The sequence below is a fragment of the Electrona antarctica genome (assembly GCF_951216825.1).
Source record: "Electrona antarctica genome assembly, chromosome: 2".
NCBI lineage: Eukaryota > Metazoa > Chordata > Actinopteri > Myctophiformes > Myctophidae > Electrona > Electrona antarctica.
The window spans coordinates 38,980,379-39,268,736 of record NC_136807.1 but is presented as its reverse complement, the minus strand read 5'-3'; the positions used below and the strand labels follow the sequence as shown (position 1 = coordinate 39,268,736).

Below are 288,358 nucleotides of genomic sequence, written 5' to 3'. Positions count from 1 at the left end.
GAATAGAACGGGGAGAATGTGCCTCGCAGGCAGTTATATTAATCCACTGATCCAGTTGCTTTCTGCAAAAAGAGGGTCAGGTAGCGCCACTCGGACGCCAAGGCGGCTGAAAGATGAGCGTGCAGGACAATAAAACACTGATAAGGACGGGATCACAACAGTCAGTCTCTCTGTCACAACAGTGTGAAGCCCAGCGTTAAGCCCTGCCATGATTCATTTCTTCTTCCTGGATGTGACGGGGACGGAGATGAATGAATGGAGAGAGGATAATAAGACAAGCAATTCAGTGTAACGTTTCTAACCGGAATTCAGAATCAAAAGAAGCCGGGCCAGAACCTGAATTCATAAACCTACTGTAGAATTTGAATTCAGAATTGGAATTCAGAATCTAATTCGGCTAAATACTGTAGGTTCGCATGCAAGATATTCAAGTTGGTGCAATGTTTCAATGTTTCATCTCAGTACAACTTATTCTCTCTCTCTCTCTCTCTCTCTCTCTCTCTCTCTCTCTCTCTCTCCTTAATCTCTCTCTCCTCCTACGTCTGGTTCTTCCTCTCGATACTCCAGGGTTTTTTCCGCCGCAGCATCCAGAAGAACATGGTGTACACCTGCCACCGAGACAAGAACTGTCAGATCAACAAGGTCACGCGCAACCGCTGCCAGTACTGCAGGTTGCAGAAGTGCTTCGAGGTCGGCATGTCCAAGGAAGGTGAGTGCTGCTGACAGGCCTCCGGAGACCCCAAGACCCAGTTATAAATTATATCTATCCACCATATACACACACACACACACACACAGACACGCACGCACGCACGCACGCACGCACGCACGCACGCACGCACGCACGCACGCACGCACGCACGCACGCACGCACGCACGCACGCACGCACGCACACGTGCACACGTGCACACGCGCGTGCGCTTGCTCGCTCGCTCATATATGACACGAGTTCCAAATGTCACTCGCTGAATCGAGGTTGCGTGCGGGCCGGCGCTTAATATCACAGAATTCCCAGAGACGTTGGGACGATAATGTACCTTGGAAGGAAAAAAAAGGGCAGAGGAGATATCTTGAAATGTAGGTCATAGTAAAACCCCCCCGTGGCCCAGATTTGATTGTTTTTTTTTTTTCTCTTTCCACGTTTATATCAGCAATGTGAAAAGATAAAGAGAGAAAAAAGAAAAGAAAAAAGGGACATCATTACATGTGGGTCACGTCATTGTCACATTCCCCCCAGAGGTTGATCTGTTAACATCAGACAGAGAGCTCAGGAGAGCAGGGAGAGAGAGAGAGAGAGAGAGAGAGAGAGAGAGAGAGAGAGAGAAAAGGCAGCTTAGTGTTTTATTCACACTGGTAGATACAAAAAATACAAAGCTATAATGATACACAGCATATCTGTCGCTTTGCAACGTTGTATCTGAAGTCGAAGCCAGCTCAACACTTATCTGTAGCTTTGTATCTGAAGCTGAAGCCTGCTCAACTTATTTGTAGCTTTGTAGCTGTTGTAGCGTTTGGCTACAAACGTCGGATGTATCGTTGTATCTTGCAATCTTGTATCTGTGCAAATAGCTGATCTACAAGCTCGCAGCCCGACGCGCTGTGAGCTGTGAGGTCGGCTATTTTCGGTCATGCTGTCGTGCAACGGAGCATAAATTAGGCTAGAGAGAGAGAGAGAGAGAGAGAGCAGGCAGATGATGATGAGCCTAATGGGAGAGGCTGGGCACTGTACCAGTCATATGACTAATCGCCTCATGGCATGATTCTGATATCCTGTTTCTTCACACTACCTCAGTGCCCCCGCCCAACCCCCCCGCCCCCGGGGTGGGTGAGCACACAGCACACAGACACTCGATTCATTCATAATAAAGCCATCAGATCTGGGGGTGGAAAGGGATCGGTTGTGGTTGTGAGATTTTGACATAAAAAATAACGATTAGGTTTTAAGGGCCTAATGTCACTTGACTCTTCGAGAGAGTGTGTGACTGTGTGTGTGTGTGTGTGTGTGTGTGTGTGTGTGTGTGTGTGTGTGTGTGTGTGTGTGTGTGTGTGTGTGTGTGTGTGTGTGTGTGTGTGTGTGTGTGTGTGTGTGTGTGTGTGTGTGTGTGTGTGTGTGTGTGTGTGTGTGTGTGTGTGTGTGTGTGTGTGTGTGTGTGTGTGTGTCTGTGCGTGTGTGGCCGTGGCTGTGTGGAACTGGCAGTCTCTTTGCCTGTTATACCGAGCCCATGGGACATGCATGTGGGTGTAATGTTTGTGTGGGATGTGTGTTAAGACCGGGATCACATTGTACCTCTGCTATTACTGGATATCCTGAGAGGAAGGAAAGAAAGGGAGGAGGAGGGAGAGAGAGAGAGAGAGAGAGGGCTGGGCCAGGCCGGGCCGGGCTGGGTTATGTGTGCACCGGTCAAACTTGAACTTGTACGCAGAGATGAACGAAAAGGAAGAGAGCGCACGATAAGAGGGAGATAGCTGGTGTCAGCACCGCGCTAAAGGAAACGGTTTGATAACGCCGTCAAGGGCGACTCCAGTAGCAGCGGCTCTGGAGCTCTGGTTTCTACCAGCGAGCACAACGTGTACCGTACTGGACAGTGCTGAAAGGCCCGGGGCACGGGGGCAGGGGGGGTCTGTCAAATGTGTTCACCACATGAACCCCGGCCGGCGTCCCTTTTCCGAGGGGGGCGGAGAACATTCGGCGGAAATAGATGATCTAAGTTGCTCACGTCACGACGCGTCACAATGCAACGCCTTGTGAGCTTGTAGATCGTCCATTTTCGGTGAAGATATTTAGTGTGTAGACTGTAGAGGGTAAAAAGCAGAGGGCCTGCGGTATACCTATGTGGCAGTCAACTAAGAATGGTTAAATATACAGATACAAAACACATATTAATCAACCTTAATCATTCTTATTCTTTTTTTTTGCCAACTTTGCCCTTTGCCCTCTCAATTTACTTGTTATGCCAATTCCCAAATCCAAATTCCCAACACACTTGTGTGTAATCTTGGCACTGCTGACCCCTACTGGTTGGTCTGTGCACTGGTTGGTCCAAGCAGGGATGTTATTGAGACCCAACTCTCTTCCTTACAAATGAAATCACCTGCTGCTTCTTTTCAAAGGTCAAGACACAGACATTGGCCAATGGGCTACACGCTACAGTATATGTACACACGCCATTTTGGAAAGAACTTGGGCCCCTTTCCTACTTCCTTCACAGGTGTTACCACTGATACTAATGAAGGCTCTGTTCCATTCTGGTCAAACAGAGTCAGGGTGCTGCTATTGTGCATGTTGGCTCACTGGAAACACACTGCTGGGTCTCAAAGTGAGTTCCAAATGACCCCGTACGGGTGTGCAACTCTGAACCCTGACCATGCATTTAGTAATGTAGGATTTGTAGTTTTTTTTTTCATTTCTTTCCACTAGTTGAGAAACAGTGAACTGAATGACCTGGTCACCTCCATGTAAAAAGAGTTAGAATCTCAAGAAGGGGAAGTTCACCGGATTGTCTGGTTGGGTCATTATTAATAGGAAATTATTAGTAGCCAATGAACCATTGGTTGAGAAACAGTGGGATGTACAGTATACACATAGCAAGTGTTACAAAAGCACTAATCTTAGCCCATATCCCCACCCAACACAACAGTGGTCCGCAGGTTGATATTAAGTCAGGGTGGTGGGTCCCTCGTTCACAATCTATTGAAACCCCCTGCCGTAGAGGCTTTGAACCCCTAGTCTCCCTAAAGGATTCTTTAATTCAAACGTGTAATGTTGGTCTCCTTATGCATCATACCCGGGTGTAATGTTGGTCTCCTTATGCATCATACCCGGGTGTAATGTTGGTCTCCTTATGCATCATACCCGGGGGTAATGTTGGTCTCCTTATGCATCATACCCGGCAGCGATTCACAATCACTTTTCAGTAGGGGTGCACGATGATGAAATTATGACCGATATCCGATCTCTGATCTTTTGCAGGGCCTATAATATACCGATTCTGATATTATACGGATTATGCTGCCTTCAAACATTAGAAATACACAAAACAAAAGCGACAGAGCCATTGACGGTCACATTAGTATTCCGTCATCAATAATCTGTATTATTTTGAGACCGATCCGATACCGATATGGCATTTGTGTGGCCGATTTGGCCGGTTTCGATATGCTACCGATGATATCGTGCATCGCTACGTTTCCGTGGACGTCTCTAAATGTATGTTTACTTTATTATTATGTTTTTTCGTCTTCTGCCTCCCCCACAGCGGTGCGCAACGATCGGAACAAGAAGAAGAAGGACGTGAAGGAGGAGGTGGTGCTTCCGGAGAGCTACGAGCTCAGCGGCGAGCTGGAGGAGCTGGTCAACAAAGTCAGCAAAGCCCACCAAGAGACCTTCCCCTCCCTCATGCAGCTGGGAAAATACACCACCGTACGTTTTAAGAGGCACACACGCACGCACGCACGCACGCACGCACGCACGCACGCACGCACACACACACACACACACACACACACACACACACACACACACCTACAGCTTACACACTCCTAGTGTGTGTGACTGTGTGTGTGTGTGTGTGTGTGTGTGTGTGTGTGTGTGTGTGTGTGTGTGTGTGTGTGTGTGTGTGTGGCAAAAATTCTCCATGGTATAGTGATGTCCATGGTTTCCAAATCGCATGCAAAGACGTAAATTCACCGTAGCTTTCTCAATATAGCGCTGGCTTAACTAATTCAGTTCCCCATTAAGCCATCTGTGTGGCCTCTGCATGATTGATGTAAAGTGTAAATGGGCTTTCCCCCTTGATTGATGTAATATGTAAATGTGTTGCGAGTCCAGGACAGACACACCCTTCATGCAAACAGCGTCACACACACACCCACACACCACCACTGTCACAACATGTCACACACACACCCACACACCACCACTGTCACACACACACACACACACACACACACACACACACACACACACACACACACACACACACACACACACACACACACACACACACACACACACACCACCACTGTCACAACATGCGTGTGTGTGTATGTCAGTGGTTCCCAAACTTTTTCATGTCAAGGACCCCCAAATTGACACTAATTAGCCCGCGTACCCCCATTTGAAGAATGTATGCCAGGGACCCCCATAAGAGAAGATTGTTACGGCTCTAGCAGTGATTCTCAACCCGTTTAATTTCAAGGACCCCCAGTTTGACATGCATTAGTCTATGGAACCCCCCCATTTAATAGCAATTCTATCTCTGGGACCCCCAATTTATATTGTAAAATCAGTGTTAATTTAACTCTGAGAGTGTACAAATTGAACCATTTGCACACTCTCACTAGGAAAAGACTCACATTGGGATTAGGATTAGATATTAAGAGATTAGTTTTAGGGTTTGGGGTTTGAGATATTATTTATAGAAGATTTACAAGCTAGTATAGAATATTTACAAGATTTACAACAGAAGATTTATAATTGTGTGTGTGTGTGTGTGTGTGTGTGTGTGTGTGTGTGTGTGTGTGTGTGTGTGTGTGTGTGTGTGTGTGTGTGTGCGTGTGTGCGTGTGTTTGGCGGTGTGCGTGTCATGGTGCAGAACTCCAGCTCAGACCATCGTGTCCAGCTGGACCTGGGGCTATGGGACAAGTTCAGCGAGCTCTCTACCAAGTGCATCATCAAGATCGTGGAGTTCGCTAAGCGGCTGCCCGGCTTCACCACCCTCACCATAGCTGACCAGATCACTCTGCTTAAATCGGCCTGTCTGGACATACTGGTATGGAAAACCTCTTCAGTCTCTTGGCATCTTCTTTTCTTTCTCTCCTCATGGACTAGTGCAGTTTCTTGGAAATGTTAACAGAAAAGTGGAACCTGCGTGCATTCTCAGGTGAGGGAACACTGACGCTCGGTGGTGAATGCCGGTAGTGCAAGAGAGTTTGACCCAATAATAGCGAATTTTGTCAATTCTACCTCAAAGAGTAAATGTATCGGTCTTTCTTGTTCTGCTATTTACCTTATTGTGCTGAATATCAGACTACGTTTTTCTTTCAATGAAAATATCATAAAAAACTGGGTCGTATTATAATCAGGGACTAGACTATTTGACATTCAATGTTCTTTTTCCACAAATGAGTCTTGAAAAATTGGGGTCGTCTTATAATCGGCACAATACGTGTACAATATTTAGCAGAATGTCCTGTACCGTTGTACTGATTCCCTGATTTTCTTTTTGTCAAAAATCCTCTGTCACCCACAGATGCTGAGAATCTGCACACGCTACACCCCAGAACAAGACACCATGACCTTCTCAGACGGCCTGACTCTGAACCGGACCCAGATGCACAATGCCGGTTTCGGGCCGCTCACCGACCTGGTGTTTGCCTTCGCTGGTCAGCTCCTGCCCCTGGAGATGGACGACACAGAGACTGGCCTTCTCAGCGCCATCTGCCTCATCTGTGGAGGTACTGCAGCCCAGCGGTGTTAAATCATTTATCATTGGTTTAATTAATTTCCAACTAAGCCTACGAAAGGATCTAAACTCAAACATTTGGTCCATCTATCCAAAACCATATTGCTCATATCCACAAGTCACTGTCTAAAAAAGCCATAGAGTTGTACCGTTGCATTGGTCAGCATAATTCTTAATTGCAATGAACATGAACATTGTACTTTATCCTGTCACAACTTTATTTATTGACAGCGATCTATTTTCTCCAGTCTCTGTATTCCCATCCGAGCATGCCTTCTTTACACTCCAGTCATCCTGGAAGGTAGACTGAAAAAGCAATCGCCGTCACTTCATACAGTTGTTCCAGGAAATGGTACAATGCCTGTGCTCATTGCAACGATGAATTATGCTGAGCAAAGCAACGCTGCAGCTCTGGGACCCGTTTTTAACTCTTTTGTTTTAACAATGGACTTCAATATGACTTCCTGGTATGAGCTACTTATGGTTTTGGCAAGACAGACCATACTTACATAACCTTTATTTAACCAGTAAAAATACATTGAGACAAAGTCTTTTTTACAAGTATGCACTGGCCAAGAGGCGTACATATGGACAGCAGGACAAAGGAAATAATGTTCACTCCCCAAGAATAGGGACGCTAAAGTGGTCTGTGTTTGTGTGGTAATAATCGGATTTTCACTTACTGAGATGTAATTGATTCATTTCCTTTTTCAATTATAGAGGGTATGTGCATGACATCATTATCATCATCATACCCGGAAGTTAGTGCATGCAGGACCGCTTACTGAGTGACAAAAAAATCACACCCGTGTGAAGTGAGGGGCGCCCTCATACATCATCATACATCATCTCATTCCGGCCAATCACAATATGCGTCCTCACTTTTGTCTTCAAAACTGGCCATTCATTGTCAATGGCATTCAATGTTTGTGTTGGGACAATGTTTGTGTTTACAGAAAACCCTCAAAGCTGGACATAGGAGGTGCTAGCACCCCTCAAAAACATACTTTCTGGCCTTGACAGCCCATGCATCCAAACAGAAAAGTCCAATCTGAATGCATGAAACAACGTTAAACGACATCAAACTGACTTTGCCACTCACTTTGACACTTGATTTGCCACTCACTATAATTATACATACACATACCCTCTATTCTGTAGTTCTTATAACCTCATACCATGTGTGGCCAGTAATCTGTCATTGTATGTATTGTGTATATCAAAGGACGCCCAGGGGTTCCAAGTGGCCCCCAGCTAAATGATTGAACCACATTTTTGACACACATTATTGCTCTGTAACGTGAAGAGTGTGCAGATGGTTCCATCTAGGGATGCTCCGATCAGGTTTTTTGGGACCGATCCCGATCACCGATAGTTTTTCTCACGATCGTGCGTATGAGGAAAAATTGAATATTTCCAAAATTATTATATGTAAAAACCCACGTCAAACCTGTTCCAGTGTGTGTGTGTGGGGAGGAAGGGGAGAATGTTTAGGCCTGTCACAAAGATGCAAAATGATTAAAATTAAAATTATACTATCTGATTGACATTTAATTGACATAAAAGATCGGTTTCTCCAGATATGGTAAATTGCCGATCGGTGGTCGGTTATCGGAGCATCTCTAGTTCCATCTGTACTCTCTGAGTTACAGGGGTATGTGGCCTAATGCATACCAAACTGGGGGTCCACACACACACACACACACACACACACACACACACACGCGCGCATATGTAAAACCATAATATGGTTCTCCCTCACAGATCGCATGGACCTGGAGGAACCGCAGAAGGTGGATAAGCTGCAGGAACCTCTACTCGAGGCCCTGAAGATCTACGCCCGCCGCCGTCGCCCCAACAAACCTCACATGTTCCCTCGCATGCTGATGAAGATCACCGACCTCAGGGGCATCAGCACCAAAGGTCCGTACCATGCCTTCGTGTTGGCATTGGGCTGCATGGAAGATGAATCAGTTCACCGCTTAAGCCCTCAATTAACCTCAATTAAACCCTATTTTGTAGATCTGCTATTTTCTTTTTTTTTTTAAATCTTTGACCAGGGGGTCCCCAGCTAAATTAGTTAACCACTTTAACCATATTATTTTATACCGTGGCTATTCAGGCAAAAATGTAAAAAAAAAACCACACACAGCTCATCTGCTGAAAAGACTTAAGTGAGGTGTGCGGAGCTTCCCTTTATTTTTTTTCTTTATACCGTGGCTATTGAAAAATAGCAGATAAACAAACTCAAAGTGTAAATCATTGAACGTGTGAAAGGTCCCTGGCGCAAAAATATTTTCAGATGGGGGTCCGCAGCCAAATACATATCATTTTGGGACGTCCTTGGCATGGTAAAAGTCACTGCTATAGACTAGAGGGTTAACGTGGTGTCTTTCTCCCCCTTGGGTTTGGCTCAGGCGCGGAGAGAGCCATCACCCTGAAGATGGAGATCCCCGGGCCCATGCCTCCTCTGATCCGGGAGATGCTGGAGAACCCCGAGGCCTTCGAAGACCAGACGGAGAAGGAGCAGAGCCCGACACCGCCGCCTCCCCCGCCGCCCCCCTCCTCCTCCTCCTCCTCCTCCTCCTCTTCCGGGGGCGCGCCGCCCCCCGCCATGAAGCAGGAGGCGGAGGACGAGGACGACAGCTGGGCCACGGAGAACGGCAGCGAGCCCAGCCCCGAGGAGGAGGACGAGGAGGAGGAGGAGGAGGACGCGGGCGACGAGGAGCGGGACAGGGCCTCGGACAGTGACGGCGAGACCTGGGGCGTCCTGGAGGCCATCGACGGCGCCCGGAAGAGTCACGCGGGCAGGGCGCAGTGAGGAGGAGGAGCATCCTGGTTACACACGTTGCAGTGCACATAACACACGTTACTGTACGACCGTACTACATACAATACATATTACATACAGCACACTATCATATTCCATTATGCAGTACATGTCGTGTTGTTGTTGTTGCTGTCAGGGCAGAAACCTTGTAATCTTTGAGATTTCGTTTTTTTTGTAAATGAACACAAATGGCACAAAGGCAATAAACTGCCGATTTATTAAGCTTCAAAAGTTTTGCTATTTAAAAAGAAAACTATACATTTTTAAGGTGAAAGTTGTTAATACTTTTTTGCATTGGTTAAATAATTCATAAAACCGAGAAAGACTTAACAAGACCTTGTCACTAAATGATAATAGCTACAGTCAGTGGAGCCTTTGGAACATGCCGTTCTGTTTGACCGTTTCCTGAAAAGTTTTTTTTGGGGACGTACAACGGTTTCCACCTGACAGTAACGACGACATGCAAGTTCACTCGTGCATGCATGCAACACACACGCAAGCACACGCACGCACGCACGCACGCACGCACGCACGCACGCACGCACGCACGCACGCACGCACGCACGCACGCACACACACACACACACACACACAAGATGCTGGCCTTCCCCACACCCTGTGTCCCCTCTTCTTTCTCCTCACTGCACACCACCCTGACCTCCAAGGTGGAGCACAGCAGAGCCTTATCTGTACAGACTGGTGTAACTCAGGCCATGACATTATGGTCCATGACAAGTGACATGCAGACAGTCAGAGACACAACGTACAAGAGGAGAGACGACGAAACCACACGGACTCCTGACGTAAAGCCGACGTAAGAGGGAAGCTGCGTGACAAAAAGAACTTGATCTCTTTGAGAAAGCAAAACGTATTTGTTTGTTTTATTGTTTGTTTTTTTACTATCTCATGTTTATATTTAGAGGAACAGCCAAAACAGACACCAGAACTGAACAGTTGTTTCCAACGGATACGCATAAAAAGCACACTTTTCACAGGAAAAAACAAAAGAATACAGGGCGAAACCAAACTGAGTATGCTAATCTTTTTCTTTTTCTTTATTTTTTCTGTTATTGCTTTATGAATATTGTTTTAACTTTTTCTTTACTTGATGTTTTTTTCCTCCCTTCAATTTATGAATAAGTCCATACATATCTATATACCATTATATTTTTTGTCTATTTGTTATTCTGGTTTTATATATGAATTTTTTTTTCTTTTTAACTTTCCTGAGAAGTTATTCAGAGGGAAAGTAGGGTAATCAAAACTGGCTGGTTCTCCCTAACCAGCTACATTAAATAAGCTGGGGCTTTTTGGGCACTTTGGCTCACTGTAGATGTCAATGATAATCAACCCAGTAGAAGAATGTTGTGTTACAGTTACTCAACCAGTTTGTGTTATCAGGGAACTGGCATTATTCTGTTTTGCTCTCATTGCAAAATAGGAGAAGAAAAAAAGAAAAAAAAGAAAAGAAAAATATGCTGTCGATGTGGGAAAAGTATCTTTGTGCCAAAGTTATCAAAAGTCATATTTGGAACATGAGTTTGACTACTGGCAGGGACCCTAGTCGTGTTACAGTGATCCTCACATCAGAGGACGCGCGCGCGCACACACACACACACACACACACACACACACACACACACACACACACACACACACACACACACACACACACACACACACACACACACACACACAGTCACACACACACAGTCACACACACACACACACACACACACACACACACCAACCCTCAGCTGTAACGGATTTGCCGAGCTGGCATTTAGTGCCTCGACAGACAGAGATTTACACTTGGCCATATATGTAGCACTTTTGAGATCCTGTTGTTAGCAAGGCACATGTACACTGAGTGTAAGGCCCACTGTCCAGCAGTTTATCCACAATAAGACACATACGTCGTAACTCGACAACAAACCTAAAAACGTATTGTTATACAATCAGACTTAGAGCACTCGCCCGTCGTTGATGCCAGCAAAAATAAAACGATTAGAATGCAGACCCCATGCCTAGTCTACATAATAATCCGGTGGTTCTCAAAACTTGTTGATTTCAAGGACCCCCCAAATCGATATGCATCAGACTCAGCTTTTTGCTATCTCTGGGACCCCGATCTATACTGTAACATCCTCAGTGTTCGGTTAACTCTGAGAGTGTGCAACCTGAACCAAATGGAGCCTTATATATACGGGTTCAACTGGTTCCTTTTGCCCACTCTCTGAGTGTAGGGTCCACACTGGGACCCCTGATGGGTCCCCAGACCCACCGTTGAGAACCACAATCAACCTGGAGAGATATCCACATATATACTGTACAGTACCTGCTAATTTATACGTATAAATTAGGGGCTTTTTTTATTATGCATCGACAAAGAAGAAAGAAAGGTCACCGACAATTATGCAAACTTGAAAAAAAAAGCAGGAATCTTTTACAATTATGGAAGACACCGTGGAATCAGACTCAGGGCTTTTTGGTAAGGACCAAACCATAGCTGCCCGTTCGTTGTGGCACGCTGGAAAAATAATGAATAAAAAAAAAAGAAAAAAAAGGCAATATTTATGTGTTATTATCTTGACTCAGTTTGATCAGCTTATTCCCTCTGTGTGTGTACATAGACAGATACAAAAAACAACTCTGGAAAAGAAAAAAAGCCTGGATGGGCAGTCTAGTCTGTCTGTCTGTCTGCCGCGGCATCACTGCGCCACCATCGCACTGGCATCCAGGCAGCAAACCTGCCTTCTCATCGCAAAACGACAAAAAAGAAAAAAGAAAAAAAAAAGCCATTAATTCATCTATCGACGTGTTCTCTTGTGTGTATCCTCTCTTCTTTGTAAAGAAGCTGATAGGTTGGGGTGGGAGGGGGCGGGGGGGGGGGGGGGGGGGGGGGGGGTTGGCGGGTTTTAACATGTTCTTATGTATCATTTCTCTTTTTATTGCCAAAATGTCTCAGTGGGTGATGATCAGCTGGGGAAAGTGCAGCTGATGCATTTTTTGCTGTCTCTCTTTGAAGCAATATGTAAGTAAAACTCAACCTGCAGCGATGAGAGGTTCTGTCGTGCGCGTGTGTGCGCGTGTGTGTTTGTGCGTGTGTGTGTGTGTGTGCGCGTGTGTGTGTGTGTGTGAGAGAGAGGGAGAGTGTGCGTGCTTCTGTGTGCTCTTTGACATGTCATTGGGTGAATGTTCTCATTTATGGTGCTGTCACAGACAGAACAGGTTGCAATGTGATGACTTCTCTCTCTCCATCTCTCTGCCTGGCTGTCATGATGATGATGATGATGATGCAAGCAGAACATTGAGATGGTGTAGTTTTGGTGTTCTCTTTGGCCAAGATGTTGTCACCCCCTCCTCTGTTCATGTCAACTCTTGTCATACAAAGAAAAGCCATATAAACAGTAAGTAAGAGGCACAATAAATTACTTTTGTGAGTTTACTGGATGTTCTTTTTTAATTCTTTCTGTGTCCCCAGGCACTTTACATCATATATCTGTGTGTCCTGTAAAACAGTGGTTCTCAAACGTTTTCATGTCACGGACCCCCAAATTGACACTAATTAGCCTGTGGACCCCATTTTAAAATATATGCCAGGGACCCCCATGAGAAGGTTTTTACAGCTGTGATTCTCAACCCGTTTAATTTCAAGGACCCCCAGTTTGACATGCATATTAGTCTACGGGTCCCCATTTAATGGCATTACTATCTCTGTGACCCCCTATTTATATTGTAAAAAACAATTTAACTCTGAGAGTGTACAAATGGAACCAAATGGACCACGGTTCCATTTGGTTCCATTTGTACACTCAGAGTTACAGACCCATATAGGGTCCATTTGGTTCCAAACTATCATTTAGCTGGGGACCCCCTGGAACTCCCTCAAGGACCCCTGGGGGTCCCCGGACCCCACTTTGGGAACCACTGCTGTAGAAAATGCATTGAATGATGTGGAATTTCAATGAAATAGGCCATGTATTTATATAGGTAAACACGCTTTCGTGATTCTAAATTTAGTATACAACCTTAATATAATTTATTTTTTTTCGTGCCATGGAAAACCTTTAATGAAAGGCCATCTCACCGAAAGTAACCTCATATAACAATGCACATTTTGTATTTTAGCATGATGGTTATAATGAGCCATTGATCCCCATTGAACCCATATCTTTTCAAGTGAGGTGAGGCTATTTTATTTATTAGTATAATAATTAGCCTACATTCAATTATAGCACTTTTCTGGGTACTCAGTCACTTAAAAAAAACTGTAAGAAAATAAAATTGCTATAAAATGATTAAAAAAACCCACTAAAAAATACATTATTAAAGAAAACAAAATCAAAAGGCAAAAGGGGGATACTAGTAGTAGCCTGGATCCAGTCCAAAGACCCCGCCCACTCTCTGAGTGGACTGCGTCTCGCTACAGTCTGATAATCAGGCTAGGATACTAGTACTCTAGCGGTGACCACCAGTAGAGGGAGCTGTTGTACCGAGGGTATGGGTCTCACTCTCAAAGCATGTAGCAGTCTGTTCTGTACAGTACTGATCAGGTTGTGTTAAGCCTAATTTATGCTCCGTCGCACGACCGTGTCGAGCTACGAAAACAGCAGGCATACAGGCTCCATCTGTGAGATTGTAGCTTGGCTATTTTCAACGCGCGCGAATTAGGCGATGAACTGGTCTTCAGGTTGTGGCAGCAGCTAGGCGATGGTTGCAGAGAGAGAGGGCGTCATAAATCACTGGCTCCCTGCTGAACAAGGACATCAGATATAAAGGTCTGCTCCAGAGATTTGTGCACTCTGCGAATGGAGGAGGGCAGCTTGAAAAATAACTTTAATCAGTAGAGCTGTGGTGGTGGTGGTGGAGGAGGAACACAAACAAAATAACAATAGAAACTAATTGTTTTCTTAATTTATGGTTTACGTAGGCCCTCTATATTAACTTCTGCTATGGCCTAGGCTATTTGCAGTTATGGAGCCATGGTCAAGTTTATCTTTGAAAAAAGTGCCCCAAAATGAAACAGTTAGTTAGGGCACTCCACTCCACACATCCCACTATAATCCAACCCAACCGATTACCAGGATTATTTTACATATGGCTAACACATAGCAGTGAAATTAATGAAATATTATCAGAAAGTTTTTTGATGGTCCTCCTAATCAGAGGCTTATATGGGCGATTCTCATAAAGGTCACCTGAACATAATTCAAGCTAAAATGTAGGTTGTTCTTGGCCACACAATACAATATTTAGGGACATATAGGCCTAACTGTTTTCTTTATAAAAAGAAAGAAAGAAAGAAAGAAAGAAAGAAAGAAAGAGAAAATAATAATAACATCAGTGTTGCAACAAGATTCCCAAGTTACTCCACATATATTGATAATGGAAATCCCAATAAATGTTGTTTTCTGGAAAAAGAGTGAAGCCTGTCAGTACAAGCATATCTTCAAGCACAGCGTTGATATATTAATGATGTGCTTTGTTTTTTTTATGAATAGACAGACAGACAGATAGAGAGAGAGAGAGAGAGAGAGAGAGAGAGAGAGAGTGTGTGTGTGTGTGTGTGTGTGTGTGTGGGGGGGGGGGGGGGGGGTGAGTGATAAACAGAGATGAGATTCTATCAATTATATTATTGCCATAATTAACTATCATTAAAGACAGATCAATAAAGCCACACTGGGATTAAAATAAGGTCCATACATTATACACTAGTTTTACAAGGCACAATCAAACAGCCTCATATATTCAACCTCTGTAAGGCGTTACCATGGGAACCATGTGGGGGGGGGGGGGGGGGGGGGATAGAGAGAGGGTGGGCTCGGGGTACATTTAAAGGAGAAGAGATGGATTTCCATATACTCATCCTTCCACAACAGTGGCGTTCAATTAACTAATGACTTCAAGTGTCTTCACTTGGAGGGATGGAATTATTTTTTCTTCCTAACCGAGGAGGGCTTTAAGTAAAAGTGGTAGCACGTGATGAATTAACAAAAGGTGTTACGATCTTCATTCTAATATTCCATCCGCCACAGGACATCAATTATTCACATAAATTGTAAAGGAATCCATGAAACTGGGTCATGGGTGCAGCATGCCATGGAGAAGCTCATTTGAATATTATACCGCGGAGAGCCTCTCTCTGCCTTGACATTCACCAAGTTTGCAGGACTGAAATGAAGGAATTTGCATTGACGCCTTGGGTCATTGGCCAACGCGTATGCCAACATGCCAGAGAGGGGAGGGGACAGGAGAAGTGGAGTGGGCGACTGGGCGTATACGGTCACAAAGGGGCGTATCAACACAATTACAAATGGGTGTGTCAACACAAGGTGCCCGCCTGCCCGGTTGACAACAAACTGACTGGTTGTCATTCCTTGAACCCTGCTTCCTGTTGACTTCGGGGTTGATAAAGATATGGTATGGGAATCAGTTACAATCTCTGGGGAATAAAATAATCATGGTTCTTACTAGTACTACTTTGAGTACTTTCCACATGGAGTCAGTGTCAACCCATGTGGCACACACAGCCTCCACACCTAGCACCATGTTTGCTGCAGCTATAGCCACCCTGCCTAGCACCAGGTGAAGGCCATGGGTGCAGTATGAAGACAGGTGCAAATTAATATTAACCTCCCAGTAGGCCTATGTGAGTATAATGATTTAGAATGAGCGTTGAAGCTTGCTTAATTGACCCTTGTGACGTGTGTGGGGGATTGATCATAGGTGAACACCTTGAAAACAGGTAGCCTTCAATATGGCCTATATTGAAAAAGAATCACACTCATGTGAAGTGAGAGGCGCTCTTATCATTATACATCATCATACATCATCTCAGGAACAACTGCATTTATGTGATTGGTTAGCCGATTTGCTCGTCTACATGTGACGTAAATTTTCCCTTCCTTATCAATGGCATTTAATGTTTGTGTTGCCACAAATTCATATTTGACAGACATGACCTAATTTCTCCTTTCATTGTCAATGGCAAATATGAGATGTGTGGGGAAAAAAGCTGTATATAGGAGGGGCTAGCGCAAAGGGGCGCCTCACTTAGTTTAACAAACATTAAAAGTCCACAAAAAGAATAAGAGGATAAAGAAGTAGTTTATCAGAAGTAAGCCTAATTAGCCTATAATTATTATTGGTGCTTTTTTGTTGTTGTAAATAGGTTAAGTATAAAAGTGACATTTCTAACTAGTCATTTGGTGCCTCCCTGACACTTAAATGTCTCGTTGAGCTTAGCATAATGAGCAGAGCATTAGATGTTTCATATTGAGGCCATTTCCACATATTAAACATTATTTATTTAGCACCTTTCTTAAACGGTGCTCACGACAAGCGAAGCGACTTTGCCTACTTAACATTCGCTCATATATTCTTGTTGATAGAATGTACAATCATTCTCATATTCACTGTTAGTCTTTAGGCTACATATATTATTCATTCATACTGTATATTATTAACTGTACTGACTGTACATTCAGAGTAGACTAATGTGTATTACCCTGGCCATGTAGATAATGTTAACCTATTCATGCAGAGACCTAAGTGCAGATGTCTTGCCTATTTGATTTGATTCTTTTTTTTAATCGACTCTTGTTCACCTGTTCCTGTGTTTCACTCTCACTGCGGTTGATGTTATGACACCTGCATTTCCCCACAAGTTCCATAAAGGTTTATTTTATCTAGTTTTTACTACTAAGTGCTTTACAGAAAAAAAACAAGGCCAGGGTAACGGGGTTTGTCCAACTCTCATGTCATAGAGTAGACTCCAAAATGTAATTCTATACTAAGACCACGTGCCCCCATTTTAAATGGCAACAAAAATAATTATTTTTTTGAGTGTGCGGAGCCTCCCTTTATGTTTTCAATGAAAAGATATTTAAAACTAAATTAAATTGTCTTGTATTCACAGGGATATGAAACCTCCTTAATGACTTGTTGTGACCTCGACCACATTTGAAAACCCCTGACCTAGCTAGGGCAGTGGTTCTCAACCTGTGGGTTGGGACCTCCAGGGGTGTCCCCAGATGACAGTGAAGTGACAATTTAAGGACTCCTAAGAGAAAAAAAGACCATTACTGCAACGTAATCAACAAACTATACTATAAAAATATTTTCACAATATCCGTGGAACCGAATCAAATGAAATGGAATGCCTCAACTCCTGCGTTCCAAGCGCTTCTCAGGGTGGGCGGTGGGGGACCCCATGCAGCTCAAATATTATTATTTTGGCGGCTCACCGCCTGAAAAGGTTGAGAACAACTGGCAACTGCTATAGGGGCACCAGGATTGTAGGGACTCTTGTCTGCTCAGAGATATAGTAGTATTGCAGCAGAAGCTTAGCTCCTGAGAGGGGAGGCGTCACGTGAGGATATAGAGCCCAATGAATGCAGGTGCTCCTGGCAGTAGTTAGGGAGGAAGGCTCTCCCAGGGTGTGATAAAATCAGAGAATGGCAGCGCATGCAGGTTAGGCTGAACATGATAAAAAAAGAAGAAGAAGAAGAAGGAAAAAAAATGGGTGGACCTGGAGCCATATAAAAAGGCAGCAAGGGACGTATGTCACATGCCACATGTACAGTGCCGGAGACGAGATCATAATGTGAAACACCGTATCGCGCGGGCCGGGGACAGAGCAGACAAAGGGGACACGTTCATCATCCTTCGTTACTTATGCAGGGTAATCCGAGGGGGGTAGGAAGAAGCAGTCAAGGGGAGAGAAAGGGATGGGAAGGTTAGAGGAAGGTGAGAAACGTTTTGAGGTCCAAAGATCATAAATTTAACACCTTGCCCTGACTGTGCGAGGAGAGAGAGAGAGAGAGGCAGGCGTGTTGATCTTAAAGTAAGGGTAATGGAGAAAGTGATGGAGGAACGAGTAAAGGTATCACAGAGAAGGATGAAGATGGAGAGGCGTGCCAGCAGGGAGGGAAAAAGACGGCAGAGAGAGAGAGGAAATAAACAAGAACGGGCGGAAGAAGGGGGGGAAAAAAGGGAGAGAAGTTGGAGCGGGTGATTTGGGTACGGGGAGTGAGAGAGAGAGAGAGCTGGGGGGCAGTCAGCCGGGTCATAAAAACTAGGAGATGTGTTCTGGCCTCTGGGTCTTCATATCTTTTACATTTCTAATTAAAAGAGATAAAGAGTGAGGGAGTCATCAATCCCACAGTGATTTCCCAGTTAAGGTTTTAGAGGGGGTTGTAAACTAGGCAGCCCGGCGTCATTGATTTTATAATTAGCTCTCGTCACCCCCCAGACTTAAGATGGAGGGAGTTGCACTAGAGGGGCAGGAGAAGAACCCAGAAGACGCCAAGACAGAGAGAAGGTCTGGTAGAGTAGTGTATGTGGGGGGGGGGCTCATGTATATTTCGTTGAGACAACTGTGTGTCACTGGATGAAAAAACAACATTAACATTGAGCATGCATGGTCGTGTGATTTTGACAGCAAATTTTGATTTAGTTTTAGTCATAAAATGTTGTTTCGTTTGACATTTTTAGATATTTTAGTCATCTGAAATGTTTTACTTTTAGTCTAGTTTTAGTTGACCATAAGATTTTAGTCATCTGAAATGTTTTACTTTTAGTCTAGTTTTAGTTGACCATAAGATTTTAGTCATCTGAAATGTTTTACTTTTAGTCTAGTTTTAGTTGACCATAAGATTTTAGCCGACTAAATCTAGTTTGATTTAGTCGACTAAAATGTATTTTGTCCTGATTTATACTCAGCTGTCGCTCGTAATTCCGACAATCTGGCTCCGCGTGCAGGGTATAGTTTGTAATAGGGACCAACGTGACGTCGGAATAATGTGCCGTCGGAAAAATGACCGAAAAAAGGTAGTCAACGAACATTTTCCGTCATAGTTTTAGTCGACAAAATCAACACTGGTGTGTTGATTTGACTTAAGGGGAGGAGGATGCAAGATCAGTCCTGACATGGGCGGCAGGGTCAGAGGTCAGTATATGGATAGGTGTAAAATAAAAAACCATTGGACGGCAATCTTAACCAATGGGGATGGAATATGAGGAAACGGACAGGTCTGTGTTGATCACATGACTATGGAGATAGTGTATACCGATTTGCGAGATGTATGGATGAAATGTGGATGAGTAATGTACAGAGATGTGTTTTGCCAAAATCGGCCTCATGGTGGCGCTATAACAGGCCGTTGTGGAAAGATTGGGGCAGAGGTTCGTCGTTGGCATCCAGGGAGTGTGTGAGCAGTTTGGCATCGGCCGGGCCAACGGTGCCGGAGATTAGCTGTACGCAGACGGACGGACACATGGACAGAGTGCAAAACATACTCTCCCCATGCCTTCGGCTGGTGGAGACAAAGAAGATAAAAACATAAAAGGTAAGGTTTTAAATAATTAAAGACACAAAACCCCCTCATTGGATACACAAAATGCTTTTAATTACAGAAACCCACCCAAACGCTTTTACATTAACTATTAAGAATAATACATGTTTTGCATGTAGAATAACCTTCACAAACAAGAACCTTCAAAATAAAACGATAACCACTGGAGCTTTATTGCAATGAGATAAGTGTCCTTACAGGGAGCACTGGTACTGTACTAGGTATCTCTCAGTGGAGCTAAATAAACATGACTTCCCTATGATGACATTACATCAGTTTACATCCCACAAAGGATGGAGTGCTATGGAAGGAAAGGGTAGTGTGCCACTGCCAAACTTCATGGGTACAAATATCGGGATCCTAAAAACGGTATATATTATGTATCATGTGCTGCTACACCAGGATATCTGGCCACAAAGGTTAACAGAGAGGCTGTAACAAAGAGTCACTCGAAAGACCCCACTTCAGAACATCCTTTTTTCTTTTTTTTAAATTATGAACAGACTTCTATTACCTCTAAAGTAGCCAAAATATCAGTTTCTTCATTACATATTGGGATCGATTCCCACAACTGCTTTAAAACTAAAATATTGGTATATTACTCCCTTCCATTAGCACCAACAATGTTAATCTGATTTAAAATATTATTGGAGTCAAAGTGACCATTTTAAAGAGGAAAAGAGCAGACAGGAAAGTGTGTATAAAAATACAGGTAAACACAACACACAAAACACACAATGGTAATTATGATTGTAATGATGAGCGGTCACGACAGACATAGACATCCTTGTATCAACGTTTCATTTCGTTTCAGTCTCTTCTGTAGTAAAAATAGGGTGCAAATGCAGCAGATACAAATCAAGCTAGCGTTAAAGTGTCTATAGCAAATTCTTCTCAGTGATTATAGCAAAGCACGAAAAGACCAAATTCTGAATTACGTTTTTGTTGCATTAGTTAAGTGAAAACCTTAAACCTATTGAATATAGACTGGAATATAGTTTCACTGCCATACTGTGTACTGCCCTACAAAGCCTTGGTGCAGGAACTACGGGGGGAAAGTGTTTCAACTGGTCAGCCAAATGAGATATCGGTAAATAAGTCATAATACACCATTGTAATGGTCTTGAGGTAATTGTTTATCCCCCAAAATGACAAAGACTTGAAAGATTTGAACTTTGGGATACACAAATAAGTCGGTGTGTCCAAAAACGTAGTTAGTTCACCTTTGGCTTTGTAGGGCATTATAACTCAAGCTAATTATATTATTTAAAAACAAAAAAAGGAAAATGCATATACTAGTATTGACTCAAAAGGTAGCGATTGTTTCTAGTCTACCCGCCAGAAGCTGGTGGGGATTTACAGTATACAGCTTCATGAGTGTAATCTTAGGTATACAGATTAACGCCAATGAATCTGTAGTAGACGAGGGGGTATAAAAGCACAATTGAGCTATCATATCCAGTGATCTCTCTCTCCCATACTGACGTCACTCTGTTACTCTAGGCACACGCTTTGAAATGCATCGTTGTGAAGTAGGAAACATAGTTACATAATGTAATAAAAGGGCATTACAAAGTATCTTAGGGATGAAAATATCAACAAGCATCTCGTTCCAAACTTCTGTATTGTAAAATCCAGAATTAATAAATCTAATGAGTAAATATTGCAGGTGATCTTTATTATTAATCTAAGCTGATGAAAGCTTTATTCTAATGATAGAATATTCGTATAGCAAGTAGCATCTACGTCCCATCTTTCAGCGCAATCTATTCCATCGCATTTTGTTATCGTTTAGTGTTCTCTTTCTATATCTCCTGTACTGTATCTGCATGATGATAATCAAATAGCTAATGCATAACAAAGTGCGTATCAATTCTTAGGTTTGAATGAATACCGGCGAAACATGATGCTATAGGCCTAACTGCATAATCATTTTGTAATGACGCTGCATGTTTCATTTACAGTATCTTCAATAGGGCTCCAAGCCGCTATAGAAAAATGTTTAAAGTGAGTTCTGCCATGATTTTCAGAGGCGACGGGCCCCACACAAAACGTCATAATTACAGTGGCTGTCATCATTCCTAATCACAGTTGTCATAAAAACGACATAACACTCATCGTAAAGCACTCGACATACCCATGATTCAACTAGAATCACTCTGCTAGACTATAGCATGTGAAGTTTCAGATTGCTAACCCCACAGGTACTGTAAAAGCACAGTTTGCAGCAATACAACAGTCTTATGTTGGTCGTAAACGCTTTGTGTTGACCTGTCACCACAATCATCGTGTCATTCCAAATAACAAAACACTTGGGGGAGCATCTCAACAATCTACAGGGGGAAGCGCTAGAAGTTCATAGTAGATAAAATGTAAAATTGCATATTAACAACTTATCAGTGTAGCTTTAAGTGTAGTTTATACTTTGTCTCACTATGGGTATGGGGACGCTTGCCCCAAATAACAGATTTTCACACAAACAACAGTTGCGATGCATCGAGTTGTTAGCTCGGCAATCTGTTCTTTCCGGCAAGCGGACATTGTCATGCGACAAAGTATACATTGGGCTTTAGAGTTGCATGGTACTGTTAGTGTGCTTGCTTGTGTAATGTGCTTGTTTGTGACTGAAAAGAAGAAGAACCCCTGACTCTTTAGGAAAGTCGCCATCTCCTTCTGACTGAGCCGTCAACAGTTGCTGTTGTGGTTTGGATGTCCACCGTCCTACCAGAGAGAAGTGTCTGCCAGATCACTGCAGAGAGACATGAGAGCAGAGAGTGTGGCTGAGGAAAGGCATATTCTGGTTAGAAAGAGGTGAGAATGAGGGAGTGGGGAGTGTGGGAGAGCGAGCGTTTTAATGACGCTGAAAATTGGCCCGTGACTGCGGTACAACCCGCAGGTAAATCATTGCTACAGCTTGCTGTCAACTTATCTGTCCCCTAGTCCTCCCATCTCACACCGCCTCTGTCTCACACCGCCTCACCCCGACTCAACTTCTTTTACGACCACATATTCAAAACTTCCATCTTCCAGCCATATTCATCCTGTCACCATAAATAATGGGCTGCATGTGTCTGCATTAGCAAGCATAGAATTCACTGTGCATGCGTGGCTTTGTTTCTGTATCTGGTTGTGTGTGTGTGTGTGTGTGTGTGTGTGTGTGTGTGGGCGCTCGCGTGTGGTTTGGCTACCTGAGGACGGTGTGTACTGTGTGATCAGGCAGTAACAGAGCCATTTCCTCCCCGGAACTGTGTCCTCCATATGGAATTGCATCAGGCTCCTCTTCCTAAACACAGGAATGAACGAACACACATACGCTCACACACATGTATGTACTTTATCTGTCTCTAGGCCATTACAGTTTATTAACCACAAGCGGCCTAATTGCCTTCGGAAGATAATGCCGACGTTCGAATGATCCACTGCCGGCATATAACCGGCGTGCAATCAGAGTCGGCACCTAGTTAGCACCGTTTTATAAAAAACATAATTGAGCAGGTCTGATAGTGTCCCTTACTGATTCAGAGCTGTGCGCGAGAGTGTCTGCGGCGCCTGCTTGGCGCGGCGAGGAGAGCGGCGCGGGCTGACTGATGACCACCCCTCCCCGGTCGAGGTCTCTGAGGGAAGGCGGAGGCGTCGCCGCGAGGAGCAGCATGGAGTCGGACTGGCCCTGCTCACACAGGCCGTAGTGGACCAGCGGTCTGGAGGAACGGACGGGCTGCAGCGCCTCCGGGTTCTCGTCCTCAGAGTCCGACAGCAGGCTGTCGGCACGTGGCACCAGCTTACGCACGTACTCCATTAACTCCTGGCGTATGACAAACACAGACCATTAGGAAATCACGTGCAGGAATTTCATGAGAGCCACAGCAGTCAAGAGAAAGAGATCTGATGACCTTAAAAAAAAACCTGTTTACTGAAGCCAAATATATAAACATAAATTAGGATGTTGTCACACAGACTAGCATATGTGCCAGACATTATTTAATATATAGTATGTGTACTCGACTCTATGTCAACTGTTCAAAAAACTTGCCACGACAATTGCACTTAGTCTTTTTAGTAGGATAACATGACTTTAGTTTGTAATTGTAGCATTGATAATAATTCCAAATAAAGCCTTCATGGCCCCAAAAGGCCCTTTAGAGTTTACATTGATGATCGACGATTCTAAACCATGTGTCAACACACATAAGTTACAACCCAAATTGTCAATTATACTAACAACAACAAAAAGATTTAACACAAGATATTTTAGGATGGACTAATGTTCCATGAGAACTCCAAACGGTCTAAACAAACATGTGACCCAGTTCACTTGTTTTTTTGTTTTCCGCTCGGAAACATTTAGCAAACTGTGGCACGGGACACATAGTCATGATGGCGCCCGCTGGTTCCAGAGGCAAATCATGTGGCTCATTAATCGTCTCAAAATGACATGTCTACTGGTAATGTTCCCCATAAGAAGCAATGCTAACTAGGGTGTGAAAATGGCTAAATATGTTGTGGGAAATGTGTGCTTGGCATTACATTGCTACAACATATTTCTCCTGTAAGAACACTTGGACATATGTTTTGTCTCTTTTTATTGTAAGTCTTGTTTTGTTTGTATGTTTCTGCTATTTTTTTGACCAATCTGTAACTTGTTGCTTAAATATTACTGAAATGCCTGTATACCAAAAATTCATAATAAACAGATGTTTAAAAAAAAAATAACACTTACATTTACTTTGCAGTTCATTTAAATGTGAGGAAAATACTCACATTTACCATGATCCACTTTTCTAACTCAAAAACCAACTGACCTTGCATAATACTGTACTTGAACCCTATGTCAATAGGTATCTTGATTGTCCCTTTTATTTCTCTATCAAACTTTCTGGCAGAACAGAGCGTGGGTCTTCCCTGTGACAAGGCAGACGGTAAAAAAGGATCAGACCTCTGACTGTCTCCATGAGAGTAGCTCCTCCTTCTCCTTCTGGGCCACTGTGAGGCTGGCCTTCAGCTCCTGCAGCTCTCTGCGGGTCTCGCTCAACTGGACCTGCACAGGACAGTCCAAAGAGAGGACACACGAGGCAGGTTACAACTGGACCTGCACAGGACAGTCCAAAGAGAGGACACACGAGGCAGGTTACAACTGGACCTGCACAGGACAGTCCAAAGAGAGGACACACGAGGCAGGTTACAACTGGACCTGCACAGGACAGTCCAAAGAGAGGACACACGAGGCAGGTTACAACTGGACCTGCACAGGACAGTCCAAAGAGAGGACACACGAGGCAGGTTACAACTGGACCTGCACAGGACGGTCCAAAGAGAGGACACACGAGGCAGGTTACAACTGGACCTGCACAGGACAGTCCAAAGAGAGGACACACGAGGCAGGTTACAACTGGACCTGCACAGGACAGTCCAAAGAGAGGACACACGAGGCAGGTTACAACTGGACCTTCACAGGACAGTCCAAAGACAGGACACACGAGGCAGGTTACAACTGGACCTGCACAGGACGGTCCAAAGAGAGGACACACGAGGCAGGTTACAACTGGACCTGCACAGGACGGTCCAAAGAGAGGACACACGAGGCAGGTTACAACTGGACCTGCACAGGACAGTCCAAAGAGAGGACACACGAGGCAGGTTACAACTGGACCTGCACAGGACAGTCCAGAGAGGACACACGAGGCAGGTTACAACTGGACCTGCACAGGACAGTCCACAGAGAGGACACACAATGCAGGTTACAACTGGACCTGCACAGGACAGTCCACAGAGAGGACACACAATGCAGGTTACAACTGGACCTGCACAGGACAGTCCACAGAGAGGACACACAATGCAGGTTACAACTGGACCTGCACAGGACAGTCCAAAGAGAGGACACACCAGGCAGGTTACAACTGGACCTGCACAGGACAGTCCAAAGAGAGGACACACCAGGCAGGTTACAACTGCGCTGGCAATGGTGGAAAAAGTACTCTTTGAAGGGCGCTATCCTCTCTAACGTCTGGCTTTCAGACATGACGTCATGTGGCAGCCATGTCTATGGACTTTTAATTGCCTTATTCAGTGGTTCCCAAACTTTTTCATGTCAAGGACCCCCAAATTGACACTAATCAGACCCCCATGAAGACATATGCCACGGACCTCCATAAGAGAAGAGTTTTACGGCTCTAGCAGTGATTCTCAACCCATTTAATTTCAAGGACCCCCAGGTTTTACATGCATTAGTCTACGGACCCCCATTTAATGGCATTTTTATCTCTGGGACCCCCAATTTATATTGTAAAATCAATGTTAATTTAACTCAGAGTGTACAAATGGAACCAAATGTGGTACACTCTCAGAGTTGCAGATCCATAAGGGTCCATTTGGTTCCAAACTATCATTTAGCTGGGGACCCCCTGGAACTCCCTCAAGGACCCCTGGGGGACCCCATCAACATGCCCCCCCACCCCACCCCCAAATAAATCAGCATGCACCCTGTGATGCTATGTGGCAGCCAAGTCTATGGACTTTTAATGTTTGTCTTATTCATGCTCCCCCCAAAATCTACTAGCTCCCAAAAATCAACATGCCTCCCCCCCGCCATGACGTCATGTGGTATCCAAGTACACGGATAAAAGGCACCCCTCCCTTCATACAAGTGTGATTTGTAAAGTAAAAGTATCAATACTGCAAATAAGTAAAAGTCCGGTAATCAATATGTACTTACAAAAGTATTGGTATCGATTATTCATGTACAAAAGTAGCAGATCTACAAGCTCAATCTAGATGTACAAGCACAATGCGTCGTGACAGCAACGCATTGCTAATGAAATGTACTCGATATCATTTAGTCTACTTAATGACACGAGACATAGCTCAAAAACTGTCTTTTCTTTACCCTGTTACAGTCCTTCTCTCTTCCCAGCTCGACCTCCGCCTTTTCCCTCTCCATCCTCTCCTCCTGCAGCCTCTCCTCCACCCTCTGCATCTCTGCACTGAGTTTCTCCAGACGTTCACGGTCCTTCTACCAGGTGGAGAGAGAGAGACACACACGCACGCACGCACGCACAAACACAAACCATTCACCTCAGTCAGCGGGGTCATTGGACTGTGCATGAAATCGGTTTTCTGCACCACAGAGTACGCTGCGGCGCACAGTAGATGAGGCAGGCTACACGCCACATGTGAGAGGTGTGGGAACATTTCATCTTCAAAGCATGAACCTCTTGAGTAAAACCACAAGGGCACATAACTCACTGAGATTGAAACGGTGCAGCCAGGGACATACTGTAGGGCACATCTTTATTTAGTGCCAGGCCACGGGTAGTAAGTGGTACAGTACATTGAACCTCCCTAATGTACCACTACCTGGCCACTGGTACTGATACTTTAGGCCTTGCTAATGGTATGGGTGATATTTAGATGTAATACATTCTACACGTATAGAGACAGGGTTGAGTTGGCGTAGTTACAGTTTCAGTTACTAAATGTATTCATGCTGGTTCCTGCAGACTGCACGATTTTTGCCATCAATTCATTAATTGTCGAATCGTGCCATGGGAGGAATGCACCTTGTCAGACTATGCACGGATGTCACACTGTGCAAAAAGAATACAGCCTATGTCAGCCGACATATGCTGGAGCAATGTTTCACCTCGAGAAAACAAATAAAACGAAGGACAAAGGAAAATCTGGTCCCTGTCTTGGCTTGGCAGCAGACAACATGGGTTTGGCAATTCTCCAAAAAGGGAAGCTGGTATTATCGCCAGGCATATTTCTTTAAACTGTTTGCACCTAGAGTAGCAGGGAGTAATTGAGTTGCTGTGCTTTAAGTAATCAAGTAATCTTTATTTATATAGCACCTCTGGCTGAATGGCTTCACCACTACAATAGCAAGGCCAATACACATGAATGCATGGGATCTGTTCAATTGCCACAATGATTTGTCCTGGAAAGTCAGCAGTTTCTGTTAAATCAAAACGATACTTTAGTAGAGATTTGGGTTATGTAGTTAGTTACCTTGCCACGATGTAACTCAAAACATTAGTGAGATATATTCATATAGTCATTTGCCTCGTTGTTGATTTAAAGCTGATCGTCAAAAATATATCGATACATCAATATTTTTACAGCCCAATCTGGGACAGCACTAAGAAGGCCAATATCATACAGCGTGTGGCAAGAGAATTGTGGCAAGGCTAGATTTATGTAGTACCTCAGCTGTACGCTGCAGACTCTGCCTCTCCTGGGCCCAGCGGGCTCTGCCCTCCCTCAGCGCCAGGCTGGAGTCTGCCAGCTGCAGGGTGAGCTGGGCGGCCTGCAGACGAGCCTGGTGCAGTTCAGCCTGCCCGTGGTCCCTCTGAGAGACCATGGCACTCAGGTCCGCCTTTAACACCTCTACGGCACCTTCGCTGGTACTCAGGCGCTCCCGGAGTCTGCGCATGTCCTTCAGGGATGCCTCGCTCTCCGCCTGAGCAAAATGTAATATAATAATTAGATAACGTTTATTATATATAATATATATGTATTTATACACATGCCATCTACCAGTGGTGGGGAAAAGTACTTGAATGTTTTACAAGTAAAAGTGTCAATACTGCAATGCAGAATACAAGCAAAAGTCCGGTATTCAAAATATACTTGAGTAAAAGTACAAAGATATTGGGTCCACGTCAATATGCTGACGGGCCGGTGTTCTGAAGGGCTGCTGTTCCGATGGCCCATTGTCCCGACGGATCGCTGTTCCGACGACCATTGGTGCCGGCCTTTTAATTGGATTATGCGACATAATAGCCTAGTACGACATAATAGCCTAGTACGACATAATAGCCTAGTACGACATAATAGCCTAGTGCGTTCAGCGTAGGCATATTTTTTTTACTATGGTGAAGAAATTTCATCTGCTATAGGCCTAACCACACCAGACCGTTTCGTTGAACTAATCCAGAACACAAGCAGATTGCTGTTATTTAAAGTTATCTATAACCAGCAATGTGTGAGTGATAATTCTGTACTGTATATCAAATGTAATTTTATTCCAAGGCAACGCCACTCTTCCATGGGCAGAGGGCATGAGATTGCACTGGGTATAATGGCTTGCAGTCTTCTCTTAAAGGCAATGGTACAGTGATTTGTTGCCCAAACCCACCTATACATAATGTAACGGGTAGCGCAGACCTGTGTTTAGGGATAAGTCTGGTTGTGTCCCAAGACAGCGAGAGCGAATTCTCGCATCGAGCTTCGACTTCGGGCCCCCCATAAGTACCACAGACGAAAAACAGTCTAAGTCCAAATTTCATTCTGACCCCTCCACGAAAATGCCTCGTTGTCCTGAACCCTTATCTATCATTTATACATTATGGATCAATAGTGTGGACTTAGACTGTTATTCGTCTGTGGCATTCATTATATTTTTGTATAGCCTAAAATAGATGATGCGATGGCGCTCATGTTTTATCACACCATGCACGCACCGCTTCCACTTTGCAATGGATAGGCTATATAATCAAAGTATAGGCCTACATTGCAATCGGATTTAGCAATAACTAAATAGGCCAATGTTGAATTATCATAATCCATATAAGAACAACATATTATCCTATTTCAATGTGTTATGGCTGCTCTGCTCGCTTGGGTCCAGAGAAGATTCCTGCGCTCCGGACGTTAGTGTTTACGAGGGGAAACCACAAAGACTTTTTTTTATGGACGAATAATACGTGGACTCAATCAACAGTGACAAAACAAATAACAAAAACAAACCATCATGACGCACCATCATTAATCTTATTAGTCCAAAGGAGGATATCATTTAATTATCTCTCTCTCTCTCTCTCTCTCTCATATACAGCAACGCAGACACTTTCAACAGTGAAACGTTGTCACAACCAAGAACCAATGCACATCTAAAAAGCCTACTAGGTTGGGTGCTGGACAGATAAATAGAACCAATGCACATCTAAAAAGCCTACTAGGTTGGGTGCTGGACAGATAAATAGAACCAATGCACATCTAAAAAGCCTACTAGGTTGGGTGCTGGACCAATAAATAGCCTAGTAACAGTACCAATAAAAACTGGTAAACTGGAGGTTATGCAATAACCATGGTTATGTAAAAGATATAAACGAGCAATTCGCTAATTGGGAGGTGTCCAATCTTGGGCGCAGCCCCCGCCCCCTCTCTTGACCAGGAAGACTACGGTAGGAAACTACCGTGGCACTGGTCGAAGGGAACCAAGTCATCATACTCGAATCGTCCCACCTTCTCCTATCACCCTATACTTTGACACTTTTTTTTGGGCCCAGTCGTGTGTTCTAAGAACTAAGGGGCTGATCGTAGGGTAGGCTACTTGAGCGAGTCCTTGGATCGCAACATGAGATTAACACTAGACACGAAAGGTGGTCTAAGAGCAGAACGGTGTGTCTCTAGAAAGCGTAGGTGTCTAGCGTGACTGCATCGCCCATCAACAGTGCAGCTGAATATCAAGAACAGTCTACTTCTTACTTCTTTTTTACTTCTTTTCTCTCTTTCCATATTATTTTTTATGAACCACCTCAAGGTCAATGCAGGGAATCGAGCTAGCCTCGTCCCTCTAACGTCCACTGGGGACCAAGGTTATTCACCGCCGCCACCGGTGTGTGCAAGCCCCTTCGGGGTCCGAAGGTGCTGTTCTGTAAATCAACAAACATTTTCATGTTTTACTAAACTTGTCCTTGTGAGGCTGTTTAGAAAACCACAATTCGTTCTTCAGTGATTGAGCTTGTTCTGTCTACGCAGAAGAGTAAACGAATGACGCGCATGAGTGAGTATGCACACTTATACCCTCGGGGGAGGGGTGCGTACTACGTCATGACGCAAGGACCCATACTCCTGCTAGTAGTATGTGAGTGTAGAAAGAGTACTTCTGTTCTGCGCCCAAGATTGGACACCTCCCAATTGGCGAATTGCTCGCTTATATCTTTTACATAACCATGGTTATTGCATAACTTCCAGTTTACCAATTTGTATTGGTACTGTTACTAGGCTATTTATTGGTCCAGCACCCAACCTAGTAGGCTTTTTAGATGTGCATTGGTTCTTGGTTGTGACAACGTTTCACTGTTGAAAGTGTCTGTGTTGCTGTATATGAGAGAGAGAGAGAGAGAGAGAGAGAATTAAATGATATCCTCCTTTGGACTAATAAGATTAATGATGGTGCGTCATGATGGTTTGTTTTCGTTATTTGTTTTTTCACTGTTGATTGATTCCACGTATTATTCGTCCATAAAAAAAAAGTCTTTGTGGTTTCCCCTCGTAAACACTAACGTCCGGAGCGCAGGAATCTTCTCTGGACCCAAGCGAGCAGAGCAGCCATAACACATTGAAAAATGATAATATGTTGTTCTTATATGGATTATGATAATTCAACATTGGCCTATTTAGTTATTGCTAAATCCGATTGCAATGTAGGCCTATACTTTGATTATATAGCCTATCCATTGCAAAGTGGAAGCGGTGCGTGCATGGTGTGATAAAACATGAGCGGCATCGCATCATCTATTCTAGGCTATACCTATACAAAAATATATGGGGGGCCTGAAGTCGAAGCTCGATGCGAGAATTCGCTCTCGCTATCTTGGGACACAACCACCACACCACACAGCTCACCATTGTGAGCGCTTAGATTTTATCATAACCATCATAACGCACCATCACTTTCAACAGTGAAACGTTGTCATATTTGAAATCACAGTAGAAAAAGAGGCTATAACACAACCAAAAAACATGCACATCTAAAAAAATACCTGCATTTTTGGGTGCTGGACAGATACATAGCCTAAGTACCAATCAAAATTGGTAAACTAGTAACATTTTTAATAATGGAGTAAAAGGTACAATATTTGACTCTGAGATGTAGTAGTTTAAAATTAAAAGTAGAAAGAATTGACAATACTCCAGTCAAGTAAAAGCACCTTAAACCTCTACTTAAACAAATTTTGACGCACTGGAAAAAGGAGGAGGCTCCTGCATTTAAGCATTGGCTAAATTAAATGACTAGTACGCTTCATCTTGAGAGAATAAGGTATTTCCTGAGAAACAGGGAGAAACAATTTGATAAGGTTTGGCTGCCCCTTGTCCATTACTTGAGTAGAAACAATTCTTAGACAGGATACCACTGATGTGGTTGACTGTATGACATTTTCTTTCAGATGTTTTCCATTTTTCAAATTACTATTTTATTCTATAGTATGCGGTGTCACTGAGCAGTATGGGTGGGAGGGTTGAGGGTTTTCTCTCTCTTTTTTGTCCTTTTTTGTATTTTTTCTTTCATTTTTTGTTTTCTATAAAAGAAAAATGTAATTCATATCACAATGTTTAATCTACAACAATGTATAATCTGTTCTCAATAAAAACCTATTTGACAAAAAAAAACAACCTCTACTTAAGTACAGAACTTAAATACATGTACTTAGTTACTTTCCACCACTGCCATCTACTACACACGTCACACGCATGCTTAAAGGGCCCATGCAGGGCACAGGGTGAGAGCATAATAACTGCATCACTGTCGGCTTGTGGAAGCTTCTCTGACCTCTTTCCTGTGGGCAATGGTGAGTTTGTGGGTGAGGGTGGTGATGGTGTTTTGTAGCTGCAAGACACTGGTGTCTCTCTGGGCCAGAGAGCTCCTTAGGCCCTGAAACTCTTTGGAAAGACTCCGTAGTTCACCCTCCGTCTGTTCCAACTTGGACTGGGGAAAGGGGAGGAAAAAGGTAAAACAATGACTTGGGGAGGAGGTGGCACTGCAAGTACCGCTCCATTTTTACACTCGAGTTAAAATAGCATGCTGGATTTTACTGTGTTCTATCCTTCTAATCCATAAATTACAGGCTCTCTAGTACCTGCAGGCTTTTCCTTTCGTTGTCCTCTTCCTTTCTCTGGGCTGCAGCTCTCTTGGCCTTCTCCTTCATGCTGCACAGATGGACTGGTTTAGCATCAATAAACCGTGATAGTGACATTCATGTAGGAAAACAGACCACGGCAGAATAAAAAGATAACGTCTCACCGCTCCAGCTCGGCCTCTCTCTCCAGAGCCCGCTGTGTCAGGGATTTGATGTCATCCTCCAGCTCTCTGATTTGCTGTTCGCCCTCCTCCTTTGTAGCCAATAAGGTACTTTTCTCCTCGGCCAGGGACTTACCGGCGGCCTGCACCTCCTAATAGAGGACCGACACAACAAAGACTTTATTATTTGATGTTCTGGCAATGGCAGTGTGGGAAGGTGTGTGTGTGTGGGTGGGACTTAGTATCCTTTAAATGACAGTGCCAAAAACATTCTTTTTCGACATATAATTGTCTCATCTGCCATAATATAATTTAGCAATGTTTACTTATTTCATGCATTTCACAATACTAACAGAGGTCAAGTTCTTATGCCCAACTAGTTTACATATTATTAACACATTTGCGATTCTCAAACTCAGTCCTCACTAGATGGCCACCCTAGAAAAGGAATTCCACCGGAATGCCATCCCCAGCCCAGATTCTTATCCTAACCTGAACCACACAAAAAAACCTATGCCTAAACTTAAGTAAGTGTTACATATGTACTCCCACCGAAAATGGGAATAGTACATTTTGCAGCTTGAACTAAAATTACTTTTCTTGTACCCATGTCTACACTGCTGCTCTTTCTGTAGGTTTCACAATCTTAAAAGATTTGTAAATCCTATCCACTTCATGATCACTGGAACACAGAATACAGATCATTGTTTGTTGCCTGTGAGCTTGCGCAAAAACACAGAACACATGAGCAGGGAACAGGGAGACAGGCAAATTGACCATAATCAAATAACCCTGTGCTATTTCATTTGACTCGCACTCTTTACACCACCTCCTGTTTCTTCTGCATCTCCTCCACAATCTCTTGGCTCTCCTTCAGTTCCTCCCGCAGCGCAGCGAGGCTCCTCACAAGCTCTCTGCGCTCCGCGTCCCGGGTCTCCCTCGCCCTCTTGTATTCCTCCCTCTCTCTCTCCCTCTGCCTGTCCATCGTCTCCCGGGCCTGCAGCAGCTCGGCCCGCTCGCGCAGGCATTCCTGAAGTCGTGTCTGAGAGAGACGAGAAGAGAACGAACCGTATACATGCGCATGTTGTTGACGGAATCTATCATCATGCTCAAGTCATGTGTATATCGATTTACAGAGATATTTATGTCGCCAGCGTGCATTCATTCAACAGAATTACGCAACTCTCTGGTCATATCTAATATCCTTGTTATTCCCACCTGCAGTAGTTCAGCCCTGGGGACCACCAGCAGCATGTCGGTGCCTTCCTCCTCTCCCGGTGCCCCCTCCTCCAGGGTGACCATTTCCTCCAGTGGCTTGGGAGCACAGAATGTGAAATTAGAACTGAGAGAGCAGACCTCCCCCTGTGCATCGATGTAGACAAACTGATACTCCGGGGAGCCGGATTTGGGAAGGTACGAGGCTAAAACAAAACAACAAGGACAGGGAGAACAACAGGAAGAAAAGCGTAAGGATTATTTTGCAGAGAGCCATCATTTGCTTGTGTTTCGGCGTGGTTGTGATTTTTACTGGATTCTGCTGATTGTTTTACAAAGAGAACGCAGCAGTGTCGATGTTTTTATAAGTTCATATAAAAATCTTTATATCATCGTAGATGCATGCCTGTTTCAATAATACAATAAGTGCCTGAATGGACAGAACGTGGGTGCTGGCTATCATTTCTACTATGATATACTTTTGCAGCCGTGTACCCTAATTGTCGTCATCGTTTTTATGACTGGAGTTTCTGCTCGCATTCCTTCTAATAGTGTATAATGCAAAGCATTTCAACAGTATTATCATGAATTACTGTACATGATACATGTATATACAGTATTTTGAGAATACTTTTATTCCCCTTTTAACATTTTAGAATTTCTTCACTGTTTCAGATGGTCAACGTTAAAATTGTATCCTTCGGTTTACACGGCAAACTAAAGAGAATGATCGGATGACACCAACGTAGGTTAAACGGCACGCAGGCATGATTTCATTGTTTTATCACTGGCGATAAGGAACCATCAGCACCGTCTTTACAGTTGTTTTCAACCACTTTCCTTTCCAAAGATGAATGACAGCGGCGATACGTTAAAGCAAGCGATAAATCTCTCTGGCACGGGGTCAAGGCCACACCTGCTGCATGCATCCACGTGCACAACCCCCTCGATGCCCCCATCAACCCCCCCCAGCCCTCCCCATCTCTCGCTCAGGCTGCCAGACAGGACAGCGGACACAAGTCGACACAGTGTCACAGTGTTCACTGCCGTCTCCACCATGAGCAGTGGTCAGACACTACACTACACTACACTACCATTGTCCCCATCCTCGTAACTCCACATCCTGCTTCCTAAAGGAATTGATTCAAACATGACAAAGACTAATTGAAATTCATTGTGTGAGTGAGATGGTGTGTGTGTGTGTGTGTGTGTGTGGGGGGGGGGGGGGGGGTTCTGATGGGAATTGCTCACAAATAACTCGTACTATAAACATTTCTCTATTCTATACACTAGTCACAAAACCTTCTCCTCAATGGGAGTAATTCAATTTACAAAAGGATCAATCTTCCACTGAAGGTTTTATTCGCTGACCTGAGCACTGTACCACCATGGATTACGACCAACTATGGGAAATAAAATACAATTACAAAGCAAGAGAGAGTGAATACCCTGGAACTGCACACAGCAGTTGACATCCGTGCCCTCCTGGTAGTCCGCTGGCGCCAGCGCCCAAACAAACGTGTGGTAGTCCTTCACCGATGACCATCCCACCTGGCAAACACCCAACAAACGCACACACACACACACACGCACACACATTATTTAGTCACTTCGGGATTTAAGTACAATAGAGGCTATGTGCGCGACATCATCGTCATTCCCGGAAGTTAGGCACGCCTACTCAGTGGCAAAACAAACTACTTTCTGGTCTTGACAGCCCATACATCCAAACTGAAAAGTCCTATCTGATTGCATTAAACAACGTTAAACTCACTTTGCCACTCACTTTATGCATGCGCATACCTCTTTTTATTCATTTGTTTTTTTGTGACAGTAAAACAAAACACATTTTTTCCACATATAAATCAGTTATTTGACAGCGGCTAACGGTACCTTGAAGAGACCGATCCAATCATTGCTGGACCAGGTGTGCTGTGAGCTCACAGTGTAGTGACAATCAACTCTGCTCTGCGGGAAGTAACTGCAACCCACGTTTCGAAACTCCACCCAGCAAGACTTTTCCATGGCAACACAAAACAAAGGCAGGCAATTTTCCTCCTGTGGAGAAAATGTATATAAAGAAAAGATTATTATTATGTTATTTCTCACCTTATCCCACACAGATAGACAACGATGAGCAACATTGGCTGAGCAAAAGTGCAAAAATGGGTGAGAGGTGACTGGTGGTAAACTGTAAACAGTTCGGAGACAGCCAACGGACAGAGAATGTTTATTCAGTGTAAGGAGATATCCTCGGCCAGCACACAAGGGCCTTGAGGGGAAAACACCACCAGCAGTCCAGCACTGGTGCTAAGCCTCGATGATGACACTGGGGCCTATAACTGACATGACACATTACACCTCTTGACTTGTCACACATGACTTGTCACAGGGACTATTTTGGCTATTGGCATGACACGCGGTCAGTTATTGTGCACCTTTCCGCGTAAACATGTGTGTAGTTGTGAAAGAATCAGCAGTATGTGTGGTGGTGGTGGTGCTCATTACTCAAGGTGCTACACCGCAGATGAAAGTTCTCCCCCAAATCAGCTGATGCAAAATGCAATTAAATCCTATATCGTTTTGGAGATGAAATGATAATCAGCTATGATCTATCTAGTCTACACATAAAACAGATCATATAACCATATGCTTTACCAGCATACATATAGAAAGTTATAGGCCTATACATCACAAACGAGGTAGATAGTGGCATCGATATAGTCGCGAAAAGTAAAGATCTGTATTCTGTGCCAAAAGAATACCCACGGCACATTTCAGGAGGCTCAAATTACACAGCAAAGAGACTTGGGGCCCAACAGTAGCGCATGTTCAGCGAGAAAACAACATGTGCTTATTGCGCCACGACCACCCGTTATAATATAATAATAACACATCCAGTTTTTAAAAAACACAGTAAATCGAGGCTTTATGCCAGCGTATGTGCCACTTTGGGTATACAAATAATATAGTGTAATAAGAGAACGGTGAACTCGTGCAGGCTACACAGGACAAGGCTTTTTTTTTTGCTTTGTTAATTACAAAAGACATCTGCGCAGATATTCTTTCCCGAGCAGCAGTCCAGTTTTAGCTAACATCATACCTGTTAATGCTCACTTTTCTCTAGGTGCTCCAAAACGGGTCGCTCGTATCAGATGGAGGTGTGATGGTCCATTAGAAAACAGTACAGTACGAGCGATGATGAATTATGATCGTCTCCAAGTCGGACTCAGCTGCCACTAGCCATACAACAATAACAAAAACCAAAGCAAAACACAAGCATGACAGCCTCCTCACACTGCCTGCCGCCACGGAATTGTGGGAGCTGTTGTTCTTACGGTGAGGAAATACCCCAGCAATGGGACGATTTAAACTACAACCCCCAAGCACAAAGGCAAGCTACCATGGGGTCGCAGTTAAAAATGTAACATGATTCCTCCCGGCGACCACAAGTTGTTTTTCTCAGCGGTTTTTGGACACAGGCTCCCATTGGCTGGCTGTGGTGACTGGTGACAATAATGATAAAGGACCCCATCGATGCGATGATAAAAGCAACTAGCGCAGTAGCGCTGATGCTGGCATTGCGAAATATTATATTCAGACCAGATATAGTCTGTTATTCGCTTTCATTTCTGGTGGCCATTCATGAGCAGTTATTGTGCATCCTCCATTTATCTGCAGATCGACACATGTTATGTAGGCGGCCTAGCTATTTTGCATGCAGTTGATGAGGCTAGGTAGGCCATTTGCCTACTTCATGTAAATTCGTTTACACTTTGCTTATGTATCTGAGTTTATGGTTAAATGTATTAATCGATTGACTGTTAATTGAAATTGTTACGCATGCGGTTTAAGGTTAATCAACATCTCGCCGTAGCCCATGTCAGATGGATTTAATATAGTGTACACGTCACACACTACACAGAACATTTTTCCCGGATCAAGGATTTCTGAACAGTGGCCCATGCAGTCCCAGAATGGAAAGAGCTCTGTCCAAATAGTGAAGTCGCGGTGTTGGACGCCAGATGGCAGTATACCATCTCGAAAACCAAGCCAAAGCTCAAAACTAGACAGCACCCTGTCTACTTTTATGAGGAAATAAGTTTCCTGCACACACTGGGCCGTGGTGCGCCAAAGTCATGTCATGACTATAGCCTTTTCTTGGCCTGTGTAGTGCACCATGCACCACCACCTGGCTTGTGCTGTGCGAACCAAACATCTATCGATTTAACTGACAGTCTGACAGCATTTTTTTTAGACCATGGATCATTCCATTGGATGCAACTTAACTTTTAGGGACCCACGAAAAAGTGAAGATAATATTGTTGGAGGCAAAATCACTTTGTTTATTTTGTTTTGTTTTATTTAAATTAATTGTTTGGTCTTGATGATAATGGCTTTGATGTCATTCTATTCACAGTGGGTGGCCCTAACATCTACATCATGGTGCAGAAGTGTGGCATTATTACTCGCCATGGCAACCAGCCAAACACCATAGGGGGTGGTTATACTCGGCAGTGGGTTATGCGACCCAGGCGTGCCAAGGGGAAAAGCCAAACAGTTTTTGACCGTGAATGATGCCTTTCGTTTATTGTATTATAAATTATAATACCATTTATAATAATATATTGGCTGATGGAAAGAAGTTAAAGAACGCATATGTTGTAGTTGTACAATAAATGGATTGAGATATCCGACATGAATGATACAATTCTCTGGACATTTAATTAATTTGCCTACTCAAGCACGTGTCTAAACTCGACTCAACCAATGGTTGCCCCTCGCAGTGTATACTGCAGGTAAAGGCTCCAATCAATCATCGATCCATTCCTACGGTACCAATCAGATTAACTAAATATTCCGGTTTATTAGTGGAAAAGCAAATAAACATGTTGTTTGGTTAATTGAATAGGCACTTGACAGTACAGAATTGTAGCCTACAGTGGTACAATTATGCTAAGTCCTATAGAGCTTGTTTCCATTGTGGTCCGACCAATGTGTTTCAATTCACCAAGTCATTATTAAATGTACAATACAGGGAATCAACATGTAGCTATATGCCCCTCGGGGCATATAGGTCTCCACCAGTCCAGGTCAGGTTGTGGCCTCCTGGTGGCGCTATAATAGGCCAATGTGAAAAGGGTGCCATTTCTTCTTACGCCTTGGATGGCAATTGCATGATTTGAGGCATTTTGTTCCAAAAATGTGTTGGTGGCGCTATAACAGGCCAATGTGAAAAGGGTGCGATTACTGCGATATATTCCTCAGCCTAGTAGGAAAGTCCGTGATAGATTTCACGTATATTGCACAGCGTTCATGATGAGGCTTTTTGTTAAAAACGGGCCAATCCTGCAAACTTTGAAAGCCAATGTTAGCCAATTAGGATGGAATCTGAAATATCTGACAGATACCTCTTGAACACATGACTATAGAGAGATACTGTGTAACGATTTGCGGGATTTTTGGACAGAATCTGGAGGAGTAATATCCAAACATGCGTTTTACAAAAGTCGGCCTCCTGGTGGCGCTATAACAGGCCGTTTTGGAAAATTTGGGGCAGAGCAGAGGTTCATCATTGGCATCCAGTGTGTGTGCAACATTTGGGACGGTGCCGGAGATTAGCTGGTAATTAAAAGACGGACGGATGGACGCACACACGGACGGACGTGGAAAACATACTCTCTCCCCATGCCTTCGGCCTGGTGGAGACAATAAAGTAGCCTATATGTACAAAAACAATTGATGTCTGGGGGACATTTCTGATGTCAAGCTTATAGAAGACTTTTCTTGAACCAGTTGCAAATTGCAGCACTGCAGCAGGTGATCTCTTATGCCGGTTTTGACGTGTAGGGCTAACATAATCTGGAAATGTGTTATTCAATTTAAAATTCGTATCTATCACAGGACACAGGCTGCTTTACCTGCTTAGGCCTACTTCTGATATTGCTGCACGCACCCAACAAGCGCCAGTGAAGCAGTCTAATCAAGAAGCATTTTGTTCAATGTGCCACAGGTGAGTCGGAAGTCATCAATAGTTTCCTCCTCCTCCATTAGGCTACAGTCCAGTTTGGCTAATTTTGTCTGTTGTTTTGAAGACACTGGGGCGGCGCTTCAGGTGATTTTATTTAGACGAGACAGTCGATGTTGAAACACTATAAATTGTGTTAAAGTGGATTAACTGAGTGTGCTGAGCCCGTACGAAAGAGTGCTAATTTAACGTTAGGCTGTAATGAGAGCATTACAGTCGGCTAATGAAACGGAGAGGCTCGTTCAGTTAGGCTACTAAGCCTATAGCATTGTAGATGTTACAAACGTGGAAAATAAAAAATAAAACGTAGGCCTATTCAATCAACCCCACATCTTATTTTATGGCGCGTTGGTGGGTAGGTCACGTTAAAAACGAGTGTATTGATCCAACATTTATCACTTATCACGAACAGCCAGTTTGACATATGGCTTCAAAACAGCCGGCCACATTTTTAAATGATCCACAACAGCACACTGCACACACTACACTAGACATTATTACAAATAATTTCCGCAAACATTGCACTATTTGCTGTGTGGACATGGACAAGGTTGTCCTAGACTCCTAGTGTAGGCTATTTGCCTGCAGCAGGTCTGCTAGGTAGACTTGACTTTGAACCAACTGCTGTGAAGTTAAGAGGGTAACAGTGCTGTCTGTCTGTAATGTGTTCACACCCCAATAGACTCGACTCCAAGTGGATTGTCCATGAAACGGCTTGATCTTGACCTTGCTGTTGAAGGTACCACTTCCCTCTACCATTCCACTTCTCAAACACACTGAATTGTTTTGTTTTTTCAAGACTGAAAAAGTATTTTATAGGCCTATACAACTATAGGCCTAGTAGTGTCTAAATATTTATTTATAAAACAACAAAAAGCGTCTGTTTCTTTATTGCAGGCTATTAGTCAGATTTTATTTATTTATTAAAAAACAGCAGAAAGCAGCTTCTGTTTCTTTGTTGCAGGCGATTTTATCAGTGTTGTTGTGGTGCAGATTTCCTGTCTGGCTTAGAATTCCTCTCAGCACAAGAAAATGGTATAGCCCCTGTGTGCTGTTGCAGTTTTATTACCTGAGGTGGTCTGCCTGAATATAGCTTACCACATGTCTCATTCAAAGAGAATGGCAGGTATGTGTCAGGAGTCATAAATTGCAACTTGCCTTCAGCACTAATCAGTTGCCAGGGAAACCGGTGATCCGATTCTAACCTTCTGTTGTAGACAAGCAAGGAATGCGTTGGTATTTAATATCACCTGTACTTTACTGTTTTGGATAAAAAATAACATGCATATAACATCGTATGTTATTGTCAGCCATCCATTTCTTCCGTCAGCATACTCACACAGTATAGTACACACGTGTGTTTGGTGTGTGTGTGTGTGTGTGTGGGGGGGGGGCATATGTATAATTCAAAAAGTGTCCAAATATTGTGTTATTTACAGATGAAGCCGTAATGGCAAATGTGAGTTAAATAATGCCAATCAGTGGGCGTGTGGCAACATAAATGGTTGTATAATAATTGAGTAGAGCAAAGGCATTAGAAGGGTAGAAAACAAAGAGAGTGAGCGAGGCGCTGTGTGCCTGCCTGGAAGGAGGGCAGAATGTAGGGAGGGCGGAGATAGAGAAATGGGGGGACGGTGGTATTTAGTATGCACGGCCAAGCGGCCCCATCTGCTTAGCGCAGCAGTCCCTGTCGTATAACTGTCTACAGGCCGTGGGCCACATAAAGAATGTCTCAGATTTGATGTAATTCCGCAAAATTAATGACAGCTTTACTCGGTATGGGCCGTGAGGGAATGATTAGTGTTTGATCGTCCATCTGATCAGCTCCCTGCCTGGCTGCAAGGGGAGATGCTCCACCACCATATACCGGCATGCTGCCCATGGCAATCTCTCTCTTACACACACACACACACACACACACACACACACACACACACACACACACAGATGCCACCTATTCAAACCTTCCCTGGGCCTCCGTGCATGCTCTTGGGTGTAGTTCTGGTTCCTGTCCCGTCCCACTCCCACCCCCAGAACCAGTGTCTTGTTAAAATATGTGTGCCATGGTACCTCACATCCAAACCAATGCACGCTGACGTGCTGGGCTTGCTTGGATGCAGCTCCCACTGGTGTTGTGATCAGGCACTGCTGGGCAGTTTTTATATCACTCAAAACAGGCTGGTGCTGTATTTCAAAGAAAAGTGGTCCAAACGCCATCCAATACGGGGAACCCTGAGGTCACGCTGTGACCTTTTACAAGATATGCTTTATTGCAGTTGTGATTGGAATTGGGTATTAGTTTTTAAAAGAGATGGGGAATGGATTGGGAATTTGAGGGAAGAAATTGATCCACTGGATGGATTGCAGGAGTTGGGCAAGTGGAATTCCTCTCTTCCTTTTAATCCAGCAGGCAGCCCCACCCCAGACGCCCAACCCCCACCTCTTTCCTCCCTGGGCTGCTGCGTTTACAAGCGAACGGGGCATTCTGTTTTACAAGTGAGCCTGGTGCGTCTCGGTGTGCTAGCAACATTAAAATTGAACCCGTCTTATCTGTGCAAAGCGCAAGGCTTTACATCAGAAGCTGTCGCGCTGCTGCCATGAAGCTCCTGTGGGCTTTTATGTAATGTGATGCAGTCAAAAACCCAGCGGACAATTAAAGTGAACTGATAGATAAACAAGTGATTGAAGACAGAGATGTTGGTCGGTGGAATGTTAGGTAAAGTTGGGGGAGGGGGATGGTGCCGCTGCTCTGTTTACCACTGTTAACAAGGCCAAGGTGAACACACAACGGCAAATCGCCTTTCCGTCCATGTAAAACAAGTGGTGTCTCGCCATATCAAGCAAATGGTTTGATTTTGCGCATATAGTAAATGTAGTTTTGAATTTTGTGCTGAGTTGCATATGGCAAAGTTAATTTCCCATCTGACCAACACTGGTCCCATACCAAGCTCAGGGAGACTAATTCAGCATAGGCTCTGGGAGCCATGTGTCTCTGCCAACACAGATTGTTGGACAGATTGGCAGTCCCTCACTGTGGATGGATGTAGTGTTGCTTTTTCCCCCCAAATTGTGGCCCATTATAACAAATGACTTACAAAAACACCATTAAAATAAACAAAAAAGCCCCTTGCATCTGTTTTGATACCAGGCTCCAGTTCAGTTCCATCTCGGTTCATTATTCCCGTCTCTCGTAGTTTTTGTTTCTCCTCAACATTTTCCCATTTTTGCAAGGCCTTCCATAACACTGTCTTTCCGTATTACTTGTCTTGTAACGTCTTTCCTTCCACCACACCCCTCGCCCCCCTTTCCTACACACTCGGCATCCTCTGAACTCCTTTCATTTTGCCTTCTTTCTTGGCCCACCCCTCCTCCCCCACTGCTTTCTTCTTCTCCTACTCATTTTATATTTTTGGCTGAGCTGAGGACCTTTCTGAGCACGGTGACCTTTCTGGTTTTAAATTAAGCCCCACTGCGGCATGTCTCTCTTCATAGACCGCCGGTTACGAGCCTTCAGAGGACCGCAAAAAAATAACGATTCTGATGAAATGGCCCCTTTAAAAAGCTCTTCCAAATTCCTTTTACATTTTTCTTGCCCTCGCCACCCCCCTCCTTTTTCTGGTTATATTAATATTCACACTAATGAGGGACGTCCTAAAGAGCAGGCCATGGAAAATGAGAGGGAAAAAAAGAGTGAGGTGCATACGTGCATGTAGCATGCTCACCCACATGCATGTTATGCACACACTGTTGCTCATTACTAATGGGTTCCAATCAAGTGCCATGTATATCTTTGAAGTGATTTATGAAAACTGGGCAACTGATGCTTGCATTATGATCACTTAATCAGAAAGAGACCATATTTTAATGGATAACTAGTTTGTGGCCTTTTAGAGGCAGGCCATGTTTACACCAGATGATTGATTGGACTTGTATTTAGTTGAAAAGCGGCTTTGTTCCACACTGGAATTATTGTGTTATGCTCCGATCTAAAAAAAAGAATCTGCACACTTTACACATGTGCAGAATTCCCCAGCTTGACTTGTCAACAGCTGATTCAGCGTTAGGAAATGAGGTGATGATAAACCCCACTGCCATCCAGTTATACCTCCCAGGTGCTGAGTAGAGGTGTAATGGCCTTGTTACTGTAGCTCACACTTCTCCTGTTGGCCATGCATAATCCTACCTTTGCTGTTGGAAAATGGAAATGAGGAATCTGCTTTAGTCGACTGAATTTGTGCCACAGAAATGCTCCCGGTTTAATCGAAACAACATGAGCCCGCGTCCGCTCTCCAGAGCTACAATCAGGGTATACCTGTTCATTGTGCCCCTATAAAACCCAGACAGAGAAAGCAACAGCAATTACAGGGAATAATTAGAGCAATTAAGTTCCCCAGCAAGGGCTGAACTGAAGCCTGTTCTTGGGCCTCATGGGCTAGAGGCTTTGAGTTGGATTGCTGTGGCGGCCCCATTGCAAGAGACGGGGCCAACTGCACAGCATGAGCTCAATTACCTCCGCCTTTGCGCACAAACAAAGCAAGAACAAATAGTATGAACACAAAGTCATTATGCTTCTTTTGTATTAATTGGATGCATATTTGCACAATCATGCACATGCATACACGCACATGTAAAGGAATGGTGCAGGTTGGTCCAGAAACGGGTTATGCATTTTGATGGAGGGCTAATGAGAGCAATATCTACATCCAAACCTAACCCTGTTTGATAATTTGCTGGCTATTAAAAAAATATGTATACATTGCATATTTGTAAATGACAAAATAGGGGATTCCTGGTTGAAAGGGGTTTTAACAATACTCATATACTCCCAGGTAGTGTATTCACGGGTATGTTGCTGTCATGTTCTCATACAGCAACATAAAGGCATTTTTCATTTCTGCGAGAGGTTACCCCTACTGGGTTTATTGCATTAGGAAGATGGCTGCATTTAAGCGCATTAGAGACACATATTTTCCGTTTCCACATTTCACCTCATAAAATTCCCACCATCACCCCCAGCCACAGACACTTGGGGTGAGGTGGGGGGTGGGCGAAAAGAACTGAGTGGAAAATTCACAGCAACCTGTGACTGTGATGTGGAAATATGCGGACAATATCAAACCCTTAGGTTTTCTCTGTCAATAGATTAGTTCTGTCTGCTACGGCTGAATATACTGTACGCGTGAATATTAATCTCCCCTATATCATGGGCTGTATCTAACAACATGCGGAGATGATTTCTACACCCTGTCTCTGAGGGTGCTCCCTGTAGCCTTGGTAACCCTAATGAATTATTGGCCAGCCCAGTTAAAACATGTGCGGTATTACCCCATTCCACGGTGTGTCCTCATGGGCGCCTATGAATCATTGATCTCATCAGACTGGTTCTCCCTCTCTCCTCTCTCTCCTCTCCTCTCCCGTCCCCTCCCCCAGGGCCTGTCACACTCCAGTCCCCCTGGGCGTCTGTCTGGGATCTGCCAGGCTCATCAATGGAGCAGAGGAGGAGAGGTCTAACCAGGAGCCCATATAGGCTGTAAATCTGATTCCGGGGAAGGGAGTGGAGCCAACATGCTGCACGCTTCCCACTGCAGCCCAGTAAGTCCACACGCACAACAGCACACCCAGTACATTGAAACACTCTTTCTTTATTTTCACGCACACCCATGCATCAACATGCGCACGTGTGTGTGTGTTCACACACGCATGCACACGGGCATGCGTACACTCGATGAGCGTGTGTAGAACGGTTTTCCCCGAGTGTGTTCACTGTAACCACAGCTCACCTAACTGACTACAATTAACCAAGCTTGTTTAAACACGAGCCGTGATAATGAGCTGTTAGGCATTTCTGTGGGCAGATCTGTGAGCTTTTGTTTCACATGCAGCGTGTGTACACATGCTGACGGTGAACGAGCCCTTTCATGAAGGAATACAGGTCAACATGTTTCAGAGCATCCCAACGTGGGCTCTCCAGTCTGAGCTGACTTTTTATTGTGCAGCCCCTCCCAGCCAGAAAAATGTATGTAATTTATTTGCTTTGTTTCAAGGCGGTAAACTATACCACAGTGTATCTTTAGGGATATGATGTAAACGCACCTTGTATCTGTAGAGGCGGCGATTAGTTTTGTCTTCAAGTGTTTTATTAATTCCTAGAGAGAGACCACACAGTAAAAATCCTGGGTGTTAGTTTATCCATTCGTATAAGTCAGGGAGTGTACCAAATGTAATCGGATGGACCAGTACGGGTCCATTTGATTACATTTATGCACCCTCTGAGTTAAATGAACACTCAGGATGGTTACAGTGCAAATCACTAAAGGTGCTGATGAGTGGTGGGCAGTGTTCGCCATCTATAAGAGGAGTGAGAAGTCTAATGCGATTCATGGTGCTATGCAGAGGTAGTTCGCAGGCGCGCAGTAGCAATAAACCCTCAGGAGCCTAGCAGTGTTTTGGACTGCAATGCAGTGAGATGGGCCCTGCTCTCTCTCATACATACTATTTTAGCCCGGGTGTGATACTGTTCCATACACACAGACACACACCCTCCCTCTTCCTTATCTGAGAAATAAGCATTTTTACAGAGTTTGAGCTGTAAAAGGCGAGGAGCAGATAGCCCATAAATCTAGCCATAAAAACGTTAAGTTGTCAGAGGTGCCATCAGCTATCAATCGTGTGCGGCAAGCTGATGAAGGCGAAATAGGTGATAAAAACCAGCATTTTAGGGAAATTATGTCCAGTCTTCCATTTGCAAAGTGCTGCAGTCGCATCACGGCAGAATCTTAATCACTGGGCTGCCGTGGACAGGGACCCGTGGCGTGCCTCCTCGCTGTGACAGAGAAGAGGAGCACACCCTGGCGGGTGGGTGGGATACCGAGGTGAGGAGGGAAGAAGCAAGGGGGGGGGGGATTTGAGGTGGGTGGTGGTGGTGGGTGGGTGGGGGGGAGGGGGAGGCAGCGTTGTAGAAAATTATACAACTAGCATAAATCACTTCTACACTACCGTTTTTCTCTCTCCCTCAATTTCTCACATCCCCCCCCATCCCTCTCTCTCTTTCTCTGTTCCTCGTTCTCCTTCATGCCCCTGCATCTCACTCTCCTCATTTGCACTCCTCTCCTCTCCTCGTCTCCTCCTCCTCCTCCTCCTCCTCCTCTGTGACTGTCCTTTTTGGCGCTCTGCCCTTTCATGTTACTCCCAGTTCCTTGCCATGTGCTTTATGTGAAGCGTGGCTTGGTCACCGTCACAACTACCCCCACCCCCTCTCCATCCATCTCGCCATCATTTCCACTGTGCTTTGTTTACATGCGTTCTTTATTGATCTGTTTTTCTTTTTCTTTTTTCCCCCCGTTGCCTACCAGGGATTTATTCCCTGTCCGATGGGACTGTATTGGAGAACCCTGAGATTGACTCGTCAGTTAAGATGGTCCAGATATAGTCCGTTGTTGAAATAAAAGAAAAATGCCATCTGACTGCGGCTTATTTCACACTTTATCAGAGTGCCCTCTGTGACAGCATTCACGCTTTCTTCTTTATTGACAGAGATGTTTCTTTCCCCTCCCCAAATAAAAAAAAAGCCAACAATGGATGGCGCTGCCATGTCCTCCAAACCATTTCCATATAAGCCTTTTCCCTTCAGATAATAGCTGGCGTGCAGCAAATGCAGCGTAATCCGATTAAAATGCAATTTACCCTATAGCAATTTTTTTTTACATTGGCTTAAATAGAATATAATGTAATATTATTCCTCTTAATGGGAAGGGTCCATGGACCAGAGCGCCATGAGGAAAGATAAAAGGACGCCATGTGAGTGTGTCCACTGCCCATTGAATTGATAAATGCCTTCATTGTGTGATCTGTGACTCCCCCTTTAATCTGAGGTCATTTGTTAATTAATTTGAATAGCCTTACAGCTTTTGGTTCCGCTCCAGTGGTCTCAGTTGAGTGATGTCATTCTGCGCTAAGCGGACTTAAAGCACTGCAAAATGGAGGCAGTCATAGGCTCCATGTTCATCTGCTCCATCTCCAAGTCGCTCTGTCACGGCAAGGTGCTATTGTGCATTCATTTGGCATTGTCACTGTAACAATGTATTCCTCACTTAAAATGATCACAATACACAGTAAAAATGATCTGTGTATAATTCAACCTTTTGTAACTCCGAGGTAGAGTCCTTTAGTCCTAGTTAAATAAACACTCAGGATTGTACAGTGTAGACTAGAGTATCAGGCTATTGTGTCATGGTCCATGTCTCTTCATGTGTAGCCTATTGGTTTATGAGTGTGTTAGGGCCACATGCCGGATGGCGGCTGCCTTGGACAGAAGTGCTGGTCACCTACAAAGTCTAATTCTCTGTGGTCCTAATGGTCAGTGTTGCTGAGGCTATGGATGTTCCCTGGCAGCAGTGGGAGTTAGCCCAGCCATTTAGTCGACTAGTGTCAGGGGCTGTGCTGCCACCTTTAGGCAGAATGAGGTACTGTAATGCAGTGTGCCTCTCCCAAACATCAGGTTTGAAATCACTATAGCCAAGTCAAGAACCGAGAGTCAAGAAAGAGGGGGTTTATTTGTCACTCACTCATACAGGTACAAAGCAGCGAAATGTTGGTGTGACAAGGTCCGCAACATTGCAATACAATATATAAACAAGATAATAAGAATAATACTGGACTGTGACGAAATGAAATAAAATCAAATAAGATAAAGATAAAAAAACAAAACAAGGTCAAACAGGCTTAGAACACAGATAAAACACACACCCTCTTTAAAACCAATAGCAGCAACAATAGGACCACACCCAACAGGGCTGTTCGTGTTCTTTGAGCATGCATTGATTGCCTACCGTAATTGTAGTTGCTGTACCGAGTAATCAATCAATCAATCAAAACAGGGGGGATGTATCTAAATTGTGCATGTACAGTACACTTATGTACAACTGTACAAGAAAAGACAAAACTGAAAAAACATCAGGCACTTATCTGGTATGTACATTTGCGCAAGTGCCGTGTGAGCTAAAAACAAGCAAGTCTGTAAAGAGAGGCTATTCTGACGACATGATTAAGCTTATTGTGTTAAAGCTATGTAGTAACATCCTCAGTGTTCATTTGACTCTGGAAGTGTATAAATGTGACCAAATGATCCTGTGAATGAATGAACAGTGAGGAATCGAGATTGAACTGTGTGGTGTATTTATGTATTATGTGTACATGCAAAAAATATCAATACTCTACATAGAAGTATCATATCAAAATTCAAAAAAGAGTGTCTACCTTGATAAATACAAGAAGGTGGTGTGGAGGTCAATTGTGGAAAGAATGTTTATGCATTTATCTCACACGATGTCTCTTTTTGGCAGTTCCTATCTGTCGGGGACAAATTATCCATTGATGTTTAAAGCTCGACCAGTGCCAGATTTTTGGGCCTGACCCTGATATTGGAGAGTCCATTGATGCCAATGTTTTCAATAATAAACCATCAAACAAACACTTATATTAAGTATTTAATAAATCCCATCTGCAAGCTCACAAGTCATCACGTTGCAACACACCGTGAGCTTGTAGATCTTGTTTTTTGTTTGTTTTTTCCATTTTTACAATTTAGCCTATAATGTCATGCCCAATATTAGGATGCCAAGCTGAAAGTGGTTAAAAATCAGGACACATTGGCTGCGTAATTGTTGATGCCGAGCCGGCCGATGTCATAAAAACAAAATGCATCGTCCAGACCGATATATCGGTCGGGCTCCAGTGCTAAGGCTTATTTCAGACATTATCTTTCATGTTCTTTTGTTGCTCCAACTTCCAAGCACTTCATACGCGGTTGACTCATAGATGGAAGTGCCCTTCTCTCCATCTGTAGGCTACATGTTATCCACTGAACCTCATAGAGGACACCTTACTGGAAGTGCCCTTCTCTCCATCTGTAGGCCTACATGTTATCCACTGAACCTCATAGAGGACACCTTACTGGAAGTGCCCTTCTCTCCATCTGTAGGCTACATAGTATCCACTGAACCTTACTGGAAGTGCCCTTCTCTCCATCTGTAGGCTATACATGTTATCCACTGAACCTCAGAGCAGTGGTTTTCAACCCTTTTCGTATCAAGGCCCATTATTTATTCTGCATTTGAGCCACGGACCACCATTTCATGACATTTAGCCCCTCAGACCCAAAACTAATATTTTGTTGTCGTTGGATAAGGTTTTGTTGCTTTTCAATTCCGTGCTGTATTGTTGGTACCATAGGATAACAGGCAAACGTGGATCAAAATAACAATTCTACATTCTCTAATTGTGTAGACTTCTTGTAAATTAAGTAATGCAGATGTTTAACAATAACTTAACTCTTGAGAGTGTAAAAATGAAACCAAATGGACCCGTATGGGTCAATTTGGTTTCATTTGACACTCGAGTAAAATATCAATTTGGCTATAAACTCTCTTGGTGGTCCCCGGACCACTGGTTGAAAACCACTTTCATAGAAGACACCTTACCGACACATTTTAATGAACCAATAAAGCCTATATTGTTGCTGTTGAGCACAATAGCCTATAGTAGCCAAAAAGTTAACCCGGACATGTTGAGTACACCAAGGTTTTATGTTAGAAATGTTTAGTATGGGTCCCCATGCAGCATGTAGAAACTGCCGGATGCTAACTTGCATATGTTGAGCAATTTTCATAATTGGCATAATATGTGACCATACCATTAACAACCTATAGAAGGCAAAATATTCAAAATTTCATCATGCTTTATCTAGCATGTGATGTGTCAAACTAGGGGGTCTTCATGATGCTGAATCCATTCCAAGCATTAGTTTTGCAAAAAAACACACATATTATGCCAATTATGAAAATTGCTCAACATATGCAAGTTAGCATCCGGCAGTTTCTACATGCTGGGGACCCATACTAAACATTTCTAACATAAAACCTTGGTGTACTCAACATGTCCGGGTTCACAATGGGGCTCTATGGGCTGGCTACTGCCTCATATCTCCATATTTCCATTTTTTTGTCTTGTCTTGTAATTTATTACCCTACTACTTTGTCATACAATACATACAGTACAGTGTCACACAAGTAAAAATAATAGAATAATCGAAAAATAAACCGATCTACAAGCTCACAATGCGTTGCGATGCAAACTGTTGTAATCGTCTATTTTTTAGTATAATTTTCTTTACCTATTAACAAGAGCTAAATAATGACTACCGGTATGCATTGGATCCATTGAAACATTTATTCCATTTTCTGAAAAGTATCCGTTTTGGACATGCAAGTAAGGTTTCTGCCCGGCAACGACAACACCCTGTATGACACAAGATGTTGTTCAGCTTCAGCATTCAATCACATAAGTTGTGTAATACCGTTCGTCGACTACCTTTTTTTTCACTGACAAACTAAATGGAAACTAAATGAAAACTAAGCTATGACGACTAAAACTAAGACTAAATATACTGACAATTTTGTCAACAAATGAAAACTAGACTAAAATGTTAGGAAGGGACTAGTGGTCAAGAGATCCAGTATAAGTAATTTTACACTTGGTTGCATGCTGAAAATAGCTGAGACGTGTTGAGCTTGTAAATCTGCTATTTTCAGAAAGTGTAAAAACAGTAATTACGACGGCATCAAGGCCCACCAAAATACATTTTATTCAACTAAATCAACTGTAGATTTAGTCGACTAAAATCTTATGATATTTAGTCGACTGAAACTAGACTAACACTACAACATTCCAGGTGACTAAAATGTGACTGAAACTAAGTGAAAACTATTCAAGAGACTATGACTAAAACTAAAATCAAAATTTGCTGCCAAAAACGACACTGACATGAACTCTAGCATCTCTACTGTGGCAAATCTACAAGCCAAGGTAGCGACATGAGCTTGTAGGCTATAGTTCTGCTATCTTTCCAGGAGATATTTGATGTAGGGGGTGGGGGCGGGAAGGAGGGGGCCTAGTATAAACCCCTGGGGAACTCCGATCAATACGTATATAGGGTTTAAGTGGTTAAATTATTCATGTACAGACTCGGATTTGTTATCGGGGCCGAGTTCCCGGGGTACAGATGCGTTATAAGAGGGGTTTTCATTTCATCAGTCTATATCTCTAATAACATTTGAAAATTATGATTTATTTCGTTATTTTATTAGGCTATTGTACACTACAGTTTGCTGCATAGAGAAGGCCTTGAACTAGTGTGCCCAGCTGTCTGTGCAAAATGTCTATTATGTGATGGTTCATTGTGTGAAAGATTTCTACTTTACTGAAACTAACTTTTGCTTATTTGCCATCCTACATGTATGTGCATCAGGAGTATGCAACATCCTACATGTATGTGCATCAGGAGTATGCAACATCCTACATGTATGTGCATCAGGAGTATGCAACATCCTACATGTATGTGCATCAGGAGTATGCCATCCTACATGTATGTGCATCAGGAGTATGCAACATCCTACATGTATGTGCATCAGGAGTATGCCATCCTACATGTATGTGCATCAGGAGTATGCAACATCCTACATGTATGTGCATCAGGACTCAGGAGTATGCAACATCCTACATGTATGTGCATCAGGAGTATGCCATCCTACATGTATGTGCATCAGGAGTATGCAACATCCTACATGTATGTGCATCAGGAGTATGCCATCCTACATGTATGTGCATCAGGAGTATGCCATCCTACATGTATGTGCATCAGGAGTATGCCATCCTACATGTATGTGCATCAGGAGTATGCCATCCTACATGTATGTGCATCAGGAGTATGCAACATCCTACATGTATGTGCATCAGGAGTATGCAACATCCATTATTCTGTTTCACCCTAAGCGATCATGCAATACCATATGAGATGAATGCGAGGATATATCGGAAGCATGTGGGATTATGGCTGAACCCTTTTTAGGGTATTCTGTTGTGGGGAGTGGTTTCACATTTCTAGATAATATAGGTGTAGTGCCTGCAGTTCTTGCCAGGGGGCAGTAGAGCACACACATAAAAGCAATGGAGGGGCCAGTCCTCCTGTGTCTCTGCAGATCTCACTTTATCTCCATTTGCCAATTTCTTTGTCCTCCCTTTCAAGGAATACCAAAAAGAAGTGCGACCATCAAAGCACCTCTAAGATATATTCTATTAATTCAAAGGTATACAAATTCTAAAACTGTACATTTCTGAGCCGCGGGCATGCCTGAGTGAAGCTCTGCTGTAGCTATCAGCCGCTCAGCGGTTTATATCCCCTATTAATGTTCTCTTCATTAGCATTAAATCATGTCAGTCATTTTCCATTTAGAGGTCAAAGGCGGGGGAAATGAAGGATGGAGTTGAGATGATCTAATCTATAGGACAGTGTTCTGCAGAAGAACATGGTGTATGTTGATGGCAACAAGACGAGCTGATGTTAAAGTATTCAAAAAGTTGAAACGGCGTGCATTAAAAAAAAAGATCACTTATTCACTCTCCAAAGTAAGCTTGCAAGTTACAGTTCAATGAAATTGAAATGTGGAGCTGTAATTTCCTGCCCGTAAAATTGTTAAAAGAATTTTCTTCATTTCAGTACTCGGCCCATTTATTAGCAATAAGAAAGTGATACATTAATGTTATTATATATCAGAATAATGGTGGCGCACATGAAGCTAATAGCTTTTTCTTACCTGCCATCCCTCCCTACCGTATTCTATGAAACTAAAGAAGGAAAATGAAACCCAAGAAAGATCCAATTCTTTACGTAATAAACCTATAGACAGAGCTGACATTTTATACATTAATTTGGTGTTTATAGCAGGACAGCAATATTAACTTGTGTAATTCATTTTTGGTCTGAAGAGCTCCATTGTCTTTTTCAACACTTTGATGTTCATTTTCATTTTCTTTGTGAAACATTTGTATGCATAGCTGCACAGTTTTCAGCATACATGGTAAAATACTCAGTTTTCATTTAAGTTTGAAACTCGGGAGTGTACAAAATGTAACCTTAAGGGTGTACATTTGTACAGTCAGAGTTAAATGAACTCTGAGGACGTTACTGTGTGGACCTATTTGTTGTTGTGCTTTAAAAGTGATTACATCCTAGGTTTAAACTTGTTTTTCAGTCCGATGTCACTGCTGTTTCTTCAGCCCTCCATAGAAGAAAAGTCATAAACCATTTTTTCCCCTCTTTTTTTTTCTTCAAGCAACTGTGTTAAAAAGAACACCTGTAACTCAACACACAGACCTCTCTCCACTGAAATGCCAGGGGCGAGTTTATGACTCATGGGAATGGGGACACATGGCTAAATAGATAGTTTGTGTACAGCCCCATCTTCCCAAGTCGAGCATTCTCTCGGGTTTTCAAACAAAAAGCGCATTTGGACAACATCTGAATGGGGGCCATTTTAGTTGGGCCTTGTGTTTGCACAGCCCGGGGATTGTTGCAGGCACTGCTGGTCTGCTGGTGGTGGGGGGATGGGGAGGCTGTATGCTGCTGCTGTTGCTCCGCTCCCTCACCAAAGACTCCTGTTAATGTTTTAGTCATACTGGAGCCGCTGGGCTGGGAGACAGATTCAGTCAAAAAGCATTTGAGTACCCTCAGGTCCTCGGAGTGATTTACTGCTTATTTGGACATCTGCAAAGAGCTTTTGCACCTTGAACATTCTCTCTCTCTCTCTCTCTCTCTCTCTCTCTCTCTCTCTCTCTCTCTCTCTCTCACAGTAGTAAACCCCTGGGAACGTTCTGTCAGACTGAGTCACCTTGAAGGTATCCGAAGGTAGAGCTACTTCCTGTCACCTTCTCCTTCAACCGTTCCCCTACCTTCCCTCCCTTCGTGCACGCGTACCCCTCCATCTCCTTACCTCATCTCGCTATCACCTTCAAACCTTCTGCCGAGGAGTCCCCCCCCCAACCCAACCACACCCCTCTCATCTTGGCCATCAGACTTTAATACGAGGGAGCGGGGCTCCTGCTCGCTTGCTCCATGTGCCTCTCAGCCCCACTGCGTGTGCACCAGCTGGACACATCAATCCATGTGACAGGTGCTTGTCAGACTGCTGCTTACTGGGTAGCAGCCAAAAAAGGAAATGCAAAATCTTAGACAGCACCTCTCCTAGGGAGGGGTGTGTGCATGCATGCATGAGTGAGTGTGTATTTGTGTGCGTGTCTGTGTGTGTCTGTCTGTCAATACTCCTATATCTTTACAGAATGTCTGTCTTCATTGACGAGATATGCACAGGTTAACTGAAAAGGCGTAAACAAATGTACGTTATCTTGACAGGTTGCGTTTGTTGCCTGCGGCGGCCACCCTGACCCGAGCTGGGAGGGGATCCGTTGTGAGTGGTCTGGTCGTCAACAACACAGGTCTCTATGTGGTGTGGGTGGTTCAGGCTGTGTGGCATGTGTTTTAGAAGTGATGGCCAGGGGGGCTTCTGTCTCTACAGCAGCTCTGAAAATATGGTGTCATTAGCATCTGTCTCTCCATAACTGGGACTGTTGCTGAAGAGGCCCAAACATATCTGGTATGCAGCGTTTAGGAGGCACGCAGACAGGATAATTGGTGGGCAGAGTCTGTCCACAGCTCCAGACTTTCAAGTGCTCATTGCCTCTGAGCGTTTTACACCCCAAGTGGCTGAATAGCCCTGGGGAAGCGCGAGGTCTGCATTGATTTATTGTTCGCCCTCAAGTCTTTTGTTTCTTAAGACCAAGGACAACTCAATTCAACCACTAAAGAAAAGACAAATCTGAAAATGCTTTGAACAATATCGGTGCCATTTATTTGTCCTAATTGTGGATGGACTGGATAGAACAGAAGACAGACAGACAGATAAATGTATAGGAATACAGCATTTCATTTCTTCCACTGTTGCTTGGTCTTTAAATGATTTCCTTGTAGTGTAGCAGCTTTTCTTTTCAGCTGTGTCTGTTATTGCCAATGGCTTACCACAAGAACGATGTGCTCTCATTCTGCTAAAGTTAAGCCTGATTTATACTTGGTTATGCATTGTAAATAGCCCATGATCTACAGGCCCACAACACGTGGCTGCATGGCGTGTTGCGAGCTTGTAGATCTGCTATCTTCGGTGTGCGACACAGGTGCGCAACCATAAATCAGGCAATGGTTTTGAAAGCTGTTCTTTCAAACATAATTCTGATACGATCTGTGGGTTTCTGCCCATTGTTTCTGAATGATTTTCTATCCTGCACTTAGTTTTGAAGTTAACATTTCAATTATTCTGCAATAATGATGTGATGTTGCAAAAGCGAATTGACCAACTTCAGTTATTTCATAAGGGGATTGTGCGTATAAAACTATTCTGAAATGAGTACGTCCTCAATGCTGAAGAAAAATGGCACCAAAACTTCAGCGTAGGCTTCGGTGTCCCTCCCTTTCTGCTTCCCTCCCTTTCGCTACCCCTCCCTGAGTCTAGTTAAAGCGCACACAAAAAATAAGAGTTCATAATTAGTTTCATGTGGAGATCAACGGGCTTATACATATAGTTGTGTGTTGGCTGAGACATATTTACAATCAAATGTTATGTCTTGCCATAAAAGTATTTACTGTTATAAATGCGCTGGTGGGAATGGCTCCTGTGATTGACACTGCTACGAGACATGGAGCAGAGATGCAGTAGCATTGGGATTTCTTGAGTAGAATGTTTCATACATGATGCAACATCCACATGCCGCACAGAACTAGTACAGCAAACGTCAGCAAAGTAACGTGAAGCACATCATGAGCTTGCCTTGCCTGTCAGACTAGCCTGAAATTCAAGTGTCTTTCCAAAAACAGATTTTATTCCTCCTGACCTGTATTGACGAGATACACATTCTCCAAAAATATAATCGTAGTATTATGCTGTTATATTTACTATAAGAGTTCTTTCCCTTTTTGAAGGTTTACTTTAAAGGAGTTGTATTTTTGCAGACGCTCTTAATCCAGAGTGATTTACAGTAAGCAACAAACAAAAATATGGTAATACATCATATACATATAAAATCGTCATCATGAATCATACGTAAGCTAAGAACCTAACAGTGGAATATCTATATAATTAAACTATGCATGATACTATATAGTGCTATGTCTACATAAAATTTCTCATACAGAGAAGGAATTAATCTGAACTTTCTGAGGTCATGAGGTGATGGAGTGAGTAAACAGCTGTAATTCTTGTTACATCTCCGGTTCATTCAGTCGAGTATTCCTTATTGCATTGTGGTTTGGATTTTTGAGAACAATGCTGTCTGCAAATCTAACTGGCAACTAATGGCTCCCCATCTCTCATTGAAACTCATAGATCTATTTGTTTGTGTTGCACTTAAGCTGCTCAATTTAATATGAATATAATTACCATAAAACAGCTCTCCAATCACACACTATCCTTTATTTTATGATTTAACCACTATATTGTACTTAGCTGACCGTGGCCCCTCAGGGCTCTGTATACTTGCTCTGCTAGTTTTTTTCCCTCTACACCAAATATCTTTGCCGAAAATGGCAGATCTACAAGCTCACATGACGTTGTTGTGACAAGCTGTGAGCTTGTAGATCTGCAATTGTCGGCAAAAAGTTTGCTCCAGAATGGGACGCTAAGGTAATTTGCGTGGTTACATTTTATTTCACGTATTCTTCATGCATTCAAACTTTACTGCCAGTGTCTCAACTAGCTCAGTCCAAACATGGGAACCTTTTTTGTCTGGGATTTTTTTTCCTTCTTTTTTTTTGCTGAACTAGGAACTGCTGCAAACCCTCTCAGGTATGGTTTGAAGTATGATAAACCTCAGCCAGCCACTTCTTGTTGCCAGCACTATAAATGCCCAGATGTCAGTACCTAACCAAAACCTGACATGAGGAAAAATGATTAAGACACGCTGATTCTCCAATGACAAGCACAGAAAACACCACCAGCCACTAAGAGATAACCGTTTGCCTTGTTATGGTAACGACAATTAAATCCATCAAATCCTAGAGAACAACTAGTTCAAACTGTGAGATAAAACATCTGCATGCGGGGCAACCGATTCAAGTAAAATGCATTGGCTGTCCACAACCATTGATTCCTTTCCCATGTATTTTTTTTAGTTTTGGGGAAAACTATATATAAAATGGGACATTTTTGAATATTTACAAAGCAACAGCCTGTCTGTATGTGCCAGTCAATCTTTGGCCAGACATAAAATAGTGACAAAGGCTTTCTGGCTATTTAATTAGAGGCTACCTAATGGCTTCCACGTTGCCCCGGATGGTAGTGGAGAGCCGGAGAGAAGGAGGGGGGGGGGGAAGGAAGGAGGGAGAGAGAAAAAGGGGGAGTGACATCAGCGTGCATAACTGGAACCAGATGAAGTCTAATTAAGTAGGATCATGCCGTAATGGAAACTGAGCTCAAGCTCCTTCGCAGGTGTCAAAAGGAAGACAGGGAAACAATTCGGCGTAATTAATGTGGAAAGACTCTTGGAAAGGGCACAAGGGGTCCTTTGGTGGAGTCGGCTGTGCGAGAAGAAGCATATTTCCCCCATTTGGTCAGGATTGGACCAGAAAAGATACATCCTTTTGTGTGACGTTTTGTGGCTGTGGGAGACGTTCTGACTCGACCCGCTTGCCCAAATAAACCCCCACTCCCCCCCCCCCCCCAAACCCCCCACCGCCTCCGGTGCCACGCTATACTCCTCCTCCTTAAGCTGAGCTAAAGTGTTTTGCTGGTAGCTTAAAAATAATACTTTTTCCTTTTGCGCATGTTTTATGGTAATGGTATAGGCCTATGCATATACTTAATTACTACTGTAATTATTCACAGGGACTCATTAAGAGCTCCAGACATGGGTGTGTGCTCAATGAGACATGGAAAATACTCTGAAGGAAACATTGCTTATTGAAGATGAAGGGAATTCTCATTTACATTAAATAACTGGTAGTGGCTATAGCAGTGGTATTCTGGGACCCACATGAGTCCTTGTTGGGGGTCCCTGGCAAAATTAGTTAATGTAGCACCAAAATCGGTTTAATTAAGCACTATAACCCAAAATCTGCTATTTGAAAATAGCTGATCTACTCTATAGCACACACCATGCCGTGATTTGACGCGTTGTGAGGTTGTGGATCTGCCGTTTTCCAATACAATAAATACAACACAAATCTTGTATGGGGGTCCCTGGCACAAATACTTTCAGATAGGGTTCTGCGGCCAAATGCTTTTTATCTTGAGGCTCCTTGACTTGAAAAGGTTTGAGAACCACTGGGATATTATACAGCATGGAAATATAGAGCGATGACAAACAACTCATATGAGTGTTAAGAATGTGTGCACCATTTGTAATTCTATTTTTATAAAGGTCCAGTTCTGAAGCCCCCCCCTCCCCCACACACACACACACACACATGCCCACGCACACACACGAAACACAATAAACAAAGGGAGCGAGGTACATTTTTCATTCTCCAATTTACTAGAGGAACTCTTACTACGAAAACTGACAATACGTGCCTATTAAACACGATTTTAAAATATAGTTTATTGATTGTAAAATTCTTGTAAAGAAGAACTTTATTTTGAGTTACGATGTGATGAAAAAGTTGTGAAAAAAATATTTCCAATCTGCAGTTCTCGAAATGATCATAAATCCCAGTAGACCTAAGGCGTTTGGATTACATTGTATTTGACAGAAGTGCAACAAATGGTGTGCATCACATCAGTCATAGCAGTTTTAAAAAGCTTTAATTAGTTGAATATTGTATTTGAATACCAAATTATATCAAACCATTCACGGCATACTCGTACATACACAATAAAATCCTCAGTATTTATGGGGCCATTTGGTAAGGTTACATTTGAATTTTGTAGTACAGTCTCGAGAAATAATTAAATGAACACACTGAACACTGTTTCAGTGAACATGGAAATCAACTTTAAGAATGTTTTTTCTTCCAGGTTCAGATTGAACTCAAATATTCTTTTATTTCAGTAAAAATCATAGAGGGATAGTATTAAAAAAAGATCCTGTCTTTAATAGACACTATGGTATGGTGCACAGATCTGTTGAACCATGTAACTACTTAAGCCCTAAACGGCAAATGGCAGATGTACAAGCTGACAACACGTCATGATGTGATGAATTGTGAGCTTGTAGATCTGCTATTCCCCCCCCCCCCCCCTGCTTTCTCTATTACAGAGTTGCTGCCAAGACAAGTCCTTCATTTTTGTGTGCCCAACTGTCTGTATAAAATATCTATATTTGATAGTTCATTATGTGAAAGCTTTCTAAGCTACATGGTTCTCAAAGTGCAGTCTGGGGACACCCGGGGGTCCTTGGGGTGTTCCAGGTGGTCCCCAGCAAAATGAACAACAGTTTAATCACTTAAACCCTATTTTATACTCTTATCAAAAATAGCCTGTCTATAAAGTCGACGTGTTCCACCGCCATCGCAGTGTTGCTACTACAGGGAAAACATACACATGTATGTTAACTCTCTTTGTTTGCTTTTTATTCTATCCCTTTGTTTGCTGTGCTTGCTGTGATTGATGTTTGGTGTTATGTTGTCTATGCTGCTGCATTGTCTGAAGGAAGCAAAACGAAAATGTTTTACTCTTATCTACCTGTACACAAGATGTATACAATCTTGAACCTTGTTGTTCTGAGCTTGTATATTGGCTATTTTAGCTGCTTTTGACAAAAAACAGCTTGAAAATGCGTGGTAGTTTTATTAAATCTTTTGAAAATGCATGGAGGTATACGAACCTACATACATGACCAAAAATAGGGACAACAGGGTTAATGTTAAAGATGCCGTGTTCCTGGTTTCATATCATGGCTGGTCTCAAAGAACAAAGCTATGCATAATGTAATTACACTTTGGTTTACATGTTGTGCGCTCTCAGAGTCAGAAATGGATGCATTAAGGATGAAACCTGTTTCACATGAACTGCTCTATTGTGCTACAGAAATATGTTTAAAATTAGAGATGATTAAAAGACAAAAGGAAAAACTAATCCAAATGTACAGTCGGGTGGGATCAATCATTTGTTTCAGTTTTGTTAACTACATTTCTATTCCTTTTTTGCGAGGGATATTGTTATTCTCTGGTTTGCGTGGCTGTTTGCAACTTTATGTTACAACGACGTCATTTAATGACACGACTTTCAGGAAAGATGTGTCCCTTAACCTGATTAGATTTATAATTGGATTAATAGAGGTCAAAGGTCGCGAACAAGATGAAAAACATTTGCGGCCATAATGTTCCAATTTACTTCAAAATAAGAACATCTCAACTGACCCACCTCACCACAAAAGGGAATAGCTGAAGCATGCCCAGTTTTTGTTCAGTCTGAGAGGGTCGGGTTTTCACTACCCGTTTTCAGCTTAGATTTGGACTGTCTGGGGTAGTGCAGTTTTTCAAAAGTGCATTTTTGTCAAGTGAGACCTGACATATAACAGCTCATGAAATGTAAGCGACCTAGTCATCAATGGGAGTCTGACCCCATACTCTGAAACGCCACCTAAGCCAATGGAAGTCTGACCCCATACTCTGAAACGCCGCCTAAGCCAATGGGAGTCTGACCCCATACTCTGAAACGCCGCCTAAGCTAATGGGAGTCTGACCCCATACTCTGAAATGGCCAGTCGTGTAATAGCGACCTAGTCATGATTGCCTAAGCTATGACACGCACACTGTGAAAGTACGTCTGCACCTTAGAGTATATATGAATAGAGACGGCACCCGAAGGAAACCCTGAGGCGAAATGGACATAGTGGCCGAATTTGGTATTGCAGTTTGGACCCAAACACGAACGCGCTGTCCGTTGACTATCATTGCGCACGTTCATGTACACGTGAACGCTGTTTCATACGTGAACGCACGTGAACGTGTGCAATGATAGAATGCACTCTGTTCCTACTCGGAAGGAGGAGTGAAATCGCCTCATGCGCTTTAGAGCATGCAAGTGGAGGGAGTAGGAGAACTCGGGTGCCGTCTCTATTCATATATACTCTAAGGTCTGCACCCAGACCACACTCTTCAACCATATATAAACACTGTGATGCACAACGGAGACAGCACTTGTTTCACCTGACAAATATGACTGCCGGTATGTCATAATTTATTGTATTCTCCTCCTTTCCAAATAAATATTTAAATTGTATATTGGTTCCCTAACATTTCTGGATCCAGGGCACACTTGCAAATCTCAAAAGCCCACCCATCTGACCATTCAGCCATTATTCGTTTGCCGTGTTAAGTGGTCATAAGTGGGCCATGTGTATTTAACATGTGTGTTTAACAAACATTGTGTAAACAAACATTGAAGACAAAAGTGAGGATGCAAATTGTGATTGACTGGAATGAGATGATGTATGATGAGTATGATGATAAGAGCGCTCCTCATTCACACGGGTGTGATTTTATTTTTTTAACATTAGTTTAATATTTGTTTTATCATTAAATTCTTTCATTAAATCATTATATATTTCAGGGGTTGGTAGTCACTGCTTTATAAGATTGAGATGGTCACACACCCATGGATTCAATGCAGTTTAATTAGACCGTTTCGCCAGACAAGCTGCGGCTTCATGAGGTCTTGGTGAAGCCAGCTTGCCGGGTGTTAATCAACTGCATGCAATTTGAGTGTTCACCCATCTTACTGTTTTGTAAATATACAACAATGGATCTCTTTTACCAGTTGGGATCCATTAGGGCCTGCAAGGGCTTCACTACTAATGTCTTCTGAATCAAGTAGATGAACATATTTTCATACATTTAAAATGAATAACCAATCGATAACCATTCTCTTGTCTTTCTTCCATAGATATACCTTTGATGTGTAACTGAATGTGGGTGTTATTAGGCAGTGTGAAGCTGTTTAGTGATAGACTGTTCATGGAAATAAATCCATGTAGATATTGTTGGTTTATAATGGCAATGTTATCTTTAAGATTGGTCCTTTGTCTGAAAAAGCTCTCCCTAATAAATGGCTCACTAGTGCCAGAGTTAACGGCTCTAATCACAAGAGGAAAATGGACATTCGTTTATCTTTTAGCAAGCCAAATCTACATCAGCAGAAAATTCTGGAAAACCAGCTAAGTCCTAACCACTTAATTAAACCTTATATACTTTGTTGACCGGGGACACTTGATTAACCGGCAGATCCTTTGTGAAAGCATCTTGCCTTCAATACACCTCAGCTGCTTCCAATTGGTTAATGGCATGAAATGTAGCCCAGCTCTGAATAGCAGTTTAAGTCTGACGGCTTAAACATCCAATTTCAACAAACTTTGCATTTTGATAATTCATGGCAAAAGTCAAATGTTACGCAAAAAATGACAAGCTGCAGTATTATTTCCGTTTAATTGAATATGAAGCTCCGAAAGCAGTGTTGCCAAATTTCATACCGTTTGAAAGTTATTTTGACTTTTAAAGGCTTTCTGTTTGGCCTAACAGCAGTCTGGTCTGGTCTGGCAGATGTTGATTCCATGTGTAGTGTTTAATGCAGCTCAGCGAATTGGTCAATGTGGAAAAATAGGAGCTAAATCTTCACAAAAGGATAAAGGTTAGGAAAATAATATTTATGTTGGCGCATTGCTTCAGTTAGTATAGGCCTACAGTGAACTATAGACTGTGGCACTGTATATGCGTATAGCCTATGTACTGTACTGAACTACACTGAAGGGTGGCTGGTGATATATATTTATGTATTTAGATTGTATATATTTATGTATTTAGATTGTATATATTTATGTATTTAGATTGTTCTATTTAATATGTATATATATATTAAGGTGAAATGTCTCTTTAACCCATTTAGGAATGAGACCATTCTAAATGGGTCTTCTAAATCATGACAGTTTTCAGAAAAACCTGTTTCTGGGCTCCTTGACATGAAATGTGTTGGGAACCACTATGTCATTTGCCGCCGACGCCCATCTGAAATGATGTTGTTCCAGGGGACCCCCCAGAAGCAAAGATTTGAGTTAAAAACGTTCGCTCTGAAAGAATATATTCAAAGATTTGTGCCACATTTTCAAGATTTTTCAAAAATAGCAGATCTACAAGCTCTTAGTGGAGCTTGTAGATCTGCTATTTTTCAATAGGTTCCTGTCCTGAATGGGTTAATGCACTGCCGTCAAATCAGTAGTGGATATAATCATGATTACATCAAGAATCACCCATAATCCACGTCTTGTGTCATGAGACGATATTGGTGGTTATGATTATAGCTTGTCGTGAAAATCCCATGTAGATTTTATTCTTCAGTACATGAATTAGTGATGTTTCTACAGCCACAGAGGAGTTCGGAAAATCAAATCTTCTGGTAGAAGCCATCTTGTATAATATAAAGGGCCCTTAAAACACCACACCAATTATCTTTATAACACTTCATTTTTACTGTGATACAATTAGTGCAAATGCAACACAACATCTTTTAAAATGAACCGAGCGGCCCTCAAGTCACCAGTCTCCGACCCTTTATAATATTTTATTGGTTTTCCAGACAGGGAAGAGTGGCGACAGAGACGAAGTGCAGGAAGCAGGACAGTGAGAGTCCGACCTGGCCTCCATGCTGTGGACATTACATGGCTGGTTTCATAGAGTTGATTTTGGCAAAGGCATTATTCCTGCTATTCTATGAATCCTCATAGTAGCCCATTGGGGCTTTTCCGCTGCATCGTACCCGCTCAAATCTACTGGACTCTATTCACATTCTTTTGCTTTTGCATTGGGCAAAATTAGTACAACATTAGTGGTAATTTCTTTGGTATCTCCTCCGGTAAGGTTCCAAACAAGATGAGGCCATACCGGGGTGCTGATCATAGATAACAAGAATGACTCAGTCATAACCGCCAGGTGCAGAAAGCTCTGGTTTATGAACATCTACAGTGTGTGTGCCGCAGCCTCTGCCTCAGCACACAGCTTCACGTTGCAGCGTTCAGAGTATGGGTTTTATGACGTTCAGACTATGGGTTTTATGGGGTAAGTCTCCCATTGGCTTAGAGGCAGCCTAGAGACGAGGCAGCCAATCGTGAAAAAGTGTCTACTACAGACAGTCGCTACTAGAGGTAGTAGCAAATGTAGTCCAGGTGCTTTTCAAGCAACTGGCAAAAACCTAGATGCCTCATTCGCCGCTGCAGTTCATTGGATCCAAAATGCCGCAGCTCGCTTGGTCTTCAACCAGCCAAAATTCTCACACGTCTCCCCCCTTCTCCGCTCCCTCCATTGGCTCCCGGTCGCTGCCCGCACAGAATACAAAACTCTGATGCTGGCATTCAAAGCAACCAAAGGCATGGCTCCCCCATATCTTACAAGTATGATCGTACCCTACAAACCCTCCCGCACACTCAGATCAGCCAACGCAGGGAAGCTGGAAGTACCTTCACTAAAAACACCGGGACAACGCTCCACACGTCCCAAACTCTTCTCGCTTCTGGCTCCAAAACTATGGAATGCACTTCCCATCACAATCAGAACTGCAGCCTCACTCCCAATCTTCCGCCGTAGTCTGAAAACCCACCTCTTCAGACTCCACCATGGCCCGTAGCACTAGCCCCTTAGATAGCACTTTATGTAGACTTAGATAGTATTTTAAATATAGCACTTTATGTAGACTTAGATAGTATTTTAAACAGACTTATAGCATGTTACGTAAACAGCACTAGAAGTGCATTTTATAGTACACATGTATAATATATAATATAGTATAGTATGTATAGTTTACATAGATACTCCACTGTTAAGTTCTTAGCTTACACATGTTTCATGATAACTACTTTTTATATATGTGATGTATGCCATGCTTTTTGTTATTGCTTAAATGTAAGTCGCTCTGGATTAAACTAAATGCCTAAATTGTAAATTGAGCAACCTGTATCGCAGGGAGGGCGGAAGTGCGCTAGAAGTGCGGAAGGCACGCTGCCACTGACTCAAGTGACTACTGGCCAATCACAGCGTGCCTTTTTTGGGACTTTTCGGGACAATTAAATTCAAAGGAGATTTATTGGCATGAGAAAACTTCTGTGACGCATGCGGAAGCTTGCCAAGCTTCCGTGTGCGTCACAGAAGCTTGCCCTCCCTTGAGATTCAGACGCCCCAGAGCCGAAGGAGGCTACTATATGGCGCCGATGGCAGAGTGAGTGGTTAAGGCGCATACCAACAACTCTCAGTGCAGCCTGACAGCGAGTTGTGGGTTCTATTCCCGAGCCTGACGACCTTGTCACTCTATGTTTCTCTCTCCGTTTCCTATCAGTCTCCACTGTACTATCCAAATGAAGACAGCAAATCGCCCAAAATAGCCTATCCTTCAAAAAAAGAAAAGTGAGGCCATACCATGAAGTGATGTGAAAACATTGCAGACTACTGATTGGTCAGAGAGAATCGTCATTACATAATTGCATCACAACAGGAATCAAATGGCATATGTCTTGTCTAAAATGTTAAATGAATGTTTTTGTTGGACTGTAGACCGTAGACTGTAGACCACAAATGTTGGTCATGAAAAACTACTTTTTCCCAGTTTTGTCAGAAAGTGTACAATATATTTGTAGCCCGCCACTGAGGTGCCCAGAGCCATTGAGAGATGTGCCATCGCCATTCACTCTATCGACCCACAAAAGTAGTGTTTCTGACCCCTCATTGATGCAAGTCTTCTATCTAATTGGCTCTGGAATTTTATACATGGCTGCCGTTTATTTTCATCAATCTCTGACGTGCTTTCGCATAATTTCTCCCGGACAGGGACATTTTGTAATTTCTGCCGACAGACTGCACAATGTTTTATTTGTCTCCATGCATTAATTGCCATCTGCTTTTGTTTGTAGAGATAGCAATTACGTTAGGGTCCATAGACCAGGGGTTTTCAACCCGTTTCATATCAAGGCCCATTACCTATTCAGCATTTGAGCCACGGACCACCATTTGATGAGATGAGCCTCTCAGACCAAAGACTTTGAATGTTTTGTTGTCGTTGGATGCGATTTTGTCCACAATACTCTTGTGGTATTGATGTGGTACAGGAGAGACAGGAGGCGTTGATCAAAATAACAATTCTTCTACTCCATCAGATGTACTGTAAATCGCTCAAAAAGATTGTTGGCCAACCCCTTGAGAAGCTCCATGAATCAGCCTACAACGACACCACCACCACCAACACCAACAACAAGTTATCAAACCGAAGATACAGGGTTACACAATTTAATCGGGTTTGAATCCTCCTAAATCTGGAGGTTAATCCCTGATCATGTATATGGAAGGGCCTTGGATTGGGGCTGGCAATATGACTTCAAATCACTATGGCTGTTTTTGTACACCACCATTGTACAATGAAGTACTGATGTGGTTAATCACATTTATTAAAAGAAAATCTAGGACTATAGGCTAGACGATTTGTTGATATTGAAGAAAAACAAATTAATTATTTTATTAAAGGGCCACTTCACCCCTTTTGCAACCAGATCTTATTTGAATGGTGTTTAGGAGACAAGAAACACTTTCCTGTGATTTTTATGTGGGTAATATGTGTTTTTTTATATTTTGTCATAAGTGTCTGTGATGTCATGGACACTGGTCTCACTTCCTTCCTGGACTACATGTTGGCTCAGGCGTGATTCTATTCTATGTCCGAGCATAGACATGGTAACGCCCCGCCTGCCTCTGATTGGCTTACCGACAGTGCCCGTCTTGCCCCCCATCACCAGACTGTCCTCCGAGACACGACAGCTTGGCACGTGCGTCAGAATGCAGCATTGTAACTAACTTGTAACTTTTATTTGTAGAAGAGGCAAACTAATATTGTTTATGCCGTTTGCTTTGATTGAATGATTGATTGAACACGTACGCTGTAATATGATCTAAATGTGTTCTAAGAGACCTTTTTACAGTACAATAATGTTTCAAGTTTACACATACAAATAAATTACACAATAATCAACAAACACTTTATTTAGAACACACCCAAATCAAATCATATTACAGCGTACGTGTTCAATCAATAGGCCTATCTCACAGCCCGTTTTTCACGCCCACTTCCGGTAAATAGTGGTGACTTTAACATGGGCATTTACACGTTTTTTTCTCTGGAGAATCTAAGTACATTTTCTAATGTAAAAATGTGACAGACCAATATTATTATGAAGCAAACAAGATGGTAAATCAGGTCGAGCAGATAGAACAAACCTTACCTTGAGAAAACAAAAGTTGTAGACTTCTTAAATAACCTCTTTTAACATGTAGCGTCTATGGAGTGACGTCACGCTATCACCACTAACCCCGAAAGGGGGCGTATTTAGGGGGGCGGGGAAATTCTGTGAGATAGGCTTATTATTCCATCAAAGCAAACATAAACAATATTAGTTTGCCTCTTCTACAAAAATAAAAGTTACTGTCGTGCATCGCATGCCAAAGCTGTCATTCTCTTGCATTATATCGTACTTGTATTATTTATTTATTTCCCACCAAGGAGTAACCTCGTGGCATGACTATCCAGCATATAGCTATCCACCTCGGAGAAAACTCTGGTAAGGCCGGCAGTGTCTGTAGGCCAATGAGAGAGTCAGGAGGGGCGTTACCATGCCTATGCTCAGACGTAGAATAGAATCACGCTTGTCTCAGTAAAACAGCCCCCCCCCCCCCAATTCACAAAATGGGATAAGCTTATATCGAGATTTATATGGGATGGAAAACTACATAGAATAAGATACAGTACTCTACAACCACCAAAGAATAAAGGGGGAATGGCACTTCCGAATTTAAAAGAGTATTTCCATGCAGCACAACTGGGACCACTCCTTAATTGGTGTAGTCTACCGTATATAGCTAAGTGGAAGGACATTGAGGTAAAAGGGTTTACAATCCCGATTCAAGCAAGTATAGGAGAGAGAAGGTTTCATAGAACATAAAGAATGAAATAGATCTAGACCCAATAACATCTTTTACTTTAACTACATGGTATTCTATAGTGAAACAATTGAAGGTTGGAAAGGAACTAAACATGTTGAAATGGATTTCATATGATAAAGATTTTGAACCAGGACGACTTGACTCAAGGTTTAAGCAATGGAGGGATCTGGGTGTGACAGCCATATACCTGTTGACTCAAAGAGGAGAAATGAAAAGCTTTGAAGAAATAAAAAATACATACGATTTGATTAACCAGGACTTCTTCCGATATCTACAGATGAGAGAATATTATAACAAAAGCATTAAAAAAACGAAGAAATACACCCCATAATACGAGTCATTGAACGGGCATATGGTAGAGTCACACCCAAAGCAATATCTGTTTTGTACTCATGTTTGATGGATTCAAAAAAATTCTCCACAATATATGTAAAAAATAAATGGGAGAAAGAGTTGGGTGAGGACATTCCAGAACAGATGTGGGATGATATGTGGGCAAAAACACCAGACAACGACCCAATCAAAGGAATGGAGGGAATTTGCATGGAAAAACCAAATACGGTACTTTATAACACCCCAAATTAAAAGTAAACAACTTAAGAGCCGACAACCATGTTGGAGAAAGTGTAACCACATGAACCCTGACCATACGCATGTTTTCTGGAATTGTGCAAAAATACAACCTTTTTGGGTGATAATGCATACAGCCATATGTGAGGTAATAGGATATGATATTCCCTGTTCTTGTCTTGTAATGTATCTGAATCTGTACATCCGGGAGACCAATACCTGGTCAAAATCCTTCTAACTGCTGGGAAGAAAGCAATCACAAAGAACTGGCTCAAGACTGACATACCAGACTATAAACAATGACGAACCATCGTAGACAATATTGAAGACATGGAAAAGTTGACATTCAAAATAAGAATAAGAGTGGACCTCTATGAAAAAAGATGGGAATAATCGTCATTATATAAATGGAAAAGAGGTGAAACATAATGGATTAATGGAATGGAAAAGTTAAAACGGTGCCCCTGAGCAAAGGTTCTATTTGAGTTATTTATTCTGTAATTGTATTTATATGATTCATCTGTTTTATTTTGTTCTGGTCTCTGTGTCTCTAAGTGGTTGTCGTGAAGTTTGTCTTTGTACTATGTTGTTGTTGTACGTTGTCGTTTTTGTTTATTTGAATGTGTCTGTAAACCCTGAATAAAAACAAAGTTGAAAAAAAACAAACAGCCCTCCCCTATCCACAAGGTGGGGTGAGTGCAGCAAAGCATTATGGTAATTGTAGTAATCCAGCAGTGAGACCAGTGTCCATGACATCACAGACACTTTGAAATACTAAAATATCTAAAAACATATTACCTACATAAAAACCCCAGGAAAGTGTTTCTTGTCTCCCAAACATTAAAATAAGATCTGGTTGCAAAAGGGGTGAAGTGGCCCTTTAATCTACATGAGAAAGATTAAGTTACTGGTTTAAAATATCGGAGTAGTTCTCCTAAAACATTACTTATTTTCTGACAATTACACACCTCAAGAAGCATTGAATTCATGGAGATTATTTAGTTTGTCGCATTCCTAAGCCAATAATTTGATGACTGGTGGAGTCTACAGTACCGAAGACAATCAAATCAATTAAATGATTGTCTTAGGAATGCAAGAAAAACAAAAACGTATCAATGAATTCAAGGCTTTGTGGGGTGTGTAATTGCTTGGCTTATGGCATATAGTTGTCTGTTATTTTAGTTTTTAGTTTATTGGTTGTTCATTTTGTTAAGCATCCTTGGGTTCATGAAAGGCGCTATATGAATTCAAGCTATTATTATTATTATAATTATGTGGAGTAGCTCCACATATCAAACATGGACTCAAATCTTCCACCAAACACAGTTGGTATAGAATTCACGTCTGCATGTGGAGGCACTGCAGGCACACACTCCAAAAACGAGAGAGAGATCTAGAATCTCACTCACTTTTATACATGCAGTGCAATGTATGCTCAACATGTGTCAATTCTGAGGGCCAGTTTTACATGAAAGGCGCAAATTGTACTGTGCCTTGGAGCAATATGTGCTTGCTTGCTATCTGCTTGAAATTAGATTTACCAAGGCAGCAAAAGTGCTTAAGTGGATGGAATGTGAAAAAGTTAAAAGATAAACTAATTTGGTGATGCTGAAAGTTTTATATTAAGTAACGGAACACATAAATGTTTTGGAGGGGTGCTCTTTACGCTTGCCAACCCTATCCTAATACAATATAATATGGGAAACAATTGCTCATAAAATAAATATATTAGGACTAACTCCTGATGTGAAAAAGAGATGGCAGGACATAAAATCATCAAAGAACCACTGACCAGCCAGACACTCATCAGAGCTGGTAGAGGGTGTTGGCATTGTTGCCGTCTCCCAAGAATTGTAGGATTGTGGATATTTTATAAACGTTTTAAGAGTTGGTGCTTTGCATTTGAAATAACATTCATTGAAATGCGTTTTCTGTATGAGTGAAACCTATCTATCTCCTCCCGTTATGTGTGTGATCCTCGATTAAATGAATCGTTTCTGATTTTCAACCTACACAGTAAATCCCTTTTGTTCTAATATGTGGAGATCAATAATAGTGTGGCAAAGAATATCTTGCATGCACTGCCTCTTTATGTCTTCTGTGTATTTCTGTTCTGTTTCTGTTTTCACTTCATTGGGCGACAATGGCAATTTATGCCTAACAATGCAATTTATGTCATTTCTGACCTTTTTCTCTAAATGCAAAATGACTCCTCGTGGTGTTGCTGCAACCTTCCCTTACATGCAAATGCGTAAAGTAGAGAAGTGCACCGAGTGATGACATACAAGGTGCGCTTAAACTGACAGGCAAACTGCATGTCCAGGTCGATGCTTGATAAATAACGCATGTGTTTCTAGGCACAGAATGCATCTGGAATAAGGCACAAAGGCATAGTAAATCTGGCCCCGAGTGGAAAAATGGACCTACTACTGTATATAAGGGTCCCGTCTAAAATGGGATTTTGCTGTGGGTGTGGTATTCAGAACACTGTCAGGGGAAAAGTCTGAGTTGTGTAAGAGGATGGTGAACGGCCATGAGCCCAAAAACGTAATCCATTACAAATGGCCTGTTCTAAAATGGTAGTCTCCGTTCAGAATTGTACTTCAGTTCTCAAATATTTATCATTTGATTTCTTTCAGCTGATTTACTCGTAAGTAGAATGCAATTAAGGCAATCGTTCTCTCACATTTTGTACTGTGTACTCGTAACACTATAGAAGTAATAGTTTTGGGAATGGAGCTTTTTCGGTGCTGTTGGGAGAATTATGGGACCTTGATGTTTGCCAGGGGGCACTGGCCCAAATAGTTTGAGAACCACTAATATTTCATGAACACACATGGTTACTGCTTGCTGTGCAGGACATTAACCACTTAAAAATGACAGAAATGGCCGATTTACAAGCTCACAACACAGCTTTTTGAAATTTTGTTAGTTATGAAAATTGGAAACTAATGACTAAAAACAAAAGCGGTTCTCGTAATCATAGGGGAACCATTTTTGGTGCTGTATAGTACCTTTGTCAAAGGGTGCTATACAGGAACCACAAGTCGATATCGCACTAGAGACGTGCCAAATAGCACTATATTGTTTACACCTTAGTCATGCCAGATACCATATGACTTATGGTATGCTTCTAAATCACACTTCTACTCAAAACATTCTTACCAAAGATTTAGAATCCTGTACTAAAAGCATATTGAGAAACACAATTCATAACCTTTTCAGAACTCATATTTATTCATTTCAGCAAATAAAGTAATAATTAATATAAAGCTATAATACAAATATCCTCTGTATCATTACAATAGATAGATACAGATCACAATAAATACAGTATATCACTTACAATTCATTGCTGTCGGGCAGAATTTTTCTTTTCACAAACTGTTGCTTTTCAGGATTCATATTCAAAAATATAGTTGAATAACTAATAGTCCTTGATAAATGTTGAAAACCACTGCAATATAGCACCACAACTATCCCAAAGAACCACTAAAGAACCCTGGGGTACTATATAGCACTTCAGTAATTGTGTTGAGGTGCTATATCGCACCACAACTATCCCAAATAACCACTTTTTATTTTTCTGTGTACCCAAAATCGAGATGTCATGGGGTTAATGTGTTTAACGATGGGCTTGACGTTCTGTTGACATCTTTGTTAGTTGGATCACCTTGGATTGAATAAAGACCTTTAACCTGCCTCTGTGTTTAGTCTCTGCATTTGGGTTCGCCAGCTTGCTAACCGTGACAGAATGATCTGGCCATAATGAACCCAGCAGAGCTAAAGCTATTCCATTGGAAGGTAGACGATTTCAACAATGTCACGCCTCATGGCCTCTCCCCTAACCAGCATGCTAAGCTCCACGAAGCGATTTCCATTAAACAACAGTGGTTCGATGAGAGGCCATGGGATGAGTTTATCCGTGATAAGCTCAAAAACCTTCTGCATACCAGTTCTGTTTTCACTGCTTCTCGGCAAGCTCACCAGTGAAATAGACCTTCAACCTGGCTGTCATGAGCCTCCAACGCCATTATCTACTCATTCCATCAGTCTACCTGCACTGAACCTGACCAGGTATATCCCAGTATATCCGGAGCCAGCTCCCCAGTTAGCTAGCCCCTGGCCTGCTAGGGTCAGCGTCAATATGCAGACGGTTCGCTGTTCCGACGACCCCTGGTGCCGGGGCCGCACCCACAGAGTTTGGGAGCACTGTCCGTGCGCCATAACAAGATAAAGATATCCCATTCACTTGGGAATATACTGTATGTATAGGATATAGGCTAGCCTACATGTGTACTATAGGCACACATTTATCAGCAGCAGGTTTAAAATATATTGGGGGCACGGTGGCACAGTCGGTAGTGCTGTCGCCTCACAGCTAGAAGGTCCTGGGTTCGATTCCCACTCAGGATGCTGTGGGCGCTGGTGGCGTGTCCTCTCCTCCGCATCATCAGTGCCCATACCCGAGGCGGGGCTGGCGAAAGGGCCTTTCTGTGTGGAGTTTGCATGTTCTCACCATGTCCCCTAGGGTGCAGTAATCTTGGTCTCTAAACTGCCTCCCCCTGGCCAGCCGGGGCGCCTGATGGAGGGGAAAGGAACTGGTTGGAATAACGTGTTCCTTCCACGTGCTACGTCCAACCAGGGAAACTCCCCCTGTCAGGTGTAAAGGAGCTACTTGGACACTCATGCACAAAGGAAGCATGAGTTCAAGTCCATTGCTCTCCCCAGGTTGGCGGAGGGTGTGTAGAGCCCAGGATCACATTAGATAATTCACACAGGGGTGGAAAAATGGTATACAAAATCGTGGGATAAAAATTAAGAGAAAAAAAATATATTGGATTTTATATTGACATTTATGTTATAGGCCTATGAGGGTCGAGTTAGTGCACAAGTTACCGGTATAGGCCTGTGTTTAGGGATAAGTCTGGTTGTGTCCCAAGATAGTGAGAGTGAATTCCCGCATCGGCCTTCCACTTCTAACCTGACTCCGCCAGATGGGGCAGCAGAGAGTACACTGAGTGTACTCTCTGCTGCCCCATCTGGCGGAGTCAGGTTATTCCACTTCAGGCCCCTCATATTTTTTGTATTTGTGTATAGCCTAGAATAGATGATGCGATGCCGCTCATGTTTTTGTTTTGTTTTTCTGTTTTTGAAGGGGCGCTAGCCCCTCCTATATTCAGCTATAGTGTAGATTTTCGTCTTACACAAACATTAAATTCCCATTGACAACTAATGGAGAATTTAGTCATGTGTTGATGAGGAAATCGGCTATTTTTGTTCTACACAAATGATGCACGATGATAAGAACGCCCCTCACTTCACACGGGTGTGATTTCTTTCTCTTCACTCACACCACACACGCGCTGCTTCCACTTTGCAATGGATAGGCTATATAATCAAAGTATACATTGCAATCGTATTTAGCAATAACTAAATAGGCCAATGTTGAATTATTATAATCCATATAAGAACATATTATCCTATTTCAATGTGTTGTGCTGCTCTGCTCGCTTGGGTCCAGAGACGTTAGTGTTTACGAGGGGAAACCACAAAGACTTTTTTTATGGATGAATAATACGTGGAATCAATCAACAGTGAAAAAACAATTACGAAAACAAACCATGACGCATTCATTAACCTTATTGGTTCAAAGGAGGTTATTGTTTCATGCGATATCCCCCCCCCAACACTTGCATGCGCGCGCACGCACGCACACACGCACGCACGCACGCACGCACGCACGCACGCACGCACGCACGCACGCACGCACAGACACACACACTTGTAACTCTTTGGCAACATTTAATTTCTAGTAGATTTATATATACTTTAGTTTAATGGTCTCTCTCTCTCTCTCATATACAGCAAAGCCGACACTTACAACAGTGAAACGTTGTCATATTTCAAATCACAGTAGAAAAAGAGGCTGTAACACAACCAAAAAACATGCACATCTAAAAAAAAAACTGCTAGGTTGGGTGCTGGACAGATAAATAGTAGCCTAACAGTGTAAGAATAAAAGTCTGTACACCGATTGATGCTCCCAAAGTGCAAAAGTTTCGAGCCAACCAGACTCTTCTTCAGACCTTCAGGCTCTTGAACACACAAGCAAACCAACTTGGGTGTGCGTCGGAACAGCGGCCCGGGCCTTGTGGACTCCGTCAGACCCCGGCCGTGGGAAAGACCGGCCCGTCGGAGACTAGGAACACCGGCCTGTCGAAACAGCGGCCCTTCGGAATTATGGGTGGACCCAGGCCTGCTAGCCCCCAATTGACTAGAATCCAGCCTGCTAGAACCCAGCCTCCATCCCAGATCCCGCCTGCCTTGATCCTGTGCTTCCTGCATCCGTCTCTCCTGGTCCGGCTCCAGTCCAAAGCCCTTATGAATGGTCTTGCTTGGCCCTTTGTTTGTGTAACCGAGGGCCCGCCAGGAGACGTGGTTGCCGTGGCTCCATACACCCCCAGCAGTCTTTGCTGCCCAGCACTGCGCTGCCCAGCACCCTATGTCCAGCACCCCGCTGCTCAGCGTCCAGAGAGATCTGCCTGCAGCTCTGTCTCCTGCAGTTCCGGCTCCAGAGACTGCAGCTCCGGGTCTCCGGCTCCAGAGACTGTAGCTCCGGGTCTCCGGCTCCAGAGACTGCAGCCCCCGGCTGCAGCCCTGTCTCCAGAACCTGCAGCATTCCCTGTGGCGTCGTCTCCAGAGTTTGCACAGTCGTTGGTCCAAAGATATTCATCGAGGGTGGTCCTGCCGACTGTGTGGATCCGTCTGCTCATCCTCCCAAGTGGCCATGGGGTTCTGGGTGTCTCCAGGTCAACCACCCAATACTGCCATGCCCCAGCTCTCAGTCCGTCCACTCGATGTCTCCAGTTCTGCCTCATCCCAGGCCATCCGTCTGGGTCCATGTCTCCAGACCGCTTGTTCTAGTCCCTTGCTCTGGTCTTTGAAGCTTTGGTCCTTCGGGGTGTGTAACAGGATGCTGCAGACGCTCTATCAGGCTGTAATGGCCCTCTTCTTTGCTATTGCCTGCTGGGGGTCTCATAATGAATGCTGTGCTATACTTTTGCGACTGAATTTCCCTCCCGGGATCAATAAAGGTCATATCATATCATATATCATATCTTATCAGAGACTGACCCCAATCCAGCGGCCCACCTGCCTGTTCAGGCTTCATATAGGCAGCTGTGCGATGAACAACGTCAAGGACACTGCCGTTTAATTGACAGCACATGTATGGGTACCAAATGTTTACATTAGATGTTGATAACCGAGGAGTAAGAACCTTGAGCACAGCACCGTAAGCACTAGGACAGGGGTGTCCATGAAGTGATGGAAAAAAAACTCAATGTTTGAGGGGGGCGCTTGCCATCAGAGTTTGGAAGCACTCGCTTTCAGTAAAGCAATGTCTTGCTGCCTCCTGCATTATGTGCAAATTCAAAACCGGTGGTACGCAGGACAGTTGAGTGATATCTAACGACCACCTCCAAACTGCAACACTTAGAAAAAGAATCACCTGCAAGGACAGAAAGTAACTCATAACATGTCTACAGTGGATTTTTATGAAACAAACACTTTGAGGATAGAAAGAGAATAATTCAAGCTTTCCGTACAGCTGCAATGTTGGTGAGTTTGACGTTGTGTAATACAATCAGATAGGACTTTTCTGTTTGGATGAATGGGCTGCCAATGGGAAGTTGCACCTTGTTAGCACCTTGCCATCAACTTATATGGTAAGATGGCCACGGTCTGGCATATGGTCCATGCCCAGCTTTCCCGGGGAACTCGATATGCCGAATGTCTCATTTCACAAGTTTTCAAATGTATGAAATGTATAAAGATCCTTTGAAAATAGCAAATATATTTTTAAATGGCCGAAATGTATAGAGCTGAAGTGTTTAATATATGTTGTAATAATAATCAAAATCTACAAAATAAGTTTTCAAATAATTGTGGAGTAAAAGTACAATATTTGTATCTGAGATGTAGTGGAGTAGAAGTAAAATTACTGAAAATTGGAAATACTCAAGTAAAGTAAAAAATACCTCAAAATTATACTTAAAGGGGACTACCACACATTTTCAACATTTTACTATGTCATTAATAGACCTTAGAGTTGTTGTGTGGAAATAATGAAAAAGTCCTCCCATTCTGTGTTGCCTAAAACTGGAGGTCTGGAGATCAGTAACATTATGAAGTAGCCTACATCTCAGTGACATCACAAAGATATACTTTATAATGTTACTGTTTTTTTTTCAGACCTCCAGTTCTAAGGCAACACAGAATGGGGGGGACTTTTTATTATTTTCACACAATAAGGTATATTAATGACATAGTAAAATGTTGAAAATGAGTGGTATTCCCATTTAAGTACAGTACTTAGTTTCTTTACACTACTGGGGGGTGTCCAAACTTTCTTCACAGAAGGCCATATTTGAAAAACCTTGGCACCGACTGCATCTCCTGTTATACTGAATCTTTAAAGCATAACAAAAGTCACATTACAACCATTTTATTTACTAAAGTGCAACTTTGCAGTGTAGCCAAATGTAACCAGGTGTGAAAAGGTCTCTGCAATCTTTCACATCTTGAGAATTAAACGACACAAGCAGTTAACCCTTGCAAATTATACTGAGAAATCTGTTCATTAAAAAAAAAAGAGAGCGAGAGGAAAAAAATCCAATGTATGAATTTCACATAAATACATAGACTATAGACTCCACTGGCGAACCCTAAATAATCAATGTCAGGGAAGAAGCAGTGGGCCATATCAAATCTGTCTTTGTGACATGACTGGGCCCCAGGCCAGACTTTGGACATGCCTGCACTAGGACGATGCTTTTTTATGATTTCCCTTTTTGTTCTCATTCTCGTTGTGGTGGATATGTTTGCACATTTGCATATTTGTCTATTACTAATGCTGCTACAATGTCTGAGGAGCCAAACAAAAGTAATATTACACTTAAGTACATGTACGCAAGATGTAACAATATAGATCACATCACTATGGGTACATACATATTACATATACAGTATATACAGTATGTTAAATGACTAACCTGACAGCAGATCATAATCTGCTCTCAGTAATGTGTCATGACACGATTACTTTAATCTTATCTCAGTTTTGTAGAATCTTTATGACATCATAAATCCAGTTGCCAAATGCAGTTTCACAATGTAACCGTGATTTTGTGACATTGAGTCAGAGAAAATAGCTGGAGGGTGGAGTGTATGCCATGTCATACAGTGTATATTGATGATTCAACAATCCGTGCTCCAAAGGAATTTGGGACAGTGCCGCCAATTTTATCGTCTTTTTTAATTTCAGATCATTTTCATGAGTATTCATAGTTTGTTTTAAACAGGCTGTGTAGCCGTAAATAGCATGCTTTGTTTATTAATTGTCTCTTTTGGAAGTGCTTATTTGGTAACTCATTTTTTATAAACCAGTTTGATAAGATTATTCATCTCTGGGACCCCAGGCTAAATTTAAGTGTGTGATTTGAGTATGCACGTGCATGGGGTCCATTAACTCCATTTGTACACTCTCAATATTACAGACCCTTAATGATCCATTTGGATCACTGGTGGTCCCCAGACCATGACATGTTCTTAATTCATAATTATGGACAATGAAGATTCTGTGGTTATGTGACTTCTCTTGGCTTTACTAGTACTACCTACTTGCCCTGGTGAAGACTCTGTGTGAGTCGAAACATGTCTGCTTCTTTTAACTTTTATAAATAAAGTACATCTATTTTTATCCACCCTCTCCTCATTTTTTACTTTTTGAGTGCTCGGATCGCCGCCTTGTCTTTAGTACTCTTGGCTTTAACCTTGAAATTCTTTGAGGTGGAATGGAGGTACATGGAAGGAATTAGGAAAGTACAGTAGGCTATAAGTGAAGGTATTAAACCAGCTTCAATAGCTTGTGCATATGAACCAGATCGTCTGAACTGGAACACGCAACGTCAGCAATGTTTCCTCTATTATAGTGAATATGCTTTTTAGCATTAATTTGTGTGTGCCGTTATTAGGGCAACAATACAGCAACATGCCCGTTCATGTGGTATACAGTTACATGATTTAACTTAAGTACACTGAAAATACAGTAAGATTAAGCTGACAATCTGCACCTTACTGTGGCTTCATCACGTCTATAACCAACAGGATTATAGAGCCAGAACATCCGAATACAAGATCCTGTCTGTGTGTGAATAGGTTTGGACCTGCCTGAACACTCATCTCCCACACTGTGGCAAGCACCAGCCACTATCATTTATAGCATTTATAACATTTCCTCAATTTACGGCAGTAAAAAGAAATTATGGACATCACCCTCAAACTTTATTAACCACTTAAACTGTACACTGACGGGAGTCCCCCTTGGCTCTATGGTAGGCCCCCTCCTGTTTTAGACTTTACACTAAATATATCTTTGCTGAAAGTAGCTGACCCACACAGTGCTTTCTGCGACACGTTGACTTGGTACGGCTGCTATTTTCTACCAAATGTTCTCCCCAGAATACGGACGTTACAGGGTTCTTGTGGTTACGTTGAATTCAGTTAGTTTACTCATTGCTTTGATGTAGCAACGATAAAATGTTTAGTGAGTTCCTCTTAGCTACTCACTCAGTCACTCACTCAGTCATTGCCTGAGCTCATAAATATGTTATCTCAGTTATGGGAAGAGTCTTGGTACAGTACTAGTATGCTTTCAAATTACCCAGGCCTTGACTCACGGCTGCAATAAATTGTCACCTTTTTGCTCAGTTACTCAAGTGTACTCAGTGGTGGACAAAGTGGAGTAAAAGTATCGATACTGCAATTTAGAAATATTGTTCCAAGTAAAAGTCCGGAACTTGAGTAAAAGTACAAAAGTATTGATATCAAAATGTACTTAAAGTACCAAAGTAGAAAGTACTCATATTGCTGGAGATCCCAGTCCGTTTCTCACCCTTAACGAGGTATAGACAAAACAACATGGAATCAACACGCGTTCGTTTGATGATTATTCCCAAAATGTACTCATACCAGGCAGAATAATACACAGGAGAAGTTAAGATTATGTCAATTCGTTTTATGTCCTATTTCTAGTTACAATGGTGCTTGAGCCAAATCCCAGTCCGTTTCTCACCCTTAACGAGGTATAGACAAAACAACATGGAATCAACACGCGTTCGTTTGATGATTATTCCCAAAATGTACTCATACCAGGCAGAATAATACACAGGAGAAGTTAAGATTATGTCAATTCGTTTTATGTCCTATTTCTAGTTACAATGGTGCTTGAGCCAAATCATAATATATGAATCCTATACAATCATACTATAACGAACAGAGACAGATGTTACCAACATTGATTACCGCAGAGCTCATAATGAATTTATCAGCTCTGGACCCATCATCCTATAGTGACAATGAGTGAAGTTCACCAACAACCTTCATAGTATTATAGTCTCTTAGTGCCGCCACTCGGCCAATCACAAGTTTTCTTCAGATGGTCTGATCCATCGTGTGGTCATCTTGTCCCGGTCATCTTCTCCCGGTCATCCTCTGTCATGAGTGAGTGTTGTGTACGTGTTTTATTAAGTCAGCTTGTGTGTGTGTGTGTGTGTGTGTGTGTGTGTGAACCATCCGGTCCCATTGTTTGCTCAGTCCGGTCCAGTCGAGGTGACTTTGACCTGTGAGGGAACCTGTCTGTGTTCCTCTGTTTGTGTATGTGTGTGCATGTGCTGAGAGGATGACGCTGGAGCGGGCCTGTGTGTTTACCATAATATCATTTTCTCCTATATTTACCTATTCACTCTATATATAAGGTAATAATTCCATAATAGCTTTAGTGGTAAATATATATATATCCATTAGGTGCATATACTGATTTTCCCAGAGATAATTATCTCTTCCAATCCCTCTTTCCATCTCTGTAAATCTCAGAGATGGACCAAAACATTGGGGAATGTCTCTGTACCGTATTTTTTCTTTTCAAACTGTAAAGGGACTTTACCGGCCGTCAAAGGCATTGTAAACACCCTCTTTGAGATACAACATACAACATGTTATGGTTTCTATTATTCAACTTTTTAGTTTAGCTTTAGACTAGCCAGATTTATTGATTACCCCGGGCTTTCCCCTGCAGTGAACTTTGAGCCCCCATGAACATTACTACCCGCACCCAAATCCTTATCTCTTATATCCACACAGCTTTGGACTATGACCTTGGCGTTGTAGTGCTGCATGTCTACTATTGATTTTCTTAATAACCACATCAATTAATACAGAAATAAACATTTAACATTTCAATGTAACCTCATTAAAAAGTAACTTCATGAAATAGCGTGTTGCATGATTGATGTAATATGGGTTGTATGGTTCCCAATTTGTCAACACCTAAAAAAAACAGTCTTTTTGACTTTGACTTTGACTAGGCAAACAATCACTCATTATTTAGATGGTACTGTGGGAGAGAGACAGAATGACTTTTCTCTCTCGATGATGATGATGATGATGATGATGATGATGATGAAGATGATGTGTCCGGGGTTCCCATGAAACCCAGCACCGTTGTAGCGCTCCTGCGCCGTCGAAAGTGCCAATGGCAAAGTTCTTAGTAGCTCATCAGAGCAGACACTGCGATAGTTCTTCTTTGCTCGTTGTCGGAGCCGAATCTTCGCCCCGCCCCCAGGATGGGTATCATAACAGGTGACCCACAGGTGACAATATAGCCTATACGTTCTCATTGACAGATACCCTTGATCTCTGTCGCAAACGGGAGAAAACGTCGGAGATGCACCTAACACAGTTCTTATACCAAGCAGAGCTTGGAGAGGGGGACGGGGTACTTGATGATGTTATCTTTGTCGCGCTCCTGCGCCGATCGTAGCAGCTTCCGGGTGAGTCAAATTAGTACCATAAAGGCCCAATATAGAATCAAGTCTATTCAGGGGAGGATATATGCCTAGTCAAGCCAAACTCATGGTGATGAAAAACAAATAATAAAATGGAAGTGGAAGTGGAAGGTGTCCCTCTACCAAAATAATAAAAATATGATGAGGTGGGATAATGACTCATAATGAAATGAAATGTAGATTGTCCAAAGATGGGATAATTCAGTTAAAATAATCTCTATAATGGGGAAGATGGAGATCCTTTTTCTTTTATCTATACAGTACATGGTTAATTAGCCTATATATAAACATTCCGGCCGTATGAGAGCTTGTAGATCTGCTATTTTTCTTTACACTTATTCTAAATATATATCCTTTAGAACGTCTTTGTTAGACCCTCTTTTAGTGTCTTCTCCACCTGAAACAAGATCATTATACACCTGAAACAAGATCATTAATTATATTTTGTCATAGATCTATAGACTTTGTGCCGGTTACCCGTAACCTTTTTCAACCTAATCAAAGGGCAGGCCTAGTGTTTTATCTGTCCTTTTGAGATTTGTTCCTCTTAGTTTTATGTGAGTGCTGTTAAGGAAATCTGTTTGGAGAGCACTCAACTTTGTAACATCACTACCTACAGTAACTATTTAAGATTTATAAGACCAATGTTAGACCATCAGCTGATCTGGTGTTAGGCAATACACTATTTTATCAATAGTCATTCCGTATCTGTGAGATAAAACAGAAAAGAACAACAAATACTGGTGAATGAAATGAAACAATAATTATTGTTTTTAAAAAAAATGAAAATAAAAATAATAATAAAAATAATATTAATATTTGTACTTCTCCTGACCGTTCTTACAGTACGTATTTACACATTTATATGGAGGGAGGGTACTTAGAGAGACCGACGTTCTCACAGTACGCATTTACACATTTATATGGAGGGAGAGTACTTAGAGAGAAGCCATGGAGAGAGAGATAGAGAGAGAGAGAGAGACCCAGCGTTCTACGTACGCATTTACACAGTTGTAAAATGGAGGGAGGAGACGCAGAGAGACAGAGTTCTCTAGCGCATGCATTTCACATTTATATGGAGGGAGGTTACGTAGAGACAGGTAGAGAGAGAAAGATATCTCAAAAAGAAAACAAAGTATTCTATTATGTTTTATTGCACAATGCACTTAAATATTTAAAAAATATACCTCACTTCACTAAGCCCGTCCAGCCCGTCCTTACAATAGAATGCATCCTTGATGAATTTTATCTGTGTTTTAGACCTAGACCTATAATCCCTCTTTTACAGATAATATAAACACATTATCTGTAAATTAGTTATTCCTATAGTTAATCAAATACTAATACCGCTGCTTTATTATAAGCAAACATACTCCTTTGAGCCTAAAAATACTACCTTATTAACCTTAAACCATTTTTTTTTTTTTTTTTTTTACAAGCAGAAGTACAGATTTGAAAAATGTACTTGAGTACAAGTATCCGAGTATCAGTATTGACCTCTAAGTATTCAGAGCACAATACTCATACTGCAGAATGCCTAATTTTTTACAGGTGCAACTTGGGCACCAAATGTTATTAAAACAATATAACCATTCTACCCCATCTCACTATGTGCCGGAGCGCAGTTTGGCCTTTGCCCCACAGCACCAGACACAGAGAGAGACAGAGAGCGAGAGTGAGTGGGAGCTGAGGGGTAGAGAGGGAGGGAGGGACAGACAGACAGACAGACAGAACGATAGACAGACAGACCGACAGACAGACATTAAGACAGACACAGACACAGAGAGGGAGAGCCGTGCATTTTTTTTAAAAAAAATGCACGGCCCCTGTTATGCTGTTTACTTAGGAAGCCGAAATGGGGAATATTCAAACCATGTACACACACTTCATGTGATTTTTTTTTAGCTTGCCTATATATAATGAAGGAGGAGTACTACCCTGACTTATGTGTATCTGAGTAACTAGTACAATTACTGGAAATGGGAAATACTCACAACACATACTGTGTACACACACCTCTGAACTGCACTTCAAGTGCAGCAGCTAAGCATACAAATACTTAACCATACTTTTACTACTGTTTTTACTACATTAGTACTAGTAACACTACTTTACCATGTTACATTTCATTTATTAAATCCCTGGTGATAGTGTCCATGCAATCTGCTATAGGAACGGAAATCCTAAATCTTTGTGCCACTTAGGCAAAAATTGAATCGATTTAACCCCAAACTTCTCATACATCATTTTAGCAGGACCCTGTAGATCCTTCTTTCGTGAGTTTGAGGAACCCATATTAACACAAAAGGTAAAAGAGACAGATAAAAGAGGAAAAATAAAATAAAACACCTAATCTAGATACTCAACCGATCACATGAGGTATTTTTTTTTTTTTTAGTTACTTTTTCATCAAGATTACTTTAGCCCCACAGTATATAAAATGTATATAATGTAGTTAATAGACTTAACTATCTAGGCTACTATTTCATCAAAGATTACTTTAACTCCACATGTGACACAGAAAAATATCTATAATAGAGTATTTTATAATTCCAACACACCAAAACTGAGTGCCAAGGTGAAAAGTGTAAATCACACCACTCTTTCTCACACTCTCTCTTCCTCTCTCTTTTTTCTTTTTTTTCTTTCACACTGTCTGCCTCTCACACATACACACACACAGGCAGACCACACAATATCACACTCAAGACTCAAATCAGCTGTCACAGACAGACCATTCACTCATGTCACGTCTTTTCTAAAAATACAGCGCCCATAAGGCGAGGATCAACCCCCCTTTTTCTGTTAGTAGCTACAAAAGGCAAGACTCTCGTCTCCCTTTTTAGGCCATCCACCTGAGGTCTGGCAAAACCATAAAAACAGTTCCCCAACCTATTTTGACCAGCAGCAGGTAAAAATACCCCTAACAACACAAACTACACAAACAAACAAACAAAATCATCACCAATACCTCAAAACACCAAATCCCAACAATGCCTCACATGAACTTCCGCAGTACATATTGCATTGTTGGGATTTTATGCTAATTTTTTTTTACACTTACTTTTACACAGTTCTAAGACAAAATGTCCAGTTTCACTTCTACCAGCCTCCCCGGTTTCTGGTTTCTGAGCTACTTTTACACAGTTCTAAGACAAAATGTCTAGTTTCCCTTATACCAGCCTCCCCGGTTTCTGGTTTTTTTACACTTACTTTTACACTTATACCAGCCTCCCCGGTTTCTGGTTTTTTACTTTTACACTTATACCAGCCTCCCCGGTTTCTGGTTTTTTACTTTTACACTTATACCAGCCTCCCCGGTTTCTGGTTTTTTACTTTTACACTTATACCAGCCTCCCCGGTTTCTGGTTTTTTACTTTTACACTTATACCAGCCTCCCCGGTTTCTGTTTTTTTTTTTTTTTTTTTACACTTATACCAGCCTCCCCGGTTTCTGGTTTTTTACTTTTACACTTATACCAGCCTCCCCGGTTTCTGGTTTTTTACTTTTACACTTATAAAACATGTATTTGGGGTTAGTACCGAATGTTGGCCATCCACTATTGTTCTTAAAATTGATAATACTATGCTCTTTAGATAATCACTGTCTTTCTCTTAGTGCAACTCAAAATATTAAATTTAGGAAAAAATTCCAATGGTTGTCATAGAAATTTAGATTAAATTCTTTCTTCATAAAACAATTTTAAATTTCACGACAACTCCCCTTAAAGGGAACCGTAATAGCCCTCAGGGGCTAGCTACCATGCCATGTTAAGGATAAATAAGTCTATATTAGACAGTCACTTGATCAAAATGAAGTGATAACTAGTAAACCAGTCATCGATGCTACTCTTTCATCAAGGCTACTTTTAGCCCCACACTCAGGATAACCGAGTGAAGTAATAGATTAAACTATTTTGACTACCATTTTCACTTGTTGACTACTCTAGCCCACATTTCGACACAGAAACTGCCCATAAATTCACCTAAATATCTTCTCCAGACATGTTCTTATTATTCTAAGACTTTCTCTTACTCTTTATAAACTTTTACAACACAAAAACATACACATTGATTATAACCGAATGCTGGCCATCCATATCTGTCCCCTAGAATAGATACTGTTATGTTTTTAGAGTTCAATGTTTTTTTTTTTTTTTTTTTTTTTGCAAAACGGAGTTGATTTTTCCTTTGTGAGACTCAATTCAATTTGGAATAAATCAATTAGCAGTTTTTATTACAATAGAGAACTGCTTACCTCTATTGAGTCTCACAGGAAAAAGGACACCGTGTGTTGACCTGGCAGGTTGATCCGTTAGACGTTCAACCCTCTTAGATCCTTTTGTGTTCTGCCTGGTCCGGTGGAAATAATCACGTGTCAGGGTCACCATCTGCTGGAGATCCCAGTCCGTTTCTCACCCTTAACGAGGTATAGACAAAACAACATGGAATCAACACGCGTTCGTTTGATGATTATTCCCAAAATGTACTCATACCAGGCAGAATAATACACAGGAGAAGTTAAGATTATGTCAATTCGTTTTATGTCCTATTTCTAGTTACAATGGTGCTTGAGCCAAATCATAATATATGAATCCTATACAATCATACTATAACGAACAGAGACAGATGTTACCAACATTGATTACCGCAGAGCTCATAATGAATTTATCAGCTCTGGACCCATCATCCTATAGTGACAATGAGTGAAGTTCACCAACAACCTTCATAGTATTATAGTCTCTTAGTGCCGCCACTCGGCCAATCACAAGTTTTCTTCAGATGGTCTGATCCATCGTGTGGTCATCTTGTCCCGGTCATCTTCTCCCGGTCATCCTCTGTCATGAGTGAGTGTTGTGTACGTGTTTTATTAAGTCAGCTTGTGTGTGTGTGTGTGTGTGTGTGTGTGTGTGTGAACCATCCGGTCCCATTGTTTGCTCAGTCCGGTCCAGTCGAGGTGACTTTGACCTGTGAGGGAACCTGTCTGTGTTCCTCTGTTTGTGTATGTGTGTGCATGTGCTGAGAGGATGACGCTGGAGCGGGCCTGTGTGTTTACCATAATATCATTTTCTCCTATATTTACCTATTCACTCTATATATAAGGTAATAATTCCATAATAGCTTTAGTGGTAAATATATATATATCCATTAGGTGCATATACTGATTTTCCCAGAGATAATTATCTCTTCCAATATGCATCACAAGTTTTTGACTTAAAAAATCAAAAAATCGGTACTTGTACCGATCTTGTACTTACCGGTAGTTATTCGTAAATAGCCGATCTATGAGCTAACGTCATGTTATCATCACGTTGTGAGCTTGTAGATTGCCTATTTTGAAAAGATTCTGCACAATTTGTACCATGGGACAGGGATATTTTGATTCCAATCATTTTGTAACATTTTAACAGGTACAAAAACAGGTACAGTACTTTTTGTGGTATTGATGCTTTTACTTTTTCCACCACTGGTTTTGCTCATACTGTGTATGCGTGAGTTGGTGATTGATGTCCACACAGCAGCAGCAGACCATGGCTGACTCACCAGTTCCCTGACTGACTTGCATGACACTTTTATAGCGCTCTATTTCGAAAGCAAAGCGTTACTTCAACAGGCGAGGCTCCTCCCTGCATTTTGTTCCCCCGTAGAATGAAGTTTTAAAAATTGCTTGGTGTTAACTTGGCTTAACTTGAGGCATGGCGGTTGGAAAAGACAAACGTTTTTCAGATGCTTCGTGAACCAAAGGCCCAGACAGTAATCGGAGTTTACTCCGAATTCACGCCAAAGCTAAAGTCCCATTGGAATGTATGAAGATCCCACATGCTGCAGATTAAACAGTTTTAAAAGAATACGCTACTAATTAGTTTAATTGTCTACTTGAGATGCAAAATCTACGAATATGTTTCAAGAACATATTTTGATTCTTTGTAGATATGAAGCAGCTGTATATAAAAGTGTTCATAAATCACAAGTATATCTGCACAGAAAACCTAAGTGCCTATTGCCTACTAATTAGTACTGGTTCGTAGAATTGCTGTGGTGCCACACTGCCACATTACTATTGCCCTATAGCCTGAGCACATAATTGCTGTTAATGCCACTGTTTGGTTGTAGATGTACCATTTTTGCTATTTATTTATTTTTAAAATGTGTGGAAAGGAATGGGGATGCCAGGTTGAACGAGTCGTTAAGTCTTTTGGTTTTATACATATTTAATCAATTAAAAGTATTAACAAGAACTTTATTGGATCACCCCGGCTGGGTCACCTGAGTGAGGGGTATGACGTTCGAAACCCCGATGACCTTGGGATACATCACTGAGGATACGTCCCAGGTGCATCCATGCAATGTTTTTAGTTATAGTTATTCTATTTATAGTGACTCATAGGAATAGACTATGTGACAACCAGGTATAGTCTGGTGACCACCGGAGGTGACAGCCGGAATGTAGACGGCACCCGGATGAGCAGTATGGGTTAGCGCCCCAGCCTGTGTCCTCCGTGAGGAGGAAGCCCAAAAAACCCTCGTGAGGCCTTTAGGAGGGCCATTATAATCCACCACTCCTGAATGAAGTGCCTGGTGCTGGGAGTCTGGTGCAACGCACAGGTCCTGGGCCTGGTGAGAGCAGGAGTGGACCTGGTGAGACGTACAGTAGGAGGGGCCCGGACAGGAGTCAACCCACAGAGCCTAGTCCTTCCATACGCCAGAATCTGGTTCTCACAGTCCTGGCAGAGTAGTACCGGAGCAACGGATTGTGTGGCCCTGGTTTTTCCCTAATAAGTTCTAGGTCCTTTAAATGTACTTAGTTACTTTACACCACTGAACGCGTGAGTGTAAATGCACTTTGGATCTATAAATCCACCCTTTACTGTTTTACCATCTACAGGTTATTCTTTCCATTTCCTACTATACATACAAGGTTTCTGCCCAGCGGCATCAATATATGCCAGTCAATGAAATCCTTGTTTATTCAGTATAGCATATTCAACGGCCACACCTGTCTACGACTCCCCAATGGACTGCATTCAATGCATAACAGTAGTCCACATTCATCATTGTCACCAGCATAATTGTTTTTTAAGAGAAGTGATGATCATTTTCTCAGATTCCTAGAAATATGTATGATGCCCTGATTTCTTGCAACACGTTATTCACATGATGTATGTCTAAAACATTGGGAATATTTGTCACCATTTGTTTAAAACCCTGCGATTGCGGTGCACTTTAAAGAATTGCCTGTGCAATGATTGATACAATAAGCCAATGGTAATGAAAAATGACCACCCATACAGTAATGTTAGGTGGTAATCTATATTTATGAATAAGAAAACCTTCTACCCTGCATGTATGACTTCTAATATAATCCTGGTGGTAAGTTTTATTGATAACCCTGAATAGCTCAACTTTTTTGTCAACATTACAAATCACCAGACGAATTGCTGGTGGTTGTCATTATTTCTGACCTCATCTGTCATGAAACATTACAAAAGGCCATTAGGCATGCTTATTATTACCACCAAAGATCTAAAACCATTATAAAGTGGATATTCATTGTAGTTGCTGACAAGTGTCCAACAATTGTGAGTGAAAGCAGGCTGCGGATTTCTGCCTGGGTGCTCATGTGTAATACCAAGAACGTGGTCGAGCATACAACTTAGATCTTTGTGTTAATTGGCTCCCTAGTATGTCAAAGAATTGATAATATATATTTTTGAGGTTATTTTATAATTGTATTCTTATTTTTCGGATTTATTTTTACTTTTTCTTTGTAAATGTTCTGTTGAATTGTGTATACAAATACACCTTGCTCTCATAGCTGAATTTGCAGGACATTGAGCCCCACATCCACAATAAACACAATCTACTGTACTACCATACAATACTATTGTGTCTGTATATACCGTTATTATTACTATTGATGCTGCTAAAATGTCCATATTTACTCTTACAGTATGTACCTTATACATAAGAACACCTTGACCTTGAAATGCTGAGTATTAAGTCTGAGAGTATCCAAATGTAAACAAATGGACCATATATAGACCAATGGATATGGACAAATATCAATTTGGTTACGTTGGAGTTAAAGCAAAAATGAATAAATAAACACTAAGATTTTCACCATGTACACATATATGCTGCAGTATTTGACAATCTCTTCAAAATGCTCATTGACCTATCTATGGGACAAGAAACTAGCGAAGATTAACTCGCTGAAATGCACGCTTTCAATTACTATAGGCAGAGCTGGTTGATACTGAATAGTTTGTTTTATAGATAAGTTTTATAGATGGTGGCCTTTAAGCAGTTGTTTAATTAACCAGATGCACTCTACTGCACCGGTTGTTGAGAAAGTGGTGGTTGTCTTCAGGAGGCAGTTGCAGATCATATACATATTTCTGATTCCATGTAGTTTGCCTTGTTGCTTTAAAGGACATTCGCTTAATTGTGATATTTGTGCTTGATCTTCTTTTTCTGAAGATGATGTAATTTGTCAGTTTGTGTTGTCGAATTCTATTGTGTGCAAATAGAAGAGCATGCCATTCTGAAAAGAAGTGTTTATTGTAGCTGTGCTGAATATTGAATATTGTTCATAACTGCAGCTATAAGCTTTCTGCAATCTGCATTGCTGGATCTGATGGGCAACGGTAGCCTACTAACCACTTGAAACCAAGCGCCCCTATTCTGGGCATGTCATAACAGACGAACATTCAGTGAAAATGGCAGATAATAATAATAACAATAATAATAATGGATTGCATTTTTATAGCGCTTTTCTATTGCAGTGCAATGCATTGTGAGCGTGTATCGGCTACTTATTGATTTGTGTATATATATAGAGGGGGGAAAAGGTGTGGTCCAAGGACATAACCCTAGTCAACATGCACGTGGCAGTTGCAGTGCCTTAGAAATTTGTTTCCCAAAGAGAGATGGGTGTGTTGCTGGCATACACATCGCGACCGGGAGCCAGTGCAGGGAGCGGAGCAGGGGGGAGACATGTGAGAATTTTGGCTGGTTGAAGACCAAGCGAGCTGCGGCATTTTGGATCAGCCTCTCCAACTGATCCAAAATGCCGCAGCTCGCTTGGTCTTCAACCAGCCAAAATTCTCACATGTCTCCCCCCTGCTCCGCTCCCTGCACTGGCTCCCGGTCGCTGCCCGCACAGAATACAAAACTCTGATGTTGGCATTTAAAGCAACCAAAGGTATGGCTCCCCCATATCTTGCCAGCATGATTGAACCCTACAAACCCTCCCGCGCACTCAGATCAGCCAACGCAGGGAAGCTGGAAGTACCCTCACTAAAAACGCCGGGACAACGCTCCACACGTCCCAAACTCTTCTCCCTTCTGGCCCCAAAACTGTGGAATGCACTTCCCGTTGCAATCAGAACTGCAGCATCACTCCCGATCTTCCGCCGTAGTCTGAAAACCCACCTTTTCAGACTCCATCATGGCCCATAGCACTTACCCTACCCCCCTTAGACAGCACTTCTTAGACTTATATAGCATTTGAAACAGACTTATAGCATGTCATGTAGACAGCACAATAAGTGCATTGTATGTAGTCATAGCACTTCATAGTATATATGTACAGCATAGTATAGCATATATGTGTAGTTTATATGTATAGTGTCATTATATAGATATGTTCTAGTTATAGTTTATATGTATAGTGTCATTATATAGATATGTTCTAGTCACGTTCTTAGCTTACGCATGTTTCGCGATAAATGCATTTTTTACATATGTGATGTATTCCCATGCTTTTTGTTCTTGCTTATTGTAAGTCGCTCTGGATTAAGAGCGTCTGCTAAATGCCTAAATTGTAAATTGTAAATTGTAAGCCTGTGAACTGTCAAAGCTTGTGTTTTCTGCTCTTTGTTCTTTGTTTTGGTTTCTGCACACCTGGATAAACTCCAGTGTCTTTGGCATAAATCAAAATTGAATTTGTCATGGAGTGCAAAACATACTCTCTCCCCATGCCTTCAGCCTGGTGGAGACAATTATGGTAATAATGTGTCATTACTTCTTCACAGGAGCAAAACATTTCTGTGTCCAGATTTTGTGTTAGTGTCATCAACTGAAATTGTTGGTAGCACATTTTTATTTTTTCTTCTTTTACTGGACTTGTGAACTGATAAACAAAACTCTGTTATGGTAGGCTGAATCCCACCTGTTTAATGTGTGTTTTTGTGATTAAAATTAATAATTAACAGTAAAAAAAACAAGAACAAAAAACTAAGAGATAAAAAGAGAGAAGGTGCCACCTCCACCACCTCTCTTCCAGAACATGTCATTATCCCAGCATGCATGGCTGAAGGGGCTCTAAACTCACTTATTTTTCTTAGGTGAACTCAAGGGAATGAAATAGCAACAAGCCCAAAATGCATCACTGAAATGGAATGATTTGCTGAATATTTTACCTTTTTCTTTGCTCTCCTTCATGGACCTACTTGCGGATTATACCAGTCTACTTTATGTATGCGGTCACGGCCACACAGCCAACTCAAGGTACGGCCACGGAGCCGTCTTGGGGACCCAACGCAGCTCCTCCAAGGAAAATAAACAAATTAACGGAGCTGAACGTGAATCCCCCCCACCGCCCACCCCTTTTTTCCCTCACTGTATATGTTTCTTTTCCCTTTTTACCTCCTTTATGATGAATTCCTGTTCTGTCCTTTGTCTATATAGAAGTGTCTATTTGTACGTCTCTAAATGTTTTTGATGATTTGAACATGGTGGACCCTATTGGAAACAAGTGTAATGCTTAATTGGGTCGTCCACTCACAGTTAACAGCCTTTGTATTGAGTTTGTGCTTGAAATGTACTGTAATTCTGCAAACTGTTAATACATTTTTCAATCAATCAATCAATCAATGTTGACACGCACTGACATTGTGCACCTTAATCCCCTATACAACACACTGACATTGTGCACCTTAATCCCCTATACAACACCTATACAACACACTGACTTTGTGCACCTTAATCCCCTATACAACACACTGACTGTGTTGTCTTTTTTGTGCTTTTCTAGCACCTTAATAAACGTCCATAAGTATATCATGCACAGTATACATCTTTTTTGTTTCTTGTTTTCTTATTTGATCTTCTTTGCCACTTGAACCCCCTTCTTCTTCTTGCCTTTTTTGAGCAGCTATATAAAGGTTTAATGTTTGTTTTTAGTTAAACAAACATTATAAATGCCATTGACAATGGAGAGAGTTTAATGTTTGTTTAGTCGCTAACACAAACATTAAATGCCATTAACAATAATCTAATCTAACCTAATCATAGCAACATGAGTTAGACTTTAATATATTAGCGCCCCTCACTTCACACGGTGTGATTTTTTTCCTATGGAAATAACGATATGCCAGAAACTATGCGCAAAAACTAATTGCACACCTTATTCTATTCTAAAGGTATATGAATACTATTCTAAAGGTATAGGAATGCTATAGGGTTCATTCCTATTCTGAGAGAAACATTTGCAGAAAATGGCATAATATGACACATTGTAAGCGTTACTGCTGTGATGTCTTTAGTGATCTCAGTTTAAAGGACCTTTCAGACGGCCAGCGACTGATGCGTCTAGTAAATAATTTCCAACGAGAGACCTGCGTTCTTTTTGTACACACGGAGAAGTTGAGGGATGACAATGCAAGCGTATTGACGTGGGTGCGGTCACGTGAAATAGTCGCGCGCGTGCTCATTTCCTGCACACGACTGACTAGACCTGGATTGAGCTTCTTTTTTTTTTTTTACGCTTGCGTTGTCGCGCCCCTCATGAGCAGACCTGGATCAGGCCTGTCGTTGATCCAGGCGACAACGTCTGCATCACACGCTGGCCATTCCCTCCCACTGCTACAGTATAGAGTACTGTTTTCATGACAACTCCTCTTCATTTCATTGATTGCTAACTGTATGTCGCTCTGGATTAAGAGCATCTGCTGAATGCTTAAATAGTACTTTTAAATTGAGGAACTAACTTCAAAACATAACCATCATTTTACCGAACTGTTATTTGTGCGTATAAATAATATAGGTTGAAGGCATGTGAAATGTGGACTTTGCTAAGAATTCCTGTTCAAATCAAATGTCTTTTCTGCTTTTATTGATAGGTTCAAGTGAAGACGGACAGGAAAGACGGAGAGGGAGACTGGGAGAGACACACAGCAAAGGTCGTCATGAACGGGACTCCAACACGCGGTGCGCTGTCAGGTCAGAGTCTATGTGGCATGCGTCTGGACCGCTAGGCCAGCGGGCGCTCCTCAAATCTTTAACAATAAACAATTTTCTGGAAAACATCACCAGCTACTCTCAGGTTGCTGTCCAAGGATGATGCATTTGTGTAGGCGGAAGCAGGAAGTTGATACTATTGATGATCAGCAAGAGATTATCCACAAATTAACAAATTTATTTTGAAGCATGAATACAATTCCCCAAAAGTAAAAACATTAGACTCTAAATTAGGGATGTCCCGTTTCCGTTCCGATCCCGATACCACAATTTCTGTGTTGGCCGATACCGACACCCAATACCGATACCAGAGAATAATATTTATAATAAAAAAAAGAAAATTACTTATTTTATCTCGTGTTGTTAATAGCAGACTCCTCAGTCAAAAGTGCACGTGCAGTTTTGACAACATTTTATTTATCTGTTATATAGTGTCAACCCCTTACCCCGGGACATCTCTACTCTAAACAAACTACACAACGGTCACATGACCTCAACGTCACCACCTCCACCACTACTGCTTCGTGTTCAGCATGATGACGTCTGATGTTCCAGACAACCTCCTCAGTCTCGTTTAACCACTTGGTAGCAACTGCCTTTTTTCAGACACATAAAAGCTTTGAAATTCACAAGTGGGGTTTTTACTGATGTCGTACAACAAAACCTGAAACAATTCTTACGCCTGTGATAACCACAGACCTTATTTCAGGCAGCTAAACAAAACCCCATTTTAAAAAAACTATAGGCTGAGGGTACCGGAAGTGCAAAAAATGCTTGTTTCTGGGACTACGGACTTCTGCATGTTGCATCCGTGTAGAACAGAGAACTACAATCAGAGAAGGTGAGGACCATGTCAGGGCACGGAGAAATGAAGGAGTTGCAGCTCCTGAGTTCCAGCTCCTGAATGCATGTAAAAACCACTACAGTCACATGGAACTAAGAGTGTGACAAAGTGAGAAAAAACATAGTCCGATGATGTGAATGGTCTTTTAACAACAAAAGCTTGTGACCCTATTCTGGCCATGTAAATGATTACATGCATGTATGGTGGTGAAAATTCCTGCGAAAATATGTGAACATTCTTCAAAACATAGCAGCATCTACCAGCTCGCAACACGAGGTGTCGTGAGCTTCCACTAGATCGGTGGTTTTTTATTTGACATTTATTATAATTATTTGTAGTTTTGTTTTCCAACGGGTAACTGTTTTGTAAACAAATGTCTTCTGGAACATTCTGTCTGGTTCAGAATGTTCCAGAAGTATTTGATTTCTATGCCAGAAATCAGTACTACATTGGTGGTTATTTACTTTTGGAGCTAAATTCTCACATTTATGTCTTATTACACCCACATGTATACCAAGATGAGCAGTAAAAAACAACAAAAACAAATCGGCTGCCATTTTAGTAACCTCAAGTGGTGTGTGTGGGTGGGAGGTTAGACGTGTACATGCTCGTGTGAGTGTGTGTTTGTGTCTTTGTATCTGTAAATCTGTGTACTATAGGCCTAGTGAAATTTAGCATGATGTGATATTCATCATAGTGCGTTTTATGCATGTGTTTATATGTAATTTTATTTTATCTCAAACTTTGCCATTTCAATTTTAACATTTGCTGACGTTGGTCATAATGTATTTTATTTAGTCTTTGCACTTGTATCTCTTATTTCTTGTGATTTCTACTCAAAAGTAATGACTTCTGCCACATCAGATTTGATAGATTTGACTCTCTGTTAGAAATCTTATATAATACTGCACCCACTGCTAAATGTACTACCGATATATTATTTCACAGCAGTAATATATCAAAACTGCACTAATTTATATTGCTACTTTATACTCTGGCAACCACTGCAGGTGTCCCTGTAAACAAATGATCCATAACCATAAATTATTAATGTCTTTGACAGAAACTATTAATCTCCACGTCCATATTTAATACAAGGCCTGAAGCTTTAACAGCAGAAAATCATTTAAACAAACTACTAGTGGTGAATACTAAACCTAAATGTTTACATATTGCTATTTGCTTCAGCACTATAAAGTTTATTCTGATATTTGGTTCAAGGGGTTTTGTTATAGAAAAGCCACAGTAAATGGCATGTTCTGATGCGTATGGGGCCTACATGTAGGCCCTATACCATTCACACACTGATGGAAATGAATCATTAGTCTCTTGCCATTACTGAAGTAGATGGTAGCTATGTTGAATATTCATAATAATAATAATCGTGGGGGAAACATGGCATGGGTCCCAGATGCTATGGGCCTTCTAAAGAGGCACAACTGAGAACATCCGGACTTATATGCATCACTGCCTGGCTTGGGAACGGCACTGCCCTCAACCGCAAAGTGCTTCACAGGGTGGTAGCGACGGCCAAGAGCATATCAGTATAAGTGGCTTCGCTCCCTTCAGGATATATACGGTATACAGACCAGACGGTGTGTCAGTATATAGTAAAGCCTGTAGGATTATCAAAGACCCCGGCCACCCTAACCATGGAGTGTATAGGCTGCTACCGTGTGGCAAGCGGTACCACAGCACCAAGGCATGCATGGACCAGCAGGCTCCAGCACAGCTTTTTCCACCAGGCAACCAGGCTTATGAGCAATGGAGTGGACAGTAACGGCCTGCTGCCTATAGGCCTGTACATGTCTGTCTGTTAAACACGCACACACACGTGCACACGTGCGCGCGCACACACACAGCTGTGCATACACTATCACGCACACAATATAGGCAAACAACCACATACACATATGCACATTTATTATGGAAAGGCCTACTGTAAACATATTGCATGTTACACACAACATATCCCATGCATACAGGCACCTGAAACTTACATACAAATAATAATATATGTAAAAAATAATAATTACGACCCATCATGCACACGGCACCTAACAAAGGCACCTTACACTGTGCAAATGTTATTGTAATGTATTGTATTGGATCTACTATTTATTGACTATTATTACTTCATTTGCTATTTTCTTTCTATTTTGTTTGCTGGAATGTTGAGGAGCCAAACCCCGTACTCTTGTACAGCACCTTGTATGTGGGATGTAACAATTAAAATATTTAATATTGAATCAACTTGTATCTGGAAAGCTGTGTGTGATATTTGTATTGTTTTGTATCGTTTGTTTGTTGTTTCCGATACCACACTAAAATCCTCAGTATTCATTTAAATCTAATTTGTTGCAGTCTCAAAACAGCTATTAGAGCAAAAGTATATTTGATTTCTGTCTACAGTTTGAAAAGTTGGTTCTGTCTACAGTTTGAAAAGTTGGCTGGACAGCAGAAATTGTAAATGTGATGAATGTTGAGCCATCCTCTATAGATGTGGCACTGCGTGCACATGTGCACAGTTGGGTGTTTCTTCAAAGCTGAACAAGTGATGGCTCGCAGTGCATTTTGGCCGTAAAGACGAGCCTTCTTAGAGGCAGGATTATCGCACAACAGCGAGGTCACCAAATGTTTGGCAAGACATTCTGACACATTTTTCTGAACTTCCTTGGTTTGCAGTGTGTTAAGGACACCATTTTAGATATGTCTATACTCTATAGTGGCCACAGAATGGCCACAGAATGATTACCAAAGATCCTAATAATTGAAATAAAAGATATCCAGATGGAAGGGATATTTTGATGGGGGTGGGGGGACATGTCATGCATTATACACACACTTGATGAAATTATGATTGATTGTTTCCTCTATATATATAAAATAATTAAGTAGGCTAATATGTTGATGACCGCACATAGCTTCCGTTCCAACAGACTTGCAATGGAACGTTGTTGAGATTAATGGAGCAGTGTACACAAATAAATTGAAACAGCAATTCGCATGTGCATGCATGGCAGTTTGTGCCCCATCTGGCTTCCATACACTCCTTAAATGCGAACCCCAAATCAATATCTTGACATGGTGCCATAGATCAACTGATAATGCCCCAACGCCCATTTTAAGACCCATGTGTGATACCCGAAATATATTCTTGATATACTTTCTATAAAGTTACGGTAAATGTAATATTTTTCTTGTATGCATGTGCATTAGTGAAACATGATGGAACAATATACCTAGGAACTGAACTTGGCTATGCTCATCTAATCCAATGATTATGTACACATTGAGTTAAAAAAGAAAATGTTTGTTTTTGGTCTTTTTATGTTATAGATATAGTGTTGTCACGGAAACGGTGGACAACATGACATCATCCACGAAGTAATGTCTCCCTATAAAGTGCGGTGTCCAGAAGCACTGAAGAACATATATATAATATAGACAGATATCTTATACTACTAAGCATCTCATAAGCAGATATCTTAAACTACTAAGCATCTCATAAGCAGATATCTTATACTACTAAGCATCTCATAAGCAGATATCTTATACTACTAAGTATCTCATATTGTAAGAAGTATTCAGAACTATACATCAAGGAGGTACCTAAATCATTGGGCTCAAGCTGACTGCTACTGACTAGTTCACCAGCTCCCTCCCCCTACGCCTAAGGCGAGATACAGTCCTTTAATCATAAGGCCATAAAGCCTGATTGATTGATTGATTGAAAATTGTATTAACAGTTTGCAGAATTACAGTACATTTCAAGCACAAACTCAATACAAAGGCCTTTCCCAACATATCCTACTGATAATCCCTACAAGCATAGGTATTCTCAGTTACATGGTCCTTCGAGCCGGAGAGTTACTGTTGTTTGGGTGTGGGGGTTCCCGTGAGTCTTGCTCGTGGTGTTTCCATTTGATGGCTTCGTATTCTATGAATTCTACTAAATCTTTGAAGGTGAGTGTTTGCTTACTTTTCTCTTTTTCAGCCTTGTGGGTCGACCAGTTGTCTCGTGGTTGTCGTGGTAGTTTGTTAATGACCATTTTCGCGAGGGACACATATGAGAAGTGGGTTTCTTGTAATGTTTCTAGTTTCTCGTAGAAGTTTGCGAGGAATTCGGCAAGTCGGTCACATTCGACGGCAGTCTGTACGAGAGGCCAGTTGAGTGTTTTGTCGTAGAGGATTTCGATGATGATTCCGGGATTGTCATATTGGTCCCGAAGTTTCTTCATGGTGGCGGTGTATGCTTGTGTTGTGTCTGGAATGGAGAGGGAGTGTTCGATCAGTCTGTGGGCGGGGCCGGTGGTATGTCCTTCAAGGAAGTTTATGCGATCAGTGTTCGTCACTGAGATATGATCGTCGAAGTGGTTTTGGAAGTCTCTTAGAAATTTTGGAAATTTCAGGTGGTCGCCATCGAAGGGTTTGATAGTGGTGGCGCGGTTGGAGCGGGCTATTTCAGCCAGGTTATTATTGTTGGAGCGGGTTAGCTCGGCTAGGCTATTGTTGAAGCAATCTAGGAGGGTTGATTGGTCTGCGGGTAGTTCCTGCGGGTCGATGTTGGTGGTGGTGGGGGTGAAGTTGGTTGGTCGAGGAGTGCTCGCACGTGGGGGCCTGAATCCTTCGTCTTCATCTTGGGTGCAGTTGGGGGAGTTTATCACTCTTGTGAGTTGTATGTTCTCTGTCTCGAGTTGTAGGACTCTTCCTTTCAAGGCCGTGTTCTCGAGGAGTATGGCTTCCACGTTTTCGAGGGCTCCTTCCATCCTTGGGTCTGTGTTCGCGGACGTGTTACTGGCTAGTTGCCGGTTGAGAAGGACCATGATTTAATCGCTTTATCGACTTCTGTATGAGGGATTGGTAGTATGTATCCTTCTTTGCGTAGTCGTACCATCTCCTTGGAGTAGCTCTCGGCGCCTTCGGGGTTCTTTGCTAAGCGCTTTTCTATACCGCGCAATAGGCCGAATACTGCTTCTTTGTTTGCTTGTGGAGTGGAGTAGGCTACTCTCCATAGGAGTGGCGTTGCGTACCGGAGGGTCCCATCCACATTTACTCTAATCGTCTTGTTATCGAGCATGTCTATGGCTGCTATGTCGTCTTTGGATCTCACAGCTAATTTCTCGCTCTGGTATGGTAGGGTGTCTATTTTCCACAATCGCTACATTAACAGTATTGCTAGCCCATTCGCGTAGTTCGAACCCTCCTTGTAGTAGGAGCAGATCCAGTAAGATACGAATGCTAGCGCCAGAATACCACTCCGAACTCCTCCGAGTAGGAGGCAGACTCCGCAGATGCCACGACCTAGATTATGAAGCGACCCACCCTGTCCTACTATCCCCTTCTCACCCGTACACTAAACTCATCATCGCTGAACATGATAAGAAACTTGCACACCCAGGTGCAGAACGAGTCTTCGCGGAATTACGAAGGAAATATTGGATACTGCGAGGGAGAGAAGCCGTAAAGAAACATCAGACGAGCTGCTTCGAATGTCAGAGATGGAAAGGACAACCTAAAATACCACGAATGGCCGATCTACCAGAGTCCAGTCTAAGACTGATGGATTCAACATTCTACTCAGCAGGAATGGACTGCTTCGGACCGATGACTGTGAAAATTGGCAGGAGGACGGAGAAGCGTTGGGGCATAATATTCAAGTGTCTTACAACTCGAGCGATCCACATGGAACTCCTCACGGACATGAGCGCAGATTCATTCCTAATGTCGTTACGTCGGTTCATAGGACGCAGAGGAAAGCCTTTCGAACTCCGATGTGATAGGGGCACAAATTTCATTGGAGGAAATAGAGAACTGCGTGAGGCCTTCGAACATATGAAACCAGAGCTTCAAGCGAGAATGGCTCCTATGCAAATAGGCTTCGTATTTAATCCACCTGTCTCTCCACACTTCGGAGGAGCTTGGGAAAGAGAGGTGCGATCGGTGAAGACTATCCTGCGAGTGATCTTAGGAACACAAGTGATATCAGAAGAAGTACTCGCCACGGTCCTGATAGAGATAGAAGCTATTTTGAATTCTAGACCCCTCGGCTATGTCTCCACGAATGTAGGTGATCCAGATCCATTAACCCCTAACCACCTTCTGATAGGACGACCGAATCCTTCATCACCACAAGCCATTTACTCGGAGACTGAATTGCTTAGTCGCAGGAGAGGGCTCAAGCTGACTGCTACTGACTAGTTCACCAGCTCCCTACGCCTAAGGCGAGATACAGTCCTTTAATCATAAGGCCATAAAGCCTTTCCCAACATATCCTACTGATTGATTGATTGAAATCTTTATTTGAATAAGCAATTTAAAACAATATAAACAGAAACGACAGAATAAGTACAAAACTAGAAAAAGTGCCCTTCTGGGCACAGGTCTCCACCAGGAGGATAGGAGTGTGTGTGTGATGTTTGGCAAAATGTTTCGGAGCAATATAAACGTGTGTGTGTGTGTGTGTGTGTCGCGGCTTGGCCTGTTGTAGCGCCACCATGAGGCTGATTTTAAAACGGTCAAGTGGAATTTCTTCCAAAGCCTAGTGGGAATATGCATGCACAGTTTCACCACAATCGGACGCTGCGTTGAGTAGTTGTGGCGATTTGTACAAAACGGGTACAAAGCGGGCTACTCCTGAAAAGTTTAGAAGCCAATGGTAGCCAATGAGGGTGGATTATGAGAAATCAAACAAACCCGTCTTGATCACATGACTATGGAGAGCATGTGTACCGATTTGCGTGAAATTTGGATAAAATCTGAAGGAGTAATATTAGAAAATGTGTTTTGCATATGTCGGCCTCCTGGTGGCGCTATAAAGAGCATATGTGAAAAATTCCAGGCAAAGGGTTTTCCTTGGCCTCTAGGGAGTTGGCATACAAAGTTATTCACAGATCCGTGCAGTTAGAGGTAAAACACTTTTTGGCCAGTTATAGCGCCACCATGAGGCTGAGTTGAAAATGTTCATGTGGCATTTCTTCCTCGGCCTAGTGGGAATGTGCGTGGACAATTTCACGGAAATCACAAGATGTGTTCATGATTTGCAGCATTTTGTTTGAAACTGAGCACTCCTGCTAACTTTGGAAGCCAATTTTAGCCAATCAGGATGGAGTCTGAGAAATCTGAAAGACCTGTTTCGTTGAATGGCTCTAGAGAGACTGTGTACCAATTTGCGTGATGTTTGGACAAAATCTGTAGGTGTACTGTCCAAAAACTTGTTTTGCACAAAGCGGCCTCCTGGTGGTGCTATAACAAGCCGTTCTGGAAATTCTGGGGCAGAGGTTCATCGTTGGCATCCAGGGAGTGTGTGTGCAAAAGTTGGCATCAACCGGGTTAACGGTGCCGGAGATTAGCTGTTCACAGACGGACACACGGACGGACGGACACACGGACACACGGACACACGGACGGACGGACGGAGTGCAAAACATACTCTCTCCCCATGCCTTCGGCCTGGTGGAGACAATAATAAAAAAGCAAATTCAAAAGGAGTGAGAAGAAGCATAGCTTCCCTACAAGCATAGGTATTCTTAGTTACATATAGGCTTGATGTTTTATGTTGCACTGCAAGTGGCCTAGGGGGGACGGTATTTCATGTTCTTTATGTATGCAAGTATAGTACAGAGAAATTGACAATTGAAGTGATTCTGATTTGTGTTCTCTGACAAATATTTGGTTCTGGGATGCATCCAACATTCTAGAGATTTAAAGCAGATCTGCTTTTGTAGGACCATTGCTGTGTTGGGGAAACCATAATCATATGCAGGGTTCATTATGGCGAATTTAAATCTGATTTTGATGTTTTGGGCCAATACATATAGAGCTTACCTTTTTACAGATTAGCAATAGCAACTATTTAAACTTTTGACTACTCTTCAGGGTTTAAGTCGTATGCTAAAGGTCCACATACCTTTATATCAACTTTATAGAACTGGTCTCTCAGGATTCAGGAATAGCTGCATGCAACTCTGTTTATTCACTGACAAATTACATTACACAAATGTGGTATATGTGCTTGTTGTGAATCATTCACATCTTAATCGAGGGACTCCTTTAGATCTGTATTTGTCTAACTTAATCAATTAAACCTGTTTCTCTCCCTGTGCTATTTTTCAATTAAATAATTTGGCCAATGTGGTAAACAGGTTGACATCTGAGTCAGTTGACAAGCATGATAGTGCACATTAATTTGTACCCCTGTGTCTAAATCACTGGCATCCGACCACATGTTTAAACCCCCTCACGCATTTAATATCTTACTGATGCAGATTATTTTACTAGTTCTTCACTCGTTAATTACACAATTAAAGAGAAAATTAATTGAAGGGTCTAAAGCACCAATGCATTGGTTCCTGTGATGCAGCAGAAATTGCAGGGTCCGAAGTGCAGTTTTGTTGGCCTCTCCATAAAATCCTACGCAGGATGAAAAGTTGGAGAATGTGGTTTTTCATCGCCCTATTACTCTTCTGAATATGTTAATAAAAGGGCTGCAATTTCAAATTACATTTGGTTTGTATTTACGTGGCTTTTATTGAAAGATTCACTGAGAAAAACAACTTTTATCTTAACACGCATAGGTCTTTAAACACACCAATTAAATCAATAAAATACACTGAAGGACTTGGGGCCTTGCATAGAAAAGTTTCAAAGTTTAATTGGGGTTCTTGTTTTTTTAAGTTATCTTGTAATTGCAAATAACTTACTTTGGGGGGAATCGTAACTTTTTTTATTTTCAATATTCCTCTGAATTGAACATAAACATGTCTCATAGGTGATTTTGGATCATTATAAATGTACTTTAGAGAATTAATGGTTCTTTCAGAAGTAGTCTATCTGCTGGAAGACCATCAGTTTGCGCACACATGTCACGTGTATCAGTTTAGTTGCTTGGAAAAGAAAGAAGGGGGGGGGGGGGGGGGACAAATCGAATATGACAACAGAGGGATTGGCCCAAACGTTGAGTGTGTTTTGAAATACAATCAGAGTTGTCAAATGATGTAAGCATTGTTATATAATATAATACGAATGTTGAAGGGGCCCCTGGATTTCATTCCGAACTCATGGGACCCATTCCGACCGCGTGCATGCCCTGCATGGGTCCCCAAAATGCGCGCGCGCGTAAACAGCGAGACGCATGGATGAATGCAGAATGAAGGGTCAGTTTTGTCGATTAAGGTATAGAATGTTGGACTTTTGAGAGTGAAACAAGAGCTTCGCGCTGAAGTATTGTATTGACACACTTGGGTTATAATAAACCTGCATTTGGAGTCGGCACCTTTCATGGGCTCTCTTCTCCAATAGTCCTGTAGTTGTAAACTGGGAGCCGCTCTCTCCACAAGTTGATAAGGTTGCCGTGCAACTGATCTTTATGCGTGCGTGGCTTAAAAAAAAGTTTGATGTAGGTCTTGTTGCACGTTGGGTCAGATCGCGCACCCCGTTCTGCGAACTACTGCTTCCATATAGTTTACGACTCAGCGAGGTGAGAGAGGTGAGGGGTGTCGTCTCTTCTGCTGCTCACCAAGCTGTCTGAACACGACGACTTTGAACTTGAACTTCGAATCTTACTACTTACATATTTTAATCTATCGGTCGTTGTTTGGGCATGGCTCAAGCAACCTATTTATTTTTGGTCTATATTCCATATCTTCAATTATCCATATAGACAACATTTCCACATGTATACAGTATCGTATAGCAGCTTTAAAGATCACAATATAATTCCTCGTCGATGCAAGTCCCTTGTGTTTGATATTCAGTCCAGGCCAGGTATAGTCAGGCAGCTGAAGGCTTGCTTTTCCTACTTTAATAACTTTAGATTTCACCCATCAATCGTTTTCACTTTTCACACTTTACTCGTCACATCCCTTATATTTTGACAACGCGTCTAGCCTATGCTATTTCGGTAAGTTAAAATAAATATAAATTGCACCAAAACACGGACTCGGAAACGTGCAATTCCCAGACAGACCAAAGTATTTAAGCTAAACTATACGTCGTTCCCAGACAGACAGCCTCTTGTCCGCCAGACGCCTTTTACGCACGCCAGATATACCTTAGCCTATATGGCACCAAGTTAAACACAAATTACTTTGAGGCTACTATAGTTAAAATGACAATTCATCACATTGGGAGTCCTATAATGTCCTCACTTTTTTTGTTAATCCAAGTCATGTACAGTTTTGAATAACTTTCTTTTTTTATTTCTTACAATTTGGAGTAGGTGCTTATGTGAATTATCTCGATCTCATAATTCTAGAGAGCTTAACAAATGTCAACTCCCACAATTGCGTGTTGTGGTCAGCTGTTGCAATATATAATTGTTTATGTATATATGGGCCAATAGTATCTCAATCTATAAAATAAATACGCATGTATTTTTTTTTCTTTTCCGCCAAATATGTAAAACCCACTTCCTCATTTGGGAACGAAAATAATTTATTGAACTGATTTCATTTTACATCAAAAAGTATTTATCAATTTCTAATCAATTAGAACTGTTGGGCCTATATAGAGTGTGCAGTCTATAGGGAGAGTTTACTCTGTTGCATTGGATTTTCACAACCTATTTTGTTACAAATGACTTACCATGTCCATCACAAAAATACGAATGACTAAATTCATTTTAGCAACAGGTATTGGCAACATTGAAGAAAATAGATTCTGTCTTCTCTTCTTCACGAAGCACGAATTAAGAGCTTGCGTGTTTGAGCGCATCTTTAACGTACAGGGGAGAACGCATGCGATAGGCCTAAAAACCTACATTTCTGACTGAAGTAATGCATTTGAACTTGATATTGAATGAAGTGCGACTGAAATTGACAGATGAAAGATTCCATTGATCTCCACTTTTCATGAAATGAAACGCATGCATGGTTTATTGCCGCATTGCTATACTTTCCCCATAGATCAGTGCAGGTATCACGGCGTGCCCGCATTGTGAAGCACTGTCGTAATCAAGTTCGCCTACTTAAAGAGTGCATTCAAATAAATTAAGTATAGGGTCTACATTATTTCCCCAAATGTTTCGATCTTGAAACAATATTATTGGCGCTATTCTCTCTACCAGTGACCGTGAAGTCACAATTTGCGATCAAAGCTGGAAGGTGCGTTCTCAATTCATACATGTCCAATTAAGAGATTAATCTGGATAATTATAAATGTAGCTAGGCCTACTATAGAAAATGAATGGTTCTTTCAAACCTATATCTGAAGAGGGAGGGATACGTTTAGTGTTCTATCAGTTTGGTTTCTTGAAAAAAATCGAATGTGACAACAGAGCAGTGTTTTGAAATACACTCGGAATCAGATTTGTCAACTTATAAAGCTTACTTACCGCGATGCCAGATGTTGATCATATATAGGAGGAGCATTGTGAACGCATAGAAACGACATGTGTTTCTTTGAAAGTGAGATCCAACTATTCTGCCGTCCGTCAATTTCAGTTGTACTTTTTCAAGGTCAAGGTCAGTCAGAAATGTAGTTTAGTCTAGACAACATTCTCTCCTCTTTGGACGCACTCATGCAAACACTCTTTGTGAAGAAGAGAGTGTATAGAATGTGGCTGTATTGAAAGGCACCAAAATGCATTTAGCCTACATTTGAAAATGTTTGAATCTTGAAACATAATTAAAATATTTGGCCATTTTTGGCCATGTATAGTCTAGGCTACTATAGCACGTGACGACGTATTCATATACTTTGCGGTCACTCGGAGTCGGAAGCACTGGGAAAGATGTGCTCTAAATTAGCCTTAAAATGTTCATGCATGGAAATTAGTGTGAGTCTTATAGAAATGGCAAACATGTGGACAGGAAAGTCAGGTTTACAGGATACAGAGTCAGTATGTTGCATGGAAACTCCGCCATTCCAATCAGGCATATTCGTCGTTTTCCATCATGGCTAACGAAAAACGAATAGCCTAAATATCACGCTTTATAAAGTCGGTGTTGGTCTACTCCATGTTTTCGAGGCGGAGGGAGGCCGTCCTTGCAATTTATGCGTTTAAATATTGTGTGTAACGGAAGTAAAGTCCCTAAATACATTTTCTAACCACAAAATGGTTAAATAATGTATATAAAGTAACCATTTATAAATGCAAGGGAGTTGGATTACAGACAAACGCATCGTGAACGGCACGTGATAATAGCCTAATATCAAAAAGCCGTAACTGGAGAGACCTATTTGCGTCGCTATTTGGATGCAACTCGCCGTGTATCCCATTTTGCCATGCACGGTCGTATAATAATTTAATAATGGTGCCTATACATCAGTCCTTAAAACGACTATATATAGGCCTCCGACATGCAGTTGGCTCATGTACAACTACAAACTATTGTTTGAGAATTAGTGCATTGAGCTCAGAGTCATCACGAATAGGGTACATATATGACCTATCTCCGAGAAATATATTTAACATATATAGGTCTGAACATTTTGGAGGGTGATATAGGCTAGGTTTAACTGTCGCACCCTGCAGAGCACATTTGCAGAAAATCGAGTTCCTTGGAAATATTTACTCAAAACGGCGGCCCCAAGTTTCAGGAAGATTTAACCACGTTTAAGTATCTTCAATTTGTTGCCATCTAATTGGCATAATGTGGTGGAAATATCTTCTGCTTCTCGTGCAAACTATTTTTGCTCAGTTTTGATGATGAGGTTGAAGTCCAAGTTGTTTGAATGATTTTGGGCATAATTTTCGGTATAGCAGAATCCACACTAGTCGTTATTTTGTGCAGAGTGGCTGGCACAACTCTTTTTTTGGCTAAATATTTCCGCAGGACACGTTTCCTATACAATCCGATATTTAGACCCTCAATTATCTCGGGGCGATGGCTGGAATTATAGGTCTATATGACAAATTCAAACGTCACTATGAAATGAACCTGCATGTAAGCTCATTAAGTGATTGATTTATTGTGGGCTAGGCATATCCCCTGACTCCCGAGATAGGAAAAATCAAGCAAACACCAAAAAAGGAACTCCGGCTCACACAACAAAGCAACTAGAGCATGGAGACTTGCTTGAAGGCGCGCTGTGACGTGTCGGTCTTTTGTTTTGCTGTCTGGACAGAGTCGGCGTCCGCCTCTTTTAACTTGAACTTGGACTTCCGACTAGACGTGTCCAACTGTGGTTTTGTTTTAGCTTTTTTCTTCTTCTTCTTTTTTGTTTTCGTGTCTCACGCATTTCTTCTATACATTTGAGCAGTAAAATAAGACTTTTGTAGCACGTTTTTTGCCACAATAAAAGCTAGTTTAGCGCATGCATCGAAACAATGTGACCATGAGATAAATGAATTCGCGCCACAGTAGGCCTATAACATAACATTGAATGGCTACTTTGTAGGTGGAAGCACGTAGTGTTTCAACCATACAACCTAGCCATATGATCTGAAATGCCATATTATCATAATATGCCTGTGTGTTATCTGATTCAGCTTCAGTGGATTTGAATTGTTTTGTCAGAGACGAATCAACCGAATTCCAAGCTTGAATTTGCTTTAGAATATATATGTTTGGCCAAAAACACGATCGAGTCTGATTGTAATGCCACAGCTAAAAGTATAGCCTATACGCGTTTATTTTAAATGGGGATTGCAGTCCGTTAATATCCGTCAAATTGTACAAAGGTGCATTCAACAGGGTCGAATTTTGAGTAGTAGGCCTATTATTCAATGTCTCACCAATTAATGATACTATACACGTAGGCTATAGCCTATTTTGAATAATTGGCTCTAATTGTCTACTGCCCTGCCCTCAAGAATGGAGCGGTGCAAGTAAACAAGCAGCTATATATGATTAGCCTACTCCACATGCAGGCTAACCGCATATTTACAGCCGTTAAAGTATTTGGTAAATTCACTTTCTCCTGCATGGTGTTTCAATCTGTGTTTCTTTGCCTATATGCGCGCGTGCGTGCGTAAACATAGGTGTGGCCCTCGCTGACTTGTTTTTTTTAATGCTGCGGTGCACGTGAACAATCCTCTCTGCATGTTAATGTTTTATCAATTGCCGAATTAAAGGAAGAAATTAGACGAAGTTGTGCATCAAGTCTTTTTCACACCATAGCATCCCAATTTGTTTTTGATTATTGTTTGTATGGTTTATGTACAACATATTTGCTTTGTTTTCACTGTGAAGCACATTCGTTTGTATGAAATGTGCTATACATATAATTGACTTGACTTCTTAATTTCTTTAAATCTCCACATTCCCTTTATTTGAGGCATGCATGCTGACACATATATTTGTAATATGCCTGCTGGCAAACACATACCTACATACTAGGTTATTTTAGTTCGCTTGTGTAACAGTTATCAATGGACGTGTGCAGAAACAGTTGCATATAGTCTGGTCTTGTGTTTTGTTTCAACTTGCCTGTGCTAATTGCCAACTATCAGGCTATATTTTCAGAAATTCTACAAGTATGGGTGTGGAAATTTGATGTAGGCTATATGCTGTATATCCTCTGAATGTAAAATATGCATGGTAAAATATGTATTTATTATTATTATTATTAGCCTTCCAACATCGATAGGGCGTGTGCACACGCATGTGCACGCGTGAGAACTGATGTATATTTCGCGTATAATCTATCCTTTGCCCGCCGTGAAGTTACTATTAATGTAGGCTACTATAGTTTCGGGATTTATATAATATTTAGTTTTTAGGACTTTTCACCACAAAATGTGCATGCCGACTTCTGCAGTTAGGACTAGTTAGGATAGTTGGATTTATATACCCAGATTACCCACATTTTGTCATAACACAGTGTCGGCGTGAGGAAATCCTTAACAGACATTGGTGAAATGTAGAAAAAATGTTTTATGGCATAATAGAAATGAGGTATTTTCACACAAGTAGACTGCTACAGTTTCCGCACGCTATCCAGTGGGCTAGCACGCACACACACGCACGCGCGCACACGCACGCCCGCAAGGGTCCATTGGCATACTGTCCAGTGTCCAGTAAACGAGCGACCTTATTGGACCAAAAACAGACCTCTTTCCGCACAAACAGAACAGTAGCCTATATGTCGGAATGTTGCATATTGCATGAGTTGTTTTGACTCACGATGACTCGCGTGCTTAATTAATGTGGAGCCGCAGACGTCGATCAATCCTGATTTACTGTGAGATTTACGTATAGGCTATAGTGTGCATATATACAGTTGGATTTGAGTCCATTCAATTAGCCTAAGGATTTAAATAAGACTAGGCGTTATTTCATATAGGTTTTATGACATTTAACATTTGGTTCAAGAATCAATAATGTGATACATCGTTTGAATTTATACTTGACCAAAAGTGAAATGGTTGAATTAAAAAAGCCATGCACCCAAATGGGTGCATTCCAGAAGATAGATAAACTAAATGATTTGGTTCTGCAGGACAAAGCAAAAGCTCACTTGTCAGCACGCGTGCACTCAATTCAATTCAAAGGGCTTTATTGGAGAAAACATATATTGCCAAGGCAAAAAGTGGAACAATACAATCAAAACAAAATGTATGTACAATTGAAAGTCAGAATCTCCAATAGATCAATTTCTATACCTATCACTCGATGCATGGGCTAGTGCAGGAATACACACAATGATTATACTCACTCCGCTACATGGCGCATATATATACTCTACCTGTAAACTCTATCAATGCATTCCTGGATCCCTACGCAACGGTACTATAACATCCTATCCGTCGGGGCCATTGCGTTACTCTCAAAACCGGTGAGATTGAGTTGGAAAAGTTTTCTTTTATTGACATGTATATGCTATATTGCTATAGGAGAACATGAGTTGATGGATGCCTTATACTTACAATGAGCTGAAGGGTCTATTTTAGCCCCGTTCCTGAGAACGGAAACCGCAGGTAGGCATCGCATTTGTGGGGGTTGACAGGCTGGTGGTACCCAGAGCCCCAACCAACCACTCCCCCCAACCTCCCATGCAGTCAAACTGACTGCCTGCAGGGACTGCCTGCCATGGGACAGTAGTTGCGTCTTGCTTGTCTATGAATGTAATTATTAGGTATAAGTGACTTGAAATTAAAAGACGTATAACGCATGCATGTCCTCGACGAACGAACATCGTCAGGACTTGTGTCAACAATGCAAAAGTTGTGATGCTGCGTATGGGTTCAATCTAACATCATAAATGTGCCGAGGAAGCCACCTTATTTATTCACTTAATTTCATTATTGATGGATGAATGAATGAATGAGTGAATGAATCAGTTACATTTTTGGTATAAACATGCGTCTCGTTTCCTTTTGCGAGTTTTCGACTATTTGTATGTTTTTGTTGCTGCACATTGAAGAAGAAGAAAAAACAGACCTACGTGAAAGTAAAACATCGCTGACGACTTATTTTTAACTTTGACCTACACTGTGTTTACATGGAGCAGGCTAGCTTAAACAAGAGGCTCACTGCAGAAAGGAAATATGAGGGTAGACTATTATGACACACACACACACACACACACACACACACACACACACACACACACACACACACACACACACACACACACACACACACACACACCGAAAAACTCAAATTAATTGACACAGAGTCAGCTAAAGGCTACCAAATGTAAAAGTATATTGTGTAACAGGTTATTTTCAGGTGGCTGTATACAGAAACGACACATAGGTAATTCAAGTTTTTATTTTGATATTTTTAAATATTTAGTCCAGATTGTTAATGCTCTATCTATGCACAAGTTATTTGCCATAAACCCTTAATTCATGCACACACGGTTAAAAAAAGAACCAGAACTTTCTAAAACGTCCACACACACATTTTTGCGTTACAGGTCTTGTGTGCCAAAATCTCATAACTGCCATGAATAGTGGTTTTGGAGTAGGCTACTTTGATTCCTGGCATTGCGTATAGTGCAGTGGAGGAGATGCGCCGTGGTGGATAAATATTTTACATCAATCTGTGTTTGCTTTGGAAGGTATTCTAGAAACCATTCCAAAAGCTATTAACGAAATGCACAGCATTCCCTGAAATGCAATACACGTATTCCTTAGATGAATTGGTAATTCACTTAATTCAGTTTTTGCTTGTGTGTATTCTCCCTTCGTCCAATTAGCGACGTATAGGCTACGTTTGTTATTTCGAAAGCTTTTGATGGAGACCATCTCATGCATAATGGACTGATTATGACTATTGCAGCACAGTGTAACCTAAATGAAGTCATTCTTTTCAAAGTGTCATTACGTTTAGTTTCTCACTTGGCGTCTAAGTGGCCATATAGCTTACATGAGCAGTTGAAGAAATGCTCATCACTTTGACATAATTTTTTCCCTGCCATGGTATTGCGAAATATCTAATATTTCAAGTTAGGACTTAATGACGTATTAGTTAACAGTGCGTCATAACACATTAAGACATGAGATTACAGTAAACACCTTTAGTAGGCCTATAGGCTATACTCTATAAGTTCCAGGCTTCATGGAATTGTATGTTGTGAAGGAGCGTCTTTTCCTCCCGCTCCAAACTCATGCATGTCCTAGTCCTTAAAAAACAAAACAGCAGATTACTTGGAAACGCTTGCCCTCTCTCATATAGCACACAACAGATATTTTAGAGTAAGGGTCTTCCTAAATTACAGCTAGTTTACATGCATACTCTAGTGTGAAGTTCATTCTTGTCTGTCTAGACTCTGATGATTACGACCCTGTTTGTCTGCGTTTTTTTTACCTTGACCTTGGACTTCCGTGCAGCTGCCGTGTTGGAAGAGCCCTTCCATAGTTGTAATTTCCGTGAGACAAAAGAGCTATGGTCTCTGGGACAGTGGTCTACAGCTTCCCTCTCGTGCTGTGTACTTGGAGTATACAAATAACAACGATGGTCTAACTATTTCGAAGCCAAACTGAACGGTCCAAAAATGTTGATAAACCAGGCAGCCTTTTAGCAGAAGTGCTAGCGTACTTTATGGGTGAGTCATAGGGTACACATCACAGAAAAGGTAGCCTATTTTATAGATATTCTGTGAGCCTATCCCAGCGGTATAACCTCTCTAACTCACTCGTAGGATTTCATGTACATTCGTGGGATTTAATGCACATTCGCAGGATTGAAAATGTATTAATATAGTTAGGCCTATATTGTATAACGAAGGGCTTTTTAAACTATAGCAATTGTATTTTGATTATAGGCTATTGGGTTCAACAACTATATAATTAAGCTAAAATGAGAAATAATCGCGTTTGTTGTTTTCTGAGAATTGGACCCGTCGAAAGGTAAATGGCAAACGTGTAAAATAGGCAAATTGGGGGGGATTCCAAAGGAAAATATGTTTGCTCCAAGCGGATGTTTAATTGAACAACGTAGACTTGACACACTCCAGTCAGTGTGTGAAATGGTCCCTTGTTCTTCACTTATAGCATCCATCCACGGGAGTGATATATGAATGAGAATGAATATTGTCCATATGGTGAAACGGAGCATCGTGAGAAATGAGTACGTTTATTGTTTTAGTTCTCCCTCTCAAATTATCATTGAAAAGGCACATGCATGGGCCTGTGCGCTGCATGAAGTATAGCCTATAATGGTCGAACCAAAAACCACAACATTTTCATCCCAAACACTGCGGTTCTGCCGCTATGGCTATAACCTGTTGTCGGCTACGATACGGTTATTGTGATGTGATTATAGCGGCGCATTAAAGATGGCACACACGGTCTCCTGTCTGAAAGGTAATGTGACACAGTAAATAGCATAGGCTCTATTCCTGCTGTAACCCTCATCTGCTCTTGTTATGGGCTTAATCGGTGGGATAACAACGAGTCTGATTCATTCACAATAAAGAAGTCTTTGGTCACGCGCTTGTTGATGTATAAATATCAACTATCACCTTATAGTAGCCTATAATTATTTGACCTGAATGGCTATATAGACTTGTAGTAGGCTACATTTGTATTACTTCTATGGCCATGTTAATTGGTTAGTATTTGGTGCGTCAAAGAGTAATGCAAATATTGAAATGCTATCTTGGACTAAACTCAAGTAAAATGTCGGGAAAATATTCCACGAAAAAGCAACTATACGGTATCCATATAGGTTATTAATATCTATTCGAATTAGTCACTGTCATCCAACACTTTGTGTACGGAATAAAATGATATATATTACCTATAAATAATTACAATAAAAATAGTTTATACTATATAGGTATATCTTGTGCAGTGCCTGGTATCTATATCTAAATACCTGATTATAGTTTCGAGTCCGAGGGTCCGTATATATGCTATCAAATATTCTATTATAAATATATAGCTTATCATTAAATTGGAAACAGGGATATCTGCTATCCTGTCAAAGCAATTGTCCTGTATAGCACAATTGTCATATACACACACACACACACACACACACACACACACACACACACACACACACACACACACACACACACACACACACACACACACACACACACACACACACACACACACACACAGATGGATATCATTTTAAAATATTGGCAAATCAGCATTATGCTTATGCAAGTCATATTTATACTCTTGGATGTGTTTACCGTAGGCCTATACTTGCTTTAGCCTTTATCTAGGCTAAATCAAGTTACATTTAATGAGCAAAATCGGAACCTAATCACATATTTTCCATGTTTCCACATATTTTGGGCTATTATAGTTTGTCATCCACTGGTATAGTCCACGCAGTCGGCCAAATTTCACATATTATTTTCGTTTTCCCAATCTTGGAGGTATCCACACACTCCCCTTTAAGGATGTTCCTGTATGTGATTTTAGCCAATGATATGACTCGGTATTCTCAGGAAAAAGCAGTGACATGTGAGGTAGTGGCTCTTTAAAGGGCTGTGCTGCCCCCACTCACTAACCCAATCTCGTAGGACTTGTTAGCATATCACGTGCCAGATCCTTAATGAACTGGACACACGGGTCTCGTGTGCGCATGCGCCTGTGTAAAATGTAGTTGGAAATGAGGTGTCCGTCTTGGAGTAGTCGACTTTTAAAAAGCATCGGCAGCCCCTGATATGACGACTTCGCTGGTTCTGCATCCACGCTGGGCGGACACCTTGATGTACGTTTATGAAAAAAGCCCGAATGAAAATAACCAGAATAAAAACCAAACAATGGAGGGACTGAGCGGCAATTGCCCTGCGACCCACTGCAGGGACCTGATGTCGCACCCCGCGCTGGGACGACATTCTGGCAGCATAGCGACCCACCAGGGCTCCGTCTACTCGGATATTTCTTCCCCAGATACCGGCCGACAGTGCCCCGCACCCCAATCCTCGTCGAGTGCATCTTTGAGCTATGGTTATCCGTTTGGAAACCCTTATTACGGCTGTAGATTATCGCATTCGCACAACGTGAACTTGCAGCAGAAACCTTGCTCGTATCACCCTGCAGAGAAATACGCCGAGCCCAGCACAGCGTTGCCCACTGAAGAACTATCTAACAGGGCGAAAGAGTTCGCTTTCTATCCAAGTTTTGCCAGCTCCTATCAAGCTGTTCCGGGATACCTCGACGTTTCGGTGGTACCCAGTATCAGTCATCCCGAACCCCGGCATGACGCCTTGATTCCAATGGAGGGCTATCAGCACTGGGCTCTCTCCAATGGTTGGGATGGGCAGGTGTACTGTTCCAAAGAACAGGCGCAATCAACTCATCTTTGGAAATCACCATTTCCAGGTATATATACATTCATATCTATTATATATGCTTATATATCATTATTTTACTGTAATTCTTACTGAAAATATTTTAACCATTGCTTTATTTACACCTAGCATGCCATGGCATAAAGCAGCCTATATGTGTCAGTTGTTTTGGCAAATATTTCCTTTGTTTTGAAATGGCATTAGATGTTCTCTATATATGTTGAGGTGCATATTTTAACTTATAACGTGTGAAGGACATTTGTAGAAGAATAACTGTCAATTCATTATTCAACTGTCAATGTTCATGCTTTATCATTGTTTTTTTATGGGCTACAACGTGTGGTTGCGATTAAAAACAATGTCTTGTCCTCGGATGTTATAAGGTTGAGTCCATGCTCGACCTTAAACATCCCAAAGCATGTCCATGCAGGCTAAAGATGAAATCTGTAACAGTGTGGCTTAATAGGCTGTCTCTGATGTATGGCGGTGGCCACTTAACGGTTAATATAAATTCGGTAACACTAGCTTTCGGCATTGTTCTTTTGAAGTCATATGATGAATGCAGTAGTGTCCAAGTCACTTAGTCACGCAGAAAATAAAGGAGCACCACTGCATACCTTTGCCCCCTATATGATAATATAACGAGGCGGCTACTGTCGTAGGATTGCGCCAATAAATCTCAGAATCTTTGTCAGCAGCATTCTGCAATGTGTGTCCCAGTGGATATTTGCATACGCTACATTTGGACTAATTTGTGACATATACGTTTAATGCGCATACTTCAACACCCCGTTACATAAAATGTTGCATGACGAGTGCACGTCTCTTTATAAATTGGTGTTTGTATCTTCACTATCTTGCATACCTGATATCTGATAAAGGACACATGGGGCCCGGCCAGTATGCTGTTTACAGAGTGTTTACTAGGCTGCCTTCTTTACCACGACGGTTTAATAATCTGCATGCAATTTGTAGGTATGTCCATTTCGGATACGGATAGATATGCGTTTCCTTAACTTCGGCTCACGGCATTTGGCCCGCTTTCTGTGTTGAAAACACGCAAGAACGAGCCACGCAAGAACGAGCCACGCAAGCACGGGCACGAACCCAAACACGCGTGCACACGCACGGAATCACGGTCACGCAGCGCTCGATTGCGCGCACGTATACACACACACACACACACACACACACACACACACACACACACGCACACACACACACACACACACACACACACACACACACACACACACACACACACACACACACACACACCCCCCTATACCTTTATATTGAACAATACATTCATAACCTCAGTTTTCTGTGCCCTTAACTGCAAAATGTTGGACAAAATAACGGGAATTTCAATTTCACAGTTCTGTAGAATAGTAGTCCCTAATGAATAGTCCTAATATCTTCAAGAGACATAAGCAATTGTTTATCACTCTAAACTTGAACATATTTGCTAGTAGCATAAGTAGTATACAGGAAGTAGGAAAAAAACAACACTTTGGTTCTGTCTCGCTCTCATAGGGTATTATCAATTCCCAGGGTATAGCTAACTTGTCCTGTCATGTCTTTCGTTGACTGAGCTTTGCGGTTTTAACTAAAATGTTCAATTCCCAAACCAATACCCAAACATTCAACAAACAAGGTTCAAAGTTGAGGAGGGAGAAAGAACAACTGTTTAGGAGAGCAGCAGAAGTTTTGGCCATATCGCAATGCACGTATAATATCTCAATGTGTAAACTATTCTCTATATTTGTTTATTTCAGAAGAATAGCCTATAGGTTACAGTTTTAGAAAGCAGTACAGGGGGAAAAAACAGAGGCAACTTAATGATGAACCAATAGAATACCGAAGAATTGTCACTCCCCTCGTTGTCATGATAACTGTCAGGATTTGATTTTTTCAGACAGGCGTAACTCAGCAGGCCATCTTCCATCTTTAGAGTTGGACAGTTGCGGTTAACCAAAACACAGCTTAATATAACGACTTGATATTTTCAAATTCTCACATTTGAACCATAATTTGAACCAACATTTTAACCGTGCACACTTGGCTGCCGTAACAATGGATATTTGATTATTTATTCCGCCAAGTGATTTTACGAAATGACCTGTAGGAGTATTAAGACCATTGCTGAAACTTGACATTGACGTTTAGATTCAAATCTGGTTTTGAATGCCCACGATCGAAATAGTTCATTGCAAATTAGCAATAATTGCATAAAATAGAATATAAGGATAATAAGCCTATATCAAGCAGCCAATGGGAAATACTTGGTGCTGTCGCGACATTTCAGCAGGTGCATACACCTGAGATCTTGATTGTAACGTATATGTTGCGCGCACACACACACACACACACACACACACACACACACACACACACACACACACACACACACACACACACACACACACACACACACACACACACACATACACACACGCACCTCCATAACCCATATAAACTATTTTGCGTTCACCTTATCCAATATTCACGAGCACTCGTTGCACCACAATGTGTTTCTACATTAAGGCCACAGTAATAGGCACGCCTAATACATTTCTAAAACGACAAGATTATGTTTTGGCACGTTTTATTATTGTTATTATTACGTATATGTCTAACGGTTTCCTCTTTGTTTGTTTTTTCAGATGTTGTCCCGCTGCAGCCTGAGGTCAGCAGCTATCGTCGTGGGCGAAAGAAACGCGTCCCCTACACCAAGCTCCAGCTGAAGGAGCTGGAGAAGGAGTACGCCGCGAGCAAGTTCATCACCAAAGATAAGCGGAGGCGCATCTCGGCCGGCACCAACCTCTCGGAGCGCCAAGTGACCATTTGGTTTCAGAACCGAAGAGTCAAGGAGAAGAAGTTTGTCAGTAAATCGAAGACTACCAATCACATGCACACTACTTGACGGATGCCCCGAACCCCTCGACGATGCAGCTGATTGATGCATCTCTAAGCTCCCCCCCCGCCCCACAAAAAAAACAAAAACAAAAACATAACGCCATATATTTACCTCTTACTGAAAGTCATGGCTGAAGAACATTTCAGCTGTTTTCTTTATATTATTTAAGTTCATCGACGCCTCTCCGCCGCCACGCCCCTGTTTTCAGTTTAGAGATTATTGCTCTAAAAACTGTGAAAAATATTGAGAATTTCACTTCACGTTTGTTTTATATGAATGTACATATATAAATATATAATATTTAAAATGATATCTGTATTTCAAAGACACAAGTATTGCGTGTTTTTATTTCTTTCATTTTTTTCCCTCAAGTTCAAATCTCAAGAGGACTGATGACATTTCCAAGACTTGCAACAACAGGCAGACCCAACCGAACCGTGGTTATATACGGTTATATGATGACATTTTTAAGAAAGATAATTTCCATATGGATATGAATTGGTCAGGGAGAACATAAGAACTTATGAACTCACGGTGTTCTGCATCCTCAACCCACCCAGAACTCTCCGAAAAGTCTTTGGGATATCTGACGCTATTTTATTTTTTTTGTTCAGTATGCCTGCCAAATTTCAAAAAGCTATATGTTTGTGGGATATGTTTTTTTGTTTAAGCCTAGGGTAAACACAAGGCTGCTATGTTGTTAATCTGTACAGTGCAATGCCATTATTATTTAATTCATATTCACCTATAGTATGACAGGACTGTAAATTGGACTCTCAAAAACCTGTATGTTTTCCTTTGTCCGCGAAGGATAATTCTGTCATGCAACTGGAATGATTGTAAACAATTAAAAGTCAGTGAGTATTACACATAAATGCACAATCGTTTTATTTTGTTCTTTGTTATAGTGTATAGCATTTTTGATCTGATGATGACACGCCTTGTAAACAGTCTTCTGTACCTTCTACTTTTCGTGCAGTATGTGAACTGTATTGTGGTGTTGAATTACGTACTGGTAACGTGTTTCATAAATAAATAATGACTATGAAAATGATCAAACATTTCAATCAATTACATGGCCTGCTTCTATAGGGTTTCCTTTCACTTTAGCAAACATTGCAGCTTATATAGACCCGTTATCTCCTGAGCCGCTCACGGGTATAGTGGCCGGTATAGAACAGCCGGATGACATGCAGACTTCCCATGCAGTTCGATTCTGGGCTCCCTCGAAGTGTCCTTGAGCAAGACGCTGAACCCCTAATTGCTCCTGATGTGCAGGTTGGTGCCTTGCATGGTTTCTCGTGTGTGTGTGTGTGTGTGTGTGTGTGTGTGTGTGTGTGTGTGTGTGTGTGTGTGTGTGTGTGTGTGTGTGTGTGTGTGTGTGTGTGTGTGTGTGTGTGTGTGTGTGTGTGTGTGTGTGAGAAAATGGGTGAATGTAATGCACAATCTATGTAAAGCGCTTTGGATAAAAGCCCGTAAGTGCGCCTATATATTGTGAGTAGACATTGGTGCGGTGGGCACCAATGTCAGTTACCTTGTGAGCGACTGTAAAATACATGCAAGTTATTATTATAGCCTACTCCACATATTTGTGGAGTATTTTATTCAGAATATCATAATAATAATGGCAGAAAGGGCTGGTGGCTGCATGTGGCACCAAGAGCGGGTAATACGCGTATATGGATAAACATCCGTCGTGATAACGTCTTGTAACATTTAACTTCATGCAGGTTATCAGCTGCAAAACGCAGAAAGCTACAAGAGCGACAAAGCAAATTATTATTTTGTAGTATATTATTACTGGTTGATCAGAAGATTAACCGTATCCGCCATTTTAGCTTATATATAAGCTTACATTTGTAGAGATGCTTTTTATCTGGAACGTTCCAGGTGCCAGGGAAACCAAGTCAAAATGTCCGACCAGGTAAGAAGGGACGCAGGTTGCATCCGTACCGTTTACCAAACCATGCACCACGCTCATTATTATATAGGCCTACACAATTTTGATAATTTGATTCTCTATCCTGAATTCTATATGTCAATTAACACGGCACATGATTGCAGTGCGAGAGGAGAGGATATAGTTTCTCACAAGCTAGCCAATCAAACATGTTCTGCATTCCATTAATCAAAAAAGAAAAAAAGAATCCCCTCACTCATGCCAAGGGAAAACGTTTGTTAAACCATTGCTAGATAAAACACGAATTAATACTTAAGCGTACACATTAAGCACGTGGAGCACTTTACATTTCCCCGATAAATAATACTTTTTACGTTTCCAGTTGTTGGTTTCTTTAATAAATGAGCGAATTCAGATCCGCAAGGTTATTTCTTTTCCACATGCCATGTGACTAAACGTGGCTACACATATTCAAATTAAATTAGCTTTTACCACCCGACTATAGGCTATAGGCTATTCAATGCTTGTTGATGATGCGATAGGTTCCTTTCACAGGTGAGGTTTGAAATAAATTTACCCAAATTGTGCCTATATTGTTGTGACATATTTTGCTCTAATTATATATTAATTTAATAGTGTGCACACACTTAACGACGCTTAAGTTCGCGTATATATAGGCCTATCGATACTCAATCGCATGGTTCTCTTGTTGTGAACAGTGTTAACTGTATAGGCTATATTTGAATAGAACCTAGCAAATTATAATGTAGGCTTAGATGTTTTCTAGCTCGGCTCTTTAGCCTTGTATCTGGGCGAGAAAAGTATAATATTCAGAAGAGAGAACTTCTGAATATTACAGTGTGTGTGTGTGTGTGTGTGTGTGTGTGTGTGTGTGTGTGTGTGTGTGTGTGTGTGTGTGTGTACGCCAATCTGATGTTTTGAAACCCAAAGTAGCAACGTAATCTCAAACTGCAACTGTTATGGTGCAAGTGTGTGTGTGGTGTTTGTTTCTCACATTAAATCTGATAAATAGTCCACTAATTAAGTAATTCCTTTAACTAAAGCTGGTGTGCGGGCCCTATACCTCCCATTTTTTGTGTGTGTACACCAATCTGATGTTTTGAAACCAAAAGTAGCAACGTAATCTCAAACTGCAACTGTTATGGTGCAAGTGTGTGTGTGTGGGGTTTGTTTCTCACATTAAATCTGATAAATAGTCCACTAATAAGTAATTCCTTTAACTAAAGCTGGTGTGCGGGCCCTATACCTCCCATGTTTCACGTTACACACACACACACACACACACACACACACACACACACACACACACACACACACACACACACACACACACACACACACACACACACACACACACACACACACACACAGGATAGCAGATGAGATATGCAATATAGTCCTAAACGTCAGTTTAGCCTGCGTGTATTTGTATTGTTATTTTAGGACCCCCTCTAAAATGAGATGCTGCATCTCAAGGAGATATCCTCTCAATACATTCTGACCAAATCTGACCAAACCAAAAAATATATAATCCTGTTACAAGTTGATTAGAATGTATTTCACGTTAACCCATTTCTGGGTTAAAATGCCAGTATAGCCTGTTGTCTCTGATATTTACTTTTTCTTCTGAGGGTATTGATTGCGAACTAATTTGCTATCAATTTGCCTCGTTACAAATGGAGAATTTCTACCCTTGTGGAAAGTTCTAGTCTCCTGTCTTACCCTTGACCATGACTATGCAGTCACTTTGACCTTGACATCAGCAGCAGTTTGTGCATAATAAATAGGGGGCTGGACACCAATGCCGGCGGTTTGTTTGTAGGCAAACAAGGTGTTATTTCCCTGTCTAGACAGCTAGACTTAATGGCATGCCATAAATACATAAAAAAGGGGAAGTGTAGCGATATCCTCTGACCTGCATTTCTAACCATATAGAATCTGACACGTTTCCATTAAAATTTGGATTCTGTGCGTTTGTTTTACAGAATTCCTTAAAAGAGTGGTTTCACTGGTTTGCGCTCTGCGCTCATGACTCCGAAACCGCCAATGGTTTCATGCACTTCTTCATGAGGTGTGTGTTATTGACCACGAAGGACAGGTAGAACTTTTTGACGTCTCACACCAACACCAGTAATCAGCCGCAAGCAGCCTGCCCGTGCATCCGGGCGCACAGCGAAGGGAAATGATAATTCGACGTCGGCCACATTATAACGATTAAAAGGTATGAATTTTCTTGCTACAGTGAGGTTAGCCCTCCATGAAGACGCTTTGTGAGCTGTAGACATAATACGAGTTGAATCAAGAAATGCAAACGAGTATTTTGTGTCTGAAATTAAGCCTATATTCTGTTAAACGCCTTTAGTTTTACTTGGCAAAGTATCGCAGATTTGTACTATAAGTTATGGGGCATTTGAAATTAATGTAGGCTGTATATTTATATGTATTTAAATGTAATTAATATCATGTATTTATTAGGCTAATATAGGCTATTCTTGGTTTGTTTTTAAATACCGATACCACTGCAATATATTTTAGGCTATAGCACACTATGTTATGAACGTCAGTAGTCAAAGTGAAGAATAATAAATTCATTACATAAAGCTAACGTAACTCGATATAATATCAGATAATTAAGTCGGATAACAAGTTAAAAGTTTTTGGTTTAAAATAGCCTATTTTGTATTTCGCCTATACATGACAAAGAAATATAGGATATTTATATATATATACCGTCATTACATGTTTACTTCATCACAAATTGAATACAAAAAAATACATATATACGTGCACCTCAAAGAATCTGTATTCCGTCAAGATGTCATCTATACGGCTAAAGTATATGTAATCTAATACACACCACACGCATGCCCAGGCTGCTACTTAACACATTCCTATATAACCTAACCTAGGATGAACAATGACGTTATATTTGTGAAGATCGTTGCCTTATCTAACATCAAGCTGGTATAAACAAAACGAAAAGCAGAGGCTGGCTGGCTGTATCACATCTCGCAAAGAAATGCATTTTGCCATGCAAATGTCAAACACAGTCCCTGCTGCAGGGGCTTGGTGTGCTCGTGGTTACGCATGGAGTCGTCGTCATGAGCTACGTCTGCTGCAGGCCTCCCCACTGCTGCTGTGCCAAGCAAAAGCAAGAGAAATGAGAAAGGGGGCTGATAACCTCTGGTGGCGACAAGGTGAAAATATCAGGAAGTGGCCCTATTTTTCTCCTATTTATTTCACTTGCAGTTTAACACAACAGAGGTTATGATTCTACCAACTAAGAGATTAAGTTCAGCACCCTGTGCGTTTGACATAGCTTAAATATTAACTTAACTTTGCTCTCTTTTTTTTATTTTATTTTTAAATGCCTTCAGCTTTATCATTAGATTGGTACTAATTTGTAGATGGCAGAGTAAATGTAGACGTTAACCTGTATTGATGAAAGCCTATAGTTTCTCACACAAGTTGTTTGGTGGAATTTATTCACATAATCCATATTTATAACAGTGAATAATATTATGACACTTGCGTGCATGTTTGCGAATTACGCAGGTGTATGTTATTATTACCCATAGCCTTTAAAATCGTATGAATAGCTATATGCGTAAAGCGAATATTTTCCGATGTTAATTTTCTGCATTTTAAGCTTAGTATAAAATACAGCAAAGTTTCCTGCACGTGCCAATTAAGTTAGTGTTAGTATCTGAATAAACATGTTTGCAACTTTAACAACTTACAAGAAAACAAATGCGTGTTTTAAATGCATTCATATTTACACATTTTATTGATTAAAAAAATAGTAACAGAACTTCAGTTTATGGGCTACTATATTAACATTTAATTTAGGCTTACTTGATAATATACACACACACACACACACACCGCGTGCGCACCGCATACAACGATGATGGCAAAGTGTATCAATGCAATCCAACAGTATATTTGATGTCTTTTAAATTCACATATGTAGGCCTACTTGGACAAATAGCCAACATTTGTTACGGTCAAGTTCAAATTGTTGGAGGTCCGTAGGCTACTGCGACTAACGAAGGATCTCGTCTGCGATGTCCAATTTACTTAACTGACTAACAAAATATGTTGTTTGAACATTGTAAAACTTTTCTTTTTGTTTTTTATTTGTTTCTAATATAAATATAGCCCTACATTTTTCTCTAATTCCCCAGCATATTTAACAAATAAGTGTACCCATATTCTTCTCAAACAAACACAAATATATATAATTAAATAACTATTATAGCTGCCAAATGTTTTGCTCAGATTGATTCTGATTTTGGCATTGCGGCATGCACACATGAGCAAAATTGGCCATTATCCTTTACAAAATCACAGAATCAGCCAAAAACTTAAGTAGGCTAACTTGTTCTCGTTCTTTGTTGCCTAGCTGCCCCTAGCTGGAGATTAGTTTTTCCCCTGAAGGAAAAGTTTAAAAGGATTGCATATAAGGCTATAACTGGCAACCTGCCTGCACAAAATCACATGAAGAGAAAGGGAAGAAAACGGCCCTTTGTTTACGCAATTGCCCTGTCTGGACAGGACTACAGGATTCCAACAGAGTTATTTCAATAGCACGCAGACAGTGTACTAGACTGTGACCTTGACACTGCGAAGCTCAATTTACCAACTTTTTTTTCTACAACAAAAAGGGGGAAGAACACTTTTTTCCACAGTTAAACTTACTCCTACTCTTACTTTATTCCATTAGGCTATACTAGATAATGATCATATCTGTAGCTACAAACAATAGGCCAGTTGTTTGCATGTGAATTGAGGATCTATACGGAAGCAGTGGATCGGAGGCGTGCAGTGGGGGCAACGAGGCGCAGCAAACAGCCTCTTTCTCCGAGGTAAAGTTGGGACTTTGCAGCGTTTCTTGTGAGATGACTAATCGCTCGAAGCCACTATGTAAACACCGCTGCGGCCTTTCTTTTCTGTTTTTTCTTTTGGTAACTTGCATTGTAACAACGCGAGAAGTTGTGAAGTGATTCCTATCCAAGACATCCATCCAATGCTCTTTAGACGAGTGTGAACCTCTGTCATAAGATTATAACATCGGGTTGATGTGCTGCATTGCGAGACACACTAACTAGAACCAAGTATGTGCACTGATTGAAGAAGCAACGTGAGAATCCGTGGGACATAATGCGACTGTACAGAATCCCCAGGCACGAGGGTCTCCAGTTTAACGTGGATCTCTTTTTCGTTCTATTTAGGGGCAGAGCAGGGCTCTGTGCCTTTTGAGTCAGATATGCTTCATCGTCAGAAGTGACGGATAGGGCTATCAAATAACGGCTGAGTTGCACATCGCTCCCAAACCAATGTTTAAATGAATGCTAATGTTCTCACATAACACTTCAGAGGCGATTTTGTAGCTCTCGACCAGAGCCAATCAACACGCATGGCAAGATATTTGGCAAAAGTCGCCTATATACCCTTTTATTACTTAGTCATGCATATTGGCTGCATGGTATTACCTATTATGAGTTAAAATGTCTACTTAGTAAGATGACCTCATATCAATTTTTGCAGCCTACTCTTAACATAGCCTGCTATTCAGGGCGAGGGCAAGTCATGGGCCTATTTAAAACTGTTAGCGATATCACGCTATCAGCATGACTTGGATTTTACTCATAGCTAATGTGATGAGACTCTCGTGTCATTAGGCTATTGCATGTCTCTTCAAACTGCCATGTCCTTAACACATTACATATTTATTTATTCAAATTAATTTTTTTGTAGCCTAAATACAACAAGCCTATTTGAGTTCAATATCAAGTTCAACAAAGTGACAGACACGCGGTGACAACATGAACTTGAGTGAAATGACGCCGACTGATAATACATTTATTTGAATATTTAAGGTCAGATTTGAGATTTGGTCCTCCCATTCTTGCGTAATTGGCGAGGCGAAACTTTGAGTGCATGCGCACATGTACATGATATAGGCCTATATATATGCGCATGCAGTATACCCAAGCTATTATAACCTTTGAGATCCATACATCGATTCGGTTCAGTCTAGCTGTAGTAGGAGTTAAGACATTTTTAAAGATACCTTTGAAAGAAAAGTAAAGTTTGTCAGTGTGGCCACGGGGTTCTTATATTAATAATTAACAATAGCCTATTAAGGTACATTATATTATTAGATTTTTTTTCACGTGCAATTGATAAATGGATATGTAGCCTAGACTTATGGGAGGAATGTGACAGATGAGAATGATATGGATATATTTTTTGGAACGATGGTAGACAATTTGATAGCCGAAGGCCGTAGGGATTTATGCGCCAGCTATTGGCTAGAAACCTGGGCGTATCATTTGAAATATGGTGAAGTGGTTGTCCCTTTTTTTTCTCTCGCCCTCTCTCTCTCTCTGCAAAGATGCACTGCATGGACTATACACTTGTAATGCCTGTATATAGTTTATTTATTTATAAATCTTTGCATGTCAGAGAGACGTGGTACAAAACACATATTTGGCCAGTGTCTTCAGAGTTGCATCCATCCACTATAAACCGCTAATTAGTCAGATACGGCGCAAAGAGCGTCCTATATGTTGATTGAATCAGTTAAGTGCCCTCTGCTATCTTGTAAAGTTCATATAAAAGAATTGTGAGAGGTATAACAATCCCACCAGAGTTTGGCTGCGAACGTTTATAGGAGGTATCTGTTAAAGTTGTTCATGTGAGGTGTACTAGAGAATATTATGTGAAATATACCCTCTTAAAGTAACCTTATAGAATATCGTCTTCTTTTTACAGAGCCAATGGCTTCAACCTGCTGACCCTGTTACTGTAAATATGAGTGGGGAGCAGCAATGAGCATCAGTCTTTTCTTAAAACAAGCTTGTAAAATGGGGACATCACAGCTTTATATGACATTGAATAAAACCGTAATTTGCTCGAAAACAAGATGTCATATGCACCCCTCTCCTTCTAGGAAAATAAACAGTTTTCATAAGAAATAGTATTTTAAAAACTTTTGCCAGCTTATAAAGATATTAAACGAGGCCAGGGACAGTTCCACGAGTGTAAAAAGAGAAGTGGCCTCTGCTACCTCTGCATGCCGTCCAGTGAAGGAAAAACAAGATTCTACATTTTTAATAAAACATTTATAGTATTTTTAAAAAGCATATAAACCTCTGTAATACAGAAGTTAATGTTTTGTTTTGTCTGAGATGGACCAAGTGGGTGGTACCATGTGTAGCATAAGTTAGCCTGGACACGTGATTTGAGGATGACCAATCAGATGCCCTTCCAGGTTTAACTATGTTAAATGTCAGATTGCAATAAACTAGAAGCTGTTGGTCGGGCCCGCGGAAATGGGCGAGCATAATCTCCTTAATCCAGGGTTTGTGGGACCTTTGGTAAACATCCACACTGGAGACACATTTTACTTTCCGAATTTTAGAGCCTCAGGGGGACAACTGGCGGGGCTACCGTCTCTCTCCTACCCGAGAAGGGACAATGTTTGCTCCCTCCCGTGGAATCCATCGGAGCCGTGCAATGGATACTCTCAATCCTACTTTAGCAGCCCCGTTTCTATTAACCCATCTTTCAATCGGTCGTGTGAAATTACCAGACCAGAAGAGGGCAAATGTTATTATAGCAACGGAAACGGGAACAGGGAGACCTGTTCAGGTGGCAGCAGCCTCAAGCGAGAGGATAGGGCGAGAGACACATCATCCCTAACATCTGATCACGGGATGCACAGTGGAATGGGCAGCAGTGCTGCCTTCTCCAAATATGAATATGGAACCGAGCAACTAACGCAAGACCCACCATCCTGTCAATCTTTGGAATCCGACTCCAGTTCTTCGCTGCTCAACGAGGGGAGCAAGCCACCGTCAAGCGATACACAGACCCTAGTGTCACCGGGAAACCATTCAACCAACCTAGCTGCAGGCGGAGGTGGGTCCCGTGCTCTTTGTCGATATATTTTTCTATATATTATTGTGTTATTACATGCACGTTGTCCATTGTGCATTTGTTTATTTTTCTCGCGTGCACGTAGCCCCCTCTGTATAATATCAGATGGTTCGTAGAGTCGTTATTATGATGCTTACTGGCTGCTTTCATTAGCCTGCAGGGCACTTGCGTGGTGTACAAACGCCGCTAGGGGTTGCCCTAAAATACTCCCCACGCCATGTGGTTGTGTACAGTTATAGATAACCTCATCAAACGATATTGTCTTGTGGGGCTTTTAAGAAAGCAACCAGTCTGACACTATACTTTACAGTATATGTAGCCTAGCTTAAACCAAGGACTGAGTGAGACTTGTGCCTATGAAGGGTCCATTTTGGACCATTGTTGTTACACTTAACACACACAAATTAGTGCTGTGATTTAAAGAGGTGAGCCGCTTTGGTTGACTGCATCGAATGGAGAGAGTTTTCCTTTAATGACTCGTAAACGGAATTAATATCTGTCGCTGTGTACTCTAGAGTCGTTTTAATATGCTTTGAAACTCGCAAATAAGTAGGGGTATTTGCAAGCACGACTTAATTATCGCATTAATGTAACTTTAACTGCGACAATAAAACTTAGTGTGTGACAGCACTGTATAGTGGTGGTCTCTTTTGTGTATGAGGTTAAAAAAAATAAACACCGAATTTCGTAAGACGTTTGTTAAACGTGCACATGCAGGAAAAGCAGCTCTGCACGAAAGTCAAGTTATTCCTAACACTCCAGCTATGCCCCAGTCCCAGACACCCCCAGACACGCCATCAAAACAACAAACAATCTGGCCGTATGGGCAGGAAGTCACAGTGGGTGCTCAGCCTTGGAGGTGACCGTGATTTTGCAACTGTGTTGTTGTGACTAATCCGTTGTATATGCCCCCCTCCAGGTGCCCCGTGGTACCCGATGCACACGCGGACCAGAAAGAAACGTAAACCGTATTCCAAACTGCAACTGGCTGAGTTAGAGGGTGAATTCATGCTGAATGAGTTCATCACCAGGCAGCGGCGGAGGGAGCTCTCCGACCGGCTGAACCTCAGCGACCAACAAGTTAAGATTTGGTTCCAGAACCGGCGGATGAAGAAGAAGAGACTCATGCTGAGAGAGCAGGCGTTGGCCTACTTTTAGGTTATGTGGCAGCAGAAGGTGAATCGATAGAGCCAGTGAAAGCCAAGCCTTGAACGCATCTCTCTTCAAATGCATGCACTCATCCAATCCATCCTTTTCATTACAATTATATTATAGAACAATTTTATACGAATTGTTTTTGAGGTGTAGTTTAAAACCAGGGCAAACCAACCATCTTGACATTTCTTTTCAAAACTTGCAAAATAAAATAAAAAATCTCTGCGTTTTTTTCTGTCGTATAGGCCGTTATGGTTTGGTATTAAACCACGCAAAGCTGTGAGGTGGCAGGCTATAGGCTATATACTTTCTCCTATACCGCCTATGTGTTAGATTTAGTTTTATATGGTTTCCTGAATAGATGTTACACACCATAAATGTAACTCAGACAAAAACATGTCGTTGACGTAATAATTGAGTTTGTGGTGACACATAATCATATAGCTGTTATAACTGTTCCTTCGTTCCATGAAGATGAGGAGGAGGCATGCAGGTTTGAACATCTGAACAAAAATCATGGGCCATCATGTATAACGATAAAGGTGAGAGTGGACTAGATGTAGGCCTAAACCGTCTTGACAGGAGCCACACATTGCAATCATTTCATCCGAGACTATGAAAGTGGTTAAGATGAATATGTTTTCCAGTTGCTTAATGCCTCCCCAACGATCAGTTTGTTGGGGGGGAGCGGAACACCACCCTTATCTCCTTTCCATAGATTTCGCCAGTCGCCACGTGTTGTGGGCACGTTCACGGTCATGGACAGGAAGTCTGATACTTGCAGGCTGTGGATGAGGAGAGGGATAACTTAAAACCGCAAATAGTGTCCATGCCAATACGTTTATGGCTGAGCATTGAAAAATTATTTGCCATGAATTTGTTCATGTGCTGTCAACGTTCTTGAGGATATTTTGTTCTCTTTTATCGCCTTTTAGCTTGACTTAACAACCACTTATGAGAAACTTGCATGGGCTGCATATCTTTGAGTTGAATGAGATAGCCGTTTGAACACGGTATTGAGCTGCTATCAAAAAGTACAGGTTCGTTATGTGCCAACTCACAAAGTCTATTATTCGACAGTTAAGTCGCTGGGACATTATATATTACTCAAACAACAATAGTTACGTTTTTTGTAGGCCAGTTTCATAAAGCTAGAGAATTGACAAACGTTGCCCCAGGGGGCAAAATGGGAAAATCGAAAATGTATAGGTATGAAAGGGCATCATTGAGTATCGGTGCTTATAATGAAAAATAAATATCTTATATGTAGAATTGTAGAAAAAGTTTATAAATAGGCCTACTTGTCTGCACCCTAAAATACGGGACGAACAAATGCATCATTTGACATGTATGAGTAGGCTATAGCAGTGAAATGTATTTGCCGCATGTTATTGATGTGAAATTAGCTATGAGCGACGTTCTGCCGACAGATATTTCTTTAACTTTTTTAGTTTTTTTTATACTTTTTTTTCTGAACAAATGAAAAGTGATCAGACACTGCAACTATACAAATATTGCCACAAACAATCTTAAGTAAGCTTCATTATTATTATTAGTATTATTCATATTATTATTATTATTATTGGGTCTATAAAAAGACATGATGTTTAGCCTAATAGGCCTATTTGTTGTATTTGCTATTCGCAAAGTGTTCTCCGTTGTCCCTATTTCCTTACATTGTACTCGTGTATAACTTTGTAAAATGAAATCAGTATATGTATTTACATCATATTCGAGGATTCCCTATCTCAATGTAACGGTGTTTTATGTTATTGCTCGTCTTGTACAATATGGCATTCCATATATAGCCTATCTGTGGTTGTGAGTGAGGGTTTGAACTGTAGGCCTATTATATTATATACTGCCATTATTGGATATAAGAAATGGTATATGCAAGAAATTATACCGTACTCTTCAAATGCCAGTTTCAATGTAGTAGCTGATTGTTATCGTTCCTTTATTTCGTCCCTCATTGCATTCCCTTCTTTACGCTTGTAAGGATTGCTACGTTGTCTTGTAAAAGTAAATGGTATGAATGTATGCGTAAGGTCTTCAATAAACAGAATATTTGAAACGTTTATTGGTGTAACCTCAGTCTATCACACGCTTCCCTTCCCGGTGCCGGTATTTCAAATCAGACTTTCAGGGTCCAAATATGATTATGATTTTGATCATCACTAATGATCTGTTACAGTATAAATGGTATAGGCCTATACATAAAATAATTATGTCCAGCAAAATGAGGGACTCTCCATCTTATGGTATGGGTACATTTGGCAGCACTTAAAAATGTGTGTTGTTTGCATAATTGTACACATGCTATATGTGAACCAAGCAAGCACAATGAGCCCCCACACAGGTGGGCCTTTTCAATTTTACACGTTCATACAAAATATAGAATCACCGGGGCATATAGCCTAATACATGATACCTTTCCACTCAAAATGGCGCCCAGCTCCATATTCTATAGGTCTATATTGTGGCTCAATTAAGCCCGAACGTAAGCATCTTCACGTTCGTTTATACTTCCTCGGTTTGTCGGCATTAAGCCAAAAAGGACATTTCTTCTGAATGGTCTGAACAAACCTTGCCCGTTTTCCTTGAAGTTCGACCTAATCAATGTCACCGGTATGATACAGGCCTATAACAGTGCAACTAAACGCGCAATAGCTCTGTAAAGTAGTAATAGGGTTACACCCCAGTGCTCCATATAGACGAGGACTTGGGCCTGGGATTCCTGCATCCTATTTTCTGTCTTTCATTATGGGATTCATTCACGCTATAATTGCTTGTCAAAGCAAGTTTTTGAATGCACTTCTGCGGCTATATAGATTTCATGTTTTTGGTCATGTCTGTGATGTATCTATATACTTTTGTTTTACAATAATCTTAGCTTGGAATTCACAATGCACTCCCTACTGGCAAAGTGGTGTAAGGCAATGCAGATCTATTCCGTGAACTCTTCTCACTTGACCTTCATTTGTCTGCAGCAAACATGCATTTCTCTGGCCAGGGAATTTCACTAGAAAGAGGAGCTTCTGTTCTTTTTCAGTGTTGAGATCAGATGTTGCCATTTCAGTGAACTGTGAAAGCCCGGCTCCAGCAATCGAGTCATGGCACCGGCTAAGTGGTCTAACCCAGTTAGTTTGTGCGTGATCACAACACATTGCTAGATCAAAGCTGACATTTGTTCATTCGAGTTACATGCGGCGCTTATTAAGACCATACCTTGACCCCAACCTATTTGACGACAGGTTTGAGCATTTATCGGAAGGGGAAATATTTCACATTTAGCATGCGCCATCACACTGTATCGGACATCATATTAATGCCTTTGGTGCAGTGTTGCACGCTTTGTTATAGTATACTGTTTCTATAGCTGGCATGAGCGTATGCCACTGCCTATATATCTCAAATGGGTCCGTTTTCAGTGCATCTTAAGCCATTACATTTGTTGTTTTGTGCATTTTGGAAAAAATAAAAAATAAAAATCTAATATCACTGCTATAGATGAGCATACAGTGCGAGATCTGGGTGTTTGAGGAGGATAGAAACGAGGATTATCCGATCGGTCACTGCGTCATTTTATCTATAGGCCTACATCTATAGATATAGGGAAATAATCCAACGTTACAAGATATGTTCTTAAACCTGTCCTATAGTGAGATGCTGTATATGCGTTATACCTACACTGGAACTACATCGGTATAAGTCAAAGTAAACTGTTAGTGATTTCAGGTCTTGAATTCGTCTGTTCATGCAGTCTCCGCAATTACGCATCGGATAACAGGGCTTTATCACGAGTAATAAGAAAGTCTATACATAACTATAGATTTCATATGAATTTGGCATGGACTTTAGGGGACATTTTCAACAAACTGTGTTGAAAATGTGTGAAAATCCAAAGAAATCAAAGAATAAATGGTTCGAATTTGGCATCTTGACAAGGATGATGAATCCATATGGCGATCACTTTTCTTATAATTTACAAAGTGTTTGTGTATCACCATTGTATGTATAGGCCTACCAAACGTCTTGGATAATGTCTGCTGGTTATGCTTACCACTGCCCAGACTATCCGGCTTTTGTGTTTATCTGCTTATCTAGTAGCCTATTCGCCTTGACCATGAAATTGGGGAAGGAAACCCATTGTTTGTATAGAATTTGATCATCTAGAGACTGAGCATTATTTGCAACAGCGCCAATCCGTTTAACCCATATCAAACGCCCTGTTAATCCTACAACGAGATCATCTTTATTTCCCGTTTGTAGGAGTATTAAAGTGGATATGGAAATAACAAGATGAGCAAAATATTCGGACGGCCTTGCGATCTATATAGTCACACAGATTCAATCTCCAAATTAATTCAAATTAGACAAACATGTTCAGTAAAAAGTGCAAATAAATAGACGCGGGGCCCGTGCATTTCAGATGCAGCAAATTTAATATTTTGAATAACAATAATGTAATACATGAAATAATAATAATATATTAGTTATATACGACAACATAGACTTCTATACGGCAAAAAATAGACACTAGACTAGATGTTCTCTATATGATCAGTGTTAAAACAAATTTAAAAAACAATGCCGATGATTTCCTTGCAGTGAGGAAAATATAGCCAGGCTTTCAAGTATATTTTTACCACGGCTAAAACGATGCGTCAAAGTCCAAACAATTAGCATAAAGTCTAGTACAACGTGACCGCTGACAGTGTGTGTTGTGTTGCGTAGGTTAACATGCTTTAAAGATGAACACGCCAGGACACGCCACATCACCACGTGCCGTTTTAACTTGAACTTCAGTTTAGACTTTAGTGTTAGATGCGTCGGGGTGCTTTAAACACTATACTATTCCAACCTAATGCTAAATAAGTGATTTGATAATGTCGGGTATTTGTATTTAATGCATAAAATATACACCAGTTCAATAAACCCTGGCTTAGTAGCTATCCCTTCCATTTCCCTTTCTTAAGCTGAAATAGGTAATTGAATAGCACCTATAACACTGCTATAACCACGGACCACGTTGCACTACAAAATCCTGAGTGTTAATTTAACCCCAAGACTTGAATTATCAGTCAGGATTTGCCAATGCCTATATTTATATACATATACACATATGAATACGCAAGATGGTTCACGATGACCGTTTGATATTGAGAGCCCAAACACAAGACACCAGTCTGCAGAGACTTACGAAATGTCCGGATTGTAACACCAGGCTAAATCTCAGCAGGCTTTGTGGGGATTTACAGTGGGTCTTTCATTGCTCTTGAGCACTTTTGACTTTGAGACTGGCTAAATCTGTTTATGGTGGCCTGTCTCCGTTGCCCCAAAGGTCAGTGGGATCCACAGTGCCCTTCGCAGAGAACTTGCATGTCATGTGGTCTGGGTCCCCGGCCACCCCTCTACCGTTTATGGCACGGAGCTGGCTAGAGAAATAGAAAGGAGAGCAATGTTATTCCTGCTAAAGTGTGTGTGTGTGTGTGTGTGTGTGTGTGTGTGTGTGTGTGTGTGTGTGTGTGTGTGTGTGTGTGTGTGTGTGTGTGTGTGTGTGTGTGTGTGTGTGTGTGTGTGTGTGTGTGTGTGTGTGTACGCGCTTCGTGCGTGTGCGTCGATGGTCCATCTTTTCTCTTCAGTGCGTGACTGAAGAGAAAAGCGGTTTCGGCTATAGGCGACGGTAGAAAATGTAGATAGCATACGTGACTTCCTATAGTCAACGTATAATATATTATGTTCATGCAGTTTGACATTGAAATGACTTCAAATCTCCGTGTCTATGGGTAAATTTGTTAATTTATTTGATTCTTTCAACAGGATCGCACCCAACAAACTTTAGTATGGGGTGTGGCCCTCTCTTGGGCTATGCGGTTGCCCAAGACGTGATGTCGCTAAAGGCCTGTCCTCGCATTTTAGAGACAAACATTGATTCGCCGCGAGAATTCAAATTAGCCTACTATATCCTTCAAATGATTGGCATCGTTACCGTTTTCTTGTTCTTGTTTATTCAAATGTGGAATCAATTAGCCTACTATTCTGGACTATACTCTTCGGGATAGGCACCCACCACTTGGTCCCTATTTGTGTCCCGGATTTATTGCTGCATTGCAGTACTCGCTTTGATTATTTCAGTCGCTGATTTCAGCTATGCGGTTTGAAAACAGTTCTCGCGTAGCTCGTGACATAATATTGGAATTAGGCCTACATCGTTTACTATAGGTAGGGCCTACACATTTGTCTCAGTCTCTCAGATATGTCGTCGGCCTATAGTATTTTTAGAGGTAGCCTATCTGCTTTCCCCTCACTGTCAGTCCGACGTTCAGGGCAGAGCAGACGCGTACAAATTGAAGGTCAAGTATGCACCATATATGGATCGAGTCCATAACAAGCTATGACTATACGCAAAGCACGAATAATTATACATAAGAGTGGGATATAAGTTATACATGTGTCATCCTTAAAGTGGTTAATTTCTTATACATTGTTTTAGAGACTCGTGAAAAGTGGGGGGAAACATATTTTTAAAGGCGGTACTTAAATAGGCCTACATAACTTTAAAAACAATATTGGAAATTGTCTCCTCGGCTTATTAAGTGTTTTAGCAGGCTTTTGAAACGGTACTTGAGTTTGTAGCGTAATCTAACCTGCATATTGTGGCCGGTTTTATAAAACCAAGGCTAAGATGGCTAAAACGCAGTAATTTGATCGGCAGTGTGAATAGAACAAAATAAGAGCATCGTGTATCCTGACTTTATCTCACAGCGGGCCATGTGACCCTTATATGAGCAATAGTCTAAATGTGTTGAATAGTATATTTGTCCTTTCAAATTCAGTGTTACACAGTTTAGGCCCCCTATAGTATAGGCCTACCCCATTATTTCTCTACACGCGCAAAACAAAGCATCGGATAGGTTTATTTAGCATAATCTGACCGTTTCAACTAAATAATAAATGTAGGCTAATGACTGTTAGACCTTTCATTGCAGTGACAGTATAGACCTATATGCCCGCATATTTACAAATAATTATAGCACAAATATGAAACGCTATAACACTATGCTACTGGTAACACTATATGCTATGGGCCGACTATATTTTGCACAATTAATTCTCGTGTAAATTTCTGCCAAATAATAATAATACATTATTTTACTGTTGCTACCAAACGCCATTATTGGTACACCTATAGTCGAACATCCCCGCGTGCGTAATTGTACCTACATACTCGTGCGTAATCTGTACAGTCTCGTGCGTAATTTCCCGAGTGCCACATTTGGGCTTGTTTATGGTGCCATTATCACGGTTAATATGAATGTATTTCTCAAAAATAAAACTCGATTAATAGAGTGCGTCGTGGATTTAACCAGAATATGTCAACAAAATATTTGATTGACCATTTAACGCCTTGTGATGGGCCATGTGATAGCCCTAAGCATTGTCCATGGCTACACAAAGATGCTCTTTATTGCTTATTGTATTTACTGCGTATTGTATTATAGTACAGTATTATATTTGATGAGCTTTTGTAAAATATTCAACCTTACACTATCTCAGCGAAATAATGTAACTAGCCTACATTTTATAGTGGCAATACACTATGTGTAGCTAGAAGGATTTTACGCTATTTCGAGCCATATCAAGTATCTTCTTGTCTTTTAAATAACACACTGTCGCTGTAGCCAACAGTTAGGCTATTGGCTTTTTTGCAATATGAATCGTTTAATACTTTCAATAAAAATAACGCCTTGTTGTGAAAGCTTTATGCCATAGTGGTTGATAGTATACTCTTGAGATTACCCCAAATGTAACAGCAATATACACCCTTATCTTGTGCGCTATTGTTGCCAGTACAAACCCTTCACGCTAGGTGCGTTCACTGAGACCTCAGTAAAAACAAGGGTCTTTCTTGTTGCTTGAAACTGTTCGCAGCTCATACAACCAAGTTTAACTGCCCGACTTACATCCAATTAAATTTATCTAGGCCATGAGGGGACAGTAATATGATTACACACGCTTCCCACATTTAGCCCTGACTTCAGACCGATTTAATATGAAGCAGCGCTCCACAAGCTAGCTGTGCAGCAGTGTCGTTGTGAAACGTGTGCGTGTGTGTGTGTGTGTGTGTGTGTGTGTGTGTGTGTGTGTGTGTGTGTGTGTGTGTGTGTGTGTGTGTGTGTGTGTGTGTTTTGTGAGTGCTGCGAGTGTTGTATCAGTTGTTAGGGATTATTCTACGCATATTTAGGCCAAACCACCATTTGCTCCAAGAGCAACAATGTAAAACTCTTATGTTACCAAACCTCCACTCCTCAGTGTCCAGAACGCCATTTTAAGCGCATAGTTTTTAGCAACAATAGACTGACACCTACCTAGCACTGTAATTATGGCTGGAGGTTGCAATAGCTTAAATTCCCCAGACACAGTCGTAAAATGTGTGTGCTCTAACAGTGATGTTTAAGCGGAATGTTGCAAATATTTTCTACAACGGCAATACACATTGAATATTAGCCTATAGGCACTGTTTACAGCATTTTGACAGAGCATATGATATAGGCTATAGTTGTATTACTCTGTGAGCATGCATTTTAAGCTAGCGTCTCCAGAGATCTGGTAACGCAAATGCAGCCATTTGTTTGCAATCTCTGCATATTTTTGGCTCGTTTATTTGGTGGCGCTACCTCATCAAACTTTTCTGGGTCCTATTGCTAGCAGAATACCAGCTGCTGTGAGTGAACCATTGGCATATAACCGCATGCTAAACCTTATCCCTTGACTGATAGCCTAAGAGCACTAAGGCGATTATAGTCAATGTTTAAACCTCGAGGGGCGGATATTGCCAAGAGATGGACATTGATTGACCATACTGTGCCACACCACACGTGTCCAAGTTTAAAAGTATTTCTGAAATGCCTACCATCTTGACTCCTTATATGCTGTTAACGTCATCATATCATCTTGGCAATTCCAGTTGCCCTAACTTTGGCATTTTATTCGTGTATTACTAATTCATACTGTGCATTACTTATTCATGCCATGCCAATACAAATGCGATGCGCGTGAACTCATTGCGGTGAAGAGGGGACTTGACAATTATTGTTTTGTATTTAGCAGCAGCTTCATTCGTACCATCTATGCAGGCTACTGTTGCGTCTAAGGGGAATCAATGCAATGTATTGATTTAAATTTTGATTCCTGCACAGTTGTGGTCTACCAGAACTGAAAAATAAATTTATTTTGAGGACCACCTATAATATTACTATATTTATGTTATTGCTCCTGCATGCTGCTTGAAACGTTATATTGCTGCTTGAATTAAACCTGCAAAGGGGAGCTATATATAGTGTGTGGACTTTAATTGTCTATACATATTTTATATGCAGGGAATAAGTACAATATACCTGACTTTGTTTTGTATAGGTCTGCCTTTCAGGTTATCTGAAATCAAACTTCTATACACGAGCTCCAAATTAAACACCCAGTGCGCGATTATATTTCATTCTGTTAAATTGGGCAATGACATTTTAATGTGCGAATAATATGTAACTGGAAAAATAAAAAAAATAAAGAAAAAACTAAAATGGCAGCAGCATGTGTTCATAGGCCATGGTGTGGCTAGTTTGTTTACAATAATACTGTACTATTAACTGCACTTCATCGACGCTATATCCAATTAAATCAGTAGCTTTGCATTGTTAAAGCTCGGGTGGGGCCGCATCACAACTGCCATATTCACGTTTGTCATATTTTCATTTTCATTTATACTTTGTGAAATATTAGATTTTCGACAAGAATTTCATAACTTCTGAACGCACATGTGCATTGTTTTCGCGTGTGTTGTGTTGTGTGCTCGCGTGCTCGCGCATGAAACTAGTCAAAACTCGGGACTCACGACAAAATCCTAATATTCGCCAACGCCTTCATATTCTTTGGTGCGGTTAACAAATAACTCAATGCATAAGTGAGTTTCTTGCAAATATATCACTTGCTAGTTGTTGGATTCCAAATTCCCCCCATTCGCACCCTTTATGGTTTTCTATAGAACAAAGGGATTTAGCGTTACTACAGCCATTCGGGGGTTTATGGTCAACGTAGAGAGGATTTTAGTGGTCAAATTCAAGTGCTGTGTCTGGGCAGCTGTCTGCTTTCTTTGTACTTGGATGCAGGATGCATCTTCTGAGTCAACCTTTTGTCTGTTGGGTAGTAAACACACTAATGCCAAAGCCACGTTTTCAGATAACGTCTACAAAATGTTGAGCTCATGATGTACTTTCCCATAATAAGGTTTAATCGAGTTTTCCGTTCTGCCCATGAGCAAAGGACATGTGCTTATTTCTATTCTTCTTATTGTTGTTGTTATGTTGTTGTTTTGTTTTACTTTATTCACAAAGGCGCCCCAAAATAGTGACTGAAGTAGACTCGTAGTGTTATTGGTCTATAAGATACTAATTCAAGACTCTATTGAAACATTTAGGAAGCAGCCTATCACCATAAACAATGGGCCATCATATTAATTTCACCTTGTGTTGGTATCAGTTAGTCTATAAAGGTTCGTAAACGACCCTCAACAGTATAATTAAAAGTTTACAATGACACTGCAGGAAAGAACACACAGACGCATTTTCCCCTCTCATCCCATTCTTTTTATTTCAATCTATTCTTATTATTATTTTTTACACCATGCACGAGATGGGACTATGCCTTTAACTCACAACATTATGCACCAAATAAATTTTGATAAGCCCATTGATGAAAAATGCTCCAATAGCTTCATATTTCAGCTGGGACCTATTTTATTTTATTAATGAGGCCAACGTCGGATGTATTCATACAGCCTGGTCAATAGGGCTATATAAGTGGCCTGAGTAGCATTTTTACAAGAAGCCCAATTGTTGCGCTTATAGAAGAGGGACAAAGTTGTGCCTGCAAAACATTGAATTTGATTGACAAATGAGCCCAATGAGCCATTTCAGAGCAACATGTCTGTTTTAGTTGCTATTTCCACGGTAAATGTTTTGTACAGTTTCTAAAGGATGTGTTTGGGCAAAAAAAAACGTTTAAATTAAATTACATTAAATGGAAATCAAATTAAATGAAATAGGCTACTAAATTCTGCAACAAGAGAGGGAATAATTCTGTTCATTTGCATTTGTGTTTACGTCTCACTGGGATGCAGTTGTCCACTGCAGGCTTATGTGTGCGGTCCAAGGATAAACTTCACTGCTTGTCTCCCCCTCGACAGGAACTTCGGTCTTGAATTGTGCTGTTGTCCTCCTTGGACTCTGTCAAGATCCAAAGTCAAAGCGAATGGGAGTGGGCATGAGGGAGACTGGTTCAGTCATCTGCACCTATATGTGTTTTTATAACAATACACTTCAACTTCAATTTATAGCATATAGCTTATAGACCAACCAATGATCCCATGTCGTATGAACTGTCAAGTTCTAAAAAAAGAAAAAGAAAATGGTGATCTGAAAAAAGGGGGAAAACTTACGAAAGGCCTACGAATTGTAATGTTTAAACTAACGCCCATGTGCGTCTAGCCAATGTTTATTAATTTATTTTCAAGTGGTTCATGTTGTTATTATACAAATCACAACAGTTGGGTCTTATGTGAAGTATCCATCCGTCAGACAATGTTATAGTCTGCACTATTTACATAGGCTACTAGCAAAACGTGTCTTGTCTAAGGCTTGCGGTTTAACATGCAGGCGTGTGTGCTATTATGAAAAGAAGAGGCTATAGTCGTATATTCTACTAGGATAATCAAAGTCTTATTTTAGTTATGTATTTGGGGGGAAACGGGGATAGATGTAGTCACGGTGTCGCTTTTAAAGGATTCATGCCTTATTGCGCCATATTCGTACCAATCATTGACTAATAGACTAATAGTTATATCATCTAATCTCAATACAGTGTCCTGTATTGTGTCCATCGGTATATTGTAAATAGGCCCTTTCATTCATGAAACTATTACCGAATATAGAATGAGGACTTTCTTAATATAGTCTGCTAATAAACCATGAAATAGCCTATATTGATAGATTTTGGGCTATAGTTGTCCTATAATAAATAAAAAATAATAATAATAATGAATAATAATAATAATCATAACCTTACCTGTGAAACTCCAATAATACTATAAATGCATCTCACTGAGTGCAATGTGCAGTCTATGCTAACCATATATAAGAGGCTATAGCCATTAGCTAGCCTACCATGCACAAGCTAATAAACGTAAACATACAAAACACATCTTTGTCTAATTGTCATAGCCCAAGCCAACAGACGGGAATCTGTTACTGGTTTTCTTAGTGCTCCTGTGGTGTTTGAAAATTAATCGTTTGAACCTCCTAGATCTTACCTAAGCGAACCACTCCTACACATCCAACTGTTCCAAATTGATATATGACAATATCTACTTTCGATCACGTGTCTGCGGGGCGACTTAGACGGATTGCGCGTCATCTCGCCTTCCCAAATTTTCCCCTTCTGCAGTTCGAATCCAAAACATCTATCTATAGTACGGAGTACGAGAGAAAGATGTTTAACTCGGTGAATCTGGGCAACTTCTGCTCCCAGACGCGCAAAGACCGGACATCCGAGTTTGGGGACAGGACAGGCTGCGCGTCTAACATCTACCTCCCCAGCTGCACCTACTACGTCCCCGAATTTTCAGCCGTCTCGTCGTTTCTTCCACAGGCCCCGTCGCGGCAAATTAGCTACCCGTATTCCACAAACCTGTCCCAAGTGCAACCGGTGCGGGAAGTTTCATATGGCTTGGACGCGGCTAGTAAATGGCACCACAGAAGCAATTATGCTCCGTGCTACTCGGGAGAGGATCTGGTGCATAGGGACTGTCTTCCTCCATCCACCATGACAGAAATGCTTATGAAGAACGAGAGTGTGTACAGCCACCATCATCACCATCCAGGCTCCAATCATCCCTCCACAGGATTCTACTCCGGCGTGGGGAAAAACAGCGTCCTCCCTCAAGGTTTCGACCGCTTTTTTGAGACCGCATACTGCAGCACGGACAATCAGTCAGACAATTGTTTACAAAAGGGCGAAGCGAGCAAGCTGGAAGCCGAGTCCCAGCAGCCCGCTCCCCTACCCGGCGCCCCAGACCAGGAAAAGGACCCAGAAGATGAGGAGGAACATACAAATTCAGGCTCATGCACTTCTTCAGCAACCAAGGACGGCAACACCAGCAAGAACAGCCACTCGAGTAGGTACCGAAGCTGTAAATGGGGAAAGGTTAAGGGACTAGCCCGGTGTTTTGTCGGTCAGATTTTATGTGGAGTTTTATAAGCATTCAAAGGATTTTATTATAACCTACAAAGCTCTTTCTTCCAACGAGAAGAATTTTTACGATGGGAAAGCGCTTTGAAAAAAAGGGATGTTATACACAGACGCTTCTATCGTGAGAGTCTGTGAAATTTTAAGAGCGCGCTATTGTGACAAATGCTAACTTTGATCATGAACTTGCATTGGGCATTTTAAGGGATTTTCTCGTTGGGCTGTCGAGAGTAAAAACCAATTGGGCAGAACATTGCTTTTGGCGTCCTGTGATTTTTTTTCCTTTTAGCACTCGCTTGCTCGCGAAAGACATGCTCCAGATTATTAGACACTTTAAGGCTAAATCGCGCTCGTGTGTCATCGAGGCTATCTGTTGTCTATCTCTTTCTATCTATATCTGTCTATCGATCTGATTATGTGTCTGTCTGTCTGTTTGTCTCTCTGTCCATTTTCCAACAAGAACGTTGTATCCATTCAAAGACAGACCAAATGAACCAGTTATAGGGCTCGAGTAGCCTAGCCTATGCTTTTGTCCATAGAATGCACTGGTGTGTGTGCAGTTAATGCCCTTTCCACGGTAGTCGTTGAAACGCTTAAGTCTAAACACATTGTGCTGCATTTTGCAATTCTCCCCCTGGAAGTGATTTGTGCATGTATAGTAGTCTGTCAGTAGCCTGTATATTGTAGATGAGTGATCAATTGGCCAAATTATCTGATATTAATATACGCACTGCACTCAAGTCACATATAGCATTGAGTATCGTTTCTTATTTTTATTTTGAAAACCATTTGCATTGCATACAATTGGAGTTGCTGAGCTTCTTATTTGTGAAAATAATGAAACAAAAAAACTATTATATTTATTTTGTTAGTTATTAATGAAAAGTTATGGGGTTTGGGTGTTTCTAACTTGGAAACGCAGGCGAGTATAGGCTACATTTCAACTGACAGCCAAAGGATTGTGTAAATTGTTAGTTTAGCTCCAAAGGAATGTGACGCTCATTTTGTAGTGATATACTTTTGTTGTTATATATTTGTAACAGATAAACACGTACTTACAGCCCGTAAGTTGATATTATTGACTTCCAAGGGGTTCGGATATTTAACACTCTTTATGGCCGGTTTATCTGATAGCCTAAGCTATTTTGCGCTTTGGATGTTGATTGAAATGGGTTCCATCACTGATGCCCTTCTGAATGTGTGCATTCTATGCATCTGAAATCTTAAGCCTCAGCCCTATTACGGCAGCATGGATATTTGCATATGACATTATCATCATTGCCCATGACAAGCAGATGACAGACTCTGATCATGCTATTATTTATTTTCTTCAGGCACTCCGCGTACGAGGAAGAAGAGGTGTCCATACTCCAAATTTCAGATTCGAGAGCTGGAGCGGGAATTCTTCTTTAACGTTTACATCAACAAAGAGAAGCGACTTCAGCTTTCCCGAATGTTAAACCTCACCGACCGACAGGTTAAAATTTGGTTTCAAAATAGAAGAATGAAGGAGAAGAAGTTGAGCAGAGATCGCTTGCAGTACTTCTCTGGCAACCCCCTCTTGTGAGCAGGAACATAAAATGTCATAGTCAGTGACACTATAGGCCTATACTCTTATCTTATTGTCATCATGGGCATAGCCAAAGGAGCCCATCACCACCAGTGCAATGTTAAATGGACAGTTGGAGTTGTTAGGCCTGCATGGTGAAGTCGCCATTTTCCTATTGCCTATACGGTGCGGCTTTGAATTTCTAGTTGGCCTTGAGAAGGGCCTATACGACATGGTTAGAGTAATCATTTATACGCCGTTCTTGAGTATGCCCATCTATTTATCACGATTCTTAATAATTGTGTTTATTCTATTGTTCATATAGGCCCATTATTTGTTGAATATCAAAATGTAAGAAAAACAGATGGAAACCTTGGTACTGCGCAGAACGTTTATACAATTTTCGCTGGTCTGTGTATATAGCCTATCATTATCTGATTCTCTCTCTCTCTCTCTCTTGACCAGAATATGAACAAATAATACATTTACAGGCTGCATTTTCGCCACTGAGAACTGTGACACCCAATCTGTGAAAATATACCCCCTTGTACAGACTATGCAATGTGCATTCGTGACTGTAAATAGGCATATGTTAAATTTCCTTTCCCCTATCCCTGCTGCTATTTTTTTCCGTACACATGCCCATGCATCTTTGGGAGCTTTAACGCCAACACTTGTTAAATTATTTGCTTAAAATACATTGGTGCTTTTGTTTAAGGGAGGTGGACCAGATTGTCGGCCGGTGTATCATTAATATAAGAATACTTATGAAATAAACAAACATATAGGCAAAACTCAACGACTTTGTGTTTTTTTGTGATTATATTGCGCTTATCATGGTTTAGGCTACAATCGAGACGATTGCCGTGGACAAAAATATGTTCTAATTTAATGTATTGGCTTTCGAATGAGTTGGGAACTTGAGATGCGGTATAACATAACATACACAAACGTATGTGAATTGCGCTTCCGTGCTATTTATTTTTGGGTGACTCGATGATGCATACTATAGCCTATTTGCTGACTTGGTGGCAATGAGAGGGTGAGCAGGGCCAACATTATTTACTTTAAAGGTTGCAGTACAAATACAATGAAGTTCAAATGTAACTTCAACATGCCTAAACGAATATTTAGAAGCTATAGATCTCAGAAATGTAGAGAAACAGTGGAATGATAACGCCTTTTTAGTACCCACTAAATGGAATCGCCACTCTTGTAGAGTCTAGACACCGCCATAAAGGCTGAGGCACTAAATGGCTATTTTTTTCTGTTAATTGCACCGTCTGTTCAGTGGAATGGCGTTCACTTCCGCAGTAAATAGTAAACAAGCAAGACTGGATGGTTGTGGATGTCCGAACGAGGAGGGGCGGGTTTGGCATGAAGAGAGAGAGAGGTTTCAACATGAACTAGGTCTGTGTAGTCTACTACAACGTCAAAACCAGCGCCCATTCATATAGCTTATGGCCACATGGCCATAATAAGCTATAAGTCATCTTTCTCTTCCAAATGATGTCATTTCAGAAAGGCATAAAGCCAGCATTGATGGGGTCACACGCGTTTCGACGGAAACCCTTTTTTTTTCATGCAGGAATTATAGCCATTTTAATACCCTTTGTAAACGAGCCCATGCATCAACAACATCACTGTCCCCAAAGAAGATATGCTTCTGAACTTATTTTATATAAAATGACTCAAACAAACCCCTGTTGTCCGTTCATATTACCACAAACATAAGCCAGCCAAGCGGTAGGCCTACAAATTAGATAGGGGAAAGGAAATAAGTGACATGTTAATTTTAACTTGATTGTTCACACTGACATATACACACTACTGTGTGTGTGTGTGTGTGTGTGTGTGTGTGTGTGTGTGTGTGTGTGTGTGTGTGTGTGTGTGTGTGTGTGTGTGTGTGTGTGTGTGTGTGTGTGTGTGTGTCCGTCCGGTGCGCGCTTTTCTGCACCAACATATGTGCATGACGATTGCACGTGTGCATTAACTACAATTTATAATTAAATGTAGTCTTTGAACTTCAATAATGTCAAGGCCTTCACCTTTTAACCCAGTGCAATAAAGTGGAATCAAGGAGCCCCCTTAGCCCGGAAATGTGTGCAGGGGGGGAATGAGCCAATGGGAGTGAGTGGGAACAGAAAATGGAATGTGTAGAGAGACCAACTTTGACCCCTCACATTAAACTACAGCAGGTAACTTTGCTAGCTTTAGCACGCCCAGTAAATACACTTTATTGTCCCTGTAAAATGTATACGTTTTCACGCATGAGACGTTTTATAACATGTTGGCATAGAACTGGGCCTACTACCAGATATTTGTATTCTTCAAGTTCTTCTAGCCTATTGCTCGCTATTGCTGACACAGCTTAGGTTAGAGAGTCGTGCTGGGTGGTTCTGTTAACACAAACTTGATGGTTTGCAGGTATGCGCGCGCGTCTCTCTCTCTCTCTCTCTCTCTCTCTGTGTGTGTGTGTGTGTGTGTGTGTGTGTGTGTGTGTGTGTGTGTGTGTGTGTGTGTGTGTGTGTGTGTGTGTGTGTGTGTGTGTGTGTGTGTGTGTGTGTGTGTGTGTGTTTGTTTTTTTTGGAGCAGGGGGAGAGACAGAGAGAGAGGAGGGAGTGGACAGAGAGAGAGAGCTAGGAGGGAGTGAGACAGAGAGAGAGAGGAGGGAGTGAGACAGAGAGAGAGAGAGGAGGGAGTGAGACAGAGAGAGACGGGGGGGGTGATCTGCCCATGCGCAATAATTTAGGGTCGGATTAGTTTCTCGTCCGAGGACATTACCCTATTTGTGAATGCAAAGTTAGTGTGGGTGTGTGTGTGCGTGTCCACGTGTGGGCTGTTCTAACAAAAGAGAGGAGAGGGGAGAGAGAGAGAGAGATGCACACCGGCAGAGATCAAGGCTATAGAAGCCCTTTATTGCCACACCCACCAACCTTGGCCCTGGGACGGTGACGTGGGCAATTTGTTGGATTTTTCCAACACACAACGTCACCATCTGCGCCGCTGCACCAGAGAGAGGCCCTCTCGCAAGTGCTGTCTGTCAACCACATGGGGGCCAGGATTTCTCCTCCTGGCTCTCTCTACAATGTTTGGTTTCCTCAACAGGATCTTGAAAACGTTTCCTGAGATGGATGCCCTAATGACATCATGCCTTTATTATTAGGCAGTGAGATATCCTCTGTGCGATAGGTTGACGGAAGGAGTCACATTAGAGTGCATATACTTCTTCTTCGAGTCTAAAACGCTATGAGGTAACGTGGAAAGGAAACGGCGGTGGGGTATGTCATTGGATCATTAAAGTGCAGGAGCAAAGCCGATGCTTTTTTATTAACTGTAAAACATTCATGCACAACATAACATACACGACTTATGAACCAGACAAAATAATATTGAATACAGTCTCAAATGTCCTAATCTAATTATTGCTGTATTATTTGATGATGCTGTGAAATATCACCAGGCTTTTATTTTATTTTGTGTTTGTTTACAAATAATATTGCATTTCAATGTATTGGTTGTTGACATTGTGACATCCCCAGGCCTTTAAGCCTGAACAATTTCGGTGCGATTGGAACTGAACAGAGAATTTAAAAAGTTCATCTCACAAAGAACTGCTTCAATTGTAGTTGCATATTAACTGCAACTTTAATTAATTTATAAATAATGTTGTAGCATACTTTTCATGCTGGCATCTTGTTTCGAGAAAAGAAACATGGTGCGCATTTATCGGGCCTCGTGTGTTTTTGCCTTTATAACTTTGGAGTAAAGGCGTGGACTTTAGCCTACATTTATACGAAAACCTTAATTTGGAAGGTTATATTGAACGTTTTTGTTCTAGCTACTTCACGGCATCTTTGTTGTTCCCAGCGTTATAAAATGTCCTGTGTTATAAAAAGTGCCTCTGCTATATTACAGCAACCAAATAAATGTTAAATCGCTCTGAAATCTAATCAAAGAGGAACGCAATGTGCTTGTTTATTTATTTGTGCTGCTGCTGCTGAGCTCATAATAGGAACTAGTATTGTCAAGCCATATATGAAATGCCTCTGACTGGCTTTGTTGTGGTCGTCAAGCATTAATGCAATACTGCTGTGTCTTATTGCACTTCTACCACTCTGGGTTTTAATTAAGAACGTAGTCTACATGATTCGCCACCGTAAATTCGCAATCGCGCGCGGACAGGACCATGAAAGAGAACACCATCCAGTTGGAAAGATATTTCACAGTGGTTGCCAAGAACAAATTTGTTGTTTCGCCCAAATGGCTTATTATATATAAGTACAACCGGGTGAGCTGCTATATACCCCAATAGCATCCACACTGTTTAGGGTGATGGAACATACAGGCTATATATCTTGTTTGCAACCTTACAAATTAGTTGCTGACTCCTCTTTCCCTATAAGCCTATTTTGGCCCCCATTTCCTTTATTTTCCTTTATTTTATTGTATTAATGTTGGTTATAGGAAAACAATATATAGGCCTATATGGTTTTCTAAATGTCTAATTAGGTATAGGCATCGGCACACTTTGTTTCTAATAATATTTAGTTGTTTAGTTTAGTTGTTCACATATGTTATAGGCATGGGCCGGCATTTGTTTGACCACAAATGCTAAGAATGTTATTTGGATAGGATTTTGTTTAGATAGAGGCTAGGTTTGATGTTTACCATGGTATCCAAGTTACTTTGAACTGAAGCATTTCATTGTTTTTCTTTGCACTCTACGTACGTGACTAGTATTTGCCCTGTCGTTTGTTGACCATGCAGGCTTATATGCCATTTACCCTGATCTTGCACTTGTAAGTCACCCAGCGTCTGCTAAATCCATCAATTGTATAGTATACAATTGGGGATTTTGTTATGTAGGTGTCATGTGCGTGAGAGTGCATGCATATCACACATTTCATACACAAACATTTAGTATAACACAATTTCACAGAAAATAAGCCTCCCACATGCAAACCAAACAGTGTATGTGTCTTTGTTTTCAGGATTGTGCATGCGCAAAGCGAGAGAGACGAGGAGAGAGCGAGCTTGGGAGAGAGGGGGGGTTACTACGTTGGCCTACAAACGTATTACTATTATTATAGAGACACAGTTTCCACATATAGCATATGTATAAATAAATACATTGTTGTCTCTTCATGTGTGAGTGAGTGATAAATAAGTGCATATAAAGCAAGTCCCCCATTAATCTGTGAAATAGCATGAGCAATAGAAAACGGCCCCTGCATGCATGCAGTATATATAGTGATGAATGTTAGAAGGCTAGTGTTAAATTAACTTTTACGTATACATGATGTAAGTTTTTGCCTAACATTTGATTTGACATGGTGGGCTTAACAGGCCTGTCACTCATTGCTCTTCATATCACCCCTAGGCCTGTGGCAACAAGATGGGCTGGCTATATGCAGCTGCTCTCACATTATCATAATGCTGTGTATATATGTGTGGACCATCTTCCACCATACGTCTGTGAAATCGCATTACTCTGCAGTCTGCATTGAACTGTCGGTTCTCTACATGTTGCATCGCAATCTCTGCAACATCTTTCTTCTGTAGATTTATTTTTTTCTTGTATTTTTTTGGAATTGTCGTGACTCGTGCTATAGTGTGGCTTTGGCTGCAAGTTTGCTTGTCTGTGGTAATATATAGATGTGTGTGTGTGTGTGTGTGTGTGTGTGTGTGTGTGTGTGTGTGTGTGTGTGTGTGTGTGTGTGTGTGTGTGTGTGTGTGTGTGTGTACTGTAAACCCAATCCAGTTGTTGAGAAGGATTTCGAAAGACACTTAATTATACTGTTTATTTCACTTACAGTCATTGGATTACAAGACAAAACAAAGGTTTCAATGTCATTTTTAATCAGCATTTCTGTCCTTCAAATAAAGCGCCTGCTTTTCCAAATGGTTCCGAACTCAATAGACACAGGCGTGCGTGCACGAACACACACACACGCACACGAACACGCACACGCACGCACACACGAGCGCACGCTGCTTCGCCCATACGGAGGTGGTTAATGTCTAAACAAGAATTGAAGCAAGTACACGTATATCACATTATACAAAGATAGTTTTTCTGATGCAGGCTGGGGTGTTGTTTTTGTTTGCATACAAACAGCAGCATTGTGTGTAAATCTCTGCTCGAGAGTTCTTTTTTTTCTGTCTGTCGGGACATGCAGGAGTGCAACATAATGCGCTTTACAAAAATAAAACACATAGTATTGACTCGGGCCTATACTGCAACGTTTAATATAAAGCAAATAGTCCTCAAACAAGTGATATTTGGTGTTTTTCTTCTAGGAACTTATAGGCCATGTGCGTTAACCATCTCTTTTAAAACATTACTGTCTCTTTAAGTTTTTGCGGCGTCATACAAACTGGATTATATTAGGCTAGTTTCTTTTTACACGGGCTATCCAGGTCTGTGCTCTGCTCCACGTGTTGTTCGTGCGAGAATAGGCCAATGCATTACGTCTCAAAAGATTACTCTTTTGTTCCCATATAGCCGATATTTTACATCCGAAATATTAGACGGATGCAATCTCGGTTTTTAGGCCTAGGTATAACACTGCATGCGTGCCTATATCAAATATAGCCTAATAGGCCTACTATATTTGTACATATCCCTTAAAAAAAGCTACTGTTCAGAGTTTACAAAAATCGAAAAATAAAAACATTTAAAAAAAAGAAGGTCCGTCATTTTTCATTTTGTGTAAAAAAAAACAATAATAAATATGCACATTTCTTTAGATTTTGTTGTGTCCACGATGAGCATGTTTCACAGAAGTAAACAGAAAAATAGATGTAATTTACAGGTTCCATGCTGCAGCGCAGCACACGATACCGACACGTCAATTCTTGCAATTGGCAGCTTGGCCATGCAGTTGGCATTGGGCAGATTTATTTTCGGCAAGCATCTTCCGTGACCATTTTGTCACAGATTAAACTATTATATTTCAAAAATATATATATGTAATAATACAAATGTATAATGTTACACATTCATACACTTGATCCACCGGGATCCTCGGTGAACCGATAACATAACATACGAAATACAGTAGACTAAGTACAAAATGCAGATCTATAGCCTATAATAACACAAGCACAACACCTTAGCATGCATGTGGCTAAAAGGTATACTAACTGCAGGTGGAGTTTAACAATGTGCAATGAGTCATATTTCGGATTACGTATTTTTCAACAGCGTAAACACTACACAAAGTAAGATGCAGTCAAGTAGACTACTATAATTCGATCCTTTTTAGGTCCGCCCCACACCTGCAAGCATGCAAAAAAAATTATCGTTCTTATTTTTCAGGCTAGAACAAAACATTGTGAGGCTTCGTGAGGATAAGTCAAGTCCAACGTTGTTTTTTCGTAAATTAACACATTCTACAGATTACAGAATACATAAAATGTGATTTTATAGCATATATACCTCTAAATGAAAGACAAAGAGATATTTGAAGGTCAGTAAAGCTTAATTAGGCCTAGGTCAGGTTTCCGAGGTTTGTCACTATATACTTCTTAATGGAATATAGGCATGCTGAAAACTAGCACAGTCCGACAACAGCTAGCCTTAAAAAAACAAAAAACAAACATAGGCTATGGGACTAAATGTGTCTGCATTAGCCTAATGTAAAACATCAATGATCGTAGCGTGCAATTAAGGCTATATAAACAAACTTCAAATTTCCCATTGTGTATAAAATGGTTAAAGTTGACCAACGTTGTGTTGATCTGGAATAACACGGCTGTCAATAGCTTACCGTTCGATACAAATAGTCGGCCACATCATAGCGTAAATCAATGAAAACACAAATAAAAGCATAGCTATACACACACAAGGGGGGGAAAAAAATCATGAAGCAAACCTATGAGCTAATCTACGACACAATGCTCGACGATTTCGTCTGCCACTGCGCTCTAAAGCCAGGAATAGAATCGAAATCACACCCTGGGTATTTTCATTTCACTCAAAATCTTCAAAGTACTTAACCTAATAGATTTGAAATCCTCAAAAGCCACGTAAGTGCCTGCAAATCTCTCCAATGTTCTTTGTTCCCCTCATGAGGGCCTGGTGTCATTACCACCACATGGCTGCTAGATGGCGCCCTTGCTCCACGCAAAACCCACTTTGCTTACCAACTTGACCGCACTGACGTCACCAGAGTCTGGAGCATCAAGGCCACTTCCATGCTGCTATTGGTCTGAAAATCACATGACTCGTCTCCTAGCATCCATAATTATGTTACTGATATTTTTGCCCCCCAAAAGATGTCAGCATCCTACTGTCCTTATTCTCCTGGAGGAAACCCGTAGCCGGGCCACTGGAAAACAAAAGAACTGTTGGTATTGTCAATGCAAACATGTCATGCCCGCATAGTAACATAGCTACCGGTAACTTCCTCATGGATTCTTTGATGGGAGGACCATCTTCCTTCAGGGGTGAGGGTTATTCCAGCAACTCTGGAGTGTACATCCACACAGCTGCTGAGTACGGATGCTCAATGATGAGAAACATTGGAAATAAGGTCGGTCACTCGTCATCATCCTCCTCATCACCGTCCCTCTCCAAACGAGACGAGGCTCTTCCTGCGAGCGGTCTGCCTCTCGGCGCCTTCCAAGATGCGCCCTACCTGTCAACACAGCTGGCCACTTGGGGTGCGGGCTCCAAAACTAGCAGCAGCAGCAGGGACGAGCAACCTGTTGCCCAGCAATGTTTACAGCCGTGCTCGTTCGCAGCGGGCAACGTCAAAGAGGAGGCGTTCTGTTGTCTTTACCAGGATGACAGTGGCAGAGCCAAAGACACAACAACAACAGAGTCGGCCACTTACATCCGGCTCGGGGACAATAGCAGCAGCCAGTCTGAGCATGCTGCTGCTGTCTCGTCGAGCGACGTCTGTTTCCAGGCGACCCAGGTGTACGGCAGAGAGAGGCCGCAGCAGCACGACCAGTTCACCGCCCCCGGCTTCACTCTGACCCACTTGGCGACATCTGTTGAGTCAGAAACGACATCACTAAGTTGTAGCAAATCAGCCCACGAGGCAACAACAGCAGACATATCAAATATAGAGGAGAGAGACGACAGGAAAGAAGAGACGGTTAAGAGTGACAGTTGCTCTGAAAACTCCGACGGGGAATCAAAAGGTAACCCCCCCCCCCCCATCCCATATAAGAAACACACACTAAAACGTGACAGACACACACACACACACACACACACACACACACACACACACACACACACACACACACACACACACACACACACACATTTACCAAAGACATTCTACATTTTCACGACAGCCTTGTAATTATACAGTCTGTGCTTGTCATTCTGTGTAATCTGCCAAATAGGCTACACACACGGCGCTGTTTGATAATAGCCCTATGGCTGCGAGGCATTTGACAGCGCCTCTTAGCGAGGTTATGGACCCTATGGTATTTAACACCTTTTTATTATACGTGAGAATGTGAGATGGGGCAGTTATCATTGAAATAAACGCGCTCTCACACTCACAGACACACAGACAAACGTTATACATGCGTGGTCCATTCATTCACATTGTAAGGACAATACTATAACAACCATGCTTTTACCAGCACCATTTTACGCATCATAATTGCGCAATTGCGCAAACGTAAAAGTCGGCCGTTCCTTGTCATTTTATAAACTAGGGGACATTTCTATTTAGCCAGATATTTTTTTTAAATACATTTACAATTGTATAGGCCAAGGCTAATTTTAGAACAAGGCCAAGGCTAATTTTAGAACATGTTATATAAACATGTTATATACCCTATACGTTAACATGGAATGGCTAATGGCTAAAAGCTTAGCCTAATACATCGGTGTGTGTTATTAGAGTACCGGTAGTCTAATATAAGCCCATCATTCAGCTATTTTGCTGTTATTAATTCTCACATACAATTTGGTGATCCTAAAGTGTTCCAAATGCAAATCCATGCCACCAGATTTTACGAGTGGTAAAGCTTTTCAAATAAATTGTTTCTTTCAGACTGGCGGGCCTATAACACTGTTAAATTATACAATATAACAAATGATAAAACGTGGATGTTTTATTTATTTATTTTATTTGTTATCCTCGTCCATTATCCATATCATAATTTAGGTTCTATAGCTACCATTTTGGTATAACATGTGTGCTCCTTAAAATAAACCCACGCGTGCGAGAAATACGAAATAACAATAAATCCTATATAGTTGTACTGTATAGTAGCCCGTTTTACACTTCTTTATAGTCCTAGTTAAAGGGAAAGTGTTATTAGGAATTGGGTTAACATTTGACGAGCTATCAGTGCACAATTCTTTTGATTTGAAAATGTCATATAATTTGATATAGGCCCTAGCGGTCCTGTGTGTGTGTGTGTGTGTGTGTGTGTGTGTGTGTGTGTGTGTGTGTGTGTGTGTGTGTGTGTGTGTGTGTGTGTGTGTGCGCAGGTGGGCGGTTAGAAATATAGAAATAACATAAATGAACGTTGCTTTGTGTGTATACGCGCCAACGTATACACACGTCTCTCAATTTTAAATTCAATTCAAATAGGCTATAGACTTAATTGAAATGGGAAGCATGTTGTGAAAGCAATCAAAAGTATACGAAATATATGCATGTACAATAAAAATATATGGGCCTACTCCTTCTCGCACGCGCTCTGCGTGCGTGCGTGCGTGCGTGCGTGCGTGCGTGCGTGCGTGCGTGTGTGTGTGTGTGTGTGTGTGTGTGTGTGTGTGTGTGTGTGTGTGTGTGTGTGTGTGTGTGTGTGTGTGTGTGTGTGTGTGTGTAGACCCCTATATTGCAGAATTAAATGTTTTGCTAATGATTAAATGTGGGCCACACACCGAGGCTCCACATTAGGCTAATTATTACTGTAACTAACTTTGGGCGTGATTGTGTTTAGGGTGGGTTCTTATCCCCCAAGAGCCATGAAGTCTAATCAAGGAATTGGCCAAGTGTACAGCGTTTTGGGATGATTTCCCACTGACCATTAAGTGCTTTTTTCTTTCTCCTTCTTTTCCAACCCCAAGCACCGGTCTAACATCTCGGAAAACATTGTATCGGAAACCCTGCTGCTTTGATTTGATTTTTCTTTTTAGTTTTTCGTTATCAACCTCCTAAAAGCTAATTTGGCTCCAGTCTGCAGAGGCAATAAAACCTCGGTTTATGAGAGTCTGCGGTCCAACATGGACGAAAGAAGCGCTTACACACCACAGTTTAATTTTTATCTAATTAGCTTATATACCTATAGATCATGCAAAATCCATTTGCAAGCAATCTGCGTTGCAGCAAAAAGAAAAAGAAACAAAGAAAGAAAGAGAGAGGCATAATATAAGGCACAAAACAAATCCAGTGCGTATTTGCCTTTGTTCCTTCATTGAGTCCTCTCCTCGTCGATTGCAGACCGTGAAATATCTCCAAACCTTTCCATTTCTATCCAATGCACGTTTGAGATGTGTGCATGTGCGCCAAGAGCGTGCATATAGTCTTAGCTATATAGACTAGTCGTAAACAGTATCCTCGGTGTGCATTTGTCCATTTATAACCAAGGGTGTACATGTAACCAAATGGCCCGTTGGGTCCATTTGGCAACGTTATAGGCCCACACTCGTTGCAAATGAAAAAAACTAACATTGGTGGTTTTATTTTGGCCTAGCCTGTGTAGCCAGCACAACCACAACAACACAATCATAGGCTATATAGGAATAACTATAACTGGTGGTTTTATTTTGGCCTACTCTGTGTAGCCAGCACAACCACAACATTACCTATACACCAGTAGGCCCATGTCTCGTATACAAAGCAAGTATGAACTCTATTTAAATCTCACAGCCGGTCCCAAATTGACCAGAATGCTTACTGTGACGCTTCCCCTGTCCTAACAGATGATTTGTCGGTGGAAAAGACGACGAGAAACTGGTTAAAAGCCAAAATTGGAAGGAAGAAGCGCTGTCCGTACACAAAGCACCAGACGCTGGAGCTGGAGAAGGAGTTCTTGTTCAACATGTATCTGTCTCGGGAGCGCCGCCTGGAGATTAGCCGCAGCATCAACCTGACCGACAGACAGGTCAAGATCTGGTTCCAGAACAGACGCATGAAGCTCAAGAAACTCAACCGGGAGAACAGGGAGAGGGGGCACTGTGCAGTGTACAACTACAGCTGAACACATCTGCCCCCCGCCCCCCACCATCATCACTGACACACACACACACACACACACACACACACACACACACACACACACACACACACACACACACACACACACACACACACACACACACACACATACACACACACACACAGGCGTATGTGTAGTGTACACACACATTTATTATTCATGTAGCCTACTGTTGCACGTCCAAATGTTAAATGTGTCCCTACGTGCACACATTTATTTAGTATTTTCATTTCTCTAACACACACACACACACACACACACACACACACACACACACACACACACACACACACACACACACACACACACACACACACACACACACAACTTGTGCCTTCCTAAATTATTGATTAAATGATTGCTACGGAGGTCCGCAGGTGAACACAACACACTGCAGGAGTTGGAACAGTGAACAATGCGGTTCCCCCAAACAAAGTGAAGGCAATCCCCAGTAGTTTCTATGTTGGCATGTTGGAGCATCACTGTTGGTATACTCGTGTTTTGTTGTGTGATATAGTCGTGCAGTGTAATTTGCATGCACAACGCGCCGTTATGCCCATATAGTGTACGATTCCAAAACAATAAAACAAAAGAGGAATTAGAGAGATATTATAGCAAGTTTGTCCTTCCCCTGCTATCCCCTGGCACACTGGTAAAAGTGAGAGGGAGGGAGAGACTGCGGATGGGGAGAAGGAGATCTAAGATCGTTTTAATAGAAGTGAGAGACCATAACGTTGATTTAAATATTATCCAGGTGACCACAGTAAGTCAAGGTCATAAAATTCTAATGTCAGGTTCGCCCTGGAAAGCGTTGGGGGTGGATTTTATGATCTGCAAATATAATGTGCCGCAGCAGTAAAGATGCGTTTAAAGGTGTGTGGAGGAGGGCTAATCCACACAGCAGAGAGACTGCAATGTGCTGGATTCACCGAGGCGCTCCACTGGAAGCAGCGACCGTTTCCACCCAGGATAATGGAGCTCAATGGCAGCAGCAGGAGACGGGGAACATGGTGGATACACAGGACCGAAATACCACTACCGCGACAACATCAATAATGGCGACAACAACAACAATTATTCCAGCGAGCACGTGGATAAATAAACCCCCCCTCGGGATGGCGTCTGCAGCTGCAGGTGAAGGTAGGAAAATGCTTATGTTTTTATTTGTAAAGTCTATATGCCGCGTCTGTCAGATGGAGCTTTGTTGACAGCTGTCGTGATGGCATGCCGCACGCTTGAGGACTGCATCCCATCGATTCAAGTATTGATTGAGGTTGCTATTGCAGGTATTATAGGGCTATCCAACGTGTTGCTGATATCTAATGTGTTTTGTGGTTGAAACTGTTCTGGCATATGCTTTGAATGGCTAATTAAAACAATATAATGCTGATTTGTTTTGTTTGAGGCTGATGCTTTGGAATAATTTGATATATTTGCTCTGTATATTGACTATTTGATCAAACATTTACACGAGCATCACAATCACATTGAGATTCGTGCCTTTTTTGTGAATACTCAAAGAAAGTTGTGTCTAACAGTGCTGAGAAAATACTTTGGAGCCTATAGCAATGAATGGTTGCTGTGGTTGATACTCGCCTTTTTCCTAATCGTGGATAGTTTTATTCCTTCACTTGCTGATGCATGGATTGTCCTTTCCATGGATTACCCCCTTTACGCGAAGCTGAAGCGTGGTTTAGGTAGTTTCATGTTGTTGGGATTCGCTTCCTGGCTCGGCAACAAGAAACTGCCTTGATTACGTCAGTTCGTCTTCATCAAGGGCACAATTTCCGTTGAATTACACCCTAGGCACCGAAGTCGCCGCAAATGGCATTGTAAATGAACTGAACTGCAATGGCTGGGACAGAGACGTTTTCTTCTTTGCTCTTATTTTGTGGCGGGCTGTAAAATGTACTTAGGCTCTCAGAAGGAGAATATAGGTTGTAAACAACATGGGGCAAACTCTAGTCTGCGTTATATCGCCTCATCATGCTGGCTTCTTCTGGTTAGGTTTCCGTGGTTTCACCTGCAATATGACATTTAAACGTACACGACTATATGACTGATAGGTTGTTAGATGGATGGATACATGATAGAAAGAGACAGACACATACATAGATTGATAGATGCAGACAAAGATACAAAGATATACAGGTAGATATAGCCCATGTCTGTTTTGATGTCTATTTTCGTTTGGAAACGGCAAAATAATAAATAAATGTCTGACATTTCCAATTATCTTGATGGATTATCAAACCATCATGTCAGTCAAATAATGGCCTATATATAATAGCCTTATAATTGGACATGCGTTCTATGCTATAGGTCCTGCAGGTTATTTGTAGTCTTTGTTTTTGTGATTGTGTGATCGTACGAAATCTACCCGTGTACGAAAAACGATGTGCAGTTTTTGCATGCATGTTTTTGTGGTGAAAAGTTTGTTAATTTTCATTAGGGATTTTCTAAAAGAAACATAATTTCATTAGCCATAATCTAAAAAACATACTCTGTTTTGTGCAGGTATTCGCCTATAGACTTCAATACTAACCCTGGGTTTCTAACCCGCATTCATGTATTAACTTAAGCCTCAATATTCAGTTTAATATATATTTCCTCTATTTTTTTGCTATTCTTTACCTTGCTTTATGGCAAAGTATACGTTTGTATTTAAGCGTTATAGAGCTACCCCCGCACTCCGGGCCTGTACCGTTTTATGGACATCCGCGCCATGCACATGTTAGATAGCATTCTCATTCAGTTAGCCTATAATTTAGAGTTGATTCAAGTATGACAATGTTTTATAACTTAAGGATTATATTGAAACTTTTCAATCATCAGGTTTGGTAACTTCGACTGCGAGTGACTTGCAAAGGCGATATTGCAAAAATTGTGTGAATGCAATCTACATGCAAATCAGCATGGGCTGGTTTAATCACTTATATGCCAATAATGTGTGTATTTCATTTCAAAGTCACTTTAAAGTCCAAGGCAGCTTGACATATTGCACTATACTTGAAGGCTGTTTCATCGTGTGTGTGTGTGTGTGTGTGTGTGTGTGTGTGTGTGTGTGTGTGTGTGTGTGTGTGTGTGTGTGTGTGTGTGTGTGTGTGTGTGTGTGTGTGTGTGTGTGTGCATACACACGTTAGCCTATACACACGTTAGCCTATATAGCCTATATAGTTCAATGTGTGTGTATTTATATATTTACATGCATACACACACGTTAGCCTATAGCTATATAGTTCAATGTTTTGTGACTTGCAAGGACAACCACAGTGCAATTTCTTCTAAGGGTGTCCGGTGTTTATACTGCTCGCCATTTCCCCTTGTTTTCTCAGCCCCCTCCTTTGGCGGCAGTACAACTGGAAGAGACAGTCTGGAATCCAAAGTCACTTTCATTCAGCTGCAGTGAATGGGTGTCTTCCCTGGAATGCACCCCTGACAAAGACTTTACAGCACTGGAAACAGCCCACAGCACAGAATGCTGTGGCTGCACAAATTCACCCTAAAACCATATACACATAAAAGCCATTTATTTCACTTGTGTAGTGGTGCACGCGAACTTACGCCTTTTAGACAGCTCGTCTTCTCTTTGGGTTCAGAATTTGTTGTACTGCTGCCCATTGGCACGACCAGACATGAACCAAATGTGTTGTGTATAGCATTTTCAGTGGCAAAACCACAACATGCTGCAGATAATATGACGAATGATCTATGAGCATCAGTTCTTCTTTCTTTCTTTCTTTCTTTCTTTCTTTCTTTCTTTCTTTCTTTCTTTCTTTCTTTCTTTTCTTTCGTAAAGGACCATGCACAATATTAAAAATGAATGCTGCCATTTGGAGGTATTAGATTTAGCACCATAATTTCCACCTGCAGTCCCCATGGCATGTTACAATTAATAATATAGGCTGTGCCGCGCAATCCTCCTCAATAATAGCCTATTGTCTTCTAGCCTATTGGCTAGAACACAAACACGTAAAAGTCCATGTAGCCCATACATTTGGGGGATATGAAGATGTAGAAAGGCATGAAATTATACCAATATTTACATACGGTAGAACACAAAGTGACTTCCCGCCAATGTGGTTTTAATATTCCACTTGAAAGTGTGTTGATAGACTGGCGCGCAAATGAACGGATCCTTTCCAAGGCCTGTCAACGAGCATTCGTAATTAGAGTAAATAAGAAATGCCTTTATGTTGTTTTCAGAGGCAGTAAATCATCTAATGTAAATATATGTGGGCTATTTACCGTTAAGGCGGTAACTTATATTTTCTGTACATTTTTGAGAAACCGTTTCGAATATTTCACGTATATGCCATCGTCTATAGCCTACACCCCCAGCTACGAAGCTGTATTTGCTGTTGCTTTCGCCCTCGTATCGTAATAATACAAAATAGTTTACCAGACATCTTTAGATAAGCTATTCATAAATGGTTGCTTTGACAAGTTGTCGACTATAACCACATCAAAACAAGCATTTTTGGGAAACTTGCTCACTAAATTAGCTTAATTGCATGGATCTATTCTTTATTATTATTTTGCGTGTAGCCAAATAATGAGTGTGTCCACTCATTGCAGGTGCGTGCAGTACGCCATAAGCGCTTGATTCCAAATTAGCTCACTAAATTAGCTTAATTGGATCAATTATTTGTATTATTTTGCGTGTTAGCCAACGCTATTGTCCAGTGCACTCATTGCAGGTGTACGCCATAAGCATTTGATTCCAAATGGTAATATTGAAGTGTGTGTGTGTGTGTGTGTGTGTGTGTGTGTGTGTGTGTGTGTGTGTGTGTGTGTGTGTGTGTGTGTGTGTGTGTGTGTGTGTGTGTGTGTGTGTGACGTGTGTGTGTGTGTGTGTATTGCACATTGAGTTGCACATTGAGTTCAATTAGGCTACTATGTTAGCAAAATGAAGAATATAGCCTATACCTTCATGATTTCAGCACGATTCTAAATCAGTGTCTCTTCCCTGATTATAGTCTTCCAAGCCAGTGTTTGCACTGCCACCTATATATATACATCACTGATTATGATGCTAAACAATGTTGGCATACGTCGGAAAACAAATGAATCCTCTGCTTATGGATGCGAATGCGTGTATGAACTAATTATTGGGCAATATGTTGCTCACAGTTAGTGTTGTAATGGGTGCAACCATTGTAAACATTGAACAGCGAAATTGTATCCATCATGGGCTACAACTGCTGCAATACAACCATATATGCCTATACGCATTCAGAATATTTGGTGTTCTGGCGACCATGCAGAAAGTGAATAAAGGCCCAAAGATTGTATTCTGATGCTAAAGGTATATTACCAATATAGTGCGCTTTATGCACTTTATATATGCAGATGTTTTAATGCCCTCTTCTGCGTTTAATGCAAGACCCTTAAACCCTTGTGCGGTTATTTCCAACAACTTGTCCACACCGTTCCGCACAAAATACGCCGAACCATTATACAGCTGTGATTAAAGTATCTTTACCACAAACCTCCAATGGCTGTATGGTTTAAAGCAATATACATAGAGGCCTATGGCAGGTTTAAAAGGACATGTATAGCCTATATATGCTTCTGTCGCAAAACATAAAATAAATGAAAAATAAATGAATCCATGCACTTTGCCTAAATTGGAATATGCCTTTGTATAGTCAAAATTAGACTGCACATTTATCGCCAATTAAGTAATAATGAATTCCAAGACCATGTCATTTTGCTACCGTTTGAGTTTGTGACAGTTATTTGAGATTAAGATGTATTATATTTTGTACAGGTGTGTGTTGCTCTTCATGGCTATAGGCTAATGATAAGATTAATAAACCTTATCAATAATCATACTAAACTAATAGACCTTTTTCACATTATTTTGACGTTTTTGACATGAACCCATGTAAAACATAGGCTATATACACCTACTTATTTCTCTGTGTTTACGAGCGATATCGGACCAAACCAGGCTGAGGTTGGAGACCAAACACGCACTGACGCACAGCATCGTTTATAAACCGTGATTTGTTGTTGAATATAACTATATTGATCATGAAAAGGCGTAAAAAGTCCAAAGTGAAATTAAATAGAAAATGTATTAATTCATTATCTTGTGTTGCGAACATATAGGCGTGTGTTAGACTACTTGCGTCCGTGAACACGGGGGCGTTAAGAGAGATGGATATTCAAGAATAAAAAAAGGAAAATGCCAATGTAATATGTTTTATTGTAAAACAATAAGCATGGGCAAACAAACGTTAAACATAGTGTCTGTACAAAATGATCAATTTGATCACATTCACTGTCACATATAGGCTACATCTCAAATAAATAAGTACAATTATGAGACAATGTAATAGATATTGTTATTGTACAACATGTATATAATAACAGTTGCAGTAATATAACAGATATTATAATCACAAATGACCACCAGACAGTTATTTGCCTATATCCTGGACTGTGTGGCTTGGACGTAGCTACAGGCTACGTCCAGTATACAATGCTACGTCCACGTCCACGAGAAATACCCAATTCTGAAATAGCCTAAACAAAGTCAAGCTATGCCATATAAAGCTATATCTGTGTTATACCTACCTATACCCATGTGTTGTCTATGTTTGGGAGTACATTTTTCCAAGGGCCTGCTTCATAATCCATCAGGGAATTGTTTTTACTGCTGTGGTATAGCTAGTAAGTAGGTTAAGGTCTGTCGTCTGGGCGTTTAGATTTCATGGTTGAATCTGAACTCAGCCATGCTGACAAACATCACATGTATATAGGCTATAATGCACATGAGATTATATTCTTTCGATTTCTGGAACAACTTTTGCGTTATTCACCTGTGTTGGCTTAACAAAAGCATATAGTAATTCCTCACTTTGATAATTTAGCTTAATAGTATAATTACAAACATCACGTGATCTTCAGGGCATGGCCGTGACAGCATATAGAGCTAGTAGACATTGTGCATATAGACAGTAGGGGAAAACAGAGCTTATCCATAAAACGAGTCATGTCTTTTTGTATTTGGGCTACTTAAGTTCCTCATGAGCAATGCAAGAAAACGGTAAACAAATGTTAGGATAAAACTCTCACTGGCGCCAGACGACTATGGTCCTATTTTAGAGGCGTGGACACGCAACACCCAAGAGCTTATTGGTTTGTGCAAACTATAGGTTTGTACAAACAACTAGCAAAGAACTGGTTTTGTATATGGTTTTGTATATTGATCTGCAAGACAAGATCAATAGGTTATGGTTTCAACATGCTTGGGTCTATTATGTATCTGCAATATCAACTCTATACTCGCCCTGCTCTGCAGTCGCTTTCTTTTACGTGCATGCAGTCCATAAATGGTTACATTTAGATCAGAAAAAAATGTCTCATATTTGGTTTAATGTTCCCGGGGCCCATGGTGACGTGCTTGTACATGTATAGGCTACTTTGTTATAACTTGTTTGCTTGGTGACGCGGATAGCCTCTGCGCAGTGCAGTATATTGCAATGTAGGCTACAGTAGTCCGTATATAAGTCTTGTTTGAACCGAACCTGTCTATATACAATTAACTTTTGCTATTAGATGCAACAGTAACATCATTCCTGTTATGAAAGCCCTCGTCTACTTAGCCCTTTAACGAACCTTTTTACCTCCTCTCCTCTCCGCAGTATATATATATATAGTCTCCTCTTCATGCGTATTCCTGTTTGATATGACTTGTTTCACATGCACAGTGTTGGTTTTATGTTGAACTAGGAACTCAACTGCACTCTTATTAACGACACGTTTATGAACAATCAAATGGTCCTCGTAAAAATTTATTGAAGGACATAAAAACATGCACGGCCACTATAGCCGAATATAGCCGGTGTAGCGGGCAAGTTTTCAAGAATTTGAATCCCCTCCACTCCCATCTTCACAAATTCCATTTTGGAAATATTTGGTCAATTGCTTATAGCTGTTGTAACAGTGCTAACTTTAGTCTTGGTGTATTCTATGTCCCATGTTAAGCTGCTATAGCGTATCTGTAGCCTGCTGGCTCGTCCCTTTTTGCATGAACTCAAAGAGCCACTATATCAACAAATTACACAGCGACGAGATATATTCCTCGCTTAATCAAATGTACAGACGAACTCTGTAAACTATTTTAATAAATTGTGCAAGCTGTAACATCCAGTGCATTAAAATGGGTTACGGTAGATTTTGCCAGACAGAGATTGATTACACCATCAAATAGTGCCTTGAGAGATTTGGGACCTAGGCTACTCTGCGTAGGTTTGTGATGCGACGAGACAAATAGCTAACACGAGTGCTACACAAAGTCTATATATCCTGCACACGCGGACAGATTATTGTTGGATTTGGAATTTACCTCTAATATGTCCGAAGAAAAAGCAAAGGAGCATATTCATTAATCCGATTCATGAGCTTTGGTATCCCAGGATAACTCGCGCATTGATCCACTGTACAATTTTTGTGGGGGTAAATATAATCACGTGTTGGCGAGGCAGCCAATAGCAGCCAGGCAAGCGTTGAGAAATAATTACCTGCCTTGATTGTTCTATGGGTAGATAAAAAAGTACACATACACTCCATATAATAATCGGATGCATGTAAAAGAGTCAGGAGGCTTCGACATGTCGACCACGGGTCCCATAAGTAATTATTATGTGGACTCTTTGATCAACCATGAAAACGAGGATGTCCTTGCGACTCGATTTTCGGCGCCTGGTTCGCACCCCACCGGCCCTCGTCCGACGTCCCTGGTACCGGAGTGTGTTGGTGTCGACTACCCGTCCTGCAGCTTCGCACCGAAGCCACCCGTTTTCTCTACCTCTTGGGCCCCTGTACACTCCCAGTCCTCTGTGGTTTACCATCCATACAGTCACCAACCTCATTTAAGCACAGACTCGAGGTATATGCGGTCATGGCTGGAGCCGATATCTGGTGCTATGCCCTTCCATGGCTATCCGGCGAGCGGCAGGCACTATGGTCTAAAGCATGACGCCTTCCAGGAGCACAGAGCCGGCGAATGTATCGCCTCCAACGGACGCACCTACACGGATTATCTTTACTGCACATCCGCTGACATACGAGACAAGACGCCGCAGAATATCTCTTCTCCCGAGTCGGAGCTCCCAGCTTCAGCGAAACAAAAAGACGAGAAGCCAGAGCTAGACCCGAGTAAGTTCAAGCCCTTGTTCTTTTACAACCGTGTAAGAAGTTAGATGCAGGCTTTCTGTTAATTGCATTTGCTTAAAAGGATATTCCAACGTGTTCCATGAAATTAGATTATATCTTTCTCATCCCCCTTTCCGTTCTCAACTGAATCGCCTTTACTAGAGGGCTAGCTTTAGGAACTATAAAAGACAAACGCTAGTAGGCTACTAAAGGGCTATAAAACGAGCAGGGTTGTAAACATGGACTCGGGGAAAAAACTATAGCCTATACGACGGTTGTGCATTTGTTATAGACTATAGTAGCCTATCATCTCCATTGTCCAAATCATACGAATTAGATTTTTTCAATATAAGAACTAGCATTAATATCAATCAATAAACGTCTTGTGGTTTTATTTTACGATCATAGTGTTGACCTTCCTGCCTTTTCGTCACATCAGTGTATAGGAGGATTATTACGACCTCAGAGTCACTGCTTTCTCACAGCGGGTCCGTCCATGCAGTGACATACTCCCACAATATCCCCTTTGAAGATCAGTGGTGGAATATAGATTGCACACACAGTAATGAAAATGTGATTAATAAAAGATAAGGCTGCGCCATATTGCCATATGCGCAATGGAGTCGTCTGGAGCCTTAATATGACTCCACCACTCCAAAACAAATTCATATGACTCCCAAACAACTTTAGGAATGTTAGAGACATATTCTAGGACTTTCACCACGGACCTGTAAAGGCTTGAACCACAGGCCGTTTTATGGGCCAATAAACTGAATAAGCGCATTGAGTATTTTACGACGGTGTTACTCAGAAGTTAGGGGGGCAGAGAGGAATGGCCATGCAGCTCAGGCCTAGACATATATGCTTCCCCAAAGTGAACCACGTCGCTTGGCTTTAGCAATACACGTTGAATTTCCACAGGATTTGACTTTGTGTGCAATGGGCCTGTGTGAATTTGGGCACCATTTGATGCATGGGGTCACTCAGCTGCTGCTTTGGTCCTGAAGGCTCTGCATTCATATGGTGCATTGTACATTTATTTCAAATTTGAATGTGCTGACATAATAATTGATTATCAATTTTGTTGATTTGCAGACAACCCAGTGGCAAACTGGATACACGCACGCTCCACAAGGAAGAAGCGCTGTCCGTACACAAAGTACCAGACTCTGGAACTCGAAAAGGAGTTTTTGTTCAATATGTACCTTACCAGAGACCGCCGATACGAGGTCGCCAGGGTCCTGAATCTGACGGAGAGACAGGTCAAAATCTGGTTTCAGAACCGACGTATGAAGATGAAGAAAATGAACAAAGAAAGGCTCGACAACAGCAATAACAATGCCAATAAAGAACAATAATGTCTATTCACCAATGGACTCACTTCAATTCAGCAAACTATATACTAATAACCACTAGTATCACATGGACAACACAGATATACCAAAACACACGATGACCCCTTTCTCCATATTTATCACTTTGTTGGATTTTGTATTAACCTTAACTTCAAGACTATTTGATGCTGAATATATTGTTTTTTCCAGTGCACCTTTCTGTGTCCAGCTTTAGAAGAAGAAAAAATGTTCTATGCGGAGAGAACACATTCTGCTCTTATACTTTGATAGGTTTATGATTATATGTTTTTCTTAAGGCAAATTATACAAGTTGCAGACTTTGGATAATAATGTAAACTGTCCGAAGGATAAGGGAGATAATACTTGAATTATTTTTGAAATTAATTTGCCCATAATTTATGATGTCCGTGTGAATGTTTCGTTTATGTATGTTTTCTTTCCACGTTGTTGTGCAGGTGCAGTAGGCCTATATTTTGTACAGAAACAAAACATCTGCGAGCTTGTATGTCTTTGTGTTTTTGTGATAGTCGTCGGTATATATAGCCTACTATTTGTGCATCTCTCATTCTTTTGACTGCAGTCTCCTGCGAATTTAATTATCAAGTGTAGATATAGGCCTCTTCAAAAATATATACAAACGTATTCACGAAACATGTGTTTTCTGTATTTATTATCCATTCAAGTGATAACATCAAATATACTGCCGACCAACCGCATTTTGGTTTTATTAAGGAAATGGGTTTGTATAGTGGGCCTTCCATATTGAGCCTCTTCCAACATCAACAAAGGGATTATATTTTCATGATCAAAGAACTGTAATGCAGCGAAATTACCAACTCGCAGACACGTCATAGATATAGGAAACAGATGGTTATAGTTCCTTAATTAAATGTCTATAGGAGTCATTTGTTTTGAAAAAAGAACATTAGGCTAGTCCAAGTACAAGTTGCTACATTTGAAAATAGGTCAAAAGCTTATGTATAAACATAGCTGATGATTCAAGAAGACATTTTGTTTTTTATAATACTATAGCTTAAACTACCAGCCCATGTATTTATTTATTTTGTTTTTGAAAAGCGCTATATGCTATTTGGCGCCCTTAAATGCAAATAGACATGCAAATATGCAGCTAATAGACTATTAGCTAATTTGCCTCTATTGAATCAAACATGCATAGTTTTGTAATACACAACTGTTACACAATAGGTCTGTAATAAAAGATTATACATGCAAATGTCACGACCTCCTGTAAGTATTCTTTCTGACTTTGGTGTAGTAGGCTATACGAGTGAAAGAAAATATGAAGTCTATATACCATCGATGTGATCGTATAAGCGATGGTGATATTTTAAAGTGCGCACTCGGCCAGTTTACATAACCCACTGCCTGCACTCTGCCAGGAGAGCATTTTGATTGAAATTAACATGCCAATATTAATCTAATAGTATAGTATGCCATATACGCATTAAATGCATTGGGTCAAGCTTATGTATTTTTTTTAATTGTGAAATAAGCTTACGTGAATAGTTTTTAACGAGAGACAAATTCCCATGTCTGGCATTTGTTTCCTGGGATAGGCCTAAATTACCTTTTTGTGGTGGCAAACAATACGGACAGGATGCTGTAATTTCAAAGCCCAATCCAGTGCATTTCCGCACAGCTAGGGCAAAAATGCTAGTTTTACAGCCCTGTTGGAGCGCGGCTGTTTGTCTCAAATGCAGACCAACAAAGCAAACTCGACTAACTGGCTAGACGTCTGGGCTAAATTACTTTATGGTTTTAATGGACGGTGGTGGTGGACTCGTTCAAAGGAGAGCCATACGCTTCGTTCAGCCAGTTATGCCTGCTGGCCATTGGCAACCCCCCCCCCCCCCCCTGGATGTCATCACGTGAGAGGTATTGGGTATTATATCGGCATATAAACAATTAGATGAAAACGTCAATAGTTGTTGTGTCTTGTGTATTAAAAAAAAGTGCTCCCACGGCACTGCTCCCACGGCACTATCAACATATCCAAATGAATAAAAAAAGGCCTCGTTTTCAATTTGCTTTTGGTGTGTCGTATTAGGTTATATTTCCAGTAACCTATACTGCAAAATTTCGTGTGGCAGACTGGCAGTGCTTTAGTTCGATTTGCGTAATGAAATATTTAGACTATAGCCTATATATGGAGACCTTCATGATATGAAATGTGTCTGTATTATACTCCAGTGTATAATTTGTGGATGGGGCTTGTTGTAGTTACTGATACATCTGAACACTAGATGACGCTGTTGTTCCACTCTTTGGGCTATAACCCCTGGACTCCTGAATGGCCAAACACGCTCTGTGGCTTGGGTAAAAAATGAGGAGTAGCCTTATCGATGACAAAATGACAGATATGGTCACTCACCACGTTTTGTGTCAAGTACAGTTCGAGGATGTAGTGAATAACCATGGCTATTTCATTTGGGGACAAATGGGGTTTCCGTTGACCCTTTTTTATTTAATGGTGACTTACTGGCCCTATTACGATTATTTGTTAGACTCATGGTGACAATTTCAGTTTTAGAAACTTTCCAACATACATTGTTGTGAATGTATAGATCAAGCAGGCAAGTGCATGGTCTTGCTGCTGCATATAGTAGCCTACAGCACTGTTTGCCTTTAGGCTACGTGCGTTGAAATGTTTGGCTCAAGTACACTCTGTAACACAGTAATTGGCAGTTCTCTTTTTTTACGTGGGGACATAGTTGAGTCAATGTATTTAAATTAATTGCAACTACAGGCTACAACAACATAAACGCACAGAAACTACGTATTTTCACACCGAATTGTAATACATTTTGTGTACAATAGCAACAATAATAGCAGCAGCACTGCAGTCAGAAAAACAACACCATCCACTGTATACTCTTTATTACTATTTATGAATTTATTATAGTAGTTGTGGTAGAACATTCAGTCAGAAATACTATTATTATTATTATTATTATTATTATTATTATTAAGTAACAGTAGCCTAATAATAATAATGATAATCATCATCATAATAAATAAATTACAGAAGTTACAACAGTAGCAGTAATGAATATTCTAGGCTACTATATGATTTACATAATATGATAGGACTTTTAGGGTTATCACGACCATAACAGGGCGATGAAAACATGCGGATTGTTGCGATAATGGCAGTTGCATTGAGGCCTATATGCTGTGACTGCTGTTGCATGTGAATGTCAGGGACAGATATAAGCTTACAAACTTGCAAAGACGTGTAACAATGGCAGTTCAATCTGCATATTTATAGAGTGTGAAAAGTCTATAAATTTGCTTACTGGGCCTTTCATATTTTACGATGATGTATAAAAATCGTCAGCAAACGCCACAAAAACCACACTGGTATTGGGAAGAGGCCTATACAGCGGGCTGAGCTAAGAACATGTCCGTCGGTATAACTAAACACCCAAGTAAAATTTTATGAACTCCACCACGTGGGAGATTTACTACGTTTCCCTCGTAGGTTTTTACGGGGTCAGTAAGTGGCAGCTAGTATTCATAGGTCGTGTTTATATTTGCATGTGACGGTGTTTTACAACGCACGGTGCAAGTGTCTCGGCGTTGGTCATTGCTCGATTACGACGTCTAGAGTGTTTTGCCTCTGTATTCTACAGTACATCATATAGTCTAGGGTTTGCATGCGTTTGCCATGCCCCTGTTCTTTATTGTCTTTTTTGTGTTGACATTGTGCATGGTCTTGATGACCCCAAATGCTATATAAAGCCCTTTATGCTCACAATGGGTCAAACCTAACATTTCATATATAAGCTTTATTAGTCCACTGTCCTTTATTAGGCCACCCCATTAGCTCTATACCAATTCTAATGACTAAACCTTTCCCACTTTTTATATAGATACATATACTGGAATTCCTACAAAAAAAACACACCACATTTTAGACAGCCATATGAGTTAAAGCTATTTCACATAACTCCATGGTTTGTGGCAGAGATATTTCCTACCGTTGTGTGTGTATTGTAACAAACGTAGCATTTATAAGATGTTATAGTCTCTATAATGTTCTGCTTATGATCGCAGGTCCTCTCAAGGTGTATACAGGCCTACGCGTGACCGTTCGTGGAGAGATGAAGGGAGGGGGTACTGGGAGGGGGTGTTGTAGTGGGGGTGGTTGGGTAGGAAGCTAAAAAAAAAAAAAAGAAAGAAAAGAGAAGCTCCCGTGACTGTGCCGGTGGAGCAAGCCAGCTTTAATCTAAGCTAACACACATCCAAAGCACATGCCACGAGCCGGGTTTGAGCCTGCAAACGCCGAAAACACTGACGACTGTGAGAGAAATTCGATGAGAAGCACGTCTGAGAGAGACTGAGCTGCCGTATATTGTCCAAAGGGGCAGCGTTTCTCCTAGTTCCGGTTTGTCTGTGCCTGTGCTGTGTGCGAGTTGTGGGACCTAAACAAAAGGCTGCCATCACCCTAAAGGAGATAGGCTATTCTGACTGCGAGAGAGCCGTCTGTTTGATGCAAACCAAACATGAGCTCCTATTTTGTTAACCCTCTTTTTTCCAAGTACAAAGGCGGCGAATCGCTGGAACCAACTTACTACGACTGCAGGTTTCCACAAAGCGTTGCCCGTAGCCACACGCTGGTGTACGGACCCGGAGCTACCGCACCGGGCTTTCAACACCCGTCCCATCATGTGCAGGACTTTTTTCACCACGGGACCACGGGAATCTCCAATCCTGGATACCAGCAAAACCCCTGCGCTTTGGCTTGCCACGGAGACGCGACGAAATTTTATGGATATGAAGCCCTTCCGAGGCAAACGCTTTATGGTACCCAGCAAGACGCAAGCCTCGCGCAATACCCAGACTGTAAATCGTCGAGCAGCTCTAACCCCGGAGACGGACAAGGCCACTTAAATCAAAACTCCTCTCCCACTCTTATGTTTCCTTGGATGAGACCCCACGGTCAGAGTTATAGAATTATTTCGTATTCTTCGTGTGTTGCTGTTTCTCACGCGCGCATGTGAGTGTCTGTGTGCGTGCTTGAGTGTGTTTGTCCGTCTCTGTGTGTTGTATACGCCTGTGTGCACTCGTGTGTTCGTCACCGAGAAAAGAGAAATAAGTGTGGGAACGGGATAGGGGGTATAAAACCTTTATTGCACTTGTTATAGCCCACGACTGTGGAGCACATTGTCCTTAAAGGGACTGAATTGTTGCTTTGCTCAAACACAGCGTTGTGGAACATAACTCATGGCACCAGCTCAGTCAATTATTGTTCTCACAAGATATTTCACAAATTCTAAATGCTATAGCAGTGGGGCGAACACGACCGCGGCTTGAAACGAGGTATAGTTCCACGCATATACCATCAGCAATCGCACTGTAATGACAGATAGGTTATCCCAAAGCAACACAACATTCCCTGCTCATTTAGAAAGCGGGGTTAAAGGCTTTGAGGGGGATGTAAGCCACAGGCCTAAAGACGAGGCTCAGACATATTGCTGTAGTCATAACGACTCTGCAGATATTTACTTTTATGGGATCATTCTTTGCAGGTTACTGTACTGTAATGCCTGTGTAAAACACCTATAGGTCTAATTTATCTTACAGTATATATGCGTTAGTCAGTCATGTGTATATAGTACTTCATTGTGGAGTGTTTGTAATTCCCTTGTATACAGAAATATTGTCAGAGGTAGGCAGATGTTTGTTTGCCTTCCCCTATCTCGCTGTTTCAGTTCACTCTTTCTCTCTCTCTCGTGTGTGTATGTGTGTGTGTGTGTATGTATGTATGTATGTATGTATGTATGTATGTATGTATGTATGTATGTATGTATGTATGTATGTATGTATGTATGTATGTGTGGTTGTGTGGTTGTGTGGTTGTGTGTGTGTGTGTGTGTGTGTGTGTGTGTGTGTGTGTGTGTGTGTGTGTGAGTCTGACACGTGCATGCATGCGTGCGTGTGTGTTTGCGTGTCTACCTGTCAGAGAGAGAGCCTTGCAAATATGAAAAAGTCTCCTTGTTCACACCCAGAGGGGTTTAAGCAAACATAATAGATATTTGAATGTTATCAATTTTACATTTAGGTCGTATACAGTGTAGGCCTGAATTACGTGATAGTCGTGTAGTTTACGTGTGTAGGCCTATTTGGCAGCCCATATTGTGGCCATAGTATCCAATAACCAATTATGAGAGGTTGACTGTTGATGTTGACTGGAACTGCGCTCCAGTTATCATAATACCTGGTAAATATCAAAATAAGTTATGTTATGAGAACACGCATGTGAGAAAAAGCATCTGAGCTTCAGTTGGTGTCAGCCATTGTTTTCCTGCTGTTGGAGTGTGTTAGTAAATATTACTGCAGCAGTTTTCGCAAAAAAGCTTATACTCAATCCGCCCGAAAAAGCGAGAGTGACCGCAAGTTCAAATTTGCATTCAAAATTGACTATTTTATGGTGAAGAAAGGAGAAATGTAGAAATAAATGACGCGCATATTACTGCCTATGGGGACCCTGATCCTGATCACTCTATAAGCTAACCTCAAGCTTTATTTTATTCAAGCCCCAGGAAGACGAAACGGGAGGCAAACCTACAGCCGCTACCAAACTCTTGAACTGGAGAAGGAGTTTCTCTTCAACCCCTACCTGACGCGCAAAAGGCGGATCGAGGTGTCCCACGCCCTGAGTCTCACTGAGCGGCAGGTGAAGATTTGGTTTCAGAACAGGAGAATGAAGTGGAAAAAGGAGAACAACAAAGACAAGTTTCCGGGTCAGAGAGGGGAGGCTGAAGCTGAAGCCGAAGCCGAGGCCGAGGAAGAGGCCAACGAGGACGGTGAAGTGGAAGAGACGGAGGAGAAAGAAGCGGAAGAGAAAGAGGAACCCAAGGAGTGATTTTATGGTCTTTTTATGGTTATATGGCTGAAAAAAAAGAGAAAAAGAGGTCCCATAAACAGACGACGGGGTTTAGAAGGAGGCAAGAAGCGTCAACTTTATGACCACCCTTTCATTTAGTCAAGAGGGGACATGCAGGAATCCCATATTGCTAAACCATAATAGGCAAATGTATCCCTTTCTCACAATTATCCTGATAGGAATATGGTTAGCATTATTTGGATTTTCATAATAGGCTAACCACACGCACTCGCACGCACGCACACACACACACACACACACACACACACACACACACACACACACACACACACACACACACACACACACACACTTAGCAATATTCTGTTTGATAGAATAACACCTTTGCCAAAATGATAATTTAAAACGCATGTAAAACGGGAAATGGCTCATTGAGTTGTAAAGATTTAGTTTTAATAATCTATCTAAACAATACTGTTCTGACCGATTCTGACCCGTCATGTAAATAGATAATATAGCCTACATGTACAAAGAACATGGACCGTATTTTCAAAATAGCTGCCTTCCCGCTATTATTAGCGAAATGTAGGCCTAACCTTGTAGTAACTGAACACTATTTCAGCTGTTTCAATTCAGACAAGAATAGCATTGGCTAGCAGGTTCATGTATAAACAACAAATGTTTTGATTATTTTGATAGTTACTATTATTGTTGTTCTTTTTCTTCATTTCCATTGTGAACGGCCAAGATAAAGATAGCCATTAGCTCCTCAGACATATTCTTTCTAGGATTTACCAGGGAAATGCAATCGTTTGAAATCCTTTGATGCTACCTAAACCTGGGGAAATTGCAATATAGAGATTTCTGAATATAGAGATTTCGTATGGTTTTGTTTGAAAGTGTTATCAACCTTATATTAAGTTATATATGTAGTATTTACCCAATATACAGTATACACTTGTTGAAGACAATTTGAGTCTTGGGAAGACAATTAGCTCAAAGTCAAGCAAACAATTTTGTGAGATTGTACCGCGGCACTACCTAATTACAGAGCATTTGCCTTTTCAGAATTTTTATTCCAAACTTATGGCATTGCTCTGTTTTGATTGAAAGCTATTTCCCCAACAACTAAAACTGCCTATAGAAACGCACATGACCGTGTATGATAATACCTGCTACAATTACAACGATTTTAAAGTAAGGAATTTTATTTTAATTGTGCTGGTGATATAGAGTAGTTGTTTTTGCACTGAATATAACCTTTATGTACGTCTTGTTATATATTGATGTTAACAGTATGCTCGTTTTCTGGTGTTTTCTCCTGTGAAAGACAGAACTGTGTGTCCCCGCCATGGTTGTTGATGTAAAAATCACCAATAATAAACAAGATGGCTCACAATCACTTCTGTTTCTTTAGAGGAGATGTAGTGACTGAACGGATCCGATTTTAACACAAATAAAAGAGCACTGGCGCACACATATACGATCTATTAGGCTACTTATTAATATGGATCAGTGACATATCGGTCATATAGGCATGTATTAATAATTAATATTTAATCATATTTGCTTTCACATGCTATATCAACAGAAATGTATGTTACCTGAAGTTTCTTATTCTGCCTATATGGCGACATTCACGGTTATGTTTTTAGTTGTGAGTGAGTTACAAATAATAAGATATTACACACACAAAAAACAAAACAATTGAGTTTTGTAACATAGCGACAGGGCACATTCACGTATTAGACGCACGAGAAGTAATGTAATTTTGAATTAAACTTTCAAATCAATGTTTTTATTAAAAGTAAGACATGTAGCGTCTGTGGAAGATGTCACCCTTTATGGAAAAGCTTTGAATCCGACAATACTCGGCTTGCAGTATTCTCCGAAGGCTACGCTTTTGTTTGATTCATGCACTTAATAAGATAGTTCCTCGCTTCAGGGAGGATATGAACCATTCTTTAATGACTCACAGGGTGAAGAGCGTCTGGTTTGAGGTCATATAAGTGGCGTGTTTTCATAACAACAGGGCAGTGTTACAAAATGGGACTCTATATCCATGCTATACACACAAGGTGTTTGCGTGCAGACAGAGTCGAACGGTGTTTCTACTTCCATGCATCAAGCCCTTGAAATGAAGCAGGCCAAGTGTGGTTAGCTCCCTCCCGCACCTTGTCCTTGTCACGTCAAATCCAATCTGTAATGCACTCAGACAGTCAAAGGCCGGACTGTTTGTTTGCATGGTATGAGGAGGATATAAGAGAATCCCCATATTTAGACATAATATGTCTAAATAACGGACATATTATGTCCGTTACGTATCACTTGGCCTACCCCATCCAAAACACCCCAACATTGAGGGGTCACTTCAATTTTATGCAGGATAAAGAAGTTATGCTGCCCGCAGTGCCCTGTGGTGGTGGATGAACGCCAACATTCTGATTGAATCTGCACCTGTTTTAAACTTGAGCAGTTCTCTTTTGACCATGCACCTGGGGAACCCCGGAGTAGATGAAAACAGCCTAGATGCTATATCTTGTGCTGACCAGTGTTCATTTAACTAGGGGAGAAGAGAAGGCCCAGGCCTATACAAACGGAACCACATGGACCCTTGTCAATTGTGGGGTAATTTCTGCACAGTAACGTCCTATCGTAGTGATGCCGAGCTCTATTATTTTTGGTTAGTTTATATAGCCTATACATAAGAGTTTTTACATAACATCATTAGTGTATTATTTGTATAATTAAGAAAGTTATATTATTCATTTGTTGTTGTAATTATAGGCTATAATATTTGAATAAATCCATATATAGGCCAAGTTGATGTTGACTGAGCATTAAAGCAAACACGGAAGCTATATGCCGAGTGGCTGGAAACATTCGTTAATTCGCTCATTAATAGCTAATGAACAAGTTAATTAACGAATCCATTTTATTGAGGCTGCAAACCTTGCAGTCCGGTTTGACAACTTCGTATACGTCTGGGCAAAGGACTAATTTAAAGTCAGAAAAACATTTAAATAAATAATATTGCAACAAATTTCGCTGTTCTTCTTTTCATTTTGAAATTAATTAATTAAATACCAAAATATTTGTCATTGCCCTTTGATCAAGTCCTGATTTGGTTTGTGAAAATAACATAACTATTCATTTTTGAGAGATGGAGGTAGAAAACAATTTATTGTTAAAATAGTTATAGACTTCAACGAATTAAGTCATAAAACTCAGGCGTGGGGGCAATTGAGTTCCCCAGCGGTCTATTATTTGGCATTATACAACTTAAAATGTGTTTGGTTGCATTATTATTTTAAGCATACAAATATTATATGCTATGTTGTTTCAAATATATATTATTTTTCGTATCGATGCATGGGTCTCGGCCTGTACGGACCAGATTAAACGTAGCCATATACGTTTTCCATTGGTATCACAGTTTCTCTTTTGACGCTTAACGAAATCGTGCTAATTGAATTTGGGCTGTTTGTTATTTGCTTCAAAGCGTACAGGCCTGCACATTTTGCTGCAGGCTACTGAAATTGCAGGAAGTGTTCATGGGAAGTGACAACTATACGGTGACCATTGTCCCAACGCAGTGCCGTGCGTATATGACTGGCATTGCCAACGATGTGTGCACGCTGTAAACTTTATTGGTGGTGTAAATGACACGGTTTGGATCATCTAGAATGGGTCTACATCCTCTATAGCTCAATTCTATATGTAGTGTGTAGACGGATCTCACGGCCTCGCTGGACAAGACGCACCATACTTCCATGTATGTATCTATGTATGTATGAAGTTTGAATGTTTTACGTGTCATTATATAGGAATACAGTGGTATGGGGATTCGTGCATGCATGTTGCTTGGTTGTTGAATCCATATATCCCATTGCTCCCATATTTATGACCAGTCCGAATTATTCAGTACAACCATGCTGTTATGTTCTCGTCCAAGCGGCATAGCAGTGTTGCTTATTTGATCATAGGCCTATAGCCTGGCCTATACACATTGGCTGGAGGTGACAGACATTTCATTTTAAACTTTGTTTAAAATGAATGGCAAAAGTTTATGTTGTGGCTTTCCAATTCTCGTTGTTGGGCTATTTCATAGTGTAATGACGCTTTTATTGATTTCTTCAGTTTCTTGTGTGGTTGATCTCTCTGATCTAGCATATTTTCTTGCAGGATAACGTCATCTGACCCACTTTTCGATTTGAACATTTTAACGATAATATAACCTTGCTAATTAGCTAAATTCGCCATCTGTTTTTGACTTTAAAAATGTAGTTTGGTTTCCTTTTACCAGCCTTTCTGAAAATGCTACACTTGACGCTGGGCTGGGCGGTTTATCCTTGGGTTTGTAGCATATATAAGTGGATGATCCTCTCCAAAGCCAAATCAATGAAATTATTTCGAGATCAGTGTATATTGTCTATTCGTTGCATGGTTTAGAGGTGTGTGTACACTTGTGATGTGATGTGGTTGCTTTTGGTTGGGTTTTTAAATGGGTGTGATGTGTTTGTATTTCATAATAGTAGTGCCATCTCCATTGTGCGTGCAGGGGATGCAGCATCCCTGCCATCACAACCTGTGAACGGGGGCGAACTGTCACATTTTGACGCACGTCGAAAGTTTGCGTCCCCGAGCAATTTAAGCGTTCGTTACTCTGCATTGTATGACCATTTTAGTCTTTGCAGGATCGAAAAAGAGAAGGGAAGGAGATGGGTGCAAACATTCCTGGTTGTTAAAGGGAGAAATTTACAGCTGAGTAATAAAAGTTTACGACTGAATCCATTCTGCGATTGGTTGAGGCGAGCCACGTGGCACAGGCTCTATGAACATGAACTTTATGCTGTTGTCTATTCTCTGGTCCTTCCGTTGTATCGGCAGAGGGCTAAGCTGTGGCGTAGAAATCCTCATTTCCCAAATTCGGGGCCAATATTACACAACAGCTCTGGAGTTTGTGCGGTAATAATTATTCGCACGATGAGTTATAGATCTCCGACTTCCTCTTCCTCGCTGACAGGGGAGCTTCGCGACAGTCGTCGCCTCCGCCAGCTCCGTCTGCTTACACTGTTTTCCCCAGAGTCACTACAACCAGGGCTGGGGACAGACAGAAAGAAGGGAAAGCCGCCCGCGATAAAAGAAAGACCCCTTCGATCACACTTATTTTCCGTTGCGGAGTTTCGGAGATGGCCAAGCCGCGCGTTGCGATCCTCAAGCCACCATGACCCCAGCTCTCTCTGCCGTTTTCCCCGGATCACAACAGCAAGCAGAGCCACAAACTATACGGATAGCCTGCTGGGGTAAGATAGTTGCTATTCTTCCTCCTCGCTCTGTGTGTCATTGAACCGTGTGTGATAATTAGTTATTTAACAAAAAAATAATAAGTGAAGGAAGGTGCGTCTGTTCCAAACACGGGTTTGACCTGACCTGTAGCCTGGGAGGCAAATGATTGACTGCCTATGGCGACGGATCAAAAGCCACATCACTGTGTCTGCACTGTACAGTATTAGCCTAATTCAGAATGTTTACTGGTGGGCTCAGCCTATTTTAACGGACGTAGTTTGAGGTTACACTGTCGTTGTTTTGCGGTTATAACACATATGGAAAATAAAACTTTCTCATCAGTCCAGAGTCACTATAGAGGCCCTCTTATTAGGTTAATTATAGGATTCTCTTATGAATGGGTTACCTAATTGTGACAAATAAGTAGGCTAATTCATTCATTTCGTCTATATTTAGCGCCTGCGTTTATGCTTTCCGGTCTCGAATATTTTTTCAAGGATATTAGCTGAATTGCATCATTGCTATATTTCTCTTTCTCTCTCTCTCTCTCTCTCTCTCTCTCTCTCTCTCTCTCTCTCTCTCACACACACACACACACACACACACACACACACACACACACACACACACACACACACACACACACACACACACACACACACACACACACACACACACACACACACACACAGAGAAAGAACAGAGCAGAGTATTTTACTGCAGTGCCCCCTAGTGACCGTAGCCATTCAAAGTGGAAGTGGGCGGGAGTTTCAGAGGGAGTATATCTTGTTTATGGCTGTTTTGTTCGGTGGCTGCACACTGCGGATGTAGGCTAGTCTGGCTCATACACAGTCCCATTGAAGCCGTCTGTTGCCTTGCCACTGCTAGCGAGCATTTCGGCCATTGTTTCAGTGCAGAGTAGCAGCGGAGTGAATGTATAGGCTACCTTTTAATGACAATGAGATAGATGCACAAATCACATGATTTCTTAATATTGTGATCAGCAAACTCTTTATTTTATTTGCACCATATACAAAACATCATCATCAACATCATCATCAGCATCATCATCAGCATCATTGACCATTAATTTTAACTGCATCATTTTTTCACCATTGCTGTGCTAGAAGCCTATACACATGCACTTCATAATATTTTATGTACATTAGAAGCAGTTGATAAGCAGTATCATTTGCACGGAAAATCTGTCTCCTATATCACACACTTCTTCTGAACTTTACAATCTAGCGGTCTTACGTTTCATTGACCACAACTGCAGAGAGTGGCAGGTGTGTGTGTGTGTGTGTGTGTGTGTGTGTGTGTGTGTGTGTGTGTGTGTGTGTGTGTGTGTGTGTGTGTGTGTGTGTGTGTGTGTGTGCGTGCGTGCGTGATTTTATTGCACCTCACAGCTAAACAGACTGTGCCTAAATGGTTTTATTGCTGCTTTCCGGCATCTTGCGCGTTTGTTTGTCTGTCTGTCTGCCTCTTCAACACATGTGCGGATGCCCACGTGTGTGTGTGTGTGTGTGTGTGTGTGTGTGTGTGTGTGTGTGTGTGTGTGTGTGTGTGTGTGTGTGTGTGTGTGTGTGTGTGTGTGTGTGTGTGTGTGTGTGTTATGAAGATAATTGAATTGAATGTAAAATTGAGTTATACTTCTGTGAAGTTCTTCTCAAAATATAATGATGAATAATTGCTATACTGAACAGTATATAGACAAATAGGCAGACGTGGGTTTTCAATCAGTATGATTGTGTTCCAACCTTTACACATCACAAATGCTCAGTGTTGTTTTAACTCTGACGGTGTAAATATACGACCTATAAATGTGGTAGGTACATTTGTATACACTCTCACCGATTTAAATCAACGCTGAGGATTTTACCGTGGCCAATTATTGACATTTACATCCTGCAGTGATGTCGTTCCGGATGGGAACAGCCCACTGTTGAACACGTTGTTTGTTTCCCCATTATGACGCATTGCTGTTGAAGCTGTAAAGTGTCCGTTGCTGCTCGGTTTTATGCCTATGGAGAAGAGAGGGAGAGAGGGGTTCTATTCACCAAAGAGCATATAGCCTATATCTCTCCCAGCCTTTAAATATATACACACACAGTATGTTAATAGCATATTATCCATTTGTAATTCCAAGAACGTATACAAATATAATCACATTTGGTTGCATTGGACTACATGTCTGTACATTCTGCAGAGTAAATGTAACACTTCTGGATTTTTACTGTGCACCAATATAGGCTAACATGGGTGTGTTTTTTTTATCAGTGGTTTGACGAAGTCCCGGCGGCGCACCTCATGCCTTTGAAGTGGAGATAAGCCTCGTATAAGCCCCATTCACGTGAAGCACTGCGTCTGTCCATGTCACCATATTTAGAAGTGAACTTACGAATTCTCGACAAGGCTTAATTTTGCCCACTAATGGTCATAATTTATGATGTGTGGACCAACATGCGCTCATTGGGCAACAGCTTCCTGAGTGCTTAACGAGCATAAAGCCATGCACTTCCGGACATTAATTGGGCCAGTCGGCAAAGGTAAAGCGCTTCTATAGAGCCTTGCTTTGTTGCTATTTTAAAGTACTCCTTATTAGCAGTGGCGAAATATATAGGGTTAGAAGAAGAAATAAAACAGAACATATAATTGAGCACGCTCTTTAAGTCTGGCTATATGATATAAGCATGATTGATGGCCTAATGTAAAGCGTTTGAATATCTGTAACACTCTAGGATTTTAATGATTAGTTGTCGGATGTATCTCAACAAACATACTTAATCCCTAAAGCATGCACACACGTGTATAGGCACCGTGTGTATAGGAAGGAAAGTATAAAGACAACATGGCGTCTGTTTGAAATTAGGCCTCAATTTCAGAGCATAGAGGCAAAAGGTACAAAACAGATCTAACTAGTAACATAATATGAATATTAATAATGATTATAATAACAATAATAATACAATAATAATTGTAATAATATTAGCCTATATGATAATATAAGAATGCAGTAGCATACATATTTAAATACACGCATGTACGCTTAAATATTCTTTGGCGCACATACAAATTAACTGCATTAAAGGAATTTCCACTGTCATTGATATATTGTTAATAATTCACTTTGGTGTTATACAATTTTTGGCTGTTAACGTCAAGGATATTAATGTTAGGTTGTTTCCCATTGTTCATAAATATAACGGGGAATTACTAGACACAATATTTGTACTCTCAAGCTGTCTGGAAACGTGGACCAAACGGCTTTCCTCCCTGCCTCAAAAGCCCGGCATGTGATTTGTCTCGCGGGCTGCAATAAAACACTAAAAAGCACATGGGAGAGAAAGAGCTTTCTACTCCTGCACACTAGTGCAACTTCTTTTGCATTCCTACTCTCCTCAAACAGATACAGCCTCGACCTTACTGTTCAGCCCACGTTATTTATAGGCCAAATTCCACGAATCGTACCATATACATACGGATTCTAACCCCGCTATTAAGTACCCCGAAATATACATTTAAGTTATATATTTCCTGCTCTTTTGTAATTTAAATCCTATTTTTAATGTATATATATATTTTCCTGTCAAGATACTAGACGGGGAGCTGTATGCCTCAATCAACGAGTTTTACAAGGTGATGTGTTAAAAGACTTATTGAAGCGAAACAATGTTGCCTCAAAGTATGGTCATGCGCGGTGACTGTCACTTCAGTAAGACAAAATTAGTGTTTTTCGAAACAATTTGTTTTGTAGAGTTTAATTTCAGTTTTTTATTGGAATTCAAACAAATATTTGTTTTAAAACAAAACAGCTGTGGAAAGCTGTATGAGGTTATGCATGCACAATCTTCGTTTTCTCTTTCGTACAAGGAGGAAAATGTATACGAACTTATTAGAGAAATGTAACTTGCTTCATATAGAAGTATTTGTACTGGTGTGTGTGTGTGTGTGTGTGTGTGTGTGTGTGTGTGTGTGTGTGTGTGTGTGTGTGTGTGTGTGTGTGTGTGTGTGTGTGTGTGTGTGTGTGTGTGTGTGTGTGTGTGTGTTCGTCACAACGTTACAACTAGCCCAGTAATAATAATACTCAAATGTAAAATTTCCCATGAAGTCATATTATACATATTATACATATGCCTACATTACATACAGTCTCTGACGTTTGGGCTTTATTGGCACGAATCTGTGCCACGTCGAAGTCACATATGGCCACCACGAATAACTTTTATTACACCAAACTACTTCCTCTTCCTTTGTTCTTGTCTTTTTATGGGCTATTCAGGATCCGAAACAACAGACCAAGCAGTGTTGCACGTTTAGGCAGCAAGGATTCACCCTATTGAAGAAATCAATTCAGTGGACCAGTAGGCAGTATACACATCGACAGTATTTGAGCAGAAAAGCCAGACATTTTCTATACGGTATTGATTAATTGATTAATAATCTCATACATGGCCTGATAAATGTGGCAGTGAAAATTATAAGCTTCGTTTATTGTCAGACAAGTGTTGCGAGTTTTATTTCAAATTATTATTAATATGACAGTGCTGCTGACTTTAAAGGTCATATACAAAAAACACATTTTTTGCTTTTTTAAACAAATACGTGGGGAAAAACATGTCCAGTTTACTGTGTTCTATATGGACTGTGGTCTACCTTGCAATTAATATTGTATACTGTAGTTCATCGAATAAGCTCTTTGCTTTTGTCCCATGGTTACAGGAAGACCTCTCTAGTCATGTTCAAACCCATCGTTTAACTGCTCTGCATCTGAGATAATTATTAGTTCCATTTCCCTCCGCTGTCAAAGGAATGCCATGGAATAATTTGCGCAGAACGAGGATCATCGCATACATATTTTAACGTGTCACATATTTTTGGAGAACGCGCACCTTTCACATTGAGATTCCATACCTGAACATTGTGTTACTATATAGTATTGAAAAGACGATACCTGTGTACAATCAGCCTCTAGTGGACCACAGCGTGTTGAGTTGGCCCGTTAAGGCTTTTGTCTGACGTGGGTTGGACAGTCGCATAACTGATTGGATTTTTTTCAAGAAGGTGGCAGCAATATCTTCTCAAACGCGCCTCTTTATGTGTCGACTGACCCTGTGTGTGCGCGATTCTCTCCCTCTTTGTTTATTCCCCTACTTGCAGTGCACTGCTTTCATTTCTGAGCCCTTGAGATTGCTATCGCTGTTGCAGGGTTTGCTGCAGTTAGTTGTTGGTGAGCTGGGGAACCTCACTTGTTTTATTGCTCTCACAGAAGAGAGAGACCATAAACGCATTCTTACCACCTCCCCCTCCCCCCAGTTCAGTGCAAAGGCATGATAATTGCTCACATGCCATATAATACAATTACTAGACACTTAAAAAAAAGTAAACATTAAAAGAATGTTAGAAAATCGTTTACATTGGTGGGATAAACACCAAAATGCTTGTTCATTTGAATGATCACTCAAAGTTAGGGTAGGCTAGTGCGCTGTGCACGGTGCAAACAATCCACCCCATAGCCTAGTTATTGGTCCCCGGTGGACCTGTTTATTTATTGTATTTTAACGGTGGTGTTGTAAAATTAAGGGAGTTGCGCACGCGCACGCACACGCACGCACGCACGCACGCACACACACACACACACACACACACACACACACACACACACACACACACACACACACACACACACACACACACACACACAGGTAAAAATATGTTTTAAAAAAACATCAAATAAACGTTCCCTGATGTGTATAATATCCCTTTTGGGATAACATTGGAGTTAACCTAATGTTTCCATTCTGGTTCTGATCATATTTCTACTGTGGAATCCCTGCAGAATATTCCAGTTGAATGAGATGAGCCAACATTTTTGGCAGTTTTCCCATTTTAAATATATCACTGACTGTCCTACCGACCGACCTTTAGCCTCTACTTTCTCATTGGGTTACGGGGGCTGTGGTCTGTTAGTCAGAAGTAGGAAGCAACGTTGTGTTTATCTGCATTTTAGCACTAATGTAGCTCTGAGCTAAAAGCTACAGTTTCTCCTCGACTCCTGGCTCTCAATTGGTGGAGAACGGTCAGCTGACGTTGTCATATTGTCTCTCACGGAGCCAAGCCTCAGCTATAACACTCGGGTTTGTGCGTCTTACCGGAGATTGGAAATTAATAATATTGAATCCCTGAAAGTAGACTACGGCCATTGGAGAGAAGCAAAAGAAAGTGGAAAAGAAGATCTTCGAAATAAGGTGTGGTTGGGTTGGCAGACAAGGAGAGAAGATTTACTGAGGAGGAGATTGAAAAGAGAGCGATAAAGAAGTGGGGAGAGTTAAAGAGAGGGTTACAGGACAAGGTATGAATTCGTATTTCGCAAACCCGTCGCTCTCCTGCCATTTATCGGGTGGTCAAGACGTTTTGCCCAATGTGCCCCTAAACTCCACCACCTATGACACCGTCAGACATTTTTCGTCGTACGGTGCTGCTGTGACCCAAAATCGGATATATGCACCTTTCTACTCTCCTCAAGACAATGTCGTGTTTGGGTCTGGCAGGGCACAGTATGAATATGGATCAAATGTATTTCTTCAAGACAAGGACGTGCTCCCCAGTTGCAGGCAAACAAACATGGGACTCAGTACACAGAGCCACATTGCTCAAGAGTACAGTTTGGATCAAGCCAGAGCTCAAGACCAGAAAAGCAACATCCCGATCTACCCGTGGATGCAGCGAATGAACTCACACAGCGGTGAGTTTTACTACGACAAATAAATTAAGGAAATGGGCCAGTTTTACGATATGTCTTACCAAGAGAGGAAGTTACTTTTTATGGCCCCATAAACCATTACTGTATTCCCTCACTTCGTAGATACTCCATAGGCCCTTTCATGTACAAACAAACAACTTTCGTTTTAAGAAAGGTTCAAGAGAGAACCGTCAAATTCAACAGCATTTGACAGATTCATTGTTAATATTGACGTTATTATTTGAGATACTAAAACAAAAGAGGTGCTTATAGAATTGTCTTAAAAATGTCTTCTTCTTTTTTTTACTTCATAGATTTATGACATACATCGACTTTGATTCCCTTGAGGCAAAGAAAGTTTTATTAACTGGCCTCAAATGACTATGTTATACACCATGAAAAAGCTTTTAAAACCTAATTTTTTCATATCAAAGCGTGATGGCACTGTGTAATTTGGGTTAATAAATGACTGGCCTGATTGTATCTCATTTGCTTCCCTGCAGGAGTCGGCTACGGGTCAGACAGGCGCAGGGGACGTCAGATCTACTCTCGCTACCAAACACTTGAGCTGGAGAAGGAGTTTCATTTCAATCGCTACCTGACTAGGCGCAGACGCATCGAAATAGCGAACGCGCTTTGTTTAACAGAACGTCAGATCAAAATCTGGTTTCAGAACCGCCGCATGAAATGGAAGAAGGAGAGTAATCTGACCTCCACGTCGGTGACTGGGAGTGAACAGACAGGAGAGACAGTAGTCTCTCAAGAGGAGGAACCGCCGAGCGGTGCGGAAGAAGGCAAAGACGAGGAAAAGAAAAAAGAATGAGATTAAAAAAAAGAACAAATACGAGATATTATGCCCAACATAACTACCTATTACAATCTATGGACCAGAGACTTCACTGCATGATGGTTACCTTGCCGCTCTGCCACTAATCTCCATATCGATCACATTGAGACTTTACTAGAAACCCAGATTCTTTGTACACAAAATAATGGACCATGAAATATCCGGACATGGGGACACGCTGAAATGAATTTTCATTTGACATGTCACATTTGTGTTGTGGGGAAAGAAAGAAAAAAGTGTTAATTTCAACATATCCCCAAAATGAAAGCAGAGACCCTATATTTACCCCCACACCCCATCCATCACTGTAAACTTTATCACTTTAATCACCTCAGAAACTATACAGTGTTTGCCATGCCAGGCTTAACTCAAACATTTCCATTAACATTCCACATATGAAGGAAAAAGGATCGGACGCACACTTTATTTTATCACAGTATAAATGTATAGTACTTGAAAACGTCCGCAGAAAGTGTCTTGCATAATCCTGGAAGTTGCACGGGATAGAATACACACACAACTGAAATGCCTGTATATATTATTCAGAATAATACTCTATTATGTAAATCCTGTGAGGACTTACTGTATGTGTATTTAGCCGCTTTGATAGACGCGTCATAACGCTGCGCTTAGTTCCTTTTTTGACCATTTTGAAACACAATAGGCTTTCCTTATGTGAGATGGATTTGTACACTAGTAATATTTCACTTTTGTTTGGGTTTACAAATTCATGTTTTTGTCATAATTGTGTATCATGGAATAAAATATTTGTAAAACTTTCGCCCTCGTCTTGTCCTCTTGGGTCTGTGCACTTCCTAATATGACACAGATGACCGTATAAAGTGGGGTAGCTTACACCACTTATCCCTTCACTCAACGTGGAGTGTTTTTTATTGCCCAGCAAAGTTATCCATAGCCGTATAGTAGTTGGTAAAATAAATAATTATTCTGTGTACAAATATTTATAAGAGAAGGGCCCGTGTATTTATTATCAATGGTGGCCATGCTAAAGCCCTATAACATTCTGGATTAAATGATAAACTGCAATCAGTTTCATTTAAATCGTGACATATAGGGTTATAGTTATTGTCAGTGCATTTTCAAACACCAGTGTGGTTTTCTAGACTATATATAGGTACCAATTTAGGCATAATTATGTAGCAATTCCCATGCAGTGCATCAGCTTGTGATCTATTTATTATGGCTAGTATGTGTCATCATACAAATATTAATAATAACAACAATAATAATAACAATAATTGTAATTGTTATTGTGGTTGATGTCGTTGTTGTTGTTGTTATGGTTATTTTTATTAGATTTCTTTGACATTTGATGTGAGTATACATTGATACCGCATCATGTGTGGGACACGCCACGCACACGCGGCCAAGGCTGAGAGAGCCATGCGTACAGGCATCCATGACCGCCCTGCCCCATACCAGACACCAGATGACGCTCTTGTCTTACTGTCTTGCCCTTTTTTCGCCAAGATCTCTGCATGGTCCTCAACAACCAACAGCTCAAAGTTTACCGGACACGTTTCTCCTATTCATCAATATCCCCATTGAGTATCAAGCCAATTTATGACTGGCCAACATTTGCACGTGATCCCATACAAATACCCCATATTTGGGCAGCGCACGTCGAATCAAGGGGGAAAAAAGATACCATAGCCTACCCCACCTATAAATCGTGGATTATTTTTTAGGACAGACAGCTCGGAATTTCCTAAGGGCTACCAAGAAAAGCAATGATCAACAAAACAACGAAACAACCGATAAATAAACTCCAGCCCTCTGTATAAAAAAAGGAACTACAGACAATACTTGAAAATGAGCTCTTATGTCAACAATCCCATTCTCAGGCAAACAAGCGAGACAACTTCTTGTAACACAATGTTTAGTTTTGATAACTGTGGTTCTTTATCTGGGCGTCAGTCCAGCCACTATGAGGGTGTTAATGTCAGCGGAATATTCACTTCTCCAGTCCCCGCGACCTCTCTGCTCGAACGGGAGGAGATGAAAACTAGCCTGCGTGGCAACACGGATATTCCTCTGCCGTCAGGACCACCGCTAACAATGGTCTCCTGCAGCTCCGTGGACGCAAGTGGGCTCAACTACGGCAGCAATGGGCTGCTGCATGGAACAGGGATTGACAGAGACATGGAGCGGAGCGAAAAATCCAAGCACGGCAACAGCAACACCGAAGAAAACGAAAGGAAAGTCGAGAACACGCAGGCGGTAAAACGACATACGAATTTGAACCAGCACCAAGAGAGTGAACAGCGGCCACAGATTTATCCCTGGATGACAAAACTACACATGAGCCACGGTAAAGTTAGCTTATTTTGTTTTCCTAAAAAAGTGCGACTTAAAAGATGCTTGCCGCCTCGCCCCATTCTCTCTTTCGCTGCAACTGTTCTTTTGCCCATTCCCATTTTTTCCTCTTGAGTTTTATAGGCCAAACGCAGGAAATAATAAAAACTCGCGGTCATAAATTTTATGACAAAGGCATCCATTGCTCGTAAACCTGTTCTGTTATGGTGAAGAGGTGATCTGCGCGGAGATTTATGGTTGCATAATTGGATAAGAGAACTAAAATGTGATACAATTATGAAATAATATTCCTATAGATTAATGTTCTAATATTGGTTTCTGTCGAGCTATAGGCTACTCTACATACTTTTTTAGTCAAACTAGCACTAGCCCATATATTACATTCCTGCAGGCTGTGTTTGAGAGGAGGTTTAGCCTTAAATTGAACTCTGGGAAAAACCAATGCCCTGACCCAATCATGAACTTTTCACCTCGAAAAGCTTTTGAATAGGCATGCTGTTATTGAACTGGAACCACTGGTTGCCTATACACATGTAGTAAAAAAAAATCTCAGTGTTAAACTCAGAGCGTATAGCCTACACATGGAACCAAATGGGGCTCCATTTGATTCCATTGAGAGTACACATGAACACTCAGGATTTTACAGTGAGACATGGCTATAACTTACAGACATGCAGACGTTGTCCCCGTTTTCGAGAAAATACTTAAGTTTTGCCTCCTCGTGAGCCAACATGTATATGACTCTCTGCATGTGAATATTAAGTTCAGCAAACTTGGGCCTGTTCCCTCCTCGCTTAGCATGTCAGTACTCGAACAAACCAAGGAAGGAATCCTGTTATAATCACAAGCAAAACCATGGTGCCTTCATTTTTCTCACCATTTTTTGGGTACCATAAATGTATATATATTTTTATACATGTGTTTTCTTTTCTTCACGCGGAATGCGCATGCAGTCTCAGGCCCAGAGTTTTAGTAGCCTAAAGGCCAACTCATTATCATTTCTTTGCCCTGTTTATCTCCTTGCATTTTCATTATGCATTATTATAACAACATATCACGCATTAATTGATAATACACTGTTTCATATTTTTTTGGTGAGTGAGACTGCAAAGCTAACCGATTTTAATACCACTCCAGAATCGGACGGTAAACGGTCAAGAACCAGTTACACCCGCTACCAGACTCTGGAGTTGGAGAAAGAATTCCACTTCAACCGGTACCTCAGTCGCCGCAGGCGCATAGAGATCGCCCATACCCTCTGCCTAAACGAGAGGCAGATCAAAATCTGGTTCCAGAACAGACGCATGAAGTGGAAGAAGGACTCAAAGATCAAAGTGAAGGAATAAGCGCATGTATACCGAACGGTGGTGCACCATATCCCACACTGTGTGCACGGAGCGTTGCCTGACCTCCGGATGAACTGCTAGGAGCAATGACATCATGACACGGCGCTACGTGCTTCATCACCAATTATGTGTCAGTTGCTGCAGTTTGGGATCTAATGTATTGAGTATCACTCAGTTTGATCAATCGGTTAACATTTCTAAATTAATTTGCTGCCCATGTGATGATAACCTTACTTTACTGCATGTAGGGTACCAGGGGCCATGGGTTGAAGGGAGTTTGGGTCCAATATGCTGCAACTCTTTGTTAGCTTATTGCAGTGCATGGAAGGGCTAATATACAGTACACATGACTCTAATATTATGTGCTGTCAAATTAGGACAAGAGGACAGGATGACTGATAACCCCTTGTCATTTGATGGAGCTGTTGTCAAACAAATCAAATCAAAACATTAATATTTCTCCACGCCTAATGGTCCCAAAATCATGTTGTGGTGGTGAGTTGTCCTATAGGCAACAGTTCGTTTTCCACTTGTAAATGTTTTGTTTTTTGTTTTTTTTAATCTAATGTGTTGCAGTCCATACAAGTTGGTTAGTCACGTTGCAATGTATATATTGTGAGAGAGTTTCTTTCTATTGGTGGTCATATTATGATATCATCTCCAATGCCAATGTGAATCTAAATCACGATGTATTGTTTGACAATTGTATGTGAATTGTTTATTGTTGTAATGTACAAATGGAGGAGCCACTACTTCGCCTTGATGGGGCTTGTACTGTGCCTGAGTTACACGAGGCCTATAGATAAATTGATAAATTGAACAGCACATTTGTTGATTGTAATCAATAAAATTTGACAAGTTAAATTATTTCCCAGTGTTTATGTGTAGCCTACCCATTTACATTTTATTTAATTTTACACTAGACACTACATTTGCTAATTATTCGGGAGCAAATTCATGACATCACATGCAGGTTATATGTGGTCTAATTACTTACTAATACGGGTTTATACCTAAAACACGACGCGTGCTTGCTGATGAGTTTATTGTTTATTGTCGTCGGTTTTTTGGTGTTTATATATTGCTGACTGTATCAATGCAATGAATGAGTAATCTCTGTTATCATCGTGTCATCAAGGCTAAGTTAAATCTGGCGCAGGCAAGGCCAACTCCATTCATGCGGCTTGTCGACAATTTACGGCATTTTTCTTGACTGACAAACGCACATTAAAGTTTAAGGCCCTAATAAAACTTTATTGCCCCGTCTCCACCGCCACGCCACCACAGACACACTCCGTTTCCTGTTTTGTCAGGGTAGGAAAGACCATAAGCCTGTGATAACATTCTCCCCACAACACAACACTGATGCTAAACTTTGGTTTCCTGTGGCCGTGGCGCGGACTGACGACGCGCCAGTCATCACAGCCAGGCCAACGGCCATATGGCAACTTCATGACATTTCTCTGATCTCTGACGCTGCCTGCGAGCTATATTGTAATTAAAGTAACAGTCATTAGGCCTATACAAACTCTGTGCTATTTGTAGTGTAGCCTATGTTTGCAGAGCATGCAGCCCTTGTATAGCCTTGTTAGCAGCACTTGAAGAGAATAAAAATCAACTCACCTCTCAAACTAATAGCTTCCTACAGACCCTCCATGACAGTTAGAGAACTGGCTGCTATATACCGCAGAGTGCACTTTCTCTGCGCACTGTTAGGCCTAACCTTACGGGGACAATGTATAGAAACCCGTTTTTGTATGTCTTTCTTTTAGCGTATTTTAAAGTTTACAAGGTTACTTATGTCAATTGCCTCAAGCAGGGCCTGTGAATGGTGCATAGGAAGCACGTGGTGTCATTTAAGTGGGTTTTATGGCCTGGAAGAGCTGACAAACCTTCGATATATACACATCATATATAATCTTAACTGTCCGGAATCGCAGCTGCCGGCATCCCCTTATCTGAGGAAGAAAGGGCTTTGTGGCAGTGAGGGTGCAGTACCTTTCTCCGGACTCAGTGTGGGTTAGTCGAGTGGTCCGGGCCGCAACGTGTATAGGGGCATCGGAGCTGTAAGCAGTAAGTGCTATTTTAACTTTACCCAATAGCTTAGGCCACAGACCTCAAACGGTTCCGTTATTTTACGCTTTTATATATTGTCATGTAAAAATAGTTGTTTCCGTTTTGTCTTCAGAGTAACACGATTTTGATCAGCATGCAAGGCTATCAAATTAAAGCCCACCTAATGATTGCGTAAGGGTTATGCAATTGTATAGGCCGATTTTTGTATTGAAGCTATTATTAACATGAATAATTTTTCATCTCAAAATCTAAAAGAACAAATATAACAATACTATAGCTAATACTATTTGGGGTCAATTAAATCAACAACAAGCGTGCAAAAATATATATATATCCGCAGATGTTTATATGTTTATGCATGATGCATGCATTGCAGCTTGATAAGCTAATGGGGAATTTATTTCGTTCGTTATAGATTAGACAACACCATGTTCATTAAACATTTTGACAACGCATGAGAGACCGGAGTCCAAGTGTTGCAACAGTTTGTTTCGCATGCATGGCTATGGTCCATTGTGTATAAGAAAGCCTTTGCTAAAAAGGATTGTGTGGAAAATCAAAATTCAACGGGAGCTTTAGCAAAACTCATTTGACATTTGTCTCTCTCACACGCGCACGCATACACACACACACACACACACACTCACACACACACACACACACACACACACACACACACACACACACACACACACACACACACACACACACACACACACACACACACACCCACACACACACACACACACACACACACCTGTGTAAAGTGTTGAGTGAGAACTCCTGGCCCATTTCTTTTGGAGTACAATAGACAGTAGTATAGGAAGGGGATGAGTTAGTTTGATTTCAGTATAGCTGGAATTGACATTGAAATAGTGTGTTGCCTCAATCTATGTATTGCTGTGCTGTGCTGTGCAATATCTGTACAGGTTACAGAAGGGTTGGAAAATATTTGCACTTTCAAGAGTTCAATTTCACATTTTTATTGACAGTGCCTATAACTTTTACATTTTTTGTTTTGGCCAGGTATATGGCATATATATACTGTATTATACACATGCTGGGAGAATTACACATTCAACCCCAATCCACCCAGAAAACTACTTCAAATGCTGAAATAATGTTACATGTTCTTGTTGACCGACACAACCGCTTATGCATATTTTCCTTGTATGTTATTCCATGTAATGCATTGTTCCAATAGATATTGAATTCTCAACCACCCTTACTGTCCTTGCTTGATGATTGTTGACCTCACAAGGGGAGATAGATATTACAGAATTGATCAATTCAAAGACTGATGGGGCTGATGGGCTATATGCATTTTATAAGCTCAATAGTTTTCTGTTGCTCTATAGGGGGGGCTGCTCATTTAATAGCCTATATGTCTCGGAAAGCAATTGAGCTTACAAATGCCATCTTTTCTTAATCAATGCATGAAGCTGCAAATGGCATGGTCGCATATTACATCTTTGGTTCAATGTGGCTTAATTGATATAGAACAAGTGGTATACCAGGTTTGCAGGTTCTGTTCCCATGAGACTTAACAGACAGCCTATATGGAAAATAGGTACCTTACATTGCTTATCAGCTGTCACTCTGATTTATACTAAGTTGCGTGCCAGTATACTCACTTTCATGACACGTTGTGAGCTTGTAGATCTGCTATCTACTGCTATTTACTGAGTATAGGCTACAACATGGCACGCAAGTCTATAACTGGGGCTTTGCACATACACGTTCAGTGCATGTGATGCACTCTCAGATGCATGCAGGCCAAGAGTTCACTTAGAATTAGGATGATTTTCAGGTGTGGGGTGTGATAAACTATACACTTCCAATAGGGGGCACTGTGTAACACGCTCCTGTGAGGGGGATACCCCCATGGGGCAATGTGTTTTCTGCCGGGTTTGTGTTCTTTGGATCGTATGACTCATTTTGTTCCTTTGGCATGCATGCTCTGCTCATATCATATGTATAGGTATTTGGATGCAGGATCAAAAGTCTCCCTATGAGAAGATGACATATAAAGAAACATGATAGTATTTTCTAGAAAGGAATATATTTCTCATATCCAATCCTCAGTGTTGTCCATAAATAAACGTGAGGTCAGGATAATATGATATAGGCTATAGCATTGATTTTATGCAGATATTTGGCTCAATGAGCATGTGGTTTGTCCGGGCACTCGCATTTTGTGATGGAAGTTGAGTTGAATATTGTTTATTGTTTCTTTATTAGCCCTAATACATCTGCTTTTTGCGGGGATACATTTCAGTGAATATGTATTATTGTTTCACTTAAGTCATTTCTAGCGCCATGGTAGTTCTCTGCTGTTCAATTATTTTGTTTGACCTGTGACATCGTCATTATTCAATCAACAGAGGTCATTTCCGGGTGAGCATAGACTTCCCTTTGTGTGACAGGGTGTCCGAATATGAAGCTTAAAATCCTATTGCATAATGTCGTGTATAGTCTTTTTTTAATTTTTAAAGACTAACTTGAATTAATTCCCAATGTTAGGAGGACAAAGTCGCAATTTCACTCATTATTATCATTCCAGAGTGCTGAGGTCCAGGGATTTCTATTCATAGAACGTTCGCCCAAGGAAATACCAAATGCTTGTAAATTTAGTTTTGAACTGTCTAAAAATGACCCGTCCTAAATTCCTCTCCTCAGTCCCAGTTCTACAGGAGCCCACACTTGTCACACCTTTTTCTAGGGCACTTCAATCCCTTCAATTAGGCTAGATAACACTACAGAGGGGAGATCAGAGGCAAGGGGAGAGGACAGGGGATCATTAGGGTGAAATAATGACGCAATGCCCCCAAAATAGTTATTTTCTATTTGAACATATACCGTCGAAGTTTAAAATGAAATGATTTATAATAAAATCACGTATTGATTTTCGCCATTTGAGCATGTCTTCATTTTCTTTTCAGACATTATAGGGAGCGTATAGGCTGGCTATAGCCTACTCAATAAAAAATAAGACAATTGTTGAACTAAATAAATTAACCGTTTATATTTTCAGAAAGACTAGCTTACAGCATTGTTTCTGCAAATCAGTATGGGCATATTAATGTAGCCTACTATAATGTGGATTCGTTCTAATAGAATATAACATCAAAATCGAATTACCTTCCAAGACTTTGTAGATTCAATTATTTTGGAAATAACTTTAAAGTCCTCACCTCGGTATTTCGCATGCATTTGGATTTTTAGAATGGCTGGGCTGAGAGAAGACCTATTTTTATATTTGCGGACACTCTTGATCTAATTTCGTCTTTCCCCTCTATTTTTCAGGGGGAAAAATCATCGGGGCAAAATGAGTGCGATCTGGGACTCATCAGTAAGTGTGCTGTCCGACGCCAACATATTAACTCCCGTGCACCACACAACACCTGCATTTAGAGGGAATAATTAAGTGTTTGATTAGGGGCTATAGGCACACAAACATCTGGCTTAGGTGACAACGTGGATATTGATGCCTCATCTTTGCAGCACATTTCGTTAGTCGTTCCAGTTTATTCACATGCATCACAGTTCAGCTATGTCTCAAGGTCATTTCCCCTATTGAAATTGCATTTATAATTTGATAGAATACATATGTTTCTAATCCAAAGGTTTTTTGACATAAAAGGTAGTAATAAAACGTCAAAGCTGACCAAATATCCACAATAAGCCAGTCATCGCCTCAGTGGAAGAGCATGCATTTTCTAATCGGACGTTGCAGGTGAACTTCATTAGATTTTAGATGCTGCTGTAGCCTATATAGGCTGCAATGCACCATCCTTTGAAGAACGGCAGGTAAAATAGGCTACCACGTGTTAATTTATCCATTTGTAACCCTTTAAGTGCACACGTGTAACCAAATGGAGTGGACCCATTTGGTTACATTTGTACAAGTCTCGAGGCTAAATTGACTTGCCAACTCAACCCAATAACCTGCGTTAAGTAGGCCTACTATCGATCACCCATGGTTCCGTATGAAGACTGCATGCTTTGGTGGTGGAGGATTCGAACTTCAACCACTCTTGTGGTCTTGCATTGCATTCTTCAAACCTTTTACTTTCAATCCGTTTACCATTTTCCAGAGTGAAGGCGTAAAGGCTGTTCAATGCATTTAATATAAAATCTTATTCTAAACATTTCAACCGGATATTCTATACTGTTGTAAAACTCTATTATATAGGCCAAATTGTTTGCTTCCAAATTAGGAACTATATGGACCGCCATGCCAGGTCAGACCCACAACAGCCTATGTGGGTTTTCTCCTGATTTATTTTGTTTGCATTTGTACATATGTGAACACGGTTGTATAGCTGTTAGTTTGCAAGGAAAGGGAAAAGCTTAACTATTCCTCAAATGAACAAATGAAACATCAAATTAGTCCGCCCGAGGGCCTCATTTTTTGCACTTCTACATTATAACTAGTTATTGAACTAGGTGCAGGGATCTGAAAGCCATTTGTGGGGAGAAAGAATTCATTGCTGTTTCCCCATCAATAATGCTTGGCAGTGAACTATTGGAAGCAGTCAAACGCGAGGGGTGAAACGCGGGTCAGGCTGTCTAACTAATATTAAAATGCGTCCGCGCCAGAGCATGCATGGCGGGGTGCGAGGGGAGTTTGGGGGGCGTGCGTGCATGCGTGCCGTGCATGCATCATGCATGCGGCTCTTTCATACTGTTGTTGGGTTGAATTAAAGAAAAGAAGGGAGAGGAAAAATCAAGCATATATATTTAGAGAATGTAGCAAAGTGAAATATACACCATGAAATCCTGAGTGTTTATTTAACTCGTAGGTGTATACAAACCATCTATAGGTAATTTACACGTGGAGTTATATACAATTCCATTCCATAGCCTATAGTATTCTTTTCTTTTTTTCTTGTATCTTCGTTAGCCCCCCTAAAAATGGATCTAGCTCTCAATCAAGACAAAAATCGGTTGAAGTCACACGCAGAACAAGAACATGCATGCTAAATATGAATATAATGTTTTATTTTCTCTTTTGTATAAGGCGTTCGAAATTCCCACGTGCATTTTGCACCATAATCAATTCCATTGATTCACCATTTGAGCATGTTTGCTGTTTTTAATAACATTGAATCAGGTCACATGTCTGATATTACATTTTTCACCCGGGCTTTTCTCATTAGCTGCCAAGGATGGCAGGCAGAAAGGTTACCGAGCGGTCAGTATGGTAATGGAAGGCACAAGAAATCGTTGGGAACAATGGAAACTTATTTTTCATCTGTGCTGTCACGCCGTCCTTTTGTATCCTCGGTGTTTGTGACTGAATATTCATATATAGAGCCACCTCAAAGGCAGGGGCTGAATCTGGAGAAAGAGCCCCCTTATCCTTTACTCAACGCAGTCTCGTGCGTGTGCGTGTGTGCGTGTGCGTGTGTGTGTGTGTGTGTGTGTGTGTGTGTGTGTGTGTGTGTGTGTGTGTGTGTGTGTGTGTGTGTGTGTGTGTGTGTGTGTGCGTGCGTGCGCGTGCATAGCCTGCTACCATTTCTTTGGAGAAAAAAAACCCTCCAGATAGTCATGTGAGTATCAAAAAAAAGAAAAGGAAAAAAGTAGCATTACCTGTTCTGTAGACTATAGCATTTGTTTCTTGGAAGCCATGACATGATGAGACTATATATAGCATAGGCGCTGTGTTTGCTGTTTATTTTATGACTTTGTTGTTTCTGTACACAAACACATGCTTTATTATGGCGTCCTTATATAAGCACGTCCGACCGAGAGATCATCTTCCTCCTCCTTGCAGGTCCGAACGCTAAACACATTAGTTGTCTATATGTACCCTGTAGAACCGAATTTGTGTGAAGTACAAATAATCGCAAATACGTCTCTACAGGAATACATGGGCGACTGAAATTCCTCGCCTGCCAACGGACCCCTCTCTCTCCGAGTCCTCTCCTCTCCCACCTCCATAGCTGCTCGCCTGCTCCTGACATACTGCATACTGCCATTGCATAGCCTGCGTCGGTGTCGTGCGTATAGCTTATGTCTAAAGCACTTGCGGTGTGCAATAACATTGTCGCAAAGTGCAGAGTATTCATGGATTCTATAGTTAGGCCTATAGTCTGTCTGTGATGCCGTCTGTGTGTGTGGCTACTATGTGTGTCAGACCCTGTAAAACACGCAGGACCGTAGAGGTCGTTTAAAAGTGACTGATTTACGGTTTTTATTGCTCTATAAAACGCCTCTAACATCCTTGCCAGGGGTAATAGAAATGTCATGCACGTTCTGTACACACAGGAAAAGACATAGAAGTATACCGTTTCCCGTCGTTTTCACCATATTATGTAATTATTATGGCTGTGGAAATGGAGACCCCGGTGCTTGAATTTCGTAGCATGATGACCGATAAGATTGCCATAGTGGCTCCTTATCTGACTATTGGAAAGAAGTAGTGACCATTTCATACCTGGCCGTCTAGGCTGCATTATTATTATTATTATTTGTTATTATTATTATTATTTGTTATTATTAATATTATTAATATTATTAATATTATTAATATTATTAATATTATTAATATTATTAATATTATTAATATTATTAATATTATGCTATATTTCATTATTATTACACTGTATTATTAGCCTACACTGTAACATCTTCTGTGTTCATTTTTTAACTCTAGTGAGAGGTACTTTTTGCCACACTGCAATACACTGCAGTTAACACTGAGGATTTCATAAGTATACTGTGTAGAATTGTTGTTATTGCTGTTGCTGCTGCTGCTGCTGCTGCTGTTTTGATTGTCGTTTGATGAATCTCACAGTGCACCAAACTGTTAAAGACTGCATGCAGATGCTGATGAGCATTTAGCTGCATGCTCTTATGTTGAACTTTGAAAACAAGATAGGTCAGATTACAGTGTGTGGCCACTTGATGTGATATCCTCTTACTAAATAATCCAATCAAGCTCTTGCACTCTCCAGAAAACACCCAGGAAAACAAATAATCCTTCTAATGGGAAGTGGTCACTGGTTCAGCATGAGTTACACATAACCATTAACGGGCTGTTCTTCTCATTCAACCCATGTACACTTTGACCATTTAACTAAGTTACACTCTCTGCGTTACAAATGGACAAATGAACACAGGATTTTACTGTGCAGCTTTTTTTTCTTCACCTGTGGTCTGGGGGTAGTTATAGTAGGCTATAGAGTACAGAGTACAGTGGTCCTCAAACAGTTTTGTCTCAGGTCACCCCTGTAGGCCTAAATAACTTATACATTGTCACTTTATAGCACCTTATGTCATATTAGTGGTATATGTAAGTCTTTCCCTCTAAGATATACAGTATGTCATGAGGAAAACCTGAGAAGAATATCAGTTTCCATTAGGACAGATTGAAAATAATTGTTATACTTGGCATGTAAGCACTTGAACCCCACCATCCCTATTCTGGGGGGGAACATTCACCAAACATTACAGATCTACAAGCTCACGACGACGCATCACGTTGTGATGCGTCGTCAACAACCTTGTTGATCTGTTATATTTGGTGAAGAGACTTGGTGTACTGTAGACTGAAAAAATAAATAATAATAATAATAATATAAAAACAATGCACCAAGTAAAGTAAAGTGCAAGTGATCAATTTCAAATATTATCAAAGTATTCTGAAGCACCACTGGCCATCAAGGTATCTGATATACAGTATACATACGTATAGCTGAAGGCTTCATCTATTGAGATGAAGTGTCGTTGATGAAGACATCTGATAAACATAATAAAGCCTATGGAAACCTAGCCTGTGTACGCAGTAACTTTTGTGACTTAAACTCAGAGTGTAAATATATATATAGGCTACATAAGTATATGAGTTCAATTAACACAGAGGGTTTAGCACCAATCTCAGCGATGCTCTTTTTTATTTGGGGAAAAAAAATCATGAATCCTAACGCCTATACCTGAATGTAACATTTGGGTATACTTGAAAATGATCTGGGGCTATATAGCAAAGGGTGCAGGATGGTCCAGAGAGAGAGAGAGAGAGAGAGAGAGAGAGAGAGAGAGAGAGAGAGAGAGAGAGGGGGGGGGGGGGGGGGGGGGGGTGCAGACATGGCCAGCAGCACTCATTTTTGTCAATGGAAGTGAAAGAATGGTGCTGTTAAGAGAGAGCTACAGTGGTTTCAATTTAACAATGGTTGGTTATATGCAAGCCTCCAGTGAAGCATATATGTGAAGCAGTAAAGTCTGGTCTATTTAATTAGGTTTATAAAGCATATCACTGCTGGACAATGTTCTGTTGTTTAACTGCCAACTGTGATGCCAACTAACTTCTGTGATGGAAACTTCTAGTTTTTTTTACTATACTCCTTGATATGATAATGGCAATATACTAATACCGTATATATTTTTTTCTTTCTTTTTTATACATTTGCCAAAGCAATTGTCAAAACATATGATATATGATTCACATGCGTCACTATAGAGTATAGAGCGTCGCAGTCCCGCCCCCTTTCATGACGACGCCAGGCCCAGGAAATAATTCCCAATGCATTTTCCCCATAGACATTTCAAAAAGTATTTATTTAAAGACGGTTACGCCGTGGACAAAGCCAACTCGAGTTGTGACAACTCATGACAACAAACACAATATTTTGGATCAAACAAATAATTACAAAGAAGAAAAACAACAAAAAAAGTGTTGTATAACCTGCCGTTTTTAAGTGGTGCAACCACTTCCTTAAGTGACTTTGTGTGTGGGTGGCTGGGTGGCTGGCTGGCTGGCTGGCTGGCTGGGTGCGTCTGAGCACAAAAACAGCATGGATGTTTTTCACCACCTGTGCGCAACCTAACACACACAAACACACACGCACATATTAACTGTATATATGGTGATTTCGGGTGTGCCAGTACAGTACAGTACAGTACAGTACAGTACAGTACAGTACAGTACAGTACAGTACAGTACAGTACAGTACAGTACAGTACAGCACAGTACAGTACAGTACAGTACAGTACAGTACAGTACAGTGGAGGGTACAGTAGAGAGGGACCCCCACACGGTAACTCTGTCATTTCTCAACCGTTTCCGACGCGGGGCGGCTCGCCGGAATCAGGCCGTGCGTTCCTGTGGGTCTGGAACTCCCCCCCACCCCCCCCCCCCCCCCCCCCCCCAACCCCCGGGGACCCCCACACGGAGTTGCACAGAGTCCACTTACTTCACACGGTGTGATTTTTTTTCTTCTTTCTAATTATTTGTTCGGCCCAAAAAACTGTGTTTGTTGTCATGATTTGTCACGACAAGAGTTGGCTTTGTACGTGCCGGCCTTTACTGCATGTCACCCCCCATCTCTCTCCCCATTTCCTGTCAGTCTACTGTCTATCCCTCCATAAAAAATCTAAAATACAGGCTTTCGCCTTTATTTTATATTTTATATTTTGTACTGTGACGCTCTGTGACGCTCTATTGTGTGACATGGTCACACACATGCTTCACATTATACTTCACAGTACTTTTTTAAGAAAGTCAGTCAAGTTGAGACATCACTTTTTAAATATAGTCCAGATGATGACATCACAGTAGTCTACTTTTTACTAATGTCCGCTTAAGTTGTGACATCACAGTACATTTTTCAATAGTCCAGCTGATGACACACCCAGTCTCCAGACACGTTTTAAAATTCAGTTCAGTTTCAGACATACTCAGTCTCACAGGCATAATGTTGCGTTCACACGGGCAGACTCAAAGATACAGTCTACCATTAATTGTCAATAGAAGCCAGCGACATTTTTTTGTGGCTTTCGCCTACAAAAAAAACATTTAAAAGGTCTTTAAATAAATACTTTTTGAAATGTCTATGAGGAAAATGAACGGGACTGCGACAGTCCCGCCCCCTCGAGAGACCCGGAAAAGAAATCCCCGTTCATTTTCCTCATAGACTTTTCAGAAAGTATTTATTTAAAGACGTTTACGTCGCGGACAAAGCCAACTCTTTTTTTGTTGTTTTTCTTCTTTGTAATCATTTGTTTGGTCCAAAATATTGTGTTTGTTGTCATGATTTGTCACGACTCGAGTTGGCTTCGTATGATGCTTAAAAGGTTTTTAAATAAATACTTTTTGAAATGTCTATGGGAAAAATGCATTGGGATTCATTTCCTGGGCCTTGCGTTGTCATGAAAGGGGGCGGGACTGCGACGCTCTATTGTGTGACATGGTAATGGTCACACACATGCTTCACATTATACTTCACAGTACTTTTTTAAGAAAGTCAGTCAAGTTGAGACATCACCTTTTAAATATAGTCCAGATGATAACATCACAGTAGTCTACTTTTTACTAATGTCCGCTTAAGTTATGACATCACAGTACATTTTTCAATAGTCCAGCTGCTGACACACCCAGTCTCCAGACACGTTTTAAAATTCAGTTCAGTTTCAGACATACTCAGTCTCACAGGCATAATGTTGCGTTCACACGGGCAGACTCAAAGATACAGTCTACCATTCATTGTCAATAGAAGCCAGCGACATTTTTTTGTGGCCTACAAAAAAAACATTTAAAAGGCCTTTAAATAAATACTTTTTGAAATGTCTATGAGGAAAATAAACGGGACTGCGACAGTCCCGCCCCCTCGAGAGACCCGGAGAGTCCCTGTTCATTTTCCTCATAGACTTTTCAGAAAGTATTTATTTAAAGACGTTTACGTCGCGGACAAAGCCAACTCTTTACCATTCATTGTCAATAGAAGCCAGCAACATGATGATGCAAAGACGCAATGATGCATGTATATTAGTTGCTCCAAATTATACTCCCATATTTGTCTTTGCGTTTGCACAGACGGTTACAACTAACCCCTATGGCCCCCGACATGCATAGCAGGTTACAACTAACCTGTGGCTTCCACCCTTTTTAAATGCTGTGCCGCTTTTGACAGTCTCCACAGATAAAGTCTATACCATTCATTGTCAATAGAAGCCAGCGACATGAAGATATAAAGATGTATCCGACGTTTGTAGCTGCTGCAAAAGCTATACAAAGCTACAAATTGTAGCTGAGCTGGGTTCAACTTCCAGATGCAAAGCTACAAAGCTGTAGCTGCAATGACACACGTCACTACGGACGCACGCTTGTTGACGTCAACAGATATATAAAGCAACAAATGTCCTGTGATCTTTGCATCTGCCTCTTGTGAACGCAGCATAAGACATATATAGCTTTTGCAGCAGCTGCATCTTTATATCTTCATGCACTGGCTTCTTTTGACAATGAATGGTAGACTGTATCTTTGCATCTGCCCATGTGAACGCATGCAGCATTATGCTATATTGCATTATGCTATATTGCATTTAAAAATCACACCCATGTGAAGTGAGGGGCACTCTCACATCTCATTCTGGCCAGTGACAATTTGCGTCCTCACTTTTGTCTTCAATGTTTGTGTTTACACACTTTTGTCTTCAATGTTTGTGTTTACACAAACCCTCAAAGTTGACCCCTCAAAAACATACTGTGATGTCATAAACTGCACTGAATTAAAAAATCACACCCGTGTGAAATGAGGGGCACTCTTGTTATCGTACATCAATTTATTATCATTTAACCATGATACAATGTTTTTTTTTAAACATTCAATATATTTACATTAGGCCTATATAAATTATATTTAATGTTTCCCTTCAATTCATGGCATTTAATGTTTTGATGTTTAATTTACATCATATTTAGCAGAATTATCAGCTCTTATCATCATCATACATCATCATGGATCATCTCATACTGGCCATTGGCTAATCAGAATGCCTGTTGCTTGTGATTGGTTATAGCTGATTTGCTCGTTTACATGACAAAATTTTCCCTTCAATGTCAATGACGTTTAATGTTTTGATGTCATATTTAGCGGAATTCTGACGTCAATTCTCCGTTCATTGTCAATGGCAAATATTGAGACGTGTGGGGACAAAAGCTGTTTATAGAAGGGGCTAGCGCCCCTTAAAAATCACACCTGTGTGAAATGAGGGGCGCTCTTGTCATTGTACATCAATTTATGTTAGCGGACATTTGACAGTGCTACATAAGGTAGCGTTTAATGTTTTGTCATATTTAGCGGACTTATCAGCTCTCATCATACATCGTCATGCATCATCTCATACTAGCGAATCAGAATGCCTGTTGCCTGCATGTGATTGGTTAGCTGATTTGCTCGTTTACATATGACGTAACTTTTCCCTTCAATGTCAATGGTGTTTAATGTTTTGATGTTTAATTTACATCATATTTAGCAGAATTCTGACGTCATTTCTCCATTCATTGTCAATGGCAAATATTGAGACGTGCGGGGACAAAAGCTGTTTATAGAAGGGACTAGCGCCCCTTAAAAATCACACTTGTGTGAAGTGAGGGGCGCTCTTATCATCATACATCACATTCCGTGCTCAACCAATCAAATCATGTGCTACTGTGCTTTACAAACAGTACGCCGCATAGTTACACACAAACACACAAAGGTGTGCATAGGAGGGTCTAGCACCCCTCAAAAATGTATAGGCATACTGCAATGTCATAAGCTGCAGCTGTAACTTGTCCAGCGTGTGACATCATCACAGTATTTGTTCCAAAGCTGTACAGATTTGTGACATCATAGTACTGGGATGTGACATCACAATAACAGTCTTTGCTGATTCTGTCAGCTGAATGTCCCTTTAGAACACATTAGTGGAAAATTGGTGGCATTCAATACCATTTGGATTGTAATTATTAGGCCTACTTATAAGATGTATAACTTATAACTTGTATACCGTAACTTTAATACTATAGTCTATTACTCTGTTGATCTAACCGCAATGCAGTTTTTTGTTGTGTAAAACTATGTGGTTTAATAAACTGCTGAGAAAGTGGTCACTTATTCAACATAAGCTACTCTTTTGCAACCAGGTTGTTTTAACTTGAACTATAGAGGGAGAAGATAGACCACATTATTTTTGAGGGGCGCTAGGCCCTCCTATATAGAGGTTTAATGTTTGTTTTTAGTTCAATGTTAGTTTTAAAAACGCCATTGACAATGAAGAGAAAATGTACGTCATCTTGTCCCAAATACAAACATTAAATCCCATTAACAATAAAGACGTTGTAAGATGATAAGAGCGCCCCTCACTTCACTTCATTTTTTAATCAAATCTAAGAATTTGAATGAATGAAGGCATTAAATGGACTAGCCTCAAGCCGCCAGCCTATATTCCCCCCTTAGCCCTGCAAAAAAAGACACACAAATGGACCTTTAATTTAAAAGTTGACTCATGGATCTGTATGTTTAAAACTGATGTCCCATGTTCATCATTGACATTGAGGACGTTATACTGTACTTATGTACAGAGGTGTACGGTCAGGTCATCAGAACTCTGCTCTCAGTTCCAAAATTTAGATTAGCAATGGCGACCAGGGATTTGCCACTGGGGTACCAAAGTTGTGGAATGACCTACAGAGTAAATTAACAGTGAGATTTTGACTGTGTACAATCCATATTTTATTTAAGGTTTATCTGTATACGTCTTTTAAACTTCAGCTAAAACCCACACCTTTTTAAAACTATAGTTTTATATTGATACGCATTCTATTTCACTTCATCTTATTATGTATGCAAACCTTTTATTTCATTGTTATTATTTCATTGTTTGTCTAACAAACACTTAGACTAACACTTAGTAATTAAAAAAGCCTAGAGGAAAGTAATTCAAAATATATAGGGAAAGGCTTTTCTATTGAACAAACACTGTTTAAGAAGCTGCTTTTTGCCTACTTAGCCCCAACCTCATTCATAGTAGCCTAATCAGCGAGAAATACAAATGTAAGTTATTAGGCTATAACAAGATGCAGGAGTTATCTCCGGTTCCTCAAAGCATAGGCTACGCTACACCACTCAAAATAAAATGTTATTCATGCAGACCATTTGGGTAATTCAACTTTGTAAAGCAGTATTAATGGGGCTGTGTCATAGCACTGTTATAGAGGAGTGCTATTCCTGATTAGTAGGTTACCTTTTTGTTTGCCATACTATAGTCATAATGATTAGTATCCTGTTGTATCTTATCCTTGGTGAAACACCTATTGTCCCCCTTGAATAATTGAGATCAGTGGATTTTGCCTGCTTTATTATTTCCTTAGTCAGCAACTAGCTACTAGTTTTGTCCCCTAGATCAATTACCTTGTGTTCTCTGGTAACACAACCAGAGAAAGGGGGAGAGGGACTGTGTGTGTGTGTGTGTGTGTGTGTGTGTGTGTGTGTGTGTGTGTGTGTGTGTGTGTGTGTGTGTGTGTGTGTGTGTGTGTGTGTGTGTGTGTGTGTGTGTGTGTGTGTGTTGGGGGGGGGGGGGTTGGAGAGAGAGAGAGAGAGAGAGAGAGATTTGTGCCCACAATGGCGACTGTAGGTATGCTTAATACCTCTGGTTCCTTATCCGGGAACTACCTCTTACTCTGCTATTGGGCCATGGGGTCACGTGGTAAAAGTAACTTTACAGGGCTGCTCGCAAGTAGGAGGGCTTTATGGAGCAGAAAAACGACAAAGCTAGAAAAATTATTTTTCCACTCCAGAAATTAATGATCATGAGCTCGTATTTGATGGAGTCTAACTACATTGATCCGAAATTTCCTCCATGCGAGGAATATTCGCAAAATAGCTACATCCCAGAGCATAGTCCAGAATATTACAGCCGCGCAAGGGACTCTGCAGGCTACCAGCATCACCAGCAGGAGTTATATCCTCCGCGGGCGAGCTACCAAGACCGCCCGTATAACTGTGCAAGCATCCCTGAACCTGACACGCCAAGGGGACATGGACTACCCCATTCTGCCGCGCACCTGCTTGCAGGGAAGGGGCAGCCCGCCTCATGTGAGACCCCACAGTTATCCATGTCCCCCGCTACTCCACCAGCCGCAACCTCCGCCTGCAACCAGGCTACGCCGGAGCACCCAAACAGCTCAGCCTCCTCCAAGCAGCCCGTGGTGTACCCATGGATGAAGAAAATTCACGTCAGCTCTGGTAGGCAACTTGTGTGTTTATGTTCCCTGCACTCCTGCTCTTCTCGCTCCTCTCTCCCTTTCCCTCCCTTTATCAGCCCCTCTGACTCCCATCTCGTTGCCAGCCCCTGCTCCGATAGCGGGGAAGCCTTTGAAATGGCACAATTGAGGCGGATTTACGACTCGGCATTGGTAATTACACCCACCATAAATTTTATAGCCGAGGTATACTCAGGGCAGCCGTATCACCATGTGGCTTCTGCTGTTATGTATTGCGCGATGGAGAGAGAGGGGGAGATGAATAAGAAAAAAAAGATTGAGCTTTGTAATCTTGCATTAATAATTTAGCCCATAGTTGGATGTGAGTGTCCTCTCATTACGCTGAGAAGTTCTTAACTCCCCATTTAAATTTCTCAAACAGCTAAACATTCATATCCAATAAATCTTTCAGCCCATATCTCAGTTGAGGCCATTCTTGTTTACACCTCCTTTCCTCCCTTTCTGTCTCCCTTTCTTTCCACTTCTCCCCTTTTCCAGTGTCTGGTTACAATGGGACGGAACCCAAGCGGTCTAGGACAGCATACACTCGACAGCAGGTCTTAGAATTGGAGAAGGAATTCCACTATAACCGATATTTAACTCGACGGAGGCGCATCGAGATTGCCCATACCCTGGTTCTCTCCGAGCGACAGATTAAAATCTGGTTTCAAAACCGCAGGATGAAATGGAAAAAAGATCACAGGCTGCCGAACACCAAAGTGAGATCGTCTTCCTCCTCCGGGTCCAACACAAGCTCAGCAGCCGGCGCTGTTGCCGCTGCCTCGGCCACTAGTGCTGCTGCTGCGGCTACACCCGATGAACTTTCCGGAGCACAGCATGGCGAGGATATTACCAGGTTATAAAACCACGTCAAGATTGGGTATAGGAAGAAAAAAAAGGACTGGTTATTTATAGAACAATTATATATTTTGTTTTCGTAGGTTGTGCGGTTTCCTTTAAGTCCAAAGTTATATAAAATGCATGTTATTATATAGCATGGATTACTGCGAATACCGATGAATTATTTTTACGTGACTACAGGGTTTAATTTATTTGAAGCAGAATTAAAATGATGTTTTTTATGAAAAATGTTTTGAATGAAGGAGAAAAAAATCTAGAAAAAAAATGTACATTTTATCAAAATGTTATTGTGGGCCATTCTTTTGCCCATGTTGCCCAAGGTGAAATGCACAATCTATTTATTTCAAACAACACTGGAAGGAAATTATTATTATTATAGTTATTTTTGGTAAAAAGCTGAAAACCACACCATTGATCTTGAACTTGTATGTTTAGGATGAAAAAAACAATGTGTGAATTACCTCGTGTACTTCAAAAACAGGGTTTTGATTTACAATTTAGTTTAGTGGTGTTGATGTTGTGTTCTAGACCGTTAAAAGCAGATTATTGTGAAATGCAATAAACGGAGTTTAGTGTACTTGTGATAATCATATTGGTCAATAAAACAGTGAGTGTCTCTATAGTTTTACATAACGTTTTTGGTTGAACTTCATTCATGGCCAGCTGAGGTATATATATTGTTTTGGCTATGGAGTGATAACGCCTTATAGAGAAGTGTACAGTTCCATTGTGTGAGTATTTCTATATATTTGAACCATTTTCATCAAGGAAAACACAAGTCACTGTGTCTACAGCCATGATTGTGTTTATGGAATAACTGCTGCTCAACCTTTCATCTTTATTTATACCAGTGTATAGAGACATTTGCCCGGCATAAACACAGATAGTCTTATGTATTTGTGTGTTTAGCCTTGCACTCAAAATGGACTCCGATTATTTCTGGAAACGGAAAATTGCAAATGGAATGGTTTTGTGCTGTGCATATATTATATATACGTGCAACCTCATCTGTCTGAAGGGCATTCAATTAACCATAAAAGACAAGCCATTGAGGCCCATGTAGACTGCACTGCATCTGTGACATGCAGTGCCACGAATCCCAGCCGGCTTTTCATTCTCATTTACTGACTTATGGAAAAATAAAAGCTGCATGCCGAATTTTGAACCCTTTTACAAATATGTGTTAGAAATTAAACGATAAATTGTTGTCAAAAAATTATTCTTAATTCATTTTGTAACCTAAGTAGTTTGCCCTGCTTTTATAGACCATGACACCATTATGCGACTGGAGTTTTCAAATGTAAAAGAAAAAAATAAAATAAAGTCGTGTATAAGAGATAGTATTGAACAGAATGCGTCATGTGGTCTTGCATGGTTTCACATCGGTGATGGTGAATGATGTAGCAGACTCGATGTTATGAAACAGGCCTTGTAAATAGGAAAGATGGCCGTCATGTTTACTTGTGTCGTTCACCATTTGTGCCTTTTGCTTGTTCATTTTACTCTGGGAGTGTGCAAATGGAACCAAATGGACCCTTTATGAGTCCATTTGGTTCCATTTGCACACAGAGTTAAACTAACATTATGTATTTTACTGTGCTGTGTGTTGCATTGTACTACTATTGCCAAATACAGTTTGTCATACAGTGCAGCTGACGACAAAACTGTCAAACTGAATACAATTTTTTAAAAACGGCGCTAAGCCTCTCACTCTATACGTCATCTGGCAAGTGGACCAACACACAGTTAAAGTCTTTACGACTGTAGACATGGGACTAGTATAGGCAGCATATTATTATTATGCTGTATAAGCCTGTAACAATTTGACAGAAAACCAAACTATATTCCCTTAAAGGGATGGTTTGCCATTGCATTATTTTCTCACGCAGATACATTCATTTTTTAAACACATTTGGCAGCAAACGTTTTTTTTTTTTAGAACTGAATGCTTGGGTTGGAGCATAACTTGAGCACGAAGACCCGCAATGAATGTGATAGATTATTGAAATTGTGACTTGAATGGACATTATAAAATGCCTTGCTTGGTGGGGGGCAGGGGAGCACAAAGGAGAGAGGTATTCCAGATCATTAATCTTGCGCCACAGAGTATTGTGATATATGCTTGCAATATAATTCTAATGACAACAAACAATTTTGATGCGCGCAAATATTATGTACCAGAGTACCAGACAAAAGCCTGCCCGCGGTTTCGAAATCTGTGAGTTTAAATGGACTTGGAAATAGCCATTTTGCTAAAACTTTAAGCAGTATTTTCCTTTTTGTTTATATGGACGTGCCTCTGGAGTGGCGCTCGAGAGAATGGGGCTCAGACGGGGCGCTGAAAAATGAATTCAGAAGCCTTTATGTTGCCGGACAGATTAGAGAAATTAATGTGCACGCCTCGGTCGCAGCATCCCTCCAATCTCTTTCTAGGCCCTGTCGCCTCCATGTCGCGAGGCTGAAAAGGTACTTTATTGAAGTTTGGGGCGAACCGCGAGAAGGCCGAGTTCACCTCGAGGACACGTTTTCTGTCCCATTAGGCTTATTTCAGTCTGGATGGCCGACCTTTCCAACCCTGTGACCCGACGGGCTCTCATGTGCGTGTACCTTCTGTGTGTAACCCTCGTTGCTCCCCCTTGGCCTCCGCTTTCTTTGTGGGTTTTGCCGCTGTGCGCCCGTAGAGAGGCCTAGTGTGGAAGAGCATCTCTGAATGTGTTGCTCCCATTGTTACCCTTCGTATTGTGACCCGAGAGAGAGAGCGAGAGCGGCGAACTCTCGTACGGACTGTCCCCTTCTCAAGCGCGCCCTTTATCCTTGTAGGACATCCTATACAAATCTGCAGGACTTCCAAAATAGGGTGATTGTGGTGGTAACGCGAGAGCTAATGCTATCTCCTGTAATGGGAGACAGTAGAGTAGACAACACAGTAAAATCCTGAGAGAGTTACTTTAACTTCAAGAGTATACAAATGTAACCAAATGCACAATTTGGTTACATTTGTATATGCCTACTCTTAGGATTTTACTGTAGCACAATCTACTTTTTTTCCTTCTTTTTTTTGCCCCTCAGATGTAGTGCTTTCAAAACAGGCAAGCAGAATGTTCTGAAGTAGGCTATTCTGAAACCAGCTTTAATTTGAAGTTCACTGAAGTTGAACTTTTCATGCAGTCACTGCTCAGTGGATGGGTGTTATAGGCATTGAAATCTAAACCACGTGAGCCGAAAGTATAGCTTGTGTACTTTTCAATTTCCTGTCAAATAGGCTATATTACACCAAATTAATCTTGATGGGAACAAACGAACTTGTGTAAAATCTGCTTTGAATAATGATACCACTCACATAAAAAAAAAAAAAAAAAAACGTATAGCCTGTATAGCAAACCCCATGGCACAATTTGCGTAAAACCCCTAAAATGAGTTCAGGCAGGGCTTATGTCTTTCTTGACTCTAGAATAAAAAGGTCTCAGACCAGACCAGCACATCCTTTCCTGCACGAGTCCTGCACGTGTCCCTGTCTAGAAAGGCCGGAAAGTTTGAACCCTGCATGGCTTACATGTCTGACCATGTTATCTCCCCCTAGAAACACACATTCTGCATAGTGCACTTAACGCCTTAACTCGACGCCTCCGTAACAATGCGGTGTGTGTGTGTGTGTGTGTGTGTGTGTGTGTGTGTGTGTGTGTGTGTGTGTGTGTGTGTGTGTGTGTGTGTGTGTGTGTGTGTGTGTGATTGAATATTGATTGGAAATTGATTGATTGCATACTCTATTTTGTAGTTTGTAAATACAGTGGTGCATACGATACGTATATACAATGTAACTGTTAGTCAACATCATAATTTACTCATTATGACCAGCCAAAACTATACTTCTGCACAGAAAAGTAATAAAATAATTATTTGGGAAAAACATTAGATCAAACCAAAATCTAGCATGCTCTGATATGAGATTAGTTTGGGAAGAACTATTGCTTGAATTAATAAAATTTGGTCTTGATTTACGAACTTGGCGCTGCATTAATACATGCAGAACCAGGTTCGTGTTATTAGGTTAGGTTGAAAGTAAGAGCAATTGCTCTTAACTACTTTCAACCTAGCGTCCTTATTTGGGTATTATATAAAAAATAAATGTTTTAAAATGTAGTTCAGACCCGCGGGTGTATTGTATCATTTTAACTATTTCACGCGACACCGTCGTACGGTGAAGTACTTAAAACGGGGCTTATGGTTAAGCACACAAGTCGGGCTGCATGGACAACATTGCCCAGCATCACCCATATCAATTTCATGACTTCTTGGGGTTTGAATAGGCATGACCAGACAGACAGTGTCTGTTCCACGTGGCACTGCTTTCATATGGACAACAAGACTCATGGACAGAATGTCTTCTCTAGACAGAGCACTTATAGGGTGGTGCTAAAGCCTGCATTGTAAAACTGATGAATCAGATCGCACAGATAAATCAGCAGCGTGCATTTACCTATGAGGGTGGAACATGGACCCATAAGGGTGTGCCATTTCACATGCAGTGATAGCCTATATGAATCAGATCACACAGACAATATTATGCAGTGTAAATTTAACTATGAGAGTGTAAAATGGCCCCATTTCACAGTAATAATTTAACTGAGTTTTAATTAACACTTCGGATTTATATGTGCAGTCACATATATAGCTATACAATATAAAATATAAAATACTGTTTAAACAGCCTATAACAGGTCGGATCCTTCGGAAGTTGTTCATTAGATATACATTTACAGCATATATATATATATATATATATATATATATATATATATATATATATATATATATATATATATATACTGAAACGAGTGGCTTCTAAAACTTGAAAATACAAACATTCAATATGCCTATTATATTGCTCAGCTCTAAAATAACGCGTTGGTGTTGTATTATTAGGCCTGCACACTGGGCTATATTACGCACGGCTTATAGTCCACGCAGTGGAAACTTTTCTAATATGTAAACACTTTCAACAGACAAGCGAGCGCTCAGTATCACCTTCCTCAGTTTACTTTTCCGCGTCACTCCATAAACATGCTAGTTAGGGATGTTTCCACGTGTTTCCGTAAGATTGTATAAACTGATCTATTTTTCTCCACAAAAGCACAACCACCTTTGTTGATTGATAATTGGTAATACATGAAAACATTTTATTATATTGTATACAAATTCATTATCTTTCGTTCAACTTTACTTGCATGGCTGCCCCTCCTTTGTATTTTTGGGCTACTATAGACCATTACTATAGACCATTACTTTGACTTAGACTTGTCAGAAATAGGTTTTAGCAGTCGAATTATTAGCACCGTGCAGAAATCTATTGCGTTTTGTTTGAAGTTCGTTGTTTAACATTAGGGTACACAGTAAATCAGAATGCATGTTCCTCTGTCTTTGATTTGAGATGGTTTTAATCTCACAACGATTCTTCTGCAGCTCACATTCCACTCCTGGCTCACGTTGATTTATAGTCGCCTCTGGCAAGGAATCTCACTTGGAAGACATAAAAATAAAACTTTACACAAACACATCAAATTGTTTGAACAAGACCAAATGCTAAGCAAAAAAATATATCGACTATTGTGATGGTGCTATAGTTTATTACCTGGTATATTGTCTATTATATTGGTAAAGTTAAATATTTGTCCATTTGTTTCAGGTTGAGTCTTTGGTGTAGTCAGTGTATGTATATATGCAACGTCGGATAGAGTATAGAGTATTGTTATGGGGTGTGTTGTGTAGTGTTTAAACGGCAGTCATGGCAGTTGCATAAAGGCGCAGCGGCAGAGTTGAAACAGGGGTCACACTGCTATTTTCCAGGGACAGAGAGGCTCTCTCCTCTCGCATTGACCAGAGGTGGGTGTGTCATAAATCCGTAAATCTCTGCTCCCATCGGCTCACCCAAGGGAGCAGATGTAGCTACTCTCTCTCCCACCCCCCTCTCTCTCTCTCCTCCCCTCTCTCTTCACCATGCAGAAAGAAAGGAAAGAAAGAAAGAAAGAAAGAAAGAAAGAAAGAAAGAAAGAAAGAACCCAGAGAGCTGAGATATGGACGAGAGCCTGCATTTGCATAAAGTTAACTTTAAAACAATACAAACTGTAAAACAACACCATGATAATATGATTAACTTAATTGTTAATATATATGATCCATTGAATATTAATAGTTTTAAGTCGCATGAAGCAGTGACGTTGAGCAATTTGAAAACCTATACAGTAGACCCTTAAATAAAATAAAATCAGGAAATTATGTATTTGACAAACATGCCTTTAATACGCTGTCACCGCATATAACGCCTATATGAGAAATATTCCATGGGCCTGTTTGCTGCATCGCTCAGGACCATGAAATGACACTCTCCTTCATTCATTGGAAGCCTGCATCATGGTTGATGGCAAAGAGAGAGTCATTGACTGCATTTAATAACTTTTATGATTATGTTATGACCACATTACCGTTGTCAATTCATCATTTATAGTTTAATGTGGTTAAGTAATTTACTTGATTAGTTCACCAAAGTGATCCTGCATGGCTCCTATTTTGCTCACAGTCACACACACAGTAAAATCATCAATTTAACCCTTAAGTCTGGGTTACTTGGTCGCGTGCCATGATGTCATGCTGCATGATATCATGGCATCATGCTTTCGTCATGCATCATGCATGACTCATGCATGATGCATGTAACTTATACATCAGCTATTTTTGGCAGAGGAAAAAGTGGACCCATGGACCCTTTTACACTTTCTCAGTCAAATTAACATACCCCAGATTTGTTTCGCTGCATGTGCAGTGTGCACCAGTTGCATGCCAATTTGATAGGTCCCTTGTGATGCTGTGGTTGTGGTTAATAGTGGCTTCCTCTATCAGCATCATTCTCGGTTACATCGTGTGTGTGTGTGTGTGTGTGTGTGTGTGTGTGTGTGTGTGTGTGTGTGTGTGTGTGTGTGTGTGTGTGTGTGTGTGTGTGTGTGTGTGTGTGTGTGTGTGTGTGTGTGTGTGTGCGTGCGTGCGCGTGTGCGTGTGTGTGTGTCATAAGTGCATGCGCAAAGACATTCCCAACAGTCACCTGTTATTAACTTCCAATTTGTCAAGTTTCCTAGAGGCAGAATTATAGGCTAATAGACTATTTTAAAACACAGCATTTGTGTTGGTATTTTCTGCTCTTTACTGCCATTCTAGGAAGTTGTAAAGATGGAAATCCATCTTCGTTGAAATCGCTATAGCTCACTAAATATCTGGAAACATAGCTTTAGTTTTCTTGTAGAACCAGAGAAGTGAAAGTTATACTGCCACATCCTTTACTGTGTGACACTTTATTGGTTCAAAGACTAGGATTTATGTTTGTATGTGTCCTCAAAGCATATGTTACAGCTTGTAGGCTATAACTGCAGCAGGATCACATTAATAACATGTCAACATAAGGACTGGATAGGCCTCTGTGGATCAAATCAAATCAAAGTATACTGATATTGTGACAATAACTTTACAAAATATTTTTTCCCCAAAAAATTGTCAAAAATAGTAGATCTACAAGCTCACATCATGGCCATTATATTGTGATGTAAGCTTGTAGAACAGCTATATTTTCACAGATGTTTAGCAGATACGCGCTCTCAGTGCTCCTTGATGCTAAGCATTGTGAACTTGTAGATCTGCTACTCTATTTTCACTATTTTGAGTAAATATAAAATAGGACATTGCATCATCAAAATACATAAATTTTGTCATATGGCATATCATGATATTGGGATGTCCAAAATCCCAGACAAATAGTCTCACAACATCAATATATTACATGCTTACGCATGCTTTATATGCAAAAGTCAGGCATGTTTGGGAAGTTGACAATGCGTGTCTTTTCCTCAAGTATGAAGTGCAGTCTGCAAACTCCAGCTTTTCATTTCACTCTGCATTGTTTACAGCAATATAGGGCACTGAGCCCATAAATCTTCCCCTTGCTCTGCCAAGACAGGGCCATTTGTATGCACCGTTTTAACCGACAGCATCCTCTGCCCATTAACGTCCTCTCTCCGGCTCTCTCAGTCTCCTCTTATCTGCCCAGCTCTGTCCCATGGAAATACATTAACTGATCCATGCATTCGTTGAAGCCGCCCTGAAAACTAATGCAGGTTTTGTTTTTTTGTTAAAAAGGTTAACGGATATCTAATTCGTTGCCAGAAAGCTGGCGCATTAAGGGAAGCTCAAACTTGTTGCAAGGACATTTTATAACTTTTCCGCCCCCCCACCCACAAGTCTGTTTTAGTGGCACAGATTGCCTTGAGTTTCCTGCGTTTACGCTATCGATTATTGGCATGGGGAATAAGAGTTTATCGATGGTTTCTTTGGCTGTTTGTGTCAGCAACCTAGAGAGCGCAGAAGGTAAGGAGGAATTGTAAAAGGGTTGACACCCAGAGCGACCGGCGCGCTTTTGTGTGAGAGAGAAAAATGATTTATTGCCATCGAGGCGGTTCAACCAGAGTTCACGGAGAATTGTGGTGCAGGCGCGGAGGAGCTAAATGATGGTCTTGCTGAGCTAGTATATCATAGATTCTATCTCCAATCCAGAGAGTGTGTTCAAGGGGTAGAGGCAAGGAAAACAAACCGAATTTAATTACTTTCTTCCATTTCATTCAACTTAAAGGTTGATGCCTAATGCAGCCCAGCAAATATGAGGAGGATGGTGGTGATGATGATGATGATGGTGATGATGATGATGATAATATAACGTGGTTGGGAGTTTAAAATATAAATGGATGCAATTAGATGCTATTACATCTAGATTTATCTCCAATTTTGTAAACGTTTGCACAGCTTTGTGACTTTTAGGCCTGCATCACTTATCGTCATATATAGCCCACCTATGGGCTTCTATAGGCCTGTAGGCCTATAGGCTACCCGCTTTGGCCAAACCATATTATATAATCAGCTTAAGCTTTTATATAGCCTATGTAAACATTCGTGTATTTTGGTCGTCAACGCTAAAAAAACTAAACATTTACAGAATGTGTTTTGTTTTCGAAATTCACTCCAGAGATAACAATAAAAATCAATTCCATGTGGAATTGGTGGATCATTACGCGCAGCCACAAAGCCTTGGCGCATGCATGAGTGGGCGTGTCCACCAATGTCCCTTGATTGGACAACCCAGTCAAAACCAAATCATTCCGTGTGTCTGTGTAATGGAAACATTTGGAGCGCGGAGGGTCAGGTAGAAACCTCCGGTGACAGTGTGCTGTAAACGGCATAGTCAACCTGGAATGCATAATCCATCACTCCCCGAGAGACGTGCAGAGAGAGGGCTTCTCTCGACAGCTTTGCTGTGGTGAAACATCAGACGAAAACCTAGAACACCTAAAGCCGATTTCAGCATAGATGGATAATGGTATACCACGAACCAACATCATTCTTCAGAATTCTCCCCTTTGTGCTATTTTTTTTCGTTTAGATGCAAGTCCAGTTCTGCCTTGTGGAATCCAAGTTTGTGGACATTTGGTTTGGAAAAAATGTGATTGTGCTACAACACACAGGCCTCTGTTATATAGAATGAAAAGTAGACACCACCAAAATAGTTACCAAATAGAATTTATTATGTATATTTTTCCATGGTTTGCGTTGTAAAATGCACATTTTAATTGCAATACACCTTGATAGATGTCCCTTTGAGATCCTCGTTGTACAACGGCGCATAGGAGGTTTTACATAATGCTCTCTTTGTCTCTTTGTCCATCCAACCATGTAAAATACTTTGCTTTGGTTTGCTTTTACAAATGTGGGGTAAGGCTACTGTTGATCCCTGGCCGACAGAGCCCACTACAGGCATGCAATACAATACACATGATGGAATAATAAATGCCCAAATACAGTATATTCCTTTTTGCTATTCTTTAATGATTGTCCCCTTTGTCTTTGTGTGGCAATGAGTGTCAACCCTTTGTCTGACCACTCCCAGTGAATCCTATTAAGTCGAAGGCTATACACTTCGAGTGCGGTAGCTTTAGCATACTGTAAATAGAAGGCAAGGTTCTTCGATGTAAATGAGCAGGTAAATGGACCGCGCACTTAGCAATTCAATATAATCGATTAGTCTTAAAACGACAAACAAATAAATAAATGGCAGCGTATATGAGACCAGCCAGACGACTCTAGGAACAGCAGGGAAATTAGGGAGAATTAAAAATGCACAATGAGAATAATTATTTATCATCAGCATGTTTGACATCCCACAATTGCTTTTCCTTCTGACATTCCAAAATATTCAAACAAATTAGGCTATTAATTGTTGTTGAGACAGATTATAGACTCGGACACAAGACAATCAGACACAATGTATAGGACTATATAGCCATTGATATAACCTACCTACCAGACCACACAAGTTCGGAAAGAGAAGTTTCAAGACCTCGGGGCTTAAAAAAAAGAAGTGTCCTGTCAAAAAGAATTACAGAGTGAAATGAGCTAAGTTAGTTTCTAATCACTCGGTTGGTTATGAGCGCGCTCTCTCTCCTCTCTCACTCTCCCCTCTCTCTCTCACTCACGCACACACGCAAGCGCGCGCGCACACACACACAAACACGCGCACACACACGCGCGCACACACACACGAAACCACTCTGTCAATTTCTCTCCCCATATAGTATAGCCTAAACACTTTTCTGCCGTTCTAGTCTCACCCTCTCAGAAATTGCATATTGATTAGACTGTTGTTCCACACAGTATTCATATTCTATTGTTTTTTTCTTTTTGTTCTTTATCCGTAGGGTGAAGCAGCTGCATATAAAAAAGCTTGTCTGAAAACATATCACAGAAAGCTTGTCCCAGCAGCGTGTCAAGTTGCCAGCAGAATATTTTGCAACTCCAGAGTGCAGTCATTGGAGGATGGCACCACGTGACCATGCATGGCAGCCTTCTGCTGGTAAATATTATTCAAATGTTCCACATGTCTATTCCAACCGAAGTCATTCTCCCTTTATGCATGTGTGCTTTCAAGCTTAATTGTGCAGGGGATATTAGACAACCTTAGCTTTTTTCCAACACTGTTGAGGGTTTAATTGTTTCGTTTTTTTTGCTTTTTTGATGAGCTATAGGCATACCTGTATACATGGACCCGCAGCAGTCTGTCCAGTTGCAGCTGCACAGCAACAATTTCCCTCTGTGCTCTGGACAGGTGCCAACAGTGAACATGGCCTACGGTGGAGGAAGAGGCCCAGTCATGCAACTTAACCAGCGAAACATGACCTCCTCTTCTGTTCGTGTCCGTTCCAGGTCGAGCCCGGATGAGCGGTTTAGGAGGTGCCCACTGGAATCTCTGGATGAGGACCATGGCAAGGACATGGTGGACTCCAGGAACACGAGCTGCAGTCCATTCACCATCTGCCGTCCAGGATTAATCTTTCCCTGGATGAATCCAAGGACAACTGACTCAAATCAATCAGGTGAATTCAGATTTAGTTTTTTGGGTCTGTTCAAGGTTAACCACTTGAACACTATATAGCATCCCTATTCTGGGGGGCGAAAATATCAGATCTACAAGCTCTACAGATCTGCAAGCGCAAAACATTGCAACACATGATCACAAAGGAAAATGATGTAATTTTCTGTAATTTTCTTAAACTGCCAATAAAGTATTCTATCTATCTATCTATCTATCTATCTAAAGGCTATAGATGTTGTGAGCTTGTTGGTCTGCTCTTTTCTTGTGTGTAAGTGATTTGGTGTATAAGGAAAAAGGAGCGGACCAAGTATCCCATAAGTCACAAAGTAACATAACATTAATGTTGGAATAACGTAGAGGGGACATTTTGATGTATAGTTTTTCATTTTGTATTTTATCACCGTGTAAGTGATTTGTCAAAGTCAAATGTTGCTATTAATCAGAAAAAAGAATGGTTCATCCAAAAGCCCCCTTCCCCCAAATCTTTCACAATTGATGCCAAAATGTAAACATCAAAATAACCTAAATATGTCACCTTCATTTAATGCTATAACAATGCTAACAATATTAACAATCGTTTAATGGATTTTCTCCATACCATAATGTGTGTAGACTCTCAAACCCCTCTTAGGTGTATAAATGTATATGAATATTATATCTGGGTAACCAAAATATTAACTTTATGATGCAAATCATTTATTTTCCTCTTACACCCAGTAATTCAGCACTGAAATTCACTGAAATTCAGCACTATAGCTGTATAGGCAACAAAAAGCTTTACTGTCAAACAAACCGTTACAATTACAGTGTATGTCAGAGTCGGTTACAATGGCAATTCATATTTTTCAACACCTCACCTACTGTATATATTTTTTTTTATATCAATCAAATTGCATAAATAGCTATACAGTCAAGCCCTAACAGCAGAACAGTTGCCTCTTTATGTGAATATGGGCCTTATTTAATCTCTATTAACAACTGTATGCTGTATTGTTATCAACTGAGAGGCGGTATTGCTCATATACATGTCAAATGGAATCTCTAATGGTGGTTATTTTCAGTGGAGGTCCCAAGGTACCTTTTAAGTGACTGAGATGGGGATTTGACAGGTCTGCTTCCGTGTGTGGCTGTGATTAATGTGGGCTGTCATCCAGCGGTAGTGGCGTCAGATGTTTCCCCCAGACTGTTTCTTCGGGAGCTAACTTTGCCCCGAACACATGACAGAATAGACAGCGAGTCTTGTACACCGTCTCAGGCATGACTGTATACACAGGAAAGGCTTAGGGGTCCACTCGATCGCAGGAGTGATTGGTAGGGGATTAACACTGGGCTTACTGGTACTTACAAAGAGTTTTACATCTTTTATGACAGACTCATCGGTTAATTTGACACTGCCTTTATTATGTCCCTTGTTTTACTAATGCACTCTCCCTTTGGCACCAGTCAGCGGTGGTCCAAAGGCGGGTCTCCCAGGCGGAGTCAGAGATGGCGCCCGGAGGGAGCGGACAGCCTTCTCCAACAGCCAACTGCTGGAACTGGAGAAGGAGTTCCACTTCAGCCCGTACCTGTGCCGGCCTCGGAGGATAGAGATGGCTGCCGGGCTGCGGCTCACCGACCGGCAGGTCAAGATCTGGTTCCAGAACCGCAGGATGAGATACAAGAGGGAGCACACGGACAGATGGATAGGTAGGCCGTGCCAGTGGGTCCCACACTCCGCCCCCCTCAGCCCGGGATCGCGTGCTGCTGGACACTTGAGGTTCCCAGGTGCATGCCTTGTCAGAACTTCCTCCGCCAACTCCTCAAATCTGCAATTTGTGGATTGTGATCAGATGTCTTTGCCTCTTGGTCCTCAGAGTGAGACCAACGGCAGCCAATATATTTGTGTTAACCATGTGGACTTGTCCCATCTCAGCTGTTTACCCCCATCTGTTGCAGATGGTGCACAGTCATGCTCTACTGGCACAGATAGTTGTCAATATCACCAAGCTGGTATTTCGAAACCCGTCCTGGGGTTCAGTGATGCCCATCCCAGCTCTTACAGTCATCAGGATATCATTGACACGGCCACTCTCCCTTATTTGTAAAAGACTAACAGAAGTCTGGTTAACATCCAGCACTGAGATCCCCTCAGGTTTCCCCTCTGCTATTCATTGAACTTTTTAATTAGATTATATTAACTTGTTTTAATTACAGAATAACCATAGAGATGTAATTGTTTTTACTCAATCATGGCCACTGTAGACAATTTGTCTTCCAGTAGCTGTACTTGCTGCCTAGATTACACATAATAGCATGCACAAGACATTTAACACAAATATTTGAGCAATAAAATAAGAAGTGGTTCTTTTTGCTGTAGTTTCGTGACTGTTGTTGTATTGTTATGCATGGTTGGTGCATGTTTAAATCATACTATACTGTAAGACAATTTTGTATTTTCTTCTATTGTCAGATAATAGATAAGTGGTTGTGCAACGGCTGGTTTGTATATATCAAATTATACCTAATTTTCATGTTGTGATTATGTACTGTAAATAGATCATTTGTGTAAAATGGCTAAACTGTGAAATGCACAAAAGTATGTTCATATTGAATGATGTTATATTTTTGTTACAGCCATTAAAGAATACAATATGTCTTTGATACTGTTCTTGATTAATTGAGATGTCATATACATGCTTAATAAATGCATTTGGGAAAACTGTGGCCCTTGTGTAATGTTTACCCCATTCATTGCTTATTAGAATTACATTTTCTTTCTAGCAGCAGTAGTACTTTATGATTAAGGAGTCCTGGATTACATCCCAAAAGAAGAAAAAAAATTAGAATGATTCTGTAATCAAATTTAGGCATGCTTTAGATTCATTGAGAACTCTACGATATTGTGCATTCATGTTGCACAATCTTGCCACACAAGCCTGAGAAGCCTCTCCCTCGTTCCTGCCTCCAAGTTCCCAACCATTAATCATTAAGACAAGGCAGTCTTTACAGCACTCTAACCACAAGCTCTGAACCCAGTGGGCGCCATGACAAGATCTCTAGCCTCCTCTTTCCCAACTCTCGCCTTTTCAAAAGGCAAATTGTAGTGTGGCAAGTTGGGGCTGGCCTCCCTCTCAGGGGGCATGTTAGTTGCAATGGCTTAGGAGCCCTTCCTGCAATACACAGGACACAACAGACCAATAAGGTTCACGATGTATTCCTTTAAAAGCACAGCAAGGAGACTTAAACAACAGCCACTGTGCCAATCTGACATGTTGACTTTTAACTGTGAGCCCCATTATAGATAGACAATGTTCTATTCCTGTGTTTTTTTATTTTCAACATTCCGAGTTTCACAGTGGTAAATTACACACGTGGGACATTTTGCATTTATTTGACAGAAATGGGTCACAGTTTCTCTAGGGTCTCAACAATCAAATACACCAAAGATAGACGGTATAGCTTTCACGAAACATGACAAAGGCCGCAAACTTTCTCATACACTTACTGTATATAACTCTCCTTATACTGTCAATAAATGAAAGAAAATCCCACATATTTTGGACATGCTGACAGTTCTATATAGTTGCCAAACTGTAATGAGCTGTGATAGAGGACAATTGACAACCATGGGGCACCATTCTGGGCAAAAGCCAAGCCAAATCGCACAAGGGAGAGATATGGATATAGGAGAGAAAGAAAACCACTGTGCAAAGGTTAGATCATGCAGGATGGATGGAAATGCCTATAATAAGCGCACATGAGAGCCTTTTCCCCTCACACAGCTTCAATTCAATGACCGCAGGTGCACGGGATCAAGTAAAGTGCTCATGCAGGACCAATACAAACATCAAACCTGAAGTGGGAATGGCTGAATGTTAGTGCTAGATCACAGCTACAAGGGCATGGTAGGCATGAGTGGCCACAGAGGTTATTATGTGTTAAATTCCCTTACACTTACAAGTCCAAGTTAGTTTTGGAAGCGAACATTCAGAGCACAGCTAGGGGACAAGCACAAATGCAGAAGAGTTCTGTGGCTCAGGCTGTTCATCACTGAACTGTTGCTAAATGTGCAGGTAGGCTATGTGTGATCATGCCCTAGCTGTTATTCAGACCAGTTTATGTTTATGACAGATGCAGAATGACTTGTGTGACTCAATGTGTTACGCACCCAAGCTACCACTTATGTGTAATTTGTCTTGGTGTGTGCTTGAGGTAGACAAAACAATGTACAAATTAGTAGCCTACATTCGTTGTTACTTAGTGTTCAGTATACTGGCTGAATAAGATCTTTGAGACAATTTCCTGAGGAAAGATGGAAAGGCTCTTGTAGAACAGGTACTGTTACTCAGTGCGTTCAGAACTTGTCCGAGCCCTTTAAAGTCCCCCAACTTTAAAGGAGCACGCCAACATTTTGGCAAAATACAACTTTTGATCTACATAGAGTCTGCCTAGCCTAGGTAAGATCAATACCACTGTCACCTCTGTGCATTCAGTACAAAGATAGCTTCTGTCCTCATGCTAATTAGTTTTAGCAGAAAGCAGGTGGAAGTCACTATAGCCTGCACTGCAAAGTGAGGAATTGAGGCAACTCCAAAGCTGGTCTATTTAAATTACTTCTTGCATTATGTGTGGAACTAAAATTAAAAAGGTCACAGTGTATTTACTATACATATATATATATATATATATATATATTCTTTTTTTGAGTGGTGTAAACCACTCCTACAACTGGCTTTGTTAGTTTACGTGTCTGTCTGTTCGTACCAAAAAATGAGCATGGTTGCTATGGTCACCCAGTTCACACAGGTGTGATTTAACTGCAGGGACCGATTAACCCCACAAGGGCCCCTGGGCCGGTAAATGTTTTGGGGCCCCCCTAGCGCGCGTGTGCGCAGAATTTTCGAGTTTCTTTTGTGTTTGTATCATTTATTTTACCTAAATTTAACAAAATCAATGGCCAATGAAGGTCCCCAGGACCTTTTTTCAGGGCCTCAAACCCATTACAGGGCTTTACATTTTCCCAGAAGGGCCCCTGAGAGCCAAGGGCCCCTGGGCCACGGCCCCATTGGCCCAATGGCTAATTTGGCCCTGTTTAACTGGCTTTGTTAGTTTACGTGTCTGTTCGTACCAAAAAATGAGCATGGTTGCTATGGTCACCCAGTTCACACGGGTGTGATTTCATTACGTCAGACCACATTTGATCAGTCTATATAAGACCTTACACCACTCAGTTCATACGGGTGTGATTTTTTTTCAGTAACCACTATACACTATCAAACCACTGTGACCTTGTTTGTAGTATTTTAGGTATACACACACAATACATACACATCATGTGTATGTACATGCATGTGTAAACAGAAGGTATATTTCCTCATCACAGAGCACAGATCAGGTTAGTTATTCTCACCTCCTTCTAGTCTTGGTGCTAAAGCAAATTAGCATGAGCACCAAGGCTAATACGGAACGCATAAGTGTGAAGATGTGAAAATGCTATCGATGTTCTTGTCAGACACTGGTAGTGGATAAGTATGTTGATCTAAAAGTGTATTTGCCAAAATCAAACAAACAAAAAAGGTTGAAAAACTTTGAAAACAAGTATATAGGCTATATATATTCCCAGGCAGTAGACAGACTTTAGTGAAACTGATGAAAAGACCATGGGGTCCCACATGAGGGCTAGACTATGCTAATAGATCTATAGATATAGAAGCCTAGATACCTCATTTGCCGCTGCAGTTCATTGGAGCGACATGTAATCCGCCAATATGGCGGAGGCACAGCACGCTGCACGGCACGCTGCCACCTACTTTGTATATGTCTGCCACTAATGTGGAAGATCTGTCTGTAGCTCTCAACAAGGAACTACAATAGGATGGTCCTGCATCTCAAAGACTAAATCCATTGTATTTGGATCACAGCATATGCTCAAGTCAAAACCCAAATTGAATCTGAATCTGAGCCATTTAGCAATTGAGCAGGTAGATGAAACAAAACTACTTGGGGTTACATTAGACAGTCATCTAACATGGTCTATTCATATTCTTAACATAACTAAGAAAATGGGAGGGGGTTTGTCCATGATTAGGAGATGTGCTGAGTTTTTAACTCCAACATCTGCTGTCCAGGTCATCCAGGCACTAGTAATATCCCACCTTGACTATTGTCCAGTTGTGTGGTCCAATGCAGCTAAAAATGACCTGCGTAAATTACAAATAGCCCAGAATAAAGCAGCTCGCCTTGCCCTGAACTGCAATACTAGATCTAGTACACTGTTAAATCATCATAAGCTGTCATGGCTGTTGGTGGAGCAGAGATTAGCTGCTAGTCTGGCTGGATTTTTTAGGAACATTTGTTCAAATAAAAAAACAAAATGCTTAAATGAAAATATTCATTATACCAGTGATAGACACAGACATAATACCAGACATGTTGCAATGGGTCGATTTACAGTGCCTAAGCCAAGAACTGATGCAATGAAGAATACAGTCATGTACAGGGCAATGACTTTCTGGAACTCTCTACCAGTATGCATCACAGAAATTAAGGGTAAAAGGCATTTTAAGAAAAGACTGAAGGATTTTCTTATATATATGGCGAAATTGTAATTCTCTTTATGTCAATATACCAGTTAATGTAATATAGAGTGAATGCACTAACCGTAGTTGTTATGCTTTAATGTATTTCTTTTTGAGTGGTGCAACCACTCCAAGGAACAGCAATGTCTGTGACGTTAACCTATGTTTGTGTGTGACTCATGTGTGACTCATGAGTACCAGTAGGGGCGCTGTTGTGCCAGAAACAGAGAGAGACAGATAGTGCTGCACTATCTGGGGGGGAGTTGCACCACTCAGTTCACACAGGTGTGATTTTATTTTTTTGTGATATCTGTAATGTTGTTTTTATTTTCAATTTGTTTTGTATGTATATTATTCTGTGAGGACCCCAGGAAGAATAGCTGTTACCAGGTGTAACAGCTAATGGGGATCCTAAATAAACTGACTACTGGCCAATCACAGCACGGCTTTTCGGGACTTGTCAGAATCTAGGGTTCGTTCGAATACACAAACGACCCGAGAGCGCTCAGTGTGCAAATACAGCGCACTCTAGATTCAGTCCCGAAAAAGGTCACTTTGAGTGGCAGCGACCCTATACAGCATGCCATAATGGAAACAAAAATGGCAGCCGCCATAGGCCTAGGATACACCTGCCCCAGAGCTGGAGGAGGTGTCTACCTTTTTATGTCTGTGAATAAATCTGCTCCTTTTTTCCCTACAGTGTAGAGCCTACACTAGCTCTGAAACATGACAAGCCTGTTTTACGTGATCGCTACTTTTACAGTAATAAACATTCAGATTTCAAATATAAAGTACTCGCCACGTGTGCCACGGGTGTTAGGAATTTGCTGGTACAGCAATTAGCATTGCTGCATTCCGCGTTGTTTAATAAAAGGCATTTTTATGCGAGCGCCCCAGCTAATTTTCTCAAACGGGGTGCGTTCGGAAAACTCACAGTTGCACACCGGGAGAGCGCTTGCCTATTAGTTTGTATTGGCAGTGCGGTCAGCGTGCCTATATCGAACACACCAAGTGTTTCAGAGTGCAACACTTCCTCTCTTTGGTGTGCATGGCAATGCATTTTTAAAATGTTGCCTACAGCGATTGCAACACCAAACCGTATGCATGCACAGGAGCTCTGACCACATGCAGTGAAGGTTAGTCATGGGCGAAATGCCAAGAAAGCGGAGGTCATCGCCTACAACATCCTCATGGACAGCCACCTCTAACTCATCACGGGTCAACACATCAGAGCAAGACCTTAAAGTGGAGGGCCCTGTATGGCATGGCCAGTGTGTGGAACTCCAACCTCCCCTGGGCCCTGACATATCAAGCTTGCGGCTTCTTCTTTGCAACTGTAGAGTCCGTTCTCCTATATGCCCATGGATGCTGGAAACTACAGCATGCCTGCCCTGCAGAAGTCCCTGGATGGTTGCACGCACGCACACACGCACACACACACACACACACACAAAATGTGGCACGGTTCATACTATTCAGTAAACCTCCCCCTAGCTAGTTCAATGGATTGGATCTGTTTTCACCTGACCTCAATCACTCCTAATTAAAGAGCTGCTCTATATGCTGCCATCTCCCTCTGCATGTTCTGTTTGGCAGCAACACATGCATAATATGTAATCGGAGTACACACAGTAACCATTTCATTTAGTGTCCTTTAATGAACAGTTGTGAGCTAATTAGTCTTTTGAACAAGCAGAGCGGCCATCACGTTCGTCATACATCTTCATAGCTAACGGCACAAAAGACAAGTCTTATGTCTACAGGGTGTCCCCTTAGGGAGGATGAATCTATCACTTCCCCTCCTGCTAAAACTCCCCACAGTCTCCGTGTGGAGGGTGTGTGAGTGGTTGTCCAATAGTGTTAATTTTCCTCGCCATATGCACCTCCGTCGCCTCTTCCGCCCTGTCCAGAGTAGCCCCAACGAGGGAGCCAGCTTACCTGACCAGCCTGTACAGGTTGCTCGTGTCCCCGGCATTAATGTGACCCCCACCCACCTCCAGCAGACAATAGAAAATAAGAGGGCAGTGGGCACTAGTAGTCATTACAGACTGAACATCTGCACCATCCTGTTACACACCCCGAAGGACCTCATGCAGCCTCCTCAGAAAGAACAGTCTACTCCGACTCTACTCTAAATTTCGGGCCTGTTGAGAACTAGTTTTCGCCGGCTACTGCACTAATAACTTTAGGGAGGGCCCGTCTAGAGTTTGAATGGACAGGTAGGTATCAGTCAAAAGGGAGAAGGTGTGGAAGGATCGACATGGAACGTCATGGAACGTCAGAACAGGTCAGCTCCATCTCCTGCCACATCACACCCATCTTGTTTTCCTTACACTGGCTCCCAGTAAATTATAAAATGTATTCAAGGCTTGAATAAAAAATAAAAACTCAAAAGCACCAGGAGACATCTGCTAAGTGCCCAAAGGTGCCTTGGCTCAATGGTGTGGTGCGCTTGATCGGTTGCCTCTGCTACAGACAGTTGGCAGGTTCAAGTCCCATGTCATCAGGGTGCTGGAGGACCATCGGGAGGGGTGCTCTCTCCCCCTGTTTCCAAATAAGTAACAGTTGGGGCTTATGTCTGAAAGAACCCTGTCCACCTAACATTTTACAGAATTAGGTCAAACGTTTAAAAGAAAATAGCAATGCATTTTGGCACATCATCTGACAGAATAGTCTGTGTATTTGCATACTGGGCCCTGATTGGTGCCCCCAAAACTTGGTGGGAAAGTCACTCTTGGCCAGTTGGAAAAGGGCACACTGAGATGTGGTAAGAGTATATTAAATTGGACATTTTCATGGTAAAGGTTTAGCTGGACAGGGTTCTTTCAGACATAAGCCCCAACCTTTACTTCTCAGGAAACAGGGGGAGACAGCTCCCCTCCCGATGGTCCTCCAGCACCTTGATGACATGGGACTTGAACCTGCCAACTGTCTGTAGCAGAGGCAACCGAGCAAGCACACCACACCATTGAGCCAAGGCACCTTTGGGCACTCAGCAGATGTCTCCTGGTGCTTTTGAGTTCTTTTTTTATTCAAGCCTTGAAAAGTTCAAAGTACTAGAGCATTGTGCTATATAGGAGCAATGGGACTTGAACATGGAATGTCCGTACAGAGACTGATCAGTAGACCATTGCACCATCAGTCAGACACCCTCAGCCAAAGTCTCCTGGTAATTGTGTGTGTTGGCCTTCAGTTAGTAAAGTTGAAACACTCCAGCATTAAACTATAGGCGAACAGTGATTTGAACATGTAGAGCTGTATTAACTGAAGCCTATTGTAGCAGGGGCTCACAGCCCCAGCCTGATGACCTCTCATATCTCCCCTGCGCCATAGGCAACTGCTTTTGTTTAGTGGTTAAGATGTTGGCCTTCCGTGCGGGGGACCTGGGTTCGATTCCCGGCTGTTACACTAACATGCAAAAGAAGACCTCAACAGCGCTAAGAAACATCTGATTAATATGATTCTGTGTTATCTTAACTTTACTTTTCAACAGCGCTAAGAAACATCTGATTAATATGATTCTGTGTTATCTTAACTTTACTAACTGAAGCCTAACACACAAAAGATAACTTCAAAAGTACCAGGAGACTTTGGCTGAGAGTGTCTGACTGATGGTACAGTGGTCTACTGATGAGTCTTTCAGTACAGACTTTCTGTGTTCAAGTCTCATTCAATGCTGCAGTAACTTGAACTTTTCAAGGCTCGAATAAAAAATAAAAACTCAAAAGCACCAGGAGACGTCAGCTGAATGCCCAAAGGTGCCTTGGCTCAATGGTGTGGTGCGCTTGATCGGTTGCCTCTGCTACAGACAGTTGGCAGGTTCAAGTCCCATGTCATCAAGGTGCTGGAGGACCATCGGGAGACGGTGCTCTCTCCCCCTGTTTCCTGAGATGTAACGGTTGGGGCTTATGTCTGAAAGAACTCTGTCCAGCTAAACTTTTACCATGAAAATGTCCAATTTAACATACTCTTACCAGCTCTCAGTGTGCCCTTTTCCAACTGGCCTGGAAGCCAGACATAAAAGAGGGACTTTCCCACCAAGTTTTGGGCCACCAATCAGGGCCCAGTATGCAAATACACAGACTATTCTGTTAGATGATGGGCCAAAACCATGAACTATAGTATGTAGTTTTTTCATCATTTTCATATTTGTTTTTGAAATCGTTGCGACGATTTAAAAAAAGATGAAAATGATTAAACAAATATACGATAGTGTGTAGTTTTTTCATCGTCAAAAGTCAAGAAAAATGACATTGCCATTGTTGACGATTATAATCGGGGCCAAAATGCATTGCTATTTTATTTTTAAACGTTTGACCTAATTCTTATCTGTAGAATGTTAGGTGGACCGGGTTCTTTCAGACATAAGTCCCAACGGTTACTTATCAGGAAACAGGGGGAGAGAGCACAGTCTCCCGATGGTCCTCCAGCACCTTGATGACATGGGACTTGAACCTGCCAACTGTCTGTAGCAGAGGCAACCGCTCAAGCGCACCACACCATTGAGCCAAGGCACCTTTGGGCATTCAGCAGACGTCTCCTGGTGCTTTTGAGTTTTTATTTTTTTATTCGAGCCTTGAAAAGTTCAAGTTACTGCAGCATTGAATAAGACTTGAACACAGAAAGTCTGTATTGAAAGACTCATCAGTAGACCACTGCACCATCAGCCAGACACTCTCAGCCAAAGTCTCCTGGTACTTTTGAAGTGATCTTTTGTGTTAGGCTTCAGTTAGTAAAGTTAAGATAACACAGAACCATATTAATCAGATGTTTCTTAGAGCTGTAGAGGTCTTCTTTTGCATGTTAGTGTAACACCCGGGAATCAAACACGGGTCGCCCGCACGGAAGGCCAACATCTTAACCACTAAGCCAAAGCAATTGCCTATGGCTCAGGGGAGATATGAGACTTTTGAGGTCATCAGGTTGAGGCTGTGAGCCACTGCTACAATAGCCTTCAGTTAATACAGCTCTACATGTTCAAATCCCTGTTCTCCTATCTATAGTTTAATGCTGGAGTGTTTCAACTTTACTAACTGAAGGCTAACACACAATTCACAAAGTTACTAGGAGACTTTGTCTGAGCGTGTCTGACTGATGGTGCAATGGTTTAAAGATCAGACTCTCTGTATGGACATTCCATGTACAAGTCCAGTATTGCTCCTATTTAGCTCAATGCTGGAGTACTTTGAACTTTTCAAGGCTAGAATAAAAAATAAAAACTCAAAAGCACCAGGAGACATCTGCCCAAAGGTGCCTTGGCTGGTTCAAGTCCCATGTCATCAGGATGCTGGAGGACCATCGGGAGGGGTGCTCTCTCCCCCTGTTTCCAGAGAAGTAACAGTTGGTGCTTATGTCTGAAAGAACCCTGTCCAGCTAAACTTTTACCATGAAAATGTCCAATTTAATATACTCTTACCACATCTCAGTGTGCCCTTTTCCAACTGGCCTGGAAGCCAGACATAAAAGAGTGACTTTCCAACCAAGTTTTGGGGCACCAATCAGGGCCCAGTATGCAAATACACAGACTATTCTGTCAGATGATGTGCCAAAACCATTAACTATATAGTATGTAGTTTTTTCATCATTTTCACATTTGTTTTAGAAATTGTCGCAAAAACCATGAATTTAAAAAAAAGGATGAAAATGATGAAAAAACTACACCCTATAGTAAAAAAATTTAATCGTCAGAAATCAAGAAAATGACAAGTAGGCCATTATCGACGATTATTTATAATCAGGGCCCAGTATGCAAATACACAGACTATTCTGTCAGATGATGGGCCAAAATGCATCGCTATTTTTTTAAATCAGTCAGACACGCTCAGACAAAGTCTCCTGGTAACTTTGTGTGTTAGCCTTCAGTTAGTAAAGTTGAAACACTCCAGCATTAAACTATAGGAGAACAGGGATTTGAACATGTAGAGCTGTATTAACTGAAGGCTATTGTAGCAATTCATGATATTCACACGGCTGCCATCTTGCCAGCAAGGTGATACCTAGGTGACACTTCCCATAGAGAGCCCATTCATCCAAATAGAAAAGTCCTCTCTAATTATATTAAACAACGTCAAAATCACCAACATTGCAGCTGTACGGAAAGCTTGAATTATCCTCTTTCAATCTGTAAAGTTTATGTTTAATAAAAATCACACCTGTGTGAACTGCAGTGCAAATCCCCCCCTCTCTGTCTCTCTCTCTCTCTCTCTCTCTCTCTCTCTCATTAGCAGGCAAGCATGCAGCACTATCTCTCTCTCTCCGTTTCTGGCACAACAGCGCCACTTTTGGTACTCATTGGTACTGGTCACACACATAGTCACACACAAACGGACATTGCCGTTGGAGTGGTTGCACCACTCAAAAATCCACCGTACACCTTTTATGAGCTACTCCCTGTCAAGAAATCCTTGCAGATGATTATTTTCTAAGTATCAGAGTATGGAAGCGCTCGTTATCCGTAAAGCAACCTCCTGCTGCCTTCTGCATTATGTGCACATTCAAAACAGGTGGTACATGGGCCATTGAGTGATAGTCAACGAGCACTTCCAAACTCCAGCACCTCTTGACAGGAAGTAGCTCATCAAATGTTTACGGTGGATTTTTATGAAACAAACACTTTACAGATTGAAAGAGGATAATTCAAGCTTTCCCTACAGCTGCAATGTTGGTGATTTTTACGTTGTTTAATATAATTAGAGAGGACTTTTCTGTTTGGATGAATGGGTTGTCTATGGGAAGTGTCACCTAGGTATCACCTTGCTGGCAAGATGGCAGCCTTGTTAATGGCTCGACAGCCTCAGCCTGATGACCTCAAAAGTCTTATATCTCCCCTGAACCATAGGCAATTGCTTTGGCTTAGTGGTTAAGATGTTGGCCTTTCGTGTGGGGGCCCTGCAGTTTGTTCCTGTCCGAGACTAGCAGTGCAGAGTCATCTGCGAACAGGACCTTTACTGCGAACAGTAAAGGTCCTAGTATGCTTCCTTGTGGAACGCCACAGCTCACTGGGAGGGGGGGGGCAGGGTTCCATTCCATAGATTGGTTGGTCATGCCTGATGGCTGACACACTATTGTGTGCTTGTGTTGTTATTTGGTGTTTCTATAATGTAGCAGATTTGTTTTTCATTACCCCGGAAACTTGCCTCTTTGTTTATGATTAAATATAAATGAGAAGCCTCTCTCAGAGTAGCCTAAATGTTACCCTCACAATGCCAAACGTCTATTGCAAAGCTTTTGTAAGGAAGTCAGTTGTATCCTGAGGAGTTCGCCTTTACTGGGCCAGCAATTAAACTCCACAACAGCGTCTGCCCTTGATTATGGATTACTACATGATTGAAGACATCAAAGGTCATAATTGTAATTTTTGCTGAACTGATTTTCACTCTGATTGTACCCCATGTTGTCTGCTGCTATGCTATGGGGTGCTTAATTTTGCTTAATTTAGAAGCGAGTTGAAACTAGCTGTTGTCAATATACTGTGTGTGTGTGTGTGTGTGTGTGTGTGTGTGTGTGTGTGTGTGTGTGTGTGTGTGTGTGTGTGTGTGTGTGTGTGTGTGTGTGTGTGTGTGTGTGTGTGTGTGTGTGTGTGTGTGTGTGTGTGTGTGCTACTGATATTTTATAGTCGTTTGAATTACAGTTTATATTTGGGAATGTGTTGGGATGAAGTGTCTTGTGGCAGCTGTTTCTCGCCCCTCCCCTTTGTATGCCAGAGCTGGCGAGAACTTCTGGGAACTCAGATTATGTAGCAGGCTTCTAACCGTACAGAACCGTCAGACTTCACATATTGAGGAAATTGAAGGGGAAAAAAATAAGTTTGAATGAATTCATTAATTTGGTGCCAGGCCTAGCCAGTGATTAATTCCTGTATACGCCACTGCTCCCCAGGAAGAGTGACAGTACAGTCTCCGGGGCACAGTACCTCGGAGAGAGCACCCGTGTCATCAGAAACGGGTGCATTCTCATGACCTGCCGTGTACCTGCATACGATAGTCTGTGATCCATGCCACCATACCTCGCTCCACCCGCATGACATCACTGCAAGCTTCTCTATAGCAGCTGTGTTTGGATGGTGTGGTATGAACTGGAGAAGTCAAAGAACATGATTCTGACACTGTTGTGCTTGGTGGGCTCTCTACACACACCTTGTATTTGATGAAGTGAGTTCACTGCTTTCTTAATTATGTTGTTGTATTTTAATGGTCATTTGTACTTTAATGGTTACGCTCACAGTACGGCAGGAAAAGGCCCTGGATGGCGTCAATATAAGAATGCTACGAATGGCACTTCATGTCACGTGGGAGAACCACATCAGAAATGTGGACCTCTACGGGGGCCTCCCCGGGTCACGGACAAGGTTAGGGAGAGAAAGATGAAGCTATCTGGGCACTGTGTCAGCCAGGCACCCGGAATTGATGGCGAGCAGACTGTGGGAGGCAACCCAAGGCACAGCTTAGGAGGTGAATGGGGTGCACCACCTACGACTACGTAGACACAATGCGGCATGACAGTCGAGAAAGCAACACTTCAGAGACCCGGATTCTGGATATAGGGAGGGAATCGAGGGCTGCGATTCAGGTGTCCCGAGTTGAGTCTTTTGAAGGCTTCATTTGTTTCTGACTATAGGTCTAGTGCAGGCGGTCAGGTCAGTCCATAGGTCTCCAAGTCTAATATATTGATGCTGTTTTGGTTGGTGACTGAATGCTTCGCGTCTATTTCCACTGTTACACTACACACCTGACCAGCCTGCAGGCACATGCAGAAGGCCAGGCCAGGTAGGATTTTAACTCATCTTTGAGCGAGCCGGAGGTCGGGGAAAAACAAGATATAGGAACATGTGTTGTTTATTATTTTCCGGAACTTATTATCAGATAAAGGTCGATGTCCTAAAAGATATTGCTTATTAATAATTTGGTCAAGCCAGTTATCATAGACTTCAATACAGTGCACTCCCAATCTTCCACCGTATTCTGAAGACTCACCTCTTCAGACTCCACCTTAGCCCATAGCACTTGCCACTTGCCCTATAGAGCGTCGCAGTCCCGCCTCCTACCCTGGACCAGGAAATGAAATCCAATGCATTATTCTCATAGACATTTCTTAAAGTATTTATTTAAAGACGGTTACGCCGCGGACAAAGCCAACTCGAGTCGTGACAACTCATGACAACACAAACAATATTTTGGACCAAACAAATAATTAGAAAGAAGAAAAAAACGGCAGGTTACAACACTTTTTTTGTTGTTTTTCTTCTTTGTAATTATTTGTTTGGTCCAAAATATTGTTTGTGTTGTCATGAGTTGTCACGACTCGAGTTGGCTTTGTCCGCGGCGTAACCGTCTTTAAATAAATACTTTACGAAATGTCTATGAGAATAATGCATTGGGTTTCATTTCCTGGTCCAGGGTAGGAGGCGGGACTGCGACGCTCTATAGCAGGGGTGCCCAAAAGGTAGATTGTGATCTACCAGTAGATCACAAAGGGTGTGCAGGTAGACCACATGACATGATAATTTTTTTGGCATATCTGCCACTTGAATTAAGGTGACTTGATTGATTGACATCAAAATAGTCTGTCAGTGTCTGTCAGTGTTGTGCACAAATATCAACACTACCATAACATTTGCCCCTCTGTACCCCCTCTATTTCCTATTTCAAGTGTGTTTGTCTAATATGTAAAGACAGCCACTATTCCAAAGCCCCCTCGGGTACATTTTACCTGCCCTATAGCCTCGACGACGTTGCAGGCTTATGCAAATATTAAAATGCGATTTAGATAGCATGTTATGACAGATAGAAGGTTAATTTGTTTACCTGGCATCCTATAGTTTGTATAGGGTCAACGTACGTAGTATTTGTTTTTTTGTTTTTTTACTTGGACCCTGTTGAATAAGAAGGCTTAAATTGTCCGAGTTTGCGCCAGTGCCTTCCTACATAGTATTTATGTTTTGATATACTGTTTGGACTGGTGAAAGATACCGTAGGTTCTTAGTTTACCTATATGATCCTACATTACTATTTGTATGCATTTGATGTAGCCTAATTCCTTATGTTTACCTTATATCAATTAATTTATATAAATATTATTACCACTTTTGTTGGTGTTACTACTTCTCTGTGCTTGTTCACCCTTGCCAATGGAGGAATTTCCCTCTGGATTAATAAAGGTCTTTCAAAAACAAAATCACATTTCAAAAGTACTAGAAGGTGACATTTGTTGTTGCTGTGAAGGTGGATTGGTCTGGTGCTCTGTCTCTCTGAGAACATGGAGTTTCAAGTCCCCGGCCTCCTAGCTGCAGATAATTGCTGGCGTACTTTAACATTTTGAAGGCTAACATGCAACACTTCAAAAGCACTAGGGGACATACTGCCAGTGCTGACTGAAGCTGTGATAGTGCAGTGATCTAGTGCTGCGGTCTCTAAAGATTCCTTGTTTGAGTAGCAAGCCTTCCATCATTAAATGCTGCTGTTTTGAAGGCTAACATATCGAACACTTCAAAAGTGCCAGGTGGCATGTCAACTCTGAAGGTGTTACGGTCCAGTGGTAGAGCTCTTTCTGTAAGCACAGTTTCCATTTTTGAGTTCCAGGCCTCGTGTAGATAAATTCTTGAGTACTTTAACATTTTGTTGTGTAACATACAATTCTTCATAAAGCATTGCACCTTCTGACCATAATGGTGCAGTGGTCACACACAAGCTACTATACAATTTTGTTAAATAAATATCATAATACAATATAGATGCACGCAAAACAAATGATTATAATTAATATTTTGTATTGTGCAGGCAGCAGTAAGAATGGATACAATGGGTTGTGTTGGAGGGGGACTCAAGATTGGTGCATGGTTTATTGGAGTATCGCAGATTTTAAAAATGAGTTTTTATCATTAGGCCTATCTTCGTTCTTGCGTGGTATTGGACTGGCTTTTCCCACGAGAGGTTTGATGTTGTTTAGAATGGCATTTTGTGGCCTGGGCCGGCCTAGCAGTCCGGGGAACCTAGGCTGGTAATCCAGTAGTCGCGGGTTCGAGTCCCGATCCCCACGGCCTTTGCTGCGTGTCTTCCTCTCTCCCCATTCCTGTCAGCCTACATATATCAATAAAGGCAAAACCCCCCCAAAAAAATATATTTAAAAAAAAAGAATGGCACTTTGCATTTAAGCACTGTGCCACTGCGCAGGTATCTCAAACAACCCTGTGAGATTATTTCAATCTTTAGACAAAATCCTGCATGGGACCACAACGACAGCCATGAGATGAAGGGCCCCTTCATTTGCAGCAGCAGAGTCTTCTGACTCTATGCTTGAGGATTCGAGAAGCTGTGTAGCCTACCCCTAGTGGTGCTGAAGAGAATGACTGCCAGTCACTGTCTGACTGTATGCTAATCAGTTATGGACAAATATTGATCAGCTGCCACTTAACACGATTTGCGGCAAGGTCTCTGTAGGATATTTTGATTAAAAAAATAAATTAGTGTCTATGCTACTACTCTCTGCACGACTGCACTTAAGAATTAGAGACAGTAGACTTCTTTGGAAGCTCGTAGGCTCAGTGCAAAATCCTCTGTGTAACAGAGGGTAAAACTGGACCGGTTTGCTTATAGAGACAAGTTTGAAAGATCCAAACAAGAGTTTCACACAAGAGCGTTTAAACGGAAATCTGAGTGGAAGGGAGAGAGGACACAGTAGAGAGAGAGAGAGAGAGAGAGAGAGAGAGAGAGAGAGAGAGAGGCAGGGGCTGAAGAAGGAGAAGAAGCATGCAGCAGACAGTGTTGGATTCCTAACATTCTTGCGTATGCTGCGTGATTTATGGCGCTAATGGTGCCTGGGATAGGAGAGAGGGCTGAATGGGACCCTTACCTCTGCATGGTTGTCTTGCACATTCTGCTTCCAGACACTAAAAGCCAGGAGAGTCCACACTGGAGTGCAGTAATTCTCTTGATGGGGTCAAGGGGGATCCCCAAGGGTCAATAAACGCCCCCCAGGGGCCCCACTGCGAGGTGAACAGTCTACTTTTAAGTTATAGCAAGTTGTTCTCTTGATTGGGTATAGCTGCTATAAAGTTGTTATGTCCAGTGGTGTAAACTGAGTGCATTTACTGTACTGTATTTTTTACTTTACTGGAGTATTTCCAATTGTCAGTGCTTTTACTTCTACTCCACATCTCAGAGGCAGATATTATACTTTTAGTCCAATATAACTATTTTAAAACTTTAGTTAGTATAGTTGCTTTGTATATTTTGATTGTAATTACAATGCATACATTAACCATTTCAGCCTTTAGGCTATATATTTTGACCATTGAAAATTATAGCCGATCAACAAGCTCACAATGTGTTGTGATGCGATGCATTGTGGGCTTGTAGATCTGCTATTTTCAAAAGATTCAACAATTTAATCTGTTTGAAAACTTGTGAAATGGGACATTCTGCATAAGGAGTATATGGTACTTTCTACTTTTGGTACTTTAAGTACATTTTGATACCAATACCTTTGTACATTTTGAATTCATTGCAGTAGACCGGTTTTCACCAGTGGTCCTTGAGGGGTTCCAGGTGGTCCCCAGCTAAATGATGGAGTTGGTAACCAAATGGACTCTTATTAGAGATTTAACTCTTGAGAGCGTAACATGAACATTCATTTTACGCTCTCAAGAGTGAAATTATTGTTAAAGATCTGGATTGCCGGTACTTACTTTACAAGAAGTCTACACAATGAGAATGTAGATCGAGGAATTTTCATTTTGATCGTTTGGCTGTTGTCTCTCCTAATGGTACCAACATCAATACAAAATGGAATTGCGGACAAAACACTATAGGTTTTGGGTTTGAGAGGCTAAATATCATCAAGCGGTGGCCTGTGGCTCAAATGCCGAATAAATAATGGGCCTTGTATTGAAAAGGGTTGAAAACCACTGCAGTAGACTATTGATACTTTTACTTAAGTAAAACATGGTTATTTGTCACTTCTATAATTTGGTAACATCTGTTTTGGTTGGAGCGTTGAGGTTGACAGACATTTGGGACTTTGATCATCATAATAATTCTTTAGGATCTTTATAGATAAATACTCTCAGTGCCATGAAACCATATTTTGCTATGGTCTGTGATTCATTTATTTTCTTTCTTTTTTCCTTTGGGCCTTATTTTGGCTGTTTTTCCACTGTCCCATGCATCTGCAAATGCTGGAACAATTTTAGGATTATGGTTGGGGAAAATAAATGTAGCTACTCGGATTCCCCTGATGACTGTTCTGAATATGCTGTTATAAAAACATTGTTTATATTTATAAGAAATGGCACAAAAGATTCTTCAAATAATTTTCTCTTGACATTATATTACCATCACAACAATAAACCTCTATCTTGCTATACTGGTTAACAATGATGTATCTTCTTGATCTTTTCCTGTTTCCAGTCTGCGACACCAGTCATCAATCTATGGCGTCAGGCCGCTCAGGCGTCTATGACGTATCTATGACGTATAGTATAACTCCAAATTTGGTTTCAGTGACAGTGATCACAGCTCAATTTACTTCGATTATAACATCTCGAGGAAATAAAACTTTGGCACTGTTCAGCAGTTTGCAATTAGCTCCACAAGCATGTGCGCACGCACGCACGAAACCCTGTCATATGAGACTGGCCTCTTGCAAGTCGCAGAGCACGTCGTAAAAAGTGGTAACCCTTAGACATTAAAACGGAGCAGAGGAAATGCATAAAAGTGACTATGCCCTAAGCCTATAATGAACTAAATACTGAACTTTTATGTGGTGGCCTTCAACAGATTCTGCTGCTCATTTTATAACCATTAACCAAATTCTCATCCTTTCCCCTATAGCTGTTCTCCTCAGCAGTAGTAGAACTCTGGCCGGCATTCTTTTCCACATGGTGCTTGTTGCTCGAGATGATTGTTAAGTATCAATTTCCTGTGTCACCTTTATGGGTTTTATTTATTTGTCCGCTCCTCCATGTGGAACGACGCCCGGGCATCGCTCAGGTGGATGGATTATAACTCACCTGCTACGACTCATCAATCTTGGGAATTTGACTTCCTGAATCTCATACAACTGTTACTGTCATATTACGGCATGGCATTATCAAGATCAATGGCATTTTAAATGCATTCCAGTTAAGGATGATCGGTGACGATAAAATAAAATAAAAATGTAAGTTTTGATGAAACTGTCCCTGTCCAAGCGGCGCCACAATACAAAAGAGTCACCCACACCTAAATCTACTTCTGACAGTGAAAAATTAATGAACTTGTGTAATCACAACAGCAGCCTGGTAGGCTAAATGTCACATGTTGATCGCCATTGATTGCTCAAGAGTGATTGAGCCGCCGATGGCTTCATCACGCCGCTTGCAATCAATGCACGGTGACACTATCAGTATGATTACTCTAGTCTTGCATATACACGCCTTATGGAAATATTGTAAAGATTGCAGAGATCGTGAACATAATGAGCATTCTGAAATCATATCTCATCATAGCCTACTGATGTCACTACCCATGACTGTACGAAATAACTTCACTAAATCTAAGATTTGCATTATTTTTTTCTCAATTAGAAATCATATGCACATAATTAATATATAGCTAGTGGTGTTATTTTATTTGTTGATATTTTGTAATCAACCAGAATATATCCTTATATCTGCAGGCGGTATACCCGTCCCAGAGACAACCTTTATGGTCGATGCTGTTTGTTGCTCCCTCTTTCTTTCCCCTGCAGTGAAAAAGACGAGGAAGAATATAGTGGCGTATTGCATACTGCTATGCAGCAATGATGAACATTTCCCCCCGTTTCATGTTTAACCCTGCTCATTTCCCACAGTAAGAACTCCGGAAACACACAAAGTGTGCACAGCGGCTTTGGTGCGAGATGACTGATGGCTTGTTGTCATGATGTTTGGGATTGTGCCGACTCGAAGCCTCTTGGCTCACACAGAACCCGTGGAGCGCTACAGTACAGTATACACATATACTACACAGGCTGTTTTGTTGGAAAGTCCCAATATTAAAGGCATTGCTTCATTGTCATATTGTGTATATAGCCTGCATGCGCAGAATCTAGTTATCTGTAATGTAGTAGGCTATAGCAGGCTATTGTTGTGGTTGAACTTCCAATACTGTGACAAGATTCATATTCAACAATGGATTTTCATACAATACAATGACACCCCCCCCCCCCCCCCCAAAAAAAAATCATTTTAGGGATTCTGTGTGGGCTTAAACGTCTAAGCTATATCGCTGACATCACTATTTATCAGAAATGTCAATATTTGAAATAAACTGACGTGCTCCATCAATCATATGGATGCATGGCCATTGTTCAAATGGTCATGTCAGTGATGATGTGCCATGCTGGAATATCTGTGTCTGTCTGCTTGATCACCCTCTGTCTGTCTGTCTGTCTGTCTGTCTGTCTGTCTGTCTGTCTGTCTGTCTGTCTGTCTGTCTGTCTGTCTGTCTGTCTGTCTGTCTGTCTGTCTGTCTGTCTGTCTGTCTGTCTGTCTGTCTGTCTGTCTGTCTGTCTGTCTGTCTGTCTGTCTGTCTGTCTGCCTGCCTGCCTGCCTGCCTGCCTGCGCAAGCAGAGCGCGCAAGTACTGTACTAATGTTTACAACTATAACTGCACTCTGCTTGCGCAAGTATAATAATAAGACACCTGAGGGCGAGAAGCGACCTCGCCCTTTCACTGGCCATATATGGAGCGTTCTTGAGTGTACAGGGTTTGATGAGGTCAGATCAACATGCAATGTCAGAACAGGTCAGCTCCATGGAGATCTAAGGGTGGCAGCGGGGGCAGTGTGTTGAGTGTACATGGGTTTGATGAGGGCCCTATGGACCGGGCCTTAATTTACGGGCCTATTTTCTATATTGTATGAAAAGTGCGTATGCGTATGTATTGAAAGTCACCTTGAGACAGAAACAAGATAAAACTTTATAGGAAAGAAACTTAAGGAGAAAATTAAAAAAGGGTGAATAAAGGGGATTTTAATTAAAGTCTGAAAATGTGTGTTTTGAGTGTGGTTTTAAATGTGCAGAGGTTGTCTGTCTGTCTGTCTGTCTGTCTGTCTGTCTGTCTGTCTGTCTGTCTGTCTGTCTGTCTGTCTGTCTGTCTGTCTGTCTGTCTGTCTGTCTGTCTGTCTGTCTGTCTGTCTGTCTGTCTGTCTGTCTGTCTGTCTAATATTACCTTTATGATGGTTTCACCTTGATAAAAAAAACAGTTCTGTAAACGTGATTTAGCTAACATGGCCCTGCAGGCTGCATCACCGCCGTCCTGTCCCGTGTGCGTCAACCTGTCCTGGACACTGCATTAACGGCAATGACCTCCCCTGGTTGGCGGTGACAGTCATCTGTCAGCGCTGGTTAATTCCCCGGTCCTCCGAGGGTCGAGAGATGACAAATAATGAGGCCTGACAGCGGTGGAGGGTTAGACAAGGGTCTGGGTGTCAGCAGCCATGGTCGTAGCATCATTACAAGCACACTGTCAGCGGGGTTAGGGGGGTCAATACGAACCAAGGAGATAATCCTACCATGGGCCACCGTGATCCCAGGGCCACGGCTTCATATTGACACACATCAGAGGCGCGGAGGCAAACAAATTAGCATCAGTCAATATTCTCTCACTCCGCCCTGACACCGCCACCCAAAGTGCTGCGGCCATGTTTACCTCACCTCCAGTCACAACAATAGAAACAATGGGATTTGTGCGTGCGTGCGTGCGCGTGTGTCAGAGACGAGGGAGGGAGAGAGAGACCACGATGGAAAAAGCACGCGCAGTGAGTTTTAAAGAGGAACTTTTAGAGATGTCTGATGTGTGTGCCAACTCTGAAAGACTATATTTGCAGTGTTCGCTCATCCAAGAGACCATTGACAGAATAAGCCTATTTCTGGACAATATGGAAATTGTATTCCAAACTGCGACTGGAGGCGAATCAACTTCATTCGTTTGGGGGGAAAAAAACGTCAGATTATTTCCCTCAGACAGACCTACCAAATGTGCTTGTTTTTTTTTAAGGGATGCAAGCTGTCCAGTCAGAGGAGCCAGCTTCAAGATCGCCTGTTTTTCTATTGCTGAGTGTTCATAATATAACTTCTGTTGCTGTGAGGGGGAATCCGGGGCAGCGAGGTGGAAAACACTTCAAATATGCTAATCAAACATATGGCACTTCTAGAAACAAACACGGACCCGTGTCCTTGTCCTGTAAAGATAAAAAGGTTACTTTGCTTTTAAATGCAATTTGAATGCGTCCGACCGCCCGTGATAGGCTACACGGCTGTGGCGCATTTTTATTTTATTTTTATTTATTCGTTTGCATATGGGGAAACTGAGAGATTGCTCACACCTGTTTTCCCTTTTTTCACCCTTTTCCCTCCTTTCTGCAACCCCTTTTCGCCCCCTCGCTCCCTCCCTCCCTCCCTCTGCTGAAAGCCATTACAGAAATACAATTTCTAATACCTCCACACAGGTCTTCGATCGACTGCAAACAAATTTATATTCAGGCGGTAAACAGAAAGCTGCGGAGATTTATTTATTGAGTGTAGAGGAGAGAAACAAGCTAGCGCGTGAACCCTGAGTAACCTCCGAGCCTGACACCAAGATGGATAAGTGTACCATGCAAATGCATGGAGGGAAGGGATATATTGCACTCAGTCATTCAGCACCTCGCCGCCTGTAGAATTCCATTAACTCCCCCAGCTGGGACCATATTTTCTGCGTTGTAAGAATGCACTTATAAGTTGTTCATTACGGAGAATTGTTTTGTAATTACTGGGGGGGGGGGGGGGTACAAAATATTGCTCGACGATAACAAACACCTATAAGGTTTGTTTTAGGCTTTTGCTGTTTGTACTGAGTGGTAATATTCTGGTTGCCAAATTTATGACAATAAAACAAATCTAAATACCGGTAATCTGTTTATTATGCAGTGAATAGTATAGGCCAAATGATAATAAGAATATAGTATAGGCCAAATGATAATAAGAATAAAAAAATAACATGAATAATAATAATATGAATAATAATATGAATAATAAATATACAGGACCTACTTGTCTTTTTGTATTAGGCCTCCTTTGTGTAATTTAAATATATTGGAGTCAATGGAGTGTGTCTGCCTGTATAATTTTAAATGACAGAGATGCAACAGCAAAAATATATAACTTAGAATAAAAAATGTATATGAACTACAAGTTGTGTAACTTCAAATCTTTCGAATTTAACCTGACTTTTATTTTTTAGTTTGATGAAGAAAGGAGTGACAAAAACACATTAAAAGTTTGAGCTCATATAGACCACACAAATAAATACTTTTCCAATGGCCTAATTTTAGTGTGGTAATTTAGTGCTTTAATTGGGGCCCCGCAGCAGCAGAAAAACAGCTGCATGTGTGAAGAATTATTTTCACTGTACATTGATTCCCGTCGATCCGCCGCGGCCCCTTCAGCGTCAAACGATTGACGTTCCAGATCATATTTGCATTAGCACGTCGATATGTAGTTATATATAAAATCCAATGTTCTCCTAAATAAATGTGAACATAAGCACCACACACACACACACACACACACACACACACACACACACCGTGATTTTTTGACTTGTAGGAAAAGTAGGTCACCAGAGAGAGAGAGAGAGGGGGGGGGGGGGGGGGGCTGAGTGTGCCATGACATTTTCTCTATGTAGGTCCAGCTGCAAATAACTTTGTTTGGAGGAAGTAGAAGTTGTCTGTTAGCCTGTAGCCTTCATGGTACCACAAAAAAAACAAAAAACAACAACATTTGATTGCTTATATATATGCTCTCAAAACTAAGAATATAGTCGTTCTCTAATTACGGCTGGGTCCAACAATGTCGAACTGTCAAATGTTTCAGTTGCGTTGTTGTGCTGTTTAGACATGCGATGCCTTGTTAAAAATATACTTTGTTGAGAGTTTTATGCTTTCGTTATCAAATCAATCCTGGTGGTGTCCCGTTATTTTGGGTTTAACTTTTGGGAGCTTTAAAGTTGACACTGCCTCCTTTAACTATACAGACACTGACTGTAGTTTAACTTGGAAGTCTTCTCTGTCAACGACAACTTCTTGATCTTCGACTCGGAGCCATTTTGTATTTGTTCGAGGCTAATTACAAATCTGCTGCCACTGAACCTCTAAATACCAGCTGTCACGACCTCTGAACCCATTAAGTGTGCCTTTCACATGACCTAAGCCCTTTACTAAAGAGGACCTCGGGTTTTCAAGAAGCTCTCGCCGAATTACCATAATCCATTAGCTACATCATTGTATATTATGTTAATTTAGCTTCGGGAAGAAAAAAAAGTTGTTTTGAATGCAGGTCTGGGTCTTTGTAATACTCTTGAGGCAAAGGTTTTTGGAATCACGAAGCAAAAAGGACCGTTATCCACGTCGAACTGGATATAGAGTATAGAGAGGTATGATGATCTTCAATTACAGTGCACTGGGTTAATTTTACCTGACCGAGTATAGCCTAACATGCAGGCCCAGTGGCCCTCATCACCTCTGTGTGACATAAGCACCTCGGTTGCAATGCATGCCTGACATGATGACATTCAAATAATTTGGATGCCCTGCTCCTCCTAATCATAAGAGGCCACAGTACTGACGCGGGGTTATTACAATGTTGACCCGAAATGAGTTTACAACTCGGCTTTGCTCGGCCTAATCAGTGTTGTCTCCGCTGATGACAGAAGATGTCCGGCTATTGGCCAAGACCAAGAGGGCACGTCATCTCCATCAATCAGGGGATGTGTGTGTGTGTGTGTGTGTTTTCTCCACTAAGGGATGTCCCCATGGTCGTCCAGCCAGCCGCCTGACCATGCGTTACTGGCTGCTTGAGAGGCCGGCCATGAATTGCTAACCCTGTCCAATGATTATGCAGGGGATAGGGTGATAATGACTTCCTATCAAGAGTTAACGGCCGGAGGAGAGGGGAGCCCTCTGTTCACGGGCTGCTACCTACCAAAAGAGGTCAGAAACCAGGACCTCGAGCACAGGAGGACTCCTCCTGAACTCGGGACTCACGGCGACGACGAGGGGAACTTACTCGTGGAAGTTGACTCGGGATTTTCGATTTCACCGCATCACCACCACAACCGCCAGCACTTGTCTCCCTCTCCCCCCGGCGCTAACGTGGGAACCGTGGGGTTGGCTCTGTGCACTTTTTCGGACAGCCCTCCACTGCTCTGCTCTCAGAGTCCGGGCTTTTCAAGCCCGCCGGCGGCCTGCCCCCACTCCTCTCCTCGCGTCCCTTCCCTGTGCTGCACAGAAGGAGAACAGGGGCAGGACTTTCCAGGACTTGGATACTGCGCGTCAGCCGGCAGCGGCGAAGTGGTGCACTCCGACTTCGGGTCACTGCTACATCATGAACATATTCAAATCTACTCTCACGATGCTGGGCCTAAGATTCATGTTGCTGTTGTGGAGAGGTCAAACGACTTGCACTCTGGGTGTAACATGACTGATAACGAAAGGAGTACAACTTTTGCCTGGATGAAAGTGAAGAGAAGTCAGCATCGGGCTGGTAAGTTTAGTCAACAATAATGGTCCAGCAGCGTTCCACTTCCATGTAGAAAAGAAAAAGAAAAAGTGAACTTTTAACATCCCTGCTGTGAACGAATTAGCCTATACTAAAAACATCACATTTTCAACTTTTGGGGTCGCCACACTTAATCGTAAAAGTTAGGAAACAAACGAAGGACTTCATGAACTTTTCTCTACAAGCTAAAGCTGACGCGTTTTGTACGTCACCACGCAGATAATTTATACTTGTCAACAAAAAAGTAAATCGAATATGTAGTTTCTTATTGAATAATAGCACATCGAACGTTTAGTGTGTTAGAATAAAAGCAAAGCAACACTAACTGCTTAGCCTAAAGCCTATGGCTATACCCAATTTGAATATGCATATCAGGACTCGGTTAGCTATTTCCCTAAAGGTCCGTGTTAATCTAAGACTAGTTGTTTATTTCATAATTTTACCCCTCCTTCCGTGCAAACAATTCCAGGCGATATGAGGAGAAATTGTAAAGTAAGGGGCCTATACAGCTGCTAAACCTCCGAGTTTCAAACGAGAAAAACGATCAATTATTTACACTTGCCCTTACGCTAACCAGTTCCCTCTGAATAATGCAACAAGCCTGCACTGCCAGCATCGAGATTCACATGGAGAGTTGAGTAAAACTTACTCTTGTAAAGCCGAAGTGCTCCCCGACTATTGATTAGTTGTCTGTTTGTAATGAGAGCCTTGGGTATTGATTTCAGTTTCCACTACCTTTACATGTGTCCACCTTTTTAACATAATTGCTGTCACAGATCATCATTGCCCTGACTGATGACTTCTGGGCTATCATCATGGGTGACAGAATCACATCTTCATTTAAATCTTAAATAAATAAATAAAAATACAGAAAATGCCCACAGATCCTCTCTTCAAGTTATATTTTATATATATATATACGGTAGATCTCATTTGATCAATAATGCAAATTGACTGACTGGGTTGCTGTGCTTTGCTTTGAATCCATGAATTTTGCATAGAGAATTTACATTATCTGTCTGCCTTAAATCTGCATATATCATCTTCAGTGTTATGGCAACCATTAGCTGCTGGCTGTTTTGGTGCAGAGAAACATGGCTATTGTGACTGGAGTGCTGCTATGACCACAAAGCAATGCGATATCTATGACTGTGCTTGTTCAAAATCCAAAGATAGTGGGTGTATAGGCCTCAGCTAGCTAGCTAAACATCTTTCTGTAGAAGCCATATGAGCTAGCTAAAGGGAAGGTGGTGGAACGTGACATCCATATCATATCTTAAGGTCTATTTTCGAGACATGAATATGACCAAATTTATTTGCCCGGCAAGATAAGACGAGATAACAGCATGGATGCAATACATTTTGGGCTTTTACAAGACAAATGTACCTGCACACACACACACACACACACACACACACACACACACACACACACACACACACACACACACACACACACACACACACACACACACACACACACACACACACACACACACACAGCTCTGAGAGTGCATCGGCCCATTTGATTATACAATTGTAAACTTGCGTGTAGACATTGCATTCTATAGCGTATACTTATAGTTTCATTGTACTGATATTCTATAGACGGATGTTAGGTTCTTAGCTTATACTTATGTTCCTTGATGACTTTTCCTATGTATTCGATGTATGTGTTGTTCTGGCTTACTGTAAATCGCTCTGGATTAAGAGTGTCTGCCGAATGCCTAAATTGTACATTAATGTCTCACACAGTCATCCCAACTCTAAGAATCTTTCATGTGTCCTTTTTGTGTCCATCCTTTGTAGCATCTCTGGTGGGGATCATCCGGGTATAGGAGTAGCAGCTCATTAGTACTATACTGTGTTACTTGTATTGGTGCCATTAGTGAAAGCATGCATTACTCTGGAGGCTGTATTGGTTTTGGCACAAAACAAAGCCTACCGTATTCTATGTAGAGAGGCCCCCACAAACCCTGTTTAACCTGATCTCCTGGCTCAGTGTATATACTCCCAGTGCGTCATTCTTCAATTATGCTTTGACAGCACCTGAATTACTGTGGGCTGGATGCCCAGATGACTGAGGCACTGTGTATCGATCCATCCCCTTTTTCTTCTTCCCTCTCCTTGGTTTATATGGAAGGCCCAGCCATTCCCTCTATACTCTATACTGGCTGGGCTATTTCTAAGCGTGCAAGTCATTCCTCAAATATTTAGTTTGATTCTTTTATGCCTTCTGGCCGGCATCAATTCTATTATCTTAGGAACCATTCATCAGAATGTGCATGTGATTTTCTCTCCTGAAAGCGTAAGTGCTTAATTATGTTTTTTTGCCATGTGTATTGGGTTCTTCATATTCATTGCACTCCCATTCCTAGGTAACCTTGACATTCATTTTCTTAAAACATGGATGTCGACATTTATCCCATCAACTGACCTTTCCATCTGCTATGCTTCTCACAGTGGCTAGAGGCCTGTTAACCTTCCTCTCAGTGAATTGTGGTGGGAGATGTTGTACTACACCTGCCATACTGACTCCATTATGCAGCAGCAACACATGCCTCTATGTTCCACACGCCCACTGACAACCGGCCACAGTGTCAGCACGGAGAGAAATCAAGATAGAGTTGCAGCTTCTGTCATTCATCGCACATAAGTGGCACAGACGATACTTTAATGTGTACTACCTGTACTTCCAAAAGGAGAAATGGAACCATTTAACCTCTAATGAGACATTTAAAAAGGGGGGAAAGTATTTGTAAACTCTTAAGCTGTCATCCGACACGGCCTATAGGTCGGTTATTGATGTTTGTGACCAATAGTGGCTTTGAAATACAACTAATGTCAAGATTGAATATCTTTATTGTTGCATCTCATGTATGAGTGCACGATAATGCGATTCGATTATTATTTTATAATTGTAGCAGCAACAACAACAATAACAAAGATTGCATTTAAGATTAACATTAAATAGAAGATAAAGAAAAATAGCGTACTGTACACTAATCTTAATACACTTTGAGTGCTTGAAGGTTGTGTGTGTGTGCATGCATGCATGTGTGTGTGTGTGTGCGTGTGTGTGTGTGTGCGTGTGCGTGCACGTCACGACCGGGTTACCATGTTTTTCTGTGATTCAGCATCATTTGTGTTTGTGCACATTTATGACCACCATGCACTCACTATAATTTTCTTATTTTACAAAAACTAAAACAAAACTCATTATGACACAAATTCCAAGGAGACTATTGTAGGAAATTTGTTTCCCAAGTTAACACAAGTTGTTGGGACAGTTCACACACAAATACTTATTTTTTAATTATTAGAAATATTTCCTATATGAATTCATTTTTGTTCACTTTTATTGATTTCATGTGCTAATACTTTTGCTCAAATTATAAAAGTGAAATGTCTGATTTGCATGCATATGTATATATATATACCGGTGTATATATAGGCCTATATATATATATATATATATATATATTATATATATATATATATATATATATATATATATATATATATATAATATTTTCCTCCAAACTGAGTTTGTGGTTCTTTTTCTTTTGTTTGGGATGTTGTTCATCTTCCTTGATAAAGTGTCCTCATGCCCATGCCTGCTGTCTGTGTTTCCCAGACGACATGCATATAAGGACCTGTGGTCTGAACATCGTTGGCCCGAGTAGCCTCCGTGCTGACGAAAGCCATCACAACAACATCAGCACGGACGGCCATCACCACCACCACCACCACCACCACCCCACTGCGGCCAACAACAACGGGACGTCGCGGACCAGCTTCAGCACCAAGCAGCTGACGGAGCTGGAGAAGGAGTTCCACTTCAACAGGTATCTGACGCGGGCCAGGCGGCTGGAGATCGCCGGCGCCCTGCGGCTCAGCGAGACGCAGGTGAAAGTTTGGTTCCAGAACAGACGCATGAAGCAGAAGAAATTGCAGAGGGAGCGGCGGCCTCTGATGTGCACTCTGCCGGACCCGGTGCTCATGGTGCCCGTGGCGCCACCTCCACCGTCACGCTTGGACAGCAGCAGCAGTGCTCTGGACACCACCTGCCCCCCCTCTCCCCCTCCGTCGTCTCCAAACCACCTGCCCGACCTGCAGGCGCTGCTGGCCCGTGCGTTACGCAGCAAGGTCGCCGACGCTGCTGCCAATGTCGTCGCCCATCAAATGCTTTGATTCCAGTTTGCATTAGTCTCAAATTCTCAATCAAGCTTCACCTCCATTTGCGTAGATAGGAAGGATATAGCCTAATCTTATCTGTCCAGTCTGTCTGTGCCTCTCTGGCCATGTTTGTATATTCCAAGAACGGGTTAAAGCTATTTGTCATGATCATCGCCCTTGGCTTCAGATTGGTGCGCGCTGGAGTTTGGATTTGAATATTAAAATTCGAGTCATTAAATCGCACGCTTACACAACACGATGTAAATGGGAAAAACAAAATAAGTTCAATTGACCGTATAGAAACTTTTGTTTATTTCCATTCTATTTATTTGACTTGAGTAATCCACTTTACTTATGGCTATTTAAACTTATTTATTTTATTAAAGTGAACACTACGTCCTTGCCCATGTTTGTTGTATCAATTGAAGATGTGTTTTTGTTTTTTATCTCTGGCAACATTGATACAGGGAGCAAATGCATTTGGAAAATCCAAACTTTTATTATTCATTCAAATGTTGTAGCCAAATAGGCGGCCTGCTTTCCCCGTGCAGCAATTTTAAAGAAGGATTCCTACAGGGAACTTGCATCAAGTGCGATCTGTTGTAAAAAGAGGAAAGAATGACTAATTATCTCTTAATTGTCTCAACACACCGTCGTTATTTCATTGTTCTACAAGTGTTTACATTAAAGCAAAAAAGTCAGGTGTGCACCTGTTGTCGGCCTCGCTCTTCTTTGGAGCGTTTTTTTTTTTTTTTTACCATTTAATGAATTGAGACTATAATATAAAAGCAAAAACAATTAACAATCACCATCCTGATGTATTTTGATGTCTGTCCTTTATTCTTCTATATACACTCTTCGGCGCTAATGGTATTCATTAGGCTCCGTGAACCGAAGGATTACATTCCCATAATTGACTGATAGATTTATTGACCAACTAAGTGCATCGATCTGTCTGTTTGTAGAGGAACATATCTGCAAACATTTGCATGCACCTCGACTTCGTGCATGCAAATGCATGTTGAATTTGAATTGTATATATAGCATATATAATAAAGTCGCACCTCGAACGGGATCTCCCCCGTCTTTTATTGCGTTATACAATGAGAATTTAGCTTGAACACATACTTATAGAGGCTACAGGCAGGAGTAGACATTAAAACGCCAACTGTAGTGTTTTGCAGAGCGACCAATAAATTGCCTGCATAGCTCGGGCTACAGTTACAGTGCCTGTCCTGCAATCCTTTTAGATTCACATCTCATAAAAAGTAAACGATCTATACGCTGGACCTTTAAACACAGTTAGTGCACGGCCAAAACGATAGTCAATCAGGTTAATGTCAATTACAATATCAAGATATAGGCTTACGATCACAGTTTTATGTATAACTGAATGCTATATATCGCTGTTTAGATTTCCCTTAGCAATAGACTATTTACAGACGACTTTACAACTTCATAACAAATGCTTCATTAGTTTAAAAAAAAAAGTAAAATAATAAAACCGATGCTAACGAGGAAAAACTTGTCAAACGTTTGTTTGGGGAATTTCCACTGCGAGGGGAAAGCTATGTTTACTAGTAATAGCCTATACTATCCATTCCGTGCAGTGTCTTAACTGTCCACAGGTGCCGTCATTGAAACAACCATATTTCAACAATATACATCGTAATAATTAGACAAAATTGCACTTCGACGGGAGTTAAGGCTGCAAGCAAGGCCATAAGCTAATATATGCAGTTACACCAGAGTTCACCCCTCACCTCCTGACCTCTGGGCTGCCTCAGGACACCGGTGACCCGGTCAGTGGCTATGAGGGACATGAGAGATCCACCATTAATTTGGCTGACCTCGGCGTCTAAGCTTTTTTTCCCTATCTCTTTCTTTTTTCTCTCAACAAGCGACTTCTGGACGCTTTTGTTCTCCCATGGTGGAGAATGTCCGCACAATAATATTTCATCTAAAGTGAATAGAAGGGCAACTAGGCCATATGATAATTATTCCTATTACAATTCCATATACCAGCCTGGATAATAGCCTACCTTCTTTTTTTAGTGGAAACTTAATTGTATCTCCTTTTTTTAAACAAGGGGAACAATGTGTTACATGCTTACTTTATAAACTGCATGGATGAAGGACTCTTCTTTTTACCTAATAGTATTTGGATATATATTATGCCTATAGGCTACTTTAATAATGCCATTGATGATAAAACGTTATAGTTAAAAGTGATCAATTCTATAAATGAAATGGAAAATAAATATTTAGGACAACTATTATTCCTTATTGGAACAATGGCTACTTTGTGAATAATTTATTCAGTATCTGTAGGTCCCTATATATTTCAACACAGCACATTATTCATAATAGTCAATATTAAGGAATACAAAGTAACTTTGTAACTTTTTTAATATGTTATTATTTTCTTGCATAAAATGCTAGATTAAGCCAAAAAGGCTCTGAAAAATGGTGCATTGTTGAGCCCAGTATATTTCCATTTGAGAAAATGTATACACTGTTCAGCTTCGTGCCATGCAGGCTTTAGTTTATACGCATCACAAAATAGTCACGTCAATAATGGCTTCATAACACAAAGTAATTGTTCACGAAAAGAGTGTCCCGAGTCTTGTAAGCACTAAATAAATGTTCATTTGTAATGATGATGATGACAATTATGATGATGGCGACGTTAGGAGTAGGATATTAGTACGACTGTATTATTCTTATTATAACTTAATGAATATCCAATGGTCCTGATGCATGTGTCTACTGTCCACAGCGAGGAGAATTTGACCTTATAAAAAGGTGCTTTGGTCAGCTCCTGTGATAATGTATTCTGGCCGTGGGGCGACACTAGCGAAATCCTCCGCGTTAATTTATCCATTTGTAACTCTCAGAGTTAAATTAACACTAAGAGTCAAAATGTGCATAGTAGAGGTTGTTTGTAGTATAGGCACCTACACAGTAAACTAGTAAAGTCATCAGTGTTACTTAAATTCTGAGTATAGTAGTAGTAATAGTGTTAATTCATAGGAAGTTTTCAGAAAACCAATACGTACTGCTCGATTGTAACACATTCAACTCTGAGAGTGTAAAGTTGACCTTTTTACACTTCTCAGAGTTATAAGAACACCCAAGACTTTGCAGTATAGGCCTATATAGATTTTGAAAGTTTTCAGAAAACCCAAACGGTTCCCCATTATACTTTATCACGTTTTTTTATTAGACAGTTTATTCAAAAAAATATCCCAGAAAATATCTTACAAAATTGTGTTATGAAGTATTGAAGAGTGCCAAAGTGCAGGTGGGGCAGGAGGGGACTCGGGGAGGAGACTTGTTTATGTGAGTCTCGCACAGATAAGGTGAAGGTGCCCAAAAAAAAGGGGGTGAAATATAGCTGATTTATTTTGGGTGAACTATCACTTTAATTTTGTCCTCTGGCAGTTTCAACATTTGCCTCTCAATTGATGAGAGGAGGCCTGCATTGTTTGTTCAGACCTGACATTTAGTTTGAAACCATTCAAGTGTGACTGTCCCCCTGATGAATCTGTGCTCTGTCTGTAACTCTGTTCACAAGACAGACAGCTGTGCCGTGCCCACACTGTAAAACTCTGAGTGTTAAAAGGGGTGTAAGTTAGCATATATGTTTTCTCTTTTTCTAGAATATCTCATTTTGATCATTGCTATATGGAGTTAATCTCTATAGTTTGACTCTAAAGTGTTTTGAGAGACAGGAAGATGCCAATCCGAATAGAAAGCTTTAACTTTCAGCACCTTAAACTGAACTCCGAGGGTTTACATAATGATGTAACTGAATGGACACACAAGATAACATGGTTAAATCGCAGACTTACACATGGATAAATGAATACTGAGGATGTATACTGTGTTGTTGTCAAAGTTGTCAAATCCGCAGTGTTCATTTAAATCTGAGAGTGTAAAAACGGACCCAAATCGACCCCTACAAGAAACGGTAGCAATAAAGCAAAATATATAACTTTTGTCCAAAAGTTCTTCTAGCTCTAGTTAATACTGTATACACATCCCCGGTGTTAACTTAACCCTGAGAGAGTAAACTTGATCCAAAGGGACTTGTCCGGGTCCAATTGGTTGCTGTGCAGCTATGTGTGTAACACATTGTTAAATATATAATAGGCCTATTGTTATATTATTGTTGTACCATATAACAAGTCACACCATTTAATGTGTTATGGACTACTTTATTGCCTCATAAATATACATTTTGAAATGTATAATACATTGACCCAGTTGAAAGGTCTACGTGTATACAGTACATGGACACAACGTAAAATAACTTGAGCATTATTTAGTGGCACACAGGTTAATTTATCTGTGTCAAAACCCTTTATACAGATCCATTTACAGGTCAGTTCAATGTCAAACTTAAATTACAAAAATGCTCAATGTTACTGTATTGTATATCTTGCACCTCTGAGGCTATAGAAACCTCAAGTAGAAATATTTAGCCCTTGAACCCCAGCATCCATATTCTGGGGGGAACATCTGTCAAAAGTGTTAGATCTACAAGCTCACAGATGTTGTGAGCTTGTAGATTTAACATTTTTGACAAAGGTGAAGAGATTTATAGTGTAGACGGGAAACAGCGGTCCAAGTGCAGTTGTAACTCATGGGTCTGTTTTACTAAGTACAGAGTTTAAGTGCTTAAAGTATAGGGTGATGTGATGTATTCATTGAAGTGCATTTAGGTGCATGGTGTTGCATTACTTAATGACAAACAAGCCAATTGACAGTCTGTCTGTTTGTTTATTTCTCCCCTGTATTTTCCAGTAGTGTAAAAAAGTACTCCAGTAGTGCAAAAGTGTTGGTATCAAAATGTACGAAAAGTAGAAAGTATACTCATTATGCAGAAGGTCCCATTTCACAAGTTTTCAAAATGTATTGAAATCTTCGGCCGAAATCTTTCGGCTATTTTCAAATGGCCGAAATGTATACAAGGCTGAAGTGGTTCATGTAGGCTATGTTTTGTCATATTAGTAAAAGTACAATATTTTACTCTGAGATGTATAGTGGAGTATAAAGTAAAAGTATTGGACATTGGAAATACTCAGGGTTAAGTAAAAAATACCTCATAATTTTCATACGGGTCCATTTTGGTTCCATATACACTCTCAGAGTTAAAAGAACACTAAGGATTTCACAGTGCTTATACTGATATGGACAGCTGTTGCTATTCTCCTGTGGCGTGCTGTGTTGATCACATATGCGCTGTACACTGAGTCTCTTACATTATGTGTTAAATTAACACATATAAGTGGGCTCTCTGTTCTGAGCTCGCTGTAATTAATACCAAGTTGACCGAGAATTAACTTAATGCATAATATGCATGTAATATCTTCACCGGTGCTCAGGGGAATTAACTCAATTTGATCAAGTTAAGCTTTTCCTATAAGCCTATATACATGAGGCCACTTACAGATGGTCCAGGTGTTGTTCTGTTGTTGTTGTTGTGTTGTATAATTATGGAACATTTGAATGCCTTACCCTCGTTTTACTACCTCTCTACCTCCTTTTAATCTTTGCACTCGTCCCTTCAACCATCATCCCTCGCTCTGCTGTTACTGTTTTTCTTTGCTCGCCCTGACTTTCATGCATCACTGGTCTTTTTGCTCTTTCTTGTTCCCATATTTGGCTACCAAACATGTTGCATGGCGAGAAATTCAAAGAGGGAGCGCTCTTGAGTATCCAAGTGCACCTGTGTGTGTGTGTGTGTGTGTGTGTGTGTGTGTGTGTGTGTGTGTGTGTGCGTGCGTGCGTGCGTGCACGTGCTTGTATGCATATTATGGCTGTGCACAATTATGCAAAGATGTATTTTGTATCCTGGGTCCTAGCAATAAAGCATTTAGAAAGATACAAAGCACATATTTGAATAATTGTTCTTGCGCACACAGCACAGGCAAACACACATGATACACACTGCGTTGGGGCAGGCATCCCTAAACAATACATTTATACACGTATGTACAGTACATGTGCACATGTGTGTGCAAATGTACTGTACACACACACACACGTGTGCACACGTGTGCGCACGCACGCACGCACGCACGCACGCACGCACGCACGCACGCACGCACGCACGCACGCACGCACGCACGCACGCACAGAGCCACACAGAGCCACACAGAGCCACATCCATACATAACGCATCTAGACGTAGCTCCACACTAAACCACATGCACACCAACCAATTCAGTCCTTGCCTCTCCTCTCCCAGCTCCACTCCAGGGAGCAGATGTTTGGGGACAGCTTACAGCCTCAGCGAATTTCTGTGTACAAAGCAAACAGCAGCACTCAGCACTTCTGGCTGCAAAGGAAATTTTGCTCTTGAAAAAAAAAAAAAAAAGGAGGGAGGGGGGGATGGGAGGCTTTCGAGTCAATGTAAGGTACCGTCAGGCACCGGAGGGAGGCAGAGAGATGAGAGAGATGAGGGAGAGAGAGAAATGGTGGAGAGAAAACGTGAGATGGGGTGCATGCAGAGGTGAAATTGTGTCAAGGTTGCGTCTGTTGCATAGGAAAATTCCCTCCATTCCCTCTATAGGACATCCGGTGCCTTCCAGCTCTTGCGCGTGTCACGTCCTGCACAGTAGATGTCTTCAACCTTTTTTAATTTCAAGGACCCCCAAGTTCAAAATGAATTAGGCCACAGACCCCCGTTTCTAAATTAATTCTTTCATCTCTGGGACCTACAGGAATCTATACACTGTAAAAACTGCTGTGTTCAGTGTTTGCTGCACCCTAAGGGGTCAGTTTAGTTCTCCTTGAACTTGCTGGGTTACAGACCTGTAAGGCTCTGTTTGGTTCCTATATAGCCATCAATCGTATAGTGCTTGGGAACCCCTGGAATCCCCTCAAGGGCCCTTATAGGGGTCCCCGGCCGCCATGTTGAGAACCAGTGGCGTAGGACAGTGGTTCTCAACCTTTTGAGGCCGTGACCCCCCAAAATAATGATAGTTTGACTCAGTTCCACAGATAAATATTCGCAAAGCGAGGCATTGTGAGCTTGTAGATCAGCTATTTTGACAATTATTTTACCAGTTTTTATAGTATAGTTTGTTGATTACTTTTGATGCAAGAATAGTCTTTTTTCATTTAGTTCATTTCCTTTTTTAAGGTATTAAAAAGGTCTTAAAAGTCCTTAAATTGTCACTTTGCTGTCATCTGGGGACCCAGCCAAAATCATGTGGGGGGGGGTTCTCGGCCCACAGGTTGAGAACCAGTGGCGTAGTATAGGACAGCGCAGCGTGCATCTCCTCTGGAACCACGAAGCGTCACAGCAAGAACCAACCATGTTGGCTCCCGTTTGTTCGCCTCTGATTGTGCAGAGCCTCAGTGACCTCTCTCCTGCAGCTCTGTTTACTGTTGCAGTTTAGATTGCCCTTTCAAAAGTTGCCTGCAAGCATAATGTGAGGCGCGGAAAAAAGGAAGAGGGAAAGGGAGAAAAAAACCCAACAATGCAATGAGCCTTTACCAGTTTTGCTGATACCGCAGATGAGCTATCAGCTATAACCTAAAGCCTGGCATGGCTAATGATACCATTGATATCATCCACTGGTTTAATGGCGGTGGTCCTAGTGCTGCTATTTTATTGGTAGGCCTAGAGAAATGATTGTGCCCGGCTGCCCGCTCCGCTGCATGTCACCTGAGAAATATATTGTAACCACGTTAGAGATATTGTTGTCAAAAGGTGTTTTTGTATGTTTGCGGTGTTTGTATATTTCAGTTGCATCTTGCAAAAGTAGAACGTATTTAATTTATGATATGATGATGCGATGAAGGCTCAAACTGATGCATGTTTCAATGTGTTTACTGTTGCAGTTTTACTACATGCTTAACCACACGCAGTGCACGTGCACACAGTTTAATGTGAATAGGACACACACACACACACACGCACGCACGCACGCACGCACGCACGCACGCACGCACGCACGCACGCACGCACGCACGCGCACACACACACACACACACACACACACACACACACCCTTGTGTCCAAACACGTGTGTGAGTATACACATTTTGACCTCTCATCATTGTGTTATCATCTCTAAACAAACCACCATAAATGAGCCCTGCAATGCTTATTTGTCTGAACGAAGCCGCCCCCCCTCCTCCTCCCCTGCCCCCGGGGTGAGGTTGCCATAGTGACAGGCCCGTAGACATATGGAGAGGGGAGAGAGAGAGAGAGAGAGAGAGAGGAGAGAAGGGGAGCCGGGTTGTCGAGGCGGGGCCGGGGGGTGGAGGGAGGGGGGGCGGCGGTGGCGGATGGCAGAGGAGAAAAGGATGGGTAGGGTTTTGAGGACGTTGGCTGTCTGTCTTTCTTTCAGATTTGTCTTTGTGCTTCATCTGTCAATCAGCCATCCGTGTGCGTGATGGGAGAACAGTTCGTGAACTTTTCTCAATCAAGGCTCTGTCAGGCGCCATCTTGCATGTCTTCCCACAGCGGGAATGGATTGATTCTCAGGCCAGCGGTGGCATCACCATCACACACACACACACACACACATCCCGGAAATGAATGCAATACATCTAGGAGGCATCGAGAGCCGGTGAAGGACTTCAGCAGGCATATGCATATAAAACAAATAATTAGGAATTCTCTGCACGCAGGTTTTTGCAACCTTTAGTCGTTTGCACCTTATTCTATAATCAAAATTAAGTATGCAAATGTTTTCGCTTCTTTACTAATTAGTTTCTAACGATGTAATCAACCTATCAAGCAACCTGAAGACAGACAGACAATGGTGTGCGTGCGTGCGTGCGTGCGTGCGTGCGTGCGTGCGTGCGTGCGTGCGTGCGTGCGTGCGTGCGTGCGTGGGTGTGAGAGAGAGAGAGAGAGAGAGAGAGAGAGAGAGAGAGAGAGAGAGAGAGAGAGCGATGGAAGCAAGGAAAGAGAAAGAGGGAGAGAGAGTGAGAGGCAGAGCGAATGAAACAAGGAAAGAGGGAGAGCGACATAGAGTGAGGGGGGAGAGAGTAGCCTGGGAGAGCGGGGTGACAGACAAGGAAGGAGAGTGAACGGGAAGGAGGTAGAGAAGGAGGGGGGCGGGGGAAGAAGGAAAGGAGGGAGGAATGGAAGGGAAGGGAAGGGGAGGAAGGGGACAAACGGCCATCAGCAGCACTGGCCTTGCTGCTATAAAAACACATTTTTTCATCAGCCATTTTATGCAAAAGGGGAAGACCAGGTGCTCAATCAAACCTCACGCCTACTGTTTTATTTTTCATCTTTACACCCCTCCCACCGCCTCGCCACACAAACCCTGCATGCCTTCCCTCTCCCCGCGCACCATTCTTCTCTTCCTCTTCCTTGCATGTGTGTCATTCATCTTCCCCGCTAGCTCTCTCTCTCTCTCTCTCTCTCTCTCTCTCTCTCTCTCTCTCTCTCTAGCGGCCTGCATGCTCTCCAACTGATATGAGAGAGAGAGAGTGACCCCCCGGGCCCTCTGGGGTCAAGTGATACAAGGTCATTGGCGGGTCATCTCCGCTGACTGGCTGACCTCTAAAAGGACTTCTGGAAGGAGCCAATCAGGTCTCGCTCCTTCCCCCTGCGGCGCCGCCTCCTCCTCCCCCCCCCCCCCTCCCCAGCTCATCAGCAGTCTGTGTCACGTGACCAGGGGCGAGGCGTCAGAGGGGGGATGATTAATGATGCTTTTAGTACCTGTTTAGAATGAAGCTGTCCACACCGCACTGTAATTACCCGCTCCCAGGCGGCAGCTGCCCAACATAATTGCTTTTTGTTTGTTGACCTGGTTTAGTGCAGAGAAAGATGGCTTTGGCTGGGTGAGACGGAGCTTGTGTACTGTATACAGGGGTGATGATGTGTGTAGGTTCAGAATTTGGGTGACAGTGTGTGTGTGTGTGTGTGTGTGAGACGTGTGTGTGTGTGTGTGTGTGTGTGTGTGTGTGTGTGTGTGTGTGTGAAGCCTGATGCGTATGATGTGTAAGCTATATGCTTTTTCGTACGGCGGTGGTCCGATCTGCTACAGCCGATCTGCAAGCTCACGGCGCGTCGGGGACAGTGATGCATTGTGAGCTTGTAGGTTGGCTGTTATAGGCGCGGGACGCCTTTGCATGCCGAAGTATAAACCGCCATGGCTTGAGTGGTATGAGATGTTGAGGTGTTTCCAGATGTAGGAATATGCAGAAAATAATTCTTCATCAATGTCTTCATCTTTATGCTAACATGCTGTCTTCATCAGTGTAGTATGTCAAACCCACAGATGTTATAGTTCATCTCCAAAGTGATCAAATTATTTTGTGCAATTAAATGGTCAGCTAGATAATGATAAAAAGTTGAGTATGTGAATACCAATGATAGTAGGCCTACCGATTCAGGATATTGTTTACTAATGAATTACATTGTTTCTGTACTTTGGTGTTTTCAGTGGTAGGAACATGCAGGAGATATGCGTCTATAGTGGTAGGAACATGCAGGAGATAGGTGTCTATAGTGGTAGGAATATGCAGGAGATAGGCGTCTATAGTGGTAGGAACATGCAGGAGATAGGTGTCTATAGTGTAGGAATATGCAGGAGATAGGTGTCTATAGTGGTAGGAACATGCAGGAGATAGGCGTCTATAGTGGTAGGAACATGCAGGAGATAGGTGTCTATAGTGGTAGGAATATGCAGGAGATAGGTGTCTATAGTGGTAGGAACATGCAGGAGATAGGTGTCTATAGTGGTAGGAATATGCAGGAGATAGGTGTCTATAGTGGTAGGAACATGCAGGAGATAGGCGTCTATAGTGGTAGGAACATGCAGGAGATAGACGTCTATAGTGGTAGGAACATGCAGGAGATAGGCGTCTATAGTGGTATAGGAACATGCAGGAGATAGGCGTCTATAGTGGTATAGGAACATGCAGGAGATAGGTGTCTATAGTGGTAGGAACATGCAGGAGATAGGCGTCTATAGTGGTAGGAACATGCAGGAGATAGGCGTCTATAGTGGTAGGAACATGCAGGAGATAGGTGTCTATAGTGGTAGGAATATGCAGGAGATAGGTGTCTATAGTGGTAGGAACATGCAGGAGATAGACGTCTATAGTTGTAGGAACATGCAAGAGATAGGCGTCTATAGTGGTAGGAACATGCAGGAGATAGACGTCTATAGTTGTAGGAACATGCAGGAGATAGACGTCTATAGTGGTAGGAACCTGCAGGAGATAGACGTCTATAGTGGTAGGAACATGCAGGAGATAGACGTCTATAGTGGTAGGAACATGCAGGAGATAGGCGTCTATAGTGGTAGGAATATGCAGGAGATAGGTGTCTATAGTGGTAGGAACATGCAGGAGATAGGTGTCTATAGTGGTAGGAACATGCAGGAGATAGGTGTCTATATCTATAGTGGTAGGAACATGCAGGAGATAGGTGTCTATAGTGGTAGGAACATGCAGGAGATAGGTGTCTATAGTGGTAGGAATATGCAGGAGATAGGCGTCTATAGTGGTAGGAATATGCAGGAGATAGGTGTCTATAGTGGTAGGAATATGCAGGAGATAGGCGTCTATAGTGGTAGGAATATGCAGGAGATAGGTGTCTATAGTGGTAGGAACATGCAGGAGATAGGTGTCTATACTGGTAGGAATATTCAGGAGATAGGTGTCTATAGTGGTAGGAACATGCAGGAGATAGGTGTCTATAGTGGTAGGAATATGCAGGAGATAGGTGTCTATAGTGGTAGGAACATGCAGGAGATAGACGTCTATAGTGGTAGGAATATGCAGGAGATAGGTGTCTATAGTGGTAGGAATATGCAGGAGATAGGTGTCTATAGTGGTAGGAATATGCAGGAGATAGGTGTCTATAGTGGTAGGAATATGCAGGAGATAGGTGTCTATAGTGGTAGGAACATGCAGGAGATAGGCGTCTATAGTGGTAGGAACATGCAGGAGATAGGTGTCTATAGTGGTAGGAATATGCAGGAGATAGGTGTCTATAGTGGTAGGAATATGCAGGAGATAGGTGTCTATAGTGGTAGGAATATGCAGGAGATAGGTGTCTCCAGTGGTAAGAATATGCAGGAGATAGGTGTCTATAGTGGTAGGAATATGCAGGAGATAGGCGTCTATAGTGGTAGGAATATGCAGGAGATAGGTGTCTATAGTGGTAGGAATATGCAGGAGATAGGCGTCTATAGTGGTAGGAATATGCAGGAGATAGGTGTCTATAGTGGTAGGAATATGCAGGAGATAGGTGTCTATAGTGGTAGGAATATGCAGGAGATAGGTGTCTATAGTGGTAGGAATATGCAGGAGATAGGCGTCTATAGTGGTAGGAATATGCAGGAGATAGGTGTCTATAGTGGTAGGAATATGCAGGAGATAGGCGTCTATAGTGGTAGGAATATGCAGGAGATAGGTGTCTATAGTGGTAGGAACATGCAGGAGATAGGCGTCTATAGTGGTAGGAATATGCAGGAGATAGGTGTCTATAGTGGTAGGAACATGCAGGAGATAGGTGTCTATAGTGGTAGGAATATGCAGGAGATAGGCGTCTATAGTGGTAGGAATATGCAGGAGATAGGTGTCTATAGTGGTAGGAATATGCAGGAGATAGGCGTCTATAGTGGTAGGAATATGCAGGAGATAGGTGTCTATAGTGGTAGGAATATGCAGGAGATAGGCGTCTATAGTGGTAGGAATATGCAGGAGATAGGCGTCTATAGTGGTAGGAATATGCAGGAGATAGGTGTCTATAGTGGTAGGAATATGCAGGAGATAGGTGTCTATAGTGGTAGGAACATGCAGGAGATAGGCGTCTATAGTGGTAGGAACATGCAGGAGATAGGTGTCTATAGTGGTAGGAACATGCAGGAGATAGGTGTCTATAGTGGTAGGAACATGCAGGAGATAGGCGTCTATAGTGGTAGGAACATGCAGGAGATAGGTTGTCTCCAGTGCTGGTGAAGGGGAGGCACCACAAGTGACACAAAGCATGAGGATGTTTTGCATAAATCCTGCCTTGGAAAGCACAAATCAAAGCCTGTACAATACACTATAATAAGTCTTAAGTCCAAAACACACCAAAGGGTCGCGTTGGGACAAAACGTTTTTTAAGGTCAACCACACCAATGTAACTCCTTGCAACTCAATGAGTTGCATTAGTGTGATTGACCTTAAAAAACGTTTTGTCTCAACGCGACCCTTTGGTGTGGTTTGGGCTTTACAGTATAGGCTACTGTACAGACCAGTGGTGGAAAAAGTATTAAAATTTTGCTTGTAGATTGGCAATTTCAAATGGCCGAAATGTATATATGGCTGAATTGGTACATTTATGTTTTAATAAACAAAACAACTAAAGTTCTCAAATAAATGTAGTGGAGTAAAAAAAATTGGATCGGAGATGTAGTGGAGTAGCAGTAAAAGTATTGGAAATACTCAAGTAAAGTACATTTGTACATAAATGTACCAATTCAGCCATATATACATTTCGGCCATTTGAAATTGCCAATCTACAAGCTCACAATGCCACCCAAAGATTGGGACATTCTGCACCAAAAGTATTGAAATCATTCAGTCAAGTACATTTTGAATTCCAGACTTTTACTTGAAACAGAGTATTTCTATATTGCAGGATTAATACTTTTTTACTTAAAAAAATGTAGTACTTTTTCCACCACTGGTATGTACAGTAGCCTATACTGTAAAGCCCAAACCACACCAAAGGGTCGCGTTGGGACAAAACATTTTTTAAGGTCAATCACACTAATGCAACTCATTGAGTTGCAAGGAGTTACATTGGTGTGGTTGACCTTAAAAAACGTTTTGTCCCAATTTACTTAAGTACTGTACTTCATTTTGAACTATTTGTACTGTACAAATAGCTCAAAATGAAGTACAGTACTTAAGTAAATGTACTCAGTTGCTTTCCACCATGGTACGTACAGTGTCTGTCACCACGGAGCACGCTCCCACTATAAGGTCAGCGAGAGCGATGGAGGCAGCAGTGCTCGGGATTCCCACGTATTGAACGGCGCAAATATTCAACAGGCAACAGCTAAGGAGGAGGCTTTCTTTTCCATGCATTATTTATATCAACATCCACGAAGCTCGAGTGCCAAGTTGCTCTGAAAATGTGAAAACTTAAGTTGAGGAGGTCAACGGTATTCTACCCATGCTGCAGCCATACCCCGCTCTGCAATGTTCTTTGGCTCCGTGCCTGAAGCAAAATATGAAATTTTCAGTACCTGCGGCATGATGCCACGAGAACAGTGACAATGAAACACAGATAAACAGCCCCTGGTGTGACCTATGGGAAGCATAAATTCACCGCCCATAAATCCTTGACCGTTTCAGCTCTGTTTGGCGCGACCGTTGCGCCTCTCTGCTGTACCCAGACAGAGAGAGGCGAGCGGCGGGTATCAGCGTGGCCTGTATGAGCAGCTTTCATCCCGCGTCTGGTTCTCACATAACTCAGTCCCGCAGCCTTTATCACCGCCTCATAAATAACTAGGCTATCGCCCGATAATGTCCGCTTAATGCTTAGTCAATAAAGCCCACGGTAAGAGGGCCCTTTTTTTTAGACCCCTCTCCTGTACATAAATATAAACAGTGCAGTAGATTGATGTGATGGGCAGGCTCTTTTTACGCGGGGACAAAGAGAGCCAGCGTATGGGCCCCAATGCTGAAGGTGGGCTGTGGGCTGCAGGTGTTCCGAGAAGATAGTGGGCTGTAATGAGGGGGCTCCGGGAGAGGGGCTGACTGGATAGCCTTGACTGATCACCTGTGAAAGACACACACACACGCAGGCACGCACACGAGCGCGTGCGCACACGCACGAATAACAGTATGCATGCACACATACACACACACACCCTAATGCCATCATTAGTTAACCCATTGGTACCGATGCCCTGTGCATATACAACAGCTCATCCGCCCTATTTGAAGGGCATTAGAGCGTGATGATAAAAAGACCTCCAAATGAACTGGACTTATTAAGCACCTTCCCCGGTCCACTAATATCCCTGATAACCACCACTCTGCTGTTCAACTCGCCGGCCGTACAATTATGTCTTGAGATGTTAGTTTCATTGTCTCGCGCACACATACCGAGGACAGCTATCGACCCACTGGCGCTGGTCATCAGACAATCCAATCCCAGCGTTGAGCCGGGGGGGAGGAAGGGAAGGGAAGGGAAGGGAGGGGGGGCAGCTGTATAGTCAGAGAGAGAGAGAGAGAGAGAGAGAGAGAGAGAGAGAGAGAGAGAGAGAGAGAGAGAGAGAGATTCTGGGCTGCCTGGGATGAGACCAAGCCCTGGGGAGACAACACAGACTGACAGGGATGTTCCTGGGTTGAATGAGGGGCCTGATTGTGATCCATGAGTGGGCCGGTGCCGCAGCACCTGGGCTTGCAGCGGCAGCAGCAGCAGCTGGGAGAGATGAGCGGGGCTGATGCAGGGGAGTCACGGGGGTAGGGGGGGTCAAAATGAGACGGACGAGCCAATCATCCTCTATTGACAGATACACTGTATAAATTCCTCAGTGTGCATTTAACTCTGGGAGCGGGCGAATGTAACCAAATGGACCTGTGAGGGTCCCTTTGGCTGCATTTGGTTACTGTGTAGGATTGTGAGTCTTTATATTGTTAGTTGCTCCATATGGATTTTAATATATTATGTTTAAGTTTAAGCTTTAAGTTAGTGTTATGTCCAGCTTTTGGTCTATGTGCTAAAACAAACTTTGTCCTACACAAACATTAAATCCCATTGTCAATGAATGGAGTGTTCGTGTAAACACAAACATTGCGTAACACATTGCGCAAATTCTGATTGACCAGATCGAGATTATGTATGATGATGTATACAATGATAAGATCGCCCCTCACTTCACACGTGTGTGATTATTATTTTTTATAGTGACCTGGGTATCAACGTATTGTGAATGTATATTGTCTTTTAACCACTGCACAAACGAAGTCCCGAAAGGAAAATAAAGTACTTTGAAGTTGCACCTTAACGTTGTGGCCAGTGCTGTGGTCATAAGAATGTTTTGCACTACTGTATACACATTTGATCAGTTTGGCACTTTTCCAAAACACAGCATACATCCATGAAAGGACGTAAATAGATTTTTGAAGTTATAAAACCATTTCAGTAGCCCATGGATCTATGTGGGATCATTTAAGGATCCTTTCATCTCCACAAATATTCAAATGAATGACACATTTTAAATTTCTACCACACACACGCACATGCACACACACACACACACACGCGCACGCGCACGCGCACGCGCGCACACACACACACACACACACACACACACACACACACACACACACACACACACACACACACACACACACACACACACACACACACTCACACACACACACACACACACACACACACACACACACACACACACACACACACACACACACACACACACACACACACACACACACACACACACACACACACACACACACACAAACACACACACACACACACACACACACACACACACACACACAGACTGTTCCTTTGATGAGCAGCCAACTCTGACTATAGGCTCTAGTCTGTGCCAAATGAGAAAGTGAACACTTCATCCTGCCTATTCTTGCCTTAACCACACTTACTTATATACGTGACCTTAAGGCATCTCACAGACACAAAATTAAACCCAGTATCAAATGATTGGCAGATTCTAAAATACCAGACGGTGTAGAGGCATGAAACAAGCACGTGTGCATACACTAAAACAAAAATAATTTGTTCCCAGTGTACTAACGTGCATCTGGATTCTGAAACCTTTCTACAAAAACAGCCCAGAGGGCTCCTCAAGGGACATTTTCTTTCTATAACACAATGAGTGGTTAATTAAATCAAAGGGGATCTCCTGTTAATTTACCCTCTTTCATCTTTTGTGGAGTGTAATATTACCGTGATGTGTGATATATAGCTTATTCACTATAAGTGTAACTGATTGTCTGGAAAGCCTTGCAGAAAGATGTACTTCATCAAATCACGAGGGTGTTACGCAGGCTCCATATGTTATACTTTTAACGATCATTGTGCAATGTTCCAACATTGATGATAATATTTGTTATTCGGAGACATCAGAGGTCCATCAAAGAGTTATTGTTCATATGACATGGATACTTAGAACTTTATATGCTTTTATATTATTTCTATTTTATTTTATAAGCTATAAAGTAGTCTACAAAGAATCACAGGCATGGTCAGAATTCATTACTCAGGCATCATGGAGCAAAATGGCAGGAATGAGGATGAAACTAAATAAAAGTAGGCTATTCTTCAACCAAATGTGTGCTGCCCTCTCTTTGAATTTAGTTTGCAACTTGGATAGACCATGTGCTCTGCTAGTAGCTCATAGTACTCGCATAGCCAGAAGATGAGAGATCTCTGCCTACTGATATGTTTGGTGACATCTAAATGCAGGCTAAAGCTGGGTGGAATCAAATGGCAGTTGTAGAAACAATGCAGGACCAAGACTTAAAGACGGGCCGTCATATTATTATGACGGTATCAGGATTGGTTTTCAAAGCAGTAGGTTTGTTAGCACTGGTTTTCTCCATGCACCATTCAAGCCCACTCAAATGTACATTTCAGATCGAGACATGTTTTTTGGAAATGGTAAAATGGTAAATGGACTGCATTTATATAGCGCTTTGCTCCAAAGTAATTACATTGTATTTCACATTCACCGCCATGCACACACTGATGGCGGAGGAAACCATACAAAGCACCAACCTGTTCATCGGGAGCAGTTAGTTAGATCAGTGTCTTGCTCAAGGACACTTCGATCGACACTTTGTCAGGAGGAGCCAGGGATCGAACCTGGAACCTTCGGATTCCATCACCATGACGGCCACTCTACGAATACCAAACGAGTCGCCCCTTTACCAACTCACCCCGGACGTACAGCCGGCCGGCGGAACTGCGATGCCTGGTATTCCTAAAGTAACCTAAGTAAATGATGCTTAAACGGTTAAACCTAACCTTATTCCTAACCTTAACCTCAGTAAAACTATGCCTAAACCTAACTCCTCCTGAGCCACTGACCTATATTGTATACACAGGGAATGAATGTAAGAGCTATTTTATCAAGCTTTATCATGCCAAATTGTGTTGAAATCAGTCAAGTACATCTCCATTTCTGCAGTGTTTCAGTTTCACAACAAAAATCTTTTTAAAGGCAGCATAGTATGTAACTTTAGCCTGTGTTTATGTAACAAAACAATAGTGGCTGATGATGAGTGCTGGTATAGAGGGGAATGATGGGTAAAACATTATTTTCTGTTTGGCTATGTAAACACAGGGTGAGGGCAGTTACAAAGTTACAAACTCAATAAGAAAAGTCAAGCCTTGGGATTTTATTGGAAGATCAAATTATTCTTTCCGCCAGGCCAATCAAGTGATCAAGATATATCAGTCAGCGACAGAGTTTTCAGATTAGATTCCAATAGGCTATGAATGACTGACCTGCGCTCAGTGGCGCACACTTTTCTTGTCTTATTTCACTAGGTTAATTAGAAGGATATTGCCTGTAGGCCTATAACTAGGGATCATGTCCCGACCCCCGATACACTTTTATCGTTTCCGATCCGATCCCGATACCACAATTTATGTGTTAGCCGATACCGAATACCGATACCAGAGAATAATATTTATAATGCCCAAACTCCAAGACCCTAGGAAGCAAGCCCAAATAAACAACCACACTTTAGAAACAACGCACAAATAAGCAACCACACTTTAGAAACAAGCCCAAATAAGCAACTACACTTTAGAAACAAGCCCAAATAATCAACTACACTTTAGAAACAAGCCCAAATAATCAACTACACTTTAGAAACAAGCCCAAATAAGCAACTACACTTTAGAAACAAGCCCAAAAAACACAACCAGCAACTACCAAAATATTTTCAAGCGACTTTACAGAAAAACAAGCCAAAGGTCACTTATAATAAGCAGACATGGCAACACTGGCTGTTACAACTGAATAGGAAGTGTGGAGGAAGTGAAGAACGGGCAGTAATATGCCTCGCGGCATCCACACTGCCGGAAATCAACAACAAGAAGAAGAAGAGTGTTAAAGAACATGCCACAGGTAAGCAGAAGCACTGATGAAGATTTTTTAATTGTACTTTTGTTCAGAGAGAAGTGGTAGTCAGTAGTCACCGATAGGATATAGTCTTCTCTCACTAGGTTCATTAGAAGGATATTGCCTGTAGGCCTAACCATGCCAAAAACCCCAAGACCCTAGGCTACTCTTTGGAGTAAACAGGGGTAAACAGTCTCCAGAATAATAATAATGAATTCATAATTTATGCATGCCATGTATGGCTTTGTAATACGAATTAATGACAGGCCATCCAACCTTGAAGTTGCTGGAAGGACTATTTCCTCCCTTTTGAGAGATGCTAGTTGTTAGCGTAGCTCTCCACTTAATATGCTGGAGCATTAGCAGCCGCGGTGCAACAGCTATTTTTCAACTGAATGCAGAGAGATGGAATTATTACAGATGAGTTTGTCTGACTGCGGGTAAGTAATACAATAAGCTTTTTTGATAAAATGTTGGTGTATCCCTTGAAACGCATTACCTGCCATGTCTATACAACAGCATTACTGTCACAACTACCACCACTCATACTGGGGATCATTCATCAATATTACCCTATGTGGGAAAAAAATAAACATTGAAAGATACGGAGATGCCGCGCCAAAAACCTTTTGTGAAACGTGTAGCATTAATAATTCTAGACTCTCTATATTTCTTAATTTGCTGTTGAAATGTTTATCATTGCTTATATTAAATAAGGCTTTCTGTAGTCATTTGGTAGCGTATTGCTTGATAAAGATGGCCCACCCACCGTTTTGTTGATTTGGGATCCTATTCCCCAATGTAATATTTAGGGAGGAATGCAAGTTGTGACCAAAATAGATCAATCCTGGTGCCTGAGGGAGACCAGCGTAAAGAAATAAATGAAAAAATAACTTCCCTGAATAAAACACCTATTGTACTTTACTGTTGATGTATATGCTTTATAGTGCATGTGCACATTTGTATATGAAGCATATTGCATTGTGTGTATCATCAGGAGGACCATTCACAGACTTCAACTCCGTGTATTTTCAGGTCACCTCACAGGCTAGCTAAGCACAGTCCAAAACATGTCAGTGCCCATGCCATGCAGATTCCCGTCCTATGGCAGGTGCTGTCCTATAACCTAGGGAACAGACACAGCGGTGAGGCGAGGAGGGCAGGGGGCCAGATTCAGGGGGAGGGCGAGATGGGAGGTGCCCGCGTGCCAGCGTGCGCCCGACCGTCCAGGCGCTAAGCCTGAACACTGCGGCAAATGAATCTCCCGGGGTAATGGAGATGGAACTATCACGAAATGAGGAGCGACATTAACTGGGGTATCAATAAATAAACCGCTAATTAGGGGAAAAAAAGAAGAAGCAGAGCACTGAGGCAGCAGAAGCAGAAGCAGCAGCATCACTAGCGGTAGCCGGAGCAGCGCAGGGGGAGAATATCAATGGCAGGCTTGCGCCGCGCCGCTCACATCTGTATGCAGTCACCGCGCTCTGGCGAGGAGGGGGCCGGGCCTCGCGGGGGCTTCACCAATGGCACCGGCTCACCCATCCATCCCCCAGCCCGCCCTGGCTGAGAGCGTGCCCACTCTTTGACTGTGCAGTGAACCCAGCACGCCCTCCTCCCTCTATCCCTCCCTCCCTCCCTCTCTCTCTCTCTCTCTCCCTCCCTCTCTCTCTCTCTCAGGATCCCAGTTCCTCTATACCTCTCTCCTCTTCCCCTTCTATCCTCTCCTCTCCCCTTCCCCATGCAGCCTATCTGCTGCTGCACGGTGCCCTGAGTGTGCCGTTGTGCTCTGTGACTTCACCATGATTGATGGTGGTGGGGGTCCTCCACTCCCTTGGTGAGAGAGAGAGAGAGAGAGAGAGAGAGAGAGAGGGAGAGAGATGGGTAAAAACAGAGAGGCCCACAGAGTACATAGAGAGAAAGAGATGAGTAAAAAGAAACGGGGGTGGTGTGTGTTTGTGTGTGCAATGAATGCATGCATTCGCCCTTGTGGATCCCAATGGATGTCAAATTTGCATGGCATGCATGCATGCATGCTTTCTGTAGTATATGCGGTTGCGTGCATGCTTTCTGTAGTATACGTGCGTGTGCATCGCGGGCATGCTTTCTGTAGTATACGTGCGTGTGCACGCATGCTTTCTGTAGTATACGTGCGTGTGCACGCATGCTTTCTGTAGTATACGTGCGTGTGCACGCATGCTTTCTGTAGTATACGTGCGTGTGCATCGCGGGCATGCTTTCTGAAGTATACGTGCGTGTGCAGCAGGCGTGCATGCTTCATGCACCCTTGTGTCTTTGTATACCCGGCCCGTAGGCAGGCATGATAGCCAGCGTTGGCATCATCAGCGGGCGTTGGGTTGGTTGGTTCGTTGGTGTGTGTGTGTGGTGTATCGTGGCCCGGCCAGCAGGGGGCCGTGGGTGCGTGGGCGGAGGGGGTGCAGCCTATAGGTGGTGCGAGAGATGGCTGAGAGGGTGGAGAGGGTGGCGGGGGTGGTGGGGGTGGTTGGGGGGTGGAGGGGGTGGTGAGGGGGTGCGTAGCGCTGACCGCTCCCTGTCTCTCCCCCTCTGTTCCCTGGAGGGTAATAACCCATTTAGACCCCATCGAGGCCCCGTTCTACAAATGCCGCTTCTCAAACTTTTCAGTCAGTTCCAAGATTTTATTTTATTTTGTAAAGAGAGAGAGAAAACAAAATAACAGATAAGCTCACTGTGTGGCACGAGGACGTGACTCCCTGCGAGCTTGTACATCTGCTATTTTTGAAAAATCTCTTTGGGCCTCTCTGCTTTTGGCCATTCCTCTCTCCTCGCTTTTTCGTAATTCAAAACCATTCCAACATTTTTCAAACACTTGTTGTTGAACAAAATGTTCAGCAAAAACAGCAGACGTACACGAGCTTGTACACCTGCTATTTTGGAATATAGCCAACGCTAAAAATCTATTTAAAAAAATGACACGCGCGGACGCCGTCCCGGTGTGAACGGGATAAAGACTGATGACACTGATGCTGTGCCATCCGGCTCCGCAGTCTCCACTGCACAGCCATTTGCGCCATCATTTATCCCACCCCACAAACCCCTCCACCCACCCACCACACACCCACACCCACACACACACACACACACCCCTCCCTCGCTCTAATTCTGCTTTAATAACCACCGGCTCCATTCATCAGGGTATTGACGGCGTGACAGGCGGTGCGGCACGGACTAACTCCCTGCCCTTTACTCGCTCACAGCCGGGGTCAGCGTCGGGTCACGCAGTCAATAATCACAACGCACCTCGCTGTCACCTTGGAGCGACTGCATGCCCTGCATATCTATCCAACATGCATGCCCGGACTCCTCATTGAGTTCAAACGCACGCACACACACACACACACACGCACACGCACACGCACACGCACACACACAGGGAGACGAGCCATTCATTATGGGCCTTGGAAGATTGTGTGGACAAAGTTTGAGTTGCGACATATATAGGGAACACGGGTAGAATAGAATGTATTGATCACCCCCCCCCCCCCCCCCCCCTGAGCTGGATGGTGGATTACATGCCTGGTCCCGCAATGTCAACATTTGACGGTAAAAGACACCGTACCGGCTCAGTGGTCTTTACATGACATGATGAGAGTCATGATGGTGTCATATTCTCATCTGCTTCTCATCTGCAGGGATGGGATGAAGAATCGCTACTATCGGTTATCGCGATGAAAAACGCTCAAAATAATAATCATCATATTGTGGTCGAGTTATCGAGTATCGAGTTAAAATGTATCCTCAATCGTACGCTACTATATGAATTTGTTTTCGCTGAGCTGCAAATTCAGTACTAACTTAAACTCTCTATACTTGATAGAAATGGACCTGTAAAGATCGCATTATGGTCCGCTATTGTTTCACTCTAGACAAATCAAATCAATCCTGTCCCGGATAGGGATGCTCGGGATTCATCTGGTTAACAAAAGTGACATTTTATGTTTTAAGCATATTATGTATGATCACGATACCACTATCGTTAATCAAAATTATTTTTTTGCCACAATATTCTCATCAATGACCATATCATCCCATCCCTATATTCTCATCAATGACCATATCATCCCATCCCTATATTCTCATCAATGACCATATCATCCCATCCCTATATTCTCATCAATGACCATATCATCCCATCCCTATATTCTCATCAATGGCCATATCATCCCATCCCTATATTCTCATCAATGGCCATATCATCCCATCCCTATATTCTCATCAATGGCCTTTTGTGAGGAAACTGCAGTCAGTTGTTACAGGTGCAACCAGTGGTGGAAAGTAACAGAGTTCATTTGCTCAAATACTGTACTTAAGTTAAGTAACATTTTAGGTACTTTTACTTTACTGAAGTATTTCCAATTTCCAATACTTTTACTTCCACTCCACTACATATCGGATCCAAATATGGTACTTTTCATCATCATCATCATTTTTCGACCGCGGTCGAGATCATGGATTCCACAATGCTAGCCAGACTTCCCGGTCCTTCATTGCCACCCCCAGTTCCTGCCTACTGAAGCATGTGTCCCTAGTGATGACATCAGGGAACGACAGCTTTCTACCTCTGGTCCGCCCTGAGGCAGGACTCCAGAGAAGAAGGGAAGATATAACCTCATTGTCAGCTCTGTAGCAGTGGCCGGCAAACTGCGCTCTTCTGGATCGGACCAGTGAAGAAACACGGGGAAGGTTGCCGTATATTAGATTAGTCGATGGGTGGCTCTTCCAAGACAGATTTAGCGCTCTCATTAGAAGGCGGTGTTTAAGTGCCATCCAACCGATTCTCTTGTTTCTTTGAAAGTGTCCATGTCTCAGAGCCATAGAGTAGAATCGGCTCAACGGTCGTCCTAAATATTTTTACTTTTAACATCTTACTAAGCTGGGATGACCAGATCTTATGCATGTCATTGCAGGCTGACCAGGCCATACCCTTCCTAGTTTGAAAGTCCTTTTGGGAAGAAGATATATGAACCCAAATACTTGTAGTCATCAACCCGTTTCAGAGGAGTGTTGTTAAGTGTTAAGTGCAAAACGGATTTAGATGTGGTAGATCCACTTTGAGTCAAATCCTATGCTTACGTAGGGTTATTGAGGAATCACAGCTATGCAACATCGATCTCGCACTAGTCTTTGTTGATTTCTCAAAGGCTTTTGATTCAGTGGACAGAGCCAAAATGTTTGAAATTCTTACATTATATGGTATCCCTGACAAAATGATCAATGCCATAAAAGTTCTTTATACAAATACCTCAGCGATCATCCTTACTCCTGACGGAGAAACACATGGTACTTTTACTCCACTACATTTATCTATAGCTTTACTATAGTTGTTTTGTAGTTTTGGATTATTATTACAAAACATACAACATTACCCACTTCAGCCCTACAGTAGGCCTATATACATTTCGGCCATTTGAAAATAGCCGATCTACAAGCCTGTGATGCTATTTTCAAAAGATTTTTATACGTTTGAAGTACCAAACGTTTGGTACCAATAGTCTTGAAATGTTGAATTCCGGACTTTTACTTGTATTTCTATATTGCAGTATTGTATTGTATCGATAAGAAATGTGAGTACTTTTTCCACCACTGGCAATACCCAGCCCTCCTCTCTCTGTCTCTCTCTCTCTCTCTCTCTCTCTCTCTCTCTCTCTCTCTCTCTGTCTCTGTCTCTGTCTCTGTCTCTCTCTCTCTCTCTCTCTCTCTCTCTCTCTCTCTCTCTCTCTCTCTCTCTCTCTCTCTCTCTCTCTCCTTGGGCATTCACCTCTTCGTATGCAAAGCATGTCCTGCACACTGTCCTCCGACTGTGCGTGCGTTTTTTCTTCATTTCATTTTGACACTGACATTTATGTTCATTTGCTCTGTGCAGTTGTGAGGCATCTGGAGAGACCCGCTTTCCTTTTTTTCCCCATCCTCTCCCTCGTCCCTTTTTTCTGCTCTGCCAAAAATATTAATGCAGATTTGCATGCCACAGTGACTAAGCCCTTGATGAACAGTTGGGTTTTGGAGAGAGGGGGGGTTCGTAGGCACACACACACACACACACACACACACACACACACACACACACACACACAGTCACACACACGGAAACACACAGAAACACAAGGAAAAAAAACACCTCTGCAATTACACGTGCGGGCAAGAAGACAGAGGAGGAGCGTGGAGCCTACTGTTTTTAGATAGATTACACGGTGCAACGTTAACGCCGCACATTCCGTTAACCAAACTCTGCTGGCACTGGCGAAGCCTCGCCATGTCCATGAATCTTGCGGAGATGCCGCTGTGCTGACTTCTGTGGTGGTGCTGGGAGTTGTGGTGCACTGGGGAGATGGAACACGCATGCACACTGGCTGTGCTGCGCTGCCTGGGCCAGGTGGCACCCACCCCTTTCCCCCCCTGCTCTCTCTCTCTCTCTGTGGTCACATGATTTATCCCTGGGCTCTGGGCACCATCCATGATAGTCCAGGCCCCTCCCCTCCTCCCATACCCTGACCCCCTCGCACACACGGTAGGCTATACACATACGTACAGAGTCCAGACACGCAAACAAACAGCGTTTTGTAGTTGCAACTGCAACACACGTCCCCCGCACGCACGCACGCACGCACGCACGCACGCACGCACGCACGCACGCACGCACGCACGCACGCACGCACACTGCCATGTATGCTTATTATAAGCGGCTTTGGGCTTCTTTTTCTGTAAAGTTGCGTGTAAACATTGGTATTTGCGTTTTTTTGGGCTTGTTTCTAAAGTTTAAGTTGCTTATTCGGGCTTGTTTCCTAATGTATAGTTTAAACCAATGATTCCCACATATTTCCATGTCAAGGACCCCCAGATGAATGTATTTGTCCCCTAGGACCCTACATCTAAAAATGTTTTGTGCCAGGGACCCCCATACCAAAATAGTGTTGTTAAAATGTTTCAAAAAATATTCGTGTTATGTAAAAAATACTTAAATACTATAAAAAGGCGTCACGTTGTGAGCTTGTAGATCGGCTAGCCTAGTCGCTTCTTTTGGGCTTGCTCTCATAGTCCCATGGTTGCTTATTTCTCTCACACAATCTGGCAACACTGACACACACACACACGCACGCACACACACACGCACAGTGTGCGTGAGACGAGCACGCACGCACTACCCTTCCCCCCTCACCTATCGTGGCGAGGCGGCGGCAGCGGCAGCAGCCAGGGGTGCGGATGCTGGGGGCTCTAATCCGCGGCGCAGGTCCCATCGGCAAGGATCATTGAGCTAATTAATAACGTGGCACGGAGAGGGATGGCAGTCATTAAGGAGCCACGGCTGTGTGTGCGTGCGCCGCGATGCTGTGGGCTTCTGCAGGGGTGTGTCTGACTGCCGCGCACGTGTCCGTATCCGCGTGGTTGGCTGTGTGCGCGTGTGTGTGTGTGTGTGTGTGCGTGTGCGTGTGCGTGTGCGTGTGTGTGTAGGGTATGGTGGAGAGAATGGGTTGGGGGTGGGTGGGTGGTATGCGGTGGGGGGGAGGGGGGGGGGGGGTGGTACTGCAGACACAGGCTCACTTTGGCATACATGGCATTGATTCATAATTCAGAGGCCAAGCAAACATGAAAGCACAATGTACACAATTATGTATACAGATGCAAACACGAACGCCACATGTGAACAGGCGTGAACACACACACACACACACACACACACACACACACACACACACACACACACACACACACACACACACACACACACACACACACACACACACACACACACACACGTTATACACTCCAGTAACGCTTCAGCATGGGCTCAATTAGATTAAGGGTCAGGCAGAGTGCAGCCGAACTATCTCTTCCTTATCAATGGCGAGACAACTCTTGTGTATTACTACGCTAGTTAGGCCCTGCACGTTGTAACTCACATGCAACAAGAGAGCGGCACGGCAGCGCTCCATGGGGCAGCGTATAAAACACATGACTATACTGCTCTGTGGGGTTCACTACCGGAGCCTATCATTTCCGACTTTGCGGCCATATGTTAGGAGGCACTGTATACATCGCCAATATTTACTATAGGCTAGGGGGACCAGACGGGCTAAGAGCACTTAGTTTTGTGAGGCAGCCCAATAGCTCAGCCTGGGCTAATGAAAGGAAACAACAGGAGCAATTAGCAGTGTAAACAAACAGCTCGCTGAGGCCCCAGTCTCCAGCCTCCCCTCTGACAGCAGAGGGACTGGCAGCCTCGAGTAGGAGGTAATTGGGGTAGCTGGGAGCCGAGACAAAATCAATGGCAATGCACGCACCCACACTGCACGATTACTCACCGCTCCACGCCACCGCGCCCGGGGACTAAAACACGACAAGGTATTGTAACAGGTTTGACCCTGCAGTGAGCTCCTGCATGGCTCCCGCGTACTGGAACTGCTGTTTGACTGTACCTCGACAATGTTGCGCGCGGAAGCCGATAGACACCCAAAGAAACGTATACGTTGAAACAATTGACTGTACAGAAGAGATCGGAACTCAATTTTGCACAGTCCACACACACATAAGTGGATTCACACACTCACTCAAATACCACACTCACATAAACGCCACACACACACACACACACCAACATGCCCACACACACATGGCCGCACACACAGGCACGCACGCACAGTGGGTACAGTGTACATTACACATTGACTTTCAGCCAAACAGAGCCCAAACTGCTATATGCTCTCAGCCAAATTGATCTCAGTTCGGTGCCATTTTATGTGTCTGCTGGTACACCATTGTCTCCTTCCACTCGCTGACTGGACTGACTCATTGGGAAGCATCAGGCCATGTGGTCGGGGGCCTGCAGACAGACATACTGAGGCCATGGCCATGTGTGTCTGCTGCCTCTTCCTGAGTGGAGCCGCAGGGCAGAGGGGCATCACTAATGCAGGAGGCTGGCGGGGAGTTCCACTCTGCAGGGCACATTCTGCTGCAGGCAACATGGGGCTTCTGCTGTCTGAGTGCTGGCCAAGGCAATAATCGGCCAGGGACTTTCCTGCTGAGAATTGCAAAGGTATGGTCTTCTTCTAGCTATATTATGGGCCGGTTTCCCAGAAACGGGTTCCACCTGACCCATCCAGCACGTGTTGATCCTGCGCATTTTAGCACCGGATGCGGTGAGGGCCGTTGACTTCTTCTTCTTCTTCTTCATTTCGTATTATGTTAGGTAGATGGTAATGGAGATACAAATGTGCGGATACTTGGCCCTAGTAATTGTACCACTTTTCAGACATGGGTCTTAGCAACTTGTCGGAACACCAATTTAAGAACCCTGGGGTAGAATGTAGGCTAGCCAGCAGGAACTGGGTATCCTGAGCTGTACACAGTACTGTAGCGGTGGTAGACTGGCCATAGCACCACCAATTTCCCCTCACACTTCCTGTTGTCCAAAGTGTTTGGCTCACTTTGAACCAAGACAAAAATGGCAACTGCCTTCCAGTGTTGGGCCTCCATATGGGTAGTGACAATAATAAAACAGGTAGGTGTCAATGTTATGTTTGGTTATATAGATGGGTTGAGTATGTTCATTTGTGCAATTTGTTTATTTTGTAGACACAGACTGCCACTGCTGTTTTGTTATGTTTAGGTTTTGTTGAAAGTTTTATTTCAGTACTTTCAGTGCTTTTGTTATACTTTAGTGGTAGGTGGCCTTTAATTGTTGTAAGTGTAAATTATCCTTCTGTATTGTCCGTCCTTTGTGAAATTAATTTTATTTCCCCCAAGAAGTAAATTAAATCGTGGTACTGTATACGTTTTGTCTTAATACTGTGAATATAATATAATCCTATATATCCTCTGTTTCTGACTTCTACAGGATTGGTGGAGTGCGTGGGCGTCTGGACGGTGGAGGTTTTGGGGAATGGGCTCACAGCGGTGCTACATTTGTATTTAGTCCTCAATGTGTATTGCCTTCATCATCATTCATAGTGTAGCCTGAACCCTGCAATCCTAACATATCCATTCAGAATAGATTATGGAATGTTAAGAATAGAGAGTCAGTTTTCTTCTCAATCAGATACTGATCAGGCAATGTGGAGGAACACAGGAACAAAGCAGGCTGTGGTCCTAGACACACACACACACACACACACACACACACACACACACACACACACACACACACACACACACACACACACACACACACACACACACACACACACACACACGTAGCTCTCTCTGCAGGGGTAATGATAACCACGCCCCTCACCTCACATGCCTGCTCCACACCTGTGCACTTGTGCCCATAGATATTAAAACATATAGATGCCTCATTGGCCGCTGCAGTTCATTGGAGCGACCTGTCTCCAACGGGAGGAGGAAGTCTAGCGGAATCTCGGAAGGCAAGTGCTGCTGGGAATTGGCCTATATATACGGAACGTCCGCTTCCGTTCTTCCACTTTGCCTCCGCTATGCTTCGCAAGGAATCTCAGGAAAGCTTGCCAATGCAATCCAATCACGCATCGTCATTGCCTCCCGTTGCCTCCATGTTGCCTTCTGTGGAGATACAGACGCTCCAGAGCCGGAAGATGCGTCTACCTTAATACAGTATGTCTATGTCTATGCTTGTGCCCACTCTTAGCCTGGCTCCAGACCATAGACCCTGCCCAACTCTCTGACGGCCAAGCTACACCAGGCTTTTCTCGCGCGTTTACCCTAAACGTGCGGCCCGCACGTGCGTTTTTTAAAATAGGACTGGACCTAAATTCAACGCACGCGTTTAGGGTAAACGCGTGCGTTTTGTGCGCGAAAAGCCTGGTGTAGCTTGGCCGTTAGTGGACTGCCTCTCTTGCACGATTCAATCTGATAATCATTCTGGTTAATTCTGTCTACATATTCTTTGAGACACACATACGGGTATTTTGTGGCTAGGCCGAATCCGGCCATTAAACGTACACATTTACATTTGATAGTTTTTATTCACCATAGCGCAAAATATAGTGAATTATTGTATCATCTGATCTTGTGAAAAATGAGAACGGGACCGCAAAATATTCGAAACTTTCTGTGATTCTGACACGCAGCGAAGGTCGTCGGGACTCGAACTGGCGACACACTGTTGTGTTGTGTGGATTACCAGCCTAGGTGCCCGGGCCCAGGCTGAAATAGGTGAACTTACACAGTTGTTTTTTTGGGATAGTTTTCAATAAATCAGGTGCAAGTATTTACAACAACATATGTCAGCATAGATTGTTACATTCACCCATTCACACACACATCCACCATAGGCGGATCTAGAAATGATCCGCCACCGTCATGCAAAGGGGCCCCCCACCCTCCCGGTGCTTTTTCTTTCTTCCCGACATGGCGCATACTGTCTGCACACGTGTATGCATAACAATTATGACATATAGGCATGCGATATTCAGAATTTACAGCAAGGGATTGCTTCAAAATAATAATCAGCCAAAAACGAAGTCAAATAAATGCAAACTGAGGGTTTAAACACTTGCAGTAATGTACCGTATCATGATGGTTTAGGACTTTTGGGGTTATTTTATTGACACAAATGACCGTGTGCGTCACTGTTATTCACTGTTACCCCTTTTTTGGGGGGCCCCTGAGCTTGAGCCTCTTCGGTTTGCTCAAGCTCAGGGGCCCCCCTAGCTCAGGGGCCCCTGGGCCTGGGCCCAACAGGCCCTTTGGATAATCCTCCCCTGATACATCCACACACCGATGGCAGTACTGTACATGCAAGGCACCGATCTGCTCATCGGGAGCATGAGCTAATTCTGGAAATGAATACTGAACTGAACTGACACCATCCGGTTCCCAAGTGGCCACTCTACCCCTGATCCACAGTGCCACTGCTGCCTGTTACCTGATAATCAACACCAGCGTATCAGCAAATCATGAAATAGTTCAAGATTTGTATGAAATAAGTAAAATGCAAATACTACCACTAATACTACTGTAAATACGACTCTTATCATGTAAACAAAAATATTCTCGAACTGAACTGATGGCCATGCTTGTGCATGGGTTATTAGTCCAGACATCGGCAGGCGCCAGGCAGTCTTTATGGACGTTCTTTATGTCCACAAAGTGTTAATTTGTGCTTATAACGTGTTGGCACACTTGGCTGAAGTCTGCAAATGTAGTTGGCTGACCATAGAAAGGCATATAAATCCACACATAACCACAAAATATCCAAGAAAGGAGCACCGGTCTGCCTTTTTCCTGCTATGGTTTCTATGCACTGATGGCAGATGATCAATATAAGTAACGGGTGACATCACTGTAGTCATATATATGTGTATTGATACATATCATATGTACAGTTGTAAATTTAAATATGTGGGTGCCTGCCTTGTAATTAAGTAAGCCTTCTGGGCCATGAGGCCCATAGGGCAGGGCCTGTCTCCTGTTTCTGTAGCATGCCTGCCTTGTGAGGTGTGTTAAATAATGTAAATAATAGGTACACGTCGTACAGTAGTTAGTGTGTGAGGTAAGGGTGTGTGTGTGTGTGTGTGTGTGTGTGTGTGTGTGTGTGTGTGTGTGTGTGTGTGTGTGTGTTACGGATGTAGGGGCGCGGGTCTGCTATATGTCTGTGTTTGTCTGTGCGCGCGCCCTGTTCTGTCCCGTCTCTGCAGATCTGTCCTGCCCAGCCATTGGTGGAGAGCGTTCCTGACGCTCCACCATTGGCCGCCTGCGCGGCTGCGCCCGATCCTGCGCGTCCAACCAGCTCCTCCACCCTGTCCCACCTGACGGCATAAAGTCCTACTGAAGACTGTGTTCCAGGCCGCTGTCAGTCTGTCATTGTCGCTCTAAGAGTAGGCTAGTGACAGCGCACCCTCCGTGCAGGGAAAGAGAGTTCTGAACCCTTTAAGCTATTTACTATTTACTACTATTTACTATTTACTAAGAAACCTCCTAAGAGGGTATACATATTGTTACGACTTGCTACATAGTCATATTGTGCTTATCATTGAACTGTGAATAATCGAGCAGGTAGTATAGTAAGTATTTATCCTATTCAGTATTCACTCTGTTATCACCCATAGCTAGTTAGGCAGGCACCTTTCACATGTACTTTTGTTTGACGGTAGGCATAAGATTAGAGTAGTCAGTCAGTTAGAGTCAGGGTTTTCTTTTGGTTACCAGTCAGATAGTCAGTATTGGGAGGGGTTTAGTATAGGGTACAGTGTTAGGATACTTTTGTTGCTTTCATTGCTTTTGGTCCTGCTCAGCCTGCTCACATTGTTCACAATTGTATCACATTTATTGTGTGTGTGTGTGTGTGTGTGTGTGTGTGTGTGTGTGTGTGTGTGTGTGTGTGTGTGTGTGTGTGTGTGTGTGTGTGTGCGTGTGCGTGTGCGTGTGCGTGCGTAGACAGGCAACAGGCCTGTTGGTGTCCATTGTTCGTAATCCTGTTTGCCTGGTGGAAAAAGTTGTGACGGAGCCTGCATGCTGTCCAGACCTCGGTGCTGCTTGCCAGACGGTAACAGCTGAAACAGTCCATGGTTGGCTGGGATCTTTGATAATCCTACAGGCTTCACTAGCACACCATCCGTTGTATATGACTTGGATAGAGGGAGGCTCACATCCACTGATGCTCTGGGCTGTCCCATTTTTCATTTTTTTCCCGTTTCTTTTTAGAATCATTATTTCAAAGGATTTAAAAAATAAACACAAATATTGATATATTATATATATATCTTTTTTTTTTTTTTACATAGATTCATTTAAGAAATTATTTTGAAAAATGTTACAATTTGAGGCCTAATTCCATAAATTCCACAAATCTAACTTTTAAGTGAAAATGTAAATGGGCTATTTTCACTAGTTTGGGTCCCAGGGAGACATCAAATCTCTCTTGGGTCTTGAGCTAAAAAGTTTGGGAACCACTGCTCTAAACTAAAGCCCAGTGCGGTTGAGCCAGGCAGTGATCCATCCAGTGAGAATACTCCCAGTGGTGCTTATGTAGAAGGCCTATTGACCTTATGCACACCGCTGCCATCTTGCCAGGAAGGTGGTAACTAGGTGCAATTTCCCATTGACAGCCCATTCATCCAAACAGAAAAGTCCTATCTGATTGTATTAAAAGCTTGAATTATCCTCTTTCTATATCTGCAAAGTGTTTGTTTCATAAAAATCCACCATAGACATGTTATGAGCAACTTCCTGTCAAGAAATTCCTTGCAGATGATTATTTTTCTAAGTGTCAGAGTTTGGAAGCGCTCATTATCAGTAAAGCAACCTCCTGCTGCCTCCTGCATTATGTGCACATTCAAAACAGGTGGCTGGCACCTGCAAGGAATTTCTTGACAGGAAGTAGCTCATATATCTACGGTGGATTTTTATGAAACAAACACTTTGCAGATAGGAAGAGGATAATTCAAGCTTTCGGTACCGCTGCAATGTTGGTGTCATTGGTTTGACGTCATTTAATACAAACATATTAATTAATACAAACACTTTTCTGTTTGGATGTATGGGCTGTCAATGGGAAATTGCATCTAGTTAGCACCTTACTTGCAAGATGGCCACGGTCTGCATATGGTCAATACGATCTTCTTGGGCCCCATGGTGGATCAAGCCCCCAGGGAGGCTCTCCAATGTTGAAGCACTAACGTGCACCATAGCAGGCTCATACATAGTGTCAACGGTTCGGCATCTATTATTCTTTATCCTTGTATTACTGGTGCTGGATGTATTCAGCCACCTGGGAGAAAGAGGCATCGCTGTACCCTTTTCACCACGTGGCTGGTGTCCTCATCCCAGGTGAGCTCATATGACTCTCTACAGGGTAGAAGTGGCTAAGGGGGCGGCATTGGCTCAGGAGGTAGAGCGGGCCGCTTGGGGAAACGGAAGGTTCCCTAGTGTCGAAGTGTCCTTGAGCAATACACGGAACACCTAATTGCTTCTGAACCAAAACTGTCGCCTTGCATGATGGTTTCCTCCGCCGTCTGTGTGTGAACGGGTGGATGTAATGCATGTGATAAAAGCGCTATCTACCGGTAAATGCACCATTTTACAGCACACCTGTTGATGGTGATGGTGTCTGCAGCCTCCCTCCTCTCTGGGTCTCTGCCTGTAGTCCACAATCATCTCCTTGGTCTTGTTGACGTTGAGACAGAGAACCAACAGGCATTGTTAGAGATATGGTTATATGTTTAGGCATGGGTTTTGTGTGGTTAGCTTACAGTAAAACACTAGGTGGTCTGATATGTTCAGCCCGATGACTCACGGTATACAAGACATTACTCTCAACCTTTTTCCTAATCTCTCAAATAACAGAAACAGCAGAGGGTGCTGTTTTTCCTTTTTTGCTGATGGGTTCCCACATTGCCTTTTTCCAAATCATTCAGTTTGAGGAAGTCATTGGATTTGTTTAATTTCAGCATATAGTATGGATATCAACTTCTATCTGAACGTGTGCCGTGCTATGCCAGTATAGTATAGGAGAAACGTGCATGGCACAGAACCTGAACCAATCCATTACAAATCGAGGGACAGGGAAGGGTGACTTTTCAGAATGGACATTTTGACGGATAAACACAACTGTCTGAAGGTATGAGTGCACCAAAACAAATTCCAAATCAATCAACTGTAAGTTGGTTTTGGCAAAAAATGATTGAATATTGAAAATGATATGAATACCCATTCATTGTTTAGGCCTACATGATCCGCCATTGCTGTAAAATAATTGGCCCGACTAAAACTCTTTCTAGTTTCGACCTCAAGGACTCTGGTTTCATCTATAGACAAATCCACGGAGGGGTGCCTTGGGCGCTGCCAAAGCCGAGGGGTACCATTAAGTTCAGCTTTACACCTCAGTATTGATTGCCTGCACCTGGCCTACAGGGCACTGTCACTGATTTCTTGCAAGCGTCAATCAACAAGGTTTGACATGAAGCACTAGGGTAAACACAGGTGTTACCAATTACACTAATTTAGGTTTCATGCCAGTTGGGGGGTGCAGGGTGCCTGTTATGGTGCATGTTGGCTCACTGGAAGCGACAACACTATAGGTAATGTAACTTTAATTGCGACTGTAGGTCGCAAGATTTCTATGAAAACCTGCGAAACCTGTCCGTCGATCCATGTGTCACGCCACCATATATGGCCGTCAGTCTGTGACGCCTCGTGACACGTCACGCCACCATATATGGTCGTCAGTCCGTCACGCTACGTGACACGCTCTATATATGGCCGTTTCCATATATGAAGATCACAACACTGACCTCTCTTCAAACCATGGATAGCCATACATGGAGAAGACTGGATGATCACCTAGATCTGCATGGAGCCGGCCAGCAACTCTACATTAATCTCAAACCCTTAGATCTCCATATATGGAGCTGACCTGTTCTGACTTTCCATATGTTGATCCTCCCCACCCGTCCTTCCTCTTCGATTTCTCCCTTTTGACTGATACCTGTCCATTCAAACTCTAGACAGGCCAACCCCAAAGTTATTAGTGCAGCCGCCCCCTACCTGGGCCCTCATCAAACCCTGTACACTCAATACACTGCCCCGGCTGCCACCCTTAGATCTCCATATATGGAGCTGACCTGTTCTGACATTCCATATGTTGATCTGACCTCATCAAACCCTGTACACTCAAGACACGCTCCATATATGGCCATTACATAATTAATTCCATGTTAATCCGCAAGCAATTAACGATGATGCCTCATAGGCTAGTTTATAATATTAATTTGGCATAATTGCTAATAATTATTCATGTTATATTGTTAACTAATTCTAGTAATTAGCAGGTGTATGATATCACCTATTAATTTGGGTACCAAAATGTCATGCTTTTTATGTACAGGAGTCAGGACGGAGGGTGATTTTTAGTTTGTGTTGGTGATGAAGTTGCCTGCAGTAGCCTGTGCAGTATTTGAAACAGTGGTGTAAAGTACATGATGTACTCAAGTACTGTAATATGTACAATTTTGAGGTATTTGTAACTATACATTAGTTTGAGTATTTCCAATACTTAGGCCTACATCTCAGAGGCAAATATTGTACTTTTACTCCACTATAAATGTATTTCCCAAATGTAGTTAACCTATAGTTACTTTGTAGCTTTTGATTGCATGAACACGTGAGCTATGCTGCTCAAGTCCTTTTTTGCATAATAGAAGTGTATCTGTATGTCTTTTTGTCATTTTTGATTAATTGAAAATGGAGGACCCTTTACCCTTATGTAAACAAGTCTTATTATTTTTTCTGGTTTTATCCTCTTAGCGGTTTTTGTATTGAACTGTACTTTCCTTGTACTGTCTGTAACCCATTCTACAAACTGTTAATATAATAATGTACAATCGACCAATCAATCAATCAATCAATCAATCAACGCTCTCTGCCTGCCTGGCTGAAAAACAACTGCGTCACAGAGACTGCTCATCAGCGCGAGGGGAAAACAAAACAATACGCGTCAGAAGAGGAAAGCAAGCACTTCCTGAAGAGTGACCATAAAGTGACTTCACTTACCTCGGTGTGGTAGACCACGTTTTGACACCAAATTGTTGTGATTTTGGTTGACCAACCCAACCCAACCATGCGGTCTGCAGGTCCTTGATGAGTCTCCCTCTCTAAACAAGGG

General features: G+C 41.8%; 13 protein-coding genes and 1 long non-coding RNA gene across 21 annotated transcripts in view; 13 read left to right on the top strand and 1 right to left on the bottom strand.

The window, feature by feature from the left end:
- Positions 1-11,033, top strand: part of rarga (retinoic acid receptor gamma a) — a 73,242-nt gene extending 62,209 nt beyond the window's left edge. For all 4 annotated transcript variants that reach the window (XM_079521268.1, XM_079521269.1, XM_079521271.1 and 1 more), the window contains 6 exons: positions 568-709; positions 4,258-4,421; positions 5,596-5,772; positions 6,253-6,457; positions 8,230-8,388; positions 8,883-11,033. In XM_079521268.1, the coding sequence (XP_079377394.1) occupies positions 568-709; positions 4,258-4,421; positions 5,596-5,772; positions 6,253-6,457; positions 8,230-8,388; positions 8,883-9,286 (1,251 nt within the window). In that variant the 3' untranslated portion in view covers positions 9,287-11,033. The remainder of the gene's footprint in view (positions 1-567; positions 710-4,257; positions 4,422-5,595; positions 5,773-6,252; positions 6,458-8,229; positions 8,389-8,882) is intronic.
- Positions 11,034-19,685: 8,652 nt separating this feature from the next.
- Positions 19,686-37,208, bottom strand: calcoco1a (calcium binding and coiled-coil domain 1a). 2 transcript variants are annotated; one of them, XM_079530051.1, is made up of 14 exons: positions 36,990-37,208; positions 35,780-35,944; positions 35,335-35,437; positions 33,890-34,092; positions 33,501-33,713; positions 32,675-32,823; positions 32,511-32,580; positions 32,204-32,359; positions 27,851-28,105; positions 26,534-26,659; positions 24,587-24,688; positions 23,168-23,455; positions 22,842-22,936; positions 19,686-22,402 (listed from the first exon to the last, which is right to left on the bottom strand). In XM_079530051.1, the coding sequence occupies exons 2-14, from the start codon at positions 35,909-35,911 to the stop codon at positions 22,375-22,377; spliced, it is 1,920 nt and encodes a 639-aa protein (XP_079386177.1). In that variant the 5' UTR covers positions 35,912-35,944; positions 36,990-37,208; the 3' UTR covers positions 19,686-22,374. The 2 variants fall into 2 exon arrangements, with proteins under 2 accessions (XP_079386177.1, XP_079386178.1); XM_079530052.1 differs by having other exon boundaries at positions 37,004-37,208.
- A 2,713-nt stretch (positions 37,209-39,921) lies between these two features.
- LOC306917771 lies at positions 39,922-67,122 on the top strand. The gene is made up of 4 exons (XR_013789240.1): positions 39,922-40,001; positions 40,597-40,653; positions 45,345-45,506; positions 66,924-67,122. It is a non-coding gene; the product is annotated as an uncharacterized lncRNA (long non-coding RNA).
- Positions 67,123-94,430: 27,308 nt separating this feature from the next.
- Positions 94,431-223,019, top strand: LOC306917738 (homeobox protein Hox-A2b-like). Of its 2 annotated transcripts, none has more exons than XM_079495990.1 (5): positions 94,431-94,459; positions 196,306-196,351; positions 219,673-219,827; positions 220,178-220,347; positions 221,790-223,019. In XM_079495990.1, exons 3-5 carry the CDS (start codon positions 219,811-219,813, stop codon positions 222,428-222,430), a joined length of 828 nt encoding a protein of 275 aa, XP_079352116.1. In that variant the 5' UTR covers positions 94,431-94,459; positions 196,306-196,351; positions 219,673-219,810; the 3' UTR covers positions 222,431-223,019. The 2 variants fall into 2 exon arrangements, with proteins under 2 accessions (XP_079352116.1, XP_079352115.1); XM_079495989.1 differs by having other exon boundaries at positions 220,000-220,347.
- hoxc13a (homeobox C13a) lies at positions 115,341-118,896 on the top strand (the record flags this gene model as incomplete). The annotated part of the gene is made up of 2 exons (XM_079490588.1): positions 115,341-116,001; positions 118,637-118,896. The coding sequence occupies 2 exons, from the start codon at positions 115,341-115,343 to the stop codon at positions 118,894-118,896; spliced, it is 921 nt and encodes a 306-aa protein (XP_079346714.1).
- On the top strand, positions 128,137-129,916 carry hoxc12a (homeobox C12a; the record flags this gene model as incomplete). Its single annotated transcript, XM_079527722.1, has 2 exons — positions 128,137-128,740; positions 129,678-129,916. The coding sequence occupies exons 1-2, from the start codon at positions 128,152-128,154 to the stop codon at positions 129,914-129,916; spliced, it is 828 nt and encodes a 275-aa protein (XP_079383848.1). The 5' UTR covers positions 128,137-128,151.
- On the top strand, positions 142,322-145,384 carry hoxc11a (homeobox C11a; the record flags this gene model as incomplete). Its single annotated transcript, XM_079520657.1, is given in 4 exon segments — positions 142,322-142,348; positions 142,350-142,425; positions 142,428-143,141; positions 144,547-145,384. Coding segments are annotated over 4 exon segments (1,050 nt in total). The 3' UTR covers positions 144,780-145,384.
- On the top strand, positions 152,333-157,131 carry LOC306939828 (homeobox protein Hox-C10a-like). The gene is made up of 2 exons (XM_079524566.1): positions 152,333-153,917; positions 156,673-157,131. The coding sequence occupies exons 1-2, from the start codon at positions 153,137-153,139 to the stop codon at positions 156,948-156,950; spliced, it is 1,059 nt and encodes a 352-aa protein (XP_079380692.1). The 5' UTR covers positions 152,333-153,136; the 3' UTR covers positions 156,951-157,131.
- Positions 157,323-175,751, top strand: hoxc8a (homeobox C8a). Of its 3 annotated transcripts, none has more exons than XM_079495993.1 (2): positions 157,323-158,108; positions 174,052-175,751. In XM_079495993.1, exons 1-2 carry the CDS (start codon positions 157,811-157,813, stop codon positions 174,378-174,380), a joined length of 627 nt encoding a protein of 208 aa, XP_079352119.1. In that variant the 5' UTR covers positions 157,323-157,810; the 3' UTR covers positions 174,381-175,751. The 3 variants fall into 3 exon arrangements, with proteins under 3 accessions (XP_079352119.1, XP_079352118.1, XP_079352117.1); XM_079495992.1 differs by lacking the exon at positions 157,323-158,108 and adding an exon at positions 171,719-172,453 and having other exon boundaries at positions 174,058-175,751; XM_079495991.1 differs by lacking the exon at positions 157,323-158,108 and adding an exon at positions 171,719-172,453.
- hoxc9a (homeobox C9a) lies at positions 165,222-168,730 on the top strand. Its single transcript, XM_079524264.1, has 2 exons — positions 165,222-166,139; positions 167,232-168,730. Exons 1-2 carry the CDS (start codon positions 165,563-165,565, stop codon positions 167,492-167,494), a joined length of 840 nt encoding a protein of 279 aa, XP_079380390.1. The 5' UTR covers positions 165,222-165,562; the 3' UTR covers positions 167,495-168,730.
- Positions 185,911-187,872, top strand: hoxc6a (homeobox C6a). Its single transcript, XM_079523228.1, has 2 exons — positions 185,911-186,396; positions 186,897-187,872. Exons 1-2 carry the CDS (start codon positions 186,006-186,008, stop codon positions 187,214-187,216), a joined length of 711 nt encoding a protein of 236 aa, XP_079379354.1. The 5' UTR covers positions 185,911-186,005; the 3' UTR covers positions 187,217-187,872.
- On the top strand, positions 189,123-191,708 carry hoxc5a (homeobox C5a). The gene is made up of 2 exons (XM_079518655.1): positions 189,123-189,572; positions 190,715-191,708. The coding sequence occupies exons 1-2, from the start codon at positions 189,137-189,139 to the stop codon at positions 190,921-190,923; spliced, it is 645 nt and encodes a 214-aa protein (XP_079374781.1). The 5' UTR covers positions 189,123-189,136; the 3' UTR covers positions 190,924-191,708.
- hoxc4a (homeobox C4a) lies at positions 207,569-208,890 on the top strand (the record flags this gene model as incomplete). Its single annotated transcript, XM_079520194.1, has 2 exons — positions 207,569-208,010; positions 208,526-208,890. 2 exons carry the CDS (start codon positions 207,569-207,571, stop codon positions 208,888-208,890), a joined length of 807 nt encoding a protein of 268 aa, XP_079376320.1.
- A 23,794-nt stretch (positions 223,020-246,813) lies between the features above and the next one.
- On the top strand, positions 246,814-252,342 carry LOC306933249 (homeobox protein Hox-D1-like; the record flags this gene model as incomplete). The annotated part of the gene is made up of 2 exons (XM_079515391.1): positions 246,814-247,441; positions 251,094-252,342. The coding sequence occupies 2 exons, from the start codon at positions 246,814-246,816 to the stop codon at positions 251,648-251,650; spliced, it is 1,185 nt and encodes a 394-aa protein (XP_079371517.1). The 3' UTR covers positions 251,651-252,342.
- Between the last annotated feature and the right edge of the window lie 36,016 nt (positions 252,343-288,358).

What these genes read in the sequence shown, in the direction of transcription:
- calcoco1a (XM_079530051.1), bottom strand. Translation starts at nt 35,911, where the DNA reads ATGGAAAAGTCTTGCTGGGTGGAGTTTCGAAACGTGGGTTGCAGTTAC. An exon ending in ATTGGATCGGTCTCTTCAAG is followed by an intron (nt 35,438 to 35,779) that starts GTACCGTTAGCC and finishes GGTGTTTGCCAG; the next exon opens with GTGGGATGGTCATCGGTGAA. An exon ending in TCGCGCACAGCTCTGAATCA is followed by an intron (nt 22,937 to 23,167) that starts GTAAGGGACACT and finishes TCCTGTGTTTAG; the next exon opens with GAAGAGGAGCCTGATGCAAT.
- LOC306939828 (XM_079524566.1), top strand. Translation starts at nt 153,137, where the DNA reads ATGTCATGCCCGCATAGTAACATAGCTACCGGTAACTTCCTCATGGAT. An exon ending in CTCCGACGGGGAATCAAAAG is followed by an intron (nt 153,918 to 156,672) that starts GTAACCCCCCCC and finishes CTGTCCTAACAG; the next exon opens with ATGATTTGTCGGTGGAAAAG.
- hoxc9a (XM_079524264.1), top strand. Translation starts at nt 165,563, where the DNA reads ATGCATGTAAAAGAGTCAGGAGGCTTCGACATGTCGACCACGGGTCCC. An exon ending in GAAGCCAGAGCTAGACCCGA is followed by an intron (nt 166,140 to 167,231) that starts GTAAGTTCAAGC and finishes GTTGATTTGCAG; the next exon opens with ACAACCCAGTGGCAAACTGG.
- hoxc8a (XM_079495991.1), top strand. Translation starts at nt 172,018, where the DNA reads ATGAGCTCCTATTTTGTTAACCCTCTTTTTTCCAAGTACAAAGGCGGC. An exon ending in TCCTTGGATGAGACCCCACG is followed by an intron (nt 172,454 to 174,051) that starts GTCAGAGTTATA and finishes ATTTTATTCAAG; the next exon opens with CCCCAGGAAGACGAAACGGG.
- hoxc6a (XM_079523228.1), top strand. Translation starts at nt 186,006, where the DNA reads ATGAATTCGTATTTCGCAAACCCGTCGCTCTCCTGCCATTTATCGGGT. An exon ending in GCGAATGAACTCACACAGCG is followed by an intron (nt 186,397 to 186,896) that starts GTGAGTTTTACT and finishes GCTTCCCTGCAG; the next exon opens with GAGTCGGCTACGGGTCAGAC.
- hoxc5a (XM_079518655.1), top strand. Translation starts at nt 189,137, where the DNA reads ATGTTTAGTTTTGATAACTGTGGTTCTTTATCTGGGCGTCAGTCCAGC. An exon ending in AAAACTACACATGAGCCACG is followed by an intron (nt 189,573 to 190,714) that starts GTAAAGTTAGCT and finishes ATACCACTCCAG; the next exon opens with AATCGGACGGTAAACGGTCA.
- LOC306917738 (XM_079495989.1), top strand. Translation starts at nt 219,791, where the DNA reads ATGGCACCACGTGACCATGCATGGCAGCCTTCTGCTG. An exon ending in TGCATGGCAGCCTTCTGCTG is followed by an intron (nt 219,828 to 219,999) that starts GTAAATATTATT and finishes GATGAGCTATAG; the next exon opens with GCATACCTGTATACATGGAC. An exon ending in AACTGACTCAAATCAATCAG is followed by an intron (nt 220,348 to 221,789) that starts GTGAATTCAGAT and finishes CTTTGGCACCAG; the next exon opens with TCAGCGGTGGTCCAAAGGCG.